Genomic DNA, 235305 nt, shown 5'->3' with positions numbered 1-235305 from the left:
GGGGCAAAGTCTCCCCATGCTCCCCCGTAACTACGGAGAAACTCTGTCATGATTTTAACTCATTATGTAAATAGAAATGCAATCTTTTAGGCAACATACCCTCATTACATTTCAACATTTAGATAGACGGTATGTCGAGTTAAAATAGTAATAAAACATACCACCTTTGCGTTATTTCCACTTCGAACACTGACATTAATTACAAAAACTATACACTGAAATGTCACAGCCAACCGCTCAATGATGCCAGTTGAAAGACAATCTCAGGAGCGAATTTGGTGTGAATTAGGCCGAATTTTCATGCATGCGATAGAAGTGTGCTTTGCTTGCGATTTGGTAGCGTCTAAAGCCGATCATACACATTTTTGGTGATCAATTTTGACATTTTATAGAACAAAAATTTTCCAGTCTCGACATATTTGTACAGATAAAAAATTCCTGACCTGAAAGCTAAATTTCGTGACTTTTTCTTGACTTTCATGACCGATTTCTGATTTCGTGACTTTTGTGACCGATTTCTTAATGGAAAGTTGCAGATTTTGTATTTTTCAAAGGAGAAATGAACTGTACTAAAGACAGTAAAGAGAATCACGTCTAGAAGTTTCAATTTTATCCGGTTTGCTCCATACATCTTTGATTCAATAGGAGAAAATGGAATATAATTAGCTACCGGTACCCGTGAAAATGTTAACGAATTTACTGCATTAACGAACTGTCAAGACAATCTAGGGATGCTGTTTCAAAAATGAAAATCCGTGACACTATGGTTTTATCCTTAAAATGTGCGAAATAAAACGAGCACTTACATTCATTTCCTTGCATTCGCGTAATACATATAAAAACCTCAAAGTATCTAACCTTCCCCCCAAAAAATAAACTTGATATAACGGTATAAATAAATAAAAACTCACATTATTGAGATGTTCCCATTCTTGTAGGTTCGTCAGTTTGTTTAACCCCTTTCTACTCTGAACTGCTGTATCCAGAAACTGAATAGAATTTTCAAAAAAAATGTTGAGAAGAAACTATTTTCAGGGTGTCTACTGGAGTTGGCTTAGACATTTCAAGTATTTAAGATGTCCTGCTAGAAAACTTTTCAGTATACTACGGTAAACCCCCCCCCAAAAAAAAGCAAAAAAAAAGCGTTTCACATACAACTGTATGCTGTGATAGTTCGCAGAGTGTAAATCATGTTGAAAAAGCAAGTCTTCAACATTCTAAGAGAAAGAATGGACAGAAACTAATGGATTAAAATCGAGAAAACAGAAGATTGTCATCTAGAAGTTATTTCTCCTAGAATACCTGTCGTAATCCACACTCACCTTTTCTTTGTGTTGATCAAAATTAAGTAGTCTTATACACACTGTCCATTTTCTTTCTCCGATAGCCGTTTCCAGTAGTTGCCCAGTTAGCTCTATCATCCCCTACACCAGTGGCGGTCGGAATGAGGGAAGCAATTGTTATGGTACCTAATACTACAAATAACTAAAATATTTTATAATATTACTCACTTGTCACTTAAATTTTCCATCGTTTCCTGACAAATTCTTCGTTAATTACTCGATTATAAAATTCACCATGTCACCTAAATTTTAAGTCTATTCGTCTTCCTTTCCTGTCAAATTCTTCAATCAATCGCTAAAAAAAAAAAAAAAAAAAAAGTTACCACTGTTTAGCACTTCATTTAAATGTTAAGTTTATTTTTCTTCCTTTCTTGTCAAATTGTTCAATTACCCGATTATAAAATTCACTATGTAACTTAAATTTTAGGTCTATTATTTCTTTCATGAAAACTCTTGAATCGACCTATTATAAAATCCACTATCTCACTTAAATTTTAAATCTATTCTCCTCCCTTTCTTGTCAAACTCTTCAATCACTCGATTATAAAACTCATCATCACTTTCAGCTTGTTGCAATTTCACCAGCTTTTTTTCAATAGATATCAAGGATAGATCAGACAGTCTCTCTTGTTCTTGAGTGTTTCTGCAGAATGTGTGAATTCGTCTAAGTGCAGAAAAAGAGCGTTCAGCAGTAGAGCTTGTAACTGGTATTGTGGCAATCAGACTACAAAGTTTATAGAGTTCTTTGAAAGCAGACGATGACAATCCAATCCTCTTCAAATAGATAAGTAGTTTTGGAACACCCATTGGTAAATATTCATTTGTAGAATATGCAACGCAGAGTTCGCTCCTGAGCCGGGCAAAATCGAAGTATTGGCCATAACTTTCTTTCAAAGAAGAAAATTCTGCATCTGGGAATGATTTCTGTATGTTCTTTTCATCAAGTAACTGAAGAAATGTCAATTTTCCTAAATTACTGAATCTAAGCTCAATCTGGCTGCATATGTCATCAAGGAATTTGAAAAGAAAGAGACAAAACTACTAAGTGTCATGAAAAAAAAATTACATTCTTTGATAGCCGACACTGACTGGGAGAGTACTAAATTAAGCTGGTGTGCTAAGCAATGAATAAACAATGCATCAGGATATTTATCCCTAACTTTCTTCTGAAGGGCCAGAATTTCGCCAGACATGACTGCAGCACCGTCATAACACTGAGCGACTAGTTTGAAACCACTATCATACTTCTTGAGGCTTTGGAAAACGTGTTGTGCTAAAGCGCTTGCAGTGCGATTTGATCTGACATCTGTAAAGCCCAGAAATCGTTCAACAAGTTCTCCATCGGGAAGAATGTACCTTACAACTGTTGAGAGTTGAGAATGTGATGATATATCACTCGTTTCGTCTAGTATTACAGAAATGAAAGATGGATCAGCTATTTCCTTTTTAATTGCATTTATTATGACAGTGGCAACGCTTTGAATCAGGTCATTTTGTACAGTGAAACCTGTCTATGTTTGCCACCATCGGTTCCATCGAAAAGTGGCCAACTTACAGGAAACAAGAGTGATTGGTGTATTTTTAGAATAGGATTTCTAGTATTACTTGATTGTAAAATTTTAATAAGCAGTGGCACGACAGTTAATTATAAATAATGTATATAGAAAAAAATGTAAGTTTTACGTCCGACGCTTATGCCGGTTAGGCTAAAGGAGACGGTGATAAATAGAAATGAATGAAATGGTGGAATGAAGAAAGTGGGAGAAAACGGGAGAACCCCGAGAAAACCCACGAGCACGGTGTTTGTCCATCACAAAGTCCACACGGTGTGAGCTGGGGTCGAAACAGGGACCCCAACCACCAGAGGTGAACGCTCTACCACTGAGCCACCGCGCCCCCTAATGTATATAGAGTAATCATAAAAATATACAGTACTAGAAAATATTACTATAGTATGTTTAATATATGTGCATATCTTTCTCTTCCTGAAAACTAGTCTGGTACATTGAATTATTCGGATTGAAAACACAATAACACAAACAACCACGAAATAGAAACGTATGAACGCAGTTTATTGAAATTGATATTATAGCACACTGAATTATTCAGATTGAAAACAAGAAAAGCTAAATTATAAATTGAGAAATTCATATGCAATTTATATGACTTATTTTCAGTTGTTACTGAATGGTGATTCACTCTAGACGTATTTGTTTTATTCTTTTTGGCAGATATGCACATTCTAATATTGTAGTTAACTACCTGTTGTTAATAAGCTAGAAGTGTTTCTGTCGGAGCAAAAGGTGTTTTGAGAAAATCTTGAGGGAATTCATATCTCAAAAACTCCGCTATCTTTTGACAAACCAACAGGTGCCAATAGTTGACAATTGAGATGGTTAGTTTTAACTTTAAGAATTTTCCGGCATTACTAAAGCTCCCCACTGATGAGAGGAGCTCATATAGCTAATGGTTTTACCAAAACAGACAGGGTAAACAAATACGTACAACCCGTACAACCATTTCCTGAATTCCTGTACGTTCTTTTTCACATCTTCCTTCACCACCCCTTTATCAGGGTAGTCTTCTGGCCATTGACCTCCAAGAGCAAATCGCGCGAATCCTTGCTTCTTTTCTCCAGATACAAATACAGAACATCTGCCTCTCATATGGGAATACGAAAGAGTTAAGAAAAATAATAAAACGGTATTTTGCGTGGCCAAGATACGCAGGCAAATTTATCATTATCATCATAGGATAAACATTGCTTCAGTGTGGCCAACTTCCAAGATAGACAGGTGGCCAACTTATAAAGTAATAAGTAACGAATGTCTTATGGGAAAATGCAGGTTCAAGACGAACTAGGCCAAGATAAGCAGGTGGCCAACTTAGAGAGGTGGCCAAGTTGACAGGTTTCACTGTATATGTTTGACAGTCCCGAAAATACTGTAGCTGTTTGAAAATGGTTGTCTAAAACTTCACCATATTTTCTTAATAACTGAAGTAATTCAATATAGCTCCCCCTGTTAACCGAGTCTTTATCTTCCACGTGGCCTCTGAAACTAAGTTCTTGACAAGCCAAGAATACAACTACATCAATCATTCATCGTACAACTTTCCTATTATTTTTCACTTGCTCGTTATACTTAATAGTCTCTTGCTTAAGTTGCTGATCTAGCTGAAAGTCTATTCGTACTGAGCCAAAAGTTGTGAGACAGATTTGCGATCGAATATGATTTTTAATTGCTGATGATGTTGCGTGGCTTTCAATAAATTGTTCATATCATCAAACCCTGACTGATTCCAAATGCCTTTTTCGTTTGAAAATAACAGACAAGGCCAGCAGTACAATTTTGAAGTTTTCCTACAACCAAATAACCAGTCTGTCTTTTCATACTGTTGCTTATTAAAATGACAAATACAGCGTTTTGTTTTTGTTTGTATATGTGACAGATCGGTTGTATATCGTCCTTGTGAAATTATTTCTTTTTTTTTTTTTTATCTTGAAAACTAAAGGAATTAAATGACCACCCTTTTAAAGTTTCTAACACGCATGCACAATCTTGTATTTCCCCCATCCCGCAATCCTCACTGACTCGCGTTGACGCTGTCATAGGTTAAGGCTGATGGAATGCAAACTGGCCAGTCATTCCCTTCCTAGCATAGCTACAAAAGCATTAGGAAAGTGATGTACTGTACAAACCTGTGAAATAATCCAACTCTTGAAGAAACCAAGTATAATCGTGAACATACAAATTCTAATTCATTAAAATAAATATTTACTACGCGAAACACTTTAGGCTATTTCAATTTGCAGTTCGAAACGAAAAAATATCGCACAACACCCGCACACACTTGATTCTACGGAATGCTTACAAAAATGCATTCCCACTCGCAACACCACAGCACGGCAAGGCAATTGAGCCGGCTCGTTCCGACTAGGTCGCTCTGCGCAAAATGCATCAAAAAAGCTGTGCGTTGGAATGACTGTATCTACGTTAGCTTCTGGCGTATTTAAACTTAGAAATAAGTAAAATAAAAAGGTTTTAACATAAATAATTTGCAGTTTGAGTAAAGTATTTCAGTACTTTATAGTATTTTATTCCTATATCACAGGGGAATGACTCATTCCCTTCATTCCATTGAGTGACCGCCCCTGCCCTACACCCAAATAAGGCTGCAATCTTGAATAGTGTCAAACGAAATTTTTACAATTTCCAGTCAAGCATCAGTAGATACCATGATTTTTCTCTTGTTCGTAGAAAACCGACATTTATGCATCCCGAAATTTATTTTTGGAACACACATGTTGGATCCGGTATGATCCCGAAAATTCCAGGGCGTATATCAACCTCTAGATAATCGCTCTAATTACTGAAAGAAAATACTCAAAAATTCGCTTTATTGTGCGGAGTAAGGAAAGTACTAACATTACAAACTCCTAAGCCCCACAGCGTGATCCTAACAATTAGAATAATATTAAAACGAGGTATACGTTCCTTGATAGCAGGTTTATAACTATGATGCTAAGGGTCCTTGGTTCCATCCCATGCTATGAGTTTGTAGTGTCTGTGGGTTTCCTCGGGCTTCTTCAGTTTCCTCCAACGTCTTCATTTCATCAATTCTTTATAATCGTTCACTTTCATTAATCATTTGTCTCCTTTAGTATAAAGATCATAACAATGGAACGTAAAACAGAAAAAATTCATTTTAATTTTAGTATTGTTTCATCTACGCCCTTAGTTCGCTGTACACTCCACACCAGATTTTCTCAACCTTTTCTACTGGCCTACCGCCAACAGCGGTTTAAGTACCACAGGTTGGGAAATCATAGTTCTCCATTCACCAGCCAAATCACGATGATCACTCGCTACTTTTAGAACGAAGTTGTTTGGTGCATTGAAGTAAGTCACGAAGCACCGCAGAGCCGTTCGCCTGAGACAGGGATCTCAGGCGATCAGTCAATATGCTGTTGGTCGTAAAATGGGAAAGGCCGGCGATATTTCAAAATTTGGTACGGATCAGATTGTAGTAGAGATACGATTGGGAATAAACATCTCGGGAACAGCGTGACTTGTCGGGTGTTCGTGACGTGCTGTGGTGTCTCCTAAAGATGAGACTTAGTAAAACCAGCACCGAAACAAAGACATGGGGCGGTCACACCTCACTAAAGATGTCGCACATCATAGATTTTCGTGGTTGGTAAAACTAGCTAGGGCACGTACTGTAGCATAATTAACAGCAGACTTTAATAGTAAGCAAAGCAGAACTTAGATATGGGGCTTCGCGGCCGACGACCCACACGTGTACCAATGTTAATTGCACGGTATCGTCGATTACGACTGGCACAGGCACATGCCCATCGTCATTGACCGACGAACAATCACACAAAGTTACATAGTCCCATACTACCTTCATTACATTGATGGATGGGTCAAAATCCGTCGTCTTTCGGAACACCACAGAACGTCACGAACACCCGACAAGTCGCGCTGTTTCCGAGATGTTTATTCCCAATCGTCTCTCTACTACAATCGGAACGGTTACGCGAGACGTGCACATTAGAACAAGCCGGTAGTGTCCCCATTATAATTTGAAGAACTTTCACATGGTCATCTGTGGGCCGCGTGTGGAGGGCACCATAGCGGCTCCTAGCTATCGGCAGGTCATTCCTGATCATATACGCCAATTCATGTCGGCCTTGTGTCTAACTGGCAATGGAATGGTTCAACGAGATAACGCTCCTTGTCAGAAAACCAACGTTGTGCTGCAGTAGTATGGGAGCACTGTAGTAAGTTTCAATTACTGCATTAGCCCCCAATTTCACCTGATCTTAACCCAATTGAACATCTTTGGGATGTCACTGAACGTCAGATCCGAGCTCATTCAGTTCCTCCACGAATTTCCAAGAATCACGTGACTTGTGAGTGTGTGTGTGCAGATATAGTTTGTCATGCCTCCAACCACCTACCAAAGTGTCGTTATTTCTATGATAAAACACATTCCTGCTGTCTCGCGAGCAAAAAATGGACACAGAGATATTACATAGGTGGCCATAATGTTTTGGATGGTGAGTGTAGGTCGTACGTAACTAAAAGCTCTTACTGGTTACATTTAACGCCCTTTTTAAATAATTAAACTGAAACAGTACAGTTTATGTTGCAATAGCTTTAATAATTTTAAATCGGAAAATTTCCTGCACACTTTAACATCCGATAGCGCATGCAGCAACATCGATTGTGAAACATTTACCGTTTATTATATGTGATTGGATGAGAATATTTTTGTAAATTACTTTAATGCAAAATTTTAAAAAGTACGCTTAGAGGACAAAATAATTCAAATTTGCCTTTATTTTTTTTTTCAACGAGACAGTTTAAACTTGGTAAAATTATTTTTATTTTAAGCAATTTGTTTACTTACATTTGACGCGGTTCAGTAGAACACTGACTTGCCACGTAATAAGTTTATATATAGTTTGAAAGTTTGTACGCCATATATTTGTATGACGATGTTTTAATACGCAATATGAACGGTTACTGGATGTGCTTCCCTTTACTTTCCTGTTGCAATAAGTAGTTCTTAATTTGAAACATAATTAAATGTAAATTTAAAATTCGGATCTCTGAATTATCAGTAGCTGTACTTAAAAAAAAGTGTTAACAAAAGTTTGTTCCTCTTAGCGTTGATTTTTTAATTCAGTAATCTTCTATGGCAGAAATAAAAAACAAATCACACAACATAAGGATTTCAAAAATATATACTTTATTTTGTTTAACAAAAGAAACAAACGAATAATAACTCTCTAAACTGCAGTCGGGTCTTTTGACTTTAAATTCATTTAAAAAATATATAAATAAATTCATGTTGAAAGACTGGACAGTACTTTATAGACAGCCATTCTGGTGACAGCCGGTGCGTTTCACACTCCACTCCAGAGACGTCTCTTTCTTGCTTACAACAGTTATCATGTGAAATACAACACTGGAATATATTACCTAAAAAATACCACTATTACTAAATACACTCAGACGAAACCAGATTGAAAAATTCGAAAAACAATATTCTTTTTCTCTTATGAAAGGTAAAAAAGTTTATTTCTTTTAAAATTTATTTCACTGCAGACCAAACCTTAGCTCGTTAAGTACAATCACAAAACAATACATCAAAATCATAAATGTTTCTACACAAAAATATATCTACAACACCAATTTACATTTAGGTGATACATCACAACTGTAAATGAAGTTTAATCAGGTCTCATTTCACCCTCTCACTACTGAATAAGATATTCCTGTAGTTGATTACTTCGATCTCAACGTCTTCCCAAGAGACACAATGACAAATATAGTTGTATAACCATGGAACAACTCATCTCGTTTCTTTCGGTAACTTCTGGGCGTAGTTCTAAAAGAGTTTTTCACTTCTTCAACAGCGCCAAACTGTGGAAGATACTGTACACCTATTTCCCCATTGCCGAAGAATCCGAAAAGTGGTGTATTCGGAAAATACTTGCGAAATATTTGGGATTCTACATTGTGGCTTCTGTACAGACCTTTTCCTCTTCCAACGCACGCAAACATAAAAGCAAGGCTATTTTCCTCTGGAATGTTTGTATTTTTTAACTATAAAAGAAAAAAATATATACATCAGTATCAGAAAATGTTATGATGTTTACAAAATTTATTTCACTGTAGAACAAACAGAGAATGTTATTTACTGATACTGCATCTGAAGAACAGCCGATGCCAAAATAAGAACTCAAAATACATGTCGGGTAACGGCTCGTTTCATACATACATACAACTCGATTAAAGTTCCACTGTAGTGAACTGGGTTTGATTCCCGGTGGGAGCTCACACAATGTAGATCACACATTTAGATGTAAGTTCATGATTCATATAGCCTCGGTGTTAAAAGGGAGGCTTAACTCACATATAACCAACGTACATATTGATTAACATTGCATGCTCGGGTAACTTATTTTAAAGTATCTATTATTAATGAATTTAACAGTAATAACTAATGCGCTCTAACAAATTACAACAAAAACTACAGAGTGGAAAGGCAAAATGTTGAAAATTATGACGAAATGTTAGGAGCAATTCCCACTTTAACAATCTACTGACAGTCGAAAGTATCATGAAAATTTTCTTACTACTTTTGGATAGTGTTATGCAGCTCAGTTCTGGCATTGAGCACAGTATATTCTATTTGTGCAGCCTCTACTGCCATTTGCTACACTACGTTGTTTACTGCTGCTTAGCTTCATAGACAATAAACACACAAAGATTCTGCCACTAATATCTCTAAAACCAGCCATTACTTGACCTATTCCTCAACTTATCATTATTATTAGTTTTGGCATATATCCTTCCATCTGCGATTATTATTGTGGGAACATCCAATATACATGTAAATATCGAAAACAACATCTATGTTATGTTTGAAACAAATACGGGTTTTTAAAAATGACGACTATTATGAAAATTTTTGAGGAAACATGCAATGTTTTGTAGATGGAACTGCCTGTAAAAGCCTGTCAGATTTTGACAGGCATTATACAGGCGCCTGTTTCGGCGAAAACACATGCAATAAGGTTGTAAAGAAAATATTACAGGCACATTGTTTTCAGGTGTTATGCACGTCGAAAAAGTATTAAACTTCTGTTGAAAATTTTGCACGGAATCACGCGTTGTACAGAGCCTGTACATTAAAATGATAACATGCAAGTAAATGGAGGGAATGTGTACATGTAAAGAACCTTGAATGGATTGTTGATATCATTCGCAATACAGTAAGAATGAAAAATACAAGGAAGGTGCCTGTTTATCAACATGTAATATACATATATGACATTCGCATTACATATAAATACCATGTATTAGTGTATAGCATGGAAAACGCTTGATGTAGAATATATATGTTATTTTACATTTATCATTTTCGTGTACATGCGTAAGTGTGTAACTCCCCTACGTGCAGTGTCCAGGCAATGTACGGGTGAACGGGAACATGCAATGATCATGATTGCCAATAAATGGATTAAACAGATACGTGTGCTGAACAAGGAGGATTGGAGGTAAATATTCACATTATAGGCATAGGAGACATGCAATATTCAGGCACAAGTCTCCAATTCGACATTCGCTATGCAAGGTCCTGACACATGTATAATACATGGGATTACAACTGAATACATTGCCTGTATTATCTTCGTGTACATGCGAAGTGTGAACCCACCTATATACAATGTGCAGATAAACGGAAAATGCAATGATCATGATTGCCAACAAATGGGTTAAACAGATGCATGCAATGAACAAGATTGATTGGAGTGAATCATTAATGTTACAGGTGTAAAGAAACATGTAATATTCCGGCACCAAGTCTCCAGTTTGTCATACACATATGCAAGGTTCTGACACATGTATTGTACATTGGAATAGAATTGGACACATTGCCTGTAACATGTGTAACGTGAATAGAGACTAGAATGAAATTTTTTTATTGTTTATTAAAAACAATTGATTGAAAAATACCTAGAAAGAATTCACGGAAACAATCCTCTTAATTTCAACAAACATAGTGTAGTGAAAGGGAAAGCAAGAACTATTTCTGACAATATCAAGGTAGACCTGTGACGAGATAAACAAGGACTTCCTGATTGACGTCACAGAGAATAACAATTTTGTGGTTAAGAAAGTCCAAGAATAGAGAACAGGAAGATAGAAGAGAAAAACAAACTGTGTATAAAAACACTAGTAAAAATTTACTAGGGGTTCAGTTCGTTCAGTTGGTCAGTAAATCATTATCGGACGAAACTATACGAGTCGCGGTATCCGTACGCTGTACACGCGTAGACTTTGTCCGTCTATCCTTTCAACTGTTGGATGTACTTGGAAACATGTAAGTTGGGATTGTTCTTTATTTGTTTCTTGTCATGCATAAGATTAATACCAGAGGTAACATAGATCCTAGACTAATTCCTCAAGCACCTTAGGCCCATGTGCCAGGACTGTAATTTTAATTTAACATTGTTCTCTAACTAATTTTGCATATGAAATTAATTCAAGTTTTGAATACTCAAGTCCAAAAGCTATTTGACTTAATGGTTCAAATTAATGTTATTTATTTTAGATAATGGACTGGAGTAAAAGACATAATTTCATTGTAAATGATTGTCAATGTTTAATGAGCTTGTTGGTCCAAGGTATTGTGCCGACATTCACGTCGTGCCTTATGTAGAAATTGAATTAGTTGTGAGGGCCAACTAAGCTCATCCTTTCAATCCATTATAAATAAATGATGGACTAGATTCCTAGTATCTTTATTTACCAGTAGTGAATAATGAAAATCCCCGCTCTCTCTCGCGTGACATGGTAATTCACTTATTATAGTGATTTATTCACTAGTAGTGATCACTTTTATATTTATATACATGTTAATATATTTAATATTTGTGTAATATGGCTCCCCGAACTTATAGAGGAATTATAAGGATTATGCTACTTTGGTTTTGATTTTATGCTATGCATGACCTTTGCTCCTAATCTTTAAGTGACATTGTATTTTTTCGCTGTTCTCTCTCAGTGCAATTTGCCATTTTTTTGTTTAGTAGTGTTTCTTAGTGTGTAATTGTGTTAACTATGGCTAATACGCGCTCTGGCAGTAGATCTAATAGTGCTAACCCCGTTTCGATGATTATCCCTTCTGTTTCTTTAGATGTGTTCTCTGATGGACCTTCCGAAAATGTAGATAGATTCTTAGCGAACTTTGAACGTTTAGCCGAGATTAACGGTTGGTCTTCAGATCGCATAAAGGCTATTTTTCCCACGTGTTTGAGTGGTCCTCCCTTATATTGGTACAAAACACAGGAAAATGTTTTACGTACAAAAGACTGGGCAGGATTAAAAGCGGCCTTTGAAGAACAGTTCGGTTCATCTCAGTTACCTTTAACGGCGTTGAATGCGTATAGATCGCGAGTGCAGGCCCCGGGAGAACTTTTAACACATTTCTTATTCGAAAAGAAATTTTTAGCGGATAAATACAATCCCAATCTATCGTTTAAAGATTTCATAGCAGACGCGGTCATTGCTATGCTTCCATCGCATATGCACTATTTTTCACAAAAGACGTATCCTAATTTTGATGCTTTGGTGCAGGACGCGTTCACACGGCAAAAAGCAGACCTACTGCTTCACAAACGTCTTTGCGACCAAGATACTGTAGCTAGCGATCCCAGGCATCATGCAGTGGCATCGCCAGCAACAGCTCCCAAAATGCAATCGAACCCGGTAGCACAGGCAGATCCTTTTTCTGAGATATTGGAGAAACTCGAATCACTCCAACTACAGTTTAATCAAAAGGCATCCGTTTCGCATGTCCATTTTGCCGAAAAACCTTATCGCCCCCCCACCTCACGGGCACATTCACCTGCTAATGATGGTCATTATCAGCGGCAGCATCACCATCCTCAGGCACAACCGACATGTCAAAATTGTCCACCGTGGCAGCAAAAGGGACATAAGAAAGGGCAAGGTTCTGACAGAGGCATGGAATCGAACCCAGTACGTAACACGAAGCAGAAGCCCAAGAACAAAAAGAAAAAACAGGCAAATAAACAGCCCCTTGGGAATAATCCCCAATCATATGTTGGTCAACTTCCCCCCGCATACCCTCCGTATGCAGCACCGTATCCATACTATGGATACCCTCCTCCTCCTCCATACCCATTCTACCAACCCACGCCGCATCCGGTAGCCCAACCACCCCCAACTTCTAGTGCCGTTACTGATCAAAAAAACTAGGTACGGTGCAGGAGCCCTCCGCTCCTGCAGTTTTGCCCGAGCCTACCCCTGTAGCAACAACACTACATCATGCAACTTCGTCAATTACGCTACCACTACACCTCGATGGTCAACTAGCATATGTGGAAGGTCATTTAGGTGATGTAAAGAAGCGTTTTCTTTTGGACAGTGGCGCGGAAACGTCTATAATTCCGTGGTCCGCATTGCCAAAAAACGTGTCTGTTTTTCCGTTACAAACATCCATTTATGGTATCAGTGACAAACCAATGGTTCTGACCCATGCTACGTATATTAAAATTAAATTAGCTGGAAAATTCTTTACTGTGTTGTTTCGGCTTATCCCCATTCCGAAATTCCCCATAATTTTGGCAAATAATTTCCTCAGAACACACCAGGCAGTAATTGAATACCAGACGAATACGCTTACATTACGTCATTTAGGTTATTTTCCTAACAAAGAACAGAAACTACCACAATGCATTAATAAGTTGCCGGAAGAAGTTGCAAAACAGGTGAAAACAAACAAACACTTAATTTTGGTTTGTAAACAAACTATCACGGTTCCTCCACGTTCAGTGACGTTTGTCCCACTTGAAATCCCGTTAGCTAGTAATTTCAATACTCTGCACATTCACACGCCGATAAACAGAAACCTTAAACGTTGTTTCATAGCACACACGGCAGCCAGCGTAGACAACATAGCGGTTCCAGTAGTAAATTTGGCTTCCAAGCCCAAACGGTTTCATAAAGGAACGCCTATAGCTATTGCGTCTGAGCTGACAGACATTCCAGAAACAGCGCGAGTGAATACCATTAGAAAGCTATTTACTCCTACTAGGCAGCAAGTGCTACAAAAAGTTAAACAGCGAAGGGAAACGATAGGACATCTCATTGACCAATCTAAATTTAACATAAACCAAGATCTCACGGCACAACAGCAAAAACAGATTAGAGATAGACTATTGAAATACGCAACTGTTTTCAAATGGTCAGACGTAGATTTTTCTCATATTGAAGCATATGAAGCATCATTAGATCTTCAATCTAGGGAATCGTTTCGCTCTCCGATGTTCACCATTCCGCACCGTCTTAGAGAACGTGCGCGGGAACAGATTCTTAAACTTTTAGAGATGGGAATTATTGAGCTTAGTGATTCTCCCACGAGAAATAACGTCTTAGTAATACCAAAACCTAACTCTAATGAACTGCGTATTTGCCTGGATCTCAGAAAATTGAACCTTCATTCCTTGACTATAAGAGATGCTCCAGCCAACATGGCGGACGTTATAGATAATTTGGCAGATGCTAAATTCTTTTGTACCTTAGATTTAACACAGTCATTCTACCAAATTCCATTAGATAAAAAGGATAGACCTTTTACGTCTTTTTCGGTCCCATCCCTAAATTTAACACACTCGATGTATCAGCTAACAGCCATGCCAATGGGTCACGTAAATAGCACAATTATGCTTCAACGTGTTTTACGGGACATTTTCGAAAATGTAGACCCAAGTAGACTCACGATGTACGTAGATGACATATATCTACACGCCCAAACTTTTGAAGAACTGCTTGAGACTTTGGATAAAGTACTTGCTACTGCCCAACAGTATAACGTACTCTTTAATCTTAAAAAGTCCGTGTTTGGCGTTACTCGCTTAAAATGTCTCGGGTTCATTATTGAGAATGGTCTCATACAACCTGACCCTGCTAAAATAGAAGCAATTCTGAAAATTCCCAAACCAACGACGGTGAAACAATTGCGGTCATGGTTAGCTTCAGTTAACTTTTTTCGTGGATTTTTTGCAAATATTTCCCTTAATTTGGCACCCTTGTATGATGCATTAAAAGGTGCACCGAAAAAGTTAATTTGGACACCGGAGCGTGACAAGGCTTTCGGAGAGATGCGTCAAGCATTGACAAGCCCACCCCTCCTCCAAATTTACTCTACTACTGACACCACCCATGCCTTAGTAGTGGATGCCTCAACCATTGGCGTTGGAACGTGCCTGTTACAAAAGCGTTCATCCGACACAGAATGGCATCCGGTGCAATATGCATCATCGCGTCACCCCCCACGGAAAACACCTCCGCCCGTCTATGAATTAGAACTGTATGCAGTCTATTTTGGCTTACGCAAATTTTATAAATATCTAATAGGTCAGGAGTTCATAATTTACACCGACTCGACGGCAGTCACGGCTTTAAAAAGTTCGGATCATCTGAGTGGCAAACTTCAGCGTTGGCGAGATTTCTTTAGCACATTCTCGTTTACAATCCAACATATAAAGGGCCAGAATAACACATTAAGCGACCTGCTTAGTCGGAACCCACTTCCGGTCACAGAGGACACCATTGAAGAGGCGGAAGAAACTCCCCACGAATTTCAATTGTTGGCACTTGATAAGCGTGTTGATGTTGGCGAACTACAGCGCCAAGATTCATTCTTTGGCAAAGTGCTAAGAACACTACAGGCAGATGACACATCGCACAGACAGTATAATCAATGGAAAAAGGAATTCACGATTTCCAAAGGAATTCTTTATCGAAAAATCAAAGCTATCCCACAAGATAGACTTGTACTCTGTGTCCCTAACAAACTAAGGGATTCTATTTTTGCTGAGTTGCACACGCACTCTTTGACCCACCCAGGCTTTACTAAGCTGTATCAATTGTTGAAGGCAAAATATTACTTCCCACAAATGAAGAAATGGCTGCATAATAAACTGCGGAAATGCCATGAGTGTTCCTTATTCAAACGCTCTTACAACCCTTCTGTGGAGACTATTCAACAATTGCCCCAGAGTACTATTTTACGATGTTTTTCCATTGATCTTGCTGGCCGTTTGATACCGTCTGAACCGGATAAGCATCAATACTTCTACCTCGCGACTGACCACGCCAGTGGTTACGTCATCACCGCACCTATTAAATCCCCAACATCAGAAGCATTTATTAACTTTTTCATGGATCACATCGTGATTCCCTTCTCGTGCCCATCTACCTTGTATTTAGATCGTCAAACCAGCCACACCTCCATAAAAACCAAGAAATTCTTAGAGAGTATGGGAGTAGAAGTAAAGTACGCCCTTCCCGCACACCATCAGACACTAGGTCACGCCGAAAGTCGAATTGGCGATATACAAAATGCGCTCCGCTTTCTCACGAAGGATCAGCATTCACGCTGGCCTGAGTTTCTTCACATTGCAACGGCATCTGTGAATAAGACTCCGATTACAGAGATTGGAGTGAGTCCATTCTCCATTTTGTATGGTATTCAACCTGTATTTGCCATAGATCGTGTATTGAATGCCCCGGAGGATAACCTCGACAATCATGAACGGCTCACACAAGCACGTGAAATGCGTGATTACGTTTTACATAGACGGAATCAGATTTTCGAGCGTCGCCAAGAAAAGTTACACTCGCGAAAAACGCCGACGGAATTCTTACCCGGTCAGAAGGTTGTTGTCCGACGTTTATACACAAAACCTGGAGATTGTAAGAGCTTTCAACAACTCTATGACGGCCCTCACGAAATCCATAGTAAACTTGATGGTAACTCATATCTAGTTACTATCAATGACAAACAGGTTCCGATCACTAAAGCGCGCCTCAAACTCTACATTCCAGAAGACGGACCTAATCCAGAGTTTGTAACCAAATACAGGCAATATTTACAGTCAGATTAATGATGTACAAATGTGGAATATCATGTATATGAGTGTTTGGTATAATAACAACCTTCATGTTTGAACTCCCAATTCTATTTCACGTTCTCACAATCGGTTTCAGTTATTTTTTTTCTTTCCCAGTAGTTTTAGCAAGAAAAGAGTAGTTTTTTTTTTAAAAAAAAGAAGGAATTCTCTACTCGATGCTGTTTCATTCACTTCCCCCTCCGTTATTACAGTTACTGTAGGAGACTCAGCCATGGACTCCAACTTTCACTAATGCTATTTCTAGCTTACATAATATGTTATGCGCTCACGTCATATTACTTGTGAATGCACCGTCCCTTGTTAGCAGGTAGCATAGCATTGTTTACGGCACACGCACGAATGTATACTCATTCGTTGCACAAGTCATCCTACACGTTTTCTTTCTCGACCATCAGAAGTGTGTCTCCTCGACATAACTGAGGGAGGCATTGCCCCCCGAAGCTCTATGAATGATCCCCTGGAAACGACTAAAGTCATTAGCTTTGCATATGTAACGTGAAACATTGGACTAGGCCCCCGAACTATTATGCCCCCCCAACAATAGGTTTTCTCATAGAAACACTGACCATATCTGTTTTTGTTTTTTTTTTAAATTACGGAAATAGTATGATATTAAATAGAGCAACACATATTGGGCTAGTACCCTAACACACTCATATCATAATATTGCCCCACTTGTACATACAACAAATCACTAGACGACAAAATAATTTTGTGGACATTATGTTTTATACTTTTGACTCCCTATGCCGCCTACAATATCAAACTAATGGAAATAAATCCTGTGAACTACGGATTTTTATGGTCGGTCACAGAGGGGACTTAACCCGCGTTTCCCCCATTCGGAGATTCCCCCCATTCTGAGCGTAAACTTCTTTTGCATTTGAAAAATAAGACTTGTTCACCTCTAAACACTGCAGTAACACGTATACATAAATGAGCATTGACATATTACTCATAGATTTCTGTGAAAATATATGTACTGATAATCTTCGTAAGCAGAAAATGCATTCAGTTGTAAAGATGAAGAAGTAGGAAGCAGCTTAGTACTGAATTCCTCGACATAGGCCGAAGTTAGGTAACGACACAATTGTGTAACACCCAAAGAAAACACGACATAGGTCGTGGTTAGGCCCAATAAACACCCTACCCTCCCTTCATTGTGGTATTCCACTTTCCTTTACAGCAACCCTTTTTGAATGCATTTCCTTCTATACCAACATCCCTAACCTGCGATATTAAAGGCACATTTATTATAGCTCCCTCTTTCAAAAAAAAAAAAAAAAAAAAAAAAAAATTATACGTAATTTACAGGTACTCACCAGTGCGGCTTAACAACGCCTAATAACGAAAAACACACTCACCGCATTTTTTTTCTCAGAGCACAATACTACGGAAAGTATAAAATTCACACACGTGATTGTAGACACATCCCTAAAAAGCATTCTGCATTGCAACAAGGAAGTTCTGTCTGACCATGTTCCACGCTGGAAATTCCAAGGTCAAGATTTCCTACCCTCTACGATGTCACTAGCCTATCTCCCCCAAGTACTGTGCATGATCGCTATTAATTGCACGCATTACTTCCTGGTTCACTGAGATGGCAACCCCGTGACGTCATTGGTAAAGCTATGTGCAACTGACCTAATTTCAGCGCTGACATGTATGAGGAAGTTACAAAATTATCTCCACCTGTAACAAGTTCTCTTTCCCCATATGGAAAATTGTTAATATTAGTTCGCTGTTTTCTACCCTCAAAAATAAAGCTCAGAAATAAACTATTATTTTCCCTGTGTATTATGGTGTAAGTTTAGGCCTTTATCTTTCATGTAGAGTCATTCATTATATTTATATATATATATAAAAGGACGTCCCAGTACACGTCTCTATTCCGACCATATTTTCCTTACAGGACTCTCTTGTGGATCTTGTGGATACCAGTGGCGCAGGCAGCAAACCTCATTGACGCATCCACCTTCGTGATCACTTGTGCCAGTTTAGGTTCGTTGGCATTAATAGCTTCGTTAATTGCTTGTATTTGTATTTACAAATATGCCCGCCGACGGCCGCGATCACGATTCTATAATTCCAATATCACGTCTCAATACAGGAATAGTCCCCATAGACGGACGAATCCCGTAACTAGTGAAACTGCGGTGCTTATGTCGTCTTTACTAAGTCCATCAGAAGCATCCCCGTCCACACCTGCGTCCCCTGATTCCATGAATGCTCCCTTGACCAGCCCATATTATCATCGTTCTACTTCACGAATATGATTACCTATGTAAATATGTTTTGGTGTTGGGTAATTAAAAAAAAAAACGAAAAAAAAACTAGTCTGTCATGTTTTTTTTTTTCGTTCATTCATTGGTCTCTTGATTTCACCCTGCATTGTTATAACGATTAACCTCTCATACTCCATAACTTCTAATCACCTTTTAACTATTTCTGTGATGGCGAATGTGCATTTGAGAGAATAGTAGACGCCTATGGCATCTCACTTACTGGAGCAATGGTTGGTGCGAAAGAGAAACCAATATAGAATTAATCTCCAACAATATATATATTATATTATGTATACCCTATGTATTATTAGTATCTCATTTCGTAGTTTTAAGTATTATTTTCATTTAGGTATCGATGTATATATGTTATATCATTCTTAAATACACATGGAATACTAATGTTCACCTCTTGGTACATAACAATTGTTATAATATCTGTTTCAATTCCAACAAATCTCACGTTGACTAAAGTGTTTCCAAGCTTCTAATAATGTTAAGGATTATGTGACGTTGTAGTTTCAATACTTCTAATGTTACATTTTAGACTATGTGGTTGAATAATCTAAATCTTCCATACCATTCGTCTATTTTACGATTTACGTAATTTTGTGTTATGTAACTTGGTACCATTAATGACACACAGTCTTTCACTTCCATTCTTTCGTGTTCTCTGTCTGGCATCTTACCCATATGCTGTGACGATCACTCTTCACTTCCCTCTTGCTTTAGTGCTTCCCTGGATCTGTGAGTGTTTACCAGTGTTTCAATATACAGGGTGTTCCGAAAAGACTAGCCTGAAATTAATTATTGGTGTCCATTTCAGGATCACTCAGTAGTATGTTTTTAAGTGGAGGAGTGTAACGTGAATAGAGACTAGAATGAAATTTTTTATTGTTTATTAAAAACAATTGATTGAAAAATACCTAGAAAGAATTCACGGAAACAATCCTCTTAATTTCAACAAACATAGTGTAGTGAAAGGGAAAGCAAGAACTATTTCTGACAATATCAAGGTAGACCTGTGACGAGATAAACAAGGACTTCCTGATTGACGTCACAGAGAATAACAATTTTGTGGTTAAGAAAGTCCAAGAATAGAGAACAGGAAGATAGAAGAGAAAAACAAACTGTGTATAAAAACACTAGTAAAAATTTACTAGGGGTTCAGTTCGTTCAGTTGGTCAGTAAATCATTATCGGACGAAACTATACGAGTCGCGGTATCCGTACGCTGTACACGCGTAGACTTTGTCCGTCTATCCTTTCAACTGTTGGATGTACTTGGAAACATGTAAGTTGGGATTGTTCTTTATTTGTTTCTTGTCATGCATAAGATTAATACCAGAGGTAACATAGATCCTAGACTAATTCCTCAAGCACCTTAGGCCCATGTGCCAGGACTGTAATTTTAATTTAATATTGTTCTCTAACTAATTTTGCATATGAAATTAATTCAAGTTTTGAATACTCAAGTCCAAAAGCTATTTGACTTAATGGTTCAAATTAATGTTATTTATTTTAGATAATGGACTGGAGTAAAAGACATAATTTCATTGTAAATGATTGTCAATGTTTAATGAGCTTGTTGGTCCAAGGTATTGTGCCGACATTCACGTCGTGCCTTATGTAGAAATTGAATTAGTTGTGAGGGCCAACTAAGCTCATCCTTTCAATTCATTATAAATAAATGATGGACTAGATTCCTAGTATCTTTATTTACCAGTAGTGAATAATGAAAATCCCCGCTCTCTCTCGCGTGACATGGTAATTCACTTATTATAGTGATTTATTCACTAGTAGTGATCACTTTTATATTTATATACATGTTATTATATTTAATATTTGTGTAATACATGCAAAGTGTGAGCTCACCTATATGCAGTGTATAGGCAATGCACAGATGAATGGGAACATGCAATGATCATGACTGCCACTAAATGGGTTAAACAGATACGTGTAGTGAGTAAATGGCTTAAACAGGTAAATGCGATGGACAAGGTTGATAGAGTGAAACATTCACGTTACAGGCGTAGGGAACATGCAATATCCAGACATCAAGTCTCCACTTTGCCATGTACATATGCAAGGTCCTGACACATATATACAGAGGCGTGCGCAGACCCTTGGATTAGATGGATCAAATAGTAATATTACTCCTTAAAGCGTGCAGCCTACATTCTAGTATTCTAACACCTGTATTTCACATGTATTTTACATGTCAATTACATTTTTATCAAATGAAAAGCTGCTGTCGTCAGATCCTCATGAGGTAACGTATATGTCAACTACATGGAATATGCCGGTTACGTACATGTCTTTCCACTTTCTACATGTTGTTTACACGCATTTTTCACGTTGCAAGGTTTCAACCCCATCAACATGAAAACCACCTGTTTCCGTGAAATGAACTTGCAATGATCTTGAAAAAAATCGATACCTGTCTCATGTGTTTAAAAGTGTTCCATTTTCAGGCGCACGTACAGGTGCCTGTAAAAATATGCCTGTTTATGCATGTTTCACAGGCGCCTGTAAACTACCTGCATTTTCTGTCTGGGTGGGGATAACAAATATTTATCAGTACTTCTGAAATGTATTGAAAAGAGTGCAAAATTAATTTCTGATATATCTGGTAACTGAATTTTTTTAAAAACTGGCTTGAACTTCACAAGAAAAGTGAACCTACGTTTTTATCTCTTATTATCTATTTACTGAATAATTTCGATTCTCTCGGAGATCTTATCGCCATCAATTCTGACAGCGTTGCTGTAAATCTACTTACTTCTACATGTTTATGCAACTGAGTGTACTGTCATGCAATTGAGAAGGAAGAATTTGAATAGGCAGATAAGTCACAAATATATCTGTTTTAAGCCTTGTGTTGAAAAGTTACTTTCCTTGGAATTCATCAGAGTTTACTGTAGCATATAACTTCGAAAATCGGTCCACTTTTTGTATGTAGTATGTACCCTATAGCTTCAATCAGTAAGTATGGCTTGAGCCTCATTTATTTATTAATGCTTTCCTCATACTAAAAATAATTCTATCTTACATAAACAAAATGTGCAATCAAAATATTAAAATACCGACACCATAATGTACTATTTACACATTAAACCATGGTAGTTCCAAACCTGAAAAGCATTTATCTCTAAGATGTTTTAAATTTTTTTTAAACAACCCTATTAATTCAACATTAAAAAGTATTTAAACGTTTTGACTTAAAACTAAGTATTTATACGATATGATGTCATTTGGAAATATTTTTTTTTATTAGCTTCTAATTATCGTATTTTCTTATTTGTACTGTACTAACTAATAAAATGAAATAAAATCTTTTAGTTTAACGTCCCACGATTATGCCCTTTCGGCCAAGAGAGACGAAGATTAAAGATGATGATGGAAGAATTGGTGGAATGAGAAAGTAGGAGGAAACGAAAGTACCTCGAGAAAACCCACCCACAAACACGATGTTGTTCACCACAAATTACTTGGTCGGGGATCGAACCAGGGATCCCACGTACCAGAGATAAGCGCTCTACCACTTAGCTACCGTGCCCCCTTGCACTAACTAATGAAATAGACACCTTGATAGCAAGTTGATATTATTTATTTATTTATTTATTTATTATTCAAGCACATTTCTTCCTCAGCTTTTGTAACTTTCATAGCAAGAAATTCAAAATTTTGGTACATTACATGGTTTCGTGTAAGAAAAAGTGAAACACCAAGTAAACCGTAATGAACCATCCGGTAAAAGCGAACTAGTGAGCACAAATTTCGGAGCATTCTTCGCTTCATCCTCAGAGGACTAAAAGAAAACTTGCTCATTTCAATTTCTGTTCTTACCAATCCTGTGGACCGATTGAGACAGAATTAACTTTAAAAAGGGTTAGCACATTTTTCTTCTCTTCCGAATGCTTGTGTGACAAAGTACATCTTGATATGTACTTCTGTTGTGTCAAAAGTAACACACACTCTTATCAACATACGTAAACTGTGATAAGCTAAACAACTGGGAACACTAAGTTAATATGGATACTAACTTTAGAATGTAATAACTTCAGAATGTAATTCAGTAAGAATGACTTTTGATATTACATCTGCGTTCGTTTTTTTTTTTCTTTCTTTCTTTTTGGCTACATTTTATATTACCATAAGAAGAAGATAGAAGGAAAACAACAATCATATTAAGAAAATGGTTACCGTACTAAACATTTGAATCAAACTGTAATTTGTAAGAATATTTAATTGTTGAATATTGAAATATAAAATTATAACATCGTAACAATGTAGATTATACAATTCGCTGAATTTGTACAAGTCTGAAGGTAAACGCACTCAATGTGTTTCAAGTGTATAAATATCAAATAAAATAAACATAGATGGAATGCTAAAGGTCTCATTTGTTGAATTACAAACATCTCCGTGAAAATTATGTGCAATATATAACTTCAGAATGATTACACACTTAAGTTGCACTTGCTGTGTGATAAGATTTTGTATGAAGAACTGATGAATAGTTTTAACTGTACTGTAGAATTCGACTCATTCTTACTGTCTTTTTCCAGTACAGGATTTTCAAAGTTAAAAAACAATTGCGATCGTAACACAATTTCCATTATGAAACCAAGAGGAACACATGTGATTTACTGACTTCACCTTGATAAGAAATTATAACAATAACTCAATATAACAAAAATTGAGAAGTTACTTTATCATTATTATTATTATTATTATTATTATTATTATTATTATTAGTGGTGGTGGTGGTGGTGGTGGTGGTGGTGGTGGTGGTGGTGGTGGTGGTAGTAGTAGTAGTAGTAGTAGTAGTAGTAGTAGTAGTAGTAGTAGTAGTAGTAGTAGTAGTAGTAGTAGTAGTAGTAGTAGTAGTAGTAGTAGTAGTAGTAGTAGTAGTAGTAGTAGTAGTAGTAGTAGTAGTAGTAGTAGTAGTAGTAGTAGTAGTAGTAGTAGTAGTAGTAGTAGTAGTAGTAGTAGTAGTAGTAGTAGTAGTAGTAGTAGTAGTAGTAGTAGTAGTAGTAGTAGTAGTAGTAGTAGTAGTAGTAGTAGTAGTAGTAGTAGTAGTAGTAGTAGTAGTAGTAGTAGTAGTAGTAGTAGTAGTAGTAGTAGTAGTATGGGGACTGCCTTTAACTACGACAGAGACAGGCAAAGAAGAGGACAAGATGTTGCTTGGTTGCCTTTCCAAAGAAAAAATTGTGTTTGAAATTTTAGAAATTAGAGGTTAGAAATTTTAACTTCCATCCCAATGTTTTAGTTGCTTATTATTTTTTGATAATGGCAAGTGAGAAATATTTATTTTATATTGTTCTTATCAAACTATGCGCCGCACCCACAAGATTATTTGTGTGGGTGCTGGAGCTCCGGAGCACCCACATAGTCGGCGCCCATGATCCTTGATACAGTTTTGGCGTCACAAATATGACGCTATTTGCGTACTATACTTACTAACTCTTAGCAATGGTACGGAAACTTACCGGAACTGTACTGAAACTAAACAAGAATACTTCGAATAGTGATTACTTAGTTATAATCTGATTTTTTTTTAACGCTTTTCAATTCTACCTTTTAAAAAAAAGAACAAGTTCGGGTTACAACAACGAGCGCGGTTCTTTTTATCTTCTCAAGGTTTTAGATGATAGTGAAAACAATCGGTGTTGCAACTTAATAAAAAAAAAAGTGTGATTTCATGATAGAAAACTAGCCTTTGGCTAGCTGGGGGCTCCGCCCCCAAGCCCCCGGGTTTGCTTGACCTACGGCCTCGCATTTCTTATCTATCGCCGTGTGCATCAGCAGTGAATTTCGTGAACTTGCTCTTCATATTTCCTGAATTTGTCCATACGGGGGCGAAGCCCCCACACTGTCTTTGCTCGGCCTACCGCCTCGCATCTCTTGAACGCACAATTCTATCGTTTCTTTTCCTATTTCAACTATCTAAAAGATAAGATTTTGTATCCCAAGAAACCATCCACTTAAATAACATGGGGAAGTTCTTTATCCAATCTTTAGACCCCCTCAAAATTAAAAATATTCACTTTTGGCAATTTTTCTGTAGATTTGTCCCGAAAAGCTACAATGATGTCAAATTTAACCATTGTATCCCTACAGGAAGTGCTCAATAATTTGGGGGTGTAAAAGGTGTCCCACATAAATAACGGGAAAGATCTTTCAGTTTCCTATAAAACCACTCTAAAGTTGGATTATTTTTATTTATTTTTTTTTTATTTTTACTGATTTACTTAGGTAGTGTTAAGAAAACGTACAAGCATACCAAATTTCAAGTTTTTATTCTAATTCTAAGTAACTAAAACACGAGATTATAGATTCAAAAAAAGGTCCATTTAAATAACATGGGGAAATTTTTCATCCCCTGTTTAGACCCCCTAAAAATTAAAAATATTCACTTTTGGCATTTTTCCAGTGGATTTATCCCGAAAAGCTACAATGATGTCAAATTTAACCATTGTAGCCCTACAGGAAGTGCTCAATAATTTATGTCAGCTCATGTAGTTTTATATATAGTTAGAATTAGGATTTATTTTCTAGTGATTGGAAGGGTGAGATTCAGCGGTAAAAGTAAGGGGAACGCAGGATGCCGTTCCCCCACTTCAAAAATTATCTATGGTGTCCCTCCACTTCCTAAAAAAATACAATGGACGAAGATAGGCACGGGAGACGGAGTGATGTTATCCGTCCCCTTACCTTTACAAATCCACTTTTACCCCTAGTGAGATTATGCTTCATTGCTAATCGCTCTGAAATGAAGTATTAAGAAAATACCAGAAAGCTCATCGTTAATCGGGTTCCAAGTTACGACAACGATTAATTATGGCAATATAATGGTAATATTTTTTCGTGACCTGTTTGCATCGGGGGAGGGGGAATCCTTATTAAACACCCGTATGCCCTTCGTGATCCATACATTTCCCCAGGATGAATTATTCCACATATTAGCCATGATTTCGTAATGGGGGAGTCCGTGAGATGAAATACTGTGGTTATCACACTAAGGGCTCGATCATTTTAAACTATTTTACTGGCAACATAAATTGGTTCGTTTATCTGTGTTCCTTTCTCTGTTGAATCAAATATTAACAGAGCTTTCTTTCCACATTCCGTCAACTACCGTCTATTTCAAATGACAAATTAAAGGAGCAGTAGAAAACTTTTTCTGGAATAACATGCTTGATACTGCAGAGAAGTGATCACGAAAGATTATGATTAAAAACTGTCTACACTAATACAGAACGGCACTGTTTTCGAAAGTTTGAAATTTCCCTGACTAGTAGCAGAAATTCTGAGAATTCCGTAACTTTTCTAGAAACTTTAAATTCCCTGAATTTCCAGGATATTCCGCTCATTGGCCTTCATGCATTCCTTATTTTTTCATTTCAGGTTTTGATGGAGGGGGGGGGGGGATTTGGGCCCTTGACTACGTGCCTAGTTATTTTCAATGTTACTATCAGTAGCGTAACTAAGGTCGTGTACCCCTAACCCCTTGTAATATTCACAAATGGGACCCCGTCAATATTCGTGGTCTATTGTTAGGTATACCGAGTTAGAAACCCCATCTTGCTACCCTTTTTCCTCTTTATTGACTTAACAAAAAAAAAAAAAAAAAAAAAAAAAAAACTATGATTGCGTCAGCAATGGAGACCTCCTTCTACCCGAGTTCTCAAAACAAGTAAAAAATAAATAAATAAATAAATTAATTAATTAATTAATTAAAAAAATAAAAATCATAAGTTAAAAAATAAAGATTTGCAAGAAAGGAGTGGTGCGTTTCTATTGCGGTTCACTATTTCCCTTGTACTTTATATATACGATAAAAATAAATTGTCCCAAACCAATTCCCTGTTAATTCCTACAGCTTTGTAATGTCTTTATTACTTTTGGATAAGAACATGGAGAATATTTCATGAAAATTCTCCTACAGTAAGGAAACCGTGTTAGACATTAAGTTGGAAACGCGAGTTGTGGTGTTGGAAAGAACTGGGTCCCCTGAGCACAGCGGGCATTTTAGAAATCGGTCCCGTGGCCCGAAACCCAAGAATTCGGGCCCCACATGTTTGGGTTCAGGTCCCTTTTATTCGATATCTAATATATTGCGCAGTCCCTTACCGACATGCAGCATCAAAGTATTGTCTTGTAATGTTCGGTTGAATAACAATCAGGTAGGATAATAATGAAGCTTATTTTTATGAGCAAAAAGTATGGAGAATACGGCATGATCATCCTCTGGGTCCCGATTTTTTGGGCTTCGGGCCCCGGTCAGATTTACATCACCGGTGTACAAGGGGAAACCGACCCTTTCCAATGCAACCACCACGTCCTAAAGCTCCGCGCTTCATTGATGAATAGAAAGCACCCGATCCTATACTTTCGGGGCTCGATATCTGGGGACATCACACCCCGGGCTTGATTTGTGAGATCACCGCTGTACTGAGGGGACCATGCCCTTTCCATTGCTACCTCTCACGTTCAAGAACTACGTTGAAGGGTAAGGGGAAAAAACAAAGAATGTCCATGTATATGCTTTATCGGGTGCTTTGTCCTATCTGTTTGTGAATCTTGGTATTATTTGACTGTATATGCTATGCATGCGTAGATGTAGAAATGTCCATGTAAAAAGGGACAAAAGATTTAACTAATCCTATTCGTTTTACGTGGTTTTCAATATTAAAACGCCGTTTTCTCGAAAATGCAGTTTTGTGACATTCCTTCTGTTTTTCCCTTTACCATTCATTTCATTGGTGAATAGAAGGTACCCAAGGTCGAAACTTCGGGGCTAGATTTCTGGAGCTTCGGCCCGTTTTCTGACATCACCACTGTGCTCAGGGGACCATTATTTGTCGCCACCACTCGATTCCAACTCCATGTCTAACACGGTTTCCTTACCGTAGGAGAATCAGCTCCGTGCTCTTTATGTGATATCGATTGCACAACATATTATTGAATACATAAATTATGGACGAGTTAACATTTTCGAGTTAATAACTTACATGTATTTTCGAGACTTTTTTTTATTGCCTTATTGATTTTTCAACAAACAAGGCTACGGGTTGGGCAGGGAGTCTCTCTACCTAGTACACCCCTTTCGCTAGCGCTGCGGGCCCGTTAGTTACGCCACTGGTTCTCGTAGTATGAACGAGAATGGAGTTTTGAATTAGTTATAAAACTAATCGAGCATTATTTCAAGGGATTTTGCAGAGGGCAGGGCCCATATCCGGGCGGTCCAGTCCGCCTCTGGTCATATGTTCCTTAATCCTCGTGGTTATGTCTCTTTTTATCATGTTGTTATAAAACTGACTACAAAGTCAAGTGGCCAAATAAATTCCAGACGAAGAATTATAGCAATTTTTGAAACCAGAGAGTGATTTCTCGAAAGTTTTGCCGCATCTGATTTTGATCTCAACTCTTTTTTTTTTTTTTTTTTTCGTTTTCTGAAGCCCCTGAGAAATGCCTGACCATGGATGGAGGGAAGCTCATTTTTCTCTTATACTGAATTGATCAGAAATATTGCGCGATTCTTGATAAACCATCCAAGCTTGTTCATTTCACTTTAATAACGAGTTTTCATCGCAACCATTTTATCTTACCTAAATCAATTAACACTTGTACGTGTTTAGTGAGATTTTTAAAAGGTGAAACGTTACCTTATCTTACAGATTACAGATTTAACTGTAAGAAAAGAAGTGAAATACGTTCTTTTTTAAAGAACGAAACTATGAATAGAACTGGTAATTGCAGAAAAGTTACAGACTGTATTTACCTCTTGAATGATTTTTTCAACGCCAGCCGGTTTCTTCACAGTATGACGTACAATCGTTGATACTGCTTTTACCTCTGGACCAGAAATAGCTATTCCAACAGTAAATGGTTGCTCCGAACAAACTTCCTGGCTGTGGCTTGGAAGCACTAATGTGTCTGCAAATCCTCCACCAATTGCTATTTCCTCATTTTGTCTTAAAGAAATAATACAATACATGTAAGTAAAACATTAAATATTCATAAAATTAAGTATAAGGAGTATATACTGATTTCTTCTAATATTGCTTTGTGCCACGAGAATATGGGGTACTAATTACTTATCAAAAAATTGTGCTACAGAGGTGGACTGGCCCCATAAAAAAGGCGGTAGCATACACCAATTGGTCAGTATCATGCCATTTATAGACGTCTGTTGCCAGTAGTGCTATTCTAATTTCTGAATAAGCAGTTTTCTCTCATATATATCTCAGCGGTGTAAACAAATTTGCCTCTGGAGTCTTCTGGATTTTGTGGTCCTTTTATATATTTTATTTATAATTACATTGTTGTCGATTTTGGCCAAAATGTTTCCTTTTGAAATCATCAAAAATAAAGATTCCAAATGTTGATCAATAAGTTGTGAACGGTTTATATGCATTTAAGCTTCTTGATAGTTTCGTTGACGTGGCATTAACACGGTCATTTTGGGCGTTGTAGGCCTGCTCAATTGTGAACACCTTTTCGTCAGTGAACAGAATCTTACTATGTAGATTGTTGGCGTAACGCCACAACAGTCTCTTTGATTTAAGGAACCTCTGCGTTCACCTCTTGCTTGGGGTTCCGGGTTCAATCCCAGCCCTCGTCAAGTGAACTTTGTGGTGGACAAACACCGTGTGCGTGGGTTTCCTCGGGGTTCTCCCGTTTCTTCCCACTTTCTTCATTCCCCTTTTCATTCATTACTCATCATCACTGTCTCCTTTCGCCTAGCCGGCATAATCGTGGGACATAAAACGTAAAAATTTCATTTCATAAAATATGACTATCCTTCGAAAAAAATGAAATGAAATCTTTGAGTTTGACGTCCTACGGTTATGCCGGTTAGGCTAGAGATGGTGATGATGAGTAATGAATGAAATGGTGGAATGAAGAAAGTGGGAGGAAACGGGAGAACCCCGAGGAAACACACGCACACGCTGCTTGTCCACCACAAAATTCACTTGGCGCGAGATGGGATCGAACCAGGGACCTCTGGTACCAGAAGTGAATGCTCTACCACTGAGCCACCGCGGCCCTGGTCATGTTTTAGTTTGATGTTTGATTACAGAAGACAGGCGCGGCACTCCAGCAATACAGCTGAACTTGAGGTTACCCAACTTCACACGATAAGTTATAAACAAAAACATACACAGCATCCGCAAATTATTTCATGTATTATATATTTTATTAATTGAATTATTTTGTGTATTATTACATGAAAATAATGTAAATATAAATACAAGGTGCACCATTTATCTCGATACGCCGTTGTAACTTTTAAACTAATATATACAAAAGCTAAAATTTCATATGATGCAAATATTGACAGAGGGACATTCTTTGACACACTCTACAATTACAACCAGATTAACATCAAAGCCAAACAAAATTAACGATATGACCTTCTAAGCATGTACGAAGCTCCAAAAAGTAGATCTCATTCGATATGACCAATAAAACTGTTACACAATATAAGGAATTATATTTCTAACGTTTCGGCATCTACGGCCATGGGTTAAGTTCCAAAGTTGGTCGTCCGTTTCTAGTAAAATTTTGAAAATTTACGGGGAAGAAATGGATAATTTGCTCGTTTGTGTGCTTGATAATATGTAAGGAGAGCGGAAGTTGTGTTCATGTTTTTATAAGCGGTTATAAATATGGAACTATTTAGCAAGCGGAAGGAACTACTTCGCGCAAGGTTACCGCATGATTAGATTGTGGGAAAGTAACGAGCGTTTGTATTGTGAACATGACTGCAGATATACAGAGACGCTCCATTTGGTATCCCTATGCAGAGACGAGATTACATTCTATTAATTTTAACAAAATGGGTCCAACCTTCCCTAACCCTAAGCTAACCCGACCCTACTCTACTCTACCCTATCCCACTCTATTATACACTTTTAAAGCGGCCCTAAAAATTGATGATTTTAAAATTTTCGTAGCTTTATTATTTTTTTTTGTCGAAATACAAGCGGACGACCAACTTCGGAATAAATGCCACAGCCATTTATGAAGGATGACCTCCCACGGCGATCATCCTTCCTTCCTTCTGCACACTGCCTGGGATTTTTGTGTTTGAGGTATCATTCCAGCACTTGGTTAGTGTGAATGACGAAAGCCCAGGAAAAATCTCATTCAGGACGGATGGCCTGCGAAGGCTTTTATACCTTTCCGACCATGTCCCCACCGTGACTCAAACCCAGGATCACTCGCACCCAAGGCGAAAGTGTAAGCAACTACGCTACACGGGGTCACTCTTACGCAATATACTCATAAGGTTACTATCTTCACATGGTAATACTACTTATCCCTAATGTAGAGTGTAGTAGTTAGATGGTGGTTGCGGAATCAGACACATACTCTACTGTTAAAAGCTGTGGTATATTCTGTGGAAACAGTATCAAATCGAGTTGAGGTAAATAGTGAGGATTCAGTGTTTCATATGCTTTTGTGAATTACAGAATGTTCTTCGCTTTATATCCAACCATTTTTGACGGGTACTCACCTTAAAGAGATACTAGCCACCATATCGATCACGTTCTATTGGAGCTCCAGATTTGTGGACTATCACACGACATCGCAGTTTCTATTGCAGCAAGCTCCGGCGCAGGACAGGCATGAAAATTGCCCCACTCCTCCCTGCACGCTTTCCATAGATCATCCAGGGTGCGCGGGCAGAGATGCTGAAGACGTCGTTTCAACATTCTAAATGCGCAAAAATCCATTGGACTGGCATCTGGGCTTTTTACAGAAATGTCTTCAAACGGAATGACACGAATTCCTAATTCCTCTGCCATTCCTGATAAAAACATGGTGATGTTCTGGAGGTATGAGTATGACTCGAAGCCTTGTCCATATAGATCACCACCTGGTTCGCGTCCATTGCATACAATTGTGGGACGTCTCTTCGATAAATAGGTGTCAGAATGGATTCTTGGAAGTATCCTGCATTCAGCTTCACATTTTCATCCGCTTTACGTATTAGCAACTTACCCTCTTATCCGAATCCCGTAATAACCATGAAGCCGCAAGGGAAACTTTCCCTGCACTGACGAACAAAGCGGCTGCACCCTTCGCCGTCAATGTCACAGTATCTGATTGCCCGAATGTGACCACCAGCAGTGAAATGGACAAAATGATTCATCCAATTGTAAAAACTTTCTTCCATTTGGAAGCCGCCAGGTACTTTTCATAAACTTTCCTGCAGTTCGTCTTACTTTCCGCAATGTGAGGCGATAGCAGGTGGTTTACACAGGGCTTTCGCACACACTTAACCTGAGGCGCTTGTGTATTGTTTTGTTCACAGTTGACGGTGCGAGGTGGAGTCTGTGGCCCATATCACGTTGCGTAGGAGATTTTCTTGACACGCCAATCGACGGATCTCCCTTAGCACTACGGGTGTCACTTTGTTTGTAGCCCCTCTCCTGGTAGTTTTCGTGGGTGAATGTTACGCAAGGAGAGCCTGTTGTGTGTAATGGCCTATAATATCTTTCGCAGCAGTGAACTTGAGTGTTAACCCATTCTTCCGACACTGTTTAACAATGCGTACGTACGAAAACTTAGCATGGAAAGGGGCCTCCCAAAACCGGTTGATTTTCGGGGCCATTTAATAACACTCACGCACCTACAAGGTCAGACACAACACTGCTCCCACCAGCAAACCTTAGTTCCAGGACGACACGCCATGTGGTAGCACTGAATCGAAAACGGATACACAGCGAACAACCTTCTGTTCTGTGTATTGGTACACATTACCTCTTGGAATGACGTAAGTGTGAAGATGTTATTTGAGATGTAACAATGGTTGGGTTACACCTACGAAGTGAATACAAGTAGTAAGATGATTTTGGAGTATAGTCATGCTAGTGATACAGTACGGATAATGACCTGGTTCTGGTAATTTGTCAAACTGACAACCAATACATGCAGATCTACATACACACTCAACTTAAAAAAAAAAAAAACAAGAATATTAAGTTAAACTGTCTAAGATTGAACCCTTTAGCACCTTATTACTATACTTATATTTAAGAAATGTTTTGTAGTCGAACGATCAGTGCGCTTGCCTGTGAAAATATGGTCTCAGGCTCAATCCCCATCATTAGTTTAAGGGCATAACTGTATGCTTAGAACAAAATAATAAATACATTAGATGACTCCAAAGCTTACCTTTGAAGCAATGTTTCAGCAACAGTTCTGGCAGCTTCACCACCTATTTCCACTGCATTGCACAGCAAAAGTAAACACTTTACAGTCTCTGTTGGTGGAATTCCGGTCAACTTCGACATGTCTTCCGCATTTAATACTTCCTATAATAAATCAAAATTTTAACCACAAAATAACATTTTTCCCAAAATTACGCTAACAAAATATTTTAACTTGGGAAAAGAATATTGCAATAACAAGAGAAAAATTTGACTTTACATCATTCGGCACGGGTAATCACAAAGTTGTCTCATACACTTACATTATTAATTTTCACACCGTTTTAAAATAAAATTTAAAAAAACAAACTTAATATTGTATTCTACTCTTTGCTGAAGGCAGCGTATTAAATCCAACCATATAATCTATAATCACTTAGAAACAAAGAAAAAAAAAATGAAATAAATATGCTAGTCGATATAACTAAGGGAGCAAGCCCAAAACAACAGCGCGTAGTTATCGCTTCATTTATCATACAACAGATTTATACTGAGTTATGAGCACAACAGGACCAGGTATGACATCAGAAATCACTCATCGAACGTGGTGGCAACACTACTACATTAGGACTCAGTTGTGTGTACTTGACAATACGGGAATGCATGCTATAGTGGAATTTACGCTATGAAGAGCAGGGCAAAGACACCGGGAGATAGAAATAATCGGAACAGGGTGTTTGGGCGCGGCCATCTATGCGCAGACGTTTAGGTGCGAGATGTTTGGGCGCAAAGTAATCCACGATGAGCTACTTCGGCGTGGTTGTTCGTTTTTAACTGGTCACTGAGAACTCTGTCATACACATTCCATATCCTTATTGCAAATAATGCTGTTCTTCTTTTGCCTCCCAATCGTATCGTTCCTTTACGTTAGATCTATTATAAAGGACAAAATATTGTTTTGGGGTGTCACAGACTGCATACAGTAAATTTTATTTGGCATATTAGTGCCTATAAGTGCCTACTTTTATCAAATCTGAAATATAACTTTTTATTAATACAATAGAGTATCAACTATCCGGTCTAATGGACAGATCAAATAACAAAAAAGCAGGCAATAAATACTTCCTGAATCACCCATATAATTAAAAATACCATTTTTATTCCAAAATCAATTCTTATTCGTTTCTTCTGACCTCTTGGTACAGGGCAGTACTTAAAACATTTCTTATGTTTTGTACCACGCATTTTAAGATAAATTTAATAATGTCTGACTCAAAAAATCAAGTGCTCAGTGTAGTATGAATATATAGTCACATCTTTAAAATAATTAAACATTAGCGACAGATGTACATCTTACTTTTACACAAATTACATGTCTTTATTACGTATGTCTTATTTTATTAAAAGGAAATACTCTTTTAAAACTAAGCCGCATAATACGGAGACCGAACAGTCAATAGTGTTCTACGGTTTCTTCCCATTTCTTTCCAACTGGTAGAGACAAGTTGTGCATGATATGCAGAAACTTCGCTGTGTTCAGGATGTTATTTTTAGTTCTTGCAAAATTATTTGTGCAAGTTTTTCGAAATTTCCAGTGCTTAAACATTTGGTAGTTACGAAATACATAATAACATATGTAGGTAGGTAAACCTATTTGGATAAAAGGTTTTGCGCCCAAATGTTTCGCACCCAAACGGCCGCGTTTAAATGTCTGTGCCCAAATGTCATGGACCCGTAATAATTAGCACAGCATAAATTATAGTGTAATGTTACCTAAATAACGAATTAGTTAAGTAAATTAATTATATTTAAGTTTTGACATCCTAAATAAAATAAATCTAGTAAATTTAAGAAATATGTACAAATATCAAAAAGAGAACAATATCTTTAACCTACTAAACTCTTTATTACAATTAAAATATGATGACCAATCACAAACAAGTATCACACGTCCAGACCGATTACATTATTACATTGTTAGTCAGGTATGAAGCCATTATCTTTATATTAAAAATATAGGGGAAGACAGACTTTGACTTACGCCATACTATACGTACAATCAAGAAGCATTATAAGTCTGGAAATTAGACCTATTTGAATGAATACAGGCTACTCTTTAAAACAATGTACTGACGAGTAAAATATTAAAATAGCAGAAAAACGTTAGAAACAACTGAATATATGAACCTAAATCAAATTTATGCTAAGGGCCTTGGCGTTTTGTCCGACAATTCGTCAGGAATCAACAAATCACAAAATCACTCATACTTTTCTCTTCAAATTTTAATGTTTTCCTTAGAGAAATGTTTTTAATAGATGTTTCACTTACTTAAAAAATAAATAAATAAAATAAAATAAAATAAACTATTTGCACCAGAGTCCTGTTTACCCGAATTTGGTGGAACCGATGGTACTTCCATTGAACAAAGGTTCGGTTAAACCAGACTAATTTTTTTTTTTTTAATTTTTTTTTGGGAGGGGGAGGGGAAGAGGAGGTATACAGTGTTGAATATTTATATACAAGTCTCAACTAGCAGATCGTACACACTTGTAATATTTACAGTACACTTCACTATCATTGTTGATTAAAGGCGCTAAACGTTCCTTGAATTAATTCCTTTGTTCCAAATTCTTGCATTAATGCTAGCTGTACATCGGTGTACCACTGAACAACCACAACACTAAAAGTATACAGTTCCAGCCTATACAGTATTGACGTTAAGATTCTTTTTTCTTTCTCTCTTCTGAATGAAGTGAGTTAGTTTGTTAGTTATGCAAAACGGATATGCGGAAAGTGAGCTCTATATCAGGTGGGTTTATGAACTAGCTATGCAAGCCGTCTGCCTCTGGATTATATTTACGTCATTCAGAGTGGAATAGCTGAAGCGGGAGTCTGACTCTTGGAAAAGTTTGGACCATTTCATTAAGTCATATGGGCACTACAATAAGCCTTCATGGTATTGGAATTTTCGTAAGAATTTTATTGAGTTCTGAAAGTATTAGAAGTGATTTGAAGATTTCGTCTCTATGATATAAATATACCTCATATTTCTAGTCAGTGAATTTATATTATGAAATAATGTAAATCGTCGGAGTTATATTTTGTGGCGATCCAAGTACATATATTTTATTTCACCTCAGTGTCATGAATGGTGAGTGTATAATTTGGATCATTAGTAATGTATTTAAGCGGACAGATTCGAAGCAAAACACTCAATATTGAAATAATTCAGAAATAGGCTTAGAGTCAGATTGTCGTAAATGCTACTTACTTGTTTGAAGAGATTATTATATAATCCTTATTAAAACTGTTTCTATTGAGAGAACAATTCATACCTCAGATCTCATTCTGTTTAAAATTATTCATCTCTCATTCTGTTAAAATTGATACAGCTTACAAAGTTTATTTGAAAAGAGAATTTATCTTTTTCTTTCTTCGCATATTTAGACTAGCCCTATATGATTGGAACAATTTTCCTGTCCAGAAGTATTGTTGCTATTATTATTAACAGGTACGTTTATAATTTCCCTTGTTGCGGGTAAATATGTGTTCTAGTCTAATTGAAATAGCTAATGCCCCGCGAACGTTTATAACGATAGCATGTTACAATCCAGAAACGCTGTCGAAACACTCCTATGGAAATTAATCGCGTGTTGAAATTAGCTTTTGGAAGGTGGAATATCAAGATTTGTCGTTAGACTGGAACATGTAAGCGATAATGATACAAATAAGAACAGTGTAAACACTACTACAAGGAAAAGCATTAATAAATTAGCACGTCACAACAATGACTGCAGAATTAGCCAAAATTATAGTTAACAGCTGAAATATATTTTTACTAGCTAATCGGTGTACGAAAATAATTAAATTGCCAATTGTCAACACTGGGGAGAGTGATGAGTACTGCCAACACACCGTAACAATGAATTTACTGTTTAACAAATAACTGTTAGAAAAAAAAACTGTACTCATTGTTGGTGTCACGCACGTTTTTTTTTCTTTCTTAGAAAATCGGTTAAACGGGACTGCAGTGTATTTCTTTAATTACAGTTTATTATTTAAAACAAATTACATTGTCATACTTTATCAACACTGAATCCTCATGCAGACACATTGCTTTATTTACTATAATCTCTTTTGAGATTTTTTTTTTTTTTTTTTTTGTTTAATATATGGTTATACTTCAGTTTTCCGCATGAAATACTAACACAATTTAAACTTAACAAAAGTACATTACAGCTGTTAGGAGAGTTTCCCTATTTTCTTTTGCCTAACAGTGCCAGTTCCCGACTAAGGACACTCGCCAACAGACAGAAAGTATGCAACTGAGATTAGGTCAAGACAAACCGTACTTAACAGCTCATAACTGCAACTGGCTCACAGTAATAGGACACAATATAATCTAAACCGTTTGTAATTGCCTACGAAAAGGTGGCATATTTATCTGTTATCGAATAAGTTATGCTTCAGTCTCTATTTAGACACTCGATGCGAACTAATCCGAAAGAAATTGAAACTCTAATCACATCATGTGTATGAAAATATAACAATATGATGGCGATGGAATTACAATGTGGGTAGGAATCACTTCATTGTTATTTACAGTTCCGTAAGTTATTCGAAATAGTAATCAGCCAACGGTATAAAGATGAAACGAAAGATCTTACCTTATGCCCCCAACTTCCAGTGTTTAAGTCTTCAACCTCACTATATTTCAGTTGTCCTTGGAACTATTGTCAAGTGCTGATGTACGCAAGTAGGAATTTATTTATGATTACATTAGTGTGTCCGGCCTAACCTGTTGCCTTACCTTCTTTAACTACTGCCTTATGTCCAATCGTTGTTGGTTGATTAAACCTGTTGTTGGACTTGAAAAATTATAGAATAAGTATCACTTACCCTTTGTGCAATCAAATCGCTAAAATGTCAACTGAGTAATTCTGTACAACAATGAGAAATATGTACAATCTGTAATTCTGTACATAGTCAACTTTAACTAACTACATGCTTTTCTTTAAGTGTGAATATTGTAGACAGGGTATTTTAACATGCAAAGAACACAGTGATTTTTACAAAGGCAAAGACACAGAATAGACACGGTAACAGTGATCTTTATAACCAGTAAGAAAGCCAAAGTTTGGAAAGGAGTTTTCTGAAATTAAAGAAAAAGAAATTACAATTGGTGCAATTATTATAAAACAAAATACAAAATCAGAACAAAACCAAGCGTGCCGAAGTTCAAATCAACAGTTTTATTATTTGAAAGAAAAGTGTAGGTGTTGAAGTGTGAATATTGCATTCAAAGTAAAGAATGACTCAATTTGACATTTTAACGATCAGAGTGCACAAAAAGTAAGTTTTGCAAGCCCAAAAGCAGGCTTGATCAACCAACATAGATCAGATATAAGAAAGTAGTTAAATAAGTTAACGCAACATGTTTGGAGGGATACATTAATGTAATCATAAATAGAATCCTGCTTGCATCACAACAGCACTTGACAATGGTTCCAGTAAGAGTTGAAATATAGTGAGGATGTAGACTTAATCACGACTGAAAGTTGGGAGTATAAGGTAAAATTCTGAGTTTTAAGCCATGTACTAACATAATAGTTTGGTAGTATAAAGATAACTTAATCAGGCCAAACTTGTGCCTTCAACTAATGCGAATGGTGGACATTATGATTCAGGAGGAGAACAATGAAAAGACGATACTGGCGGCATTCTTCCCGGATCTTAGTCTTACTAAACACTGGAACAAATTAGAAAGAGCCTTGTAATTGACTGCCTCTCACAAGTCCTCAACAGCTGGCTACAGACATCCTGGAGTAGTAAGTGAATTCAATCAGTACTCGTTGCACGCTCAACAGATGTGCAGCAGTCTTAGAACTTTCAAGGAAATAGCAGCTGCATAAGTCTTAGTACTTCAAGGAAAATGCCGTTACTTTAAAACAGGTCAGTTTCTTTCGTGACCGTCTGTCTTCTCATAATGATATGTATATTTACCTATTGTCGTCACTTGCATAAATGCCTTCCAGGATCCTGCAATTTCATTGTAGAGCTATTGTCAATGAAGACCCAATGAAATACAACCAAATAGTGGCACTATGGTGTTTCTTGAGGTGAATTTTCCTTTCAAAGTTGTCAAAAATTCCCTCTCAATCTTCAATACATGTTTAAAAGATATGCTTAGACACTCACGAAACGAAACGAGTATTCTAATGCTAACTACCTTGGACTTGATGCGACTCGAACTTTTTATCTCATCTATAACGAAGTGCCTGACAGTGACACCAGGAAGCTTAGGTAACAACAGACAGGAAAAAGATTCCTCATTTTCAACTTCGAAGGTACTTTGAAGGTCACTCGATGTTCCCACAACACCGGGAGATCCCACTCCAAGGACCGTGCACATCTCTGGTAACTTATATTTCAAGTAATGTATCACTGCAAATAAAGATAATGGATTTTTATTAATGCAACTAAGTCCAACTAATGAATAACATGATTATAAAATGCTTAAAATTAAATTTTGCTCATACACAATTACTTTCAATATAAAACGCTAATTCCTTCCTTATTTTTGTCTATTGTTTTCTGATTGTTTCTGATGTTATTTACTTCAAGATTCATTTTACTCCTTGCCTAAGGTTTCGGCCTTGTCTAGATATTTGTGTGTTAGTGTATAGAGGGCTGCACTGAACGTTTCGAAAAACTTACATAAAGATGAAGCCAGAATGCATTTCTTTTATTATTGTTCACTCTTAACAATACAATTTGTCCATTCGAAAAAAAAAAAAAAAAAAAAAAAAAAAAACTGTTAAAGCAGTTATGCCACTTTACAAGAGGCACATCAGAAACATGCATTTCGTATGTTTGCACTGCCTCTTCTGGGCTTAAAAATCGCTGACCCACGAATTCTATTTTTGATGATTGGAAGGGTCCAGGTCTGGTGAATAAGCAGGTGAGACATGAGTTGAACATTTTAACCGTTCAGAAACTCGTGTTTGAGCTGCTGTGTGGGAGCTTGCACTATCATGGTGCCAAATGATGCGAAGTTTGGGGTTGAGGGATCGAAATATATTGACTACGTCTGGCGAACAAATGCTAGTATACCACTCAGCATTAACTATCCCGCAGTTCTCCAGGACAATAGTAGAGATAAGTCCAGATTTCCCGAAGAATGAAGCAGCCATCTGCTTCGCAAGACTGCATAAACAGTGTCGAAGTTCTCTTGGACTATGACTCACTGGTAGACCTTCATGAAATTTGTCACTGAGGCTGTCATGGCCAAGTCTAAATTCCTGGAACCACAGATAAATGATTGTTTTAGATGGGGCTTCATGATCACACGCAGCAATTATTCGACACATAAAATGTTGCATTAAATCCTGTTGAAAAGTCATAATTAAAACATTGCGCGAAAATGCTCTCTGTTCTCATACATTCTTTCCACCGACCTTTTCAGTTCAAACTGCTCCTATCAAACAAAAAGTAATTGTTAGTTGAGAAGCTACTTGTATATTGAGCACATACCATACTTTACAAATGTAATAACTTCTTTCATATTGTAAGTTTTCAAATGCCTAATTTCCGAAGCTTTCAGTTCAACCCTCGTAACTTGCAACAGTTCCGTTTATATCTTGACTAATATTACACTTTTGGAAACAACGTATATTCTCTCGTGAAAGAACAAGAAACGAAAAAAAAAAATATTAAGCCGCCTCCATATAAGCGAAATTATAATATACTTGCTTGCTTACTATATAACATCCATAACTTGGAAACGCAGAATGCTTACGTTGTTGAAAAAAAAAAAAAAAAAAAAAGTTATAAAAAGATTCTAATCGAATTCAAGTATATTTTTAATGAAATAATAAAAAACTATGGTAGTTGGACTCGTAAGAACTCAAATCTCCATCTTCCTAGGTCGCTGCTTTACCACTTGAATACCAGCAATTTGACCATTTTTCCACACTTTATCCTTCCAGTAACCTGTACTGGTAAGTTAACTGCTAAAAGTTTGTAGAAACAATCCACCACCGGCAAATACTTCAGTTGAAGTAACTCGAGCACTGTGTGCGTGTATATATATATATATGGTCACGCAATTTTTTTTTATATATATGTATCAGTAAGCACCAACAATAACAGCGTAATACAAAAGAATTTGAGAGAAACATCTGACATATAGTAAACCAGAGTTCAAATTCTTACTAGACCAGCAACGAGATCTTTCTGTGTTATTGCACCATTATTCTGTACAAACTAACTGGTACTGGCAAAAGCGGATTTTTGACGAATTAATTAGCAACCAAAGTAAAAGAATAATGACAGATTAGAAGACAAACTATTGTCACCCAAGACTCCGAAGATGTAGCTCAACAACCGATTCACACTTGCCACGATGGTCCACCAAAGTGAATCATTCAACACTTAACATACGCGTAGCAGTTTTTGAAAGTAATTTTCTAAAATAGCTTAGTCTATTGAAGTCTCATAATGCTGCCAGGCAACTACATTTGTTGCGAATGAAGAATTAGCTGACCTATTTTACGTCAAAATGTGACACGTAATTTTTGGCACTAAACACATAGTAAAACAGAAAGAAAAGCTTAAACTGGCCCTCTCTTTGCTGCAAGCTTTTCTGTTATATATCTTTATAATAATTCTCTTCAGCTTAAGCGTTGTGTCCTGATGCAGCACCAAGGTTATGAAGGACCTACTATTAATGTGAGCTCGGCACCACGACCTCGGCTTGGGGCGCGGTGGTTCAGTGGATTCCCTGGTTCAATTCCAGCTCGCCCCAAGTGAATATTGTAGTGGACAAACAGCGTGTGCGTAGGTTCTCATGTTTCCTCCCACTACTTCATTCTTTATCATCATAAGTGTCTCCCTTAGCCTCGGGGCCTAATTGTTGGATGTTAAACTAAAAAAGAAAGGTTTGAGTCTGGAGCAGTTGGCGGATGCACAGATCATTATGAAAGATCAATCTTTATAGTGTATACAGGGCCGGATTCCCAGGTTTGCCGCCCCTAACCACATTAATTGCATCGCTCTTCAAAACTTCCATTCCCCTGAATCCACTTCTTAAAATATTACTTTTACGCTTGCTACTAAATTATAATTATTACTATTACTAGTTATTACTGTTCTTATTACACATTTTATGTAATATATTTTAATTCCTATACCTGGCCAGCATTGGGAGTAGATTCATTAAAACTTACCTGGCTTCTGCCTAACCTATTCAACATTACAGGGTGTAAAAGACGGCAAAATATAAAACAATCTTAAATGATACAAAGAGTTATATTATTGTACCTAAAAGTTCACAAAATGATGTTTCTGAAACTTTTGTGTATCAAAACTGTTTACGTCTTACTTTGACATTGGCAAAATCATTAATAACGTCATCAAAATCAAGTCTAGTCATTTTCGATGGCTAAAACAGCTAGATGACGGTCAAAAAAAAAAAAAAAAAAAAAAAAGCTTTTGCTTATTTTATTGGGTTGTTGGTGAAATATGTATTTTCAATAGTTTTATCGTTTTTTTAAATATATTTTTAAAAATTGTCGCCCTGGTCCTGGGCCCAGACCTAAATAAGGCCCTGAGTGTGTCATTCCCCATTACTATCTAGCCTCCAAAAGACCTTATTTACAGGACCACAGGCCCAGGTTAAGTAATTCTCTAGTGCTTTGAAAAGCAGATTAAGAAACATGTCAACAGCCAGGCAATAACACCCATCCTCCTCCTCTTTCTCGTACCGGTATGCAACGAATTGTCAGAAATCAACCCTCACCCGTGATAGACATTCTACATACCATGATCATTCGCTGAATTTCCCTGTGTAGGTTGCCACGCTGGCTTCTCAGACTCTGTATACCCATTGTTAAACATAAATTGTTCCTGGTTATCCAACAACGCTGTGGATGCGAAAAGCAGACACAACTTTGGCTCACTATACACATCACTAAGCATCTTCGGAACAAATTGTTGCACTGGAAGAGTTCTATTCACGTCATTCTCAGCAGTATTCTTCTTAGCCTTTCCTTTCTGTTTTCCAGCTTTATTTTCTCCTTGTGAAGAAAGGTACCAGTGTAGCCAGTGTATAGAGTGGCGCTCTCTTTTTATTATTTTACACGCGTCATTCCATGATTTGCAAACACATGCTGCACTATTTAGATCTTGCATTGGTAAACAACTTAGAATCAAATATAGGAGTTCATACTGTGTAGTAAGAAAACCAAAGTTACTTGTATGTTCTGACGAAACATCCGTCTTATCATTCGAAGATTCTGGATCTTCCATTGTGATTACGGGTGTTCACTAGTTTCTCTTCCCAATACTGAAAAAAAGAAAAGAAAAAGTCTTATTGGAACAGCACTTCAAGCAATAAATGTTGTGATAAGACATTATTGTAGTAAATAAATAAAGAAGGCTATTTTAACAGAATAAAATGTATTGTACCTCTGGAAGACTGAATACGAAACAGTCAAATTCTACAGGACAGGAAACGAGTTGGTTTGTTGTTCTGTTTATTAAATTTTATTACACAACAAATATTTCTTAAGTGTTTAAATGTTCTAAGTAATTACAACACTATCAGTTTACTAAGGATTCGCAGTTCAAGATCGTTAATTAGGTTCTTGCTACTTCTGTAGATCGTATTTGCTGCAAAATGGTTTTGTGAAAATATTGGATTTTCTGTTTGGCTATAACACACAACCTTATGATACGGTAAGGCTTATAATTATAATGTCACCAACATTACAAATCCTGCTTTCCGCTTTAGTCAGCAAATGCCCCTTGATCATATTATTTACCTGCTGTCAGTAAGTCAACTTCGGCCAAACCTGCAGATACGACTTTTTCCTTTCGAAAGTTATGATTTTACAAATATACACCAAGTATTTTCCGTTATACATAAAACTGGAAAAGAAGAAAATCTTCGTATCAAATTTTAAATTCGTTCCACTACTTTTTATCTACAGGATAGACAAGCAAAGAATTTCACATACCGGTATATCATGTCTTTTAGGTAGTAGCGAGTTTTGTTTAGATGCGCTAAAGAAGAGGTGAGGAGTATCTCAAAATTTTACGCATTCCTTCCATATTTCAAGGTACGAGAATTTTTATTTACGGTTAGTAGATACAGAAGATTGCCCACTATAAAAATGAGAAGACTTTTACTGGCCCTCCTGAATTATATATTTAATCGCTGTTAAGTCTCTAGATATTGCTGGCTACACTTGGGCCTATACTTGATAACAATACCAGTTGAGACAATCTGATATTGTACAACGATATATTATTATTGTAAAGGTATTATCAATCTGTACCTGTTTTTATCGACATGATCAGAGGCGTATAACTGAGCAGATATATATTTAAAAGAGAAAAAAAAAAAACTAGTTAATAGGTTGTCATGAAGAAATGGTTGTTAATATGTAAAAAGTATGTATAGAAGAATAAACAAGTGGTATCTAGACATGATTCTTATAATAAAAAGGACAAAAGGAACAATTATGGTCAGTAATTATTAGTTAATGCGTTTAATATTGTAGCTTATTGATCTAGAGTTACTATATATTAACGAACTAGGGCTAAAACGAGAACAAATTATCGTTTTAATTGTGGAACGATGAACGTAAAATAACACTTAGGAATTCATCTGTGCATTTTCCGCCACCCATTATAACCACTCAGCAACAATGAAACGGTGCAAAGAAGGGAGTTTAACTGTCAGCAAAGCCGGTGTGGGTCTCATCATCCGACAATATGTCCAACAGGTCACTACGGTACGTGGGCAGCCGGAAATTGAGACAAAAGCAGGTTTCAATCAGCTTGAACTCTCAATACTGTGCACGCTGTTAGAAAATAAGTGACAAAGGACAATGTCCCAATGTAGAGAAGTGTGACCATACGAAAAATATCTCAAAAAACAGTTTTATAAACATCATCTGGAAGACATCACATTGGAAGAGTGCCACAAAACGCACGGACAGTCTTACAGAACACCACAGCCAGAAGAGATTCGCAAACGAAAGAAAATTGTATGAAATATACCTTACAGGGGACAAATAGAAATAAAGTATTTTCCACATGAGGGAGCGGCTCTATCTAGATGAGGCCAACAGAGTTCCGTCCATTTTCTATCACCAAGCAGAGCACAAGAGCCATTCTGGCATTGTGCTGGAGCGCAAGGGAAAGTTTTCTAAGTGATTTCTGGTGGTAGCGGGAAATTGCAGTCGGGGATCGCTGCTACTCGTCAAAGTACTTTCGAATACCAAACTTACTTCCAGGAAAACGTCATGGACACTCTACATGACACACACATTCCCCAGCTGTACGGCGATGAGATCACAAATGTACGCAACCACAAGGGACTGGGCTTCCAGCCATACTGCTCGATCATTCCAGGCATTCTACGCAACGAAGGAAGAAGAAACGGGAATTCGAGTGATTCCATTTTCGTCCATTTCTGTGAAATCCCCAGACGCAGCAATGGACAACTGTGGGTTTAGACTGCTCAAACAAGCACTTGCTCGACACCGTTCACCTTGAATGGTCTTCGGAAAGTTGTCAAAGCGGTATAACGAGAGAGCCCTCTTCCCATTCTATGCAGCAGTCTCCTACGGTGGTACTATGCGCTAAGGAAGGAGGAGGAGCGTGCCCAATCACACTGTACTCAATCGTTGGTGGAGAAAAAACATTTACGAGCAAGGTAAGTGGTTCAAAATTAACTATTTTTTATCGTACGGAAATTTCTGTATACACCCTATAGTATCAAGTGACTAAATAAGATATTCATCTACTCCGTCTCTTATACTTATTTCTTGAAATATTTCCGAAAACTACGGATCCCTCCATGGGTCAAATGTCTGTACAAAACATACGTATTTATCAGTGATTTCATATAACTTCACATGTCTTCCTCCTTTCCTTGACGAAAAGTTGGAGGGTAAAGTTATGTTCACAACAGTTTCATCAATTATACAGCATAGGTAAGTACTAATTTATTGCATGATGTGTCGTAACCTACAAACATTCATGTATTCCTGATAATCATAAGACAACAAATTTAAACCTTTTGTTCCTCTCCTGGATGAAAGTACCTGAATTTTATAGATTTTTATTATTAAGTGAGTATCAGAGCTTGTGTAATGCATAGTGCGTAACGTACGTAATATTTTTTTCTAGTATTCGTAAACAGTGGGGAAGAAAATAAAGGCATAAATGTTCGGAAGACGATCATTCAGTTGACATTTCATCCAAAGATTTCTTAGGAACAGATTCTTTCAATTATGCGATATAATTTCTGAATTTTCAATAACAAGCTGTGTATTTACCCGTAACAGTTGCGTATCAATGCTATTATTGCGGTAGTATATACCAAGGGTGGGGGTCAGTTACTGACCCCATTTTATTTCTATACATTTGAAGAAGGAAACGAATGTGAGTATGTTTCCTAGCGCTACAAACATTTACAGGAAGTTTGAAATGAAGGCTACATGCATAATGACGTCACTTTCGATTTCTGAAAGAACAAACAACCCTAAAACAAAAACACCATTACAAAACGACTAAAAATAAGGTATATTCATTTGCTGGAAACATTTAGAACATAATCGCGTTCTTCTTATTTCTCCATTGCATTTCCTATTGTTATTCAGTGCTGAACTGCATGTAGGTTATTTTTATCATCATCATTTTTTTTTTTTAGCGTGAGCTTTCGTTAATGAATCATGACTTACTAATATATTTTTGTTAACATATGTCTAGCCTAATCCTTTTTAACTTGACCAAAATGGAGTCCGCAAGATTTCAACGAGGCTAACAAGGTACATTCGCGAAGTGTCCCCTCGGGATTCGTGTAAAATTGATTTAAATGCGTAGTTCTCCGCGGCCTAATGTGTACTGTACTAATTTTAACGGTCCATACCGGTCATTTGCATATTTATGGGCCTTCATATATCTTGAATCCAATCATACACTACTATAACACTCAGACACAAAATTGCTTTCAGTTTCTTTAGATGTAACTGGAAATGAATGTGGGCATATGCAAAACAAATTGGATCAAGTACTTCTTCTCTGACACATGTTACCCACTACGGTCGCCATCTTGAATTCAACTTTCGGTTTTCCAAATGGGAATAGGTGCAAGTGATACATCAAATTTTTGAGATCGGTGTCCAGTCCCTCAGACCACATTGATTTATCACAATTCTGTTCTGCTTGAGCAGCTTGGTGCTAATAGTAAGGAATATCTATGACAGTGCACACAGAGTACATTTAACGTATTAAAAAGATACACGGGACCTAGTTCCGATCAGCAGCCCAGCCGCATCTTCTCATGTTTTCAATATAGCATAAATTCCGTTAACCCTCGCCAGCTTATAAAACACATGTTAGGTTCAGTTCTGTTTGGTATATCATGATATAAATACTCGCGGCGGGGTTAACGAAATTTAATCCTTATACTTCAGTAAATTAGCCTTTACAAAGCTAATGGTGTACGATAGTAAACAATACGTCAATTCTTAAGCACTGTTCTATTTTATGAGTGCATATATAACTTTCTAACTTTTGCATTTTATTCACCAAAAACTGATCCCAACTGCCTCAGAAATTGTTTCTTAAGGAACTAGGTTCCTACTAAAAAGAAGTAATTACATCAAACCATGTCAAAGCAGGGCGAAGCTGGTGAGCCGGCGCGTCAGTAGGGAGCAGGCATATCAGCAAAGGTAAGTATGAGTATAAACGAACACAAACACGTACCAATCTGTACACAAACACGTACTAAAATCAAATGTACAGTAGAACCCGTCGTCCTCGGCTGGTCCGACCATGCTCGAGCCGAACTTGTCCCGATTCGTCGGAGACTCACAAGGCCCATTGTCGTTTACTGTTGCCGCGGTATTGTTGCTTACTTGCTGTTACCGCTTGTCCGTTTTAGTGCTCCGTCGTCTCTACTATCGTTTCTTTCGTTTTGCGTATTTTCTGTACTGTACTGTGCAGTTTTTAGTGCTTAGTATTTGATGGTTTTACGACAGTGTTCGTTACAGTACAGTGTTTTTTTCAACATGACAAGAGTGAAACGTAAACATGTCACTATTTCATTAAATGAAAAATTAGCAGTGCTGCAAAAACTGGACAAAGGGGAATCACTTCAAAAAAATCGCCAAGGAACCCAATGTAGAAGAAATGTTTGAGTTTAGAGATCATTTATTTTACTGTAAAACCGTATATTTCTGTATTTTCTGATAATCCGATTTTTTTTTCTCGTTCCGACCATACCCCTAGTTCCAACGGTGACGGATTAAAGGGGTTCTATTGTATTTAGCCGAGGCAGGGATGTGAGAGGCAACGTTCTTAGATACGATTATTGTTGATTTCTTGCTCTTGTGAAATACCTAACATTCCATTTTTCTCCAGTAAATTTTACAAATCTATGCGCCCCTAAAATATGATGGCATATTGCTCCGTCATTGTTTTAATATAGACACACTGGATTGTACAAGCACAACATCGTTGACCAACCTAACTGTTTTGAATGACTGAACACAACATCGAGAGAAAATATATAGCAGGCCAAGGAATGAACCAGGTAGCGTCGAGTTTGGTGCACTGATATAATTGAGACCTGGGCTCGAATTGTGGCCACTGTAGTTTTCAATCTTAATTTCCCTGAATTTAAACCCACTTAACCGAACTTCCTAATACAAAAAGGTGAAATGACCTTTCTGCACCTTTCGACATTGAAGTTTATGTACTATCAAAAATTACTTAACGTCCAAGTACAAAGTTAATTGTAGTTTAATCACATACATACGGGGCTACCACGGAAAACGCACTGTGCAAGTCAACTTTTGGCACACAACTCGAAATAATTGGTGAAAAATTGTAATTCTTTCACGAACTTCCCTCGTATTGTCCTCCAAAAAATTTGCACTGGCCGGCATGACATTGCCCACTTAGCTTAAATGAAATTCAAGATGGGCACTAGCAGGGTTGTCTGGTTTAAACCAGTTGGTTTTAACTGGTTTAAAAAAAACGAAAAATGCTTTAAATCGTGTGAACTTCATGGTGACGTTTCCACATATCAAACCATCTGCATTTGTTTTATCTCCTTTTCACCTTTTAATCAAGGTGTCAAATGTTCAATTCTCGATCGAACCACAACTCTTCTTTCAAGTGTAAACCGAGTAGCGGTTCGGATGTTACTTTAAGCGAATCTTCTTGATAACCTCGGTATTATGTAAGGATATTAGGCCTAAACATACGAAACGAAACCAAACTGCATATTTCTGTTTCCCTGAATGCCTATTGTTTTATAAAGAAGTCAAGGTTGCTTAAATATACTGATAGAAATTGGCAAAATTTATCGACTGCCTACATAGCTTCCAACATTAGCTCGAATTGGATTTGGTTTTAATTTTATTGAATAATAGCTACATACTAAATTCGTAATTTAATATCTCAGTTTTAGCGTACTGATTATGATATAGGTTGACCTTAAAAATTTTACATGTAAAACAATAACTGCTTTACATTTACAGTAATAATAGAATTTTTGCCAATGGCTAAGGCGTGAGTTTTCCGATTCATATATAATTCTGTATAATAGTTTGATTTGTGCAACTTTTCCTTCTGTAATTCTGAAATGACTTTTTGACAATTGTATTAACAAGTAGGCCTATATAAAGATCAGTACAACATATTTTTATCTGGAGTCCTTCGTTAGTGAGTTGCCACTCCGCATTTGTGGCCAACTAGTCCCGATTTCGAATCCAAATGGAGAACAATTTTTCTCACATGTAAGCCGAGAAGCCATTTGGCTTCCGCTTTAAGCTTATGTGGCTCCTTCCAGCACAAAGCCGTTGTTACATAATAACATCACCGCGAAACAAACTTACTTCAGCCCATATGTAATATAAATACATAGAGCAAATTATTTAAACAAAAAAAAACAAAAAAAAAGTTAAAAAAAATAAAACATGGTTTTTACCAACCCTGACCACCAGAAATAGTTGCTGATAAATTACAATTCTTTTATAATTTTGGGTATAAATACAGCGTCCGGATATATGGCAAAAAAAAATAACCTGTGCTAGGTGGCCACACAAAAGCACAAATGCCATCAGTGCATAGCGAAGCGGGTTAGCCCGAAGGAAGCACGCACGTCAGCGATGGTGAGTATACACGTTAAGTGAGAATAGTGAAAACACATGGGTTTTCGCAGTGATACGAGTCCCAATAGCTCTTGTCATGGTTCCACACTAGTAATTCTACACATGTAAATATAAAATATAGTGTGAAGAAATACACCGCCAGTGGAAAATAGTATCTAATACACTCATCTCTCATACAAACATACTTATCTTATCCGTTGTAAATCACTTGAAATTTTACACTAGTGACAGTACACATGTAAACCTAAAATACAGCTGTATCACTTCTTATTTAATTCTGTGCCTGCATCCCTGGCTAAGTGTGCGGTGGACAACAATTGGGACAATGTTTAGCAGAAGGTGTCCAGCTATTTTTTCGGCCTATGTTTAGCAGAAGGGGTTCAGCTCTTTTCTCTAAAAATATGTTACAATTTTGGTAATTTCTGTTCACATTCGGTTAGTTTAGTTTGCATTATATCTGTGTAAGGGTCCTGCATAATTTTCTAAAAATTGATAGAATTTCGCTTATTTCTACTAATATTTGGTTAGTTTAGATTAGCTTAGGTTAGTTTATGTTAGGTTAGGTCAGATTTGGTTACGTTATGTTACGTCTAAGTACTTGCATCATTCATTTCTCCTGTAAATTTTGTTTTTAAGTGCTTCTGGACCCCTTGTACTAAACATAGTCCATTTTTTCTAACAAATGTTACAATTTCGGTCCTTTCTGTTCACATTAGGTTAGTTTAGGTTGGGCTAGTTTATGTTAGATTATATTAGTGTAGGGATCCTGCATAATTTCCGAACAAATGATAGAATTTCGCTTATTTCTATTAATATTAGGTTAGTATAAGTTAGTTTAGGATATGTTAGGTCCAAGTAATTCCATTTCTCCGTAAATTTTGTATTTTTTAAGTACTTTTGGACCCCGTCTGCTAAACATTCACCCAACATTGTTTTTCCGTGTATGTATTTTTTAAGTACCTCTGTAACCCGTGTGGTAAACAATTTACCTAACACTTGTTTTTGTGTGTATTGTTTCCACGGGGTACTCCAGTTTCTTCCCACTTTTTTATACCATCCATTCTTCCATCACCATTCAATTGCCTTAATGATTGTCTCATTTAGCTTGAAAGGCATAAGCGTGGAACGTTAAACTGATTTCATTTTCCTTTTTCTGCTGTTAGCAGAAATTTCGGATAGCATTTAGTGTCTCCCCGAACTCTGCAATTTGCCTATTTTATGTCGTGAACAGAACACAACCAATCTCTGTGGGGCTTTACTACTACCCCTACAACTTAGATTGGGGGAAATACTAAATAGCAGCCGAATTTTTTTTCTTTACAAAAATGTGTTTCCATGCAAAGTATTGAATTTTACCCGCAAATTTTGCAAAATGTGGTGTGCCTAAACTTGACTAGCACTAAACGCGCTATCTCCCACCAAAACACAGATATAATGATTAGCTGCTCTTATTGTATCTTACATGACTAAAATAAACTTGAAGCGTTCTTTCTTCCGGTATGTTATAAATAAGAACAAAAGCAAAGCGCATTATATACTTTATACTAGTATGACAAATCTCAAAGTTACGTGATAGGACTTAATTACCTCGCACATATATATCTTACAAATTTCACAACCAATATAAATATATAATATTGTCAACAAAAATTATACGTACACAGTCACCATGAAGTGTATATATAAATTGTTTCACTATTACGTGATGTAAACAATTTGACGTGTCAAGAAAAATGTTCATCCAAATTTTATAAACTGAAGTCTTCTCTTAGATTTCTGATCCTGATTAAAAACATAAACATACTTAGGAAACTGCCTTTATCATTCTATTATGATTCTCCATGAATCGCGTCCAATTACTGCCACCGCGCCGCGTTGCGTCGCATTAGGACGGAAGTATGGAAAGTTTGAAATATGCAAATATCAGCTGTACGGTGATATCTGAAACCCAGTGATGAACAGAATTTTATATTAAAATAAACTAATAAATACGATAAAATGACAAATCGATTATAGTTTTTAACAATTTCTAATGCTGAATTATATAGCCCTATTGCTACAAGGAAGGCCATACCTATGTTTAGTGGTCGTGGGCAGGTTGTGAAATCCTAGGGTAGGGGGATTCCCCACAATAATTTTTAAAGAATTACCCCTCACCGTCACCAGTAACCTACTTAATGCGAGTAAAGTGAATACTGGTGTCAGAAGCAAGGACGCTGATCCTGGGGGACCGGTCCCCCAATGATCGTGTGATCCCCCATGTATTTTTATGAATATATAATATTTGGCATAATTTGAATTCAATTTGTTTTAAAATACTCATGTATGCCTTCTTAGGCCCTTGTCTGCAACTAAACATACATCTGAATGGGCCCTCCCAAAGTTACAGAGAAAACAGCGCCTTTGGTCTGAAGTCCGCAAATTAATTACAGTAACTCATACGTGATTAATGGATGAATGAGCGGTTCCCCAGACCCAAAAAATAGTACCCAGACTATGATAGGTATATATAAACTTTCAAAAATATATAAATAATAGCTTAAATTATTTTGTCACTGAAAAAAAACTGAGGGTCTAGGCCCCCCGGCCCTGGCCTAGATCCGCCACTGAACTCAACTCGTTTAATTCGTTTAAAAACATAACATTCTATAAAACTTTAAACGCTCGCAAAGTTAAATTAGTTATCCAACTCAAAAGTGATAAAATGTCTCACAAGGAAACATCTTATATTGATAGTAGCGTTGCCAAATCAAACTATGCAATCGATAGAGGAGTGAAAAAAAAGTGAGAAATCCAATGTTTTAGGGACCGACACGCAGAAACACAGGAGATACAGAGGAAAGAAGGATCTAGAATCATAGCATCATAGCATCATGACTTCACAGGTATGGTTCTAATCATAATTAGATTTTCTACATGCTATAATGTGTTCCGTGCCATTTAACAAAACTTCATTTTGTGCTCAGTTAGCAACACTCCATTACATATGATGTTATTGAGCATGTCTTTGGGTACAATGTTTGCTTACTATACTGTTGTGTAAATATCATTTTGATTACTTTAATCATTTGGAAGTTCTTTCTGTGTCAATGTATCTTTTGCATTACTATCTTCTGTAACGTATATAGCGTTTCCGTCGAAGAAAAAAAAAAAAGATTTCAGATGGAATTATAATTGTATATTTGGATGTAAAGGTAGGAGTTAGGTAATACGGCTTCTACTCAATAGATGCCCTTCCACTTCACTTATGAGTGCTTGTCACGAGGAGTTCCCTCGAATCTCAAGAGATGGCAGCACTTGTGGCTGTAGCAGCTGGGTGGGTTTGCCCAGCAATTCGGTCACTTGAAGATTGGAAAGGGTAAGGGTTAGATTAAAACTCTTGGAAATTAGTTAAATTCATTTTTCGGTATGATATAACATTGAAATTCCCTTTCGAACATATGGTTTTGGAATTATGTGACAGTTGGCTTGATACTATATGAAAGATTGCTTCAATTAGTGTGTGAACAGAATATTATGAATATTAATGCATGTTAAGAATTTTGTGTGTGTTTTCTTTGGTAAGTAGAGTGCTATTTTTCCACTAACGTGGAGTATTGGGTTTGCTCTTAGTACTGTCCTGGGGAATAAGGTGAGGACGAATTATTTAACCTCTTTTGGCTGTAGAAGGAGATTCGAAATTTATTCGTCCTCGCGTTATTTGTCAGAGCAGTGCATGGGACTCCCAATCCTTGGGTTTGGATCCCATTATAATATATATTGGTTCGGATCGCGCATGCTGGGTTCGGATCCCATTAAGCACATTTATGCCAACTTTAAAAATATTATTGGGAGAATATTTTAGTAGGAATTTTCATGTGGGAACAAACGCGTAATACCCGAGTAGACGTATTACTGTTAATTCCTGACCTAACCAATAAATATTGTGAGTTTTGGGGAAAGAAAAGCAAAATTAAATATTCATGTGTATCCGGATTGTCACTGAGTGCCGGAAGGGTGGTAAACTTCAGTGAATTGAAAGAGTAAATGTATATACGGGTAAAATTGTATCTTTTGAAACTTTTCACGTTGCTTTTGACTAATTAATGTTCAAAGAATTTGATATTTTCGTAACTTTGGATAAATTAAATGTTAATTGTTGAAATTGTCATTTGTTGGGAAGTTTTTGGAGTTATTTCAATATTTAATCGTTTTGCTACGGGGTTTAAAAATTTCTTGTTGTTGTTATACCTATATTCTGTTTATAATAAATTGTTCAAGTTGAATTTTGAGAGTTTACATATATCTCCTAGTCAAAACAGGCTTGATTGCTTCCAGGAAAAGAAAAACATATTATTTTTCAGTGCTTTTACTCTGCTATTGCCAAAACAAGAATCGGGGAATCTAACTCGACTAGTGTGCTTGTGTTTGATTTGTGTGCAGGTAAAGGAAGGAATTGTGTCTGTTAATTGGGCAAGGTTTGACTTTTACCTGTGGACAAGTTGAACGCGGGACCACAGTTGTATGTGTGAGCATGCAACGTTACAACTTTCCAATCTTCAAGTGCTACTTGTTTTGGCTATATACTTGCTTAGATTAGAATTTAATGTTGGAAATAAAGCGCAGAGTAATAATCAGGAGATATATGATAAGAAAATAAATTTGTGTGAAGAAATTTTTGAGGGTGCACCTAGCACAAGTTGGCACGAGTTGTTGCGCATTTGCTTATTGTTTGTAAAAGGAGAAGAATTTACGGATAAATTTTCATTCTGGCTACAGGAAAGATGGATAATAGGCAGAATTATGAAAATATAGATAATTTTGATCGTAGTAGTTCGAGTAGTGAAGAAGGATTTGTAGGTTATGTAGCTTTTGAAAATCCTTGCTTTCATAATGCTGCGACAAATTTTGATAGTAACTTTGTTGAACCAAATCGTGGGAGGCCACGGATACGTTCTTCCTCTGTTCCAGGCTTAGATAGACGAAATGTACACAGACATAATATGCGTTCTGAGCATTTGAAGTTTGATTTTAATAAATTAGCAACCGAAGGGGTGTATAAATTGTTGTTAGCCGAGACTAATCAATTGCCTTTAGTAGACGGTACAAATACAGAATTGTCATTCCAATTCATTTTGAAACTCGACAAAATAGTGCGTAGTAAAGATTTACCGTGTGATGTTATTTTAATAGCTAGTTTAGCGCGGACTAAAGGGGAATTTAATTATCTTTTGCAGTCGATGATTGGTACAGGATCAGTTTGGGGAGACATTTGTAGACAACTTGTCATTAAATTCATCTCACCTTTGGCTAGAACACAGTTTATGCGTTTAGAGTTTTACCGTGTTATGAGGGAAAATCAAACCTTGTATGAATTTGTGGAGGAGAAATTAGCATTAATACATGTTTTGGATATGAATTTCGAAGAACCAGTGATTTGTAACTTAATCTGTAATATGGTTAGTCCAATGGTTCATAAGTTTTTCAACTGTAGGGGAGTACCGATGACTTTTGAACAGCTTGAGGACGCAGCTTTACATTTTGATAATATGTATAGGTACAGTAGCGATTATTACAAATTGAGAAATGCTGTCGGACCAGTAATGGGTAGTGTAAATAAAAATCCCCATAAGGGAATAATAAATAAAACGGCTACTTGTAATGTAATTAGTCAACCTAGTGTAAATAGTAAACCGGTAAATTTGGTAGAAGGTAGATGTTTAGACGGAAATCCTGAACAAAATCAAAATGTAATAGTTTCTGGTAAGAATACTCATACGTCATCAGGTAGTGAACAATATCAAGGTAATACAGGTGCCATTAGGAAGAATATTGTGACTAGTTCTTCGAGTTCAAACAAACATTTTCGAAAAAGGAACAGTGCTTTGGGTAGAAATTCTGAACATACGTCATTGGTGAATGAATCTGGTTTCCAAAATATAAATTCTTCACAACCTAATAAACATAATAGAGATCTTCTGGTTGTGCCTGCATATATAAAAGGGAAATTAGTTAACACAATCCTCGATACAGGGAGCGAGTCCTGCTTTGTGAGTGAAGTATTCTTTAGAAATCTGCAAAAACAGTGTAAAATCAGAGAAGTAGATGTTAGTTTGCAAGTTGTAGGACTTGGTGATCAACAAGTGACAGTAAAATCACGAGTTCGCTTATATTTTCGGATGGGTTTTCAACAGTTTACAGAAAACTTTTATATAGTTCCATCTTCAGAGTTTGAGCTCTTATTGGGAAATAGTTTCCATCGAAAATATCAAGCAGTGATAGATGTGTCAAACAGACTTTACAAAATCCAAGCTAGGAAGTTAATAATTCCTATAAATCCCCCATCTAACCTACAACAGTCTACTCCTCGGACAAACTTTTTATCTTCTAGGGATAGCGTGGTTCATCCCACTCCCGCATGCTCGAAGGGGGCTGAGGAAGCTGCTCGATTCCCTAGAACCTTACAAAATCAGACTTGCAGATCAGAACAGCAGGCGCTTGGAGAACAACAGTTGGCTGCCGAATTGGAAACCTATGTGGATCATGAGGTGCTTCAGGTTACTGATTCTGGGCAGAATGCAGCACCTTCTGAAGGTAATTATAAAGTTTCTTCGGAACTTTTAGTTCAAGATCCTGAATTACAAAATTATGTAAATAATTTAGTAACTTCCTTTTCAGATGTCATTTCGGATCGTTTAGGATGTGTGAAGGATTTCTATTATCAAATTGAATTAATTGATAAAACTCCAGTTAAGTTACAACCGTATAGTGTACCAAACTATAAACAAAAAGAATTAGATAATTTTATTCAAGATTTAGTAAAAGAGGGGGTGGTAGAAGAGATTAATGCTTCTCCATTTTCCAGTCCATGCTTTTTGGTCCAGAATAGGGACCAAAGTAAGAGATTAGTCGTGGCTTACGGCTCTGTGAACAAAAAGATAATTACACGGAACTTTCCGTCACCCAATCTTGAAAATGTTATCTCTAGCATATCAAATAACCATATATTTTCAAAGATTGACCTCAAGAAAAGTTTTTACCAGTGCTTGCTCACTGAGGATAGTAAACAGGTAACTGCCTTTGTAACTAAAAATAAGATGTATCAATTTCGGCGTTTGCCAATGGGGTTATCAACTTCACCTCATGTTTTGAGTTATTTGATGTCTAAAATATTAGATGGCTTAATTGGGGATAACTTAGAAATATTTTATGACGATGTGTTAATATTTACACCTGATTTAGAGTCACACAAAAAACTGGTTGAGGAAGTTCTAAGTAGGTTCAGGGAAGCTGGGTTAACTGTATCACCTTCCAAAACTCTTTTGTTTCAAACCAGAATAAAATATCTAGGGTTTCAATTTGAACGTGGAACGATGACCATAGATGAGGACCGACTTGAAACCATTAAAAATCTACCGAAACCCAAGAATAGAAAAGGCTTGAATAGGGTATGTGCATTTTTCCAATTCTTTTCAAAATTTGTACATAACTTTGCTGAACTCATTGCACCTTTACAGGAGATGCGTTCCGCAAAAGTTCCATTTAAATGGACTAAAGAACACGATGATGCTTTTCAAAAACTTAAAGATGCGTTTTGTGACGAGGTAATCCTTAAGGTCCCGGATATGAATTCAAGTTTTGTTATTCATTGTGATTCTTCTCTGAAAAACTACAGTGCGATATTATCTCAATATAATAAAGATGGCGAATTAATGCCAGTACATATGTTTTCAAAGGCCATACCACCATCAGATTGGAGCAAAAATGTGTACGAGTTGGAGGCGAAGGCTTTATCTTTGGCGTTAGAACGTTTCGAATATTATTTGCATAATTTCTTTGTAGTTTACACAGATTCGAAGGCTTTATCTTGGTTGTTACATAATCATAAACGGCAAAGGAAGTACGGTACTCTGATGGAGAAAATTTCTCAGTTTAAGTTTAAAATTCTCCATATCAGGACGAGCTCTAACATTGCTGCAGATTTCCTCTCGCGAATAGGAAATCATGTAGAATTCTATACTAATGAACCTAATACAGCTGAGGTTATCAAAGATAATGGTAAAAATGTCAACTTGAGTTTTGTAAATTTTTGGAAATTGCCGTTGTTAAACGAACCTTTGAAAGAACATCAACAGTCAGATAAAGATCTTCAAGAAATTATAGGTAAATTAAAAAAGAAAGAAAGTGTAGACTCATATATTTTAAGAGATGGTATCTTGTTAAAGAAAACGAAGAGCCAGATTGGGGATGGTTATAGAGTAGTAGTTCCACAAAGTTTAGTACCAACTATACTAGACTATTTCCATTCTCAGTTGATAAGTGGTGCTCATAGAGGGGTAAGAAAGACAACTGCCGCCATTGCTAGACGTATGACATGGCCGAATATGTTTAAAGATATCAGTGAGTTTGTGAGATCTTGTTCTAAATGTCAAAGGGTTCGTGATAGGAACACCTTGCCTCAGGGAAATTATTATACGAGACATGTAAAAGCTCCAAACAACACGTTTTTTATTGATATTGCCGGGAAATGGCCTAGTAGTCAGGGGTATGAATATGTATTAGTTGTAGTGGACGCCTGTAGTAAATTTGTATTCTTAGAACCTTTAAGGAAACTCTCAAGTCAAGCTATTTGTAAGAAATTGATGGATATATTTTTAAGAACTGGATTTGTCTCTAAGGTGGTTCATGATTGCGCGACATATTTCGTATCACAGTACTTTACTCATTTCCTGTACAGCCTAGGGATACAGGACATAAAAACTTCGCCTTATAATCCATCTCCGAACATTTGTGAGAGAACGATACGTAGTTTGAAGGGAATTCTGAAGGCATACATTGATAAGAATCAAAGGAACTGGGCCCAATTACTATCTAAAATTGCTTTCTCTATCAATGTGAGTCTTAATGAAACTACGGGTCTCTCTCCATGTGATATCTACTATGGAAGAACCATGTACAGCCCGCTTGATGTCAAGTGGCTAGTAGATTTGGGAATATTAGACGAAGAAGTCGATAAAGATACGAAATATGAAATCATAAAAAGAAATTTGGAGAACGCCTGGAAAAGATGTGAAAAGACCTACTCTAAGAGGCATTTGCCAGTTAACTTTAAAGTTGGTGACCAAGTCTTAACCAAAAGATTCATGAAGGCATCATTAGAAAAGCATTTCAACCCTAAACTTGCTGAACTTTGGGAGGGTCCTTATTATGTAGTTGGTCAACCAACTATGAATACCTTATGGTTGGAGAAGGTGGACAACCCCCAGGTCAAAATAAAGAGACATGTTCAGCATTGTAAACGGTATATTCTGCCGAGAAAAGCACAACCCGTGAACCAGGTTGGAGACTAAAAGGTTTAGGTGTAAGAAAAAAAAAATAAATAAATTTTTTGTAAGGAAGATCATTTTATCATGTTTATATATATATATTTGTGACATGTTTGTGTGAATTGTTTGTGTCGCTTAATTTTTGTATCCTGCAGGAGCTGTCCGTGGTTTTGGTCCTAATGTCTTTAGTGGTTATGTCCGAAAGAATGAGGGAAGACGATCTTCCAGTATATACCCGAAAATGGATACTCATTTGTACGCGGATCTATCTTACCATTGTAATAAAGCACGTCCTCAAAGTATAGATGGATGGAGACTGTAAGTTGTAAAATTTTTGTTTATAAGCATGCAATGCATGGAATTTGTAATTAGAACTAAGATCAAGATTCTTCTCCTTAAACGCATATACTTTTGATGGATGTAATTAAAAATTTTTGGGCAGACGGATCTATATGTAACGTATATAGCGTTTCCGTCGAAGAAAAAAAAAAAAAGATTTCAGATGGAATTATAATTGTATATTTGGATGTAAAGGTAGGAGTTAGGTAATACGGCTTCTACTCAATAGATGCCCTTCCACTTCACTTATGAGTGCTTGTCACGAGGAGTTCCCTCGAATCTCAAGAGATGGCAGCACTTGTGGCTGTAGCAGCTGGGTGGGTTTGCCCAGCAATTCGGTCACTTGAAGATTGGAAAGGGTAAGGGTTAGATTAAAACTCTTGGAAATTAGTTAAATTCATTTTTCGGTATGATATAACATTGAAATTCCCTTTCGAATATATGGTTTTGGAATTATGTGACAGTTGGCTTGATACTATATGAAAGATTGCTTCAATTAGTGTGTGAACAGAATATTATGAATATTAATGCATGTTAAGAATTTTGTGTGTGTTTTCTTTGGTAAGTAGAGTGCTATTTTTCCACTAACGTGGAGTATTGGGTTTGCTCTTAGTACTGCCCTGGGGAATAAGGTGAGGACGAATTATTTAACCTCTTTTGGCTGTAGAAGGAGATTCGAAATTTATTCGTCCTCGCGTTATTTGTCAGAGCAGTGCATGGGACTCCCAATCCTTGGGTTTGGATCCCATTATAATATATATTGGTTCGGATCGCGCATGCTGGGTTCGGATCCCATTAAGCACATTTATGCCAACTTTAAAAATATTATTGGGAGAATATTTTAGTAGGAATTTTCATGTGGGAACAAACGCGTAATACCCGAGTAGACGTATTACTGTTAATTCCTGACCTAACCAATAAATATTGTGAGTTTTGGGGAAAGAAAAGCAAAATTAAATATTCATGTGTATCCGGATTGTCACTGAGTGCCGGAAGGGTGGTAAACTTCAGTGAATTGAAAGAGTAAATGTATATACGGGTAAAATTGTATCTTTTGAAACTTTTCACGTTGCTTTTGACTAATTAATGTTCAAAGAATTTGATATTTTCGTAACTTTGGATAAATTAAATGTTAATTGTTGAAATTGTCATTTGTTGGGAAGTTTTTGGAGTTATTTCAATATTTAATCGTTTTGCTACGGGGTTTAAAAAATTCTTGTTGTTGTTATACCTATATTCTGTTTATAATAAATTGTTCAAGTTGAATTTTGAGAGTTTACATATATCTCCTAGTCAAAACAGGCTTGATTGCTTCCAGGAAAAGAAAAACATATTATTTTTCAGTGCTTTTACTCTGCTATTGCCAAAACAAGAATCGGGGAATCTAACTCGACTAGTGTGCTTGTGTTTGATTTGTGTGCAGGTAAAGGAAGGAATTGTGTCTGTTAATTGGGCAAGGTTTGACTTTTACCTGTGGACAAGTTGAACGCGGGACCACAGTTGTATGTGTGAGCATGCAACGTTACACTTCACATGATTCTAGATCCTTCTTTCTCCTGTGTTTCTGCGTGTCGGCTCGTAAAACTTTGGATTTCTCACTTTTTTTTCACTCATTTATCGGTTGCATATTGTTTGATTTGGCAACGCTACTATCAATATAAGATGTTCCCTTGTCAGTAAGCTAGCTGAAGTTCCTCCAAAAGTGATTATCTCAGTAAAATGTCAGTTGCTTGAAGAACACTGGCATGCAAAACTTAACGAAAGTAAGTTTCACATACTGTATCACTCCCAAGTGGCATAGATTGGTGAAACGAACCATACACAGAAAATGGTTCATAGGAAACACATAGGAAACAGATACATAGGAAACAACAGAAAGAAACATAATGGGCCTTATGCAGAGTCGTTTGACGAGCGATGAGTGCTATACTAAAGAGTTCGACTAACATGTTTCCTGCAGTTGTCAGGCCTTTACTATGGCGCTAGTCATACGTCAAAACGACTCTGCATAAGGCGGAATAAGATCAAAAATTGTTTCGTGATAGCACTACCATGACAGAAGGAGTAAAATGGTCCCTAAAAGATATTTGTTCATTACGGATAGCGACGTGCTCTGCAACGTGCGGCACATATATTGCTCACAAAGTTGGTAATGAGTTGCTGTCGTATGGAGCTCCATTACTCAACCAGTATTGTTGACAACTGCTGGATGATCCTTGCTGCATAAGATGCCTTCCTATAGCATCTCACAGTGCTCCATGGGATTCAAGTTGAGGGACGGGTAGACCAGTTCATCCACCAAGTATCTCTCGTTCCAAGAGCTCCGTACTTGCGCTAGGGATACGCACGAGACGAGTCGAGACAGGAGTTTCCTAACAAAATTTGAGTCGAGACACAGCTCTTCCAATAGAGAAATATACATTTTTAGAGTCGGGACATCCCTTTTACAGCACATTTCCGAGACGAGACAACCTCAAATCTTGTCTTGTGCGCATCCCTAACTTGCGCTTGTTTGAATCGGTCACGTATTACCGTCCATAAAGATGAAGGACTGACTGCATCTCTGAAAATACATACACTCATGTCCAAATTGATTGTCACATATCTATAACTGTCTTCTTGTAAGAATATAATTTGATAACAATGTTGCAGGGCACTTTTAATACTGGTACTATGTGTATAATCGGGAAATGTATATTTGTGGTAAATTTCATAGGAAAAGAATTATAAATACGAAAATTAGAGTGAGTAAAACAAAATGTTGCTAAATGGACAAGAAAGTTTTATTTTCGTTTTATTGTTCTTATTTACTGCTCTTTTGGCATGAAATTTGCCACATACGTGTCTTTGCCGATTATACACATACTAACATTATAAGAAATACCAGGCGAATTCGTTATCAAATTATATTCCTAGAACAACATATTTATATACATGAGACAATAATTTTGGACATGAGTGTACATGGGGAAGGAGTTGAGTTGATTTTAGTTTAGCGTCCCTTTCAGCAGCGAGGCTATATGAGACGTGGACCTACTGATTAACGTGGAATCCGAACCACATGAGCTCCAGTCGGGAATCGAACCCGGGTCTCCCACGCCAAAGGCGCGTACGCTAACCGCTTAGCCACGGAGGAGCTCCTACATGGGGAAGGAGTGCAGTGTCATAATAATGCCCGATACACCCTCCGGCATCTTTCTATCTCATTTTTGTTGTATCGTTTTATCTTCAACTGCTTGAGATTTATAAAGCACTGGACGTTCTATCTGAAACATCTGGTACATATAAAGGATATTCTGTTTATGCATATTTTGGATAAACTTAGATTAAATAGAATCTAGAAATGAGTGAAAAAGTGCCTGCAAAATTGGAAACAACAGACACTCAAGAGAATGAATTTGACAAGCAGAAATTTGAAGTTGTAGTAAGTGAAATATTTGGACAGATTAAGGAAGCAAGTTAAATCAAATTTGTGTAAATCACTTTTGTTTTCTAAAGATAAAGACAAGATAATGAATAAGTGATACATTCAACGTTTTGCAGTAAACATTAGATCACTCTTGTAATTTCATGAATTACATATGAGCCTTCTTAGAGTACTGTTCCTTTTGCATCGTTACTATGAACCGCCGAGAAATATGGTTATATATACGGTTATATATATATATATAATTATGGCTATAGCTTACAATCACTTTAAATCTTGAAGACTCTAGCCACTAGGGTTGACAACTCTAAAATATCAAATAGTCCTCATAATATTCAAAACCCGCTCATAAACCTCAAAACATATGAAGGATAACAGAAATATATAGTTGAGCCTGACAAAATACTGATCAGCCAGTAAAATACCGATCAGTTGGCAATCCTATTAACCAGAAATAGCTAATAACAATTAGCTAATACTAATACTAATACTAACACTAATACTAATACTACTACTACTAATAATAATAATAATAATAATAATACAAGAGAATATTAGACTTAATTCGAATGTTGTTTGAATCTGTAAAGATTGCACAAAGATATCAAGGTCAGTGACCTGAATCTCTATTTCAATGTTCAATAGCAAATACTTACCAGCACCACGAAAATAAAATAAAAAACTCGAGTGTTTATAAATGCCTATAGTGGTTAACTAATAAAACTTTATAAATTAAGTTACACACTCTCGTTGGATAAGGATAACTTTCACTATTTTTCTTTGCTATTTATGTTTTGTAATAAATAAAATAAAACTCGTTAAAACTTTATTCTTCGTGATACTTCAACAGTCTCTGCTAATGTAATAATGTGTCCTTTGAACTGTTAACACCACCGCCAGCACTTATTTAACGTACAAAGTAGAAAACAGAGTGAAATAATATTATTGACTTGAAAGAGGCCTATTACCCATCTTAAAAAGCTAAGAAAGGTAAAGTAACAACCAATATTGAATAGGTATGTATATAGATGCTTATATGTAAAGGTCTAACAATCGTTTGAAATTAGGAGCGGAAGAATTAACACAGGCTATAGCCCAATAATTTACTCTGAGAACCTTAACCCTTATCCGGGCAAGCTATTTTTGCAATGTAGACTGCAACTGGGGCCTTCCAACTCTATTAGCCTTACCAACTCGATATGTTCATAACTTTAACTTCGACTAAAGATAGAAGAATTCAGAATTTTATGGCATCAAAATATTTATGGTTATTAAGAAATTCGAAGAAAAGTATGAAGCTATTGGGCCTGGGAGGCCCCGGTTGCCCGGATAAGGGTTAAATATTCAAACATTTCTATGCTAGGTCAGTATTAAATGTGTCAAATGCAAACGCCACTAAATTGGTTTTTGTATAAATTGAGATGGAACCATGCGCGCCCAATACGTGGGTACTCCGGGGCTCCAGCACCCACAAGATTTTTAGTATGACGGAAACAAAATCAAATAAGTATTTCTCACTTGCAATTATCAAAAAAACAATAAGCAATTAAGACATTGAGATGGAATTTAAAATTTCTACCCTCTAAAACATAATTGTTTGTTTCAAATGTGTTTGTCCAACGGCAACCAAGCAATATACTCCCCTTCCCCCTCTTTATCTCTGGCCTAATCAAAGGCAGTCTAGGCAATAAACCAGTTGAGAATGCTCCAAGAGCATTCCCAGAACGAAAAGAATGGAAAGATGGAGCGGGAAGGGTAACTGTGATTGTTCCTATATGTAAAAGTAAATCTCTTTACTCGCATCTTCTTCTGTTTCTCGCAAAATATCATCTCTCTATGACTTATAGTTCCCGACATATGGCTCCTTAAATCTTCCGAAATTCTAGCTTTTCTGGTCAATATCTGGGGACCTGTGGCCAGTGGCCACCGGTTACTATTCAGTACCAAAACGTTAACTATCTTCTTAGGTATTGATCAACACCAATATGATCTCTCTATAACTTATAGTTCCCGAGATATGGCTCCTTAAATCTCTGGAAATCGGTCATTTCTTATCCATTATCTCGGGAATGGCGCGAAAACTTCCACCAATTTCTCAGATAGTTTTTGATGCTCTATCGAATGGGCGGCTCAAAATTGAAAAAAAGAAAAAAAACGGAAATAACAGACAGACAGATAGATAGACACACAGACATAGAGAATTCAGCAAAGAAATTTTTAAGTTCATTGAAAATGGAACTATATTGTGAATAGAATCGAGTACAGCCCTTTGTGACAGTGTTCATAAAAAAAATTAACTAAAAGGAAATCAATCAAAAAATATCGAGATTCCACTGAAAACATGTAACACCCCCGCCATTGATATGCACCCACATAAGTCGGCGCCGTTGGATGGAACTTCAACGGCGGGGCAGATATCATCTGATGTATCAGAAAGTACAAGAATTAGGAAGGAAAGCTAGCAAATGTATACGCAGATCTTGGAATCGAAGATCAAAAGATCATGTAGTCACTGACCATCAAAGAATTCTTAGAGTTTGGGAGGAATACATAAAAGATTTGTATGAACAGAAGAACCGCTCCAAAGCTACTGCGATCGAAGCAGAGGAAGAGGTGGATGATGAAGTAAAAAGAGAAGTAGTACAAGCAATCAAGGACATGGAAAGAGGAAGGCCACTAAAGACGACGACATAGTACAAGATTTTCTCAAGGGATTAGGCAACAATGCAATGAAAGTACTGTATTCACTTATTAACAAGATTTACCTGAGTGGAGAAAGGCCATGGGCAGAGTTGCGGAGCATTAGCTCCCCAACTTTTTGACAAAACATAAAAGTGCCACCTATAAGATGGCCACCTACCAAGACCTCCGAGACCGACTAAAAGGTCTGCCCCCCACTGCCCCCTCAGCAGACAATTCCTAGCTCCGCCTATGAGAATGGCCAAGGATTTTGTTGATGTTCAATGCTCTCATTACCCAAGAAAAAAAGAAGCAAAGAAGTGTAACAATCATAGAACCATTAGCCTGTTATTTCCCACACTAGAAAGATAATTGCACGCATACATACTGAACAGGCATCTGGAAAGTAAGCTAGAAGAGATGTTGGAGGAAGATCAATTTGGATTCTGGAAAGGAAAATGCACCAGAGATGTCATTGGGTTGATGCGAATTATCTCACAAGTCAGAACGAGTTCTTGGCGTAAAGGAAGAGTTGTGTTTGTGCTTTATAGACTGGCAAAAAGCTTTCGACAGAGTCAATTGGACGAAACTTCTTAACTAGCAGCCTTAATATTGGACAAAGGAAGAAATCGGTCATGTGGAGTACGTATTGGACTTTATGATTCAGAGACTTGGACATTACAGAAGTTAGAGAAGAAATATTTAGAGAGCTTCGAAATGTGGTGTTGGAGGAAGATGGAGAAGATAAAATGGACAGAGAGAGTAACAAACTAAGATGTTGTAACAAACGAAAATGTTTTAAAACGGATAGGAGAGAAGAGGACGCTTCTGGCCACCATTGTTCGCAGAAAGGCCAATTGGATTAGACACATCTTGCGAAGAAATTGTCTTCTTCATACCACCATAGAAGGAAAGACAGAAGGAAAGCGAGGAATAGGAAGAAGAAGAACAAAATGATCGATGATTTAAAAAAATAGAAGAAAATATTGGGAGTTAAAAGAGGAAGTTGAAAATCGAGAAGCATGAAAGAAACATTCCAAAATTCAAACTGAAAATTAAGAAGAAAAGAAAAAAGAAACAGTCCCAGGACCTGCCAAAAGGCAGAATACTTAATAATAATAATAAGTTACAATTAGAATGTGTCGCTGTTACGAGAAGATAGCAATAGACGATCTTGTAGTTACCATCGTATTTTCTTACATATACAGTAACCATATTCCAATATTATTAAAAAAAAAAATCAGTTATTGTCAACAAACAACATACTTTATAATGCCATTAAAGGAGGCTGCGGTGGCTCAGTGGTAGAGCGTTCACCTTTGGTGCTTGAGGTCCCTAATTCGATTCCAGCTTTCGTCAAGTGACCTTTGTGGTGCACAAACACCGTGTGGGGAGTTTTCTCATTGTTCTCCCGTTTCCTCTCACTTTATACATTCCACCATTAGGATCATTTCTCATTATCACCGTCTTGCTTAGCTTAGTCGGCATAAGCGTGAGACGTAAAACTGAAAGATTTCATATAACGCAATAAAATGTTTGTCATTTTCTGGGTAACTACGCATAAGGATTACATTCATTCACATTATTTTGTTCTGCATAATTACATATATTGTTTGGTATGTAACTTTGGATATATTTCTTTTCCGTTAAACTCCTATAATATACGTAAATTATTTTGGGATTACTAACTGACCATAATTAACAATTATTGAGTTTCTGTACGGGGAGAATTGCTTTAGCTTGTTCCCGAATGGCTCAGAGAGTATTGAAATTAGGTAAAGGATGTTACACTTCCTCTGTGACGTAATAAACCGCAAGCCAGCCTTTTCTTGATAAAAGTAACATCTTTTTCATTGTATCCGTGGAAGGAAGCATTGTATCTGTACAATGTCTTGTAAGTTACGAAGTGGCTAAACATGGCAGAGCAGAGACATTCAAAGCTCATGGGCTACTGCAAGGCAGCAACAACTGAACCATGTCAATCTGATATTAGAACGTCAAGGAAAAACTGCGCTGTGTATCTAGTAGCTATTTTCATTCTATTAGCGTTGTGTATTGTTCTGTTGTTGATGGTTTATTCCTTTAAATCAGGAAAAAGTCAGGATCAAGGGGTGAGTTTCTCTTGTCTTTATTGTTTCTAAACCGTGCACGGTGTATGTTTTTTGTTTAGTGCATTGCTCCTTCTCATGGTGTGTAGAACATATTAGAAGTTTTAATGTAACTCTGAAGGCTAATAATATAGGTTGCGCACGCTAACTTCTATCAGTAAATATTCCTCAAGTCTCTTTTTTTTTTTTCAAAGAAATTTGGGCATCCCTACGGAGAGTCCAGATTCAGACGGAAAGTTGCCCGAAAAATACCACTTGGATGTTTTTGCTAAGCTTCATTAAAATATAGACAATATGTATGAAATTAGTTAATATTTTGGAACTAGAGGCCGCGGTGGCTTAGTGGTAAAGCGTTCACCTCTGGTGCATGGGGTTTCTGGTTCGATCCCAGCTCGTGTCAAGTGAGCTTTATGGTGGACAAACACCGTGTGCGTGGGTTTTCTCGGTGTTCTCCCGTTTCCTCCCACTTGCCGTTTCATTCATTTCTCATTATCACCGTCTCCTTTTGCCTAGACGAGATAAACGTGGGATGTAAAGCTTAAAGATCTTATTTCATTTCAACATTTTCGAACTATACATACGAAATGCGGATTTTTCGGATCATATTAAACATGTGTGTTACGGGTTTACATTCAGGAGAAGAATTTTTTTAAAAATGTGCCCTATTGTATCCATAAAAGCTTTTTTTTTTTTTTCAAGTGAGTACTCCCTGTTGCAACACCCGGATTCCAATACCTGCACAAAATACAAAATGTGCCTCAAAAATATTACGTATCCAAGGTTATACACTTGCTAAGTTTCATTGAAATAACATTAGTAGCTATGAAAATAATAAATGTGTTCACATCATACTCATATGTGATATTTTGGAAAATAACTAAAAAGAAATCACGTAAGATGTTCCTGCTTGTAACTCGAACATTTATTTCTTTGATTTTCGCTGTGACATGTGGCATTATTTAACGAAGGTAGTATGTCTTGAATAACTCAAATATAATTTTATGTTTATTTGTCTTCCCATACTGGAAAACAATTCAGTGGTTTCTGAGCATACACTTTTCAGGAAAATTTAACAAAACACTGCTTGAGCTCAGCGGCATCTTTTATATTTTAAATGACAACTTTTACAGGTTTATTCGATCAAAGTTTGACGATCTTTCATTAGAAGAAGAAAAAATTAGTTATCTTTTCTGTAATTCTGATGCGTTTATAATATGCTAAAACTTGTAGTTATTTGGTCGTAGGACGGAAGCACTCAAACAAGTGACGCTCGTGGTATCAAAAATATACCACGAGCACATAAAATCCATTAAGATGATGTCATATTGTGAGGAACAGTATTTTCACATAATATAATAAACATGACATTTCATAACAAAATCATCATCAATGAATATTAAGACAAAATATTCCATTATCCCGATGCTTAGTCTTTAGTTGTAAATTTCGAATAGAATAAATATTGCACATCAGAGATGAAAATACATTTTATGTAAGGGAGGGGAACACAGTGAAACCAAGAGGCTACGGGTGTTCCGTGCGTTGTGCTCGCTAGGCACAAGTTCTGTCAATCTGTCACTGGAAAAGAAAAAAAATGAAATGAAATCTTCCAGTTTAACGTCCCACAATCATGTCCTTTAGGCTAAGGGAGACGGATAATTAAGGCAAGTGAATAATGATGGAATAATTTGTGGAAAGAGAATGTGGGAGGAAATGGGAATATCCTGAGAAAACCCATGGACACGATGTTGTGCACCACAAACTTAGTTTGCTGGGATCTAACTAGGAACACCACACATCAGAGGTGGCGCTGTACCACTGAACCACTAAATTTCCCTTGTCACTGGAAAAGAAAACATATCTTGGAGGTAAGTTAGCATATTACGTTTTTATGTCTTTCCTTTCACATCGTTGATGGATACTTAAAACAATTAATAAATGAAAATAAAATAAAATAATTGCTATGTGTTCTATTGATATTTACGGTAGTAATTTTCAAGTTAAACAGCAAGGACAACTGTGCAAAAGCATAATTACGAGTAGAGAAGAGAATTTTTAACATGTAGGAATCTGGTACACACACAAGGGCGCCGATCCTGGGAGGCCTCATTGTATTTGTAAATTTACAATATTTGGAATAATTTGAATGTAATTTGTCTTAAAATAATCATATATGCTTTCTGCATCTGAATACCCCCCCCCCCCAAATTTACAGAGAAATCGACGCCCTTGTATACACACCAGCCCAACTATATTCTTGACCAAACATATTTTTAGCTGCACTTAAACATTATGGTGATAGCCTATGGTGCTCATATTTCACGTTCTGACACGATGGTAAAAATTAATCCTAAAGTTTCTCTATGTAGTTATTTAGTAATGTTAGAATCATCAAGTCTAGGAAGCTCAGGTGGGCAAGTCATGTAGCCTAATGAAAGAAAGTAGTTACGCTTTCGAAGTTTTTACTGGAAGTAGAATCGGAAAACAACCATTAGGAAGACATACGCGCAGATGGGAGGACAACAGTAAGGTGGATCTCACAGAAATAGGAATACAAAGCAGAAACTGGATCCATTTGGCTAAGGGCAGAAGTCAATGAAGAGGATTTGTGAACGCGGAATCGAACCTCCGCGTTCCATAGGCTATAGAGTTTGGTAGTTAGTACTTAGAGTTTGGTAGTTAGAAAATGGACTTAGTGGAAAGATTTGTGTTGTCGATATATTGGTCACTCTAAACGAGTATCTTTAATTAAAATACGATTTCTATGCCTTAGATGACGAATTATGTTCACACTGTAACCCCCCCTCTTGCATCGACTTAATGATGTCAATCGGCTCGACTCGAGCCCTGAGCCCTCGGCTAGGCTCGGTTCAACTGAGCCATCGGTTCGAGCCGGCTCGGTTGCGATGAGCCATCGGCTCGGCTCAGGTAAGATATTGACTTGGTTCGGCTCAACTCAGCTGAGCCATCGGTTCGGTTCATCTGAGTCATCGGCCCGAGTCAGCTCGGTTGCGATGAGGCATCGGCTCTATTCGGCTCGGTTCAAGTGAGCCATCGGCTTGGTTCGGCTCAGGTGAGCCATCGGTTTGGTTCGGCTCGGCTCAATTGAGTCATTGGCTCGGTTGGGTGAGCTGTTGGCTTGGCTCGGCTCGGTGGTGACTGAGCCGTAAGCCCAGCCGCTCGAGCCGTTGTGAACGCTATATTGACTTGGAGTACCAACTAAAAAATTATTAACCATTATTAAAAATTATTAAATTATTAAGCATGTTTTTGTCATATATGCTTTTACACCACTACTTGAATAGTACTCCAGATAGAAGCCGAAAATGGGACTAATTTGTCAGTGCATTGCTTTTGCTTATTTGCGCAGTAAATTCCAATCTTTCAGTTTCATTGGCTCAGAAAGATAAGGAAGGCTTAGTAATATGCACGCTCCCAACTTCAAGCACTAGCATTAAAGTTGTCGCTATTTGTTACGTTAATATGTATTCTCAGTATTAAGTACTAGCAGAATACCCGCCTTTTGCACGCGGATAATACGTTTCATTTTGGACATAAAGGGCACCAAAACTGTCACCAATCAACGTAGGGACCCCGAAAACTATGAATTCGATCACTAATATCGGTCATTTTAAACTATTTTTTAGATGTCATCATCCTCGCTTAGGAGTACTAACGGGGACTGAATTTGAATTTAAACGGCATCGGAAGTATCAGTGTTCATCTCAGCTTCCCCGAAAACTATGGATTCGAAACTAATATCGGTCATTTTCGATCATTTTTTATACCTCCCCCTTCCTCACTTGCAAGTTGCGGGGCTGCATTTGGATTTAAACGGCATCGGAAGTCTCACTGTTCATCTCAGCGACCCAGAGGCTATTTTTAATCATTTTTATATATCTCCCCCCTCCCAAGTTACACCTTGAAAGTGAAATGATAAAAATCATCCCAGACCCAAACCTCACGTATGTTGAAAATTTGATCGAGATCGATCGGGTGGTTCAATGGTTATTAAGTCACGAACATAATCACTTTCATTTTTATATTATATAGATTGTTGTAAATGTTGAGAACCTCTGCCCTACAATTGAGGGGCTTAGTGGAAAAGGGGCGTATCCCACATTTGAATGTTTTCGAGAAACAGAAGGTTTTGCGTTGTAACTGACAAAAGTTTTACTATGGAAGAAAGGTACATAAATATAATAATATATATTAGAAGGTCTGATATGTTTCAGAAAAAATCATCATGCATCTTACTTCTTATCTTTAAGAAGAAATAAACATAAGATATGCACATGAACATGGTTGCCAAACCAATACGAGCTTTCTATATTAATGAATCAAAATGAAAGTTCCAATATGCGAATATTCATGTAACATACAGAATAACACAACAAGTTAGAATATGTTCGTCTCTGTCAATAATGTTCACGTACTCCACTCAGTAAAAAAAATCACAGATGTTCGTATTGCCACTCAAATAACATAGTTTCGAGAACAAAAATATTTTCTTCGTACGGCAGCACTCTAATATGCTAGAACCGTATACACTGTAAACACAACATTGCAGACGAGTATAATACACATTATATTGCACAATAAACCATTACCCAGGGCACAGTACTCTGAAGAGACACTTCACTTCATACAATCACTCGATATCGCAACTGTCAATATCATCTACCCCTGCGTGGTTCGCGTTGTCATTGTACCATTTTAGAGATCTATAATATTAGTGGTGGATGGGTGAAATGTAGTTTAACTTGCTCATTAGATTACCATACTTAGGTTTCTGATAGGTCTTCCTTCCGGATACTTGGATACCAAAACCATATCTTGCAGAGAGTCCGGTTGTCCTCTTTCTGGCTGCAAACTTAGAGTAGTCCAAGGCTCACATGTCGAGTATGTGTATTTTACCTGGACTAGTTGGCTGCCTTTCAGAAATTTCATACTAGTTGCTGTTCTCATATTAAAGACTTTTCCATCTTCTGTTTTCTTGCGAAATGTCAGAACAGATCGCAACGCTGATACTACCTTCATGTCTTCTGTTGTCATTTCGATGACTTGAAATGGTTTCGTTTTGCGTGCTGTCTTTATCAGACTGGCCCATTGAGCGAAGGTGTACACAGATTGTGTTTTCCTCTTCGCTCTCTTAATAATACCGAAATCAGCTTCCCAGGGGAGAAATGTGTGGCCATGAACCAAAAATCAATGTTCTATTGTCTGGAGATTGGTGACGTCTAACGAATACAGCCAGAGTCCCATAATGACAGAATTTTTATTTTGCCCGACGTACGAATCACCATACACTATTAAATTACGTCTGTTGGGAATATCCTCTGGTAGGTGCATCATCACCCGAAGAATACAGCTTCCAACTTCATCACTACCACGAGAGGCGACAGATTTCGGCCAGACACACATAACTGCAGAATCATCATGACAGAAATGGAACCCAAAACAATATGTCCACAACTGCCGCAAATAGAAACCAGTTTCCGTGCTTATCATAGGTGTTGGAAGTGCTTGTTCCAGATCCATAGCAACAACTATAGTGCTGCTGTTAATGTATTTGAATTCCTGTTTTCCATTTCTCAAAGATTGGTAGGCTGCTTCGGCTTTACGAATGTGTATATGATATTCAGATGGTCTAGGTTCTACGTGTATCATCGAATCACAAGTTTTACATATGTCGGTGCTTGGCATTTTAAATGCGATGTTAAATTCATTATTGAACACATATCGATATGTATGTAATTTCACTGGACCGATTTCTCTTTCTTCACATTGTTCTACATACAAATCGTACATTTGTTGCACAGAATGCTATATATGAAATTCAGGGCTGAATTTGCAGCTCTGCTGTAGTGAGAGCGTGGAAACGACCTAATATGATTCCTGACAATATCTAGTTTTTCTTCCGAAATAGCATGGGGTCGGTTGTGATGTTTACCTCGACGGTTCTCTTTGGGAGAATGCAACGGTTTGGTAGGCATATCATTCGTATGTGTTCTCTATTCACCACAGGCGGTACGCAGTCTACGTTTAGTGATACCATGGGCATTGCAGAATGCTTGCTTGCATACATTAACTTCCATTCCTCCGAAGAGGATAATGAAAAGTATTGGCGCACCTGACATGTATAAGGGGATCAGCGAATTTAAGAAAGGCTATCAACCTCGTGCTTATATATTAAAGAAATCTGACGGAACAGTTCTCACCGATACGGATAGCCTCTTAAATAGATGGAAAGATTTCTTTGACGATTTGCTGAACACGCAGCCAAAAACTAATGTGCGTGGAGAAAAGGGGATACACACCGCAGAACCGTATATTCCAGAACCCAATCGAATAGAAGTGGAAGCCGCTATAAAGAAATTGAAGAAACATAAATCTCCGGGTGTAGATGAAATTCCGGCTGAGTTAATTTTAGCTGGAGGCGAAAAATTGTGGAACAAGATACACAAACTCATTCTCCTTATCTGGAACAAGGAAGAATTGCCACAAGAGTGGAAAGAATCAATCATTGTTCCAATTCACAAGAAAGGCGACAAAACTGACTGTAATAATTATCGAGGCATTTCTCTTCTGTCAACATCCTATAAAATACTTTCAAATATTCTGTTAGCAAGATTGACCCCATACGCAGATGAAATTATTTTAGATTATCAGTGCGGATTTAGACGAAATCGATCAACTATCGACCAAATATTTACCATTCGCCAAATACTCGAAAAGAAGTGGGAATACAATACCCCGGTACATCAACTATTTATTGATGTTAGAAAGGCTTACGACTCGGTTAGGAGAGAGACATTATACAACGTTCTTACAGAACTTGGAATACCGAGAAAGCTAATTAAATTAATTAAAATATGTTTAAGTGAATCCCAAAGTAAAGTCCGGGTAGGAAAATTTTTGTCCACGAGCTTCCACGTCGAAAATGGCCTGAAACAAGGAGATGCGTTGTCGCCATTATTATTTAACTTTGTGCTGGAATACGCCATAAGGAAAATCAAAGATAGCAACCAGGGCCTAGAGTTGAACGGCATTCACCAGGTTATGGCATATGCTGATGATGTAAATTTAATAGGGGATGATAGGAGAACAGTAGAAACAAATGCAGAGATCTTATTAAACGCTTGCAGGGACATGGGTTTAGAAGTAAATGCAGAGAAAACTAAATACATGGAAGTGCGTCGGGACCGTAATACGGCAAATTGTGGAGGCGTTAAAATATTAAATAATGCTTTTGATAAAGTGGATACTTTCAAATATTTAGGATCAATATTAACAGACGAAAATCATATTCACGAAGAAATTAAATGTCGACTAAAAGCAGGGAATTCGTGTTACTATTCGGTTCAAGATCTCTTGTCGTCGCGAATTCTGTCGAGGAATTTGAAGCTTAAAATATATAAAACGATAATCATGCCTGTTGTTCTGTATGGTTGTGAAACATGGTCGCTTACTCTGAGGGAAGAACATAGACTGAAAGTATTTGAGAACAGGATCCTGAGAAGAATATTCGGACCCAAGAGGAACGAGAATGGGGAATTGCGGAAACTTCATAACGAGGAACTACATAGTTTATACGGTTTACCCAACATTGTTAGGGTCGTCAAGTCTAGGAGGCTTAGGTGGGCAGGTCAGGTAGCTAGAATGGAAGAAAGTAGAAACGCTTTCAAAGTCTTGACTGGTAGACCCATAGGAAAACGACCATTAGGAAAACCTAGGCGCAGATGGGAGGACAATATTAAGATGGATCTCGCAGAGATAGGAATACAAAGTAGAAACTGGATGCAATTAGCTAAGGATAGAAGTCAGTGGAGAGCTTTTGTGAACGCGGCACTGAACCTCCGGGTTCCATAGGCCATAGAGTTAGTTAGTTAGTTAGTTAGTTATTGACGCACCTGAAGACATTTACATTTTTCCTGTCTTTAATGTACACACGTTAACATTCTGACCTCCTGATTAGCCCAAATAGATAGGCATTTTTCGTGTTAAAATCTTTCATGTTGTAAAACGAAATGAAAATATTATCTTTGGTTTCAGAATCGATATCCTTCATATATCTACACCACTCAGTTTTACAACACCTCACATCACTTCGCATATTATCTGGTACTTCCTTACCTGTGTGTCCGACGTAACTCTTTCCTGCGTTCCTCTTACGCTTACGTTCATTATTCTTCCATTTGTCTTCGTTTCGTTGTCTTTCGTGATTTAACAGGCGAATTTCCCAGACTGGAATTAATTTCAACGTCCTGCACAGCAGCCATTATTACTGTCAACAGCAACATGTATCAGCGGTCACACTTGGCTGATTTCTAGACACAATCAATGACAGATAGTGTTATATCAGCACAAATTCACAATATAGCTGGAAACGGGATACGTCATTTTTCCACTCAAGAGTTGCAGCTGAAAGGGGATACGTCATTTTTCCACTAACATTTTTGACACAAATATTTCCTCATTTTCGTCCTACGCTTATGGGATCCACAGTATACGGAGCCGAGTCATAACACTTCTTCTCAATATACCGGATAGTTCCATGTATTCAAATATGTATATATCTCGATTTTCCAAATTTTGTGGGATACGCCCCTTTTCCACTAAGCCCCTCAATTTATAGGAAGAATAAATATACTATCTTGTTACAGAGTGCACATAATGAATTGCAGCTAAAACAGAGAAAGAATTCTAATGGTACTGATGATGACGTAGAGAATAAAAATGCTACAGAACCCAGTGCACGTAATTCCAGAAGAATTCGAAATGTAAAAAGGAAACATTACAATTCCAAGACATCGAGATCTCCGTATAAAGGTAAGCATCTTTCGTGGTGAAATTATACTAATGTTTTGAAGACAAAACATAAAAAAAAAAAAAAAAAAAAAAAAAAAAAAAACACTCTAATACAAAGTTTTCACTAGAACACACTAACAGAAAGAATTATAGTCTACTATCGTTATTTTATAAATTATATGTTATGTATGCCTCTCCTTCTTCTTTGACACCACCTTTTGCCATGTTCATATTGGATTGGCATTTCCGTTTTTATATATTTTTTTTTATTCTACTCTCTTCTATCCTGAATATTTTCTTATTTTCTATCCTCTGTCTCCCTCAGAACATCCCTATCATGCCCTCCAATCTCATCCTGGGTTTTACCCTTTTTCTTCTCCCTGTTAGGGAGCTCTGTGGCTCAGAGTGCTTACCAATGGTGTGTAGGATTAGTGGTTTGACCCCCAACCAAGTAAGTTTGTGATGTACAACATTGTGTCCGTGGGTTTCCTCAGGTACTCTCGTTTCCTCCTACATTCTCATTCCAGCAATCTTTCTATCATCATTCACTTGCCGCAATCATCGTCTCTCTCAGCCGAACGGTCATATTGCGGGACGTTAAACTGAAAGGTTTCATTTAATTTAATTTCATCGCCACAATTTCACTTATCTTGTACTTCTGCGAAACAGACCTCTGGCGTGAGAACAGTGTTGCCACTACACTTTATCCAACCTGCATAATGTTCTATAATTTTCAATGAAAATTATGTCTTCCATAAAATCTCATGGGTTGAACATTCGCACTAAAACCTGCTTGTGAGCTGCCCTGGGAGGAAACGAGTGAACACCGTGAAAACCCACGGACAAAATGTTGTCGTGCATAAATGCACATAGCATAGGTTCGAATCAAAAGTGATGTACGCTGCATAAGTAATCGAACCCAACTTCATGTTTTTCTAGGGAATGCAAATTTCGTATTTCTTTTTGGAAAAGGGCAAACTTCATATTTCTTCACTTCATTTTTATATAGTATTTTAAGCGTGTAATAATAATAACTTAAAAAATGTTGAAAAATAAGACATAATAAATCGATAAATTTCGTCGAATTGAACGAAATAACATACTTAATAGTAAATCTCCACTCGTAGTTTTGAATAAAATCGACAAAAAGGCATGTTTATTTCTTACAAAAACAAGGCAATCATATAAGGTCTCACATGGTAATGACATTAGATAGATGATAGTATACACAGAAATGTAGCAACGAAAGAGAGGGAAGGGGCGTGGAATCGTTGCCCCGAAACGGAATTAATCTGTTATATACAGGGTGTGGCACGTAAAACCGGCCCGTAAAGTGAACACATAAAATGAAATGTAATGTATTGAATATGATTAACTACAACACATAAATGAAATGTAATGTATTGAATATGAATATGAATATGAATATGTATTGAATATATTACGACGGGCCGGTTTTACGTGCCGCACCCTGTATTTATAAAACTTGTTTAGTACTTGCAGCAAATGAAAAAAGTTATAATAAACTGTTAAAAAAAACATTTGTTAAAAATAAAAAAGAAACCTAGTACATTAAAATAATAATTAAAACAATTACAACTAATCATTCATTTTGTTACTCTTATTTGTCTGACTGGATGCACAATTTCGAATTCATTATTACTACTTATCATCCACAAGCCTTCGGGTTGTCTGCAAGTTGGCTGCACACTAGCGATATCTCTTGGCGTCAGGAAAGAGGCAGCGCACATAGTGACAACTATTAATCTGACTGTAAACTCTTAGGAGTTAGTGTGACAGACAGACAGGATCCACAAACGCCCCTTGTGCCACCAGTGACCCACTTTATTTTTCACTACGTTACACGGGCTATATCATTCATTTAGCCAAACCACCGTTGTTCCACTTCAGGCACACTACCCGTTCTCTTGTTGTACGAATTTCGTTCAGTTTTCTTCTCAGGTTTTCGATGTAACATGGTATTGTTCAAGGCAGTTGCTAACGAATAAAACTGGTCTTGGGCGTTTGTGGGTTAAGAAAATGAAAATAATTTTCCTAGATGTTTATGCAGCCATAACACTTTTTTCAATACGTCACAGATCAATACGTTTTTGCTTTATAATAAAGACACTATTGTGTAACAGTGTCTGTGTTTGATGCTATTTTTTCTTCGAGTTTGAAAAATAAAAACATTTATACCCATATAAACACAATCAAAGAAATTGATTTCCATAAATAGTTTTGGTTTCCTTATTGGTATTTTCTACAACCTGTGATTTTAACTTCACCCACTGTTATTAGCTATATTCCAAAAAGGTAGCATACTAAGAATACAGTGTATGTATGTGTGATGAGTTATTAATGCTTTTTCGTATTCTGGAAAAGAAAAGATTTTCTGGATTACTTTTCGTATGTAAAAAACCTGCCCCCTGAAAAAACCCTGTTTCCCTCCTAGAACAACTTCCTGGCTACACGGTAAGTGTACATAAAGGCTAATGACATATAATGACCTAAAACTATCATTAAATTCAATTTATAAATATCAGCCTATTAATGTTTTCAGAAGAGGTGTACGTATTTCTTAACTACCATTACTACTGCTGCTACTACTACTACTAATAATAATAATAATAATAACATAAAGGCAATCAAGAAAGTTTTGTCGCTTTTTGTGGAGGTCTGTGTTCCATTGACCCTAACACCGTGAGCTGAATGCAAATGGAGATAAGGCGAAGGTCAGTTGTTTGTGTGGGTATAGTCAACATACTACTTGGCTGTAGCAGCTCAGTTACACCGTGACCTTGCGTAAGGACAGAGGGAACATGAGATCTCTACAGAACGTCATAAGGGCAGTGTATGCTGTACGACTTCCAACTGGGGTCAAACGCCGCTTTAGCCAGGACTTTGATGACGTGTCATGACTACGCGGAAGTGCAACGATGGTTTAACAAGTTTAAGGACGGTGACGAAACACTCGAAGAGGCACCAAGTGCCGCAAGACCAACACATGTACAAAATGAAGATCTTCAGGCAGCAATTGAGGCGAACAGTGGCCAGACATGTGAGGAACTGGGACTACGATTCAGTGTGAGTGGAGAAACCATTCGGCAGCACCTCTATCAATTTGGGAAGCACTACAAGTTGGGTCGATAAGTCCCACATAATTTGACTCCGGGACAGATGGCAACGCGAGCAGACACCTGTGTTTCTTTGCTGTCTCATCCGAGGAAGCAGCCATTTCTATACAGGGTGTTGGCATGTGATGAGAAATGGGTTCTGTACGAAACTCCACGGCGCCGTCATCATTGGTTGGCATCTCATGAACCGACTCCAAAACAGCCGAAACCAGCACTGCACCAGAAGAAGGTCCTCCTGTATGTTTGGTTTACTACTCGCGGCATCGTGCATTGGGAACTGCTACAAGCTGGTTAGAGCATCAATGCAACTTTGTACTGCCAGCAGTTGACCCGTCAACAAAATAAACTCAAAACTCTGGAGCCAGCACTTCTGAATCGCAAAGAGGTCCTCCTATTACAGGACAACGCTAAGCTCCACGAGGCTAGGATGACTCGGGACACCATTCTACGCCTTGGATGGGAAACACTATTGAATCCACCATACTCCCCAGACATTGCAGCGTTCCATTATTACCTGTCTCATTCCTTGGACAATCACCTTAGAGGACACCAGTTCAAATCCCTAGCAGAGGTGCAAAATGCACTCAATACTTTCTTCGCTTTTAGGCCCCACCAAGTTCTATCGCGATGGAATCCATGGCTTTCCAGGACGTTGGCAAAAGGTTGTCGATACTGATGGTGACTATTTTTGATCTTCCAGGTACGTCTTAAGTGACATATCGATGTTCGAAGGTGGTGGGTGAAAAAGCGACAGAATTTTCTTGGTTAGCTTTATACTACTACTACTACTACTACTACTAATAATAATAATAATAATAATAATAATAATAATATAGTAATAATAATATGAATATATTTCAGACAAAATGTGTAATACCAGTGTTTGCAAAGAACTGGCAAGCCGAATGTTGAGCTTGATGGACCACTCTGTTAATCCATGTGATGACTTTTATGAGTTCGCTTGTGGAGGACTTAGGGAGCAAATGACCATTCTGGAAGATGATCCATCAACGGATATTTGGAATAAACTTTCAGGTACGATACATGTATGATTACGCTCGCAGTTATGTACGAAGATACTTTTAAATTCTACAACATTGTTAACGTTTGACGAACAAAAAGTCTTAAGATGAGGCATATTCCAATCGATAAATCATATTGATCTGAACAGAATGATAAAGTCATCACGTGTAAATTATTATGCGTAGTTTCTGACAAAACGAAGAAAAAACATTGTTTAAATAAAAATTCATGCTATAAGAGTACTATGCCTCTTATTCAGGTGATAGTTCTAACACTCTCATGGTATGTCTATAGCCACGGTCTCCTTAGAAACCATAGTAAGTACATTAACCGTGTGGTGGATAAGACTGTCACTTCACGAAGAGAGACTTCCCAGATGAAGGGTCTATAGGATAAAGATGTTTTGAGGCAGTGTTAGAGTTTTGGCGACCGTGACAGGACTGTTTAAGATTAAGGTTTTATGTAAAATTAAAAGCTTTAAGTACAGAAACTCTGAAACAAAATTAGAGAAAAGGGGCAGTGTATGAGAAAGATTTTTCAATCACTGTAACGATAAGTTACATAGTAATAGTGAAACATACACTCGTTAAGGTTTTCATTATGACACTAGCAAAATAGTAGTACACACTAGGGTTAATGAAGTATAACCTAATATTATCATTTACTTTCAAATTTTAATTTCTGTTTAACTAAAATATTGTCCAAAGATAGGGCATATTTCAGTTGATAGATCACATCGAGCTGGATGTAATAACATACTTGAGGGTGAATTCCTAAGCGTAGTTTTCGGGCCATGGCTGCATACTTAAAACTTGGTTGCAAATTTTCGATCATGATTTTTTTCTCCACTGTATCCATAACTGAAGAACTAATTTGTTTCTTGTTTATTTATTTATTAGATGCTCTGAAGAAGATAAACGGAAAAAGCAACGAACCATTTAGAAAATTTAAGTCCTACTATCAAAGCTGTTTGAATTATGAATCAACAATATCTCTAGAAGATAGGAAAAAGAAAGGTATGGTAAATATAAATTAAAACTTTTTTTAAAAAAAAAAAATACAAATAAAGTCAACAGTCTTAGAATATAAAGAATAATATTCATATTTATAACTTAACATAATAGCGTTTGCAAGTTCTTTTGGTGCCATATTTCTTCACAAAGCTAATAATAATTAGAGATGCAAAAAAGCCGGCTTTTTTGAATCGATGGTTTTTTGCACATACAAAGCCGTTTTTTTTTGGGAAAAAACGAGAATTTTGGAAATTTTGGCTTTTTTCATTTTCATGATTTTTTTGTTTAAATAGCTTTCTTATAGTATACTCTAAAGTTAAATAAGATTCCATGATCTGAATGCCATATTTCGCTATGGAATTCACCATCATGATGGATGGAGCACATGGTTTATGAATTAAACATAAAGTACGTAGTATTTGAGGGCAATTTTAGAAGCTATTTAACTTTATTTTAACTTCTGAATTATCGACATTTTTCTTCTCTAGATCATTTCTTTTTAGTCATTCGTGTTTCACATCTTAGAGCTTAGTATTCTATCTTCTAGCACATAATTAAACTTATGTTTTTTAATATATCCATCAGACCGTACGTTTTTCAATATATCTGTCAGAGCATACTTCCACATTTCCGTTATACTGTAGCAATAATTTAATAGTAATCTTCCGGACACAACCTTGAATACCGTTTGATAGAAATAATCAGTATCTGATTTAGAAAAATATTTGGGAGTTTTTTTAAATAATGTTTGGTTTTTCTAAAAATTTCTAACTTTTATTTAAGATGAGTTTAAGTTTATGAGTACAGGCATAACAAATATTTCGTTTCGTTTGTATATTCAACTATAATCTTCCAGATACAACCTTGTAGACCATTTTATACTGATAATCAGTGGCGGATGTAGAAAAGTATTTTGGGAGGGTTTCTTATTAATGCTTAGTTTTTCTAAAATTCCTAATTTTTTATTTGAGGACAGCTTGAAGTTTATGAGTAAAGGCAAAACAAATATTTAGTTTGTTTTAGAAATTCCGTAATTTCGGAGTAGAGGCTTCAATCCGAAGGACATCCCCACCCTAACCCTCTTCGAAAATCCATCACTGCTGGTAATTAATAATAACAAAGATTTAAAAAACGATTAGAAAGTAAGTCGGCCAGGACTCACAGTGCACGCACTATCTCTACATTCACAGATGGAATTAAGAAAAACTTTTGTCAAAATGGTCGAATGCGGGATTGAATCCCGGACTTCACGATAGAAGCGCGAAAGATAACCACTCACTCATGTTTGTTGTGCATTTGTGCTTAACTTAAATGTATTCTCTCTCTCTCTCTCTTTCTCTATGGCCACAAAAGCTCTCCATTGACTTCTGTCCTTATCCAATTCAATCGAGTTTCTATTCTGTATTCCTATTTCTGCTAGGGCCTAGATTTTTCTAATGGACGTTTCCCGATTGGGTTTCCAGTTAAAACTTTGAAAGCGTTCCTACTTTCTTCTATTCTGGCTACATGACCTGCTCACCTGAGCCTTCTAGACTTGATGACTCTAACTATGTTTGGTAAACCGTATAAATTATGTAGTTACTCCTTATGAAGTTTCCGCCATTCCCCATTCCCGTTCCTCTTGGGTCCAAATATTCGTCTCAGAATTTTATTCTCAAATAATTACAGTCTGCGTTCTTCCTTCAGCGTAAGCGACCATGTTTCACAACCATAAAGCATAACAGGAATGATTATCATTTTATATATTTTAAGACTTAAATTCCTTGACAATTCGCGACGACAAAATATTTTGAACTGAATAATAACAAGAATTTCCTGATTTTAGTTGACATTTAATTTCTTTGTGGGTATGATTTTGATCTGGTAATACTGATCCAAGATATTTGAAAGTATCCATTGTGTCAAAAGTATTAATTGACATTTTAACGCATTCATAATTTGCCGTAACTTCCTTGTATGTAGATTTCTCTGCATTTACTCATGTCCCTGCAAGCGTTTAACAAGGCCTCTGCATTTCTTTCGATCGTTCTATCAGATTTACATCATCAGCATACACCATAACCTGGTGAATACCATTCAACTCTAGGCCCTGGTTCCTATCTTTGATTTTTCTTATAGCGTACTCCGGAACAAAACATAATAATAAGGACGATAACGCATATCCTTGTTTCAGGCCAATCTCTACGTGGAAGCTCGCATTTTTGTACTCGGACTTTACTCTGGAATTCATTTAAACACTTAATAAATCTAGCTCTTTCGGTATTCCAAATTCTGTAAGAATGTTGTACAATGTTTTCCTCCTTACCGAGTTGAAAGCCTTTCTAAAATCAATAAACAGTTAATGTACTGGGTAATATATGCCCATTTCTTTTCGAGTATTTGTCAAATGGTAAATATCTGGTCGATTTCGACTAAATTCACACTGATAATCTCCAATAATTTCATCTGCGTATGGGGTCAATCTTATTAATAGAATGTTAAGAGAAATACCTCGATAATTATTACAATCAATTTTGTCGTTTTTCTTGTGAATTGGAACAGAGATTGATTCTTCCACTCTTTTTAAATGTATTCCATATTTTTTTCTTTTTTGTAAAAAAAAAAAAAAATCGTAGGGGAAGGCGTTGTACCTGTGAACACTTTTAGAGTCTTTGAAATTTTGGTGCTAATATTCAGCACTTTTTCCCCAATTTTTGTCGTACATTTGAAGTGTCATCTCTTTGCTATCAGATAGGATGATTTTTAAACGTGTTACATAATTACAATAGCTTTTATAAGATAAAATAAGAACAAATCCGTTTTCTTCACAGGTACATTATGGTCATGTACCATTGAACAGACCCTCTTGTACCTTCGAACAGTGATAATTATAATGTTTCTCCGGCAATAATATAAAAAGAAACACAAATATTAACAGTTATGAATTGCAATAAAAGGTTTAGCTATAAAAAGCTCCCCAAAATAAAAATTTTATCAATTAAATTAAAAATTGAAGAGAAGTTCTAACAAAAACTTGTAAACAATGAAGTTGAGCATATACAAGTCTTAACATTATGTTATATAATAAGCGAATATATAGAAACTACTTAAAATTATAATTAATAACTTTATATCCTAACCTAACCTATATAAAATATATAAATTGTTTTAACTACTTACATTGTATAGCTGTAAACACTATTATTTATCGTTCAAAGGTACACGATGCATTAATGTTCATAGGTACAAGAGGGTCATCATTACGAAAAAAGTTCTCCACTAGCTTAAATATTGAACAGAAGTTAAAACTAAAATATTACTCTATTCACCAATGATTCTACCCCAAGTTTGGACAAATAAATATCACAAGTTGCGAAAACCGAAGAGCATAAAACTCAAAAGGTAACTACAAAAAAATCTTCGTTTTGGGGGTGAAAAATTAAAAGGAACATTACTCGACATAACACTCAGTAAACAACATCCAAACGCGTTTGTAGTGCTTTTTTCATTTAATCTTTCAAATGAATTTTAATCATTGCACCTAGATAGCTCTGAATTCGAGAAAAGCACAGGTGTTCAAAGGTACAACGCCTTCCCCTATGTTGAATTTTCTTGTTAAAAATTTACAAACCTTCAGCATTGGATAAACCGTGATGGTGGTTATATATTCTACAGCCTAGGAAACCATACGCTCAGATGAACCGTCTATTACGTATATGATCCATGAACAGAAAATTCGATACTTTCCCGATTCTGAACAAGCTTAAGGAGCAGCCAGTGCATTACAGAATTTGGAGCTTTACCGATTTTGCAGATCCGAAGTACCTGATAGGTGGTAACAGATTATTACGTATGTGATCAATCAGTGAAAAATTTGTTCGAAATATTCATACAATGTATATGAAAGTTAAAACTTAACTGAAAAATTTCAAGAATGTACAGAACCACCCGAAACGAAGCTCTTAATGTGCAGATTTGTCTCATGTTTTTCTTTATTTTGCTTCAAAAAGAGGGTGTGTGATGTTTTGAAGTAAAACTACTACATACAATTTTGCTAGTTATTTGTGTATCATTTTTTTAGTACTTATTGTATATACGAGGTTAATATATTATTACATATATTGGTTAATTCCTTGGAATTCATAATGTAAATATGTTAAGAATTTAAAAAAATCTTTTTGAAATTCATGGTTTATTTTCAAGGTTTCATATTATTATCTGCATCAGCCACTATTTAAATGAGTTTTCTTGTTGTAGAGAAGCGAAACGAAGTCTGCTTTATCAGTTTAAAGCAAAATTTTCAAAAAAGCCCAAAATTTCCCAAGCAAAAAAATGAAGCAGAAAAAACCGAGTTTTTTTTAAAAAAAACGTTTTTTTTCGAGCCCTTGCATCTCTAATAATAATACTTTCACACATAAACATAAAATTTGAGGTTTTTAACACATACAGTCTACGTAAGAAAATATATAATTTATTAAATTCGTACTTCGCGGCACTAGTAGTGTTATTTCAGATTTTTACTTTAGGTAATGTTTTATCTAGATATGTTAGGAGGGGAAAATTTTCTTCCCAAAATTGTTGAATTCCCTCCCAATACTTACCTTCAACTGAAGCAGAACTAGAAAAGGTGATGAATATGGTCTCCTCCTAGAGCTTCAGACCAAGGGCGCCGATCCTGGGGGGCCGGCCCTCCCCCAAAGCCCATGTGGGTCTCCTTTGTATTTATGAATATACAATATTTGGCATAATTTGAGTGCAATATATATATATATATATATATATATATATATATATATATATATATATATATATATATATATATATCTTCTGCATTTGAATGGGTCTCCCAAAATTTACAGAGAAATCGGTGCCCTTGCTTCAGACCCCCTTTTCCGAAGAGACTGTGTAAAGCACCGACTTTGGGGACTCCACCGATGGTGTCTCGTGTTCTTCCATCTCGCCTAACTGCTCATCAATCACAAGTTTCTTCAAGATAAGAATTTCCACCATTTAATGCAAGATGAGATTTCCCATTTTTCGAAATCCCATCTCCCCTGAAATTATGTGTAGACAATTTCTGTACTCAAGGAGGAATTTCTGTACTAGATTATTAACCACTAGCACTACAAAATTGTGAAATCATAAAGCGAAATCATGATCATTCATCGTCCTTCACTACCAATGTTAGAATATTGCATACAGACCATAGGTAAATACAGCAAGCAAATCGCGTAACCCTTTAGGGAGCTGGCCTTCGTGCAAGCATATATTAAAATAAAACAAATGTATCATACTGACAATTTGCATAATTCAACATTTTGATATAGCCAGAAGAAACACTTCAAATCACAATTTAAGATTAACTATAGTTGTAGGGATTAGTTACAGTTGGACGTATTAATAAAGGATGCTTAGACTTGCGAATAATATCACCTGGCACTACTTGGTGAATACTAAAACATAATTAATTGCGGTTGGTATCAGTCAGGGATGGACGGATACAAGGGGGTAAGTTTCCCCAAATTTCGAAATTTCCTTATTAAATAATATAATAAGAAAACAATTTTTCTCTATAACTATCACCAAAATTGTACTATTTTGATACAATATGGCGTATATTTTCTCTCGAGCTTCTCAGTAATCCCCACTGTTCCATTTTAAAGTTTGTACAGAATGAGAAAGTGATTTAACTCCTCGCTCTGCAATTTAAATATTGAATTATAAAAATATATATTATTTGACTCAGAAGCAATATTGCACATATTTCCTTTGAAGCTTCTCAATGAGAAAAATCCCTTCTGCATTAAGATAAAATCAGTGGAGAATAAAAGGATAAATTTATCCTTCCTTCAATTAAAAAAGTTCCACAATAACTTTCGTAAATAATATAATCAAATTTGATTATTTTTTTTTAAAAAAAAATGCCATATGTATTTTCTGAGGCTTCCCAATCATGGTAAGTGCTTGGGTTTAAGGTCAGTCGAGAGTGGGAGAGTAAATTTAACTCTTTTGATATTTAATAAATACGTTCATTGATAGCTTTCATAAAAATATATTGAATGTTGATAGAATATGGTCCCACATTTACTACTATTTGGATTTAAAATGAGTCAAAAATTAGGGAGTGAATTCATTCTTCCCCGCCCACGAAATTTTCATAAAAATTCTCATATTTTTATGAAACATAGTGAAACTTGTAAAAGGTAAGGCGATAAAAATCTCCAATAATAATAATAATAATAATAATAATAATAATAATAATAATAATAATAATAATAATAATAATAATAATAATAACTATCTCTCGCTTCTACAATACATCACGTTACTAGTGGTAAAACTATCATCAAAATCTTATAAAGTACATTCAAAATGGCTACAGAGCTGGTAGCCTAGTCTTAAAAGATAGAAAGAAAACGCCATCACTGATGTGTTCAATGGTTTGTCCATCGTCTCCGTCATAACTTGTAGAATATGTTAGATTTGTTTCTTCCAAACGAGAATAAGAGAGATAATAGCCAATAACATCTAATTCGAGATTTCAACCAAGTTACATGCTCCATGGCTCACACATACTGAAAAAGTTATTTTTAATGTATGTATGTTTGTTCCTCAGTTATATTTTTTTCCTTCATCTATTAGTATGTAAATATGACTAGATGCCAAATTTGAAGGCTTTCATCAGCGCCGAACCAGGGACCCCAAGCCTCAGAGGTGAACACTACCACTGAGCCACTGCGGCCCCTCTTCGTTACTATTTTAGATTAAAAGCGTCAAATTCCTATCTTAGTTCCGGCCGAAGTAATCTTTCACTCTATTGCGCTGGCAACGTTGCTGCAACCTAGTTGGTCGACGTGAGAGTAGCGCTGAAGATCATACGCCAGTTCAGGTGACGTGTACTACAATAAGCAAGTGCAGGGCAATTGTACGTCGTGTATAACAGTCACACAGAACAGGGAGATTGTAAAATGCAGGGCAATCCTGTATATACAGGACGTCTGGCAACCCTATTATGCGCATAATTCAAATGATTCCGCATTGTAATATATTATATAGACATAAAAATAAAATCGACCTTTATGTTGTGTATCACCTTTTCATGATATAACAACTGAATCATTTAAAACGAATTTTTGAACATAATATCTGGGCCGAGACGCGTCTTTATCATTCTAATTTGATAATCAACTACAGGGTGGCCCAAAGGTCAACTCATTGCTTTTTATATCATTTCATATTTTTATCCATCAGGTAGACTTAGTTTCTTTATTATTTGTTCTTAATGTCTTTTTACTGAAATCTAATGTCTTTTTACCTATATGGGTACAGCCGAAGCAAGTAAACTTATAAGCTAGAATTTTATACTTGATCAATGCAAGGGCGAATATCTACTTTTGAACTACCCGTATTTACAAGTTGATATAATTGATCACCAAAGGGCCAGGGTTGGAGAGCATCATCATTATTGATATTCGGCCATTAGTGGCAGGTCACTTGTTGCAACTGAGAAACTTCTGTGCTCTGCAGTCTTCAGCTGTCCTCTTCGTATTTACGTACATTTTTTCTGTTTTAATAATGTTCATCAAATTTAGCCTCCTTCGGCCCTTCTTCTCTTTTCTGCCACCATAGCTCTTAACCCGTCCCTCATGATACAGTTTCTTCTCAGACACTGTTCCAACCAATTTCTCTTCCCCTTTACAGTTGCATCTAAAATTGTTATCTTCTCCCCCACAATTTGTAACACTCTCTCATTCGTTTTCCGCTCGACTCAGAACCGCATTTCGAAAGCTCTCAATCTTTTTTACGCAATGTCCCTGTATCTGTCCCACACAGTACAATCATCACTATTAATATTACCCAGATATCGTAAGCTAGTCACCTGATATACTTTCTCCTCTCCTTCTTTTATATTTGACACCGACTGCTCCGTTTAAATCACAATGTCTTCTGTCTTTCTATCATTTATTTCCATCCCAAAATTCTACACAGGTCATTCTCAAGTTCTCTAACATTTTATTGATTTTCTTTTTAGATTCAGCAACAAGCGCCATATCGCCATATCACCTAAAAAGCATATACATGTTTTAATTGTATTGCCTACCAAAATACCATCTTCATTGTGTAAAGCACGGCCAACAAGAGATGGTCTCTGACGTTTCTTACCACATGCGGTGGGACATTGCAGCCCCTACTTTGATACCAGTGTTACCAACCACGATCACTCTGTCTTATACCATTAATTAAATTGCCACTACAGTTGCACCGAAAAAAACCTTGACACGCGAGTAGTGGCAATGTCACTACGAGCTGTCAGAGACGTTCTCTTACTGGACGCACTATAGTAGAGTGTATCGAAAAAAACTTTTTTTCGAAATCCGGTTACGGCTAGTGCGGAGTTTTGGCCAAATGGCATCAATAAAACGTATAAAAAAATCTCAACTCGATCAGACAACTCCTTCTGCTGCCGAGTAGAGCCCAAATATTAGAAAAATCAACAAAAGATTCACTTCTCAACTGATTTTCCAAAAAATATTTTTTTAATATTTCCTATATTTTTCGGTCTTTTAAATTATTGAAATAGCATTGGAAAGGAGAAATAAATACATAAAACAAATTTATTACGGTTATTTCTGTACATCACAAGCATAAAAACCTAGTTAATTATTTGTAAAGATGCACTGATTTTCTGGCGTATCGTACAATTAAATTTTAATATAAAATTATTGAAGTCTCTTGAATAACGAAGAAAACACTTTAGTGCTAAATTCTAAGAGCAGTAATAGTATAAATAATTTGCTCCCAATGCGGTATACATCTGCTCATCACACTAGATCACCTGCCGCCCACCTCTCCCGGAACGCCTCTTCTCTTGTACTTGCCCAGCTGAAAGGATCTGTCTTATCAGTCGCCAGTAGTCAACCAGCTGTGTCGAACGTGATTGTCGCTGCTTGAGTTATTTATTAGTGCTATAGGAAATTTTAACTAAATAATTTGTTTTCGTGTGAAGTGCAGTATGTAGAAGTGAGAACAGTGTTTCAGTTGTGTTAAGTACTTTTTATTAAGAAGAGAGTAACAGATACGCTGACGTTATGGCATCGAGAAGTTTGTTACGGATGACGTTAGGAATAGCATTATTGGGACACCCAAGCAATTGGGTAGAACACAGCTACCAACCGCTGAAATGTATTGAGACAATACCTATGGGAGCGAGAAGAAAAAATGAGAATTTCAGGATCCCGGAAAGAGCCTTCAACAAAGGATTTATTTCCTATCGTCGCCAGAAAGATTGTAGAAAATTGAGATTACGCCTCAATCTTGTGGTTCTTTGATCTAGAAGAAAAGGCGTCTCTAGCACTGGCACATTTCTTCCTTTTTCGCAGTTGCAGGCAAGAGGATCGGAACACTTACAAAAGGCTATATCAAATGAAGTATTTTTGGCAGACTGCTGAAAATCAGCAATTCGTTTCGCAGAAGTTTTGCAAGTCACGGACAATATTATGGTACTTCAATATCATTGCAACAATCCCTCTGACACTGAAAATAGTTTCGCCGCTGATTGAGGCGTAACCTCAATTTTCTACAATCTTTCTGGCGACGATAGAAGATAAATCCTTTGTTGAAGGCTCTTTCCGGTATCCCGAAATTCTCATTTTTCTTCTCGCTCCCATAGGTATTGTCTCAATACATTTCAGCGGTTGGTAGCTGTGTTCTACCCAATTCCTTGGGTGTCCCAATAATGCTATTCCTAACGTCAGACCGTAACAAACTTCTCGATGCCATAACGTCAGCGTATCTGTTACTCTCTTCTTAATAAAAAGTACTTAACACAACTGAAACACTGTTCTCACTTCTACATACTGCACTTCACACGAAAACAAATTATTTAGTTAAAATTTCCTACAGCACTAATAAATAACTCAAGCAGCGACAATCACGTTCGACACAGCTGGTTGACTACTGGCGACTGATAAGACAGATCCTTTCAGTTGGGCAAGTACAAGAGAAGAGGCGTTCGGGGAGAGGTGGGCGGCAGGTGATCTAGTGTGATAAGCAGATGCATACGGCATTGGGAGTAAATTATTTATACTATTACTGCTCTTAGAATTTAGCACTAAAGTGTTTTCTTCGTTATTCAAGAGACTTCAATAATTTTATATTAAAATTTAATTGTACGATACGCCAGAAAATCAGTGCATTTTTACAAATAATTAACTAGGTTTTTATGCTTGTGGTGTACAGAAATAACCGTAATAAATTTGTTTTATGTATTTATTTCTCCTTTCCAATGCTATTTCAATAATTTAAAAGACCGAAAAATATAGGAAATATTTAAAAAATATTTTTTGGAAAATCAGTTGAGAAGTGAATCTTTTGTTGATTTTTCTAATATTTGGGCTCTACTCGGCAGCAGAAGGAGTTGTCTGATCGAGTTGAGATTTTTTTATACGTTTTATTGATGCCATTTGGCCAAAACTCCGCACTAGCCGTAACCGGATTTCGAAAAAAAGTTTTTTTCGATACACCCTATTGTGTAGGCTGTTTTACACTCTCTCTTCTAGATAAATATTAAATAATATTGGGGAAAGAGAATGTTCCTGTCGAACTCCCCTTCCAATTGCACTTTCTTCTATAATTTCTTCTTCTATTCCAACACTTACTTGTTGGCTCATATATAAGTATCTTATGAGTCTTCGATCTTTCCATTCCAACCAAACCTTCTTTAGAACTCTCAGCAAGAATCCCCATCTTTTTTAGACCAATAAATGCAACACACACTTCTTTCTCTTTTCCTATAAACCTTTCACTGATTTCCCCCTGATTGCTCTCTTGTGTTCTTACCTCTTCTAATCCCGAACTATTCCTCTTCAACATCTTCATTTATTCTTTCATACAATCTTCTGTTTAGTAATCGAAGCATAATTTTTGCTGTGTGCGATATGAAACTAATAGTTCTAGTTCTCACATTACTCTGGGTTCGAATTCATAGCCACGGTATCATGATTGTCTTCAGGAAAATTTTGACCACTTTTCTGTTTCAAATATTGCTTTGCAGAGTTGTAACATTCTTTCTTGCCCTTTTCCCATATTGTTAGCGAATTTGATTGGTACAGGCCAAGAGGAATAGCATGAGTTATGACCTTGAGGCCCGCAGTCAACACGGTGTAAAGATATTGGTGTTACCAGTAGTGTTGGTAACTGGCACAAGCGTAACCTAGATTTTGGCAATGTCTCACATTACTGGGGAGAAAAGATTAACACGCTTTGAATCCATCCCCAGGATTACTTTTCTCGCATTCATTTAAAATGATCTGATCACTTAATTTCCTATGTCCTAGTATTTAACATTTATTTGTTTTAACTAAATGTTCGAATATACTAGGTGGATTTATGATTACCTTTTACTTTTTTAATGCATGATGAGCTTATATTAATTCAAATTAAGTAAAAATTCCATCGCATGACACGATCTACATTTTGAGCTGCTGTGGCTCAGTGCTAGAGAGCTCACCGCTGGTGCATGGCGTCTGTGCTTCAATTCCAGGTCGCGCCAAGTGGTGATGGACATACACCGTATGCATGGGTGTTCTTGAGGTTCTCCCGTTTCGTCCATTTTCTTCATTCAATTATTTTAATCATTATCATCATCCCCTCTTCCTTAGCTTCGGTGTGTTATCCTGGGACGGTTCAGAATATATTTAGTCCCTGTATTCAACAAATCAGCCAACTTCTTTTCTCCTCGTCCAATAAAGTTTGTCATTTTCTTTAGTAAAAGAAAATGGTTCTTTTGTAACCTCCCTTCACGAATACTTATTTATGGAACTTAGATAGAGGGCTTCAAGGGTACAATAGTGGCCGAACTAAACAGCGTTTGTTCCATGGAGTGTGGTACCATTTTGCATAGTTCTATGCTGTTTTAATTTGTGTTGTGTGCTGACTTGCTTCCCTTTTATCACATGAAAGGTAGGAAGAATCACAGCCAAAACTGAGAATTTTTAAAAATGATTTAATGAAGAGAGAGGCTGATAGTTAAAAATAAAACAATAGAAAGAGTACCGGTACATAAACGCTACAGTTACTGGTGTTTCAGGAAGTACATTAAAACGTGTTTTGAATGAGTGCGAAAAAATCACATTAATAAGAACGAGAATAAGAAACGAGGACAAAGGAAAACAAAGATCGTACTGGATGATTTTGACAAGTGTGTTGTTCGTCGAACTTGTTCACAATCAATGACTTTCCGTAAAAGCATCGTTGCAAGTACTTCGAGAAAAGATTAATTTTATTGGAAATACTTGATATTTACTGAAAATAATCCGATCCTTGAATTTCAAGAAGAAAGCAAAGGAGAAACAGAAGATAGAAATGATGAAATAGAAGATATAGACGGCATTGAGCCTTCATAAATATTTCAACCTGCATGTATCATTTACGTTAAGTGTTTGGGTTAGAAACACTACCAAATAAACCACTTCTCTCTCTCCGTTGCCACCTTCCTAACCACTAACGTTCTTCCTACCCTTCCAAGGCCGTAGCTCATGCTGTAACTCTTGGCCTGTATATTATCTATCCTGATAGCCTTTCCATTTCCAATCTCGGATATAACTTTTCAAACCGATTCAAAGAATATTAAATCCTTTATCACTCTCGCATACTTCATTTTCTATTTCAGCATCTAGGCCACACGGTCTATTTCTACTCCAATATGAGTCATCAACATAGTCTTTCCATCTTCCTAAGACTATCACTGATTACCTTATCGTTCTTATTTTTTACTACCATCGCGATACCCTTTGTTTCCTTTTCGGTTCCATAGATTTCACGTTCTTGTATATACATTTTGTCATATTTCCCAACTCTTTCTAATTCTTCTGTCCTCATATTTTCTTTTGTAAAACTATTTTCTTGGTCTACCTGTTTCCCTTCTTAACTAGTTGTGTAACTTGCTTACATCTTTCTGCTCTATTCTCTATCAAGTTGTTTCCACGTCCTTCTGTCCCTAATTTTTTTTGCAACATCTGTTCTGTGACCCATAGTTTCTTATCCGTTTTGTGTTTGCGGTAACCTACTACATCTTCTGCAGCCTGCTGTATGCAAAGTTTAATATGCTTTCCCCATCTGCTACTACTGCTCATTTGAGTACTTTTCTTCGTAGCTTTCTACGAAAAGATTTCTTATTTTCTCGTTTCTCAACTTTTCAGTACTCAACTTTTTGTCTACTTTCCTTCTGGCTACAACTTTCAGTTGAATGTTCACTTCAGCCAGCACAAGGTCGTGATAAGAGAAAATATCGGCCTCGATGAGGACCTTCGCGTTCTTCAAGCTATTCCGATATCTGACCAAACGAAAGATGGAACACAATCAAGCTAAGAAGAGATGAAAACAAAAAGGGAATTTGCAACTGCGACAAAAAGTAGACATCTGAGGTAGCTTTAGCGGGTGATGGCGTCAACTCGAAATTGGAAGCTATGAGAGCAGGAATTATAACAGCAGCCGACGAGCAATTAGGAAGAGAATCGAGAACCCAATATAAACCCTGGATAACAGTAGAAATATTGAAAACGATGTTGAAAAGAAGACATTTCGAGATAATAAAGAAAGAAGAGAAATGCAGAAGGTGCAGGAATCACATCAACAGAGAAGTTAAGAAGGCCAGAGAAAACTGGATAAACAACTTGTGCAAGGAAATTGAGAAAAATATAGTCAAAGGCAATACAGAAACGGCATATAGAAAGGTTAGAAAATAGTTGGATGAGAAAAAGAAACACACAGACACTATCATAGACAAGGACGGGACAACGCTAATAGAACAGAAGCAGATAACAAGAAGATGGAAGGAATACATTGAAGAACTCTACAAAGGAGACAGAGTGAACGAGGAAGAGATAGAGAAGGAAGAAGTGTCGATGAAAATGAATTAGAATCACCAATTTTACAGTGCAAATTTGACAATGTGGAGGAAATGCAACATGGTAAAGCCTCAGGGGTAGACCAATATCAACAGAAATGATTAAGAATCTCGGAATAGCAACAAAGAAGAAACTATTTAATCTTATTAATGAAATGTACATCTCGGGAAAAATAATAAGAGACTTCGAGAAAAGCATATTAGTCCCTATCCCGAAAAGAAAAGGCGCACGGAAATGCGAAGAACACAGAACGATAAGTTTAGTTTCGCAAGCATCAACAATACTGTACAAAATTATCGCACAATGAATGGAAGGGAAAATCGAAGAACGGATATCGGAGAACCAGTTTGGATTCAGGAGAAAAAAGGGGAACAACGGAAGCAATATTAAGTCTACGGTTGATCATGGAACAACACATTCCAATAAACAAACCAATTGTGACAGCATTTGTAGATATAGAAAAAACTTTAGACAACGTAGATTGGAATATAATATTCAGAGCTCTGAAGAATCTAAAGGTGCATTACAGAGACATACAGTAAATAAGTAAAGGGGTAAGGCAAGGATGTGGACTTTCACCTCTCCTGTTCAACGTCTATGAAAGAATTATTTGATAAAAACGAGACAGACGTAGAAGTAAGTGACCAGATTTCCAGCATAATAAGGTTAGCTGATGACTTAGTACTGATAGCGGAGAGTGAAAAGGACTTGCAGGAAGCGCTTTCAAACTTGAACGACCAACTGAAAAAAAACATGCAAAATTAAGATAAATGAGAAGAAAACCAAATTGATAAAGTGCACAAGGGCAGGACGGGAAGGAGCAAACATATGGCTAGAGGGAGAGAAAATTGAAGACGTTAAGAAGTTCCCCTATTTAGGAAGTCTAATATCCTCGGACGGAAGAAGTGAAAAAGACGTAAGTTCCAGGATAGCGCAGGCTAAACAAGCATTCAATACGAAAAGAGGACTGCTAACATCAAGAAATGTGTCGTTGGTCATTCGAAAACGATTTATTAAGACCCTGGTATGGAGTGTGGCGCTTTACAAATCAGAGACATGGGCATTGCGAAAATCTGAAATATCCAAGCTGGAAGCATTTGAAATGTGGTGTTGGCACAGAATGCTGCGCATATCATGGACCGGAAGGAAAAGGAATGAGGACGTACTAAAGGAAGCTAATGAAGGATGACAGATCATGAAGATAATAGGAAAAAGAAGAAACAACATGCTTGGTCATCTTATTCGGCAATCCGATTATATCACCGTGTTGATAGAGGGAAAGGCAGAAGGAAAACCAGGAAGAGGAAGACCAATGATAGAATATCTAGATGCAGTTACGAAGAAGAGACCTTATCAAAGCATAAAACAGCTCTCCCATGGAAGAGAAAAGTTCTAAAATTTCCATGTTGCCCATTGTGAAAAGGAAGAAGAAGTCCTGAATCATAACATAGTGTTTTGATATATTCGGCCGTCTATTGAGGATTTCCATGTATATCTTCTCTTGTGCTGATTGAACCAAGTGTTCCCAATTACTAACGAATTCTGTTTACAGAAATTGACTAGTCCCTCTTCCCCTTTCACTTCTTTTACTTAAATCATATTTGCCTACAACACTATCTTCCTGTTCTTCTCCCTCCACTGCATCAAAATCTACCATTACAATTATGCATTTACTCCTCCTTGTCTATAATTGTTCTTTTTTCTCATAATGTTCCGCTCCTTCTTCAGTTGTATGCAAAGTAGTTGGTGCATGTCTGTATCACCAAATGGAGCCATTTTTTATTGCTACAACCAGTCAGTATGTGTATATATCAACTTTAATTTACATAGAACCACAGACAAGAATAGATACAGACATGCGTCTTCCTATATGCGCTGCGGAAATCCGTTTTTACTGTGTACGGCGAAAGAAATAATTATCATTAGGTTTCATCGCTAAGTATTTGGTCTAGGAATTAATTCGTGCGGTTGGTACGCACACATTGAAGCTGTAGTACAAACACAAAATACATAAATACCTTAAGAAAAATATTGTCCATCGCTAGCCACCACTTTCGCCCATCTGTCAGGCAATGTACGGATTCCGTGGCGAAAGAAGTCCTCATCCTTGGAAGCGATCCAGTCAGAGACCCATGTTTCGATATCTTCTAAAGAAGTAAACCGCTGTCCAATCAAATCGTTGTTCATGCAATCGAACAAGTAGTAGTCCGAAGGAGCAACGTCTGGTGAATACGGCGGGTGGGGTAAAACTTCCCATCCGACATTTTCTAAATAGGTTTTGACCGGTTTTGCGACATTTGGGCGAGCGTTATCATGTTGAACAATAAGTTTATCATGTCTGTTCTCCCATTCTGGTCGTGTTCTGGCCAGAGCTTGCTTCAAACGCATTAATTGTCGTCGATAACGTTCTCCATTCATAGTTTCACCCGGTTGCAACAGCTCATAGTACACCACACCTTTCATATCCCACCATATGCACAGCATAACCTTTGCACAGTGAATATCTCGTTTTGGTTGTGATGGACCTGGTTCACCTGGTTTCACCCAGGCCTTTTTTCGTTTAGGGTTCTCGTAATGGATCCACTTCTCATCACCCGTAATAATTCGATGCAGAAACCCCTTTCTGCTCTGTCGTTGAAGCAGCAATTCGCAAATGGTTTTTCGTCTTTCAACGTCTCTGTCTTTCAATTCATGTGGAACCCAATGTGACATCTTTTGAATCATTTCCATGGCTTTCAAGCGTTTGGAGACTGTTGTTTGATCAACGCCTAATGCTGCTGCAAGTTGTTCCTGCGTTTGACACGAATCCTGCTCGAGCAATGCTGTCAATTCTTCGTCTTGAAATTTTTTTGGCTGTCCAGCTCGCTCTTGGTCTGCCAAGCCGAAATCACCACTTCTAAACCGTGCAAACCACTTCTGACACGTTCGCTCAGCTAGAGCATGGTCACCATACACTTCCACCAAAATACGATGACTTTCAGTCGCACTTTTCTGCATGTTAAAGTAATGCAGCAGGACACCCCGCAAAAACACTTTATCAGGCACAAATTGCGCCATGTTCACTTAACTACAAACTGGTGTTGTTGACGCTTTAATCCACTGCCCTATACTACGAACGATACGCGATGACAGGGGTTTGCAACACATGTGTGGATACACGGAACTGTGGGACGCTCCGTTCGTTGCGCCATCTCTTGTCCACCCGCACGAATTAATTCCTAGACCAAATATATATCGCTACCATCGGTTTTCGCTCGTGACGCCGTTCTCATAGTAATCATAGTCAGCATGTTTTCATCTGCTTCGCTTGTCTGTGAGCAGTGTGCCGTGAAAAATTGTGTGTATATGTATTCTCCTTGACCATTTCTACAGAGGATGTGGGAAACTAACGATTTTCATTTTTAGCAAATATGGTATCATTCAGAAAATCTAAACTTTGAAGGAACAGAAAGTCAACTTATACAAGTGTGAAATTTTATACTCAATGAAAAAGAGTAAACATATATGATAAACAATATTGAAAATACAAAACGTAAAATACATTTGAGTTATCAGGAATCATCAGCGTCGGCCTTTGCATAGGGCGAACTCTGGAGCTTCGCACTTCGGAGTACTCGTCTTGATTTTTTAAAAAAAAATTTGTGGACAAATCGTCATTCAATTAAATTAAAATTACAAAGTCTACAAAATCTTAATTAAGCCGATTACAGTTCTATGAGTAGCTCATCTGCAGAACACCACAACATGCATCATGAATAAAAGTCTTCCCCTTATTCCCTCAATCTAGTGTATATTCAGTATCTAGTGAGTTCCATTGCACTTCAATTTATCCAGTAGTATTCTTGTAGACAGATGGACAGGGTTGTAAGATTCAATCGTACTTTCTGATCAGCTTTGCACAAGTGGTATATAGCGTCATTGAATTCAAACAATAAGTTTATTTCCCAATACTAGGGGAAACGATTCTCAATCGCATCAATGTTTACTGAATATTATTTTAGCATAAACTATTAAAATCCATTCAGTGGCTTGCAACAACAGTAAGATTAGTTCCTTTAAACGAGCTGCTTTAAATGTAAACCAGCGCCATATTAACCAGGTATTCCTCTGAAAACAATCCACGAGTTATGTATCTCAGTCAGTTTCGTGACGAATATAAAAGTGTAGTACAGGTAAAGGTGATCTAGCGCCAAATTAACCAGGTATTCCTCTGTAAATAATCGATAAGTTATGTGTCTCAATTTTACAACGAATGCAAACTATGCAGCCTAAAAATGACGTAATACTGTATTAACTAAGTGGGATGTATTTTGTGCATGTTTCAGTTTATTGGTAACTATCTTATATACGAGGCTTATTTTTTAATCATGGATCGTTTTCCGCTCCCGTAGGTAATATTCCATGTTTGACATTTTACGCATGTGCGTTAGTTACCGACATGTCTTACACATCAACAGATGCCATTTGCACGATATGAAACAACTAATTTGGTTTTTGGTAGATAATGGAAGTGGTATAGGTGATTGAATGTCCTTCCGAGTGTGGGATAGATCAGTGATCAGATTTTGGAGGGCAAAAATGTTAAAGCGGCAGACATTTATCGCCACTTACGTGAGGTGTATGGTGAGGGTGTCAGTTGTAAACACAAGGTACGTAAGTGGGTACATTTGCTCAAGGCATGTCACATGGAAGTTCATGCAGATGACCTCCAACAAGAAACTGATGCTGTCTTCTCACTCTCGTGCATTGACTCGTTTAGCTGTGAGTGGATGGACTACCCTCCGTACAGTCCGGAAATCATCCCTGGCGATTATCAATTATGTACTCCTAGACTTGAGAATATTCATCGCTGGGAAGTGATTCAACAACGCCGGTGAAGATAAATAGACCGTGAAAGATTGACTATCTGAACTGGTGGTGGGTTTCTCTTTGATGAAAGTCTACAAAAGCTTATCTATCGCTACAGAAGTGTCCTAACAACTACGGAAACTACCTTGAGAACCAGCGGGATGCATTTGTACTTATGAACTGGCACAGAGGTAATTAAATTTTCCTTTGCGTGTTTTCGTTTTATTTCAAAATGTCCTTAATTTAAAATAGGCCTCGTATCATAAGCATTCGCAAGCTCTAGGAGGGGAGATAGAGTTTTTTTTGAGCTGAGCCATGTAAAATAAATTGTTAAAATAATCAACTAAAAATCGCATAGAATTTTTGATGGGTGGTAAATTCCTACAGGACATTTGACATCCTGTCCTTGTGTGCATGTGTATGATTGCTTTAAGTTAATTTATAATGTTGCTTTTTGAACATCGATGTTTAAAATACAACCGTTACGTTATTTCAAAGATAATTATTAGATTTCCACAAAGTAGGGATCAAAATTATGTTTGTCAAGAGTATTTGTTATAGGAAAAGTTATATGAATTTGTTAAATTCAAAGGTTATATGCTACTCTATTCTTTTTGCTTATCTGTTATTTCCACAAATATGTATCGACATGACTTCTTTATATTTTTAAAAATATCTTCCAGTATTGGAGATAGTGAACAACGTAGGTCAATTTTACAGCCTCTCTGCTTGGAAAGACGAGTACTTCAATATGGCACAGTTACATGCAACAATGCTTAAGTACAACAGGTAATAATAATAATAATACTTCAGTTATAATATTAGGAAAGCACTCAGACAAGTACCTATTACAATCTGTCTAATTAGAGATACATTTGTTCCAGATGTCCATGTAAGACTTATTCGATCCCTTGTATAATGCTTAATAGTAATCAAAACTAAGAATTTATTAAATACTACTATCATTAATAAAACACTTTATAAGTTATGTTTATCAGATTATATTTCTTTTTTTTTCTTAAGTTTAACGTTCCACGATTGATTATATTTCTGTTGTATATTACGATCTAAAAAAAAATAGACCTACTGAAATTGTTAACATGTATCATTCCTTGTATTTTGGCAACATTTAATAAAAGATATTGAAGATAATAGGTACTGGGATGTTTTCCCGGTATTTTCCAGTTTGTACTAGTATTTCATGATTTACCACACGCTTATTTTTCATCAAATTAAGGTTTGAAAATACTTTCCATTATTCATTGTTAAACTGGAACGACTGGAAGCTTTCGAAATGTGGGTATGAAGAAGAATGGAGAAAATCAGCTGGGTCAAGCGGTAAAAGGAATGAGACAGTTTTAGAAATGGTGGGGTAAAAGAACAATTTTAAATATTATTATTAAGAAGAAGAGAAACTAGTTGAGACATTGGCTTAAAAGGAACTGTATCATGAGAGACATGGTAGACAGTATGGTAGCAGGAAAGAGAAGGAGGGGGCGAAGGAGGCTATAAATAATGGACGATATCAAAACAAAAATCGAGCTCCTTCGTGACTAAGCGGTTAGCGTACGCGCCTTTGGAGTGGGAGACCCGGGTTCGATTCCCTGCGGGAGCTCATGTGGTTCGGATTCCACGTTAATCAGTAGGTCCACGTCTCATATAGCCTCGCTGCTGAACGGGACGTTAAACTCAAAATCAACTCAACTCAAAACAAAAATCGTATATAAAGACGAAGAAGTTAACGGTAGACCATGGGGCATGGAAGCTTCTCAGTTGCAGATAGTGATCTGCTAATGATGGCAGAATATCTATAATGATGAGAATGATTTATTGTTAAAAGCGATAAAATCGTCGTTTTTTTCTTCTACTGAACATTAGTATCTAATGAATCTTTTTTGTATGTGCTCTAGTTTTGGAGAACGATCTTCATATGCACTTTCAACAACAGAAGGATTATTTTCAATTTTCAGCTTATTAAAACCTCACAAAATAATGATTATATTGATAGTCTGAACATAAATTAGAAAGTATTGTATATACAACAGCAGTTGTAACGAATGATGCTATATGTCCCGGATTGGATAGAAGGATAATTGATCCTTTATGTGTTACTTGCAGATATTTTTACGTGATTTTTACTTCAACTTTTGTAAGAAAGTTGTAAGTTTTGAATAAGTTTTACATAATACTATAATTCAAACACGAAAAGAAAAGCAATTTATAATGCTCAATTACTTAACGAGATAGAATTATAATACACAATTAGCTACAAAACAATCAATAAGCCATGACCAATCAGTCTATCAAGATAACTTGTATATTTATACTGAGCATTGTGTTTAATTCTTAGTAGAATATTCCCTAAAATCGTGAAATGTGTCAAGTATTTTGCTATTATTGCTTAAGTATTTTTTTTGTCGCAAGCTACATGTACTAGCATTGTGTACATCATAGTCTAATGTTATTCCTTCCTCATTGAAAAAAAATAGTATAGTGTTTGAGATTGCCCAAACGAACCTATTAAAGACTCTTCTTCAATAGTTTCAGAATCCAGTAAAACATTTTGAACATTCTCTGCGTTTGCGAATCTCTTCCTCACAAAGAATTATGTTCTCTTGTCTCCAGCCAGCATCTTATTTTTTTTTAATGTAAAAAAAAAAGAAAAAAGAATACTCCTGATAGTCATACAGTTAGATAGTCAGATAATGCAGACAAATTCGTATCGTTGTCATTCGTCGGATTTTATTAGAGTATATTGACAGCCAGTTCTTATTTAGGCGGAGTGTAACATTAACTGTCACTCTTATTATAGAGTTACTTCTAAGTCTCTACCTTACCGCTAAAAAATAGCTTTTAATTTGAGAATATATATATATACTAAGTCATTCACGATAAAGCTCACAAATTAACTTCCTTCTTTAATTTCCTTTTAACTCTATAAAACCAAATTAATATAAATGTCTGATAACATTAATAATGACTTATACAATCTATTTCTTAGTGAATAGATATAGTTTATATTATTTATTATGGCAGAGGCCCTCGGAAAATGTGTGTGTATCTATAATACAGGGTATTTCAAAACAACACCGACATTTCGGAGGTGATTCCTGACATCAAGATAAGACAAAAAGTATAAACCAAGGTGGGTGCACAAATGCCTCCTTTCGGAGTTATAGTTGTGTTGAAAATATGAAAAAAAAAAACTTTAAAGGTTCATAGCTCCAAAAGTGTGGAACCTACCGTAGTCGGGTCAAGACTTCACTTAGAAACTAGTATATGCCCTATCCAAATATCCATGTTTCAGTATCCTGCGGCACTTCCGTAACAATTTTTATAGAGGTAGTTGGTGAGTACTTCAAAATTATATGCCCGTAGCCAAACTTCCTCTATAAAAATTGTTGCGTGAGTACCTTAGGATTCTGAAACATGTCTTTTTGAATAGCGTATATATATTAGTTCCTAAGTGGAGTCTTGACCCGACTACGGTAGGTCCCATAGTTTTGCAGCTATGGACGTTTAAAGTTCATTTTTTCATATTTTTGGCAGACTATAACTCCAAAAGGAAGCATTTGTGCACCCAGGTTGCTCTATACTTTTTGTCTTATTTTGGTATCACGAATCATCTTCCAAACGTTGTCAGCGTTGTTTTGAAACACCTTGTATATAACATTTTATATATACCGTATATACAGAGAGTGTAAGCAATATAATATCTAACATTCCTACACTCATTTTATCTTCTCAAATTTGTTAAGAAACAAGTAGATAAATGTGTCTTTTTACTTAGTATATAATCACTTTCATTACCCTTATAAAATACAGAATATTTAATTTTTAACAAAATCCACTTCTCCATTCTTTCCCCAGTGCTCCATTCTTTGATATTCTTTTGGATGTAGATGGTAGAAACAGCTCTCGGTTTGCTCTGAAATTAACAATTCCACGACGTAAATCATTCTTTCGACAGGATCCAAGATTAATAGCTTGCACAGATTTTTGGCGCTATGTTAAAGGATCTCCAGTTTATCTTAGTAACGCATACAACCAATACCGAAGATGTAAGGTAGGTGATTAGTTACAATTTTGATTTCTTTTTAGTATATATATTTAATATGTGTATATATGTAATATAACCCTATATTATAGTATTAAAATAATGCAATTTAAAGATCATATAATAGCATTTGTTGTTCTTATTTATTTGTTTATTTATTGACAAAGTTCTATATGCACCCAAAAAGTTGCCTTAAAGTCTGTACACACCCAAAAACCATTAACTAAATTACATGTTATATTAAGTTTCTCTCAGCATTACTAATTCTTAGCGAACATTTACCACGTGATCATTAGTGGCAATCAACGCCATTTGAATAATAATGAAAATAATCTTACCTCGTTTCATTGATATTAAACAGCGGTTAACACATTATTTTGCATTTTTATACATTTTAAATGTAGTTGTTGTTATAGAACATTTAGTCACGACTGATGGGAATAGAACAGAAAAAGTAGTACAGAAGCTAATAAAAAATATTGCAACTATCTGTCGTACGTAATGTGTGTAGAATATTTTATACGTAGGTAGCCCCCTACTTGGGACAATCGTCTCCTTGAAGTTTGCGGAATAGGCAGTCTATTTAGGTGCGATCAATTAAATTTTTTTCTGACATTTCCCTTTGACTGTGACCTTACAAGGACGATCTCTTTGATGCAAGATTATATATATATATCTTAGGTTGGTTTTTATTTTTTGACCTCCTGATCCCCGTAAAAGGTTCCATATCAGACCAAAATAATCCATGAGAAAAATTGGCTCAATTGCATATTCGTTCTGAGAATTTTAAATCTGGAACAATTTCTGATTGGTTAACATGCATCGGATCTTTCCTTATATTTAATACTTACTTTGAAAATATATACTGACAGTACACAAGCAAACATTCAATTATGAATAGTTCAGCGTAAGTTTGAAACATTTCTGTAGACCTACACGTCTGGAATGCAATGTGTGATACTGATAGTACTTAATAAAAAAATTTCAGGATCATTTAAATTTAATGTCCAATAATAAGTTAAGTATATTTTGACACTTAACGTAAACTCCAAATGTATAAATCACAAAATCTGCGATATCAGGGGGGAAATTTCACTTTTAACGCTTGACATATTTTAATATATTATTTACCTAATTGCTTGTTTTTCTATGTTTTCGTAGTTTTAATCATTTGATTATTTTAAAACATATACAAGTGTTTCTTTTACTCTTATGGTTCCAATTCAGAAGTTAACACGTCACTGTTTTCGCTTTGTACTTAGATTCTTAGGCCATGTTGTTTAGGAAATAATATTACGATCACCATGGCAACGAGACGGATGTGATGTCACACTATTTTGGTCCATTAAGTAACCTAGCTGGTCTTGTGCTAATGTTTCGGTGAACATCGTTGAAGAATTTATCGCACTACTAAATCTTGAAATATTATATACTACTCTCTATCTGCTTAGCCAGATGAGGTTGTAGAATAGCCTTATAAAGGAAATCCTGGTCTTTCCCACCAATACTTAAGTATCATCTAAAGAACATTGCCGATTCCCATTTTGTATATTAAATACGTTACGATTGGACTAAAAAGTCTGCGATTAATAGATGTCATTAAAACAGATAACACCTACGTCTAAACGAAAAAGGTTGTTTGAGGACTACCGGTATGTGCGCAAATAACCTTCCGTACTTGATTGTCGAAATTAGCTTTCTTTTGCAGTACCGAGGCAATATGAGACATGAATTCATTCTTTGGGAAAAATTCGAACTACTGCGTTCAAATTTTAAGGTTTTTCTATCGGCAATTAACTCAGGATTCTGTGTGGCAAAGGCGCACGGTAGCTACTAGACCAACAGGAACAGCTGACTACTAGACCAACAACAACAGAGTATCTATTGTTGATATTCTTACTTTAAAATATGGATTGCTATACTAAACTGTCTGGTATGAATTACGTCTACATATACAAGTATTTAATTAGTGATTTTGTTAAGGCTAAAATGATTTTTTCTTTCACATTAATTTGCATCGTAAATTTTATAAATTATATCTTTCAATTATAGGCAGATCCACGAGAATATCTCTCTCAGCTCCAAAGGACATTAGAAGAATTTAATTTACTACATAATCAGAGTAAATACATTGATGAACAAACTATTGACTCTACTCGTTATTTTATTGATTCACAAATCCTAAATGTTTTAAAGGTATTGAACTTTTTATTTCTATATTTATCATATTAATAACTATATGAACGATACAATAATAATAATAATTATTATTATGGTCATCATCAGAAGTAAATAATATATTTAGTATGAAATCTTTACATAATATTGTAATTTTTGGTAGAGTTACGGTACAAGGGATTTCCCCTCACCAGTTTTTTCTTTTAAATCTACAGTTTATACAATTTGTACACTAGATGATAAGTAAGTAACAAGTTGGACCTCCTGCCCATAGCAGTTCGGAGTCTTAGGATTTGTTGCAACTGGGTCTAAAGGAAAATCTTGCAAGATGCAGCTCAGAGTAGGGGAATATCTCCTACCTGATGCAGCGCGGAGATGGGTGAGGATACCTCTTTCCCGATGCAGCTCAGAGATAGAGTAATATCTCCTGCCTGATGCAGCTCAGAGGTAAGGGTAGAGGAGTCTCTCCCGCCCAGTGCAGCTTGGAGAAATTGGTGAGGATGTGACCAGTTGATAACTGATGTTATCTGCCTCGAGGTGTCCGCTTTTATAGTCAGTTTTGGAGGCGGAGCCTGTGGAGGGATTAAAAGGGTCTTTTTCGTATTATATCGTGTCTTATTTGTGTTCCTTCGGAGATAGCATCCATTGGCTGCTTACTGGTGCATTCTCTATTGTCGATGAGTTGTCGGTTAGCATGGTCTATTGTTCTAAGATATTAGTCTGAACGAGCCCATAATCTATCTGTTCTGGGTTACATTCCAAGGATATGGATATCATATATATAGGGTGATTCAGGAGGAATGTCACATACGTAATTTGTGAGGTGACTCTATATGTAAAAATAAACCGAAAAAGTCCTATGAACATGTGTCCGATTTTTGATCGTTACTGAAGATTACACATCCATAAATGATTATGAAGACAAGTGTGAATATTACTTACCGAAATGCTGTGTAGGCGCTGTGGTAGGCAGAATAATGGTGGTATTGATGACTAATCCATCCTACAAGAGGTGTGGGTGTTCACCAACAGATGGCAACACTGTGACGTCGTACAGAGGCAACAGCTGCAAGCCTACCTGGTGTGCAATCGTGAGTTGGATCAGTGAGTAGTCGTGAGGCCGTGTGCATGTCGTGCTTGAGTGTTGCTTAATTGAGCAAGTTTATTGTGTCCGTGAATACCAACATACCGAATGACGTTCACCCATGCAGAATACGCAGACATGTTTGTGTACGGTTACTGTAACGGCAATCCCCGTGCGGCTGTGGCAGAATAGCCTTCTGTGCTTGAAGAACGAACCCCATGTGCCAGGGTATTTCCCAGGGTTTTCCAAACATTAAGGAAATCCGGAACACTACCCAATGTACAACTAACATCAGAATGCGAGGCCGTCCAGTCAGTTGAAGACATTATTGCAATGGTACAATTAGTCCGACCATCAGTACAAGGCGCATGAGCTGTCCTTTCGATATTCCACAAACGCGAGTGTGGTATACGTTACATTCTGCGGCTTGTACCCATTCCATGTGCAGCCCGTGCAACATCTGCATCCAGGTGACACAGTAAACAGACAACAATTTTGTGAATGGTTGGCTATGCAGAGACATTGTGCAATACACTATATTTACAGATGAGACTATATTTACGCGCAATTGTATCATGAACACTAGCAATTCTAATACATGGGCGATGGAGAACGCACATGATATTAGAGAAACAAGATTCCAAGTTAGGTTCTCAGTGAACGTCTGGTGTGGTATGATTGATGACCTGATGATAGGACTTGAGTTCCTGCCAACAGCCGCAACATATGCACATTTCCTGATAGAAGACCTAAACGTACTTTTGGAAGAGTGATATTAGAGCAATGACAGAAATGCACTTGCAACGTGATGGGGCACTGATTCACTGTAGAAGACAAGTGTCCCAGTATATAATAACACTTTTCCTCAACGGTGGATTGGCCGTGGCGGACCCATTAACTGGCCTCCCAGATCACCCGACGTAGCCTCATCAGACTTCTGTTTATGGGAATGGTTAGAGGGGAATATGTACGCTACGAAGGTGGGCACACCTGAATAACTTGTTCGCATCACCGACGCTGTTGCCGGCACCGCCGAGTTGATGTTCGATGTGCAACACAACACATCGTCCAACGCGTTGACAAGTGCATTGAGATGGGTGGGGGATTTTTGAACACCTCTTGTAGAATGGATCAGTAATCTGTCCCATCATCATTCTGTCCACCACAGCATTTCGTGAAGTAATACTCACGCTTGTCATCATAATCATTCATGAAGTGTGTAGTCTTCAACCCGCTCCAGTTCCGTAACGATGGAAAATCGGACACACATTCATAGGATATTTTTTGGGTTTATTTTCACATGTGGAATCACCTCACAAACTATGTGACATTCCTCCTGAATCACCCTATATATTTTTTCATTATACTATACTAATTAACTTCCTATTATAGCTTTTACTGTATCATTAAGTAAAATAAGTAAAATAAAAATTTGTCCATAACTGTACGTATCAGTTTTTTTAGTAGCAAACTGTTAAATAAGTTTCAATTTTCACACCAATTTGCACACGGAAAGATGAGGAAAGATTATTGCTCTTGATTAAATTAATTCCGAAGAAAATGATCCTAGCTTTACTCAAAAAAAAAAAAAAAAAAAAAAGACCTAAGTATGAGCTAACTTGACAAATACAAAACTAGCAGTAGTTTTTTTTTAAATAATTATTATAAATTGAATATTTGAAACTAATGCTACACCATGTACTGTTACAGTATCATGATATTTTGAATATATAGTGTTAGTTTGGAATATTCGATTTGGAATAATTATTTAGAAAATTACTGAGAAATAATTGTATTTACAACAATGTTTTTTATTCAGCTCATAAAAGTTCGTAAGTTAGGGTGATCTTCGGAACTACTTTCATGAAGATCAAGATGAATAACTTTTTTTAAAATGTATTTTGCAACTATGACCAACCAGTGAAGGTACTGTTTTCGTGCTTCTCTCAAAGTTTGAAATATGCTTCGTGTGATATGCGTATTTTTTGGCTATTATGCAGACATTCTGAATACATAATAAAGTAGCAGATCGCAATTTGAAAACAAGCAAGTTTCTACCAAGTTGGCAACACTGCATTATTTATGAGATTGGAAATTACACTTGTTACTATCCTGTGTAGTATATACTATGCTATCAAAGTTTATCCAAGGTACCGGTACTTTATGAAGATGTGAAAACATTTGATTTATCTACAAATCTTCCCATTCTCTGGATTTGCGATCATCAATTCATTATTGCCTCATAATTGTGTCATACATAGTTGTTAGCAGTTGCAACTTTGTGATATTATAAAGAAATGTAGCTAATTCGCCTTTCAGCTTGTTTAATCCTATTTTACAATTTGAGAAGTATTCCATGTAAGTATAAGAAACAGAAGAATATCCGTTACAGAGATCTACTGAACATAAACAGCGGGCAAGGAATGACATTGTAAACAGGCAGAAAATACAGTATTGGATCTAATATTTTGTTTTAAATTTCTAATGACACAATTAAGTCCTGACCATTTTGTTATATTTGTGGCGAATACTGTTGCAAATTATAGGAACAAACTGACACTTTTGACCTGTAAGTCATACGACCTGTATTTTACTGCAGTTTGGGCAATCAAGATACAGTTGACCATCTCATATTTGTTGGGAGGCAGACACTTACACCTTCAATATTGTCTTAAGGGCACTAAATGTGCTGTTAATTTTGAAAGAAGCCCCGCTACCACTCCACACACAGTTATTTTGATTTACTCCTTCAATTACTGGACTTGTCAGTATCAAAACGTGTCTTCCTCTATTAAACCAGTTTCACATGGAATTGATTTTCTTCTAAGAAAGGCACCAGAGAACTATACCTATATGTCTGATTTCAAATTTAGATACACTGTATGAAAACCCTAGCCTGACCTGTCTGAAAAATTATAGGAGAAACCACAAAGCAGTGAAGCTATAACTCCCAAGTCCCAACTTAGTCATACGTACAATATGAACTAAATAATTTGGTAAGAGAATTGAGCTCAGTATATCAAAATCAGAATTACTTGCTGACTCGATATCAATGGAATCTGAAATGGAGAATGTCAGAACATGTCACTAATTGGTCAGAGTAAAGTTATTATTTCGGTGTCTTCCCACTTTCGACAGTCCTATTAGCGACAGGAACTGTTTACTGTCCTATGAGCGACCGATTCGATCTGTTAACTGCCTTATGAGTCACCGGTTCGTTCATACTAAGATAATGGAAGAAGATAAGGTTCTCTCTTCTTTAACTTGTTTCATACTAATATGATTTAGATCCTAACAAAATGTACTATGAAAAATTTCGCTCTGCCTGAATTTAATACGTGAGAATGCTCTCATTACATTAACAATCTTTTATACGTTTTTCCTAATATTATATTTTTAAATTAATTTCTATGAATACATTGACTATATCAAGAGGAAAACTAACTAAATACTTAGAGTAGCTCCGTCTTTGTCAATAATTGTAATATAATTAAAATTTTCATGTTAAAATCATACGGAACATAAGTTTAGATTGAATATGTTTATGGCATAAGAAAGAAATCAGAAAGAGGTAGGGGCGCTCGAAAAAAAATTCTAGGGAAGGGCATCTCCATGGTTGCTGTATCACGTCTGGTATATCTGATATTTAATATATGTGGTTTGCTATATTACGTATACATTTTTGTGAGTCAGGGAGACAACTTCTGCCTTCCAATCGGGCGCCCATGGAAAGAGGGTGTTCACCACTTGAGGATATCAAAGAAATCTAAAAACACGGTGTATTCGAAGAAATTATTACACAAGTTACAAATCTCTCGCAGGACTTAACAGTTCGTCTAGTTATAAAGTACTATTTCAGATTGCTACACGACAAGCTTTTATGTATAAGTCAAAACAAGAGAGGAAGGCAAATTAAGCAATTAGTTTATGTTTTAGTAGCTTACAATAGGGAAGAAGGTAGTTTAAAGACTGTTTACCTTTTGGATTGTTTAGAGTGAACTGCATTGTAATTGGTGGGATTGGTTGAAAATAGCCAATCAGATGTAAGGGATATCAAAAGCTGTCTTTTGTAATTGATTTTTTTTTAACATTTTATTCACGGCGAAACTGTTACACGTTTAAGTTTTTCAAAATAAAATATATTACTGGGCTTAATGAGTAATTAGATTTGAATCAAATTAAGTACAGAAAACAGAGCTTTTGAAGAAAGGGGATATCACAACTGGATTTTCAATAATTACATAGGAATATACTTTTCATGGAAATATCCCTGTTGTCTCGTTAAATTATTTGATATGTTTTATGTCAAATATAACTCAAAATTAAAATAAGTTTTATTTGTATTCACAGTAGAGGAAAAATACATTTGACGAACAGTATCACTGGCACGTACATACCAAGGTTGTTCAGGCGCTAATAACGCCAGAGGCAAACATACTTTAGAAGATGGAATCAAATCATCTTCCATCATCTCAATGTAAATGAATCGGTCGCTCATAGGACAGATAACAGTTCCTGTCGCTAATAGGAGTGTCGCTTCTGGGACTAATTCATTATTTCCACCATTGCATATCAAACCCTGAACTCTAATGGTGAAATTTTCAATTACATCCGTGAGAGGTTTCAATGCACAAGAGTTTCTTACTCAAAAGAAGAAATATTTATTGGATCCTAAGTATTTCAGCTTAAGAAAAATGGAAGTTTTGATTCTGTCCTTAAAGACTGTAAGAAAAATTCACAGAATAAATTTAAGAACATAATGAGAAATTTCGTAGGAAACCACAGATTACAAAACTGCTAGGAATTGGCTTCGAATCCTCCTGCTGTTATATATGATGATGCGACTGTAAAGTATTCATTTAGAGCTTTACTTTCTGCACTTAGACATTAAATTATTTCCTACGAATTGCGATGAGATTTCAGATAAATATGGTGAACATCGTAATTTCGATCAAGATATTTTTATTCAATGGAAAAAAGGTACAGTGCTATAAAAAATGGAACGGTGACATGCTGATCAACTACAACTGGAGATTCAATCACGAGACAACCCCACGCAAGCATACAAAAAATAAATTAAAACAAATTTTAAGTAGTTACGTGACTAGTTGTCCATTTCTTAATGACATATTTAGCTGGCATTGAATAACTATTGTATTTCTCAGTAAATTCATCCGCCAAATTCGTACTACGGCCAAAAGTAATGATGGCACACTTCTGTCGTAATTAGAACCTATTAAAATTACCAGTGTTTCGAGAAACCTATATAAGAGATTTACTACCCTTCTTAGTGCTGTATACGTTGAATTCACTTCTAATACTTTGTCTCCTCTTTTACAGAAAAAAGTTAAAATTTATAGACTACAAAGGATTCCAGAATGTAACAATTTAACCTGCATATTGTTTTCAAATATTCATCTACTCTCTTTATACATGATTCTTCCAGCATCCATGAAATGATGACAAATTAGGTGTTGAGGTCAGAATCTTAAGAGTTCTAGTTTTAATATATACCGATGAAGACGAAGTTGGTTCAATGAAACAGTTTGTCACTGTCTGCAGTATTATAATATGCTTATAGGTTAGTTGTTTGACTATTATAAAATAAATTGTGTGTTCAATTGAGGTTTATAGCGTCCCATTCATCAGTGATGCTATTTGACACGTGAACCTACAGGTTAGCGTGGGATCCAAGCCACATGAGCTCAGGCTGGGAATTGAATCTGAGTCTCCCGCTTCAAAGACGCGTAAGCTAACCAAATAACCACGAGTGACCTTTAAAATAAATTATTATTATTACAATTATTTTTGTTGAACTTTATTATTATTTCTAATAGCTTTATTTTATTAGTTTCTTCCTCGCGCCGATGAAGTTAGAAGAACAATCTTAGCGAAGAACTATACAGAATACACCCTGGAAGAAATGAATACAATGTATCCAGAGGTAAGATATTTCTTTATTCGTTAGTTCAGCAGGACGTATGCGCAATTACAAAACGAAATAACCAGAACAATTCTTTAGTGTTTGCGTGGGTTATTATGTGTTGCAAAGAATAATAGGATATATAAAGATACTTTAATGGAAACACCTTTAAAAAACGTGCAGCCTACCACATCAATATGGCGTTGAACCACTTTTCGTCCTCGGAACAACTCTGATATGACGTGGAATGTAGTCATAGAGGTAGTGAATGGTATTAAATGGAATATTACACTATTTGACGTCAGTTCTATCACTCAGTTTCGTAAGAGAGTGGAAGCGGAAGTGGAGAGTAGAAGCTCAGTGCCCCACTCATTTTTTTTTAAAAGGAAAATACGAAACACGTATTCCCTCATTTTACGTCTACAATATCTGTGCACAGTTTCATTTACTTCGGTCCACTTCTTCTTGCCTTTCGGGCGTCAACTTTTAAAATTTTGGGTTGGGGGTTTTGCCGCCTAACACTGTTTTTGCGCAGAAAATTAAAAAAAAAAAACGTATTCGTTTACTTTTTGCATATTGTCACTACACAAAGTTTCGTTGCAATTCGTCATGTCTTTTAGGCACTTCTGACATACTGTATTTAGCACTTTTATTTCGTGATCAAAGGTTTGTAGGGGTCCGTCGTGCCCCACCGAACCGTTTTCTTCCCCCCCCCCCCAAATACAAAACACGTATTCTTTTATATTATGTCTACAAAATTTGTGCAGAATTTCATTCACTTCGATCCACTTCTTCTTGCCTTTCGGGCGTCAACTTTCAAAATTTTCGGTGGGCACTTTTGCCCTCTAAAACCGTTTTTTCCACAGAAAATTAAAAAAAAAAAAAAACACGGGTTCGTTTATTTTATGTGTAGTATCTACCTGCCAAATTTTATCAAAATCGGAATGTTACCATTGGGAAGTGTTACATGTTGGTATTATATGTAAATGAATTACAAAGGAGTTCTTCTTCTGTAGGAAGAGGGTGAAGCTTTTACTTGAAACAGTACTCCCTGCTTGTGTAGCTGCTAGCGCGTGTGACTTGCACACAGGGTCTCAAGTTCGATCCCCATTGAGAATTTATTATGCAAGTTTTTTCCTCAAATTTACGAGTTCCGTATATATTTGGTATATCTTTAAAGAAATTAAAATTTCAAGTGTTCTGGAATTTATTAATGTAGAAAAAAGGGCTGTTTTATATAAACACGTCTCCATATGAGAAATTTTAGTTTGGAGTTCATGATTCATTCCCGTTCTGCCTAAAGGCTCTCCAGCATTCTGTATAAAATATTTTAAATGATCTTATCTTTAGGCAGAATGGGAATTCCCGTTCTGCCTAATCTTTGGAGACAGATAATTTTATGCTGGAAGAATTTTTTAAAGGGAAATGTAGCACTGAAATGCTTGACTCCTAGCGTGTTTTTATGCACATCGAAAGTCATGCAGGTGCATATAATGGCTGTAGTAACGAGAACGGGGACAAAACCCAAGCGATAAACAATCCAAGAACAATTCTGACAAGATGGACAAAATCCTATGGACAGCATTATATGAGTATATGTTTGATTTACCATTGCTCGCCCTATATGATTATTTTTTCCCTTCAATTGTCGCATTTTCTTCCTTTTAAAATACAGAAAACCCAATAAAACGTATTCCTAAAAATGTTATAATAAAAGGGTAGTTTGGTTTTAATTACTTTCACACACACACACATGAAAAGTTCTGGGTGCTCCTATTTATTATACATTTAATACATTTGAAATACATTCAGCATGTTATTGTTAGACCATTGATTTTAATTGTGAAAACTGTGATGTTATTTCATTATTTTCAAATATTCATCTTCATGACGTAGCATATAGGAGCCTTATTTTGAGCGTTGCATAAATATTTATTTATTTTAATTCTGAAATACTGATCAAGATATTTTTAGCAAAGATGAAAATGTGAAATATAATTTATCTTTACTACAGACGTGTTCAAATTATTAGACTCAACATTCAGTTTCTGAATATTTTACAGTTCTTACAATATTAAATCAGAAAACGCTTTTCAACTTACAATTAGTACAAATTACTGTTCTGTAACTACTGTTCTGTACTGTTCTAATTTCTTTTGGTCATGGCATATGATTTCAATATCAATTAAACAAATGCGTACATGACATTTAAATATAAATACAATACAGTGTGTGTATCTAAATTGAAAACAAAAAATGAAATGGAATACTTACAAGAAAATGATCTCTCACACAAAGATTACTACTTCGTATGAAATCCGTTATTCTTTATTAAGTATTTTATCCTTTGTGGCATGCTATATTCGAGTTTAGCACATTTTGACTTCAATTCAGCATCATGATACCACAAATTGTTGATCTCCTCGATCAATTAATGTTTGTTTGTAATATGCTTCTTCTTAGCTTTTCCTTCATGAAACTCCAGGGGTTTTCAATCGGGTTCATATCAGGACTATTGCCAGGCCATGGAAGAACACTAATTTCGTTGTTCTCGAAGAATTTTGTCGCAGTTTTACTCCTGTGGCATGGAGCTCCATGATGCATAAAGATGAAGTGTGCGTCTTCATACCAGATTGCAGTCTGGGGAAGCAATTCTTCTTGAAGAACTTGTAGGTATTGGTCGTGTTTCATTGTTCTCTCTAATATAGGGGAGCTTGCCCCAGTACCGGACACCCAGTGGCGTATTTACGATTTTGTTTCGGGAGGGGCTTTGCTAACTTTCGGGGGGGGGGGGGCTTTGCCTGGAAATGTGAAAATTCTGCAAGATATTTCATTTACTTTACTATACTAAGTAAGATTTCGGGGGGGCTTAAGCCCGGAAGCCACCCCCCTAAATACGCCACTGCGGACACCTAAGCTTTTCTTTCTATTTGCTTAAAAACCAACCAACAGATCGATACAAGAAAACACACTGACAATAATCACAACATAACATTTTTATTATAAGATTTCAACATTAAATTTTTCGATTTTCTAAAATGCTCAAAATGGCGTTGGTCAAAAAACTGTTCCCAGTGTCGGACAGATTACTATAAATATCAAAGCGAGGAGTGGTTGTAAATATGCAAGCAAATGATATGTTGTAGTTATGAAATACAATTTATTTACTATGTTAATAGTATTACATAATCCACTTACAATATTAGCTGACAAGATGAGCTATACCCTCTATTAGTACTTTCGGTTTAAAAGTATGAAAATTGAGTAGAAAAGTTATAACCGCTTTCCGTGGTCTGTCCTCCGTTGTCCTGCCAGTGAGTATTTTCAGGAGACCTGGACTTACCTGGTTAAGACATTGAAGGACATCTCCAAAAAGGGATTACAAAATTTTCCCCAAATTGCCCGCCGGTGTCAATAACGAGATGAGCATTAGACATCGAGAGGTTCGGATGTCTCGTCTCGAAAACCCCACGGACGATCAGACGGTCACTCAGACCACAACGCACACAAACATTACCCATACATGCAACAAAAACACATGGAATAAAATGCCACTATGCTTATTTATTAAAACACCATTAAAAATGAACAATGTAGGAGAGAAAAAAAGTCACAACACTCAACACTGAATATATAATTATTTTCACTAATAAAATCACACTTCGCTTTTTCACTACACTATAGTCCTTTTATCACTTATATATATTATAATTAGAAAGATTATAATTAGGATTTCACTATAGATACTTTTCTCACACAGTTAATGCACATGGGGAATTAGGACCGTGGGGGCGACACCGGGATAATCCCACGAAGTAAATTGTGGCTGCTGCACAAATCCACAAAACTTGACGTTAACCTCTAGCAAAAACAATGTAGACAATTGACAAAATAGAATGAAAATGTTGGAGGGCGCGTTTACAACTGATACGCACTGGGTGTGCGAACCCGGAACTTCACTGATTGGGGTTAGATGTAAGATACGTCCTTCATTGGCTAATTAGCTTGTGCCCCTTAACATAATGTTATGCTCGATGCCACGGACATAGTGTCTTCTTGGCGATACGGAGTAACACTCCTCGAACTCAGAGGTTCGAGATACAAGCTGCACTGACCGACTGGTCAATGTTGGCAGTTCATTCCAAAATGCACTCAGGTTAAATGACCTGCATGTATATACAAATAGAATATAAAAAAAGAATTGGCGTTAATTTTTAGTCCATTGGCATGAGACATTGCTTTGCCTTGCGTGTGGGAACATTTAGATAACGAACTGGCAAAGCGTTGTGGTTGTCGTCGTTCTGGCGTTCGAACATCTGGTCAGCTAGTATTTCCATAAATGTTTGAAGAATATACTTGGTTTCAGTTCCAAATAGCTATAGAATATAGTTTTTCCATATTAATGTGTAAGGAAGAAACACTGAGAACCTTTGTCGCTCACTAAAACATTCTCACCACAAAGCAACGGTTTAGATATATATATGAGTGAACGATAAAATACTCCTTTGTCCTGTTGCCTGGGAAGAAAAACAGTTCCCATCGAAGAAAGAAGTTATTTGCGTCGCAGAATAAAGTATGAATCGAAAAATAATTACTGTTTTTACGAAATATACAGAGGGTCCACAAAAATACTTCTATAACCTGGTGAGGGTTATAAATTTTAAAAAAAGCAAAATAAAATAGTACTTCACCGCAACAATGTTTCTATCCCTACTAAATTGTACACAAAAGTGACTACTGTCACAACCATTGGTACAAGCAACATATTTATAAACTTCTACAATAATAATAAAGCTACGACTATAGTAACAATAATGTGTAGGAAATTAAAGCCAAAAGATTTTTCAAATTAAGTGCTTCATCTCAGTAAACTCACTGCTTACAATTTTCACAAATGAAGTAATCAATATTTTCACTGTCGATACACCCAACATGTGACCATCCTAGGCAACTGCAGCACTGTACTCAATCCTCATCGAAACCTCCACAAATAAGACACTCCGTGAGAGTATTTTCCTCTGCTTTGTCCAGCAGCTCTCCGAACACTACAGTTTCCCGCTAACACACTATCAACAGCTTTCTTCATACTTTCTTCATCCCGTTTCCCTTTCTTGTATGTGGGCATCCTTGTACCAAGTTCCTAGAAATCAAGTCCACCCTAAATATCTTATCAACTAATAGGGTAATTTCTTCTGTCTGGTACTGGGAACATTCGAAGTGTCCGGTATTAGGACCACACGATCTATTAGAAAAAATATTACCAACTAAAGACCATGGGAATTTTAGTTAATGCTTCCATACTGTATGCTTCTTTAATTATTAAGAAATATTATAAGAGTAAGATAAATTTAGTTCACTTACCAGAGGAGGGTGCAAATCTTCTGTAAAAGTTATATGTGTAATGCAAAATAACAGCGATAATCAATTTTCAGCGATTTAGTTAAGACTGCCGCGCACGACAGACAAGTGGCGCCAAACACTTACCCCTGCTCATAAATACTACAGACGCATGTAGAACAGCTACTGCTCTCTAACGCCGGAATGCTAGCACTAGTACTGTCCAGCACTGGGAAGAGTCCGGTACTGGGGCAAGCTCCCCTATACAGTTTTTCAGGCCCAAAGACAAACAAACATCACACCTCAGATCATGACTCAAGTAGGATGCTTCACTGTTTATTGGAGGCATTTCAACTTGAATTCCTCCAGAGGTCGACGTCGCACATAGTTTGAACATTCATCAGACACGAAGACAGATGATTCATCACTGAAACTCCTATTCTCAAATCATCAGCAGTCCAATGTTCTAGGCCTCGTGCCCATCCGAGGCAATTCTTTGGAATGAATGGAGTAATTTTTACTTTCTTCCTTGGTCTGAGTGCTTTTATTGCCTCAATACAAAGGATTCTTCGAACATTTTCAGGCGAAATGTTTACACCATACTCAGGCATTTTTATGCTTAAGTCTCTAGAAGCTGCGTTTCTGTTTCCCAGAGCCAATCTTTTTAATTTTTTGATACCTCTTATCGATAGCTTTGGATCTAACCCACTCTAATAGTAATTTGTCGTTGTGTCAAATTCCGCCAAAAGTGTTTTGGCAACTTCCACTTTATGGGAAGAAAGGTCTCTGGCTTTTCAAATTATGCCGCGATTACGGGACTTCATAGAATAAAAGATTAATTACACAAAATACCGCAAGATCACTTTGAACTGGCCCATTTGAACTGTTGAACGCTTTGATTGTCGTAACTGCTTACGACTGCAAGCACTATATTTCAGATTGTAACTTGTTAGAAACCACAATAGCTGTCTACAACTGAAATACCACTTTCAGAACTCTCTCCCCTCTACTAATGCCATCTGTTGTTCTATGGTGATATCACCATTCTAAGTGTACAGTAAACAAATGAAGGATCCTATACTGGTGGTTTAAACCATTAAATTACATGTTCAAGAACTCCGAAATTAGGACTGCAACATCAATTTCGCATTTTTCGAGGGCGAGTCTAATAATTTGAACACGTCAGCACAACAGTCTTACGTGTTTTATTGAGTTTTCAGTATTTTAGAAAGGTTACTTCAATAAAGTGAAGAATTACATATAACATTTTAGGTGCATGGCATCATCATCATCATAGGTATTCTGCCATTATTGGCAGGTCACTTGAAATTGTGAGAAGCTTCCATGCTCCACTGTCTTCCGTTAACCTCTTTCTCTTCACGTACGATTTTTCTGTTTTGATATCGTCTATCAGCTACCGCGGTGATTTTAGCAGACATTTGTCCGCAGACAAAACGAAATATCCCAGGGTTGCCAGTATACATTTCAAATGTGTACTATCAAAACCAATTAAGGTACTTCTAGTGCAATGTCAATAACGATTCACGTCTATAACTTAATATGCACATAATATGGTAACATGTATAATATCTAATTTAATTTTCACATATATAGCGATTAATTTTTCAGAAAATAACAGCAAAATATTGCCTCAATAAAAGGTAAAAAAAGTACAGTGCCAATTTTAAAATTAATAATCTAATAATTTTATATTCATCTACAGGGTCCCCACTTACAGTTTATCACCATATAAAAGTGGGATATGTATATCCCTATAAAATATGTACGAGGAAAATACACTAATTTTTCAGATAAATATGAGCAAAATATTCCCTCAAATAAAGCTGAAAAACGACCTGTGCCAACTTTAAAATTAATTAACTAATAATTTTATATTCATCTACACGGTCCCAACTTACAGTTTATCACCATATAAAAGTGGGATATGTATATCTCTAGAAAATATGTACGAGGAAAATACACTAATTTTTCAGATAAATATGAGCAAAATATTCCCTCAAATAAAGCTGAAAAACGACCAGTGCCAACTTTAAAATTAATTAACTAATACTTTACTATTCTTCTACAGGGTCCCCACTTACAGTTTATCACCATATAAAAGTGGGATATGTATATCTCTTCAAACTATGAACGAGGAAAATACACTAATTTTTCAGATAAATATGAGCAAAATATTCCCTCAAATAAAGCTGAAAAACGACCAGTACCAACTTTAAAATTAATTAACTAATAATTTTATATTCATCTACAGGGTCCCCACTTACAGTTTATCACCATATAAAAGTAGGATATGTATATCTCTACAAAATATGTACGAGTAAAATACACTAATTTTTCAGATATATATGAGCAAAATATTCCCTCAAATAAAGCTGAAAAACGACCAGTGCCAACTTTAAAATTAATTAACTAATGATTTTATATACATCTACAGGGTCCCCACTTACAGTTTATTACCATATAAAAGTGGGATATGTATATCTCTACAAAATATGTACGAGGAATATACACTAGATTTTCAGATAAATATGAGCAAAATATTCCCTCAAATAAAGCTGAAAAACGACCAGTGCCAACTTTAAAATTAATTAACTAATGATTTTATATTCATCTACAGGGTCCCCACTTACAGTTTATCACCATATAAAAGTGGGATATGTATGTCTCTACAAAATATGTACGAGGAAAATACACTAATTTTTCAGATAAATATGAGCAAAATATTCCATCAAAAAAAGTTGAAAAACGACCAGTGCCACCTTTAAAATTAATTAACTAATAATTTTATATTCATCTGCAGGGTCCCCACTTACAGTTTATCACCATATAAAAGTGGGATATGTATATCTCTTCAAACTATGAACGAGGAAAATACACTAATTTTTCAGATAAATATGAGCAAAATATACCCTCAAATAAAGCTAAAAAACGACCAGTGCCAACTTTAAAATTAATTAACTAATGATTTTATATTCATCTACAGGGTCCCCACTTACAGTTTATCACCATATAAAAGTGGGATATGTATATCTCTACAAAATATGTACGAGGAAAATACACTAATTTCTCAGATAAATATGAGCAAAATATTCCTTCAAATAAAGCTGAATAACGACCAGTGCCAACTTTAAAATTAATTAACTAATAATTTTATATTCATCTGCAGGGTCCCCACTTAGTTTATCACCATATAAAAGTGGGATATGTATATCTCTACAAAATATGTACGAGGAAAATACACTAATTTTTCAGATAAATATGAGCAAAATATTCCATCAAATAAAGCTGAAAAACGACCAGTGCCAACTTTAAAATTAACTAACTAATAATTTTATATTCATCTACAGGGTCCCCACTTAGTTTATCACCATATAAAAGTGGGATATGTATATCTCTATAAAATATTTACGAGGAAAATACACTAATTTTTCAGATAAATATGAGCAAAATATTCCCTCAAGTAAAACCTAAAAAAAAGAGCAGTGCCACCTTTAAAATTAATTAACTAATAATTTTATATTCTTCTACAGGGTCCACACTTACAGTTTATCACCATATAAAAGTGGGATATGTATATCTCTGTAAAATATGTACGAGGAAAATACACTAATTTTTCAGATAAAAGTGAGTAAAATAATCCCTCAAATAAAGTTGAAAAACGACCAGTGCCAACTTTAAAATTATTAAATTAAAACTTTAATATTCTTCTACAGGGTCCCCACTTACAGTTTATCACCATATAAAAGTGGGGTATGTATATGTATGTAAAATATGTACGAGCAAAATACACTAATTTTTCAGATAAATATGAGCCTAATATTCCCTCAAATAAAGCTGAAAAACGACCAGTGCCACCTTTAAAACTAATTAACTAATAATTTTATATTCATCTACAGGGTCCCCACTTACAGTTTATCACCATATAAAAGTGGGATATGTATATCTCTAGAAAATATGTACGAGGAAAATACACTAATTTTTCAGATAAAAGTGAGTAAAATAATCCCTCAAATAAAGTTGAAAAACGACCAGTGGCAACTTTAAAATTATTAAATTAAAACTTTAATATTCATCTACAGGGTCCCCACTTTCAGTTTATCACCATATAAAAGTGAGATATGTATATCTCTGTAAAATATGTACGAGGAAAATACACTAATTTTTCAGATAAAAGTGAGTAAAATATTCCCTGAAATAAAGTTGAAAAACGACCAGTGCCAACTTTAAAATTAATTAACTAATAATTTTATATTCATCTAAAGGTTCCCCACTTACAGTTTATCACCATATAAAAGTGGGATATGCATATCTCTACAAAATATGTACGAGGAAAGTACAATAATTTTTCAGATAAATATGAGTAAAATATTCCCTCAAATAAAGCTGAAAAACGACCACTGCCAACTTTAAAATTAATTAAATAATAATTTTATATTCATCTACAGGGTCCCCACTTACAGTTTATCACCATATAAAAGTGGGATATGTATATCTCTATAAAATATTTACGAGGAAAATACACTAATTTTTCAGATAAATATGAGCAAAATATTCCCTCAAGTAAAACCTAAAAAAAAGAGCAGTGCCACCTTTAAAATTAATTAACTAATAATTTTATATTCTTCTACAGGGTCCACACTTACAGTTTATCACCATATAAAAGTGGGATATGTATATCTCTGTAAAATATGTACGAGGAAAATACACTAATTTTTCAGATAAAAGTGAGTAAAATAATCCCTCAAATAAAGTTGAAAAACGACCAGTGCCAACTTTAAAATTATTAAATTAAAACTTTAATATTCTTCTACAGGGTCCCCACTTACAGTTTATCACCATATAAAAGTGGGGTATGTATATGTATGTAAAATATGTACGAGCAAAATACACTAATTTTTCAGATAAATATGAGCCTAATATTCCCTCAAATAAAGCTGAAAAACGACCAGTGCCACCTTTAAAACTAATTAACTAATAATTTTATATTCATCTACAGGGTCCCCACTTACAGTTTATCACCATATAAAAGTGGGATATGTATATCTCTAGAAAATATGTACGAGGAAAATACACTAATTTTTCAGATAAAAGTGAGTAAAATAATCCCTCAAATAAAGTTGAAAAACGACCAGTGGCAACTTTAAAATTATTAAATTAAAACTTTAATATTCATCTACAGGGTCCCCACTTTCAGTTTATCACCATATAAAAGTGAGATATGTATATCTCTGTAAAATATGTACGAGGAAAATACACTAATTTTTCAGATAAAAGTGAGTAAAATATTCCCTGAAATAAAGTTGAAAAACGACCAGTGCCAACTTTAAAATTAATTAACTAATAATTTTATATTCATCTAAAGGTTCCCCACTTACAGTTTATCACCATATAAAAGTGGGATATGCATATCTCTACAAAATATGTACGAGGAAAGTACAATAATTTTTCAGATAAATATGAGTAAAATATTCCCTCAAATAAAGCTGAAAAACGACCACTGCCAACTTTAAAATTAATTAAATAATAATTTTATATTCATCTACAGGGTCCCCACTTACAGTTTATCACCATATAAAAGTGGGATATGTATATCTCTACAAAATATGTACGAGGAAAATACACTAATTTTTCAGATAAATATGAGCAAAATATTCCCTCAAGTAAAACAGAAAAAAGAGCAGTGCCACCTTTAAAACTAATTAACTAATAATTTTATATTCATCTACAGGGTCCCCACTTACAGTTTATCACCATATAAAAGTGGGATATGTATATCTCTGTAAAATATGTACGAGGAAAATACACTAATTTTTCAGATAAATATGAGCAAAATATTCCCTCAAATAAAGCTGAAAAACGACCAGTGCCAACTTTAAAATTATTAAATTAAAACTTTAATATTCTTCTACAGGGTCCCCACTTACAGTTTATCACCATATAAAAGTGGGATATGTATATCTCTTCAAACTATGAACGAGGAAAATACACTAATTTTTCAGATAAATATGAGCAAAATATTCCCTTAAATAAAGCTGAAAAACGACCAGTACCAACTTTAAAATTAATTAACTAATAATTTTATATTCATCTACAGGGTCCCCACTTACAGTTTATCACCATATAAAAGTAGGATATGTATATCTCTACAAAATATGTACGAGGAAAATACACTAGATTTTCAGATAAATATGAGCAAAATATTCCCTCAAATAAAGCTGAAAAACGACCAGTGCCAACTTTAAAATTAATTAACTAATGATTTTATATTCATCTACAGGGTCCCCACTTACAGTTTGTCACCATATAAAAGTGGGATATGTATGTCTCTAGAAAATATGTACGAGGAAAATACACTAATTTTTCAGATAAATATGAGCAAAATATTCCATCAAAAAAAGCTGAAAAACGACCAGTGCCAACTTTAAAATTAATTAACTAATAATTTTATATTCATCTGCAGGGTCCCCACTTACAGTTTATCACCATATAAAAGTGGGATATGTATATCTCTTCAAACTATGAACGAGGAAAATACACTAATTTTTCAGATAAATATGAGCAAAATATACCCTCAAATAAAGCTAAAAAACGACCAGTGCCAACTTTAAAATTAATTAACTAATGATTTTATATTCATCTACAGGGTCCCCACTTACAGTTTATCACCATATAAAAGTGGGATATGTATATCTCTACAAAATATGTACGAGGAAAATACACTAATTTCTCAGATAAATATGAGCAAAATATTCCTTCAAATAAAGCTGAATAACGACCAGTGCCAACTTTAAAATTAATTAACTAATAATTTTATATTCATCTCCAGGGTCCCCACTTAGTTTATCACCATATAAAAGTGGGATATGTATATCTCTACAAAATATGTACGAGGAAAATACACTAGATTTTCAGATAAATATGAGCAAAATATTCCCTCAAATAAAGCTGAAAAACGACCAGTGCCAACTTTAAAATTAATTAACTAATGATTTTATATTCATCTACAGGGTCCCCACTTACAGTTTGTCACCATATAAAAGTGGGATATGTATGTCTCTAGAAAATATGTACGAGGAAAATACACTAATTTTTCAGATAAATATGAGCAAAATATTCCATCAAAAAAAGCTGAAAAACGACCAGTGCCACCTTTAAAATTAATTAACTAATAATTTTATATTCATCTGCAGGGTCCCCACTTACAGTTTATCACCATATAAAAGTGGGATATGTATATCTCTTCAAACTATGAACGAGGAAAATATACTAATTTTTCAGATAAATATGAGCAAAATATACCCTCAAATAAAGCTAAAAAACGACCAGTGCCAACTTTAAAATTAATTAACTAATGATTTTATATTCATCTACAGGGTCCCCACTTACAGTTTATCACCATATAAAAGTGGGATATGTATATCTCTACAAAATATGTACGAGGAAAATACACTAATTTCTCAGATAAATATGAGCAAAATATTCCTTCAAATAAAGCTGAATAACGACCAGTGCCAACTTTAAAATTAATTAACTAATAATTTTATATTCATCTCCAGGGTCCCCACTTAGTTTATCACCATATAAAAGTGGGATATGTATATCTCTACAAAATATGTACGAGGAAAATACACTAATTTTTCAGATAAATATGAGCAAAATATTCCATCAAATAAAGCTGAAAAACGACCAGTGCCAACTTTAAAATTAACTAACTAATAATTTTATATTCATCTACAGGGTCCCCACTTAGTTTATCACCATATAAAAGTGGGATATGTATATCTCTATAAAATATTTACGAGGAAAATACACTAATTTTTCAGATAAATATGAGCAAAATATTCCCTCAAGTAAAACCTAAAAAAAGAGCAGTGCCACCTTTAAAATTAATTAACTAATAATTTTATATTCTTCTGCAGGGTCCCCACTTACAGTTTATCACCATATAAAAGTGGGATATGTATATCTCTGTAAAATATGTACGAGGAAAATACACTAATTTTTCAGATAAAAGTGAGTAAAATAATCCCTCAAATAAAGTTGAAAAACGACCAGTGCCAACTTTAAAATTATTAAATTAAAACTTTAATATTCTTCTACAGGGTCCCCACTTACAGTTTATCACCATAAAAAAGTGGGGTATGTATATGTATGTAAAATATGTACGAGGAAAATACACTAATTTTTCAGATAAATATGAGCCTAATATTCCCTCAAATAAAGCTGAAAAACGACCAGTGCCACCTTTAAAACTAATTAACTAATAATTTTATATTCATCTACAGGGTCCCCACTTACAGTTTATCACCATATAAAAGTGGGATATGTATATCTCTACAAAATATGTACGAGGAAAATACACTAATTTTTCAGATAAAAGTGAGTAAAATAATCCATCAAATAAAGTTGAAAAACGACCAGTGGCAACTTTAAAATTATTAAATTAAAACTTTAATATTCATCTACAGGGTCCCCACTTTCAGTTTATCACCATATAAAAGTGAGATATGTATATCTCTGTAAAATATGTACGAGGAAAATACACTAATTTTTCAGATAAAAGTGAGTAAAATATTCCCTGAAATAAAGTTGAAAAACGACCAGTGCCAACTTTAAAATTAATTAACTAATAATTTTATATTCATCTAAAGGTTTCCCACTTACAGTTTATCACCATATAAAAGTGGGATATGCATATCTCTACAAAATATGTACGAGGAAAGTACACTAATTTTTCAGATAAATATGAGTAAAATATTCCCTCAAATAAAGCTGAAAAACGACCACTGCCAACTTTAAAATTAATTAAAAAATAATTTTATATTCATCTACAGGGTCCCCACTTACAGTTTATCACCATATAAAAGTGGGATATGTATATCTCTACAAAATATGTACGAGGAAAATACACTAATTTTTTAGATAAATATGAGCAAAATATTCCCTGAAATAGAGCTGAGAAACGACCAGTGCCAACTTTAAAATTAATTAACTAATAATTTTATATTCATTTACACGGTCCCCACTGACAGTTTATCACCATATAAAAGTGGGATATGTATATCTCTACAAAATATGTACGAGGAAAATACACTAATGTTTTAGATAAATATGAGCAAAATATTCCATCAAATAAAGCTGAAAAACGACCAGTGCCAACTTTAAAATTAATTAACTAATAATTTTATATTCATCTACAGGGTCCCCACTTACAGTTTATCACCATATAAATGTGGGATATTTATATCTCTTCAAACTATGAACGAGGAAAGTACACTAATTTTTCAGATAAATATGAGCAAAATATTCCATCAAATAAAGCTGAAAAACGACCAGTGCCAACTTTAAAATTAATTAACTAATAATTTTATATTCATCTCCAGGGTCCCCACTTAGTTTATCACCATATAAAAGTGGAATATGTATATCTCTACAAAATATGTACGAGGAAAATATACTAATTTTTCAGATAAATATGAGCAAAATATTCCATCAAATAAAGCTAAAAAACGACCAGTGCCAACTTTAAAATTAATTAACTAATAATTTTATATTCATCTACAGGGTCCCCACTTACAGTTTATCACCATGTAAAAGTGGGATATGTATATCTCTTCAAACTATGAATAAGGAAAATACACTAATTTTTCAGATAAATATTAGAAAAATATTCCCTCAAATGAAGATGACAAACGACCAGTGCCGACTTTAAAATTAATTAACTAATAATTTTATATTCATCTACAGGGTCCCCACTTACAGTTTATCACCATATAGAAGTGGGATATGTATCTCTCTTCAAACTATGAACGAGGAAAATACACTAATTTTTCAGGTAAATATGAGCAAAATATTCCCTCAAATAAAGCCAAAAAACGACCAGTGCCAACTTTAAAAGTAATTAACTAATAATTTTATGTTCATCTACAGGGTCCCCACTTACAGTTTATCACCATATAAAAGTGGGATATGTATATCTCTGTAAAATATGTACGAAAAAAATACACTAATTTTTCAGATAAAAGTGAGTAAAATAATCCCTCAAATAAAGTTGAAAAACGACCAGTGCCAACTTTAAAATTCATTAACTAATAATTTTATGTTCATCTACAGGGTCCCCACTTACAGTTTATCACCATATAAAAGTGGGATATGTATATCTCTACAAAATATGTACGAGGAAAATACACTAATTTTTCAGATAAATATGAGCAAAATATTCATCAAATAAAGCTGAAAAACGACCAGTGCCGACTTTAAAATTAATTAACTTATAATTTTATATTAATCTACAGGGTCCCCACTTACAGTTTATCACCATATAAAAGTAGGATATGTATATCTCTACAAAATATGTACGAGGAAAATACACTAATTTTTCAGATAAATATGAGCAAAATATTCCCTCAAGTAAAACCTAAAAAAAGACCAGTGCCAACTTTAAAATTAATTAACTAATAATTTTATATTCATCTACAGGGTCCCCACTTACAGTTTATCACCATATAAAAGTGGGATATGTATATCTCTACAAAATATGTACGAGGAAAATACACTAATTTTTCAGATAAATATGAGCAAAATATTCCCTGAAATAAAGCTGAAAAACGACCAGTGCCAACTTTAAAATTAATTAACTAATAATTTTATATTCATTTACAGGGTCCCCACTGACAGTTTATCACCATATAAAAGTGGGATATGTATATCTCTACAAAATATGTACGAGGAAAATACACTAATGTTTTAGATAAATATGAGCAAAATATTCCATCAAATAAAGCTGAAAAACGACCAGTGCCAACTTTAAAATTAATTAACTAATAATTTTATATTCATCTACAGGGTCCCCACTTACAGTTTATCACCATATAAATGTGGGATATGTATATCTCTTCAAACTATGAACGAGGAAAGTACACTAATTTTTCAGATAAATATGAGCAAAATATTCCATCAAATAAAGCTGAAAAACGACCAGTGCCAACTTTAAAATTAATTAATTAATAATTTTATATTCATCTCCAGGGTCCCCACTTAGTTTGTCACCATATAAAAGTGGAATATGTATATCTCTACAAAATATGTATGAGGAAAATATACTAATTTTTCAGATAAATATGAGCAAAATATTCCATCAAATAAAGCTGAAAAACGACCAGTGCCAACTTTAAAATTAATTAACTAATAATTTTATATTCATCTACAGGGTCCCCACTTACAGTTTATCACCATGTAAAAGTGGGATATGTATATCTCTTCAAACTATGAATGAGGAAAATACACTAATTTTTCAGATAAATATGAGAAAAATATTCCCTCAAATGAAGCTGAGAAACGACCAGTGCCGACTTTAAAATTAATTAACTAATAATTTTATATTCATCTACAGGGTCCCCACTTACAGTTTATCACCATATAAAAGTGGGATATGTATATCTCTACAAAATATGTACGAGGAAAGTACACTAATTTTTCAGATAAATATGAGCAAAATATTCCATCAAATAAAGCTGAAAAACGACCAGTGCCAACTTTAAAATTAATTAACTAATACTTTACTATTCTTCTACAGGGTCCCCACTTACAGTTTATCACCATATAAAAGTGGGATATGTATATCTCTTCAAACTATGAACGAGGAAAATACACTAATTTTTCAGATAAATATGAGCAAAATATTCCCTCAAATAAAGCCAAAAAACGACCAGTGCCAACTTTAAAAGTAATTAACTAATAATTTTATATTCATCTACAGGGTCCCCACTTACAGTTTATCACCATATAAAAGTGGGATATGTATATCTCTGTAAAATATGTACGAAAAAAATACACTAATTTTTCAGATAAAAGTGAGTAAAATAATCCCTCAAATAAAGTTGAAAAACGACCAGTGCCAACTTTAAAATTCATTAACTAATAATTTTATGTTCATCTACAGGGTCCCCACTTACAGTTTATCACCATATAAAAGTGGGATATGTATATCTCTACAAAATATGTACGAGGAAAATACACTAATTTTTCAGATAAATATGAGCAAAATATTCATCAAATAAAGCTGAAAAAGGACCAGTGCTGACTTTAAAATTAATTAACTTATAATTTTATATTAATCTACAGGGTCCCCACTTACAGTTTATCACCATATAAAAGTAGGATATATATATCTCTACAAAATATGTACGAGGAAAATACACTAATTTTTCAGATAAATATGAGCAAAATATTCCCTCAAGTAAAACCTAAAAAAAGACCAGTGCCAACTTTAAAATTAATTAACTAATAATTTTATATTCATCTACAGGGTCCCCACTTACAGTTTATCACCATATAAAAGTGGGATATGTATATCTCTACAAAATATGTACGAGGAAAATACACTAATTTTTCAGATAAATATGAGCAAAATATTCCCTCAAATAAAGCTGAAAAACGACCAGTGCCAACTTTAAAATTAATTAACTAATATTTTTACATTCATCTACAGGGTCCCCACTTACAGTTTATCACCAGATAAAAGTGGGATATGTATATGTCTACAAAATATGTACGAGGAAAATACACTAATTTTTCAGATAAATATGAGCAAAATATTCCCTCAAATAAAGCTGAAAAACGACCAGTGCCATCTTTAAAATTAATTAACTAATAATTTTATATTCATCTACAGGGTCCCCACTTACAGTTTATCACCATATAGAAGTGGGATATGTACATCTCTTCAAACTATGAACGAGGAAAATACACTAATTTTTCAGATAAATATGAGCAAAATATTCCCTCAAATAAAGCTAAAAAACGACCAGTGGCAACTTTAAAATTAATTAACTTATAATTTTACATTCATCTACAGGGTCCTCATTTACAGTTTATCACGATATAAAAGTGGGATATGTATATCTCTATAAAATATGTACGAGGAAAATACACTAATTTTTCAGATAAATACTAATTTTTCAGATCTGAGTTGAATTGGAGGATAGAGAATTGTTAGTAGGTTATGTTTGGTCCGAATTTGATTACTGTAAGTTCGGAATTAAATAAATTAAGGTCTATATTATAGGAAAGCTTCGTGATAATATGCCAAATATCATAGCTATGCCAAATTCATGAAACTGCTCCAATCATTTGTAACAACCCCGTGTTATTCCCATATAACATACACCTGCAAACCATCCCCATTTTTAGAAAAATTCAATATTTAGTATACTAAATAACTATAACAATTTTAATAAAGCATTAAATTTATACTACTTTCCGTGATCAATTGTAGTTGCGCAAAAACTCAGATCCATTTTCCTGTAATGGTAAGTACGGCATTTGGATATGAACTCTAAGAAGGGGGACAAAATGCTACTAATATAAAGGGGACATGTAAATAGGTAATAGTGTAAAGCAAAAAAAGTGGGGGCAGCAATTACCTCCACGCTTGTAATCGTCGATGGACAGTACACCTGTTAATGATATTCCCAATTTAACTGAATTTTAAGACATTGATGAGGAATAATTTTAGTAGTATTTAATATCTATACGCTTTTTTTTAATAACTTCACTTCAGATATACAATTAGTTTCATTATATTTACATTAACTGTTAGTCATCCAACGATGCGTTCAAACATAGAAAATTCACTAGCAGTCATTACATTGGCCATGAACTTAAATTAATTGGTTTACAATTAAATAAATAAATTTTAAAAAAACACCAACTTTATTATATTTAATTTGAACACGTGGTTTGGTCCGCTCATTTGAATCATTCAATTTTTTAATTTAAAAGTTGCTTTACATCGATCAAAAGTGTGCGTTTACTGTGTCAAAAGGTTTTCAGTAGACCTTACATTGAATGCTGTAAATTTCTTATATCTTATACAGTAACATAAAAGGCGGACATAGGGCTTATTTTGAAATTATACACTGAGAAAAAATGTATGTGGAGTACGTTAAAACGTAGGTTACATGTGTAAATCCTGTAGTTTTTGGACTTAAGGTACAACTGAAAACGTATAATAAAAGTATAACTAAAACATACTTTCCGTATAAATGTTTCAAATAAACGTACTTTTAGTACGAACAAAAAACTGTATATAAGCGGTCATGATCTCACATAAAGATATACGCATGTAACAAACAGCTGGCGTATGTAACATACGTATACGTATGTGGTACATGGAATACTGTTAAATGTCACATCCAGAAACGACATGATGTAACATCTAAGTGAGGGTAGTCTGTAGCATATGGATTAATTGTGCTCCTTGCAGATTTCCGTAGTAGACATAACGATTCCGTATATTCATACAATATACCGCTGTAAGGATAACGGACCTTTCTCAGTGCATTACTTAATAAGAATATGCGTCCGGTGAAGGGGAATGTTAAAAGCTAAACAAATTTTCTATATATATATATATTTACAACAATGAGGAATATCACATTCGAATCGATAAGCGTCAGTAAACTAGACAAATATTTAAAAGGAGGATGAAAAGCAGAGTCGTAGCTAGAGATTACGGCGCCCCTACACTCATCTTATCAAGTTGTTCCTTTTTTCTTTGTCTTTTTCTTTTTTCTTTATCTTTTTTTTTTGGCAAATAAGAGAAATAGCTGTTATACTACGTTAAATTTTTATCAAGCAGCTTGCACAGACTATTGAAACAACAAACAGTTATCATTCTGTATTCTTTTACAAATAAAAGCTGTTTTCAGGAGGCTTATTTTGGTCTTTTTGTTGAACTTCCTAAACTGCCTTTGGCTGTACACAAATCTACTTTGCGAACAGTTATGAAAATTTACCATACTTACGTTTCATACTATCTATAAGAATTGAAATTTTAATATGTTTGGAACTATGTGTCTTAAAAAATGTTCTAAATGGGTAACAGTATCAATTTCCAGTAATAATTGTAAACTTTTGTAATTTTATTCTGTATGTGACCACATAAAGAAGATTTTAATTTAGATTGTTTTACATTAAAAAAAGCTTGTGAAATGTTACGGAAGCTCCGAAGGGACCTTCTTTGCGAATTTCTTAATATTGATCGATAAAGGTGAAGAATGTGTTTAATGTTTGTAGTTGAAATCCAAAATATAGTTTGGTTACTACATATGTTTAAAATTATAGTACTTACTTAATTTCTTAATGACTAAAAATTTTGAATTTAAGGTTACTTATTAGTAATAAACATACAAAATATACACACACGTTATATATAAAGTGTGTGTGTATTTTGTATGTATGTAGATAGATAAAAATATCACACAAGTAGATAAGTAAGAACCAAAAAAAAAGTCCTGGCGATACAAGTAGTTAATGGAGAAATGATCCCAATCGTGTCTTCACTATTTGCATTTTCCCATTTTGCCTTATGATACTTATCCCAGGAAACGGCAACCAAAAATTGGTACTTAATGACTTCGTAAGGCAAAAAGGGAATTCCCCTTTCGCTTTACAATAATTTTCATATATTGGTAGCCCTGCTTTAGCAAATATAAATGTAATTGAAATGTTCAACAGAAGGATACTGAAAAACTGGAAAGAAATAGGTTTCATTGAAAAAGAAGGTAACAATGTAATGGATTCGAAATCAGAACTTAGAATTAATGATAACAGAGTAGGGGTGAAATGGCGAACTTGGCCCACCATCAAAATTTTGACCCATGAATCCGACCATTATTGCTCACGAATCCGGATTTTCAACACCCTACTGCAATTAACGGGAACAAATTTATATCTAATCAGAGAAAAAAATAACAAAAACGAAAAGAAAATGAAAGAAAGAAAGAAGAAAAGAAAAACGCCATAAACATAGTCCTACAAATTCCGGATTGCGTGTTGGTTTTTGTAAGTAGAACAGTAGAATCACTTTCAACATTATGAATATTACATGTATTTTTTTTCTTTTACCTCAATATCAATCGTTTATTCAGCCTACAGAAATAGAATTGAAACTCCTTGAAAACAACTTAACTTGGATAAGGAACGCAGAAAATTTTTGAAGAATGAAAAAAATCTTCACCGACGCTCAATACTTATGCGTAAAGAAGGACAAATTAAAATGATAGTTCTCATAATTAGGGATGGGCATGAGCGAGTTCGAGCGAGTTTTCTTTGAAACTCGACTCGACTCGAAACAGACATCTTTGAACTCGACTCGAGAACTCGGCTCGAAAAATTTCCTCCAACTCGACTCGAAACTCGATTAGAATTTGGTTCAAGTTTCGAGTAGAATCGAGCAAGGAGCCAAATCGAGCCGAATCGTGTGTGTAGTTCAAGTACTCTTTTCAAATATCATACATACACAATACAATTATTATCAATGACACTACTACTACTACTACAACTTATAATAATAATAATAATAATAATAATAATAATAATAATAATAATAATAATAATAATTATTATTATTATTATTATTATTATTATTATAACGGCCGCCGTCACTCATTGGTAGAGCGTTCACCTCTGGTGCATGGGGTCCCGGGTTCAATCTCTGCTCTCGCCAAGTGATCCTTGTGGTGGTCAAACACCGTGTGCATGGGTTTCCTCGGGGCTCGCCCGTTTCCTCCCACTCTCTTCATTTCTCCATTTCATTCATTTCTCATCATCCCCATCACCTTTAGCCTAGCCTACATAAGAGTGGGACGTAAAACGAAGATTTATTATTATTACAGCGTTTTTGCTTCGCAATCGGAAAGTCCCAATGCTCGAATCCAGAGTTCAGTATCGTGACTGAGGTTTTCCAGGGTTTTCCTCAATTACATTAGGTCAATGTTGAGATGGTACCTTAAAATACGGACCCTAGCCGCCATCCTTCCAATTCCTTTCCCAATGTTGTTATTATTGTTGATTTGTTGAGTGCTCCAGTGTAACATGGCCTCTGAGAATGTATCTGGTAGCTTAGTAATAAATAAATAAATATATCTCTCATTCACTTAATTCTGCAAAAGATGGCTGATGGTGGGCATGAAGTCATACGTTTCCAGGTACATATACACTACACATGTGATGCGTTAATAACGGCGTTATTTATTTAGTAGCAATTTTTATGTTCGGGCAGTTTTCAGCAGGAACTATTCACATAGTCAGATTGTGAAATTTTGAAAGTGTCCCGACCAACTTGACGCTTATAGTATTCGCTGCTTTCAAACCAGGCCCGTAGCCAGCATGCTTTATAAGGGGGAGGGTGAAGAAATGAAGACTGAGGGGGCAATGACAAATACATCAAAGAACAGCATAAAATTGTACATTTATCTATTATTTACAGAATCTGTGTTTATTTTTAAATTATCGCAAGTGTAATTTTGGTTTCATTTTTGGAAGCGTAATACAAGCTCTTTGCGAGATACTTTGTTTCATATTAATATTGAAAATGGAAGTATTTATTTTTCTAACATTACTACAAAATTATATTAAATCAATTTTAGGTTATATCAATTCAAAATAGAAATATATGTTTTATTCAACGTTTGCACTAAATTTTCTACCCTCCAAAATAAGCAGGACACTGCAGTTTATTAATATTCACAACTAACATTATGGACTATGATACTGTTGTTTTGAAGTGCACCTGGTATCGTTGGATACTTGTCATGGTAGCAAAAATAGGTTACTCTTTGAAAGTCATGAAATTGATAAAAACAATGAAAGATATTTGGGACCCAACTAGCCAAAAACATATGATTTTACACAGAAATGAGTAGAATTCGTAAAGTTGAATTTAATTTTGTAAATATAATCGGAAGAATTTAATTGGTTTTGAGTCAGTTTGAAAATTCTCTTCAGCGTCACTTTTAGAGGGGAAGAAAAGTATTTTATGTGGGGGCAGGACCCCCTTCTAGCCCCTCCTTGGCTACAGGTCTGTTTCAAACAATCCGAGACTCCAGAACATTTCGAGAGTATCGAACACTTAGAATGTATCAAACTTTTCCATAGTCTCGAACACTTCAAGTGTCTCGTACAGTTCTACTCTCGAGCAATTCAAGTGTTTGAAATTTTCGAGAATCTCGAACACTTCAAATGTATTGAAAATTTCGAAAGTCTCAAATACTTAGAATTTCGCAAATATTTCCAGTATCTAACACTTTAAGGGTCTCGAATATGTAGAATCCTGAACATTTCAAGTGTATTGAAAATTTAGCGAGCCTCGATCACTTAGTGTCTAAAACATTTACATAGTATCGAATCCTTCAAGTGTCTCGAACATTTCGAGTCTCGAGCACTTCAAGTGTCTCCAACATTTCGATAATCTCGAACACTTCGAGTGTCTCGAACATTTCGATAGTCTCGAACCATTAGAGTGTCTAAAACATTTTCATAATCTCGAACACTTCAAGCGTCTTCAACATTTTGAGTCTCGAACACTTCAATGTATTGAAAATTTCGAAATTCTCGAACACTTCGAGTGTCTCGAACATTTCGTGAGTCTCGAACCATTAGAGTGTCTAAAACATATTTATACTCTCGAACTATTCAAGTGTCTTCAACATTTCGAGTCTCGAACACTTCAAGTGTACTGAAAATTTCTAGAATCTGGAACACTTCCAGTGTCTCGAACATTTCGAGAGTCTCGAACACTTCGAGTTTCTCAATCATTTCCAGTCTCGAGCCGAGTGACTTGAAAGTTTCTAGAATTTAGAACACTTCAAATGTTTAACATTTCGAAAATTTGGAAAGTTCGATAAGTAGATAAAATTATTTTTTTTAACCACGAAACGGTTTAGAAATTTTATTGAATTGTTATTTATTACTCGATTGAGCTCCTCCGTGGCTAAGCGGTTAGCGTACGCGCCTTTGGCGTGGAAAACCCGGGTTCAATTCCCGGCGGGAGCTCATGTGGTTCGGATTCCACGTTAATCAGTAGGTCCACGTCTCATATAGCATCGCTGCTGAACGGGACGTTAAACTCAAAATCAACTCAACTTATTACTCGATTATCGGAACAGCCCTATTTAATGTGACATAATACATGTAAAAAAATTCTCCTTTTGATGATCTTCTAGGGGCAACTATGGAATGGTAAAATCCTGTGTCCATGGTAGAATGAAATGCGTTCATGATAATGTTTTCAATTTACGGTAGTTATCAGGAGGCCCGGAACCAGCCACAGAGCTTTGGGGTGGACATGAATATGTTAGGGGGCGCAAAGTCATTAAAGATTCTATTGCAAATATCGAAATTGTTTTTTTTTTGTATTGAGGTCTGGAGAGACCATGAAAAGTCTCGGGGGGCCAGGCCCCCTAGCCCCTCTCTGATTTCGGGCTTGATTATCATTCAGTATAGTATATTGAAGGAATATTAAAGTTTAATTTAAAACTGTTCTTTCATGTGCAAAAGTGTTTATTCATCTTTTCTCTCATTCATGTAATAAAAATAGATATAGGTAATATTTAATGTGTTGGAAATTAACCAAACACTCATGTTGTTCCATCCTCAAGTAGCAAAATAAAGGAAGAAAGAAAACAACTCCTTCCCACAGCTTGGTGATGTAAATATGGAAAAACTGACCGCCAAAGAAACTGAGTGTAGTGGGGCGTGGTCAAAAGTGATTAGCAGCTAGCATTTTACTACATGAATCAGACGGTCAGGTGGAATAAATTTCCTTCAACTTCACCGAAAGAGAACTGAAACAAGGGAAAAAAGAAATGTATAGTTCCATAAATCTATCAACCAAATGTCCAAATGTAGAAAATGAATTTGAATAGACAGCATAGACATCAATGTATACGGTTCACATAAAGAGGAATGAACAGCTGTAGTTTTCAAGAGATTACATTGAATAGATAGATTCTTTTTCCACCCTTCTCCCGCCGACTACTTACATCTACTGGGTTTCCTGATTCAAGAGCAGTGATGACAGTAGGAGGAAAATGTTATTTCAAATCGGCTGCGAAGAGGACATTCTCATCTATTCTATTATGTTTTGAAATTCATTCATTTTATCCAATGAACATGCTCTTTCACGCACAATTCTTCCACTGACTCATCAAAAGGTTGACGAACTTCGCCTACATCTAAGCAGATATAAGCGGCAAGTACATGCCAGAAGAAAATGACGAGATAAAAGTCGGCAAAGACACAATAAAACAGATGGATCTGCTACCACGGATTCCTGCTGCGAATTGACCGTGAGAAGACAAGTAATTTCCCTTTGCTACAAAATTTTCTAGCACCGTGACATGAATTCGATGTTTCAAAAACAAATATGTTGCTTTCAATATTCAATAAGCAACATATTAGTAGTTATATAATAGTTTAATTGAAGATCAATTCCGAACTTTCTTTTAACAGCCTGTTCATCAATTTATACATTATAATTAGCATACAGATATTATTATCATCACATATTATTATACTATTTGTATCTACTATATATTCATTTTCCATATTTCACTATTATTAAAAACCATCTTTATGCCATTGTAATTCGTAAAAAGCTGTTTTAATAATAGAAATTAGAATCTTCATCTCAATTCATATACATATAGGCATCATACAATAATCTATTAGACACGGATTCATAAGACTGCTCATTATGTTACCTGATATATTAATTTTACACAAAATATAAAAGTATAAACTACAATTGGTAGAGCTTCGACGTTTAATTCGAGGCACACATATTTTAACGACACATTTTACTATAATCAATATTAACTAGCTCACAAAATATCTTCTTTACTATATAATTTATATCAGTTTCTTTATCCAATAACGATTTGAAAAATTTAAATTTCATGTATATTTTAATTTTAGTATCTGAGGATACAGAGTAGTGTCAAAATTTCCCTTGTACAAATACTATGTAATGCGCTGAGGTGTAACAATACAATAGCGGCGCATTACAGTTGGAGACACTTGAAGTGTTCGAGACTCGAAATGTTCGAGATACTTGAAGTATTCGATACTATATAAATGTTTTAGACACTCAAGCGTTCGAGACTCGCGAAATTTTCAATACACTTGAAATGTTCAGGATTCTACATATTCGAGACCCTTAAAGTGTTAGATACTGGAAATATTTGCGAAATTCTAAGTATTTGAGACTTTCGAAATTTTCAATACATTTGAAGTGTTCGAGATTCTCGAAAATTTCAAACACTTGAATTGCTCGAGAGTAGAACTGTACGAGACACTTGAAGTGTTCGAGACTATGGAAAAGTTTGAGACATTCTAAGTGTTCGATACTCTCGAAATGTTCTTGAGTCTCGGATTGTTTGAAACAGATCCGTAGCCAAGGAGGGGCTAGAGGGGATACTGCCCCCACATAAATTACATTTCTTCCCCTCTAAAAGTGACGCTGAAGAGAATTTTCAAACTAATTAAAATGCAATTAAATTCTTCCGATTATATTTACAAGATTAAATTCAACTTTACGAATTCTACTCATTTCTGTGTAAAATCATGTTTCTCGCTAGATGTCCCAAATATCTTTCATTGTTTTTATCAATTTCAAGACTTTCAAAGAGTAACCTATTATTGCTATCATGACAAGCATCCAATGATACCAGGTGCACTTCAAAACAACAGTATCATAGTCCATAATGTTAGTTGTGAATATTAATAAACTGCAGTGTCCCGCTTATTTTGGAGGGTAGAAAATTTAGTGCAAACGTTGAATAAAACATATTTCTATTATGAATTGATATAACCTAAAATTGATTTAATATAATTTTGTTGTAATGTTAGAAAAATAAATACTTCCATTTTCAATATTAATATGAAACAAAGTATCTCGCAAAGAGCTTGTATTACGCTTCCAAAAATGAAACCAAAATTACACTTGCGATAATTTAAAAATAAACACAGATTCTGTAATTAAATGATAAATGTACAATTTTATGCTGTTCTTTGATGTATTTGTCATTGCCCCCTCAGTCTTCATTTCTTCACCCTCCCCCTTATAAAGCATGCTGGCTACAGGCCTGGTTTGAAAGCAGCAAATACTATAAGCGTCAAATTGGTCGGGACACTTTCAAAATTTCACAATCTGACTATGTGAATCGTTCCTGCTACGTTCCTGCTGAAAACTGCTCGAAATTTTACATTACTGCTAGGCAGGGGTGTAACCAGCAGATTTATGTAGGAGGTGCCCATCGTTCTTGAAGGGAGCTAGCTACAATGTACAAAAAGAACGTTTGCAGTTAGTATTTTTGAGGCCTGAAAAAAACCGGAAAATTTAGGTTTCCTTCCGGAAAAATAAAAACACTCCTTTTTAGCTTTTCTTCTTCTTCTTCTTCTTCTTCTTCTTCTTATTATTATTATTATTATTATTTTATTTATTTATTTATTTTTTGCTTTTTCTCAACAAATTATATTCCAAGCAGTTTTTATCATGTTTAACCAAGAACAAACATTATACCTTTGTGCATAACTATTTCAATTTAAGCCCTTGTACACAGAACCTATCTATAAAGATAACCAAGGAAGTTATATCGCTTTCTCACCCACCACCTTCGAACATCGATATGTCACCAAAGGGCTAAGACGTACCTAAAAGATCAAAAATAGTCCCAATCAGCATCGATGATCTTCTGCCAACGTTCTGGGAGGCCATGGATCCCATCGCGGTAAAATTTGGTGGACCGTGAAGCGAAGATATCAAGTGCATTTTGCACCTCTACTAGGGATTTGAACTGGCAACCTGTAAAGTGACTGTCCATAGTAGGTATGGTATCGAGACGAGACAAGGCGAGACTGTGTAAGTCTCAGTCTCGTCTCGGTTGATAAGTAGCAATCAACAGGTGTCTCGTCTCGGTCAACAGATGTTTGTCTCGATCTCGGTCTCGGTCTCAAAGGCCAAGTCTTGGTCTCGTCTCGGGTCTCGTCTCGAATGTCTCGAAATAAATAGTATCAATCAAAAGTGTTAGGTTAGGATAGGTTAGGTAAGGTTTTTCAGCTTAATTTGAGGGAATATTTGCTCATCTTTATCCGAAAAATTAGTGTTTCTTCCTCGTACATATTTTAGAGAGATATACACAACCCACTTTATATGCTAATAAACTGTAAGTGGGGAGCCTGTAGATGAATATAAAATCATTAATTAATTTTAAAGTTGGCACTGGTCGTTTTTCAGCTTTATTTCAGGGAATATTTTGCTCATATTTATCTGAAAAATTAGTGTATTTTCCTCGTACATATTTTGAAGACATATAAATTTCCCACCTTTATATGGTGATAAACTGTAAGTGGGGACCCTGTAGATGAATATAAAATTATTAGTTAATTAGTTTTAAAGTTGGCAGTGGTCTTTTTTTTATTTTACTTGAGGGAATATTTTGCTCATATTTATCTGAAAAATTAGTGTATTTTCCTCGTACATATTTTGTAGAGATATACATATCCCACTTTTATATGGTGATAAACTGTAAATGGGGACCCTGTAGATGAATGTAAAATTATTAGTTAATTAATTTTAAAGTTGGCACTGGTCGTTTTTCAGCTTTATTTGAGGGAATATTTTGCTCATATTTATCTGAAAAATTAGTGTATTTTCCTCGTACATATTTTATAGAGATATACATATCCCACTTTTATATGGTGATAAACTGTAAGTGGGGACCCTGTAAATGAATATAAAATTTGTAGTTAATTAATTTTAAAGTTCGCAGTGGTCTTTTTTTAGATTTTACTTGAGGGAATTTTTGCTCATATTTATCTGAAAAATTAGTGTACTTTCCTCGTACATATTTTGTAGAGATATACATATCCCACTTTTATATGGTGATAAACTGTAAGTGGGGACCCTGTAGATGAATATAAAATTATTAGTTAATTAATTTTAAAGTTGGCACTGGTCGTTTTTCAGTTTTATTTGAGGGAATATTTTGCTCATATTTATCTGAAAAATTAGTGTATTTTCCTCGTTCATAGTTTGAAGAGATATACATATCCCACTTTTATATGGTGATAAACTGTAAGTGGGGACCCTGTAGATGAATATAAAATTATTAGTTAATTAATTTTAAAGTTGGCACTGGTCGTTTTTCAGCTTTATTTGATGGAATATTTTGTTCATATTTATCTGAAAAATTAGTGTATTTTCCTCGTTCATAGTTTGAAGAGATATACATATCCCACTTTTATATGGTGATAAACTGTAAGTGGGGACCCTGTAGAAGAATAGTAAAGTATTAGTTAATTAATTTTAAAGTTGGCATTGGTCGTTTTTCAGCTTTATTTGATGGAATATTTTGCTCATATTTATCTGAAAAATTAGTGTATTTTCCTCGTTCATAGTTTGAAGAGATATACATATCCCACTTTTATATGGTGATAAACTGTAAGTGGGGACCCTGTAGAAGAATAGTAAAGTATCAGTTAATTAATTTTAAAGTTGGCACTGGTCGTTTTTCAGCTTTATTTGATGGGATATTTTGCTCATATTTATCTGAAAAATTAGTGTATTTTCCTCGTACACATTTTGTAGAGATATACATATCCCACTTTTATATGGTGATAAACTGTAAGTGGGGACCCTGTAGATGAATATAAAATTATTAGTTAATTAATTTTAAAGTTGGCACTGGTCGTTTTTCAGTTTTATTTGAGGGAATATTTTGCTCATATTTATCTGAAAAATTAGTGTATTTTCCTCGTTCATAGTTTGAAGAGATATACATATCTCACTTTTATATGGTGATAAACTGTAAGTGGAGACCCTGTAGATGAATATAAAATTATTAGTTAATTAATTTTAAAGCTGGCACTGGTCTTTTTCAGCTTTATTTGATGGAATATTTTGCTCATATTTATCTGAAAATATAGTGTATTTTCCTCGTTCATAGTTTGAAGAGATATACATATCCCACTTTTATATGGTGATAAACTGTAAGTGGGGACCCTGTAGAAGAATAGTAAAGTATTAGTTAATTAATTTTAAAGTTGGCACTGGTCGTTTTTCAGCTTTATTTGATGGAATATTTTGCTCATATTTATCTGAAAAATTAGTGTATTTTCCTCGTTCATAGTTTGAAGAGATATACATATCTCACTTTTATATGGTGATAAACTGTAAGTGGAGACCCTGTAGATGAATATAAAATTATTAGTTAATTAATTTTAAAGTTGGCACTGGTCTTTTTCAGCTTTATTTGAGGGAATATTTTGCTCATATCTATCTGAAAAATTAGTGTACTTTCCTCGTTCATAGTTTGAAGAGATATACATATCCCACTTTTATATGGTGATAAACTGTAAGTGGGGACCCTGTAGAAGAATAGTAAAGTATTAGTTAATTAATTTTAAAGTTGGCACTGGTCGTTTTTCAGCTTTATTTGATGGAATATTTTGCTCATATTTATCTGAAAAATTAGTGTATTTTCCTCGTTCATAGTTTGAAGAGATATACATATCCCACTTTTATATGGTGATAAACTGTAAGTGGGGACCCTGTAGAAGAATAGTAAAGTATCAGTTAATTAATTTTAAAGTTGGCACTGGTCGTTTTTCAGCTTTATTTGAGGGAATATTTTGCTCATATTTATCTGAAAAATTAGTGTATTTTCCTCTTACATATTTTGAAGAGATATACATATCCCACTTTTATATGGTGATAAACTGTAAGTGGGGACCCTGTAAATGAATATAAAATTTGTAGTTAATTAATTTTAAAGTTGGCAATGGTCTTTTTTTAGATTTTACTTGAGGGAATATTTTGCTCATATTTATCTGAAAAATTAGTGTATTTTCCTCGTACATATTTTGTAGAGATATACATATCCCACTTTTATATGGTAATAAACTGTAAGTGGGGACCCTGTAGATGAATATAAAATTATTAGTTAATTAATTTTAAAGTTGGCACTGGTCGTTTTTCAGTTTTATTTGAGGGAATATTTTGTTCATATTTATCTGAAAAATTAGTGTATTTTCCTCGTTCATAGTTTGAAGAGATATACATATCCCACTTTTATATGGTGATAAACTGTAAGTGGGGACCCTGTAGAAGAATAGTAAAGTATCAGTTAATTAATTTTAAAGTTGGCACTGGTCGTTTTTCAGCTTTATTTGATGGAATATTTTGCTCATATTTATCTGAAAAATTAGTGTATTTTCCTCGTTCATAGTTTGAAGAGATATACATATCCCACTTTTATATGGTGATAAACTGTAAGTGGGGACCCTGTAGATGAATATAAAATTATTACTTAATTAATTTTAAAGTTGGCACTGGTCGTTTTTCAGCTTTATTTGATGGAATATTTTGTTCATATTTACCTGAAAAATTAGTGTAATTTCCTCGTTCATAGTTTGAAGAGATATACATATCCCACTTTTATATGGTGATAAACTGTAAGTGGGGACCCTGTAGAAGAATAGTAAAGTATTAGTTAATTAATTTTAAATTTGGCACTGGTCGTTTTTCAGCGTTATTTGATGGAATATTTTGCTCATATTTATCTGAAAAATTAGAGTATTTTCCTCGTTCATAGTTTGAAGAGATATACATATCCCACTTTTATATGGTGATAAACTGTAAGTGGGGACCCTGTAGAAGAAGAGTAAAGTATCAGTTAATTAATTTTAAAGTTGGCACTGGTCGTTTTTCAGCTTTATTTGATGGGATATTTTGCTCATATTTATCTGAAAAATTAGTGTATTTTCCTCGTACATATTTTGTAGAGATATACATATCCCACTTTTATATGGTGATAAACTGTAAGTGGGGACCCTGTAGAAGAATAGTAAAGTATTAGTTAATTTATTTTAAAGTTGGCACTGGTCGTTTTTCAGCTTTATTTGATGGAATATTTTGCTCATATTTATCTGAAAATATAGTGTATTTTCCTCGTTCATAGTTTGAAGAGATATACATATCCCACTTTTATATGGTGATAAACTGTAAGTGGGGACCCTGTAGAAGAATAGTAAAGTATTAGTTAATTAATTTTAAAGTTGGCACTGGTCGTTTTTCAGCTTTATTTGATGGAATATTTTGCTCATATTTATCTGAAAAATTAGTGTATTTTCCTCGTTCATAGTTTGAAGAGATATACATATCTCACTTTTATATGGTGATAAACTGTAAGTGGAGACCCTGTAGATGAATATAAAATTATTAGTTAATTAATTTTAAAGTTGGCACTGGTCTTTTTCAGCTTTATTTGAGGGAATATTTTGCTCATATCTATCTGAAAAATTAGTGTACTTTCCTCGTTCATAGTTTGAAGAGATATACATATCCCACTTTCATATGGTGATAAACTGTAAGTGGGGACCCTGTAGAAGAATAGTAAAGTATTAGTTAATTAATTTTAAAGTTGGCACTGGTCGTTTTTCAGCTTTATTTGATGGAATATTTTGCTCATATTTATCTGAAAAATTAGTGTATTTTCCTCGTTCATAGTTTGAAGAGATATACATATCCCACTTTTATATGGTGATAAACTGTAAGTGGGGACCCTGTAGAAGAATAGTAAAGTATCAGTTAATTAATTTTAAAGTTGGCACTGGTCGTTTTTCAGCTTTATTTGAGGGAATATTTTGCTCATATTTATCTGAAAAATTAGTGTATTTTCCTCGTACATATTTTGAAGAGATATACATATCCCACTTTTATATGGTGATAAACTGTAAGTGGGGACCCTGTAAATGAATATAAAATTTGTAGTTAATTAATTTTAAAGTTGGCAGTGGTCTTTTTTTAGATTTTACTTGAGGGAATATTTTGCTCATATTTATCTGAAAAATTAATGTATTTTCCTCGTACATATTTTGTAGAGATATACATATCTCACTTTTATATGTTAATAAACTGTAAGTGGGGACCCTGTAGATGAACATAAAATTATTAGTTAATTAATTTTAAAGTTGGCACTGGTCGTTTTTCAGCTTTATTTGAGGGAATATTTTGCTCATATTTATCTGAAAAATTAGTGTATTTTCCTCGTACATATTTTATAGAGATATACATATCCCACTTTTATATGGTGATAAACTGTAAGTGGGGACCCTGTAAATGAATATAAAATTTGTAGTTAATTAATTTTAAAGTTCGCAGTGGTCTTTTTTTAGATTTTACTTGAGGGAATTTTTGCTCATATTTATCTGAAAAATTAGTGTATTTTCCTCGTACATATTTTGTAGAGATATACATATCCCACTTTTATATGGTGATAAACTGTAAGTGGGGACCCTGTAGATGAATATAAAATTATTAGTTAATTAATTTTAAAGTTGGCACTGGTCGTTTTTCAGTTTTATTTGAGGGAATATTTTGCTCATATTTATCTGAAAAATTAGTGTATTTTCCTCGTTCATAGTTTGAAGAGATATACATATCCCACTTTTATATGGTGATAAACTGTAAGTGGGGACCCTGTAGATGAATATAAAATTATTAGTTAATTAATTTTAAAGTTGGCACTGGTCGTTTTTCAGCTTTATTTGATGGAATATTTTGTTCATATTTATCTGAAAAATTAGTGTATTTTCCTCGTTCATAGTTTGAAGAGATATACATATCCCACTTTTATATGGTGATAAACTGTAAGTGGGAACCCTGTAGAAGAATAGTAAAGTATTAGTTAATTAATTTTAAAGTTGGCATTGGTCGTTTTTCAGCTTTATTTGATGGAATATTTTGCTCATATTTATCTGAAAAATTAGTGTATTTTCCTCGTTCATAGTTTGAAGAGATATACATATCCCACTTTTATATGGTGATAAACTGTAAGTGGGGACCCTGTAGAAGAAGAGTAAAGTATCAGTTAATTAATTTTAAAGTTGGCACTGGTCGTTTTTCAGCTTTATTTGATGGGATATTTTGCTCATATTTATCTGAAAAATTAGTGTATTTTCCTCGTACATATTTTGTAGAGATATACATATCCCACTTTTATATGGTGATAAACTGTAAGTGGGGACCCTGTAGAAGAATAGTAAAGTATTAGTTTATTTATTTTAAAGTTGGCACTGGTCGTTTTTCAGCTTTATTTGATGGAATATTTTGCTCATATTTATCTGAAAATATAGTGTATTTTCCTCGTTCATAGTTTGAAGAGATATACATATCCCACTTTTATATGGTGATAAACTGTAAGTGGGGACCTGTAGAAGAATAGTAAAGTATTAGTTAATTAATTTTAAAGTTGGCACTGGTCGTTTTTCAGCTTTATTTGATGGAATATTTTGCTCATATTTATCTGAAAAATTAGTGTATTTTCCTCGTTCATAGTTTGAAGAGATATACATATCCCACTTTTATATGGTGATAAACTGTAAGTGGAGACCCTGTAGATGAATATAAAATTATTAGTTAATTAATTTTAAAGTTGGCACTGGTCTTTTTCAGCTTTATTTGAGGGAATATTTTGCTCATATCTATCTGAAAAATTAGTGTACTTTCCTCGTTCATAGTTTGAAGAGATATACATATCCCACTTTTATATGGTGATAAACTGTAAGTGGGGACCCTGTAGAAGAATAGTAAAGTATTAGTTAATTAATTTTAAAGTTGGCACTGGTCGTTTTTCAGCTTTATTTGATGGAATATTTTGCTCATATTTATCTGAAAAATTAGTGTATTTTCCTCGTTCATAGTTTGAAGAGATATACATATCCCACTTTTATATGGTGATAAACTGTAAGTGGGGACCCTGTAGAAGAATAGTAAAGTATCAGTTAATTAATTTTAAAGTTGGCACTGGTCGTTTTTCAGCTTTATTTGAGGGAATATTTTGCTCATATTTATCTGAAAAATTAGTGTATTTTCCTCTTACATATTTTGAAGAGATATACATATCCCACTTTTATATGGTGATAAACTGTAAGTGGGGACCCTGTAAATGAATATAAAATTTGTAGTTAATTAATTTTAAAGTTGGCAGTGGTCTTTTTTTAGATTTTACTTGAGGGAATATTTTGCTCATATTTATCTGAAAAATTAGTGTATTTTCCTCGTACATATTTTGTAGAGATATACATATCCCACTTTTATATGGTAATAAACTGTAAGTGGGGACCCTGTAGATGAATATAAAATTATTAGTTAATTAATTTTAAAGTTGGCACTGGTCGTTTTTCAGTTTTATTTGAGGGAATATTTTGCTCATATTTATCTGAAAAATTAGTGTATTTTCCTCGTTCATAGTTTGAAGAGATATACATATCCCACTTTTATATGGTGATAAACTGTAAGTGGGGACCCTGTAGAAGAATAGTAAAGTATCAGTTTGTTAATTTTAAAGTTGACACTGGTCGTTTTTCAGCTTTATTTGATGGAATATTTTGCTCATATTTATCTGAAAAATTAGTGTATTTTCCTCGTACATATTTTATAGAGATATACATATCCCACTTTTATATGGTGATAAACTGTAAGTGGGGACCCTGTAGAAGAATAGTAAAGTATTAGTTAATTAATTTTAAAGTTGGCACTGGTCGTTTTTTAGCTTTATTTGATGGAATATTTTGCTCATATTTATCTGAAAAATTAGTGTATTTTCCTCGTTCATAGTTTGAAGAGATATACATATCCCACTTTTATATGGTGATAAACTGTAAGTGGGGACTCTGTAGAAGAATAGTAAAGTATCAGTTAATTAATTTTAAAGTTGGCACTGGTCGTTTTTCAGCTTTATTTGATGGAATATTTTGCTCATATTTATCTGAAAAATTAGTGTATTTTCCTCGTACATATTTTATAGAGATATACATATCCCACTTTTATATGGTGATAAACTGGAAGTGGGGACCCTGTAGATGAATATAAAATTTGTAGTTAATTAATTTTAAAGTTTGCAGTGGTCTTTTTTTAGATTTTACTTGAGGGAATATTTTGCTCATATTTATCTGAAAAATTAGTGTATTTTAATCGTACATATTTTGTAGAGATATACATATCCCACTTTTATATGGTGATAAACTGTAAGTGGGGCCCCTGTAGATGAATATAAAATTATTAGTTAATTAATTTTAAAGTTGGCACTGGTCGTTTTTTAGCTTTATTTGATGGAATATTTTGCTCATATTTATCTGAAAAATTAGTGTATTTTCCTCGTTCATAGTTTGAAGAAATATACATATCCCACTTTTATATGGTGATAAACTGTAAGTGGGGACCCTGTAGAAGAATAGTAAAGTATTAGTTAATTAATTTTAAAGTTGGCACTGGTCGTTTTTCAGCTTTATTTGATGGAATATTTTGCTTATATTTATCTGAAAAATTAGTGTATTTTCCTCGTTCATAGTTTGAAGAGATATACATATCCCACTTTTATATGGTGATAAACTGTAAGTGGGGACCCTGTAGCTGAATATAAAATTATTAGTTAATTAACTTTAATGTTGGCACAGGTCGTTTTTCAGCTTTATTTGAGGGAATACTTTGCTCATATTTATCTGAAAAATTAGTGTATTTTCCTCGTACATATTTTATAGAGATATACATATGCCACTTTTATATGGTGATAAACTGTAAGTGGGGACCCTGTTAAAGAATAGTAAAGTATTAGTTAATTAATTTTAAAGTTGGCACTGGTCGTTTTTCAGCTTTATTTGATGGAATATTTTGCTCATATTTATCTGAAAAATTAGTGTATTTTCCTCGTTCATAGTTTGAAGAGATATACATATCCCACTTTTATATGGTGATAAACTGTAAGTGGGGACCCTGTAGAAGAATAGTAAAGTATTAGTTAATTTATTTTAAAGTTGGCACTGGTCGTTTTTCAGCTTTATTTGATGGAATATTTTGCTCATATTTATCTGAAAAATTAGTGTATTTTCCTCGTTCATAGTTTGAAGAGATATACATATCCCACTTTTATATGGTGATAAACTGTAAGTGGGGACCCCGTAGATGAATATAAAATTATTAGTTAATTAATTTTAAAGTTGGCAGTGGTAGTTTTTCAGCTTTATTTGAGGGAATATTTTGCTCATATATATCTGAAAAATTAGTGTATTTTCCTGGTACATATTTTGTAAAGATATACATATCCCACTTTTATATGGTAATAAACTGTAAGTGGGGACCCTGTAGATGAATATAAAATTTGTAGTTAATTAATTTTAAAGTTGGCAGTGGTCTTTTTTTAGATTTTACTTGAGGGAATATTTTGCTCATATTTATCTAAAAATTAGTGTATTTTAATCGTACATATTTTGTAGAGATATACATATCCCACTTTTATATGGTGATAAACTGTAAGTGGCGACCCTGTAGATGAATATAAAATTATTAGTTAATTAATTTTAAAGTGGGTACAGGTCGTTTTTCAGCTTTATTTGAGGGAATATTTTGCTCATAATTATCTGAAAAAGTAGTGTATTTTCCTCGTTCATAGTTTGAAGAGATATACATATCCCACTTTTATATGGTGATAAACTCTAAGTGGGGACCCTGTAGAAGAATAGTAAAGTATCAGTTAATTAATTTTAAAGTTGGCACTGGTCGTTTTTCAGCTTTATTTGAGGGAATATTTTGCTCAAATTTATCTGAGAAATTAGTGTATTTTCCTGTACATATTTTATAGAGATATACATATCCTACTTTTATATGGTGATAAACTGTAAGTGGGGACCCTGTAGAAGAATAGTAAAGTATTAGTTAATTAATTTTAAAGTTGGCACTGGTCGTTTTTCAGCTTTATTTGATGGAATATTTGGCTCATATTTATCTGAAAAATTAGTGTATTTTCCTCGTTCATAGTTTGAAGAGATATACATATCCCGCTTTTATATGGTGATAAACTGTAAGTGGGGCCCTGTAGAAGAATAGTAAGGTATTAGTTAATTAATTTTACAGTTGGCACTGGTCGTTTTTCAGCTTTATTTGATGGAATATTTTGCTCATATTTATCTGAAAAATTAGTGTATTTTCCTCGATCATAGTTTGAAGAGATATACATATCCCACTTTTATATGGTGATAAACTGTAAGTGGCGACCCTGTAGATGAATATAAAATTATTAGTTAATTAATTTTAAAGTTGGTACAGGTCGTTTTTCAGCTTTATTTGAGGGAATATTTTGCTCATATTTATCTGAAAAAGTAGTTTATTTTCCTCGTTCATAGTTTGAAGAGATATACATATCCCACTTTTATATGGTGATAAACTGTAAGTGGGGACCCTGTAGAAGAATAGTAAAGTATCAGTTAATTAATTTTAAAGTTGGCACTGGTCGTTTTTCAGCTTTATTTGAGGGAATATTTTCTCAAATTTATCTGAAAAATTAGTGTATTTTCCTCGTACATATTTTATAGAGATATACATATCCCACTTTTATATGGTGATAAACTGTAAGTGGGGACCTGTAGAAGAATAGTAAAGTATTAGTTAATTAATTTTAAAGTTGGCACTGGTCGTTTTTCAGCTTTATTTGATGGAATATTTGGCTCATATATATCTGAAAAATTAGTGTATTTTCCTCGTTGATAGTTTGAAGAGATATACATATCCCGCTTTTATATGGTGATAAACTGTAAGTGGGGACCCTGTAGAAGAATAGTAAGGTATTAGTTAATTAATTTTACAGTTGGCACTGGTCGTTTTTCAGCTTTATTTGATGGAATATTTTGCTCATATTTATCTGAAAAATTAGTGTATTTTCCTCGTTCATAGTTTGAAGAGATATACATATCCCACTTCTATATGGTGATAAACTGTAAGTGGGGACCCTGTAGATGAATATAAAATTATTAGTTAATTAATTTTAAAGTTGGCACTGGTCGTTTCTCAGCTTTATTTGAGGGAATATTTTGCTCATATTTATCTGAAAAATTAGTGTATTTTCCTCGTTCATAGTTTGAAGAGATATACATATCCCACCTTTATATGGTGATAAACTGTAAATGGGGGACCCTGTAGAAGAATAGTAAAGTATCATTTAATTAATTTTAAAGTTGGCACTGGTCGTTTTTCAGCTTTATTTGAGGGAATATTTTGCTCATATTTATCTGAAAAATTAGTGTGTTTTCCTCGTTCATAGTTTGAAGACATATACATATCCCACTTTTATATGGTGATAAACTGTAAGTGGGGACCCTGTAGATGAATATAAAATTATTAGTTAATTAATTTTAAAGTTGGCACTGGTCGTTTTTCGGCTTTATTTGATGGAATATTTTGCTCATATTTATCTGAAAAATTAGTGTATTTTCCTCGTACATATTTTGTAGAGATATACATATCCCACTTTTATATGGTGATAAACTGTAAGTGGGCACCCTGTAGATGAATATAAAATTATTAGTTAATTAATTTTAAAGTTGGCACTCGTCGTTTTTTAGCTTTATTTGAGGGAATATTTTGCTCATATTTATCTGAAAAATTAGTGTATTTTCCTCGTTCATAGTTTAAGAGATATACATATCCCACTTTTATATGGTGATAAACTGTAAGTGGGGACCCTGTAGATGAATATAAAATTATTAGTTAATTAATTTTAAAGTTGGCACTGGTCGTTTTTCAGCTTTATTTGATGGAATACTTTGCTCATATTTATCTGAAAAATTAGTGTATTTTCCTCGTACATATTTTGTAGAGATATACATATCCCACTTTTATATGGTGATAAACTGTAAGTGGGGACCCTGTAGATGAATATAAAATTATTAGTTAATTAATTTTAAAGTTGGCACTGGTCGTTTTTCAGCTTTATTTGAGGGAATATTTTGCTCATATTTATCTGAAAAATTAGTGTATTTTCCTCGTACATATTTTATAGAGATATACATATCCCACTTTTATATGGTGATAAACTGTAAGTGGGGACCCTGTAGATGAATATAAAATTATTAGTTAATTAATTTTAAAGTTGGCACAGGTCGTTTTTCAGCTTTATTTGAGGGAATATTTTGCTCATATTTATCTGAAAAATTAGTGTATTTTCCTCGTACATATTTTACAGAGATATACATATCCCACTTTTATATTTGATAAACTGTAAGTGGGGACCCTGTAGAAGAATAGTAAAGTATTAGTTAATTAATTTTAAAGTTGGCACTGGTCGTTTTTCAGCTTTATTTGAGGGAATATTTTGCTCATATTTATCTGAAAAATTAGTGTATTTTCCTCGTACATATTTTATAGAGATATACATATCGCACTTTTATATGGTGATAAACTGTAAGTGGGGACCCTGTAGATGAATATAAAATTATTAGATTATTAATTTTAAAATTGGCACTGTACGTTTTTTACCTTTTATTGAGGCAATATTTTGCTGTTATTTTCTGAAAAATTAATCGCTATATATATGAAAATTAAATTAGATATTATACATGTTACCATATTATGTGCATATTAAGTTATAGACGTGAATCGTTATTGACATTGCACTAGAAGTACCTTAATTGGTTTTGATAGTACACATTTGAAATGTATACTGGCAACCCTGGGAAATTTCGTTTTGTCTGCGGACAAATGTCTGCTAGAATCCCTACGGTCTATCAGCTGTAGTCTTCTTCGCCCCACCCTCTGTCAAAGGTGTGTGACAGTTGAAGAAAATAATTATCATCCTTTTATTAGGCTGCGCCTATGATTCTGTCTCTTGATTTTAATTCATTTTGTCAGAATTTTCAAGGTCTTGTCCTCTTGGATTTGTCCTGCATTCGTAATAGTCTGTTTAGTAATTCTAACAAAATCTGTGAGAAGAATAACCATATCTTTAAGTTTCATCATAAATTTTAGATGTTATTCTACTTGTTATTTTCGGAAAAATGACTAGGATACAGTTCTGTCATTCGCAGTGTTATTCACATCTACTTTAGTAAAAATGAATGTAATTTTTTAACACCTGCAGGGAAATGGAAAACTCATTGATTCAGGTGCAGGAAAGCCGTCTGACATTGTGACTGAAACGTACATAAAACAAACCTAATTTGGCCTAATATAAAGTCATTTTACATCAAAATTTTATTCAGTTTTCCAGAAGTTCATTTCCAACATGCTAAGGCTCTCAGTACGTAAAATGTGTCACAGTTCGCATCCTCAAGAGATGTTTGGCCACATATTAAGTAAACAATGCAAGAGAACGCATAAGGAAGACCTTAAGAAAGAGCCTTAGTCTTGTATATACATCACAACTCCTTTTTCAGCATCACTTTATCAGCTGATTTGTGTTCTATACATAATTCTATACTATATGCGATAACATACTTCTATTCTCATATTTATATTGTCAATGTACAAGCTTGTAAATAGCACCAATACAAAATATCAATATCACACATTCAAATACTTCTATGTTTTTTATAGAGTTCCAACCAAATCAAGAAGTCAGATAATCGGGGATAAGCGCCGTCTTATGCACCCTCTTGGATTATTTGTTTAATGTATGGCCAAACATGTCTTGGGGATGTGAAATATGATACCTTTTATTTACTGCTAACCTTAGCATGTTGGACATGAATTACTGGAAAACTGAGAAAAATTTTGTTTTGAAATTACTTTATATTAGACCGAATTAAGTTTGTTTTATGTTTGTTTCAGTTACAATGTCAAACGACTTTCTTGCAACTGTGTCAATCAATTTTCCATTTCTCTGAAGGTATTTAAAAAATCAGATTCATTTTTACTAAAATATATGTGAATAATAATGCTAATAACAAAACTGTATCTACTCATTTTTCCGAGAAGAACAATTAGAATAACATTTAAAATTTATGATGAAACCTGAAGAAATAGTTATTCTTCTTACAGAATCTCTCACAATTAAGAAGAAATAATTCATAGAAGAAATCCCTCCCTGTACAGAATTCCCCACCTCCAAAGATTAGGCAGAAATTGAATTATTGAAGCTTTCGTAATCTGGAAATAAACTTTTTGTTTGCTTTTCATATATAAAAAGCCTGCCACCTGGAAAATTTTGCAGGCTACACCCCTAAATGACTATGTAGTAGTTTCTGCAAACGTATTGTATTGCATATTACATTAGTAATTTAGCGTTATTTGTTGATTTTTCTTTTGCTTATACATATACTGTGAAATATAGTAACTGTATTGCATAATAAATGTTCTTTGTTCAATTTTAAATTTACTGCGTTCTTAATGTATACAATCGGTATTTAATGTTTACTCGTGAAATGTCTAGTGAGCTTTTGTCCTAATTAAGTAAACGTTGGTGAACTTTTTCCTACTCTTAATAAAATACACTCCACACAGTATATATTGCAATTTTGAATGTTTGGTTGGTTTCAAAAGTCTGGTAAATTATGCTTTTTAATCATTTTTATTTAATTCTTTTTTTAAAGGAATTTGTCTTGGGATTATCTCTATTTGAAAGAAACGAATTTCTTAACCAATTATATAATTAATTCTTAGAATGAAATAGGTTATATTATGTAATTCGTGTATAAGTGCAGAACAGATCATGAGAATAATAATCGTAGTAGTATAAATATAGCTGTTACCGTTGGAATTAGCTACGTTCGTAACATTATCCCTACTAGTTGCTGCATCGTCGCAATTTCGTGTGGTGGTGGCGAATTTCAGAACTAAAGCAAGTGAATGAAAAAGGCACAAGACCTAAAGACACAAGTCCTAAACGGCACAAGAGCTAAAAATCATTTCGCGGTACAGGTCCTAAACGGCACAAGTGCTAAAAATCATTTCACGGCACAAGTCCTAAACGGCAGAAGTCCTAAACAGCAGCACTCCTAAACGGCAGAAGCCCTAAAATGCACAAGTCTTAAACGGCACAAGACCTAAAATTGAGGTCTTGTGCCTATATTTTTAGGACTTGTGCCGTTTAGGACTTCTGAATGTCCACCCACAGTATATGTGTGGATTAAAAGCAGTGATACAACTAACTTCCTCTGCCCCGCTATAACTTTCATTTATTTCATTACTGAATTTAAAATCCCGACCTTCCTTGGGTACGCCACTGATTTCGTTTGTTTCTCACTTCCAAACGAATTAGCAAATTTGATTATTGTTCAGTTTACAAAAGAAGTTAAATCTTGTATACAAATTTGGGCTATATGGTTAGCGAACTCGCTTTCTGTGCAGGATATTCGGATTCGATACTCAGTGAGAGCTCATGTGGTTTGGATCCCACGTTTAGCTGTAGGGCCACGTCTCATATCGTTTTGCTGCTGAAAGAGACGCTGAACTCAAATCCAGTCCAATTAATTAATGAGAGTCAAGCTGGCCCACACAAATTGCAAATTCGAATGAAAACGCTATCAAAAATTTGTACCCAATATGTACCAATTTGTACCACCAAAATTAGAATATGTACCCCTACCAATTTTGACAAATTTCAATTTTTTATGGCAGGCCAGCTTGACGTCAAGCTGGCCCGCATAACTTTTTTTCTTTCCAATTCGAAGCAAGATGATACCTAAAATTTGTACCCAATATGTACGAATTTGTACCACCAAAATTAGAAATGAAATGAAATCTTTGAGTTTTACGTCCCACGGTTATGCCGGTTAGGCTAAAGGAGACGGTGATGATGAGTAATGAATGAAATGGTGGAATGAAGAAAGTGGGAGGAAACGGGAGAACCCCGAGAAAACCCACGCACACGGTGTTTGTCCACCACAAAGTTCACTTGGCGGGGGCTGGGATCGAACCCGGGACCCCAAGCATCAGAGGTGAACGCTCTACCACTGAGCCACCGCGGCCCCCACCAAAATTAGAATTTGTACTCCTACCAATTTCGAAAACAATGATTTTTTGATGGCAGGCCAGCTTGATGTTTTGTTGGCGAGCCGGCTTGACTATTTGTATTTCTAATTCGAACCAAAATTAGAATTTGTACCCCTACCACTTTCGGAAAATTAATAATTTTGATGGCTGGCCTGGTTGATGTTAAGCGGACCTTCACAACTTATTTCTTTCCTTTTGAATAAAATCCGTACCAAATATTTGTACTCAATATGTACCAATTTTTACCATCAAAATTAAAATGTTTACCAATATTAATTTCGAGGAATTTGAATGTTTATTGGCGGGTAAAGCTGGCCTGCACAACTTATTTTTTTATTCCAATTCGAATCAAAATATTACCAAAAATTTGTACGCAATATGCACCAATTTGTACAACGAAAATTAGAATTTGTACCTCCATGAATTTCCAGAAATTTGAATTTTTGTTGGTGGATAAAGCTTGCCCGTCCAACTTATTTTTTTCTAATTCGAATCAAAACGGTTACTAAAATTTGTACTCAATATGTACTAATATGAACAACCAGAATTAGAATTTGTACCCCCACTAATTTCGACAAATTTGAATTTTTCGTGGCGGGTCAAGATATCCCGCAGAACTTATTTTTCATTCCAATTTGAATCAAAATACTGTATTACAAACATTTCTACCCAATATGCGCCAATTTGTACAACGAAAGTTAGAATTTGTACCTCCACCAATTTCCAGAAATTTGAATTTGCCTGTCCGACATATTTTTCTTTCCAATTCGAATCAAAACGGTACCAAAAATTTGTAACAAATATGTACCAATTTGTACCACCAAAATTAGAATTTGTAACCCCAACAATTTCGAGAAATTTGAATATTTTATGGTGGATCAAGCTAGCTGACGATGGTATTCTTTCGAGAGTGCTAGAAACAATAAAGGAAACCATTATCACAAAACAATTCGTAGACAGTAGATTAAATAGATAGCATTGGGTTTTGTACAACTTGGTTGTGGGAGAGAGGGTCAAATATCTACACATGTTAAGGACCCCAAAATATTTTATGGGTGGGTGATTCCTTTCCCCAACCGTCTTTGATCATGGAGAATACTAATTTTTATTATAGAACTCGTTCAGGGGATCAGTTTGCTGTGAAGTCGTCACCATCCAATCATATCTCCGTTTCGATAACAATCTAAATTCTAATTTTGCTGATAGAAATTGAGACAAGTTCAGTCATCATCAATAATAAGCACCAGAGTAAAAATGTTGAATGGAACCAGTCAAACATTCGTTTGCATAGTGCTGACGTCGAACTTAAAACAAAAAATACGATTGTGCTACCTTGACATCAAATAGATTCACTTATTTAGTAAACAAGTCAAATTTATTGAATTGGCGCAGGTACAATTTCCCGCTTCTTGTTACAAATTGTCAAAAAAAAATTTTTTTGACAATGTTCATTTGAATTCTAAACAAGACCTTGCGCTCTAGGATTTGACTTGGTGACAAGTTTCCTGCTAGTTGAATAACAATCTCTAACCTTTATTCGTACATGATTTTGCTGAAGCAAGTTATATGCAAAATTTTCGTGCCGTTTTTACAAATTCAAGGGAAATCTGGTTATGCATGCTCGTTCGATTCGAATGTGAAAAAAAAGGGTTTCGTCTGCCCGCCGAGACCGCAATGAAAATTTAATTTTTAAAAACTGATGGGGATACAAATTCTAATTTGATGGTACAAATTGGTACATATTTGGTACAAATTCTTGGTAACATTTAAATGCCAATTTGTAAAAGAAATGTATCGCGAAAGCCAAATTTTGACATCAAGTTGGCCCTAGCAATAAAAACTCAAATTTCGCTAAATTGTTGCGGGGTATAAATTTCATTTTGGTGCTACAAATGGCTACATATTGGGTACAAATTTTTGGTACCTTTTTGATTCGAATTGAAAAGAAAAATAACATGTGCGAGCCAATTGACGTAAAGCCAGCCTGCCATTAAAAATTCAGATTTCTCGAAATTGGCGGGGGCAACAAATTCAAATTTCGTGGTATAAATTGATATATAATGGGTACAAATTATTGGTAGCGCATTTCTTCGAATTGGAAAGAATGATAAGTTGTGGGGGTCAGCTTAACGCCAATCTGGCCGCCTTCAAAAATTCAAATTTCTCGAAATTGGTATGGCTCCAAATTCCAATTTTGATAGTACAAATTAGTACATATTCGGTACAAATTGTTGATACCATTTTTATCCGAATTGAAAAGAATAATAGGTTGTGCAGATCTGCTTGATCAGCCTTCAAAAATCCAAATTTCTCGAAATTGGTGGGGTAGAAATTATAATCTTGTGTTAAAAATTGGTACATACTGAGTGCAAATTTTTCGTACCCTTTGATTCGTAATGGAAAGAAGAATAAATTGCAGGGACAACCTTAACATCAATTTGAGCTGCCATCAAAAATTCAAATTCTTCGAAACTGGTGGGGGGTACAAATTCTAATTTTGATGGTACAAATTGGTATAAAGTTTTGGTAACGTTTTGGTTTGATTTGAAAAGAAAAATAAATTGTGCGGGCCAGCTTGACGTGATGCTGCCCGCAATCAAAAGTTCTAATTTTCTCAAGGGATTTAGGACTTAGATTTCTGGGCTTTCGGCATCTATGGCCATTTAGCCCGTCTCGTTTTGAGGGATGACGCTCCAGGCGATCACACTATCCGGGAAAAGGGAAGAAAGAAAGAACTGGTGAAGGAAGGGACCTGGCCTGGGACCTATAAGTTAGGTAACACCACGGCATTTACCTGGTGTGAATGAGGAAAACCCAGGAAAACCTCATTCAAGGTGGCTGTCCTGAAAAAGCGTTAAACACTTTTTCGACCGAGTGCCCCACTGGGAATCGAAGCCGAGACCGCTCGCACCGAAGGCGAGAGTTTTAGCAACTACTCTACGCGGGACCACTAATTTTCTGAAATTGATAGGGGTACAAATTCTAATTTTGGTGGTACAAATTCGTACATATTCGGTACAAATTTTCAGTACTGTCTTGGTTCGAATTGGAAAGAAAAATAAATTGTGCGGGCCAACTTGACGTCAAGCTGGCCCGCCATCGAATTTCTGATTTTCTTAAATTCGTTGGGATACAAATTTTAATTTTGGTGGTACAAATTGGTACATATCGGGTACAGATTTTTGGTACCGTTTTGATTCGAATTGGAAAGAAAGATAAATTGTGCGGGCCAGCTTGACGTCAAGCTGGCCCGCCATCAAAAGTTCAATTTTGTCAAAATTGGTAGGGGTACCAATTCTAATTTTGGTGGTACAAATTGGTGCATATTGGATACAAATTTTTGATACCGTTTTCATTCGAATTTGCAATTTGTGCGGGCCATCTTGACTCACATATTAATTAAATTCGGTTGTCTCATTCCAAAGTTGTTGACAGAAGTTGCTTTAAACTATGCATACTCATTATTGGTGACGAATTCATAACTTTAACAAAAGTAAAATTTGTAGAGTTTAATATTCTTTCATCACCGAGGCTATATGAGACAATGACTTTCGGTTTAACACAGGACTTTAATGATATTAAAGGAAACCCTGAATATAATTTGAGTCGGAGACCTTGCAATAATAATGGAGAAACCACTTGAAGTCACACTTATGTAATCATACAGAGACATACCACGAATTCATGTTAACACTATTGTAATCTTAAAACTATACATTGTGTTCTGCTATACATTGTGTTCTGCTTATGTTGAAAATCTTCCTGTTATTAAATAATATGTATACTATTGCAGATTCAATGGTCGATCCTCGTATCTGAACTATTGGAAGAAGAAGAAAAAGAAGTAACGGACAATACAACCATCCAAATATATTTTCAGGAGGAATATTTTGATGAGCTTTTCTCATTATATAATGGGGATAAAAGGTAATGGATTCTAGATGTGAAATAGCAAATGCATTTTTATAATTTACTATATAAATAAATTTTAAATTAGAACTACAGATAGTGATATCCAGGGTTAGGATTCTTAGTTGCGCAGTGTTTTCTTTTAGACCAAAGCTATAAAATACCAGCTGTCCGAACTAGAGAACTGAAAAATACCGGAGGTGTCAAATGCTTCTTCCAGAATTTTCCAGCAACTTTTTTTCTTTTTCAGCTCTTTACTCTTTTATTTCCTTAATCTGTTTCTAGTCCTCTCTTTATTTCCTATTTCAGTTTCTTTTGTTGCTTGTTTTCAACATTTTGTCCCAAATTTCCCGGTTTTTGTGGATTGAGTGTGCTGTTTCTTCTGCGAGAATTTTGACAAGATGAAACAGTTTATAGTCTTTGGTTAGATCTAAACGACAGAGGTGTGGAATTTCCAAGGCATACCGACTTCTTTAGCCAGAGGAGTTTCATGATTTACAGACAGAACTCTTTGTAGGAACATCTACAGTTACAACATGTGCCAGTTACGTGTAGGCCCGCGTAGGGTATTCGCTAACGCTTTCACCTTTCGTGTGAGCGGTCCCGAATTCGATTCTCGGTGTGGGCACTCCGTCGAGAAAGTGTAGAAAACTTTTTTAGGCCAACCATCATGAATGAAGCTTTCCTTGGTTTTCCTCATTCACACCAGGCAAATGCCAGGGTGGTACCTAACTTTAGGTCCCAGTCCGCTTCCTTCCTTCTCCAATCCTTTCGTCCTTCCTCCTTCCCTTTCCCCGGATAGTGTACCTGCCGAGGGACATCATCCCTAATACATGACGGGCTAAATGGCGATAGATGCACTCTAGAAATCGAATTCCTAAATCATAATGTGCCAGTTATGATTAAAAACTTGGAACAACAATGGGTAGAAAAAGAAAAGTTGGTTATCTACTTCCATAAGGAAATAGTTAAGGGGGCAGACTACTAAATATTTTTGAAAAGCTAACAAAGTTTCTTTTGCCCGTTTTTCGTAAGTGAAAAGAGATAATGAAATGTAACTTACCACAATAATAGATAATGGTATTATACATCCGAAAATACGAATCGGAAAAATTATCAGTGTTGCCATCCGTAGAAATTACAGTGTGTCCAAAATTTGAATTACCCAAAAATCTAGATTAAGGCAGCGACTAGAAAAATGAACTCAACGGTAGTTGATTAATTATCATGTTGTCTTGGTTCCTTGTTTACTACTTTTTAAATAATGTTTGTATTTATTTCGTAATAACTTATTTATTTAAAAAGTACACATCCAAAGATCCAATAAAATCTCCTGAAATAGAACACAACTGTTTACTACTTTGCGTATTACTTTAATTGAATGCAGGCAGTGTCCATACAAAAATATTGTACACAGCCTGGATGCGTACAAACTCTTAAGGAACACCCAATAGGAATTCAAGGATGTGACCCAAATTGATACAAAGTAATGTGATGATAGTTGTGACCCTACTGGTCCCCACGTGGACATCCTGAATATATTCTTTGCTTAAGCTGTTATTTACATATCAAGATAATAATGTGAACTATGTCTTTAAGGAGCCTTTAAAAGAAAGAAATCACACGATTCTCAGAGTCGGCAGAATCTTGTCATGGTAGACGGTTCCTATCATCATCTGTAATACGGCCAATCCAGATCTATGAAAATACGCCATTTTGTAAACTACAGAGAATGACCCTGGAGTAAGTGTCAACAAAACTGTTGATAATGAATTTCAGACTTGAGAGCTGATCTTTCTAATGATATATATTTAGCGCTCCCAGACGTGCCGGTTTAGCCAGAACAATTTTGGAATTTGATGAAGTGTCCCTCCAAGAATTGTTCGATACTTCAAGTGCCTGAGTTTCCCTCCAAAACACAAGTTAATATGATGTAACATTTAAGAAATCCCTCTTCATTAATCATTGATACTCAAATGATAGAAATAATCTACTCTCTGTCATTCGGTTTTAGTGAGTGTTGACCTAGGATGAATGCCGTTCAGTCTAGCATTGTAACTTCTTTGTCCTAATTAAAAATAAAATCTGACCGAAGCAAACCATTTTTAATAAATTATACTGTAACACTATTGTTTATTAAAGTGATTTGCTTTGTTCAGATTTTACTTTTAAATTGAATATACCAGTGGTGCCCACCCCCCTCATGTCCATGACGCACCCCCCCTCAATTCTCTATCCGTAGGTGTTCTTCCATGAAAAAAATCTTTTCGATTAATTTTTACACTCCCTTCAAACATATTTATATAGATTTTTAATCCCCCAAATATTTCAATGACGCAGTTTGCGTCATAGCCTCCCTTTGTGGGCACCCCTGAATATACTCTACACTGTATATTGAATGCACTCTATACACTCTAAACTCTGTAGACTGTATATACTGTATATTCAGTATATAGTAGTTATTAATATACTTTAAATTTTTTATAAAGTATCTCGTTTTCTTTTCTTTTTCTTTTTTCTTTTCTTTTTTTTTATATATAAATCCAGAAATCTGGGAGCCCCACACATGCTATGCTCGATGAGATATTGAACACATGTTTTATTGGTTTAATGAACATCATTCTTTTAGAAATACTCAATGTTATATCAAATTTTGTCGCGAGTGGAGATGGCCTCCACCATTCACAATCCTTTAATTTTCGAGTTGTGACAAAGAAATACTCTGATATAAGTCAAAAAATCTGTTAAAACGAAAATTTACTGTAAGTTTCAATAACAGTACAATCACAGTATTCAGTCTGTAGAAGGTATATATGAATAGGGTAATTGAAAGATATTATTTTTTTTTTATAATTAGCGGTGATTATTGAAGTGAAATGTTTCAGTTTAACATCCCACTTTTATGCCCTTTTTGGCTAAGTGAGATTGATGATTAAGGCAAGTGAATCATGATGGAAAAATTGGTGGAATGAGAATGTGGGAATACGCCGAGAAAACTCATGGACACGATGTTCTCCACCACAAACTTACTTGACCAGGGATCGAATCAGGGACCCCACGTACCAGAAGTAAGCGCTCTACCACTGAACTATCGTGCTCCCCATGGTGATTATTGAGTAAGATACATTACGTTTCTTCTTATACATGGTCTATTAAAATTTTCTCTTCACTACCAAAATTTGCAAACCAAGGGTAAGTAAACGAAGGGGAAATATAAAAGTACTAAGCAGGGTGGTTCTTGAGGGAAGTCACGTTGGTAAATATGATATAACTGTATCACTACTAGGGATGCGCACGAGACGAGTCGAGACAGAATTTTCCTGACAAAATTCGAGTCGAGACACGGCTTTTCCAATAGAAAAATATACATTTTTCGAGTCGAGACATCACTTTTACAGCACATTTTCGAGACGAGACAGCCACACATCTTGTCTCGTGCGCATCCCTAATCACTACGAATTAAGGAAGGACAAACTTGTAGCGATAAAAACATAATTTTTAACGATGTAACTTCCTTCAAAAACCACCATTGTTAGCAAGAGCGCCGATTCTGGGGGCTGAGGGGGCCCTGCCCCCCAAAACTCATGTGGGCCCCCGTGTATTTTTAATGAATATATATTTTTATATGTATTTTTATTGTTATATATATTGTTACATGTATTTTTTTTTATGAATGGGCCCCTCAAAGTTACAGGAAAATCGGCGCCCTTGGCTGTTAGTAAGCATTCTCTCTTTCTGAAAATGAAATATTAAAGTAGACTGCATGATAATAGTTATCTCTGCGCTGCACTTTATTTAAAGAAAATAAACATAAATAAATAAAGTAAACTTACTCTTTAATATTAATGCTATTCACTTGATTTTCTTGTTGAATAGGTCAGTGCACAATTCATTGCTGGCAATGTTTGCGCACGATATCTATCAGGACTTTGTGATAATCCACAGCAAATGCAACAGGGAACAATATTGCCTCAAGCTATTAGCTAATCTTATGGAGGATGTTGCATCAGCTATGTATCTCGAGAGCTTTGACCGCCAACAGCTCAGCGAATTTCAAACGCAGGTGACGTATTGTAATTGTCAAGTTCTCTCTTTTTTTCTTGATTTGATTTTACGTCTTTTGCTCTGAAATACCTATATGTATATTAACTGTTACATTCTTGATTGCTCTTTCCTTTATACTTGTACAGGTATTTAACTACTTCGATGGACTCTAAGTAAAATTCGTCACTGAACACTGCTGCACACATAACCACCTATACTTCAAACCCATCATTAATCTCATCGTCGTCCCACGTCACTGCTATATCCCTTACACTTTCTTTTCACACTTTGTTATTATATGCTACCGTTGGACAACTTTCATCTTATCTCCTAAAGGAATATCCTTTACATCCAGGGGCGTATTAGGATTTTGTTTCGGGGGGCTTTGCTAACTTTATTCCTGTAAATGTGAAAATTATGCAAGATATTTCATTTACATAAAATAGTAATAAAATTTCCGGGGAGGGGCTTCAGCCCGAAAGCTTCCCCTTAAATACACCACTGTTTATATTGTATAACCATCCACTCATTTCTTGAGTGGTTGTTCTTTGCTATAATATATTTCCCTAAAAGAGGATGCATTACCCTTCGTGCTGTAAGTTTATAATAAAGTTTCTGTGCACTATGAATGCATGGTTGTATGTATCATAAATAAGGTATGATCAATCGCTGCACTAACATGCAAAAGTGTCCAGAGACATGTAAAATAAGACATCTGAAGAGGTTCATTTTTAAATCTTTTGTGCAGGATGCGGCAGAAAGAAATTCCTTTTTTCTTCATTCTCTACTCAACCCAGAAGTGGCAGAAATAAACCACTTCCGGTTTTAAGAGTAGAAACAGTGATAGCCAACGTGAAGCGGTTCTTCATAATTAAATAAGGTCTCAAGAATATGTTCCGTCTCCACTGTAATCTTTCTACTCAAACCGTAAGTGATTTGATTTGATTTGATTTTGAGTTTAATGTCCCATTCAGCAGCGAGGCTACATGAGACGGGACCTATTGATTAACGAGGAATCCGAACCACATGAGCTCCCGCCTAGAATGAAACCTGGGTCTTCCATGCCAAAGACGCGTACGTCAAACCGGAAGTGGTAGAAATTTATTACCAATACCAGTTTTAATATTAACTGAGAAACACGCTGTACAGATCAAACACATTTACGTGGCGTACACGTGACGCCGTTACTCTTTTGATACGTTTTTTCTTCTTTTAGTACTCTTCATATCTTCTATCTTATCCGTCAGAATACAGTTTCTTTGCAAATAACGTGCTTATCTGTTACATTTTTTCCTTTTTAATTAACTGAAATATGTAATTCCACTAATAGGTTTGTCAATGTTAGTGACATTGACTTATCCTTCCCCCGCATGCAATTAAAATATTTATTCTGCAAAATTTCGTAGAATCATTTCTATTTTTATTAAATAAACTATTTGTTTTGTTTGAGACTTACTCCTATTGTTTGGTCAGAGGAAAGAAAGCAACTAATGAAATCATGCCTACAACTGTCCTGTATTCAACCTATCATATGAAAGCATGTTAATCACAATTTCCCTAAAAGTTGTCTTATATTCTATGTTCATGAAATATGCTTTCTTTCAGAGTCTCTATTTAATTAAAACAGGGATCCAGGAGTATGCATGCATCAGAATACAATCTTATGACGAAGAAACCAATTTCATGAAACAAACATTTTGGTATCTCTTTAATACCAAAGAACTTATTCCATACACCGTATTTAATAAATTAGTTTGCTAGTACATGAAGTGAAATGATACGCAAGTGAAAGGAGATTCTAGTGAACCCCTTGGCATTTCGTGAAATAGACTCTTTGCATCCTTTGAATCCCTACGTACTCTACCAATAATAATAATAATAATAATAATAATAATAATAATAATAATAATAATAATAAACCATTTTAACTAAATATTTATTATGTTGCAGTACATAGAGTGTCTTATCTGATACATTAAGTGCAAGTGAGGCGTATACACCACATCAGGGACCTTCATTTGGAGAAAGTCTAGAATCTTTTCCATGTTCATGAAACAGACTAACTGTTTTGCTTTAGATTTGAGTCCTACTTTTATTGTTTAGTTAAAAAGAAATAAGGAAACCATGTATGGAAGCATTATATAGCTGGATGCATGGACGCATGTACAGGGTTTTCATAAAGTCTGGACGGATTTAATTTGCTTATAATTTTCATAAAAATGCTCATAATGAAATCAAATAAAGTGCAAACGGTAGCGGAAGGGTTAAATATTTAGTTGGCAACACTGTTAGATAAGCGGCAACTCTGAACACGTTGAGAGAGGGAGAGGGAGGGCAAGGGTTAGTTTCTTACCAAATTCCATCCATTGTTGTTTCAATGTTGACTGTTAAAAGTAAGTTGTAAGCTGTATTGGTGTGTGTGTCTTTTAAAGAAATAAATAAATGAAAGACTCCTCTGAGAAGACTTTTTTTTTTTACCGTATCAAAGATGGCGTCGGTGAAAGAGAAAGCGCAATGTATTCTGTGGTACGCAGAGCTAAAATCACCAATTCTGGTGTGTCGAAAGTTCACCAAAGAGTTCAAAAAGCCGGCACCGACTGAGAGTGCAATCCGAAAGTGGCATGCTAAGTTCTTGGAGACAGGAAGCGTCCTAGACCGTCCTCGAAGTGGGAGGCCGCCAACATCGCCTGCAACAGTGAGCAGGGTAAGGGAAAGCATCATCAACAGCCCACAGAAATCGATTCCTAGACGGTCCATGGAACTCGGAACTTCTGGCTTTGGGGTCATGTGAAAACGGAAGTTTATGCAAAGAAGCCAAGTGGTTTGGAGAACTTAAAGGACAAAATCAGAGCGTCTGTGGCGGGCATTTCGGATCAAACACGGCGGAACGCTGTGAGTGGATTCCAGCGCCGCCTACGCGAATGTGTGGACGTAAATGGCGCCCAGTTGGAGGTGTGGCTGTGAATGAACTGAGCTGGTGCAGATTACAGGTAAAAATTTAATCCATCCGCTACCGTTTGCACTTTATTTGATTTCAATATGAGCATTTTTATGTAAATTATAAGCGAATTAAATCCGTCCATACTTTATGAAAACCCTGTATATCCGTAGAAGCATGTATATTGTACCCCCTACAGTTGCCTCCCACTGACTTTCAGAGGTCCATACTTTTTAATCTATTGTAGATTAATATAGTAATAAAACACGTGAAATTCTTATGTCGGTGAGCATGTTGCTTACCCGTTTGCAAAATTTGAAATTATGCTATCATACCCATCCTTAGCGGTGCAATCGACTTTGTTTATGCCACACTCATCTGTAAAGGGTTAAAAAAATGATTGTGGGTATTAAATGATTAGGATGGATCAAAGGAAGAATGCAAAGGTGTATATAAAGAATCACTAAAGAAACATCTCTTAGGAAACTTTCTGAAATGTTATTTTTTTTTAAAAAAATAATAATATCGATGTAGTTGGTAGAAAAGCAAATACATTAAGAGTCTTCATCCCGGCGAAATTAAAATACCTTTAATTTTACAGTAATTTTGTGATATCTTCAAATAGATAAAAGATAATTGAAATATGAAACAAGAGCGCCCTAGACAATATTATTTTGCATGAGGTACCGTTACCACAAGTCACCTAGTAGCTTTTTGTTTTCAGCCGTTTAGAAACGCGAAAATAAATGCCGGTTTTCAAAATGGCTCGAAATCGAAAGCAGATAAGTGAGTCGTGATGACGGTTTCTCATGTAAAATAATATTGTCTTGGGCGCTCTTGTTCCACATTTCGATTATCTTTCATCTATTTGAAGATATCACATAATTACTGTAAAATTAGCAGTATTTAAATTTCGCCGAGATGAAGACTCTTAAGGCTGCAAAATAATTGAAACAGGGAATCATTATGAAATATCTTTAATCTTACATATAATTTTCTTTTCTTTAATCTATAGATCAATGAGTTGTATAATTTTCTGAAGAAAACACTGGAGACAAGTTTGTTTGCTAGTTCTTGGATGGATGACACTTCTCGTGATGCTGCCGTTGAAAAATTAAGAGCTATGACCATTGAAAGTGATGGTGGACAAAGTATTTTTCTTAATAAAACATTTCTTCACTCAAGGACTGAAATGGTAAGAATAACACACACACACACACACACACATATATATATATATATATATATATATATATATATATATATATATATATATATATATATATATAGATAGATAGATAGATAGATTTAACAGTTGGGCGAACTAGCTTTGTCCACGTCTACTCGAGAAATTGTTCATTTCGAAAACGAGACGAGATTTGTTATGTTTCTAGTCTCGTCTCGAATTTGAAAATGTGTTTCTCGTCTCGTGGGCTAAACTAGTCAGAAAGCGTTCAGTTGGAAACAATGGTGTTAGAATACACGTTGATTGCGATATGAGATCTGACAGTGGAGAGAAGGTCTCTATGTCATGTCATAACACAAAAAACAAAACACCATGATCTCAATTTCAAAATGTAGCTGGAAATGTCTTGCTCAAGCTTTTAAGTCTTCAAATTTGATATAACATAATGAAAGAATACAAATTTTATATTTCAGTTGAATTTCACGGAGAACTTTTTTGATAACTCCATCAAACTTCTGCAAAGATATCGTGGATTAATGTTTGATGAATATCTCAAAGATCCTCGACATCCGGAACAAGTGTAAGTTTTTGTTTAATTGTATTTTCAGTGTATTACTTGGTATACGAGATTATGTTTTAAATAGCATTTCTACTACAATACATGTCTATACAATACGAGGAAGTAAAATAAATTATTATGGTATTCTGTAACTTCGAGTTACAGACCAATGTGAGGGAATATCCAAGCCCATTTTTCTTATTTATTTACCATTTTTGCTATTTATTTAAATGTAAATACAAATAAGTATTAAATAAGGTTCACCATTAACTTATTTGGTTATTTAATAGCGAAATTAGTAACCATTTTCAGCATTGTGATTACCAGAGACTGGACAGTGTTTCCTGGAGATCCCACAGATGAGATGAAGTACTTCCACAGTTAAGTGAACATTCTGTGAACATGGTGTAGATCGAAAACGTACACCGAATTTCATCAACGGGACTTCAAGCACTCATTTCATTTTAGAACAAACGTGATACATAAGTTGATTTTTCCATAATATCTCGCTCAGGAGAGGGTTTGAAACCTCGAATCCCACATGTGTACCCCACTGATGTAGATCATCAACAATGACATGATATCTGAAACACTGAAATAACTGAAATTTTTAAACTAACGAAACACTTTATTAACATTTGTCTGCAACAGCTCACTTATAATTAAAGATCTGCAGCTATAACTTCTGCATTTGACTATGTAGTGATATATTATCTACTGCTTTAACTCTTATTTCAAGTTCTACCAACGATCAAGTTATCGTGTTTCAGCTTTAATGTTGATTTGATTTGATTTTGAGTTTAGCGCCAGTTTTTAGTAGCAAGGCTGTATGAAACTTGGATCTACAACTTAACGTAGGATGCGAACTACATGATGTGCTGCCAAGAATCGAACTCGGGTCTCCCACACCAAAGGCGCTTACGCTAAACATTTATCCACGAAGGAGCTCGTGGTTGAGCTTTAAGTCAGCGATGATTTAAGAAGATTTAGAAATTCGAATATAAAGGGGTTGGAAAGTAATACTAACATTAGTAACCCCTATTAAGAACGATCTTAGATATGGCGTCGGAGGAAATATTATTGTTCCGGGGAGGATTTCCTCCCCGAGTCTCCCTGAACTCACCACTGCTTTAATCCCCTTTTTGGAGGAGGATACATTAACGATAGAATGTTTAAAATTGACAACAGGAATATATGGCTCGAGAACAGGAATATACGAGATACGATTAGTGCTATAAGCATAAACCTGCCCCTTAAAAAGTTTTTCCTTATTGACATTCAAAGAAATGAAATGAAATATTTAAGTTTTACGTCCCACTCTTATGTCGGTTAGGCTAAAGGAGATCGTGATTATGAGAGATGAACGAAATGGTGGAATGAAGAAAGTGGGGGGAAACGGGAGAACCCCGAGAAAACCCACGAGCACGGTGTTTGTCCACCACAAAGTCCACACGGCGCGGGCTGGGATCGAACCAGGGACCCCAAGCACCGGAGGTGAACGCTCAACCACTTTTTTTTTAAATACTTTATTGTACTCTTATTCTGCCGTGTCGTGACAAAACGCTGTAACTTTGGCGAAGAAGTTTTGCGAAAATGAGCCTTAAAGTTTTCATCCGAAAATGTGATCTGTATCGCGTAGAAATAGTGTATCTTGACTTTGGAAAGACGTGGTTACATGTAATGTTACGTAAATGCATGTTGTGTGATTAAATTTGGTGAAAATTGATTGGTTGACCATTATTGCCTAGTTACACTGGTTCTACACGATACAGATCACATTTTCGGATGAAAACTTTAAGGCTCATTTTCGCAAAACTTCTTCGCCAAAGTTACAGCGTTTTGTCACGACACGGCAGTATTAGCCAATTACACCAGAAAAGATTAACAAACAAAATTGTACTGTGAGCATCCAATTATACCAAAAAAAAAAAAGTACAATAGACACATCAATAAATTGCTGCTAGAAAATTAGCAAACTTTTGTTTACGAATTGAAAGTGTTAGAGTTTGCATACGGAACAACAGTTGGTTGACATACAAAGTCACATTACTATTAAAATCATTACATAAAAGAATATCGATAGTTTGGGACGTGATCCATAAAATTGCGTTATGTTTAGTGCTGGGATAAAATTGATAATCCGGAAGCAGCATGAATGGCGTACAGTGAATATTAGAAGGTGTTGTTCTGCAGATACGGGCAATGATTTTTTGATAATGAGACCATATAGCTGTGTTTCGTGAGCAACTTTCGAGCCGGTGTTGGAGAGTATCAAGAACATAACAAGTACCACAGAAAGAAATATTACAGATACCCAATTCATAAAGTCTCCCGTTAGTAGGATATATATTATGAACAACACTGTACCAAAGAGATTGCATGTCAGGAGACAATACCGGAGTATGAATGTTTCTTCCAGTTTGTCATTGGGTAATGTTCTACAATACGGGGAACCGACATTGTGCTGGCATGATAACGATTATATAATTGTCTAACAGAAAGATCTTCAAGGTGACTCCGTGCGATAAGCGAGTAACTAATATCAAGAAATACGTCCTTGAGGTATGGCACAAGGGAAATCCAAGGTTGTATATGCAGGGGAGCTTGTAACTCAATATGACGGAGTGATACACATAACGCCTTGCTGGAAAAGGACTCTGAGTAGGAGCATAATGTTTGACAAACGCGATGGATCAGCAGCGAGTAGCTCTGAAGGTTAATGTCTTTAAGGCCAATGCCACCATCACGTTTTGATAAACACGCAGTCTCGTGACTTACCCGTAGGCAGTGATTATGTCACAGCAGTTGCCCTGAGTGTTTTCGTATGATACTTAGGTATTTCTTCGGCAAGGAAAATAATTGAGTCAGAAACCAAAGACGACTAAAAATAAAAACATTTAAAAGGTACACTCTGCCTGCAAGACTTACCTGCCGGACTTTACTTTGGTGTATGAGTGCAACCAAAGTACAGGTTGTGGTATGAAAATTGTAGTCTATAGTATTTGCTATGCGACGTTGCCAAGTTACGCCTAAGATTTTGATGCGATCAGTAAAGGGGATCGTAGACATATACACGTGTTGGTCAGCCGTATTTATACACATCAGGCGTGACTTTTGTTTATTGAGAATAGCATCTGAAACGCACTCATAGTTCGATATGAGAATTTCAACACGTGACAGTTCCTGTGGACTGTTAATGAAACAATGTATATCGTCTATAAATTAGTGCTGTCGAAATCGGTTTTTGAAAAACCGAAAACCGGTTTTTGAAAAAAGTGAAATTTCATAAAACCGAAATGTCGGTTTTGAAAACCGCATTTGCGGTTTCGGTTTTGAAAACCGCTTTGCGATTTCGGTTTTGAAAACCGATTTTCTCAAAAACCGAAAACTGCAGAAGTCACAAAAAATCGAGAGCACTATTATCAAGTAACGACGAGGAAACAGCAAAGAATCTTTCCCATCTTCGGCTCACAGTTGCCAGATGGAGGGAAATTTCCCCCGACGTAGGGAAAAAATGCTCAAAATTTGCAGAGGTGAAAGAAGATATTTTTTTTAAATGTCTTAACGTGTAGGGAAATTCTTGTTTAGTATTCTTTTACAATTGGCAGAATAAAGAAAATAAGTTGCAGTTTCTCACAAAGAGGCACGGCTATCGTTATTGGGAAGTAAAAAGATATAGAATAAAATATGATCGGTGTTCCCTTCACGTATGAACTATTGCAGGTGTCTGGGACTTGCGATAAGAAACCAGTCAACACATGCAAAACCACAACATTCACATTTATCGGAGTGGCAACAAATCAACAATAAAATTGTGTATTGCGATCTAATTTTTTTTCTTTTCTTTTTTTTTTAAGAAAGGGAGGTGGTGTTTTTTTGTTAACAAAAGAAAGAGTGGCAGTACTATTTAGAAACAAAGTGAAAGAGTAATGATAATATAAAAGATCTCACTGGTCAGTCTAAGTGGATGAGATTTCAAATTGGATTTCATGGGTTGCAGGTGTAGTGATCTTAAATAGGGATATACCTTATTTTCTATTTAGCTTAGTGGTGTCATATTACCCGATTTTTGCAGGTACCACCCGATTGTCAGGTTCTATATTTGTCCCTCGCTATCTTAATCACGAAAAACCACCAGCTTTTTGGGATTGGAGAAAAATCGGGAACTGCTACCGGCTGGTCAGAGCAGAACATTAATGCAATTGTCTACTGTCAGCAGTTGAGCCGTGTTCAAGAAAAACTCAAAACCCTGGAGCCAGCACTTCTCAATCGCTAAGGGCTTCTCCCGTTACGGGACAACGCTAAGCCCCACATGATTAGAGTGACCCGGGACACCATCCTACGCCTTAAATGGGAAACACTATTGCAACCGCCATACTCCCTGGACAATGCACAGTCCAATTATTCCTGAACCATTTCTTGGACACTCACATTAGAGAACTAAAGTCCAACTCCGTAGTAAAGGTGCAAAATGCACTTGATACCTTCTTTCCTTCACGGCAAACCAAGTTCTACCGCGAAGGAATCCATGCCCATCCCGAACGTTTTCAGAAGGTCCGTTGATACTGATGGGTACTATTTTTGATCTTCCAGGTACGTCTTAGGCAGGGGTGTAGCTACGGAGCCAGGCCCCCCCAAATGATTTCCTGGCCCCCCTAATGACCAGATGTTAAAACATCATCGTGAGATTACTTTGCTTCAGTCATTTAAAAATAAGAATGTTTACATATAATTAATAATTTACGGTAAAATAGTATGGAAAAATAGTATTTTACCATACCGATCACAAAATAGTATGGTATTTCTTCCTTATAGCGATCCGAAAATAGTATGGTATACTTTTTGTGACAGTAGATTACACAATTTACGGCGATTTGTATTTGACAGTTTGAAGACAAACGTTTTGACAAGGTACTATAAATTCTATGAAATGAAATGAAATCTTTGAGTTTAACGTCCCACGCCTATGCCGGTTAGGCCAAAGGAGACGGTGATTATGAGAAATGAATGAAATGGTGGAATGAAGAGAGTGGGAGGAAACGGAACCCCGAGAAAACCATAAGCACGGTTGTTTGTCCACCACAAAGTCCACACGGCGCGAGCTGGGATCGAACCAGGGACCCCAAGCACCGGAGTTGAACGCTCTACCACTGAGCCACCGCGCCCCCCACTATAAATTCTATCATAAAACAATGGTACTATACTAAATCGTAAGTACATTATATTATTTATATGCTGTAATTAGTGTTTCAAGAAAACTTTTTATCAGATGGAAAATTTGGTGAAAAGCAACGTTTTTATTCAGTTTCTCAGTTTGGATTTCATTCGCTTTTTAAAATGCTATTTCGTGTAAAACAGGAAGTGAGATATAGCTGTTAATAAAATAATTATGTCTTTTTAGTCACGAATAATAAACATTTTTTTTTTCAGAAAATCTTAAAATAAATTAAGTGCAATTTCAAAGAAAATCAGTCTTATGTATAAAAGTAACCAAGAAAGTTCTGTCGCTTTTTGCGTAGGTCTGCGATAGTTGGCCCTAACTGGCGGCCGCGTTTCGTCGAGTCGAAACATATATCTCGCGTCGGGGTGTTGAAGTACCACCGCGTAGCAGCGACCAGCGAGAACTTCGTCTTGGTCCGCAGTTCTCAGATTCTTCGCGGAGAATCGTGAAGGGACCAACACGAACTGTCGCCAGTCATGTGCATGCGGTTATTATTATATATTATTTTTTGCTGACGAATTGTTCCTAAAGTGAGCTCCGAGGGTCAAGAATAACCTCTGCCTCAACATCATGACGTGAAAAATCTTGAGATAAGTGCGATAATTGTATGAATTTAGATGACAACTGTCGTCGATCATTAGAAAGTGAGTATGCGAGAACTATGAAATAAAGTAAATAGACACGCGTCATTTTGTTACAAAATTACATGGCGAACACATTTTATCTAATTCCAAACAGTTATCGTCGAATATACACGGTTAAAGGAGCACTGTGATTGACCAAATTAAAAAGATCTTAGCGATTTATCCCTTTACAAGCAACGTTTCCTTCATCGCTATCGTAGCGAAGTAGGAAGAACACTTGCCTAGTAATCATAAGGTTGGTGGTTTGAGTCCCCTTCGGGATAATTTTTTGGTACTTTTTAAAACTGTTTTTTTAGACTCACCTTAATGTAACTAAATCACACATATAGCCGATTTAACATTTTGGGGGAGTAATTTTGTGGTTCATTGGCGTTTTGTCGCATCTCTGCCGCTGGTGGCATAATTTTCAAAACGGTAGAGGGACCACCGGGGATCGTCGCTGCGGCGCCGCCAATGTTTGGCGTGATGTCGCTAATTGCCCATTTGTGGTCCACCGACGCTTACGGCATGGGGACAATTCAGTGTGAGTGGCGAAACCATTCAGCAGCACCTTCAACTGAGGAAACACTAGAAGTTGGGTCGATGGGTCCCACATAACTTGATTCCGTGTCAAAAGGCAACGCAAGCAGACACCTGTGTTTCTTTGCTGTCTCGTCTGAGGAAGGAGCCATTTCTGGACAAGGTGTTGTCATGTGATGAGAAATGGGTCCTGTACGAAGTTCCACGGCGCCGTCATAATTGGTTAGCATCCTATGAACGGTTCCAAGACAGCCGAAACCAGTACTACACCAGAAGAAAGTCCTCCTGTGTGTTGATGAACTGCTCGTGGCATCGTGCATCGGGAACTGCTACCAGCTGGTCATCGCATCAATCCAACTGTGTACTGTCAGCAGTTGAGCCGTGTTCAAGAGAAACTCAAAACTCCCAAAGGGGTCCTTATGTTACAGGACAACGCTAAGCCCCTCGTGGCTAGGATGACCCGGGACAGCATTTTACGCCTTGGATAGAAAACACTATTGCATCCGGCATACTCCCTGGACATTGCACCGTCCGATTATCATCTGTTCCCTTCCTTGGACAATCACTTTAAAGGATGCCAGCTCAAATCCCAAGTAGAGGTGCAAAATGCACTTGATAACTTCTTCACTTCACGGAACACCAACCTCTACCGCAATGGAATAAATGGCCTTCCAGAACGTTTGCAGAAGGTTGTCGATCTATTCTTGATCTTCCAGATACGTGTTAGGTGACATATGTATGTCCGGAGGTGGTGAGTGAGAAAGCGATAGAACTTTCTTGTTTACCTATATAGATCGGTTCTGTGTATTGAAATAGTTATGCACAAAGGTATAATGTTTGGTCGGGGGCAGTAGTTCTTGGTTAAACATAATACAAACTATCTAATATAATTTATGAAATTACTACTACTACTATTATTATTATTATTATTATTATTATTATTATTATTATTATTATTATTATTATTATTATTATTATTAATAATAATAATAATAATAATAATAATAATAATAATAATAATAATAATAATAATAATAATAATAATAATAAGCTAAAACAGTGTTTTTAGTTTTCAGGAAGGAAACCAAAATTTTCCAGTTTTTTTCAGGCTTCAAAAACACTAGCTGTAATATAAATACATTTTTTTTTTAGATTGTAGCTGCCCCCTTCAAAAACGACGGGCCCCTCCTACAGAAACCTGCTGGCTACACCCCTGGTCTTAGGTGACATATCGATGTTCTAAGGTGATAGGTCAAAAAGCGACAGAACTTTCTTCGTTAATTTTATATGTACATATTATGTAAAACTACTGTATAAGTTCTAGTATCTTGAGTTCGGGAATTCGGAATGTCAAAATTCCTTAAGATTCGTGTTCCTCGTGTTCTACTTTACAAAATATATAAAAATCAGGTGGGGTCCAGTTTGCTTCCCTGCAACCGAAAAGTACCTTGGAAGTGTCATCAAAGAAGTAACTAAAAAAAAAGTGCAAATGATCCCAGGTCAGTATTTGTAACACACAAGTTCACATCAGTACTTACGGAGTTCTAAACCGTAAGAAAGTGGGAGGAAACGGGAGCAAATAAAAAAAAGTTGAAACAGACATAAATCAATACAATTGTCTCGATCGATAGATGTTTTCACAATTGTTAAAAGGTGTAATTAAAAACATTGGTTTCGGTTTTGAAAACCGCATTTGCGGTTTCGGTTTTGAAAACCGCTTTTGCGGTTTCTGTTTTGAAAACCGCATTTGCGGTTACGGTTTTGAAAACCGCATTTGCGGTTTCGGTTTTGAGAACCGCTTTTGCGGTTTCGGTTTTGAAAACCGCTTTTGCGGTTTCGGTTTTGAAAACCGCATTTGTGGTTTCGGTTTTGAAAACCGCATTTGCGGTTTCGGTTTTGAAAACCGCACTTGCGGTTTCGGTTTTGAAAACCGCACTTGCGGTTTTCGGTTTTCAGAAAACCGGTTTTCTCAAAAACCGAAAACCGCAAATGTCACAAAAATTCAACAGCACTACTATAAATGCTTGTAATTTTAAGGATGTTGCACCAATCTGTATACCTTGAATTTGTTGTTCCAGTGTGAAAAGAAAGGGAACAAGAACCAAGCCTTATAGAATGGAAGACAGGGGGCAACCTTGGGCAATACCTCGACGTACATTGATAGGATATGTAAGTGCACCATTAACCTTTAATCTTACATATCGTTGAGTATAAAGAAATTTAATCAAATTAAGAAAACTGTCTCCGAAACCATAGTTTTCAAGTACCTTAAACATGTAATCATGTGACAATCTGTCAAATGCCTTATGAAAATCAAGAGCCAATAAAGCGACCTGCGGAGAACTTGTTTTCTGACACCAATGAATACCTTCTCGTATATTACTTAATGCTAAAAACATAGGTTTTGTATGTTTTAAGCCATACTGATCATGGTGTAATACTTGATTTAAAAACGGTTCTAAACGAGAGGCAAGGCAACGAGATAAAATTTTCTGGTCAACATTAAAGAGGGTAATAGGTCTAAAATTATCAAAGTCATGCGCACCTGCATGTTTAGGTACAAGTACCATAATGCCAGCGGTAAAAGAAGAGATGCACGTGGGAGTGAGTCGGATTTCGTTATACATTTCTGTGAGAAAAGGCGTAAGAATGCTGTGAAATTGGCGGTAAAATTCTAGTGTAAGACCATCGGGTCCCGGAGATTTATTTAACTTCCCCGCAAAAATAGCGTGCTTGACTTCTCTTTCTGTAAAGGGCGCATTGAATATGTTACGAGCCTCCGGGGTGAAAGTACCGGTCGGACGCTCGAAGCAAGGGTCAGAAGATTGGGTTGGAGCGGGGGAATATAGGTTCTGGTATGCATCGTACAAAGCTGGGATTACCTGATCATGCTCGTGAACTACACCGTTAGGAAAGGAGACCTTGGAAATAAGGTTTTGATTACCTCTGCGCCTTTCACAGATAACTGTATGTAAAGAGGGAACTTCATGCTGAAGCATCGTTGTTTTGCCTCTCGTGAAAAAACCTTGATTTTTTTTTACGATGTAAAGTGAGTAGGAGTGCCTTAATTTCCTTAATACGAGGGAGTACGTCTACTCCTTGAGCAAGTTCTTTATAGTAGTCACATAATAAGTGATGGTAATAATTATATTGCTCTTTAAGAAGAGAGGATCTGTCTTTACAGATAGATACAGATAGAGTGCTGTTTACAGATAGATCGAAAGGACGGTTTAATGTGATGTAACCACCATGAAAACAAACTTTTCTTGTGAGATTTAAAGTGCATTAAATAATTCCACCTATTGGTAATTAGCAACTGTAGATCCTCCTCAGTTAAAATGCTGTTATTGAGTGACCAAACAAAGGATGACTTTAAGAACTTACGGATAGGTAGATCAATGGTACAAACCACAGCACAGTGATCAGAAAAGCATACAGGTTGAACGTTTATGTAGCGCACAAAATTAATGAAAGTGGTACTGACATAGATCCTATCCAAACGTGAGGATCCATTTCGTCGAAAAAAAGTGTGCCCTGGGGCGTTACCTTTATAATGACGCCATACGTCAACTAACTTAAAGTCTTGAATCAATTTACGTACTGTAAGAGAAGTATTGTAACCAAAACTTGAGTCTATAGGATCTAACACTGCGTTGTAGTCTCATACACAAATCAAATCTCTGGCACCAGAATGTAACTCCGTTGGAACGTCGGTGAGATAGAAGGAGTTTCGCTCAGCACGTTTGTTATTCCCGGTCTGCGAATATAAATTACAAAAGTGTATGCTTTCATAATTGGCTGTGATAATACGACCTGACGGAAATTTTGAAAAGGCGGTTAATGAGATATCTTTGCGATATATAATAGCTGTTCCAGAACCAGTTTCGGAAGGATTGACTTCCCACAAATGATTAGAAAGAAAGGAGAAATTGTCAATGTTGCATTCTTGAAGGAAAATTATATCCAGAGACGATGTGTTGATGTAATCGGCTAGCGCTTTTTGCGTGGTGAGACTAGAAATTCCGTTGACATTAAGAGTGGCTATACGCGTGGCATACATATTTAATGGCCACAGAAAAATAAAAAGACACCAAAAAAGCACGACACAAGGAAATGACACAATGCACTTGAAAAAACAAAGACGGGGGGAAACACTCGCACACATTCTTGTTCTATACTGGAAGGTGATATGATCACTTGTCCGAAGAGGCAGCACTATCATTTGCCTTAGTACTTGCTTCACTATGATGGGGATCTACTCGTGACCTCGTGAAACCAGACACACAATTGTTTACAGGGGGAACAGTCTTAGTTTTCTGAAGTTTATTGGCTCTACTGCATGCATCACGAGGGGAAGACTGAGATCGACCTTTGCGACGCCTCTTCTCGGGTAGAGAGGGAAACTGGGATGCTTCTGTAGATACTGAATCTCTATCGAAAGAATCACTCACTTCCTGGTGAGAGTCATCAATGCCCACTAACGGTGGAGTACTTACCGTGATTTCAGGGAGCGTATCCATCTCCGATGCGGAAGATGCTGAAACAGTAATACTCTGTTGTGGAATATCCGAACTATTAGGCGCTATGGTAGTGGAACTGGATGAGTCACTCTTCGTTGTATTGGAAGCGAGGGTCTGCTGGGAGGCAATATCAGGAGAACTGATGTGAAATGCAGCTGTAGAACTTGGGGGAACATCAAGCGGACAAGTGGATTCAGTTTCATTGAGTTCCTTAACAAAAGTATTTGCAGAAGTTGCAGTTGGAGGTGGAAGGTTCTCCTGTAAAGTTGGAGGACGTTTCTCACTTAACACAGGAAAACTAGTAAACGAATGAACGTTTGGTAGAGGATCCACTTTATTCAAATTGCCGGGCATGGGCGGGGCTCTTGATGATGAGACACTGGATACTGAAGTTGGTACGGTTGGAGGAATACGGCGCTTTGTACATTCCATCAGAAAATGATTTGGTGAGTCACAAATGGCGCAGGTTTTAACTTGACCTCCATACGTTAACCACAAACGTAAACCACAGATAGTCACATAAGAAGGTATGGGGCGCTTAATGCTCATACGTATTATCTTTCTCCCAGTCCTTACTTCATAGATGTGTCCAGTAGAATACATTTCGTCTGCAATTGACTTAATTTCACCGTACTGAGAAAGCACACGAGAAATATGATGATCTTCCAACTCGGTGGGTACCAAATGTAAACGCACAGTCATAATATTGGAACTGGCAGAATCGATTAAAATGTTATAAGTACCAAGGTCATCTGAATAACTAACCTTTCCGTTCGCTCGAAACAGAATTTGTTCACAAAGCACTTGCAAGATTAACTTAACATATAACTGTTTGCGACTATAATCAAACTCAATACTGACAACTTGATCAGGAAGCAGATGAAAAGTATTGCGGATCCATTCATGCAAGACTAATGTGTTAGGCTTGTTTACAACATCTTGAAATGACAAACGTAAAGTGTTCACTCGGATAACAGACATAATGCACTTAGTAGGTAAACCTGTACTTCACACTAGACAATATGATGAAAAGAGTAAATAGAACCCGAACTACTTGGTAGTAGAAAATACTCCACTTGACAATGCAGGTTGAGTTGAAGCAAGTTAACACACTCACTACTTCCACTCGAACACCTACCGGAACAACGAGGTGAACGGCACGGCCTCTGCCGAACAACTGACCACTGAGCCACCGCACCCCCTTTTAGACATTCAATAAAGTAAAGTAGAATGTCATAGTGTAATAGTAGTTGAATGTTTGTGTAAATAAGACATATGAACTGTATACTGAAATCTTTGATATTACAATAACGAATGCACAATAATCAACACGTTTTCACTTCTTTTCCTCTTATTTTAGTTGGTCACATTTTAAGGTTCCCTACGACACTGACGGAATTGTGGTATATGGTTTGAATAAAATAGGTAAGATATCCTCTTTAAACCTTTCAAGACAATTTTTATGTAGATTTGTATTATAATAGTAACAATATATTTGCAATAAAATACAGTTGAATAATAAGTTCCACTACTTACAATTTATTATAAAGCTACTGTTTCGTCTGACTATTCTGTTCAAAGGTAGATTCTAATTTATTTATACCTAAAAAGTTAGTAAGTCCATTAGAAGTCATAAGAACACAGGTAGAGTGGTTAGTTCGCTTATAATACTAAAAACTATATGGAAAACTGAATTGGGCGAGTGAAGTGGTAGGGTAAACTAATAATTAGGATTAGAAATATGCCTGTCTGAAGTTTTGAAAATATTCCTGTCTGTAGCGTGGTTTACAGCTGATTTTGTTATATTAGGGTCAATCCATCTGAAGTAGTTCAAAGATGGGGAAAATGGTTGCTCGACCATCTCCAAAATTATAGAAATTGGCGTGTGATGAACCTTGTGTATGAGAAGCTCAATAACGTCATTCACGTTGTCGTTTGTACAAGTGTTCCTGAATGGCAGCCATCTTTGATGTTGGTGGATTGCCATGTTTTGCACTTGCAAGTGTTTACGAAAACTACAGTTGCTCAGGATGTACACTCATGTCCAAAATTATTGTCGCATATCTATAACTATCTGCTTGTAAGAATATAATATGATAATGATTTTCCAGGGTACTTTTTAATACAGATGCTATGTGTATAATCGGGAAATGTATATTTGTGGTAAGTTTTATAGGAAAAGAATTATAAATACGAAAATTGGAATGAGAAAATAAAATATTGCTAAATGGACAAGAACATTTTATTTTTAGTTTTATTGTTCTGATTTACTTCTCTTTTGACATGAAATTGGCCACATACATGTCCGATTATATACATGCTAACATTATAAGAAATACAGGGCGAATTCGTTATCAAATTATATTCCTACAATAACATATTTATAGACATGCGACAATAATTTTGGACATGAGTGTACGTATCACACGAATTCCAAACAAAAACGAATGTTTAGAGGAGAGACTGAGGTATACGGATAACATATACTCTTGCTTCTAAATAAATATTCAAGGCTGCAAACCAATACATGAAATCACTAGAAAAGTACAGAAAATTACACTTTTGAAGGGGCTGTATTTTGGAACGGCATAAACTGAGAGGTTCATAAGTTTTATGCTGAATACTATTGCATAGCCTATAAAGAGTTTACAGAAATACCCACAGCTATGATACTGGCATCGTAGATTTATAAGAGTCCGAAAGTTTAAGTTTGTGATATTGATGCCATGTTTGGGGCGTAATATCTCAGGAGGGCAAAGTGCTAAAAAATTGCTGCTTATGTTTACTTATATATATAAAATAAGAAAGTTTCCTCTTCTGGAGGAGTGATCGCCCCTCCTGGATCCGCCACTGCTCTTTACACTAACCTAGTATCGGCAAATTATACCCTTTTGGCAAAAATTAAACATTTGACAAATGTTTGGTTTACAATTTGTTTTAATGAATTTTAATAAACATTGAGATAGTGTGATATATTTAGTGTATTGTAGTGAAGTGTATGTAAGGGACGTGTATTTGCCATTGACTTATTTTTATTGATGTAGACAAGGGCGCCCATATTGTGGTTTCCAAGGGGGGCAAGTATACGTGACATTTCAAATATAGGTTCAAATTTTGCTATAACTAATGTAAAAATTCTATTGGGTTTTCCAAAGATATTCCAAAGTACAATTCCCTCTAGGGGGGCAAGCGCCCCACCTTGCCCCCCCTGATGGGCGTCCTTGGATGGAGATTTTTTTCTTTAAAAAACTTAGAAACGGTTTTTCTTGTATGTAGATGAGTGCGAAGTGATATGAACTGACATGAACTACTACTTTTAGAGTTAGGGTAAAAAAAAAGTTAAGAGAGTGATGTTTTGAAAGAAAGGTTGAATTTGGAGTTAGTCTTGTAGAGGTATTGTCTTACTAATGACTGATGGATATTTGATTCAGATTGATTGTTTGAGTTTCGCAAGACCTTATTTTATATACTATGGAAGAGTTAGTACTGTAAGCATGGAAAAATATTACTCGTTGTGTTTTAAACCTAAATTTTTGATGTTTGCAGAAAATTGTCACTATAACAGTTTCTAAGGAAGAGCTAGGAATAAATGGGGCAACAATGTTAAGATAGATCTCGCAGAAATAGCAATAGAAGATAGAAACTGGATCGGAACTGTGACAGTTGGCAAAGGAGAAGTCAATGGAGAGTTTTTGTGAACGTGGCATTGAACCTCTGGGTTCCATAGGCCACAGTTATTTAGATGGTTCTATAATGATATTATCATAATATACAATCATAAATAACTAAATAATGTTTCTGCAGAATAAAAACTATCATCTGTGATCAGATTCGTAACAAACGATATGTTTTTAACACCATAACATTTCTTTTTCTCTATTTTCTCGAAAATTTCTCACCATAATTTTGAACTGTAACTTATCTCATTAACCGTATTATTTACTGTCGTCTTGGTAGTTTCACAACGAAAAGCATGTTAAATACGTACTGTAGACTTCGTTATCAGTTTCATCACAATAGGTAGCGTGGTTATAGTACAGCACCAATATTTTAAAATTTATAAGAAATCTTTTTTGTCCATTTTCTCGAAGAGTACGAATGAGGAATTATACTCACTCATAATATTATTTTATTCAGCTCAAAGAGATCTGTCTGTTTTTTATCTTGTCTTTACACAAAATTTATTCCATTACATAAAATTGAATTTTAAGATGTAATTTTATTGATTTCTTCTTTAAGTTCACGATTTTATTGAATTCTGCTTTAAGTCTATAATTTTTGTTGACTTCTTGTTTAAGTATACTATTTTATTGATTTCTTCTTTAAATCTACTGTTTTATTGATTTTTTCTTTAAGTCTGTGATTAAGTCTATGATTATATTAATTTCTTTTTTAAGTCTATGATTTTATTGATTTCTTCAAACCTAGTTAAATGTCCATTGCTTTATTTAAAAAAATAAATTTGCAATTAAATCTAAATTTAATATTACTTTAGTGAATTTGATTATTAATTATTAAAATTACATTCAAAAAAAGAAATAATTTTCACGAAGTAAAGGGCATTTAAATAGATTGAAGAACAAATTAGATAAATCAAATCATTAAAATACGAATATATTTAAAGCATTCCATATATATTTGTTTAAATCAATGGATTAAAAACCAAAGATGGTACAGGTATTCAACATTGTTAATTATGTTTTCCACGTTTTAAAAATAGCTCGCAGGGCACGTGTTGGATAGTCGTGCAATTAACTAAATGTTTTCATTTCCTGTTGCAATTACATTCTTTGTAAAGCAAATATGTTTTGTGTATATTTCGACCTACATATGTTGTTATCGGTTACAGTGATCCCATACGGAATGCTAACAAAACCACTTTATCACAAGGATTATCCCAGATTCATTCTTCTGGCTGGAGTTGGAGATGTAATAGCACACGAGATGCTACATCATTTTGATACGACAGGTACGTACAGACGGATCAATATGTTAGATAAAGTAATTGTTATTGCTGTTTTAACAAGGTTGTTCCAGTCGTAAGTAGACTGCGAGTTCATGATATACAAATTCTCAGAAGTACAATAACACTTCCAAGGACAGAGTGCTTATTTGTTCATATTATAAGCAGAGTTCTTAAGTCGAATTTAATAACACTTTTTCCCCTAATAAGAGTAAGGTCTATATGTATTTTTCATTTTTCGTGCTTAAGTATGCCCAAAATGACAGTTTTTTTTTTAATTTGTATATTTCGACTTCTGCGTGCTTATTTTAACTTTTTTATTTTATGCTAAATAAAGGACAGTTTTAAAGCAAAAACTGAACAAATATGTTCAGTATTTTCTAATAGTCGAGTACGATTCATCAACAATACGAGGACCGGGGCACAAGTTGCGGCAATTTTCTTTTTCTCTTCTTCGCAAGAAGGTAGGATCCGCTACACATTGTCTAGCTGACAAATAGAATGAATTGAACTATTTGAGGTGAAAGCAATGCAGTTCATATTGAGAGAGGTAGGGTAGGGAAGACAACAAATTGCTTGTGGAACAGTATCATCAAACATATATTTATTTTACTAAAATTTGTCGATGGCAACGATACATTTTAGCAGATCATCTCTTTTCTCCTAGTAGCGTATCAGGTAGTTAGCTATAATTTACAGCATATAATGCCCATTTGTGCACTTAATTGAGTGAACGGGACGTTCACCTTACTGCGAGCTTTGTGCATGTGCAGATGTATTAACATTTTACAGAAGGTAAGCTTTGCTACAGGAATCTTGGTATACAATGAATGTCTTTCTTCGATAAATTGAAGACTAATTGACCTCCGGATGAATTCCTTCCTTTGGAGATCATTCTTCCTTCCATTATTGTAACGTCCTCCTTGGACCAGTGACGACGTCATATTTAATTTCTTGGTGGTGGAGAGAGATATTTTTTTTTTTTGTGGGGCAGCTATTTTTTGTATATCGAAAATAATAGTTTCATATTACTTGATGTACAGTACGATTCAAAAAGTTTCGGGGGCAGCCGGGGATAGACAATGCCACCAGGGTGCCCAATTGCCCTTCCACTAGCGTTATCACTAGTTCAGATAGAAGCTTCTGTTTCTAGGATCACGCTTAGTAAAATGCTACAGATGGTCTTGTTCTTGATTAGTTCATCATTTAAGCCAATGAAATGATACTTGAATTGGAAGAATAATTATTATTCTTTCAGAATGGGAAACATATCAACAACTCAAATGATAACAATAAATGCATGCTATGACATTAAGCTGTGACAGAGATATTTATTTCATGATTAAAATTCAAGACGAGAATTGCAATGTTTCTCATCTCGACTCGAATTTGAAAATATACATCTAGTCTCGACTCTCGTCTCGATTACATGGGAAATCCGAGTTCGATTCTCGGCGGGAGCCGTGTACATTTCCAAATTCGCTGTAGGTCTACATTAAACTGTAGGTCCATATCTCATATAGCCACGCTACTGAACGAGACGCTAAAATTCAAATAAAAAAACAACTAGTCGGCAACACTAATTTACTTAAGTGCTAGATTTCAAACCCTTTTTTTATATTGTATATGATTCACAGTATAAAAATTACAAATTAACTATGAGATTATACGAATGCTATCAGAACATTTATCAGTATTTAAAGATACGACGGATATTACGCAATATAATTCCAATAATAAATATATGAACTTCCTCGTGGGTATATGGATAGCATAGGCGCCTTTGGCGCAGAATACTCGGGCTCGATTTCCGGCGAGAGCTCATGTAGTTTGGATTCCATGTCAAGCTGTAGGTTTATGTCTCTATCAAATCAATAATAAATATGGTTTATTATCTCTCGTGACGCGGAAGGATTCTGATAAATTACTAGATGAAATTAAGAAAAGATTAGGGTATAAATTTTGTACATAAAAAAGGGGCGAGATAAATTGAAGCGAGACAAGAAACACTTTCCAAGAAACGAGACAAGACGAAACAATTCTTCGAGAGTCGACACGAAACGAGAGTTCTGCAATAACTGTACGAGACGAGATGAGTAAACCTTAATTCCCATCTTGTTTTGTGTCGTGGACAACACAAATTACGTCAAGGTTAGAACTATATGATTCCAAACAAAAGTCGATTGGTAACATGTGCAATGCTTAGTCGATTCTATGAAAGGTTATACTCATTAAAAACTTATTTTAATTTCATTTTGTTTTAGGAGTTGCATATGATCCAGTTGGTGCGAGAATAGACTCCTTCACTGATGATGGACTTAGGGATTACAGGCCTTTTGAAAAATGCTGGTCGGAGGAGCTGAATGAACCACTAGTAATAACAACAAAGGAGAACCTCACTGTATATATTGAGGTATAACGTATACTTTTAAGTTTTTTTTTTTTTTTTTTTTTTTTTTTTTTTTTTTTAGTGTTAAGTAAACATTCACAGAGATTAAGTCATCCACGACTTATGTTGGTCTCTTAGAAACATACGGATTAGTTTCTTTATAATTTTTGCTGAAAGTTACAAAGGAAATTGCTTAATAATATACACTTCACTCTAAACTTAGTTCATTTGATAGATTTGATTTGATTTGGTGCATATAATGAATACTACTATTGTTAGTATTGACACAATTAAAGCAGTGGTTTCAGAGTTATTTGACTTTCTTTTCATATTTAAGGCGAGGTACGGACTAAACACCTTTAAAATTTAGTTAGTTGGATTGGAGTTTGGCATCCCTGTCAACAGCAAAACTATGTGAAACGTGAACCTATTGCTTAACGTGGGATCCAAACCTCATGAGCTCATTTTGGGAATCGAAGCTCTGTCTCTCGTGCTAAAGACTTTACATGTTGGTATCTTTGTAGTAGTAGTAGTAGTTGAGATGTAGTTTGCAACATTAACAACAATAGTAAAACTATCCATGACTTTGGATTGATTATTTTAACAGATGAAACACTGACCAAAGCTTCAAACCCACTATATTTTAAACTATAATATGTAACGGTTTCGGATATTTAACATATCCTTGCTCAGACACTATAGAACACAAATGAAAATACCTTTTTATAATGCATTTTTATTATTTCAGTATTAACAACAACTGAATTATTGGCATTATTAACATCTTTTATACATTATCACATGTAAATAACGTGTGTTAGGAAGTCCTAGGGGTCTGCGGATCAGCAATTGGAACGACTGCATTAAAGAATTTTGCTTCGCTTAATCTCAATCAAATTCTTTTACTTATAAGCTTAAGAACCAGTTAAATTTGATCCAAATTTACACAATACTAAACAATATATACATATTTTATTTTTAATTTTTTAAAAGGAGGTGTTTTCCGTATCTTAATTTGTCTGTTTCACAAGTCTTCTTTGTAAGTAATACAATAATAATCAATTTTGGAATAGCTGTAGTTCACAACTATTAACATATTTGTTTGTCATTGCTAATGTGACCTAACGTCCTGTTTTAGCCGAGACAGTCCTTTTTTTCTCAACCGTTGTCTCGTATTTTCTGAATCTCAAACGGGACTCCTAAGTGTCCCAGTTTTGAGCAAATATGAACAAAGTCGCCCATAATAGTAATTCTAAATAGGTTATAAATATTCACCGCAAATTCTTACTCTCTCATTAATATGAATGTATATAGGGCTATTTTTGGTATCAACACGAATTGGAAATGTTTAGGTCTTATTTACCTGGAACTGTTAATTGTTAGCTATTAGAATACTTAAGAAACGCTGCGATATCACTTTTCCTTGAGTATTCTGTAACTTGAAAACACTGATGGCGCCCAAAATGCAGTCTGTGAATTTTACACCTCCCCCTTCTGCGATTCATATGCGTCCTGTTTTCACAAATTGAAATTCTGATGGTCATTTTAATCATAGCATGAAATGAATTAAGCTTCAAGAGGTAGCAACCATGTATTTTAGAACAAATCGTCGCATGAGAACTAGAGGAACGTAACTCCAAAAATGCGGTTTTCGTTTTCTTCATATTTGAACATAATTTTGAAAGCCCCACTTGGTGAAAATGGAACGTAACGCCATCTGTTCTCCTTGTCGATCATCTGTTGTAATGTGGCTCAATTACCATCTTATTAAAAACACATCTTTCTAAGAAAATAATATTTTTGTCCTCTCGCCTCTGAACCTACTAGGGATGTCCACGAGTCGAGACATTTCTCAAATCTTGATTCGACTTGACTCGAATTCGAGTCGAGACAAACGTATTTCTTGACTCGAATTTTCGAGTCGATACACGAGTCGAGTCGAGACTGCTCGTAAAAAATCTCGACTCGACTCGAATGTCTCGAAAATTATTCTATAATTATTATATTATTTTGAAGAAAGTATTCACTCAGAAACAGCCTTGAAACCAATTCCAGCTTTTATTACTTTAGAAAGATACAAAACGCATAAACTTAATCTTTCGAGATCAAGATTTAATTTTCAGCTCAATTCATTTAATTAAAACTAATAATTAATGTCATGATATTTGATTGTACTTTAAATATAATAATAATAATAATAATAATAATAATAATAATAATAATAATAATAATAATAATAATAATAATAATCATAATAATCATAATAATGTAGTTTGTATAAAACTATTATCCGTAGCCTATATCTAGTTTGTATAAAACCATTGCGATAAAGTAAACTTCACAAATTTTCTGAATGAGCAATTAGGAGTCTATATAGTAATTTAGCATAGTTATAATTATTGCGTTTTCGTTCCCATGATTGCAATAGGACTTCATAACTCCTCATTATTCGCTTCCCCAACTATTTTGAGGCTTTAATGTGTTGCAGCATATCATACTGACAATTAGGTAGGTAGTCATAACGTTCTGGCTGATGTGTGCGTATATTTTTTAACTCGTATATTTTGTCTCAACTCGAATTTCGAGACGTCTCGTCTCTAATTCGAGTCGAGACATTTTTTCGAGACGAGTTGAAACAGGCTTAAATCTCGACTCGACTCGACTCGTGCGCATCCCTAAAACCTACGAAAATGGAGTTACGTTCCTCTGGTTTTCATGCAACGAAATAACCTTCTTCCATTATTAGTCTCTTTCAATTAAGAAAAATAGTTATTAGGAATTTAGAAAATTGGAATTTACGAATAATTTACTCAAATATAGAAAAAATAAATAACATATAGTAGTTTCAATTTTCATATTTTATAAATATTGAAAATTTTGTAATTTGTATAGCACGTGGAAAATTTAAGAGTTACATGTGAATTTCTGCCTTTCAAGATGGGATTTTATAAGGTTCCAGGTTGACATCACTGGACTTACCATTTCCGTATACTTTTTCTTCTCTATATTATGGATTATTTAATCCATATATTTCAATCACGCTCTTTCACTACGTATTTTCCCTCTTGGCATTCTCTACATAATTAATTATGTGATCTCCATATCTCGTATTCTGTCTAATCATCCTATGTTTTTTCCTCGAAACATTCATCTGGATTCCTTTTCTTTCCTACCTTTGCAGTACTATTTTATATGATAAGCCACCTATCTAATTTTCAACATCTGTAGCATCACATTTCGAAGGTTTCCATTTTTCATTTTTCTTCTTCTGTTAGATTTCATCCATCACATCTATACAATGTCAAACTCCATAAATATGTTTTCATCAGTTCTATGTCAGGTTCTGGTTACAAAATTAGTTTTTTCAAAGCCTTCTTTGAAAACATAATGATAAATTATGAAAATTAATATCAAATTGATTACCTTTTTTTTTTTTTAAGTTGAACTCATTTTTTTCACTGAATGAACGGATAGCTGACAACAGCGCCTTGAAGTTAGGCTACTACACCTATACGCAACTACAACAGGAGAAAGAAGACGAAACATTACCATGGCTTGGGATGACAAACGATCAGCTTTATTTCCTGTTCCAGGCACAGGTAAATACTACAAAATTCTCGTTTAATCTGTTTAGGAAACAATATTGAGTAAATAATCCTCAAAGTCTCAAAGTATTAGTGAAAAGTTTTTATTATTTAGATACATTTAAATAATTTTAAACCAATGAAAGTTTCCTACATTGATGACAGATGTTTCGTATTTCTTGGATCAATTCCAAAACTCGAAGACAATATTCTATACACCGATTCAATGTTTTACGGAAATTCGATGACGGCTAGTGCGGAAAAGGTGCCATTAGTGGCACCGATCTTACTGATTTTTATTTTTTATATTTTGGACAACCCCTTACCCTGCCTCAACGGAATTAACTTTTTTAAGTGTTTGGTTAGGCAATACGCACAACACCAATGAAAGAAAAACTACCTGTGGTCCTTTTTAGAGTTACCTGATGGCTATGATACAATTATTTTATTGAAAGAAACTTGTAGCAATGCTAGTAAATAATTTTAAAATGTTTATGAGTCAGAGTACAGCCATATTAGCTCAGTTGTTGGAATTAATGTCCAGATTTTGTTTGGAATGCCACGTTAACGATGATTATAGGCATAGCTCTTGATATAACACGATTTGTTTTTGGCAACTCTTTGCTTGTTATGTACATCGACAGCAAATGCCATCTAGAGGCAGGCTACACAGCTTCGTGGTTGCTTACTTTGGCCACGCTCTTCGAACGTCGTCGCAACGTCCGGCTCCGTCCAGAAGATTGGCGCACCTCTCGCTCACCTCGTTGGCTCCAGAACCTACGCCGACGTTTCTTGAATATTCTCGCTCGAAGTTCGGCGGTGGTATAAATATTGCGTACTTCGGCCAACCAGTCCAACAGGTAGTTTATTGCAGCTTAAGCTTTAATGGTTTTAGTTTGCTACTGTTTCTGTTAAGACAGAGAGTTTGTGCGTTGTACCTAAAGTTACAGTCTTCTTAGTGCGCTACGATTCAGAGACATTTTGTATACTTTGGTTTCCAAGTTCGGAAGCAGTGGAAAGCAAGATGAAGAAAAAGCCTCATAGCAGACCAACGCGGGAAAGTATGAAACGAGGCTTATTTGACACTCCAAGTGAAATGAGTGAAGTGCAGTTACCCACGTACGCTGAGGTTATGCGACATTTTCATTGGTTTCGGAGTGGTTTAAGTGGTGACGAAAGTGTAACTAATTTACCAGTGACTCACATTTGTAAAATAGTTGGACAAAGAGTTGTACATATTTGGCGTAAAGCAAGCGTTCCTGTGGTTTCAGAAAAGAGAGTTTTTGACATGCTGAAAACATTTTATAATAAGTGTCGCACCAAGGAAAAACATTTCAGGCGACAAGGACAAGAAACAACACTTCGTGCAGGTTTTGTTGCACACGCGGGAAAGTGTTTTTTGATATTGCGTCTTGCAAATGTAAAACCGCCGAAGATTGCAACTGTGAGAGGACACGCAAGATTCCAAAACGAGAATTCAAATTTCTTTTGGACCAGAGAACATCACGGAAAATGAGCATTGGTAACATTGACGTCCGAACAAGCAAATCTCTGTCAAAGATGTTTTCCCTTAAAGTGAGCAGATTTAAGGGGCAGACAACCAAGAAAGACACTGGAAGTCTTGAGGCAAGTCCATCAACTAGTGGGATTAGGCATAGGCACAGGTCAAAGATACTGGCGTCGTCAGGGGAATCCAGCGAAGCTGTTGAATCGGGAAGCACGTCGCGATCTGACTTCGAGGTGCGCCCAAGAAAGAAACATAGCCTAAAGCGCATCTGTCTTCAAAATACAGCGGAGTCAGCGTTTGGAGCTTCAGACTGACAGGTTGCTTTGATCGCTTCTGCCATACTTTAGGACGCGAGACTCATAACGCCAGAGGACAAAAATCTTGTTGTTGACAGATCTAAGGTATGAAGAAGAAAAGATAAACTGGGTGAGAAGATCCAGAAAGAAAAGGTTCACCTATTTCTGGCAATTACATGTATCTACTTCGACGGAAAAAATGATGCAACTCTTGTGCAAGAAAAAATTAACGGCAAACTACGAAGACGACAGGTTGCAGAAAAGCATATCACAGTTCTATCGGAGCCTGGTTCAGAATACTTGTATCATACCTCACATAAGTCAGGCACTGGCAAGGATATTGCCGACTCTATATTGGAGCTGGTGGACAAACACCGTGCTCTTGGGTTTTCTCGGGGTTCTCCCGTTTCCTCCCACTTTCTTCATTCCACCATTTCACTCATCTCATTATCACCGTCTCCTTTAGCCTAACCGGCATAACCGTAGGACGTAAAACTTAAAGATTTCATTTTTTCTATATTGGAGCTTTAGAGAAGAACCAGTACGTCGTGTTAAGTCTTGAGGCAGTCGCCAGCGATGGTGAAGCCACGAACACAGGATGGGATAACGGCATGATAAGTCAGATGCAAAGATCCCTAGGAAAGGAACTGCAGCATCTCATTTGCCTTCTTCATACCAACAAGTTGCCATTTCGACACCTGGTTACCGAATTGAATGGTGGGACGCCCGGATCCAACGCTTTTTCCGATCCCATTGGAAAGAAATTAAAGGATTGTGAACGTTCACCGATTGTCTCCTTTACACCCATTCCCCTTGAATGGGTGTCTGAAATGGAAAAAACAAATGGTTTAAGCAGCGACCAAAATTATCTCTTTGAAATTTGTAAGGCTGTTGCTACAGGAATATGTACTACCGACCTAGCAAACAGAAAACCAGGACCATTATCACATTCACGATGGCTTACATTGGCCTGTAGGATGCTTCGTCACTACATCGGTACTGATAAACCTAGTTCAAGTTTGTGTCTATTTGCCAGTACATTGTTAAAGTATACGCTCCCGTCTGGTTTTCAATCCGACGAAATCCTTCGTGCGAAATGGGCGCCATGCATCTGTTTAGCATAGTTAAGCTATCACGTTTTCTGCCAGAAATTCTACAACACAAAGTTTATTCTGTTCTACAAACAAACGGATAATATGCTCATCATGAAAACCTGCTGATAGCAATGACAGCAGATGAAAATCCGCATATTCGAACGTTAGGCTGGAGAAGGATAAAAAGGTGCCGCAGCCAGAAGACTCCGAGATCAAGCCGCCCACATGACTTCATTGTTCCGAAATTAAACTTTACAGCTGAAAATTACTACATGATTAATTGGTCTAAATGTCTAACAGAGCCGCCAATCACACGAAACATAACGGATCAGCAGCTTGAAGAAATCATCCGAACTTCAGCTACTCTAACAACAACATTCCCTTGCCATAGTCAAGCTGTGGAACGCACAGTGAAGCTGATGTTCGAGGCAGCGTCGAAAAAGTGCGGCCAAAACGCAAGAGATATCTACGTTAGAGCCAAACTGAAGTCTAGAACAAGAATGTCCAAGAAGAACTACGTGACCTAAAGTCAAATGTCAACGTATGCTTACTGGACGGATGAGTGGGTGGAACTCGATGTGTAACAGGGGTGTAGCCAAGGGGGGGGGGCATCGGGGCCAGGTCCCCCCAAATGGTTTCCTGCCGCCCCCCCCAAATGACCAGCTTTTAAAACATCATAGTAAAATTATCTCGCTTCATTCATTTAAAAGTAACAAAATTTATTGACAATTAGGTAAAATAGTAGGGAGAAATATTATTTTTCCATACCGATCGAAAAATAGTATAGTATCTCTTCCTTATACCGATCGAAAAATAGGATACTTTTTGTGACAGCAGATTACAGAATTTACTGCGATTTATATTTGACAGTTTGAAGACAAACGTTTTAACAAGGTACTACAAATACAGCCATAAAACAAAGGTACTAAACTGATTTGTAAGTACAGTATATTTTTTATATGCTTTAACAAGTGTTTTAAAAGACATAGAGGATGGAAAATTTGGTGAGAAACAATGCTTTTATTCAATTTGGATTTCATTCGCTCTCTCTTTTATTTCTACTCAGTGTAATAAAATAATTGTTTTTTTTTTTAGGCACGAATAATAAATAAATATTTTTTTTTTGTCAGGAAACCGTAAAGAAATTAAGTGAAATTTCAAAGAAAATTAATCTTGCGTAGATAGGTTCTGTATGCAAGGTCTTAAATTTAAATTTAAATATAAAGGTAACCAAGAAAAGTTTTGTTGCTTTTTCACCCACCACCTTCGAACATCGATATGTCACCTAACCTGGAAGATCAAAAATAGTCCCCATCAGCATCGACGACCTTCTGAAAACGTTCTGGAAGGTCATGGAACCCATCACGGTAGAACTTGGTGGGCCGTGAAACGAAGAAAATATCAGGTGCATTTTGATACTAGGGATAGACTTTTACTAGGGATTAAACTGGCGTCCTCTAAGGTGATTGTCCAAAGAATGGAACAGGTGATAATGTAACAGGTGGATTGTGTAATACCCGGGGAATATAGTGGTTGCAATATTATTTCCCATCCAAAGCGAAAAATGGTGTCCTGAGTCATCCTAGACACGTGGGACTTAGCGTTGTTCCGTAAACGAGGACCCATTTGCAATTCAGAAGTAATGGCTTCAGAGTTTTGAGCTTTTGTTGAGCACAGCTCAACTGCTGACACTACACAGTTGCATTAATATTCTGACCAGCTGGTAGCAGTTCCCGATGCACGATGCACCAAACACACAGAAGGACCTTCTGGTACAGTGCTGTTTTGAAATCGGTTCATGGGATGCTAACAAATGACGGCGCCATGGAGCTTCGTATAGGACAAACTTTTTATCACATGTCAACGCCCTGTCCAGAAATGGCTCCGAAACAGTAAATAAACACAGGCGACTGCCGCGTTGCCTTCTGGCCCGGAGTCAAAATATGAGACACCCATCGACCCAACTTGTAGTGCTTCACAAGTTGATGGATGTGCTGCCGAATGGTTTCTCCACACACTGAATTGTAGTCTCAGTTCCTTTTTGTACATGTGTTGGTCTTCTGGCACGTGGTGTTTTCGGGTGTTTCGTCATCGTCCTTAAACTTGTTAAACCATCGCTGCAATGTCCGCGTCGTCACGACACCCTCACCAAAGACCTGGCATATCTTCTGTCCCACTAAAGCGGCGTTTGACCTCCATTTGAACTCGTTCAGCATACATGCTCTTATGACGCTCTGTGAATGTCCCATGTTCCCTCTGTCTTTACGCAAGTTCACGGTGTGTCTGAATTACCACCATCAGGTAGTATGTTGGATATACCCACACCAACAACTGACGTTCGCCTTATCTCCACTCGCATTCAACTCACGGTGTGAGGTCCAATTGAACACAGACCTCTACGAAAGGAGACAGAACTTTCTTGGTTACCTTATAGTTATGCACAAAAGTATAGCGTTTAGTCCCGGGCAGTAGTTCCTGATTAAGCATAATAAAAACTATCTTGAATATAATTTAGAGATAATAATAATAATAATAATAATAATAATAATAATAATAATAATAATAATAATAATAATAATAATAATAATAATAATAATAATAATAATAATAAGCTAAAATAGTGTTTTTAGTTTTCCAGAAGGAAACCAAAATTTTCCTTTCTTTCAGGCCTCAAAAACACTAGCAGCAGCACATTTTTTTTGGCTTTGTACATTGTAGCTGGCCCCCCTCAAAAACGACGCTCCCCCTACTCAAACCTGCTGGTTACACCCCTGATGTGTAACCACCTCCCCGTGGTGAGGTCTGGGTTATTTTGCGCACAGAGCAAAATAAGCGAAGAGTTCAACAAAGAAAATCGTGTTATATCAAGGGCTATGCCTATAATCATCGTTAACGTGGCATTCCAAACAAAATCTGGACATTAATTCCAACAACTGAGCTAATATGACTGTACTTTGACTCATAAACATTTTGAAATTATTTACTGGCATTGCTACAAGATTCTTTTAATAAAATAATTGTATTATAGCCATCAGCTAACTCTAAAAACGACCACAAGTAGCTTTTCTGTCATTGGTGTTGTGCGATTGTCTAACCAAACACTTAAAAAAAGTCCGTTGGGGCAGGGTAAGGAGTTGTTCAAAAAATTAAAAAAAAAAAAAAAAAAAAACAGTAACATCGGTGCCACTAATGGCACCTTTTCCGCACTAGCCGCCATCGAATTTCCAACAAAAGTGCAAAACGCTCCACTCTACTGCTGACACTATTCTATTTATCATTATATTATAGACGTATTATTTTGGTCTCCTCTAGGGATCACTCTCAGAGCTCCAGGGGGGAGGGAAGTGCCACCTAAAAAGCATGTATGGAAGAAACACTATTGTAAATTAAAAAATAAGTCCCTGTTATATCATACTTGAATGGGGACATAAAATTTAGGAAGGGTGTCACTCCCTTTCTCCTTTTAAAAATCGTGGTAGATATACTATTTGACGTTTTAATATTGAATCCTCATAATTTGGAAGTATACAATGAACAATGTAAAACATGTGAATCGAACCCGAATTGTTTGAAGGTAATAACATTTTCAGATATATAAAATGTCTTCAAATGCTTGTTATCAATAAGAAACTTTGGTATGGTAGTACGTTCTATCCAGGCTATTCCCAATATTTAGAGCCTTCTCTGTTGATTGGCCAACACGCGCATCTTTAATGCACAGTGGGAGAACATTGAAATTTAAACTTTCATAGTCTCATATCGACTCGATGCTGAAAGTAATAATAACTCCGAAACCAGCTCTTAAGATTTAGCACTGATGCTATAAATAATGCAGTATTGGCAACCTTGTTCTTGTTTACGTGTTTTCTATTGACATTGTATCAAGTTTTATGCAGTGATGTGATGCTAGAATTTTTGGTAGATTTACGCTAGACAGTTTTGAAAAAAAAATAGCGTATGCCCCCCCCCCACATACGCTCGTTCCTTCGTAAATATAAGGAAAGTTGACTGTGTTCTATAAAAAATATTAGGTGGATATACGCCCCATTACACCCCTGTTATTACGTATTCAGAATGCCTTCATAAACATAAACAAAATATATCTTACACAAATTAGTATTGATTTTTTTTAGAAGAAACGAAACATACTGTATTGCTCAACAACCTGATCTGCAAATAGTAAATACATGTTTAAAAAACTGTATCTTGATTAAAGCAGCTTTTTCCACTACTATCACAATCATTTAAAATACTATAAAATAACAAAATAGTGATGCTACAATATAAAATTATTTACCACTAATTTTGTAAATGATTATTGCGAATAAAAACCTTCCGAACTAACGCTACACCTTCATTAAAGCAAAATACTTGAATCGCACACAAAAACGTATTGGGATTTATAGAAAGAATGCGACTAAGAACTAGGTCAGAAATAAAGATTGTAATGAAAGTCATGAACCTTAACAAAACATTGCTATTTTAAATCATGGTTTTCTATTGAATGAAGTAACATTACGTTGGCAATAATGTTTAATAATATACTATATTGAATGTACTATGTTGCCGAAGTTTATATTTGAATTCTAGTTTATACTTACCGTTATTTGGAGACACACGATTTATCTAAAAAAAATTTACGATTGCCAGGATATACGGTTTTTAAAGTTTTTATTACACTATGAGTTCGTTATTTCTACGAATGTCAATGCACTTCTGACAACATTTCTGTAGCCTTATTAACAGTAAAACTCCGAAGAGTTGTTCTGAAAAAAACAAAAAAAAAAAAAAAAAAAAAACAGTCCTGCAACCACTATCACTTCCTCGTCACCTTAAAGGATCTCCCTTTTATTTTTCTTTTAAAGATTTAGGAGTAGTTCATAGTTACTGAGGCTAAATCTGATGAGTAGGGTATATAATCAACATCCTGGGGGATGTGGGGGATATGCCCCCTCCAATCTTGGAACTGGGGGACTGTCCCCCCAATAATCCAACTTGAAATGCGTTTTTTGGGGGGGAGGGGAGAAATGTGGTGATTTATGTCCGATTGCCACAAAGGAAAGTGAGATGAAATTGATGTCCACCCAGAATAAGCTTCAAATCTCCTCGCCTCCTAATGTGGAAATAAACTTTGTTTCCCTGATCCTCACAGCATATTTTTCCACTTTATGAATATTTTGAACGTCGCTATCTCTCTCTCTCTCTCTCTCTCTCTCTCTCTATATATATATATATATATATATATATATATATATATATATATATATATATGAGAGAGAGAGAGAGAGAGAGAGAGAAAGATGTGTGGGTGTGTGTGAACAGCCCCTCCAATGTTGAAGATAGATATGCGCTGCTGATAATAATCAATACATCGAAACTGTAAGTCCTTTAGAACATCAAGACTTTTCTGAGCTTTGTGAGTAGGGGCATTACCCTGAAGAAACAACACATTTTAGAAGCATTCTGCCTCTCTTCACCTGCATAACGTTATTCATTTTGTCCAAAAGACTGCAACAATATCTACAGTAATTGCCTGATCCTTGTACAGGTAGTCAATTAGCAGCGCAACATCTTTGTCCGAAAACACTGTTGAAAGCTCCTTTCCTATATACTTTTTATCTTGAACTTTTTGCGCTTTGGTGAACTCGAATGGTGCCACTGCATTGATTGCTGTTTTGTTTCCGAGTCATAGTGGTGAAACCAGGTTTCATCCACAGCTACAATTCTGTATCAAAAATCACTTGCCCATCACTCAAAATGACGCTATATCGCTCTTCCTGGTGAGTTTATTTCAAGATAGTTCGGTACTAAAATGATTAACATTGGGACTCGATGTGCTGGCCACACATCACCTTTTTTAGTTTAACATGCACCGATTCTAAGGGTGACGATTATGTAGGATGTCAAAAATGAGAGGAAAGAGAAGAACCCAGAGAACCCCCCCCACACGATGTTTGTCCGCCACAGTCACTTGGCGGGATTCGGAAACGAGTCAAATACTTCAATTACCAGACATGAGCAGTATACCACTGAGATTTCCCAGCCTTCAAATTAATTACTTGAAGGTGCGTCATTACACTGAACATACGTTCAAGCCGTTCGAGGATATTGTTTATTATCTTATTATTATTAGTGATGGTTTTATCTTTAGCTAATGTAGATTAAACCCCATGATAATTGTTGGAATATTTATAACGCCTATCTGTAATCTATCTAATTTCTTTATTGCTAGTAGTTATATAGCTCTACCATTAAAGTAATGCTATTACTCTCTTCTACCTACTTAAACACTGTTATATAACCAACTATATGTGCACCCTATTAACCACTAAGGTTCCACTTAAGCATTTTCATACAAACAGTATCTTTACACAATTATATATCTCTGGACATCATCAACATACATTTAGCCACTTTCCTTCTAGGAAACCAATTTATTAGTCAGATGACTATTGAGACACCAACAGCCATTCTTGGCTCCTAACTACATCCTTTTATTATTCTAATAACCTAAACAAGAAACCATAGAACGCCCTTCAACTTTCTTTTTAAAATCTTAACACATTGTCCGATTAATTACAAATAATACTTTGTCTGATTAATTATCAACCCCTAACATTCTCTCGAGTATTTTCCAAAAACAAACTGACAAACACGAACAATAATAAAAATGGATGAAATGAAAATGTAGAATTTTTTAAAAAAAATCTTAGTCCATTAGCACTAAAATGGATTACAATCAAAAGGAAATAGTAGTCAGAGAACTGTAATAACAAAGTACGACATTTCAAGTGCATGAAGTGTTAAGGTTAGTAAGTGTTACAGGTTCGGCTAGGTGTTATTTCATCAGCGCACCCACATCTCATTCGTTATCTCCAATTCATTATGCCTTAATTTAATCATTTCCATAATTAATTTATGATGGGTGAATACTTACTATTCTATACCTTCATCGGCAAATCGATTCTGAGAACACTCTCTCCAAAGGATTTTAACCGCACTAATTTAATTTTATTTACTTCCAATTTTTATTTGCCAGGTGCATTGTACAAAATCAACAACTCTGGATTATTGGATTTCCTTCTTTGAAGAAGAGCATCTTCCACCATTTCTACGGTAAGGAACTAAGTTACGTCAAAATAATTTCCTTTGCCTTTCTCTGTATTTAACCTTTCAAGTTTTTTCCTTAAGGAAGTTAACGAAAATGAAAAAAAAAATACATTTTTACGTGTATTTTACGTCCAGGATAAAATAGAAATTATGATTGTAATAGATGAAGTATCAAAAAGTATCGATCTTCGACAAAAATGCATTTATTCAGATATCATACACTGACTCTAATCTCAATCAGAGTAGTCCCGTTGGGAAAGTACACGTTTATTCTAGCAGTCCTGCCATTATTAGACATTTCTGGCATCTTTTAAAATGGTGTTCAGCTGGGAAATCCTACTTCGCAATATGTATTCTATGGGATCAAATCATGTCCTTTTATAGGAATTTCCAACTTTAAAGAAAGACAAAAGTTATGTGGCACCATGTAGGGGAGTATGGAGCCTGATTAAACACGATTATGGTGTGTTTGACCGAGAAAGTCTGAATACGACACGAAGCATGGGCAGGAAAGTAGTAGGCCCCCCGTTATGCCCGAATGACTCATCCTCACTCTCTTTTATGACCAGGATTTTTGAAATTTGTTCCCTTTTACGGCTAAGATGAGTGCTTTGGTATCTCGATTCTGATTGGCTGAGAGAGGTCACGTGACGTTAGGCCCCGCCCACGCGGGAAATTCAAATTTCCAGGTCACGTGGTATGATGACCCGCGGGGAAATCCCTCACCCTGGATTTTTGAAATTTGTTCCCTTTTACGGGTAAGATGAGTGCTTTGATACCTCATTCTGATTGGTTGACAGCTGTCACGTGATTTTAGACCCGGGATATTTGAAATTCGTTCCCTTTTACGGGTAAGATGAATGCTTTGGTACCACGCTGATGATTGGGTGACAGAGGTCACGTGATCTTAAGCCCTGTGACTTTTGAAATTTGTTCCCTTTTTACGAGTAAGATGAGTGCTTTGGTACCTCGATTCTGATTGGCCGACAGAGGTCACATGATCTTAGACCCGCCACACGGTGAACAGAATACGTGGGAAAACCCCTCATTCATTTGTTTCCATTTTACGGGTAAGATGATTGCTTTGGTACCGCGATGTTGATTGGTTGATAGAAATCGCATAATCTTACACCCCCACCCCCAATGCTAGACATTCAGAGTGCTATGACGACGATCCACCCTAGACCTGGATTTTAGAATTTTGTTCCTTTTTATGGTTATCCTTAAAGTTCCCATGGAGGGTTCAACCTCCTCTTAAATAACCCTTTTTTGGTATCATGATATTGTACTGAAGTTTACATTAAATATTATCGTTCTCTTTGGCAGATAAGATGATTACCAGCTTTCTTACCTTGATGGAGATCCTGTCCTTGAATTAGTAGCCTATGTCTCTGGAAGTAACAATGTTGAAAGAGGGGGGGGGTCCATCGTTGTCGCTTGTAGATTTCTTATAACACATTGTTGTGAGTTTAAGCGATTTTTTTTAAAACGCTCAGTAAGCGCTTCATTAATGGAAACAGTGTTGCCAGATTTTTTTTACCTAAACTGCTCCGATTCTTTTCGAAACGGTTCCGCAGAGTGCAAGAAATTTTAAACTAAAATTTTTTCGAACTAAAAAAATTTCAAAACTAAAAATTTTAAAACAAAAAATTTTCGAACTAAAAATTTTGAAACAAAAATTTCAAAAGAATTTCGAACTAAAAAATTTAAACAAATTTTTTCGAACAAAAAATTTTAAACTAAAAACTTTCGAACTAAATTTTCAAATTAAAAAAATTTTCGAACTAAAAAGAATTTTAAAAATTTTCGAACCAAAAAAATTTCGAACTAAAAAAAATTAATGAAAAATATTTCGAACGAAAAAACAAACTAAACTAAAAACTTTCGAACTAAATTTTCAAATCAAAATTTTTCGAACTAAAAAATTAAAAAAAATTTCGAACCAATTTTTAAAATCAAGTTTTGAACTAAAGATGTAAACCACATTTGAAAATTTTCAAATCAATTTTTTTTAACTAAATTAAAAACCAAATTTTGGACACTATAAAATTCTTTAATTAATTTTTCGAACAAAATCGTGTAAACCAAATCTTGGATATATTTTCCACCTTAAAATTTCAAGATTACCATGATTTGAAAACAAGTGTTCAGGGTTTCAAGAAATAATAAAACATTTTTTTTTTCAACTTGTTGTATTTTAACGAAAGGTATGTGGTCTTCTCATACAATTTATTAACATAATAAATGCAGGATCTAATTAATGAATATGTTGGACGTGTCATCATCTTCGAATCTTGTAGACGTATCCTGTAAAGAAAAAGAAGAAACAACGGATTACTTTATGAATTTCTTTTTTCCTGAAACAATAAAAACGAGTCAATATTGGTAAGAGAAATAAAACTTACTCGTAAATGATGGATCTGTTTAGGCTCATCTTCATCCTCGGGTACGAGATGACAGCTTTTCTACCACTGATGGATGTTTATGAACTCTTCTGGGTACTGCATTTTTTCTAGGTGTTGCTGCTTTATGGTCAAGATTTCCCCTTGGATACGAGATGACTACATTTCTTCCACAGATGGTGGTGTTGATGGTTTATGAACTCTTGTGGGTACTTCATTTTTTTTCTTCTTGGTGTTGCTGCTTTGTGGTCAAGGAGGGAAAAAAGGAAAAGGAAAAAAGAAATGTCGGCCTTATTGGGTGTTTACAGTTTTTTTTCTTCTTCATCTTCTTTTTCCAGTTCCAACTTCTGTTTTTTAACATACCCGTACGGAACCGTATCATAAGAATTGAGTTCTTTAAATCGACGTTTTGTGTACTGGATACTGTACATTTTTTCTTCTTTGCGTGTGACGATGGTATGGTCTTTGTTCCTGCATATTTTATGGGGGATAGTGATGGTGACTTGTCCACGGCATTGATTTGTAATCATTTCTTTTAGCGTATTGAAATTTAATTGTTGTCCTGCATTGTAATTTAATGTAAATCCTCTAATTTTACATATGTAGCTGGTGACGTTGGTGTCCGGATTGTATATTTCTAGGCTGTAATTTTTCGGTCCTCCACTGACAAATGTCTTGATGTATGCTCGTTGGCCGTAAGACTCCATCTCATCCGATAAGCATCCCAAGTACGTTGAAGGTTCAATGGTTGGCTCCCCGGGCTTTTCTGTAAATATCACAGAATCCGTGTCGAAATATAAAACACGTTCCTGCAACATTTCCAGGTACTTGTACAGTTCCAGACGTGCCTGACATGTTGTAAATGCACCTAACACGACATTGGTGTTTCGGTTTTGAACAGGCACATGTTCATTGTACTCCCAGAACGCATACAACATCGTATCATTGATGGGTACAATTTGATGGAGTTTAATGTCGGGGGAAGTGAGTTTTTCATAAAATTCTTCCGGCCGATCAATAATTGTGGTCTGGCTAAAGTTTGATCTTTGCGAAAGTTTTCCCCAAAGAGCGTTAACACAAAGCTTAGATAAACTTCTTCGTGCAGGATTATTTTCAATTTTGGTCGGATCCAATGCAATACCTTCACGCTCCAGGACGTTTTGTATGAATTTTGTTTTGTCTTCTTCGGTCACACAGGAACTGGGCCAGCCAGAAGCTTCCATTTTCGATTTCAAAAACGTATTGATATATTCCGTGAACAAGCCACCTGTTTTCGTGATGGGATCATATTGTTCAATGTCATAATCCCAAATTTCAAAGATTTCCACCGGTTGATATCCTAATTCTATTGCTTTCTGTATTTCATATGATACCCATGTTCCAGTGAGGCATCGCTCCTGGTCGTTGTGCGTACACGTTGCTGTAGGGTCTGGGTTCATTTCTTCGGCACACGCAGCACACAGTGGAAAGAGTAGTTTCTTGTTGCATCGGTAAGGCAGGAGACCATGATAATGATGTTGACTTGGCAATATCGTCATTTTGATCAGACCATTGACTTTATTTATTGGTGGTATATTTTCATCACCCTGTAGATAAATTCTAGGATGTCCTACAGGGTATTTAGCACACTTATTGATGTAAGGATAAAGCGAGACAATATCGAAATATTTTATTACTTCTCCTGCTTTTTCGTCGACTTGGTGGTACAATTTCACGCAATTGGTCCTTCCTCCAAAAAAGCTATCTCTTGGATTTAATGGTCTGCGGTTCATGTACGGGTGATTCTTCAGATACGTCGCCATTGCAGGATTTTGTTTTAAGAACTGATTAAATTCGCACTCCCACATTTCATGTACAATGTACCCCAATTCACGCAGTCTTGCATTTTTGCGTTGCGTTCGTTCATAACGGAATTCCATAGTGTCTTCTGGATTGCCGTAGATGGGCTGATTACGGCCTGTAGTAAAACATACTTTACACCCGTGGTAAAAGCAGCCAGCATGCTCGTAGATGTGCTCCTCTAACGTCTCAGGATCTTGGTAGTAACCATCAACATGGAATCCCGCAATAAACACTTCTTTTTGTCGGGCCGCATGTAAGATTTGTTTTCCTTCGCTTTTTTCAATGTAGGCCAGCCATTGCATTGCAGCGATCGATTGGGTACTTCTCCATCGATAGCCATGTGCCGGTAGAATTCCAATGGTGTTGGGTTTAAGGAAATTCCGGCTGAATACTAAATTGGAAGCACTGGCAATCGTGATCGTCTCCAAGAAGGGATTCACTTTGGTTTCTGTTTCAAATGACGTCATAAACGAAACGCATGCTTGTCGCAGTACATTGACATCTTGAATACAATACTTGAGAATTTCTTTCTGAAAATCAAACGTGTCATTACGATGATCGTTGTACCACTGCATGAACTTGTTCCTGTCTTCGACGGCCATTTCATCTGCACCATAATACTTTGTTTCTGGAAGTGGTCCAATATACGATTGATTCTCCTTGGTGTTGAAGAAATGCGGGAAGTAGCCTTTGGTTGCGGGTAAATTGAACGCTTTTGACAATTTACTTAATGCCATAGGCAAGAAGTTCAACGAGTCAATGAACGTCAGATTATTCAAGGTTAAACTCAGTATCTTGGTCCCATTTAATATGACGTCAGGTCTCCATTGGCATTGTTCGACCATGGTCTTTAGGATAAAATGTCCATCGTATCCCTTAGCGTTGTGAGCGACACAGAAAATCCTATTTATATTGGGACGACGTTCTCGCAAGTACTGGAGAAAATCATAAACTGGATCCTCTCCTTGGAAAATATGCTGGCGCTGACCACACGTACTGCAAGACTGCTGGATATTATTGTTTTCAACACATGCATAACACACTTGTTGTGCAACCAATAAATTTGGAATGTGTACATACGTATTATCATCAATATTCGTGTCCTGCATAGATTCTATATCATAGAATATCAATAAGGCTTTCTTTGCGTGCATGAGTGAAGGAACACCTGGTTTCAAGCATTGGCGATCGGGAAGCATAAAACATTGATGTGACCCTGGAACAATCTTCTTACAAACATTGCAAAAGATCTCATTGCAATCATGAAGTCGTTGTCCTGTATGCACAAAGGAATATACTCTGTAGCATCTAGTACATTGCTTCACCATTTTGCATACAGGTTCTCCTTGATGATATACAATATTACGATGATTATTAAAACATTGTTCCCCATAAAATTGCCGATTGCAGTCGTTGCACAATATTGGCGTTTGGTTCTTGTCGCATAGAGGTCTCTGTAAACATTTGGAGCACGTTACAGGACAATTTTTTACATGTTCATTGCGTTTACTATACTTTTTATGGCACGCTTCACAGTAGAACTTGGTTGCAAAACAAGCCGTTAAGGATTGGATGATGTCAAAATGGTCAGCCAAACAAATCAAATTTATGGGAGTGCGATTTTCATCGTTGGGCCCCTCGTACATGATGTCACGGCCTGTGAAACTAGTATACACTGTAATTTTATATTCTTTGAGGTATGACTGGAATTGTCGTATTTCATTTACACTGGCACCATGATCCAAATTGACTCCTGCATTTGCACATAGCGCATCGACTTCTTGGTCCACAACATATTTCGATTGGCGTTGATACTGCTTATAACGTTGCACATCTACATTCTTGTATGCCTTCAGGCCAATAGCAATAACAAGGGCGTACGCCAGACACCTTGAATCTTGATTTTGTACACGTACAATCCCTCGCTTGCAACGTAACAATTCTTCGTTTTGTAGTATTCCTTGTGCTAAACGATCTCCATATCCGTATCCTCTTGGAATATCCACACGATGGAAATGAACGGTGAATGGCTCGTGCAGGAGAAATGAATTGTTACTTTGTAAAACTCTTTCGAACGAGGCCCACATCGTTTCCAGAGTCAGGTTTCGGGCTTGGCGAAAACTCACCCAAAATGGTTTATTCGTATTCCGTGGTGATATTACTGATAAACCAACCATCGCCTCATCGTCGACATTGGCTAATAAATGGTCTAGCATTGCTTGGAAACTGTTATGCACGTATTGGATAATATCGGTTCCTACGGGCGGTGCGTTGAATTGAACTTCGAGCATTCTGCCCTCAATGTTAAATCGTCTATAATGACGAGTGATTTCATTGCGAATAGTAAAACCCGATTCGGCCATGGTTAATAAAAGGAGAAAACAAACAAACAGGTACAATTACGATAAATGTGTAAGGGAAAAAGGAATTGAGCAGCGTGAATTTACTACAAAAGAAAAGAAGAAAGAAAAATCTTAATCACTTGATAAACAGGAAATCATAACATTCATGATAAATTCTTAACTAAGTGATTCATGTAAAGGTCCTGAGTTTGATTCCCTAGCGGTGACGTTTAGAATCTCATTATGAAAGCACGTGTACTAGAAATCAAAGTTTTTTTTTTTAAATAATTATGTCACTGAAATGAGTGTTTTATTGCTGTCAAACTCGAGACCATTACATCAGCATGTAACTGACCTATCATTCTATAATGATAAAAAGAATGCATGAAATGAATGAATGTTTCATCAGTACTGAGATGTGACAAAGTACGCGTAAGCATTTTTTCCACTCACAACGACCTTTAAATGATGCGTTTGCAAGTTGAAGAGATTCACCAAGCATTAACGATACACATACGTAATTGTCAAAACAAAATCTGTATAGCGTATTTTTTTTATTATTATTGTGACTAAGCGGTTAGCGTACATGGTTCGGACGTGGAAGACCCTGGTTCAATCCTCGGCGGGTTTGCTTTCCACGTCGGGGTCGATGTCAAGCCTTTTCTGAAATTTAATATTCTCACGCGTTATCATACATTCTTTTCAAAACTAAGCTAAATGATTGACGTACACACCTCATAATACATAAACGTACATAAATCGTCTATAATGACGAGTGATTTCATTACGAACAGTAAAACCCGATTCGGCCATGGTTAAAATGAAAACAACAAACAGGTACGGTAAAACAAATATGTAATGGGAAAAAAGGAATTGTGCAGCGTGAATTTACTACAAAAGAAAAGAAGAAAGAAAAATCTTAATCACTTGATAAACAGGAAATCATAACATTCATGATAAATTCTTAACTAAGTAATTCATGTAAAGGTCCTGAGTTTGATTCCCTGGCGGTGACGTTCAGAATCTCATTATGAAAGCACGCGTACTAGAAATCAAAGTTTTTTAAAAATAATTATGTTACTGAAATGTGTGTTTTATTGCTGTCAAACTCGAGACCATTGCATCAGCATGTAACTGACCTACCATTCTATAGTGATAAAAAGAATGCATGAATGAATGTTTCAACAGTACTGAGATGTGATAAAGCACCCGTAAGCATTTTTTTCCACTCACAACGACCTTTAAATGATGCGTTTGCAAGTTGAAGAGATTCACCAACCATTAACGTTACACATACGTAATTGTCGAAACAAAATCTGTATAGCGTAAATCTTTTAACCAAATATTCATGCACTCTTTTTTATTTAAGCGGTTAGCGTACATGCTTCTAACGTGGAAGGCCCTGGTTCAATCCTCGGTGGGGTTTGCTTTCCCACATCGGATCGCTGTCAAGCCTTTTTTGAAATTTAATATTCTCATGCGTTATCATACATTCTTTTCAAAACTAAGCTAAATGGTTGACGTACACACCTCTGGCCTTGGTTCAATCCCGGGCGGTTGCTCGAATATCACGTTAAGCTGAAGAGGACGCTAATGCTTTCAAAGGGTATCGAACCATATTATTCTCAGACATAGTTTTTAATATTCTGTAATGCATTCTTTTCAAAACTAAGCGCACACATTTTCTGGCCATGGCTCAATTCCCGACGGGAGTTCACATTCAACATTAAGCTGAAGGGACGCTAAACCATATCATTTATCGTGCTTACTTCTAATGTGTGGGGGTTCCTGATTCGTACTCCCACTTTCCCATTCCACTAATTCCTTCATAGTCTAAATATTTCGTACTAAAAGTAAAACAGTGTATGAGTGATCCACCCCCACAAATATAAAATAAAAATGATTTTCGAATCTTGTGTGAAAATAAAATCTCACTGAACTTACCTCAAATTCAATGAACAAAAAGTCGGTGCAGTAAAGCTTAAATGAAGACACTTCTAAAAAAGCAGATCTTCTTCACTTCACAGTTGAGAGCGATGTAGGATTTGAAAAATGAAATTTAGATTTTTATTTAGGTCGTTGTGAAAACGATGTCATCATCAACCAATCAGAAACGATGAAATTTATAAATGACATCACAACGAACCAATCAAAACGCTCGCTGCTTTTGTCATGAATCACGAACGAAAACGATGTGTAACAATCGATCGTGACGTCATTCAAGTTTCTCAATAGTTACAACATCTAGTATCACAGTTCTGATCCCAAATGCTTTCTGTCAGGATCATGTCACTACTTGTCGTAACTGTGACGACATTTCATTTTCCTCATATTCCATACGAGAATGTCAATGTTTGCTTTTTTCATGAATCATGCTGACACGTTCGTAGTAAAACAAAAGTAATGCGATCCGCTGACGTTTGCATTTTCAATCATATGTGCTTCTATGTCTACACACAAAGAAGTCTATCAGCATTTTATTTTAATCCACGTTACACTGTCAGATTTATTTTCTTAAAGTATATGTGTATCCTTTTCAAGAACCATGGTTCGAAACCCACCAAGCACGATTAAAAACCGAATTCATTCATAGCTAAGCGGTTAGCATACACATCTTTGGTTTGAAAGACCTGAGTTCGATTCCTGGAGAAACATTTCTTAGGATTTTTCTAAAACTTGGTTTAAATTTCTAGTTCGAAAATTTTAAAAGTTTAGTTCGATAAAAAGTTTGATTTGAAAATTTTTAGATGTGATTTACATCTTTAGTTCGAAACTTTTGTTTTTAAAAAATGTTTTAGTTCGACAAAATTTTGTTTCAATTTTTTTTAGTTCGAAATTTTTTTGTTTAATTTTTTTAGTTTGAAATTTTTTTGTTCGAAAAATTTGTTTCGAAATTTTTTAGTTCGAAACTTTTGTTTGAAATTTTTGTTTCAAAATTTTTAGTAACAAACTTTTTGGTTCGAAAATTTTTAGTTTTGAAAATTTTTTAGTTCGAAAAAATTTTAGTTTAAAATTTCTTGCACTCTGTGGAACCGTTTCGAAAAGAATCGGAGCAGTTTAGGTAAGAAAAAATCTGGCAACACTGTTTCCATTAATGAAGCGCTTACTGAGCGTTTAAAAAAAATCGCTTAAACTCACAACAATGTGTTATAAGAAATCTACAAGCGACACCCCTCTTTCAACATTGTTACTTCCAGAGACATAGGCTACTAATTCAAGGACAGGATCTCCATCAAGGTAAGAAAGCTGGTAATCATCTTATCTGCCAAAGAGAACGATAATATTTAATGTAAACTTCAGTACAATATCATGATACCAAAAAAGGGTTATTTAAGGAGGAGGTTGAACCCTCCATGGGAACTTTAAGGATAACCATAAAAAGGAACAAAATTCTAAAATCCAGGTCTAGGGTGGATCGTCGTCATAGCACTCTGAATGTCTAGCATTGGGGGTGGGGGTGTAAGATTATGCGATTTCTATCAACCAATCAACATCGCTGTACCAAAGCAATCATCTTACCCGTAAAATGGAAACAAATGAATGAGGGGTTTTCCCACGTATTCTGTTCACCGTGTGGCGGGTCTAAGATCATGTGACCTCTGTCGGCCAATCAGAATCGAGGTACCAAAGCACTCATCTTACTCGTAAAAAGGGAACAAATTTCAAAAGTCACAGGGCTTAAGATCACGTGACCTCTGTCACCCAATCATCAGCGTGGTACCAAAGCATTCATCTTACCCGTAAAAGGGAACGAATTTCAAATATCCCGGGTCTAAAATCACGTGACAGCTGTCAACCAATCATAACCACTCATCTTACCCGTAAAAGGGAACAAATTTCAAAAATCCAGGGTGAGGGATTTCCCCGCGGGTCATCATACCACGTGACCTGGAAATTTGAATTTCCCGCGTGGGCGGGGCCTAACGTCACGTGACCTCTCTCAGCCAATCAGAATCGAGATACCAAAGCACTCATCTTAGCCGTAAAAGGGAACAAATTTCAAAAATCCTGGTCATAAAAGAGAGTGAGGATGAGTCATTCGGGCATAACGGGGGGCCTACTACTAGGAACAAGTTTAAGCTACCCACGGGAACAGTCGTTTGCATCGTACATCACGAAGGCCAATGAATGTTCTTCTTGAATTGAATTGAGTTTGAGTTTAACGTCCCGTTCAGCAGCGAGGCTATATGAGACGTGGACCTACTGATTAATGTGGAATCCGAACCACATGAGTTCCCGCCGGGAGTGTTCTTCTTATTGTACTCCTTGGTAATGGATGTGCCTTATGTTGTGTACTAATGATGCACCGCTCAAGCCGAGTCGAGAAAAAAAAAGGTCATCATCACATTCACATTGCTGCTGGCTCGCAATGCTTTTTTTTTTGGCCTCACAGATGATTGATGAACACTTTGGGAGATATATTTTTTATGGGTCGTAACCTTAAATAACGCCTTAGCACCAGTAATCAATCATGGTATTAAGGAAGTTGAAGTTACTTTATATGTTCTCCGGCATGTCTTCGCACTGGCTGACGCTGTCTCCGAGTGAGAAAAAATTCAAACATGCACATAAATATCACTTGCACATTCTATTGATGGACAATGCCCATACGTCATTTGTTTACGAGGGAAAAATAAGGTTCGGTATTTTTTGAACATACTTGGTTTTCATTTTTTCAACTGATTTAACCCAGGAATCGATTTCGTATGAATATAAGAGGAGGTACTTTCAAAAATTTTCGGGTCGATGTCAAAAAAAAAGAAAAGAAAAAAAGTAAGGAAACAAGCAAGAAGTTTTCCCACATGTATGTCTTTCGAAAGATTTTTTCGTTGCTGGAATGTTCTCTGAAGTCATGTTTCGAAAAATTGTTGAACTCCAATCACCGTTCTTACTGAATCTCTTCGATGATGTGAGAACGTCGCCCTTTCAAGCTACTTCGAGTTTTGGGAATTAAAACATCAACTTACTAATAAAATTTTTAAAAAAAAATCGATAAATCGAATAGGAAAAGTATGCTGATTTTCCACTTCGCCAAAATTCGAAAATGAAATGAAAAGGAAGATGTTTTCATGCCACCGATAATATTCAATAAAAACCGCAACTAGAATTTAACAGTCTTTCAGAACAAGTCTTGCAGAGGAAACGTTCTAGAAATGGAGGAACTGTTAGAATAGATATGCGTGTGCGGATGCAGACCACTTTCGAGTGGTTGATATTGGGAAAATAAGCTGTTAATGTTTTGTGAGAACTAAAAGTTCTTGATAACACTTCATTTACGTATTTTTATATCTACATATGAGACGTTCAGAGCACAAGGCAAGTCTAATTACCAAAGTTAAAAGAAAAGAGATAAAGTTTGTATGATACGCTTGTTTGGAAAAGTTAACACTTGTTTTTACATTCTAAGAGTTATTTACAATATGCGACATATTAACTTACTATACACAAAGTGGTCCAAAAGTAGGTGTACAGTCCCATATTGATCGCCTCATGGCATTTTATATAATTTACTTATTATTATCCATATGGATATTGACATGGTTTCCTTATTATTTGTTTCTAATATATTTTCATTTATATGTTAAACTTGGAACAGGCCGGAACAAATAAATCCATTAGTTAAATAAAGTAAATTGTCGTATTTGAACAACGTAGGATTGTATACCTACTTTTGGGCAACCCTGTATATCCTTATTAAAAAATATAACATGAATTACTGTACATAAAACATGTATGCAAATTTAACTTGCTTTTTATTGTAGTGGTAAAAAAATTAATGTGATGAGTATATACAGGGTGGTAGGTAACTCCACCGAAAAACTTTGGGAGGCGATTACTTATATGAAATAAAAGAAAAAAGTTCTAATAAACATGGGCCGAAAAACGTCTCCTTTCAGAGTTATGATCCATTGAAAATTCGAAAAATCACTTTTCAAAACTCTCTAACTTAGAAACTATAGGACCTATCCCAAGCGGTTTAAGGAATTACCCAGGAACTATATGTGCTCTATCTAAATATCCATGTTCTACCATCCTCCGTTATAGGTGAAAGGAACTATAAAAAGGAAGTTGAAGTATAGAGATACTCCTTTAAGTACTAGTGGTGCGTTCGTTTCGCTGGTACCGGTGAATTCTGAAACATGGATATTTATATAGAGCGTATACCAGTTTCTGTATAATTCCTTAAACCGCTTGGGATAGGCCCTATAGTTCCTAAGCCAGGGCGTTTTGAAACGTGATATTTCGAATTATCGGTAGTTCATAACTCTGAAAGGAGACGTTTTTCGACCCACGTTTATTAGAACTTTTTTCTTTCATCTCGTATAAGAAACCGCCTCCCAAAGTTTTTCGGTGGAGTTACCTACCACCCTGTATATTTTTCATCTTTATCTACTCCTGAAAATATTTTATAACTTATTTTTGACTCAAGTGACATTTTAGTCTGCGTGAAACAAGTATTTGTGAACTGAAAATCGTTTAATAAGACACGTGACACTGTATAATGGAAACGCAGTTTTCTTGGAATGAACTCTTGTGTATACTACAGTATCTTATACTGTGTACACACTTTATTCTATCTATCTGATGCAGTGGTTCCCAACCGATGTATCGCATCATTTTAGAATTTAAAAATAATGAAGCATTTACTAATAAAATTAAAATCGATATTGAAATAGGCTGTACCAGTCAATGCCTCCGGCTGCAACAGCAATATTCGGTATTACACAGTCACGAGTTTATAGAAATTTATTGTTTTACATTATAATAATTTATATTATTATTAATAAAAGTAAAACAAGTATATTGCAATGTCGTAAGTGTTAAGGGGGCAGACTACTAAATATTTTTCAAAAGCTAACAATTTTTCTTTCGCCCGTTTTTCGTAAGTGGAAAGAGATATTGAAATGTAACTTACCACAATAATAGATAATGTTATTCTACACCCAAAAATACAAATCGGAAGAATAATCAGTGTTACCATCCATAGAAATTACAGTGTGACCAAAATTTGAATTACCCCAAAATCTAGGTTAAGGCATCGACTAGAAAAATGAACTCAACGGTAATTGATGACTTATCATGTTATCTGTGTTCCTTGTTAACTACTTTTTAAATAATATTTGTATTTGTTTCGTAATAACTTACGTAAGTTTTTAAAAATAAAGTGCATTCTTGTTTTTATCGAGACCAAACGCATCACTGGAGTCAGAAATTGAAATATGTGAAATAAGTGAATACCAACGCAATTAGTCCTCTGAATCACACTGCGAACTTTAAGTCAGAGATTCAATTAGAAATATTGGAAATATGTTAATACCAGAATAGGTGCCGACTTTGGGGGAGGCAAGACGCTTTTGACCCCCAAAATATTTATAGGTGGGGTCGTCCCCCCAATATAATCCAGTCGAGAAAGAATTAATAAATTGGAACAAGAATTTCTGTCGTAAACTTATTGCTTTTAATTCAATATAGGAAAACCCTTTTTTATTCGATAGAAAACACAATTTTCAAAACTGTGTTTAATGAAGCACTGAAGCTTCAACCAACACTCTGGAAGCACTGGGAGGGGGGCGCGGTGGCTCAGTGGTAGAGCGTTCACCTCTGGTGCTTGGGGTCCCGGGTTCGATCCCAGCCCCCGCCATGTGAACTTTGTGGTGGACAAACACCGTGCTCGTGGGTTTTCTCGGGGTTCTCCCGTTTCCTCCCACTTTCTTCATTCCACCGTTTCACTCATCTCTCATCATCACCGTCTCCTTTAGCCTAACCGGCATAACCGTGGGACGTAAAACTTAAAGATTTCATTTCATTTTCTGGAAGCACTGATATGACAAGTGAAGATCAATGTGAGCGCAAACTTGCAGTGAAGTTCCCAAATTTTGAACTTGAATTTGTTTTATGCAAATTTGCATTAGGTCGTGAATTTGGATGCAGAGGAGTGGATGCAGCTTACAGAGAACTGGGGGGAAGGAGGCCTCCATCAAGCTGTTGATAGAAAGCGGATGAATATGATGATATATTTATTCATTGTTTTGCCCCCCTCCCCCAATATTTTCTTCAAGTCGGCGCCTATGAATACCAGTATGCCCACGGTATGCATAAGCTTACCGTGGAATACGTACAATACTTCATCGTAGTAGAGCTTGTTTTTAAATTTTGACAGCTGGAATGACTTTCGAGCTACTAATTTACTACCGCTAAGTCATATGATCATACTATCCGAATCTGATCACCGTTATGCCTTCTGTATTAACTTTCCAATTACATCATTATGTTAAGTCAGCACTAATGATGGACTGCACCTGTAACTACGCTACTGTTAGTATAATTATTATTATTATGTTCACACCCACAGAAAGAACCAAAGCTGTTTATTGTAGTTGTTCTTACTTGTTTTATTTATAAGGCTATTTTTCTAATACGAAATTTTAAAACTTTATTTCCAGTGTAAATAATTTCATGAAGAATTCAGAAGAGTTTACAAAGGCATTTAACTGTTCATCAACAGAGAAGATGAATCCTATGAAAAAGTGTCGAGCATTTCCTTTGGAAAGGAATTAGAATTATGATGATTAATCAGCAGAACCAGGAGCTTTTCTTCTGAATATCTATTATATCAAAGAGGTGAATTTTATCAATATTGACTGTGTAATCCCTGGAAGACAGTCGCATTTGAGATGCAAAAGGTTGATTAAATTTTGTATTGTAGAAATTTGTACAATAAATTTACTACGAAACTGTACATTTGAATTTCACTGATTCTCAATTGTAAAGTAAGGCAGAAATCTCTCATTTTTATAATTTTAATGACCCATAACCTTGTATAAAATGAGAAATGATGACAACTATTGTGTTTTTCAGATGTAAAGCATCACGGGCAGTAGCCAATGGTGTGCGATATTCCGCGCGGTGTTGCCGGATTTCGGACTCCCCTTTCCCTTCTCGCTCTTCCTCTAGTTGAGATTATTACACATACATTGGCAACATTATTCACAATGTAAATATACTATTCCAGCAAACTCAAAGATTTTGGCTGTGTATCCTAGAAGTATATATAGCAACTGAATAACCTACCTATTAACTTATTCCAGTGGAACTGCTAAACGTTCGTCTTCAACACTACTTTCACTATCGTCTATGTCAATTAATATTTCGCCATTGTCTGAATCTGACTCTTGTAAATTTTTTATTATGAGTTCCAAAAATTGTAAACACAAAAAATAATTCTTCGAGCTTCACTTCGTAGCACTTTTTTTTTTTTTTTTTTTAAAAGAAAATTCCGCACTTGTACTCGGTTTCCTTAAAGACATTGTCAACTATAATTTTGGAGAACAAATGAACTACCACGAAAGAAAGCAACCTAGACACTGATGAATTCTGTTTATGCTAGAAGAAGAGAAGTTGCGTTCCTACACACACAATCAGCTCCTTTGCTTCCATGTCTGTTCCTATAATAACATACTCTTGTACTTGATGTAGGTCTCACAACAACAATCCATCTGATTCGTAAGCAACACGATATGGTCGAGTTTGTTTTGGGTTACAATAATTTATGACACCACTCAGACGCCTGGTGCTTTTGCATCCCTGCTAGAGGAGTAAAGAAGGAGTACGTAATTGGCCACACATACGTAAGGTATTGAAACGAAGAAAAAAAATCATACTGCGTTTCTTCTGTCGAATAAGGAAGAATCTTGCATGAAGGCAATTTCAAAACAATATTACGAATGTCCCATACCTTCTGTTCTTCCACATGAGCTCCCGCCGGGAATCGAATATATATATATATATATATATATATATATATATATATATATATATATATATATATATATATATATATATATATATATATATATATGAATCAAATTGCAGAGGCTTGTTATTTAATTCGATCGCTTACTATTCTCAAGGGTGTAGAAACGGGGGAAAAGAAGGCCTTGGCTTTCCAAACTATTTCCAGCCCCGAAATGAGGTTCATCTAGTATATGTTTAGTAAACTTATTTAATAGTTAATGCAAATTAGGAACGTTTATAATAAAATAAGATTTTTAAAAAAAAGAAAAAAGAAAACATCATCAATACAGTTTCTGTACCTAATTACAAGGACGCTGATTTCTCTGTAAATTGGGGGAGGGGGGGTTGCATTCAGATGCAGAAAGCATATATGATGATTTTAAGACAAATTGCATTCAAATTATGCCTAATATTGCACATTTACAAATAAAATGAGGGGGCCTGGCTCCCTCAGTCCCCCCAGGATCTCTCACTACTATATTATTGCATAATAATATCTGAGTTGATATTTTTTCGAGTTTTTTCCTTTTAGTATTTTAACCTACATAAACACAAAGTCGGATAAACAGACTGCTAGAAACAGCATTTGTTTTCTTATGAATAGCTTATTGATTTATCTCTTACAATCCGCTTTTCAACTTCAGTACTGGCAAGATCCGTCTTTTGTTAAGGTAGCATCGAGAAAACATAATCCGCCTTATGCAGAGTCGTTTTGACATATGATTAGAATCATTCTAAAGGTCTGACTACTGCAGGAAACAAATGTTAGTCGAACTCTTTAGTATGGTACTAATCACACATCAGAAAGACTCTGCATAAGGCCCAATATGTGTATAGTATACATGGTGAGTTAAAATGCTTTCATATTCTGAAAGAGGTCATTTGTTCTGTTTTTAATGTGTGAAAAGCTTTCCTCCCCCTGAAAGTAATGTTCCCCTAGAACAACCTGTTGGTTACACCCCTGATTATCCTTTAATAAAAGTTGAGTTCCATTTCCAAATCGAAGAAAAATCCACTGGAAATTAGACGGGACTCAACGCTCGTTTTACTAATTGTTTTATATGGAAACCTTTCAAAGCGTGTATCATGACAACCAGTTGTCATAAAAAGATGTAGTTTTCACGTATGTGTTCGTAATTCTTTTCTCTACTTCGTAAAGTGAGCAGTTAATGTGCTAATACAATATTTCTAATAAGCGCCTCTGCTATTGTCAAGATTCGCAGTAGCGCGAGAAGTCAGCGTGCAGAACTGCTTGTCGCGAATTGTCAACACCGCTCAAAGCCAATTGGACGCCGCGTAAAGCCAACTCAAGGCCATGCTGCTTCTCATCTGAAATCTGCTGTACATTTAGTTTCAGTACTAAACTAGCTGAAATGCCTGTATTTCATATGAGGGAGACTAGCTTACAAGGTGTTCACAATTTCGTTGCTAGTCCTGAAGCAAATACTATTTTCTTTTAGATGCGAGTCCGAATAAGTTTTCTATTCAACCTACAACCGATTACAGCCCTCCAAAAGTTCTAAGAGACGCATACGTGTACAGCGGTGTCCATCTCCCCCATGGTTCATGACGCGTTCCCCATTTTTCCTGATATGTCCCACCCAAGTCAAGTAATACTTCCTTTAAGATTAATCAACTCTTTTCTCTTCTTTAATGTTTATATCTCCTCTTTTGTCGCAAGCTTATAATGAGTATAAATTAGATGAAGTAATTCTCGGATATTTGATCTGAATTAGAGAAAATGTTCAAAGTGATGAATTTACATTTCCCCCCAAATGAAGCACTACCGGTATTTCACGTTAATAGTTATAATCATGCCCATTTGTTAAGATACAAGGTAGTTCCCATGTATTATTCCTAGTTTCGGATAAAACTGTAAAATAGTTTTAGACAGAAAATAAAATTGGTTAAAATCTCCATAAAAATTACTCATGACGCTCTGCACGTCATAGCTCGAACACAGAATAGTATTTAGGTAAGTGCTATTCTGTGTTGGAGCACAGGGCGGCAGAATTTAGGAGGCGGCATTTTTTTTTAAAGATTCACATTTAAGTAATATTTAAAACTAGCAACCCGCAGAGTCCCCTGCGAGCGCGAAAAAATATGTTAATGTGTTCAATTTGCTCTAATTACAGTACTAATTAGCTAGCTTATCTGATTATTTTTGGAGTCATCCTCTCCTACCCCCACCCCAAAGGGTGAGGATGAACTTGAAGATTATTAAAACTGATACCGTTAAACTCAACGATCTCGGAAACTATGAATTCAACATTAATATCTGTCGTTTTCAATTACTTTTTTTAAATCTAGTCCCTCCCTGGGAGTGCAGTATAACCTTGAAGTTGAATTGGATTAAAACTGTCACTAATCACCTCAGCGACCTCCAAAATTATGAATTCAACTCCAATATTGGTTGTTTTCGATTATTTTTTTAAAATTCCCCGTGTTCTTCTTATGGGGACGTTGCAGCCCCAAATCTCAGCTCAGGTGTGACCTAGATACCTGGAACAGGTCATTTAGATCATTTCTCTGAGAGCTTTAAAACATTAAAATTTAATGTTTCTATCTATTATGGTTCTCGAGTAGAAACGCGCTACATACAGACAGGCAGCTTGTTATTGTATTATTAATACATAGATGCTGTTTAAACCATTTCTAAAGGTGAACTATGTAAATAATTATTTTTCTTATCAGCTATCGCCAATAATTGAGCAGTTTGATGCAATAAGGCGTAAGTCTGAAACATGGAGTTGGAGAAAAACGATGTTGAAAATTTAAGCAGTGTTTTTTCTTACATAAAACAATGTAATATGCAGCATTTTATTCCGATATTGAATTGAAATGTTACCAGGAGGCTAAACAAGCATGGCAAATGCCACAAATGAGTTTGATGCAAAAAGGGCGCAAACTCGCTTATGTCGTTATTAAATCAAACTCCTCAATTATTGATGTCTCACAGCGACGTCCACCTATGGTCACCTACTTTCGGGCAGAACACATCATAATCATCATTGAGAGAATAGGCCATTTAAAATTACGTTGTAACTTCTGTAACTTGTAATACCTAAACTGCTACTTAACAAGAGCTGGTATGCATCCAAAATCACGGCTAATTTCCTTGTTTGAGACAAGTTTGTGCGGGGGAAGCGGAAAATTATTTAGAGCACGGTGTGTCTCGATATCTTAGACATATAAATAAAGTTTGTCGTCAGTCAAAAAAGTCTGGGAACACTGCTCTAGAGAGCTCTCTCGGAGAAACTAATGGGATAGAAACTAGTGGTGGGCACAAAAACAGGTATTTAGGTTTTCGGTTTTTAGAATAACCGAAACCTGCTTTTGAAAATTTTCAAAAAACTGGTTTCGGTTTTCCGCCGGATCCAGTTTCAGTTTTCTCAAAACCGGTTTCGGGTTTTTCCAATATTTGTTCAATTTCTTGCTAAAATAGTGTTACGTTGTTCTCCGGAAACCGAATCTGTTTCCACAGAAATAGTTTTATGTGGTTTCCAACCGTTTCCACCAAAACCAGTTTCGGGGAAAAACGAAACCGGTTTCGGTGGAAAAAACCGGTTTGGAGAAAACTGATACCGGTTGTGATGAAAAATCGAACCGGTTTTTGGAAAAAACCGAAACCGGTTTCGGTGAAAAACTGATCCGGTTTTGGAGAAAACCGAAATGTCGGTTTTTTGGGTTTCGGTTTTTATAATAAAAACGGTTTTGCCCATCCCTATAGAAACCCTAAGGTAGGCAGGCAGAGCCCCCAGCTAGCCAAAGGCTAGTTTTAAAGATAAAACTGTGGGTTAATTACATTATTAAGCTTTTTAACGAGTACTGGTGAAGCCGGTTTGGAACGTAAATTTACAGCTAACGAAATGACAAGCACAGATCTAGTATGTCCAAAACAAAAGGAAAAGTATCCATATTGTAATTATTGCATCATTACTTGTTTTAGTCGTAAATACCTGTTTTTTGTACATAAAAGAAAAGATTGTGTTAAAATGCTTGTGTAAATCATCAAGTGTGTTCCTAACTTATTTTCAATTTTCATTTTAGTATTAAAAGTTAAGGAAGAAACAGAATAAACTTTGAAAACAATGCAAAACAGTCATTTGAAAACATTTTTTTTTAACATGGAAAAACCCAGAAAAAACAGAAATTACTAATAGCTTCATCATAATAGGGATTGTTTAAAAATAAAGTAAAAAAACACTAAAAATAAAAATATAACTAACATTCACGAGTTTGTGGAAAGGAATTATATCTAGTTAAAAACTCGGTTTTGTTTGATGGTTCCTTATACTTTGAGTTGCAAATATGATTTCGATCTGATAATATCACTTCAGTTTCAAAATCATTTGTAGGGCCGCGGTGGCTAAGTGATAGAGCGTTCACTTCTGGTGCTTGGGGTCCCGGGCTCGATCCCAGCCCCCGCCAAGTGAACTTTGTGGTGGACAAACACCGTGTGCGTGGATTTTCTCGGGGTTCTCCCATTTCCTCCCACTTTCTTCATTCCACCATTTCATTCATTACTCACCATCACCGTTTCCTTTAGCCTTACCGGCATAACCGTGGGACGTAAAACTCAAAGATTTCATTTCATTTCAAAATCATTTGCGAATTATAAACGACATGAATAGTTCGAAGCAGTACATACAGAATACTATCACATTATCCGACTTGTAGGAGATATAAGTAATAGTGCTACTAATATTAATATATATAATTACTGACCAACAAATGTTGTGGCAAAAATCTATATTATAGATAAAAAGAAATTGGGTTTTATTTTGGGCCACCACTTTCATGACTGCGAACATTGACTGCGCTGAAGATATAAAGACAAAATGAAAATAAAATAAAATAGAGTTGATCAATTTGGATAGCTTAATACATTTACACCATATCTTCTGGAAAAGAAGAAGAGATATCATTAACCGATACAGATACAGACAATCGTTTAACTGATATTTTATTTATTGAGTAGTTGGACAAGAAAAAGAAAAAAAGGTGCAAAGAAAACACATATGATCCAAACATGAGTTGTGATCAATTGTCAACTTCTGAATCCATCAAAGAAAAACGAGGTAGTTACCCATTCGAGGTATGGGAACAATATTGAAACTTCTGAAGTTGGTTCACCTAAACGATTTAACAAGGTATTCGCAAAATGGTTTGTCAAAGGAAGAAGAAGTGATCGATGGAGTGCCAAGTGTGATAGTGTCCCAAACAAGTCGATGAGAACAAAAGTCAGGCAACGTCAAATGTTGTAATGCCAGATCATCTACAGAATCAAGATAAAATCATTGCTCAGCTAATAGAAAATCAAAATATCATGCAGGCTCAGATCAATTTCCTGATGACCAAATAGAATCAGCAGAAGAAAAGGAAGAAGTTCATGGATTGGCAGCAGTGGCGGATCCAGAGGAGGCGATCGGGGCGGTCTCCCCCACAGAAGGGGAAAGTTTTTTATTTTATATATAAATAAAACTCATCCCAGAGTTTGGAGCTCTTAAAACTAGCTCTAAGTAGCAGTATTACAACCCACCGCTTCCCCAGAAGTCCGTCCTGAATCCGCCTCTGATTGGCAGTATAGCGAATCTAATTCTGATGGCTAGAACTTGAATTGTAAAATACATGTGTATTTTCTTTTGTTTTGTTCTAGTTCTGATTTGTAAAGGGGGAGGATATGTTGGATATTGAGAGTGGCCCAAAGTGCTTTTACATGTTACAAATACTGTTGAGAAGTTGAAGATAGCATATACCATGTGAAAACAATCAGATAATGAATGTTTTAGACAAGATTACATGGAGGGAATTCCGCGGTGAATGTGATAGTGTCAACATCTCCTAGAGTGAGCTGACGAAGAGGAAATGGAAAAAATGCACTGTTCTCATCGTACACTTTTCATACACACTTACAAATACTCTTGAAATCACCTACATACATTTACAATTACCCTACACGTTTACATTTCAACTATTTTTTTTTTTCATTTTTTCCAAATCTTTCACCCTGACTAACTGGGTAACTGGCTTTCTTCTTCCCGTTGGAACTCCATCACGGATTTTGACTCTTACTACACCTGATTGTGACTATACATTTCTTTACCTAACTGTGACAAATTAGTTCTCCTATTCCTAAACTGACATAATTAACTATTTATATTCTATTTATTTCCTACTATATATGACAGGTAATGCGACTTGTATGTCGACCAAAAAATGCAAATGGCGGCTTTCGCCATTTGTAAAGCTCTTTACAATTTCTAAAAGAATAATTCAATACTTGTACAAGTAATTCAATTTAACCACATTTTTAGCATACTTGATTTTAAAGCTGATGCTCCTTTTAAATAACACCGATAATGGTGATGAAGACAAGACAAGACAAGACAAGACAAGACAAGACAAGACAAGACAAGACAAGACAAGATTACATTTAAGATTTAAAAGTTAATTAAAAAGATTTAGATTATGATAATTAAAAAGATTTAGATTATGATATAATTTTGATAGCTTGGTGCAGGCACGTAGGCTAGGGGTGGGTCCGGGGGTCCGGACCCCCGGCTTCGAAACCATGAATAAAAAAAACAAGGAAGGATGAAAGAAAAAGAAACGAGAAAAAGAAGAATGAGCGTTAAAAATAAAAAGCTACAGCAGGCGTCTGGTTGCTCTTTTTTATGAGGAGCTTCGTGTGGGGGAAACGGGAAATGGTCAAGTTAAAAGTGGATTATTATTGTAACGGAGCATTCCGAACTCCATCTAGTTCTATGCTAATCCTGTGGACTACAAATGACGATCGATAAACCGATTATATAAGATAGACTCTTAGATAGAACTTGCGAAAATCACCAATAATATAAGCCTGGCAACATAGATTCCAGTTACACTTGTTAGAGATATTTTTAATTTTGCGGCAGCACTAATCCATTTTATAGGATGTCTTTACTGCCGAAAGAGATCTCGTTGCTATCCTTGACTGCATTAAATGAAGATAAGAAAAAGAAGAAAAAGACAAGAAGAACCGAGTTCAAATGACCTCGGAAAACTATCTTTTTCAATAGGCCTACTTCTTTAATATTCTTTTACTTGAGATTTCTTCATAGTTTATTAAAATACTTACTATCAAACCATTGTCCTAACAAACCAATATGGGTATATTGCCAGTAAAATAGTTTAGATTGATCGAACCCCTGGTTTGTAACCACAGTATTTCATGTCACCCCACCCCCCGTTCATTACGAAATCCTGGCTAAACGAACCAATATATGTTGCCAGTAAAATAGTTTAGAATGGTCGAGCCCCTGGTGTGATAACCATAGTATTTCTTCACGGACCCCCCTATTATGAAATCCTGGCTACGTGCCTGCTTGGTGGGATACGATTGATTTGAAGACTCGAGACTAGAAAAGGTACAGATATAGAATAAAGAGGTCAAATAACGATATTGTGTTTTTAGTTGTAGATGAATTCTGGACGTGACAGTAATAGTCACGCACTTTGTTTAACATTAGATATTTAACAGTATGTCACTTTTTTCTAACTTTCGAGTAAAGTGGAAAAGAAAGTTCAATTTTCCCATGCAATGCAATGTTAATATAATGACACACATCAAACAAGATTCTCGTGCCACCTACAGAAATATTTCCAAAACTATCTACACAGGGGCGTAAATAAGGGCCCCGCAGACCCCGCACTGCGGGGAGCCCAAGCCATCACGGGGCCCCCAAATAGTGATGTAGGACGTAGAGAAGGGGCCCCATTCCACGTTGTCTGCGGGATGGCCCCTAAGCCCTTAGTTACGCCACTGTATCTACACACTATTCTATGGTCCGATTCCCACTCATTCCAAATAATAACTCAATTTTACCGAAAATGATACTATTGCCTTTCTCCGACCCCGACAAATACTAATGTTGAGTTTGTAGAATACTCGCTATTTCTGACAGATGGTTATCATACACAATATCTCTTTTGTAAAAGTTATTGAATAGCATTCTTGGAAAATTATTATTCTTTCTCTTAATATTGTTACATTAAACTTCCTTCCAATTCGCCTTAATCTAACCTTACAGTTTGTTAATTGTGTTTAATAGTGGCATTTTTAACCCTTTATTTACGACATTATGAACCAATGAAGCTAGACATGATATCATTAGTGCTTTTTGCTTGAATTGGAGTAAAATAAAATATTTTAGCGCAAGATTTGAAAAAAAAATCTTTCCTGAATTTTTGGCGGTCCCTTTGACTCAAAAGTACCGTCAGGTCAGAAATGTCATTTTTCACAAAATGCACAGTATACAAGAAAATGTTTTAACTCTTTGTTTTGTGATTTTTTAAATAAAATATGACATTGTAAGTGAACAACTGACCTTTATTACCACTCAGAAATAAGACCTTTATTACCACTCAGAAATAAATGTAGACATTTACTATAGATATTCCACATTGAGTTGGCACCTAGTCTTCTGTTCTGAGCGCTGCTGTCGACTGAAGAAATTCCACTCCCTTTCGCTAATTCTCTCCCGTTTAGCAACAGCTGAACCCTTATCGGCTCAACGCGTGGGTGTGTCGAGGGTGAGCTTTAGTTCGCAATTTTGCCACGGCTCAAGACATTTTGGCAGCACTATAACCACAGTTGAATACAAGGTAACCTAAGTACTAACAGGAATAACGTCGAAATTAGTATACACATTAATACTAATTTCGATCTATTCCTATTGAGCCTAGACTACTTTGGCACGATTGGAACGCACAATCTATATCACTGCACCAATAGTCTTTGATTTTCGGAAGTCTGTGGTACCCAAAGAGAAACTGTAAACCAAGAAACCCATAAATCTTCCACACTTATTGGCTGTATCTTCCTGTGTTTTTGCACGGAATACAAATTGGATTGGTAGACGATGTTATTAATGATATTATTGTCATAAAATGTCAGGAAATAATCAGTAGCGGTATCCAATGAATAGAATATTTCTGTAATGGGACCTTTCTGCAGTGTAAAAATCGGGATAGTTGTATTATATCCTTCTTCCGCCATTTTCTTGCAATTGGGATATTCGATGGAAGCGAACTTTCTTCATCTTGAACAGCAACTTCTGGTTCCCTGTCTTCGGGTAATGGCGATTCTCGGGAACAAGAACTTGCCTGTTGACCAGAACTCGGATTTTCATTATTTTCGTCGCTTGAATCCTCAGGCGTTACAACATTGTCGTCCATCTCTTTCAAGCAAAAAAGGATTTCGTCTGAGGGGAGCAGGCGTCTATGTTCAGCCATCTAAAAAAAATGTTAGTATCTATCGTAGGAGAATTACATAAATATCGTACAAATAAGTTAATTTTAGAGCCCTATTTACTCAAATATTCCTAGCCTGTAGCTCAGTCGGTAGGGTGGCCGACTGCCAATCCATCGACCCCGGTTCAATTTCCGGTGGGTGTGGTAGAGAAACATTTCACCTCAGGCCTTAAGTCCCAGAGTAGTGCTCTCAAACTTGTCGGGTCAGGTCAGAACAGCTCGAGTCACTTGTCGGGTCAAGTTCGAGCTATTCGGGTCCCAGGTCGGGTTGGGTTGGACCTTGACCCGACCCGTTGAGAGCACTATCTCAGAGGTTCACTCATCCTTTGAAAATGAGTGCCAACGAAAACTGGGGGAAAAAAATCAAACCACTCGAGAAGGTTACTCAAAGCGGCTGGGAATAGCGGCTCACTGACTACGTGCACCCCCCAGAAAAGCCGCTTAGCTGGCCCTGGTCCTAACAGGCTGTTGCGCCGTAAAGCAATTTTATTTACACTAATGTTACTGAGGAATCTAGTAGAAACTTACAAATTTATTAGAACAACAAGAAGTGTGATTGCTCATCAAATTGAGTCCAAAACTCTACCCACGGGTACATTGCTGGTTGCGCCAATGAAACATCTGAATGTATTAATGGGTGCATTATTGGCGCGACCAGCATGGGAAGATTGGTCATCAGATGCTTTCCCGAACATTCCCTATTTACTTTGACTTGATTACGGTATCCATTTTTCAGATTATTTCCAAATATACATTATGTTATATAAAAAAAATCATGGAGTCGAATGCCCCCTAAACCCCTGTCCACATACGCCACTGCTTGCATCTGAGTCAGATATATCTATGCTTCATTCATTCAAAGAAGTTGCAAACATATTTCACATTACATGGAGAAGTTTACTCAATTCTCCCATAAAAATCACAAAAACAAGTAAAATGAGCCAATAATCTATCTTTCCAGCCCGGACGGTACTTCAAAGGCAAGAAACAACAATTGGCTTTCTCGCACACAACAATCAAAGGATTCCGAAACTAAACAATGAATACATGAATACTGAGTACGTTGATAAAAATAAAAAATATCTGAGCACGTACCTGTTTTAGTTAACTCTCCAGGACCTTTCAAATCCTTAGTAGCCAAAACTTCGTGGCACCCTTTCTGAACTGCTGAAACAAAATGGCTTTGACAGGGAAAATATTTCTTCTACATCGTGCAGCCAGCTGTTGATCGTTTTGCAAAACAGAGTGAAGCGTTACCAAGAAGTACCGTTCGAACACAACGTACGAATGATTTTCTATAACATTTTCTTTCTGCGTGTACTTAAAAGTACCGTCAGTAAATAAAGGGTTAACTTTCGTCAAATTATGTTATCGATGAACATTAATCAATACACAAGGGCGCCGATTTCTCTATAAAATTAGGGGGGCAATCAGATGCAGAAGGCATGTATGAGGATTTTAAGACAAAATGCATTCAAATTATGCCAAATATTGTATATTCTTAAATACAATAAGGGGGCCCACATCAGCTTTGGGGGGTCCGGCCAGGGCCGTGCTGGGATACTAATGAGGGCGGTGGACAAGTCTACTAAAAGGGCGCCTATACAAACGGGAATATATATATATATATATATATATATATATATATATATATATATATATATATATATATATATATATATATATATATAGAGAGAGAGAGAGAGAGAGAGAGAGAGAGAGAGAGAGAGAGAGAGAGACTTTGAAAGAAAGTATGAAGTATGGGTGCCATTTTATATGAAAATCACCGCCAAATTTGTTTTAGTATTAACGTAAATAGCTAACCTCGAATCGAAATCCTCTTTACTACAGATAAACTTTTTAGTTCCTGTAATAACATTTCTGTTAAATAAAAATAAAAAGAAGCTAAATGTATCAACAACTTAATATAGCTCTATGGCCTATGGACGCAGGAGGCTCATTGCCGCGTTTACAAAAGCTCTCCATTGATTTCTGTCCTTAGAAAACTGAACCCAGTTTCTATTTTATATTTCAATCTCTGGGAGAACCATTTTAATATGTCCTCCCATCTGCGCCTCGGTCTTGCTAACGATCATTTTCCTATTTCGATTTCCAGTTACAACTTCGAAAGCGTTTCTAATTTCTTCCATTCTGGCTACATAAAATGACCATTTGAGCCTCCTAGACTTGATGACCCTAAACGGTAAACGGTAACGGATGTTTGGTAAACGGTATTAAATTATGCAGTTCCTCCTTATGAAGTTTCCGCCTTTCCCCATTCCCGTTCATTTTGGAGTTCAAATATTGGTTTAAGAATCTTGTTTTCAAATATTTTCAGTCTGCGATTTTCCCTCAGTCAGTTACCATGTTTCGCAACCATACAGCACAACGGGCATGATTGTCGTTTTATATTTTGAGCTACAAATTCCTCAACAGAATTAGCGACAACAAAAGATTATTAACTTAATAATAGCACGATCCCTGCTTTCAGTTGACATCAAATTTTTTAGTGATTATGGTTTTGGTCTGTTAACAATGATCCTAGATATTTGAAAGTATCCACTTTGTCGAAAGAAAATATTATTTGGTATTTTAACGCATAAATAAAATGCAGTATTACGATCCCGACAAACTTCCATTTATTCAGTTTTCTCTGCATTTACTTTTAAGCCTATATCCCTGCAAACGTTAATTAAGATTTCTGCATCCCTTCTATTATTCTATCATTATTTATTAAATTTACATCATCAGCATGGCAAATACAATTCAGCTCTAGGACCTGATTGCTGTCTTTGATTTTCCTTATCGTGTTCTCCAGAACAAAGTTAAATAATAATGACGACAACGCATCTCCTTGTTTCAGGTCATACTCAACGTGAAAGCTCGTGAACAAGAATTTCTCTACTCGAACCTTACTTTGGGATTCATTTAAACATATCTTAATTAATCTACTGTACCTTTTTCGGTATTGCAAATTCTGTAAGCATGTTGTACAATGTTTCCCTCCTACCAGAGTCTAAAGTCAATAACTGATGTGCCAGGATAATGTATTCTCTCATTTCTTTTCAATTATTAGTCGAATGGTAAATATCTTGTCTGTAGTTGATCGATTTTACCTAAATCCGTTCTGATAATCTCCAATAATTTCATCTGCGTATGGAGTCAATCTTGCTAATACAATGTTTAAGAGGACTTATTGAATGTTGACAGAAGAGAAATGTCTCGATAACTATTAAATATGTTTTGTTGCTTTTCTTCTGAACTGGAACAATGATTGGTTCTCTTCAATCTTGTGGTAATTCCTCCTTGTTCCAGATAATGAGAATGAGTTTGTGTATTTTGCTCTAGAATTTTTACCCTCCAGCTAAAATTAAGTCAACCAGAATTTCGTCTACACCCGGAGATGTGTGTTTATTTTTTTTAAATAGCGATTTCTATTTCTGTCTGGTTAGGTTCTGGAATATACGGTTATGCTGCATGCATTTCACTTTCTTCATGCGCATTAGTTTCTGGCTATGTGTTAAGCAAATCGTCAATTTAAGATGCTATCTGTATCAGTGAAAACTGTTCCTTTAGGTTTCTTTAATACATAAGCACGAAGTTGATAGCCTTTCTTAAGTTCCTTGATTCATTTATACATGTCCCGAATGTTTTTGTTTTCACTATTATCTTCAAGTTAATTAATTCTAACATTCAAAAGTCGCGTTTCTTTGTTCTAAAAGTTTTAGAAGTTTTAGAAGTCACTGTCAGATGACAATGAAATTTTATGTAGTTATTTCGTTCGGATTTTGTAGCCAACGCTGTTTCTTCTGTTTTCTCTTCGCTGCTACTTTAGTACATTTCTGGTTGAACCATGGTTTGTTCCTACGTATTTCTGCGTGCTCCAATATTTTTTGCTGAACTTTTTAATGTTATCTCTCATTTCAACCAAGTATCGTGAATTAGTGCACTCCGAACCTTCTAAAACCGAGAATCTATTCGTCACTTCTATCTGGCTTCCCTCTCACCTGACTCTCCTCTATTTAAAAAAAATTAAACCGCTCCGTTTTCAGATATTGAACATTTCCTTTATTCAACGATAGTCTCTCTCTTACTATCACAATCAACTCCTCTGAACGAACGAACATCAGTTGTGCTAGACTGTTCTTTTCTGTCTACTAAAACATGATCAGTTTGAATATGTGTTTTTCCATCTGATGAAGTCCAAGTATATTTATGAATGTCGCGATGTTGGAATTTTGTAATCTTCACGATAAGGTTTCTGGATATTGCACAGTTTACGAGTCTAACGCCATTGTCACAACCTTCCTTATGCAAACATTTATTCCCTATAATCGGTTTGCAAATAATACCCTCTGGTCCTACCTTCGCATTGAAACCGCCTAACAGAATTTTCATATGGTATGGAGGAAATGATCAAATACCCGTTCTATTCTTTCGTAAAAACTGTATTTTTTTAATCGCCATCCTTATTTTCTGTTGGGGCATGTGCATTTAAAATAGTATTACACCACCGACCCTTAGGAGAAGTAAAAGAAAATATATCATTAACAAATTCAACCTATGTAATTGCTGATATTACGTATTCGTTTGTGAACGGAAAGTCCTGTTTCTAGTTGGTAATTTTTAATTTGTTCCCCGTAAAACAACGTAGACTTTCCCGACTTGACTCCTCCATTTCCTTCTCATCTAACTTCCTTATATCCCACTTGGTCCAACCTCTATTTCTGAACTCATTTTTTACAAATTTTAACGCGACTGTCCTATAGAGACTTGTTACATTTCATGTTCCAAATCTCATGTCGATTTTACTTTGGGGAATTCGTGCCAAGTTATCAGTTCTGATCCGAGGATTCTGCGAACTTATCTGAACAATCCTTTTTTTTACAGGATAAGGTTGTTAGCCTCACACCAAGATCTTAAGCTGGATTATCACCCTTTGTCTTTCCGCGACTGCTTACTCAATATATTCGAAGCTAACCTCTATATCCCAGAGGCCTTTTCCTCGATCCACAACCTGAGGACGCGCCGTTCCGTGGTGACAGGAAGACCACATTTTAGGGAAATTAATACGGCTATATTTCAGAAATACAACAGGTACTGATTATCCGAACACTGCTTTAAAACACACAGGAACAATCAATATGCTCGCATATATGGATGCATATTAAGACTGTGAAAGCTTCGATGCCGTAAAAATCGTAAATTAGAGACTAGTGTCAGTATAGTATTACATAAATGCATCGTACGTTTGACTATCCGAACTATTCTTAATGTATCACATTGTTTCGTTTTATAGCTATATAACTTTATAATATTTTTTAAGTGATTATACTCTTTACCTGTTCTCTGCCAATAGCAACTGTATGAATTTATAATACAAAACTGAAACACAGAAGAATAAAATAAAAAATAATGTGATATTTCGCAGGGCATCCTATGTAAAGGGCGCCTTGTATTCTTCACAGGTTCTGTACTACCAGTCAGTATTTGAATTTATTAAACAAAGCTGGTATACAGGATAACTAAAACCACTTATCTATAATGTGATGTTTCGTAGGGCGCCTTATGTAAAGGGCGCACTGTGCCTTTCACGGGTTCTTCGCAAACAGTAAGTGTGTGTATTTATTGTGCAGAACTGTGCTATGCAGAGGAATAAATAAAATCGGTCATCTTTGATGTGGTCTCGGAAGGGCGCCTAATGTAAAGGGCGCACTGCACCTTTCACGGGTTCTTTATCAATAAAACTGTAAGAATTTATTACTAGAAACTTGTACCATTATTTGTAGTGTGATATTTCGGAGGGCGCACCGGGACACGTCCCGGTGGGCCAGCACGGGCCTGGGTCCGGCCCCCCTTGGCCCCCCAGGATCGGCGCCCTTGTCAATACACACTTATTTATTTCAATAAAAACATCTTATTACATAGTACAGAACTCTACAATATAATTAATAATTCATAAACTAGGCTTTGAAGGAGATAAATTAATCTAAATGCAAGATTAAATCAAGTGCGATCTCCGATTGCCAAAGCAAACACCTGAGTTTTGTTTCATTGTGTAGACCTTCGGTAGACTTCCACACTGTACGAATTAAATACTTAAACTTGAAATAGTATATCTGTAACTATTGATTGCAATAGAGTAATAAGATCAAAGATAGAATATGTTACTCCATGCTGAATCCATATCAAAACTCCTGTTTTTGTTCTATGGTGATACAAGTTGAAACCTGAAATCGTTAATTTGAACCACTTCTCGTTTGAATAGAGAGTTAAGGGAGAAGATAGAGCCTATTGTTGCGACGCTGAATCGATTGCAAAATAACGCTTCTCGATATCTCTGACAGTTTTTTGCTTTGTGAAAATGAAAAATGAAATGAAATCTTTAAGTTTAACGTCCCACGGTTGTGCCGGTTAGGCTAAAGGAGACGGTGATAATGAGAAATGAGTGAAATGGTGGAATGAAGAAAGTGGGAGGAAACGGGAGAACCCCGAGAAAACTCACGAGCACGGTGTTTATCCACCACAAAGTCCACACTGCGCGAACTGGGATCGAACCAGAGACCCCAAGCACCGGAGGTGAACACTCTACCACTGAGCCATCGCGCTCCCCTTTGTGAAAATGAGTAGTGAAACCGGAAGTAGTAATAAATTTCAATCACTTTCAGGTTTAGTAGAGTATTGCGGGTTGGGACGATGTGCTCTCTTGCGACCATGAATCGATCGCTCTTCGCTACCTATTACTACCATTGTTCTTGTAAGGCGATGCATACGTATTGAAACAGGAAATGGTTAATTTAAACCACTTCCAGTTTTAATAGATGGTCGGCTGAGTAAATAGAACCTGTT

At 35.8% G+C, this 235305-nt stretch overlaps 2 protein-coding genes across 6 annotated transcripts; one reads left to right on the top strand and one right to left on the bottom strand.

Annotated features, from left to right (window-relative positions):
* Positions 1 to 8082: 8082 nt before the first annotated feature.
* LOC145672651 (F-box only protein 22-like) lies at positions 8083 to 52451 on the bottom strand. Of its 3 annotated transcripts, none has more exons than XM_081741828.1 (6): positions 52322 to 52451; positions 43144 to 43667; positions 39552 to 39766; positions 33347 to 33486; positions 28941 to 29133; positions 8083 to 8965 (listed from the first exon to the last, which is right to left on the bottom strand). In XM_081741828.1, exons 2-6 carry the CDS (start codon positions 43628 to 43630, stop codon positions 8645 to 8647), a joined length of 1356 nt encoding a protein of 451 aa, XP_081597954.1. In that variant the 5' UTR covers positions 43631 to 43667; positions 52322 to 52451; the 3' UTR covers positions 8083 to 8644. The 3 variants fall into 3 exon arrangements, with proteins under 3 accessions (XP_081597954.1, XP_081597943.1, XP_081597947.1); XM_081741817.1 differs by having other exon boundaries at positions 52178 to 52434; XM_081741821.1 differs by lacking the exon at positions 52322 to 52451 and adding an exon at positions 51874 to 51892.
* A 7564-nt stretch (positions 52452 to 60015) lies between these two features.
* On the top strand, positions 60016 to 218097 carry LOC145672635 (neprilysin-2-like). 3 transcript variants are annotated; one of them, XM_081741808.1, is made up of 18 exons: positions 60016 to 60140; positions 77042 to 77207; positions 81185 to 81358; positions 82246 to 82362; positions 101777 to 101882; positions 104964 to 105159; positions 107203 to 107346; positions 114264 to 114356; positions 162092 to 162225; positions 166084 to 166270; positions 170205 to 170384; positions 170849 to 170955; positions 183199 to 183263; positions 186688 to 186807; positions 189066 to 189214; positions 192631 to 192789; positions 202711 to 202787; positions 217812 to 218097. In XM_081741808.1, exons 1-18 carry the CDS (start codon positions 60132 to 60134, stop codon positions 217924 to 217926), a joined length of 2298 nt encoding a protein of 765 aa, XP_081597934.1. In that variant the 5' UTR covers positions 60016 to 60131; the 3' UTR covers positions 217927 to 218097. The 3 variants fall into 3 exon arrangements, with proteins under 3 accessions (XP_081597934.1, XP_081597929.1, XP_081597923.1); XM_081741797.1 differs by lacking the exon at positions 60016 to 60140 and adding an exon at positions 68033 to 68378; XM_081741803.1 differs by lacking the exons at positions 60016 to 60140; positions 202711 to 202787 and adding an exon at positions 68030 to 68378.
* Positions 218098 to 235305: the final 17208 nt, after the last annotated feature.

This window comes from Thermobia domestica, chromosome 2, assembly GCF_964235325.1.
Source record: "Thermobia domestica chromosome 2, izTheDome1.hap1.1, whole genome shotgun sequence".
NCBI classification, from domain to species: domain Eukaryota; kingdom Metazoa; phylum Arthropoda; class Insecta; order Zygentoma; family Lepismatidae; genus Thermobia; species Thermobia domestica.
Note: the sequence above shows the minus strand (reverse complement) of the source record. Positions and strands in the feature narration are given on the sequence as shown.

Excerpts from the sequence above, each read along its gene's own strand:
- LOC145672651 (XM_081741828.1), bottom strand. The coding sequence starts at position 43,630 with ATGGAAGATCCAGAATCTTCGAATGATAAGACGGATGTTTCGTCAGAA. Across the intron at positions 39,767-43,143 it reads AAATTCAGCGAATGATCATG|TGATACATTACTTGAAATAT; the intron begins GTATGTAGAATG and ends CTTTATTTGCAG. Across the intron at positions 33,487-39,551 it reads CGAGTCGCATCAAGTCCAAG|GAAGTATTAAATGCGGAAGA; the intron begins GTAGTTAGCATT and ends GATTTATTATAG.
- LOC145672635 (XM_081741797.1), top strand. The coding sequence starts at position 68,184 with ATGGCAGAGCAGAGACATTCAAAGCTCATGGGCTACTGCAAGGCAGCA. Across the intron at positions 101,883-104,963 it reads ACAATGCTTAAGTACAACAG|TGCTCCATTCTTTGATATTC; the intron begins GTAATAATAATA and ends TTCTTTCCCCAG. Across the intron at positions 186,808-189,065 it reads ACATCATTTTGATACGACAG|GAGTTGCATATGATCCAGTT; the intron begins GTACGTACAGAC and ends ATTTTGTTTTAG.